At 37.0% G+C, this 288,358-nt stretch overlaps 8 protein-coding genes across 8 annotated transcripts; 3 read left to right on the top strand and 5 right to left on the bottom strand.

Moving 5' to 3' along the window:
* Positions 1-41,790: 41,790 nt before the first annotated feature.
* On the bottom strand, positions 41,791-46,130 carry si:dkey-56m19.5 (calphotin). The gene is made up of 2 exons (XM_056461984.1): positions 45,934-46,130; positions 41,791-44,097 (listed from the first exon to the last, which is right to left on the bottom strand). The coding sequence occupies exon 2, from the start codon at positions 44,089-44,091 to the stop codon at positions 42,484-42,486; it is 1,608 nt and encodes a 535-aa protein (XP_056317959.1). The 5' UTR covers positions 44,092-44,097; positions 45,934-46,130; the 3' UTR covers positions 41,791-42,483.
* Positions 46,131-58,536: 12,406 nt separating this feature from the next.
* On the top strand, positions 58,537-88,902 carry dync1li2 (dynein, cytoplasmic 1, light intermediate chain 2). Its single transcript, XM_056461983.1, is given in 14 exon segments — positions 58,537-58,651; positions 59,306-59,379; positions 59,877-59,993; positions 61,745-61,975; positions 70,676-70,842; positions 75,096-75,189; positions 76,766-76,901; positions 76,991-77,102; positions 77,192-77,251; positions 79,445-79,486; positions 79,746-79,863; positions 82,441-82,511; positions 82,513-82,588; positions 85,884-88,902. Coding segments are annotated over 14 exon segments (1,503 nt in total). The 5' UTR covers positions 58,537-58,556; the 3' UTR covers positions 85,994-88,902.
* A 3,527-nt stretch (positions 88,903-92,429) lies between these two features.
* Positions 92,430-148,056, top strand: cmtm4 (CKLF-like MARVEL transmembrane domain containing 4). The gene is made up of 4 exons (XM_056461982.1): positions 92,430-93,123; positions 111,541-111,717; positions 138,238-138,336; positions 143,480-148,056. Exons 1-4 carry the CDS (start codon positions 92,938-92,940, stop codon positions 143,642-143,644), a joined length of 627 nt encoding a protein of 208 aa, XP_056317957.1. The 5' UTR covers positions 92,430-92,937; the 3' UTR covers positions 143,645-148,056.
* Positions 148,057-150,139: 2,083 nt separating this feature from the next.
* cmtm3 (CKLF-like MARVEL transmembrane domain containing 3) lies at positions 150,140-164,753 on the bottom strand. Its single transcript, XM_056461981.1, has 5 exons — positions 164,355-164,753; positions 155,063-155,218; positions 154,863-154,958; positions 150,970-151,084; positions 150,140-150,643 (listed from the first exon to the last, which is right to left on the bottom strand). The coding sequence occupies exons 1-5, from the start codon at positions 164,469-164,471 to the stop codon at positions 150,615-150,617; spliced, it is 513 nt and encodes a 170-aa protein (XP_056317956.1). The 5' UTR covers positions 164,472-164,753; the 3' UTR covers positions 150,140-150,614.
* A 723-nt stretch (positions 164,754-165,476) lies between these two features.
* Positions 165,477-167,762, bottom strand: LOC130232917 (chemokine-like factor). Its single transcript, XM_056462898.1, has 4 exons — positions 167,423-167,762; positions 167,002-167,157; positions 166,765-166,860; positions 165,477-166,444 (listed from the first exon to the last, which is right to left on the bottom strand). Exons 1-4 carry the CDS (start codon positions 167,480-167,482, stop codon positions 166,331-166,333), a joined length of 426 nt encoding a protein of 141 aa, XP_056318873.1. The 5' UTR covers positions 167,483-167,762; the 3' UTR covers positions 165,477-166,330.
* A 756-nt stretch (positions 167,763-168,518) lies between these two features.
* tk2 (thymidine kinase 2) lies at positions 168,519-176,885 on the top strand. Its single transcript, XM_056461980.1, has 10 exons — positions 168,519-168,757; positions 169,033-169,070; positions 169,183-169,257; positions 171,253-171,306; positions 171,580-171,669; positions 171,809-171,882; positions 171,974-172,062; positions 173,855-173,934; positions 175,839-175,919; positions 176,193-176,885. The coding sequence occupies exons 1-10, from the start codon at positions 168,607-168,609 to the stop codon at positions 176,277-176,279; spliced, it is 819 nt and encodes a 272-aa protein (XP_056317955.1). The 5' UTR covers positions 168,519-168,606; the 3' UTR covers positions 176,280-176,885.
* si:ch211-189a15.5 (uncharacterized) lies at positions 176,849-180,986 on the bottom strand. The gene is made up of 2 exons (XM_056461978.1): positions 180,260-180,986; positions 176,849-179,617 (listed from the first exon to the last, which is right to left on the bottom strand). The coding sequence occupies exons 1-2, from the start codon at positions 180,593-180,595 to the stop codon at positions 178,406-178,408; spliced, it is 1,548 nt and encodes a 515-aa protein (XP_056317953.1). The 5' UTR covers positions 180,596-180,986; the 3' UTR covers positions 176,849-178,405.
* Positions 180,987-189,154: 8,168 nt separating this feature from the next.
* bean1 (brain expressed, associated with NEDD4, 1) lies at positions 189,155-284,202 on the bottom strand. Its single transcript, XM_056462897.1, has 6 exons — positions 283,835-284,202; positions 283,138-283,209; positions 281,391-281,519; positions 231,155-231,355; positions 229,261-229,402; positions 189,155-191,601 (listed from the first exon to the last, which is right to left on the bottom strand). Exons 1-6 carry the CDS (start codon positions 283,860-283,862, stop codon positions 191,253-191,255), a joined length of 921 nt encoding a protein of 306 aa, XP_056318872.1. The 5' UTR covers positions 283,863-284,202; the 3' UTR covers positions 189,155-191,252.
* Positions 284,203-288,358: the final 4,156 nt, after the last annotated feature.

Genomic DNA, 288,358 nt, shown 5'->3' with positions numbered 1-288,358 from the left:
CTACTCAAACATGCTCTTTCCATTAATCATTCATTATCGGTCATGCTTATAGTAAAAGTGTCTGTACTTGAGTGTGAGAGAGTCTGTGCGTTTTTGGAGAGAGTTGTCCGAAGCACAAACCCGGTGACCCAAACTGCAGGACACACTTCCCCACTGGGTGGAAACTTTCAGGAGGCCATGCTGGGAAAACATAGTGGAGACTTCAAGAGCAAGGGGCTGCAGACAGGAGAGCTGGCCCTTTATATTACGAATTCACATACTTTGTCTTTTTCTCTTCCGAAAGTGGAGCCTCTTATCTTTACTTCAATAGTCTGCAGCCTGGGTCACTGTCAACTATCATATTTGATTAAAATACCCCACCAATCCCAGCTATGCCTGGAATTCCCTTTAATAACCAACGGCACATCCTTGAGGAAACAGCGAGCATAAGAGCGAGCTCCGTTGAGACGGCATATTTCTCTCTCTTTCTCTGAACCTGTCAGGATCTACAGTGAGGTGTTGATGAGATGCAGTGAATTCCACAGATAAGTGGTACGGCCTGCACTTTTGGAGGTCTTGGCTAGAGCACAGAAAGTTTTGGTCGTTCCTTTCCATACGCTTGTTAACTGTGAGGCCACGTGTTTCTGGATCCAAAAGTTCTGGATCTAAAGCAAAAATAGGTTAGAGATCATAAACAGTTGAAATCAGAATTATTAGCCCCCTTTTGATTTATTTTCTTTTTTAAATATTTCCCAAATGATGTTTAACAGAGCAAGGACATTTTCACAGTATGTCTGATAATATATTTTATTCTGGAGAAAGTCTTATTTGTTTTATTTCGGCTAGAATAAAAGCAGTTTAAATTTTTTTTAAACCATTTTAAGGTCAAAATGATAAGGCCCTTTAAGCAATAATTTTTTTGATAGTCAACAGAACAAACCCTCGTTATACAATAACTTGCCTAATTACCCTAACCTGCCTAGTTAACCTAATTAACCTAGTAAAGCCTTTAAATGTCACTTTAAGCTGTATAGAAGTGTCTTGAAAAATATCTAATCAAATATTATTTACTGTCATCATGACAAAGATAAAATAAATCAGCTATTAGAAATGAGTTATTAAAACTATTATGTTTCGAAATGTGTTGAAAAAATCTTCTCTCCGTTAAACAGAAATTGGGGAAAAAATAAACAGAGGGGCTAATAATTCAAGGGTTAAATAATTCTGACTTTTAACTGTACATTGCTGTAAAAATGCTGAGTTCCACACAATCTTTCATTTTGTGCCAACACAGTTAACTTGAATTGAACATAAAACAAATAAGTTGTTCCAAAAAAACTCAAGAATTGTGTTGATTTAGCTCATTTTAAATAAGTATGAACAACCAGCAAACATATTTCGTAAAAAAATATTTGTAAATTAGCAGTTTTTGTGAAATATTTTGTTTTCCTCCATTTATTTATCCATGTGAATTGCACTATATTACTTTCCTACTTCCAACAATTTTTAACCTTGAAAAGTTTGCATAAGGGACTTTTATTACATTTTTTATAATTTAAAGTGATATATTGTCTAGGTTTGTGTTGCATATTACAGTAAAAAAAAAATAGTTAATAAACTGCCAGTATATTTTCAGGGTTTTTTTACAGACATAATTCTCTCTATATTATTTCTTATACATTATATTATTTCAATTTACTAAAATGTTAATAAAAGTCACTTTTTTTTAAACTGTTGAGTTGAATTTTTAACATAAAACGTCGACTGCGCAGCGATCAAAGTCTCATAATGCAATTCACAGCTGTAAATGAACTGAAAGCACTTGTAAATCACAAAATACAAAAACTGTTAAAAAATTTACTACTGGGTTAAAATGAATCAAACGTGTAGCCCGATGTTTTGGTTTTGTCCTTATTTTACCCAGTTTTGTTTTGAAATAATCCAGCATTTTTAGAGTGTTTAGAGGCTTTATTTTATGAAAACAACCAATTTGATGTACATTATCCTGCATATACATGTGGCCATATGGCTACTTGCCTTAAAAGTAAATAATTAGACACATAACATTGATCTGAGCTGTAAAAAAATTCTTTGAGATCAGGCTGTTAACACATCAAACTATCAACAATAGTGTAATGAAAGAAAAGGATTTGATACAGTGTACTGTAACACTATTGAAGATCATTATGATATTGTTTATGTCCACACAAAAAAAAATATTCATTGCATTTTTTTAAGGTAAATGGTTGCAAACAATTTATACTGAATGCAGAATATAAACAAATAAAGTTGAACATTACTAAATTAAATTTGTTTAAATGAAGCTCATATAAATTGTTTAGCAAACACCTTCAAAATATTTTGTAAATCCAATAAATCATATTTTTTCAGTGCATCCCTAATCTCAGGTGGTCAGACTAGGATTCATCTTTTATAAATCATTAAAATATTGGTGTCCGGGATGCAGCAAGTCCTGAGACTTTACACCGTGATTTTGTAAAAGATTCGCTTTAATGTGTGATATAAATAAACATTGGTCATAAACAGCTACTGAGAGAGTTTTCTCAATTCAAATGAGTAGAGGCTTGAACCAGGAAACAGAGCTTATATGTTACAACATTACAAGCAGGTACAACTTTACACAATTACACAAGCGACAAAATACTGGCATTAAGATGGCTAATAATAAAAAAGGAAAGATTGTGAAAAAGCTACGTAAATAGAATTGTAAGAAAATGAGTTACTTGTTTAAATTGAGAAATTACCATCTCAGAAGGCTTTGACTGAGTCTGTAGTTTGTGGAAACTCAGTGTGTCTCAGGTTTAATATCATCTTTGCCCCATAGACTGAATCAGGTTGTGCCCTTCCTGCATTCATGTCCTTCCTTCTGCTGATTCCATTGTCATGGCTGGTTTCAATTTATTAGTTTTATCTCATTTGATCAAAAGTACATGAGAAGATATTTGTCATAGGCTGGATCATTATCTAGTGTGAGAGTGGCATGTGTGTTTACAGTTTCTTTGAAAAGGTGTTTGATTATTCCTGTAAAAGACTTGGTTAACACTTTAGTTCAATGGCCCTTTACTTAGGCCTCAAAATTGCCCCTATATCCTCAATAAATATTCCCTACATTAGTCCAATGTCCCACTTTACATTTAAGTGACCTTAACTACTATGTATTTGCATTAAAAATAAATACAATGTACTTACTGTGTTCATAATGTATTGCAGAACATCTCTGGTGCTCTTGAGTTGGGATACTGTGTGAGTTTAAAGTGTAAGGGATGGTCAACAGTGTTATAAATGTTACAATTTTAAATGTATTTAAAGAAATTAATCCTAGATGTAATTACATAAAGGTATTTAATTAAGGATAAGTACAATGAAAAGCATGTATTTATACAATAAGTACATTGTAATGAAATATTGCTTTCAGTTTAAGTACAAATTAATTAAGGCCACTTAATATAAAGTGGGATCTAGTCCACTAATATGGTGAATGAAAAGGAGTGAGTGAATTCAAGGGAAGCGGATTTGTTTGTGCTTTGGTTGATAAATTTTAAACTTCTTGGTCAGAACTTGTGATAGTAGTTTAACACTTAGCCAGCTGTCTATTAGTGTTCTCTAGCCTCCGCGTCTAGACTGCAGCTCTGCACAAGAAGTTTGGCCAGAGGAGAAATAGTCGTGCCCAGTTGAGTCTGGTTTCTCTAGGATTTTTCCTTCACTTTGGTCAATTTGTGAAGTTTGTTCCTCCCCACTGGCTTGCATGGTTCAGGATCTGTAGAGCTGCACATTGATGGATTTGCTCTTCAGTGTTTGGACTTTCAGCAGTGAACAATAAACCACACTGAACTGAACTAAACTGAACTTCAACTCTGAAAACTGGACCGACACAGTTTCAATATATTCTATGTTAAGCTGCTTTGACACAATCTACATTGTAAAAGCGCTATAGAAATGAAGATTAATTGAATTTAATTGAATCAAACAAAGTATTTAAATTTATGTCACGTAAACAAATGCCAATTTAACAATTAAATTATACTTTATTTAGAAACATATCTATAGGAATCTGCTGTGAATGCCATCTTGTGGTCAGTCATGGAAATTTTATTCGCCAAGCAAACTCTTACGATGCTTTATGGGTTTTATCTAGCCACTGAGTGTATCGTTATTGCGGTGCATTGTGGGATTGATTGAGTGCACTTTGGAATGTTCACTATGAATTCAGACATCACTACATATGCAACCCAAACTCATTCTGAAAATGTACCTCTACAGACGTTTCTGGAGACCGCAAATATGTCCCGGCGGCACGTCTTTCTGCAGTTTTTGTTTTCGCGAATCCAAGAGAGGCAGCTGTATATGCGTTTTGAGATCTTAAATTTCCCACGCGAGTGCCATTCGCACCTGCTGTTCTCGCGTAAACCCACCAGAGGCCGCTGTCGACTGACTTTTTGACTGACTTAGTGAACAATCGACTGACCCACCCTCCCCCTTCCCTAACCCCAACCAATTTTATTGATTGACCTGTGCACCCACCTCCCTAAACCCAACCAACACGTTTCAAAAGCAATCCAAAAAAAGAAAAACCCTCGTCTGATTTTTTTTTTTACCATGTTTTCAGATTTTACTAAATTCTCACCCTGCTATTTACTTGTTTATTTTATTTTTTGGATTCTGTTTTTGTCTTACCTGCTTTCTGGAACCGCTCTTCACCATACTCGAATCCCGTCGTCGTGGTCAATTCCTCTGCATCTCAAGTCTGCCAACATACATGGTGCGCTAACGGGACAAACTGGTTGCAGCCAGAATGCTGTCCATACGGAGGTAAGCAGTCAGCTGGTAACGTTGGTGTCGTTCGTTTAAAAAAAATGAAATGCAGCCATACGTACCTCTGGCTACGTAATTTGCGGTCTCCAGAAACATCTGTATAGGGATACGTTTTCAGAATGAGCCTGTGTTGTACATATGACGGCTCCCTCAAATAGTGCACTGTTTAATGGTATATAGGGGGCGATTTTCGGATACAGCTCTTGTTTCCTCCTATCATTAATGTGCTGTCAATGATCTTACCACTATCAATCAGTGGTTACACCTGGCATTAACATTGGTTCAAATTGTATCTTGTTCAAAATTGTATCTGGTTCAAAATGTGGCTACTTGTTTTCAGACACTGCGCTCTTTTCTTAGATCACATTGGTGGGAGTTTTTCAGCAGCTATGTTTACATCTTCCTATTTTTATGTGCATTTTGGATATGCTCATAAAAAACGGTTGATGGAAACACCAAGATGCGCATAAATTTTGAAACTGTGCATAAAAACATGTGCATAACTAAGTATGCGCATAACCTATGATGGAAGCACTTTTACCAAACAAATTCCTGTGTGCACATTAAAAAAATGTCATGTGATTTTGTTATAAGAGATCATGTGATGATAAAAATGTATGTGAATGGACAAACTAGCAGGCTGACCGCATTGTAAAACATCTGAAATATTGTTTTGGTCATTCTAAAACACCTTAACCATTTCAGTATTAGTGTTATTATATTATTTATGACCTCCAGAATCAATAGTGCGCTCCATGTCTCACGCCTTCAAACACCACTGCGCATTCATTGCAGTCAGCATTTGTCTTCTGAGGCTCGAGTAATTTATTAAATAAAAAAAAAGATTGACGCAGTCTGTCCTACCACAGCAAATTACATTTTACTTTTGATATTTGGCGCCAGTTAATCAGAAAGTGATAATTTTGTTCGCTTTGATTCATTGGATTGTACTTCGCTCGAATCCCAATTCCTCTCTGTTTCCTAATAAGGGGAATAACTTGAGTTGGGGTGTCTTCCCCGAGCTCAGAGCCCTCTCCCCGGACAGCACGCCAAATACGCTTTATTCTGAAACTATTGCAAGTGTGAAAATTTAATTCCCATCTTTGGATGGAAACAGCTAGTGTGACACATGCGTACTTTTGAAAATATTAATGGCTTTTGGGCTAGTGGAAAAGCAAACAAAGACGAAAGGTACAGTGTAATGCAAGTAAGAATCTTATTAAAGTGCACTTTCTTATAACATGTCCCATAATTATCATGTTAGGTCAGTTGGAGGAGAGGAAGTGTTCTTCTGTGGCTGTTTGAAAACAATTGACCTGATGAGCACAGAAAAGCAATCCAATTAAGTGTGTTTTCAAATACCCTTGGTAGTGGTCAAAAGTGAGCAACCTCAGACCCTTTTAGACCCATTTACACACATATAGTGCTGTACACTTGTGATCAGACTGACAAAATGCATCTTAATTCCTTGTGTAAATGGGACCAAAATAACTTTGCAACTACATGTCATCCAGCTCTCATTAGAGTATTAGTAAGGTGTTCGTTTAGTGTTAGGGTTAGTAGAGTCAGTCAGCGTGTACTTGTGAAGTTTCTTACAGTCAATGGATTGTCTACTCTAACACAGGGTCTTTCTGAATAAGTACCACTATATACATTTCTGGAGAGCGCCAAATACGTCCCAGGAGCTACGTTTTTTTTGCAGTTTTTGTAAATCCACAAGAGGCCGCTGTGTATGCTTTTTGAGATCTCAAAATTCTCTTGCGAGTGCCATTCATGCCTACTGTTCTTGCGTAAGTTCACCAGAGGCCGCTGTCGACTGACTGACTGACCGATCGAGTGACCCACCCTCTTCCTTCCCTAAATCCAACCAATAGTGTTTTTAAAACCACAGATTGACCCGCGCACCCACTTCCCCAAACCCAAATGATAGTTTTAAAATCCAGTCCAGAAAAAGAAAAGCCCTCGCCTGATTTTTACCACATTTTCAGATTTTACTACATTCTCACCATGGTATTTACTTGTTTATTTTATTTTTTGGGATTTTGTGTTTGTCTTATCTGCTTTCTGGAACCGTTCTTCGCCGGACTCAAACCCCATCGTCATGGTTAACCCCTGTCTGTGTTTCAAGTCTGCCGACATACATGGTGAGCCACTGGACAAACTGCTAACAGTGGGAAAGCCGTCCATACGGAGATAAGCGGTCAGCTCGTAAGCACGAAATGTAGCCATACGTAGCTCTTGCTACATAATTTGCTCTCTCCAGAAACATATATAGGGCTACGTTTTCAGAATGTGCCTATGTTCAAACATTCTCCTCTACTTCACTGTCTTTGTTGAATCTGAAACCACATTAAAATCAACCAAAAAGATTTGTCAAGTTTTGGCTTAAAACAAGGGTTAGGGGCTGATATGGGCCCTCAAGCACTATTCTTGTTCTCTCTAACTCACCCTACTTCCCTTTATTTCCTTGCTTCCCATTAACAATCCTTATAACCCTTCCCTCCTAGGTTGAATTCGGGGGTCCAATCACTCTACCAAAATATTACAGAGACTGTACCCGCACTCTGAGTCTTTGGGCATCATCGTAGGATGCCGGATCAACCTACCTGTTCACCGTTTATCCTCCTACTTCTGTTCCCCTTCATCCCATTGTTCTCTTACCATCCCCTACATCCCTACAGTAAAGTCTAGCTCAAAGTGTGGCGTGGTCCATGCTGGTGAAATGGATTTGTTCTTGTGTTATGTCGGCAGGCCATGTTGACACATTAGTAAATATATAAACCACATCGAGGAACTAAATGTATCAGATAATGCTGTAGTATTTTATAGACTCCAGCACATCTTGAAATAATAGGGAAACACTTCTAAATCGTTATTTCCAGACACACCAAATGAAGATGCAGTGTATTTTGATGGCCTCCTTTAGACATTCTTCAACTACTTGCCAACTGACTTGCTTTCAAGTAGTAGTAGACTGTTAGGGTTTGTAGAATAAGTTAATATGTACTTGCAAATTGACTTAAAGTCAGTGGACTGTCTGTTAGAGCAGTGTATAATTTCAATAATGGTTCTTGAACCCACCGCTCTGGTCAGTTTGTAAGTCTCTGTAACTTGACACGCTCCTACAAAATGTGCAGAGCGGTGGGTCCCCAAGATCAGGATTGAATATTGATCATATATTGAAAGTATAAACTTTAATTTTGTTATCCACAGCATTTATCGCTCAGGATGAATTCTGACTGGCTATCAATGCCTTTATCATTCATCAGCTGGAATAAAAAACATTCTGAAAGTGATTCCTGTAAGGGCCCATTTCCACTGAGTGGTACGGTATGATTCGGTACGCCTTTTGACAGTGGAAACAGCCATACCATACCACTTTTTTGGCACCCTTTTGTAAGGGTGCCAAACACGAGAAAGGGTACCAAAAGGTGGAGCTACATGCGCAGCTGAAGGTTGATTAGTTACTGAGACACGTCCCTCGCTCGTGGAGCTAGCCAGAAGGAAAACAAAGGAACCGCCATGTTTTAAATACACAGCCGAGACATTACATATAGTAATACTATATGCATATAATAACGAGCCATGGATGACCCGAGCTCAAAAAAACCTTGTCATTGTCTTGATGTACAGCGACAAAACCAAAAAGAACAAAATCCACTGTGTCCTGTTGTTGTTTTACAAGGCCGTCTAAAAGTGCGAGCGTTTTTCGCTTTCTCCAGGGAGCTCGCGTTATATTTGATACAACGAACTTCTTAAGCTGATGATAATAACGTGTGTGTGATAATTGAAGTGTCTCCGAAATCTGACAAGCGCGAGAGTGAAGCGCAAAAAAACAATGGAGAAGCCTGACAAAATACAGGAGCAAATTGTTTCAGCAACCTGAATCATGAACAAACTGCGATGTTTATTATCGCCTTTTGGACTATTATGAACTCAGAATGACAGAATTACGCTCTAACAGAGGTTACATGTGCTGGTGAAGATTAAAGATAAAGATGAGAGGTTTGCACTGACTGTGCTGTATGTTGTGGGTTGTTTTTGAGCCCAAATAAGGACTAAATGTATACTGTGTGTAGTTTTTCTGTAATTGGTAACATATCGGAGACTGTAAGGGTCTGTATGTGTTTATATATGTTGCATTTATTTATTTGTTTCATATAATTGCAGACGTTACAGTAGGCTATTTCGCACTGCCATTGATCTGTAGTTATAATCAAATTATGATTCTAGAAAGGTTAGTAATAAACATTTCTACTCAAGTATTTATGTGTATAAAGCATCTGTTTTGTGTGAAGTGCTTCTCATATTATAAGTGAATGACCTGTACAGCTTTACTGCAGACATTTGTTTGAGTGAGAATGATGTGGACTGAAACTTTCTGTCGTACACCACGCCCATCAAAAGGGTACCCTTGGTAGTGGAAACGCAAGCCTGATAAAGGTGACCCGTACCAACCTGTACTTTACCATACTGAACCAGTCAGTGGAAAAAGGCCATGATGTAGTTATTAACCTTGGATTGATCAAGCTAAATGGAATATGGTTGCTCAAATCTAAAATATTTTCTTAGGTTTCCTTGTTGTTGTATATTATCAAACTATCAATAATACAACTGTGTTTTAAGTGCATGACTGGTTGTAAGTCAACATGTTTAAAAAAAAAAAGCATATTCACAACCAGTTTTTGCATTCTGAAAACACATCAGTTGCCATCTGTCTGTGTGAAATTCTCATTTAGAAAGCACCGCTAATAATTATAGTCTGAAAAGAGCCTGCTGTGAACAGCAAGGAGTGCTAGACAGACTAGTTTCCAACAGACCTGTAAGATCTGCAGTGTCTGAAAGCACATCAGCATTTATGCAGCGTGCAGAAGAATAATCCAGGTTGTGTTTGTGCGGATGCTGTGTGCATATATGTGTGTGTGGATTTGTCAGAGTGTCTGGCTGTGCTGCTTTGCATGTGTCAGCAAGCTTGTATACACTGTGCCAGCATAATGCAACACAGAGCCACAATGCAGCAGTCAGCAAGAGGAGAGTGGGGGAGGGGGAAGAGTCAGGTCAAAACCTTGATTTTTTTTTTTTCATTAAGATGGTGTGGGGATTTCTGTGTTGTGGACTTCCACGGCCACATGAGGGAGCTACTTCAGATGCACCATGTGGGTTTGAAAGCGCTAAAGTTAGAAAGACTGTTCAGAATGAAATGTTGTCTGAAATGTTGTCTTGCTTGAAGAGTTGGGTGGCACGGTGGCAAAGTGATTAGCATGGTTGCCTGACAGAAAGAACGTTGCTGATTCGAGACCCGGTTGATCAGGAGCTCTTTCTATGCAGAATGTGGATGTTCTCCCGAATGGACCCAAGATTCTCATAGAAATCGGTTAAGTTTGGTAAAGGAAAAATCATGGTTTGGAGTTACATTCAGTATGGGGGCGTGCGAGAGATCTGCAGAGTGGATCGCAACATCAACAGCCTGAGGTATTAAGACATTTGAACTCCCTATTACATTACAAACTACAGGAGAGGGCAATTTCTTCAGCAGGATAGTGCTCCTTCTCCTAATTCAGCCTCCACATCAAAATTCCTGAAAGCAAAAAAGACCAAGGTGCTACAGGAATGGCCAGCCCAGTCACCAGACATGAACATTATTAAGCATTAATGCACAGGAGCATTAAAGGTGAATGCAAAGAATCTTGATGAACTCTGAAAGTCCTGCAAGAACGCTTGCTTTGCCATTCCAGATGACTTTATCAATAAGTTACTTGAGTCATTGCAGAGATGTATGGATGCAGTCCTCCAAGCTCATGGGAGTCATACATAATATTAATTCTTTTTCCACTGCACCATGACTTTATATTCTATACTGTACATTATATCTGTTAAGCGATGTAATAGCTTTTTTGTCTAAGAAATTCAGACCTTACTGTCCTAATTAAATAATTAAAAATCAAGGCATGATTATATTTCATTTTGTTCAAATAAGCATAATAGATGCCTTTGCCTTTCATATAAGCAACTTCTGACACCAAATGATTAACTAGAAGTTATTATTAGTTGTTCCTAAAACTTGGACTTTTGTCAGGTAATGTATGTCAGAGTAAATGGAGGTTCATTCTACTGTGGCGATCTCTTATAAAGCAGGGAACAAGACAAAGGAATGTATGTGAGTGAGAATTCTGTGATCATTTTATTTCAATAATAAGCGAAGCAGTAGGCACACTGAATATGAGACATTACAATCAGTACTATGCTAAACTGTATGCTAATTGTTGTCACGTGGTGCATTCAAGATTGTATTTACGAGTTAAACATATGAACTTCAGCACAAAGTAGAGTTGCAAATAAAGAGTTTCCAAATTGGGTGCTGATTCATGAGAAAAAAAAGTGCTGACACTACTAAAATTGTGTAAGGAACTGCCCAATACATTTTTAAAACAGGAATAATATTGGGCAACCATCATCTTTGAGGAAGAAATGTGGTGGTAAATAAATCTTGAATGATCAAAGAACACGTAACAATACTTTTATCATTAAAGAATTACTATGTTTTTTTTTTTTAAATCACGCTCACTCTATCATGCAGACATGATAGGTCTTGTAGTTCGATTATCTTAGAGTTTGATCACTTTGATGTCCAGTATTTCAGGCACCCTCGTATGCACTTTTTTGCCTTTCTCTGTGCCAGAAACACTGGAGCACACTCGCAGGAAGAGGTCAGTCTGCAGTCAGCTCTGTAATCCTAGACTAGGGTGGATAAAACAACAGCTTTTTTATTGTTTGTTACTGAGAAGATGTTATTGTTGATGCTATCACTCGCCTTTTTTTCTTTTTTTTTGGACAAAACCTTCACATTATCCAGTTCATCAGCATGTCCATCTTTTGATCATACTCTGACTGAAGGAGATAATGCTGTAGTACTGCTATGAGCTGAAGATGACCTGCTTTCACTGACAGCTTTTGGCTTTAAAAGGGAGCTCTGAAATTGGGTAGTGAGCTGTTATCAGACGAGACGTCCACTTCCTTCCCACAAGGCAGACAGAGAGACAGACAGGGACCTCTGTTTCACCCCGCTGCATCAGGGCTGTGTGTGCTGCAGGCTCACAAAACAGGGATCAGACAGTGTTATGCAAGTGTTTGGGTGGTTGGACTTTACTGCGTGTGAGTGTGTGTGTCTTGAAGGCAGTGTGCTCGATCTGTCCTTGTTAGTGTTTATGTGAGCGACAGCCAGAACACTCCACACCAAAATGTCCGTCGTCATCAACGTAGTCTTTTTTTATGGTTGCAGAATGAGACACATACAAAAATGAGGACCTACTCTTATTACTAACTTTTCTCTTTTATTTTTTCAGCAACAGAGCATACTCAAAATATATATACAGTGCATGTGGAAAGTATTCATAGCGCTTCACTTTTTTCACATTTTTTATGTTACAGCCTTATTCCAAAATGGATTAAATTAATTTATTTCCTCAACATTCTACACACAATACCCCATAATGACAATGTCAAAAGAGACTGAAATTGTTGCAAATTTATTAAAAATAAAAAACCTGAAAATCAAATGTACATAAGTATTCACACCCTTTACCGTGAACTTTAAATTGAGCTCAGGAACATTCTGTTTCCACTGATCATTCTTGAGATGTTTCAGCAGCTTAATTGGAGTTCATCTGTGGTAAATTCAGTTGGTTGGACATGATTTGAAAAGGCCTACAGCTGTCTATATAAGGTCCCAGGGTTGACAGTGCATGTCAAAGCACAAACCATTCATGAAGACAAAGGAATTGTCTGTAGACCTCAGAGACAGGATTGTCTTGAGGCAGAAGTCTGGGGAAGGTTACAGAAAGAGCACAGTGGCCTCCATCATCCGTAAGTGGAAGATGTCTGGAACCGCCAGGACTCTTCCTAAAGCTGGCCGGCCATCTAAGCTGAGTGATCGGGGGAGATAGGCCGTAGTCAGGGAGGTGATCAATAACCCGATGGTCACTCTGTCTGAGCTCCAGCGTTCATCTGTGGAGAGAGGAGAACCTTGCAGAGGGACAACCATCTGTGCAGCAATCCACCAATCAGGCCTGTATGGTAGAGTGGCCAGACGGAAGCCACTTCCCACCTGGAATTTGCCAAAAGGCATCTTAAGGACACTCAGACCATAAGAAACTAAATTCTCTGGTCTGACGAGACTAAAATTGAACTCTTTGGAGTGAATGCCAGACGTTACGTTTGGAGAAAACCAGGCACCACTCATCTCCAGGCTAATACCATCCCTACAGTGAAGCATGGTGGTGGCAGCATCATGCTGTGGGGATTTTTTTCAGCAGCAGGAACTGGAAGACTAGTCAGGATAGAGGGAAAGATGAATGCAGCAAATGTACAGAGACATCCTGAATGAAAACCTGCTTCAGAGTGCTCTTGACCTCAGACTGGGGTGACAGTTCATCTTCCAGCAGAACAATGACTCAAAGCACACCGCCAAAATATCAATGGAGTGGCTTCACAAGAACTCTGTGAATGTCCTTGAGTGACTCAGCCAGAGCCCAGAGCTAATTCCTATTGAACATCTCTGGAGAGATCTGAAAATGGCTGTACACTGTCGCTTCCCATCCAACCTGATAGAGCTTGAGAGGTACTGCAGAAAGAGGAATGGGCAAACATTTCCAAAGACAGGTGTGCCAAGCTTGTGGCATCATATTCAAAAAGACTTGAGGCTGTAAATGCTGCCAAAGGTGCATCAACAAAGTATTGAGCAAAGGCTGTGAATACTTATGTACATGTGATTTTTCAGCTTTTTATTTTTAATAAATTTGCAACAATTGCAAAAACTCATTTTTTCACATTGTCATTATGGGCTATTGTGTGTAGAATTTTGAGGAAATAAGTGAATTTACCTATTTTGGAATAAGGCTGTAACATAAAAAAGTGGAAGAAGTGAAGCACTATGAATCCTTTCCGGATGCACTGTACAACTACGGAGACCTTTTTTCCACGTTAAGGTTAATAACATTGTTAGAATTTTATTCATAAATCAACTGAATTTTCCAAAACTTTTTTATTGAGGAGCATGACTTAAAGTCAAAGAAGATAAATCTATCAGTTACAAGTGAAACATAAAATCTCTCATTTTTGACCTCAAGCATTATTAGGTATTCTATTTTAAGTTAAGTAACTACAGTATGTGACATGTCGATTAGACTGTTTGCTTGAAATCTGCTAACACTTTATTTTGATGTTAGACATTTTAGGCTACTGACTTTAACCCAATGAGTGTTTATACTACAGAGGATATTTAACCAGATGTGTTTTTGTTGTTGTAAGTATGTACACTCACTAGGCACTTTTTTAGGTTCACCTTACTAGTACCTGGTTGGACCACCTCTTGCCTTCAGAACTGCCTTAATCCTTTATGGCATAGATTCAACAATGTACTGGAACTATTCCTCCGAGATTTTGGTCCATATTGACATGATAGCATCACACTTTTGCTGCAGATTTGTCGGCTGCACATCCATGATGCGAATCTTCTGTTCCACCACATCCCAAAGGTGCTCTATTGGATTGAGATCTGGTGACTGTCGAGGCCCTTTGAGTACAGTGAACTCATTGTCATGTTCAAGAAACTAATCAGAGATGATCCGTGCTTTATGATATGGGGTGTTATCCTGCTTGAAGTTGCCATCAGAAAATGGGTACACTGTGATCATAAAGGGATGGGCATGGTCAGCAACAATACTCAGGTAGGCTGTGGCGTTGACACAATGCTCAATTGGTACTAATGGGCCCAAAGTGTGCAAGAAAACATCCCCCACACCATTACACCACCAGCAGCAGCCTAAACCATTGATTCAAGGCAGGATGGATCCATGCTTTCATGTTGTTGATGCAAATTCTGACCCTACCATCCGAATGTCGCAGCAGAAATCGAGACTCATCAGACCAGGCAATGTTTTTCCAATCTTCTATTGTCCAATTTTGGTGAGCCTGTGTGAATTGTAGCCTCAGTTTCCTATTCTTAGCTGACAGGAGTGGCACCTGGTGTGGTCTTCTGCTGTTGTAGCCCATCCGCCTCAAGGTTGGATGTGTTGTGCGTTCAGAGATGCTCTTCTGCATACCTCGGTTGTAACGAGTGGTTATTTGAGTTACTGTTGCCTTTCTATCAGCATTGTCCTCTGACCTCTTGCATCAACAAGGCATTTGCACCCACAGAACTGCCGCTCACTGGATATTTTCTCATTTTCTGTCCATTCTCTGTAAACCCTAGAGCAGGTTGTACGTGAAAATCCCAGTAGATCAGCAGTTTCTGAAATACTCAGACCAGCCCGTTTGGCACCATCAGCCACGTTTAAAGTAAATTATGCCAAGTATGTAACTGGTCTACCCCCACCATTTTTCCCACCACTGATGTTGGCGGTGTCACTTGGGTCATTGTTTGATGATCGCAGCATGTGAGTGAGTGAACGTTATTGTAAGACAGCATATTGCCGGTACGAGGTTCCACTACATCACAGATGATATTGCCATAATTCTTCTCATGACGTCAGTTTATATTATCCAGTTCAGGTTCTTCACTAATTTCTGAAATTTGAATGTGCAGGACCAAAGTGCCAAAATATGAAGTGTTTTTGTGTGAAAGGTGAAAATTAAGTACAATTCTAAGTGCCATTCTAGTCCTATCTACTGTAACAAATGCTTCAATCTGAGTTCTGCTGTCATTGTTTTTCCAGTAAGAACATCATATGCTTTATTTCGTATTCCTTCCACTTTAAACTACGAAATGATCAAGAAAGGCTTTTGTTGTGCTCTTCTAAAACTTTTCCTAAATACTTGTCATTCTATGCCTAGGAAAAGTATGCAAAATCTTCACAAAAAACCCATACTTTGCCTAATACCATCAGGCATTCTATGCATTTCCTAGGCATTCTGTACAACACCGAGATTTCACACATTGCTGATAACATGCATATTGTTTGTGGTTTCCTTTTCTATATGCATATCATGTTTTACTTTTTGAGAAATGTGTTGTATAATACTCTATTTTTTTTCTCTTACCTATTACTAAATTTATAATGATTGTTGATTTGACTATTTTTTGTATTGCTTAGATATTTAATTGAGTCATGTGATCATTGAGTTTTCAAATGACCTCCAGAAGCACCTGAAGATTGTCACCCTGATGAGTTTTAGGTGCTGTTTTTAAAATACTGGTCATGTTAAAGACTTTTCACTTACTTTTCAACTATTTACTTACTTTTCGAGTGCCTTTGACTAATGATTCCGTTGTTTATCTTTATGAATCTCTTATCCAAAGAGTACTGACACAATAATTACCCCTGAAGCACTTTTTGCTGTATTACTGTATTTAGCATTCAGGTTTACAAAAGTGCATTTTCATACCAGGTCTAAACCAACTCTATACTAAAATCTAAAATCTAATGAAATGAAATTTTTAATCAGTTACAACACTTTCAATCCAAATATATTTATTGAATATGATAACAACCCCTATTATTAACACATAACTCCTATTTTGCTAAATCTGCATTGGCTTCCTGTCAGTTTTTGAATTGATTGCGAAAAAGGCCTTGAATGGTCTAGCACCACAATATTCATCTGAGATTTAATCCCTTACACTCCTAGATGTGCTTAACAGTCATCTGATGGTGATCTTTTAGTCAACTCTCACTTAACATGGCTAAAATCTATGGGAGACCGGGCATTCTCTTCTTTGGTGCCTAAATTGTGGAACTCTTTACCCTCTGTTATTCCCAACACAGAATCCATAAGTATTTTAAAACCATCTTTTAAAACTTACTTTTTAAGGGTCGCTTTTATTTGATTTTATTTACATTTATTGGACTTTATATGATTTTTAGATCTATTATTATTATTTTATGTGTTTTTAATTATTTTTATTATTACTTTTTTTGCATTAGTCCCTGTGTCTAAAGTGCTTTGAGATGCTACCTAAAGACGTTATATAAAAATAAAGTTATTAATATTATTATTATTATTATTATTATTATTATTATTATTATTATTATTATTATTATTATTATTGTTATTATTATTATTATCATCATCATTATTATTATTATTATTATTATTATTATTATTATTATTATTATCATCATTATTATTATTATTATGTGGTTTTGGCATGAATTGCATGTTGGTTTATAATGAATTTCTGAGAGATTCAGTTTAAAAACATACACTAATACTATTACTTTCTGTCCCTGGCAGCCTTACAGGAAGACAAAGAAAGATTACATGTTGAGGGACGACAAAATTAAATTTTTCTGCTTCACATTTCATTACCTCCTTCTCTAGAAAAGCCTGCCGTTCAAAGATATTTCCACAATCCCTGAGGGCTGCAGTTGTTTTGTCGGTTCCAAGAACTCTTCCATATTGAATGACATGTTAAATATCACGAAAACATTTGCATTTACATTTGCATTATACATTTCACACTTCTGTCTGATCTATATAGTGTATTAAAACTGTAGAATCTGTAATCTAACTTTCAAACTGTTTGGGGACTCAAAATGTTCTGGTTGAGTGAAAGTTCAATTCAAATGTCAGTTCTGTCCAAGTATTCTTCCGTAGGTTATGAGATCAGTAAATCCCACCGTCATCTACTGATTTGCATGTTTCAGTGCTGAATGTGTTGGTGAGTCTGTTACATCGGGAAGTTACTTCTATCCTTTCATTTCCTTTTTCTGCTTTTGTTTCCTACTTTTCAATGTTTACCCACCCTAAGTCTACTGTTTTTCTTTCTGGGAAGTTTCATTCTGTTTTTCTTGTGCTTGCAGATGTGGTGTATAGTGTTTACATACTTCCTTTATTATACTTGACTTATAACCGAACCGCTGAACAGGCTGTGTATCTGTATGAGGATGTGTGTGTGAGAACGCACTTGTAATTGCTTTATTGTCAGTAGGAACTGCAGAAACTGAGCTGCGTAGAATGAGTATCATATCATGTATCATAAAAGTATCGTATCATAACGTAGGAGTGGCTAAAAGTATTTTTGAAAGTATTTATATAAGTTAGCTTATAAAGTCTTTTAAGATCAATATTGGCTGTATTTAAATTGCTCATTGGAAAAATTATTTTAATTTAGGGTAACACTTTGAGGGCACTTTTGGCTCAGTGGGTAGCACTGTCACCTCACAGTAAAAGATCACTGGTTCGAGTCCTGGCTGGGTCAGTTGGCATTTCTGTGTGGAGTTTGCATGTTCTCCCCGTGGCATGGGCTTCCTGTGGTTTCCCCCACAAGTCCAAAAACATGTGGTAAATGTGAACTGGGTAAGCTAAATGAACCATAGTGTATGTGTGTGAATGAGTGTGAATGAATGTTTCCCAGTACTGGCTTGCAGCTGGAAGCGCATCCTCTGTGTAAAAACATATGCTGGATAAACTGGTGGTTCATTCTGCTGTGGCAAACCCTGATGAATAAAGGGACTTAGCTGAAGGAAAATGAATGAATGAATAACACATTGAGACAGTCACTGTAAATATATTTTAATCTATTACTGTAACTGAAGCCTAAACACGCTAATGAGATTTGACATATAGTTGCAGCTGATAGTAAACACAATGTAGTACACAGGCTACACGTTATTCTTGTCTGTTATATCAGTTTGTCATATGATGCAGTTTTGACAATTAAATTAGTGACTGACTTCGGAAAATAGTATAAACAAACCTTGAGGAAACATCATGAAGGCACCAGTATTGCTTCCAAAGCTCTGTGAACCTGTCCTTTGTTACATAATGTCACTAGTAGCATCATTACGATTGTCTCTCTCTGGTTTTGCCATATTAGATATAAGAACTTCTATGCTTTTAGTGATCAAGATCAAAAATGTGTGTTAGAATCTGCCATGAAGGACTGAAAAAAAAGCTGTTAAAACTTTCCATTGGGATATCATGACACATACAGCAATGGTTGTTATAATTGTACCTTACATTGTTGATTGGTCAATTGATCCTTGCATCCTGATAGCTATTTATTATTAATCAATTAAACAAGTTAAATAAATCACAGATCTTGTGTCATTGCAACTAGGGCTGGGCGATAAATCAATCATGCACATTTTGTCAGCAAAGCTGGTTCTAGTAAATCTCCAGCACGTGCTTTCAGATGGAGCACAGTTTACTACAAGTCTTAGTTCATGGACAAGCTATGTGAAATTGCATTTAACATTAAAATCGTATTATTGGATGAAATTGAAATCAAGACATGCGCTAATTTCAACATTTAATTGCATGTTTGTTGATGTGCAAATCAGAGGATGCCATAGGGTTTAAGACTTTGCTTAGGCTTTGTGTTTACTATCATGTACTCTTGACACAGAAGGTTAATTTGCACATAAAAAGCAATTTTGTGTTTAATAGATATCAATCAAACATCAAAACATCATTTGGGCTGTCCGTGACAATCTAATAGAGGTCTAAGAATAGCCCAAAACTAAACTAGTCATCTAACAGACAGATTAGACAGTCTACTTTTGCACTTTTCTTAGATGTCTATTAGATTTTTACTGTCTGTGTTACAGTTTTTTACAATGGCTATGACAGTTTTTCAACACATTTAACAAGTTTCCTAAACTCTTAATGCAGCAACACACCTAAAACACACAATTAGCAAAACGGTTAAATTCATTCTCAAAATCACACATTGTAAACTAAACCCCAAAACTAAATTAAAAACTAAACACAAGTCACTATATCTAACAAAACACTGCAAACATGTTTCAAAATCAAATCATTATTCAGAACAATAACACATGTTCTCTTCCAACAGGAACGTTTAGTCAGTCATTTATGTGTCAGCTCTGCCCTAATACGCTGAAAAAGGTGTTGGATGCAGAACTGTTGCAAACTATTTATTTGTGTTGAATTTAAACAAACAAATTAAATTGAGTAATGTTCAACTTAATTTGTTTGTTTAAATTCAGCCCAAATAAATAGTTTACAACAACTTAACGTAAAAAATTTGAGTAAATCCAAGGAATCATCTTTGAATAATTTATTTCAGTGTATCTGAAGACTCTGTACGTACTGTATTTGTTTTGTTGGGTTTAGTAAATGCATGCATTTTGTTTTCTTGCTGCAGAAATTCAATACAAATAAATGAAGGACAATTTCAGAGTAGCTTTATAAAATGTAGTTTTTGTAAAAAAAAATAATAATAATAATAAAATAAAATACAGACACAGAATTGCTGCAGTACAGACTTTATTTGCAAAAGGACATTACTGTAAGATATACAAACAGAAAAAGCACCGCAATTATAATTAAAAAGAGCAAAGTAATCTTCTGCATTTGGCCACATGCTCTCATCCACATCACACCTGATATCTTCAATGGCAAGGCATCATGGGGAAAATTCTCTTGCTGTTCCTTTTCCACACAAGATCAGCCCAAAGAGTCCTCTTTTAGATTATATGATCATGTGATTGGAAAAACTTGAGTGTGGTTCGTAGATGGGAATCTACTGTGATTTATGTATTTGTATAACTGCAATAAGCTGTTTCTCATTGGCAATGGAATAAAATACAGGGAATATATTTGTGTTTCAATTCCCAATATGAACAGCTGTTCACTTTGACTTTAGCCTATAGAAGTTCTGTTTAGAACATGATGTTATCTTTTCTGACGGACAGTGTGAAAGCATTTGTAAAATTGACTGTAACATTATATTATTTTGGTCTTGGTTGAGTTTGTGTGTAAAAGAAGTTCAAGCATTTGAAATTAGTGTTAACTGGATGCATTTTGTATCAAAGCAACAAGAAATGTGCTAATTGTATAGCCTACAAAGATGGATGTTGTGCTAACCGTGTTAAGAGTTTAGGAAACTTGCTAAATGTATTGAAAACAACTAATTTTAATTTTTAGGCAAATTCCCTTTAAGGCAAGTCATTTCACTCAGCGGCCATCTTTGAAACACCTCTTGGGGAGTATGCTCAGGCATTCTGTCTGAATGGGGAAACATCAAATTCTCCAAAACTGTTTGCCAAGCTTAGGGTTACATTACATATTTGGAATCACCAATAAACTTAAAGAACAACTGTCTCATAAGTTTAGTTTCTAAACGTCCAAACAAAATCGGCATATTTCCAGGTTTCCCAAGCTAATGCGCTTGCACACTCGAAAGGAACGAGATCACGACATCAACCTCATTTATGACCGTTCTACACATCACCCTCCTCTGGATAATGATCGTCTGATTGTGCTGGTCATCTGAAGTAATCCACAACTTGATCTTGATAGCGAATCTACTCCAGAAGCGACTCTTTGTTTACAAGTTTGGGTGTTTGAGTAGTTGTTCTCATGTGATGTGTGTTTGACAGGATGGACTGTACCTCGCGTTCGTTTCAAAAAACCTTTGTTTTCTGGTGTAGTTTGTTCATTTAAAAGCACAGATTTCAAGCTTTATATGTGGATATAGTTCTTATGTCTATAAAGCAAGTATTCGCTGAGATTCCAGTGTGTTTGTTGACCACCAAACTGTCGTAAAAGCACACGTCTGGTCCATGATTCTCCGTCAGTCTATAGCGATCGATGATTGGCTCCTGTACTAGTAGGCGGGGTTTCTTTCGCCATATTGACCGTAACACTTTTCCCCATTCAAAACTAGATGAGTAACACGTCTTGTGTATTCTAAAGTCTTAAGAGGGTCAGCGTGACCTGCAGCAGTTCGGGATGGTTTGTCCAGAGACTCGGGCCTCTGAGTTCCAATGGTTCTGATGGTCTCCTCACAAACACTGCTATTAGTATCAGGCCAGACCAAAGATTTCAAACATCCGGCAGCAAACCATACACATTAACCTCTCGTTTTTTCTCTCACAGTCTGTGTAATGATGTAGAGATAAGCGATATTAGCTAAATGCTTTCGCCTGTCGCCCCCAGCTTTTGCAATTGCCCTTTAATGGGTGATGTCTTGTGATATACAAAATGATCTCTTATCACTCATTGTGTTCTCTCAGTTCTCCTCTTTTGTGTGTGTGTGCGTGTGCGTAGGTGTGTGTGCGTGTGTGTGTGTGTGTGTAGGTTTGCAGGTTTCTTGACAGTCTCTCCATCCTGTGCTCTTCGCACCTGCGGCCACGGCTGTGTGGGCATATGGTGAGCGTCAGAGGAGGAGGTGAGAAGTGTGTGTGAGCTTCGGAAGGGAAGAGGGAGTGACAGAGAGAAGGGATTTAATGAGGCTCAACCAGCAGACTGGTAATCAGTGATCTCCCTCATACTGGGCCTTTTTGTTTGAAGCTGCGCCGCAGGATCTCCCTCCCTAACGTGCAGACTGCCTTCCTCTCTGTTTATTCTCTCGCTCTTTCTGTCCTCTGTCTCTTCCCTAAACCTCTCCTTCCTCAATCACACTCTCTCTTCCTCTCTTTTAGTCTGAATCTAAATGATTGAAACACACTCTGGCATACTACAGATATACTGTCAGTTTATTTTACATTTTAATTAATTCATTGATTCTTTATTTCATTTCTGGTAGGTTCATCAACAAAACATTGCACTAAACAATACTGACATTGTTTGCTCATTTTCACAATTACATTGTTTTTTTACAGTAGTAAGTAATAACAAATGAATAATATAATATTTCTTGAGCATCAAATTATCATATTAAAATTATTTTTCAAGGACAGCATATCTCTTGAGATTACAGTGATGTACATTGTAGGACTACAGTTCTTAAATTACATAGATATTTGTAACATTTTAAAAATGTAAGCATGTGCTGGATTCATTAGTTATGCTTTGAGTAAAAATGTTAAAATTTGTTTTATTCTAAAGGTCTGAGAACATTTCCTTTAAATTTAGATTTGGAGAATTAGAGAGGTACTTTTTCCATTTTATTCTGTTTTTTGAAGTGGAAATAACAAATGTTTTCATTATTGTGATTAAAAATCTAGATTGCACCACCAAATAGGGATTTACTGGCGCTTCTTTAGTTACCGTTTTCTAAACTCTTAACACGGACTCACACCTTCAAAACACAATTGGCCAAATTGATAATTCTACATTTAATATATATGTATATATATTTATATTTATAAATATAATACGTAATAAATACATTTTATTCTTTTGTTTAATAGTTGCAAAAAGGCTTATAACACTGAACTGGAAAAATCCTTCTCCACCCAGTTACGTACATTAGATGCATGATATGATGCAGAAAATGCTAATAGAAAAGATTAGGCATACAGTTTGCGGTAATACTGAAAAATTTGACACTATTTAGCAACCCTTACTCTTACATGAAAAAAAACATATATATGAATGGAGAGTGTTTTCGTTTTTTTCTACTCCTGTATTCTTTGCATATTTGTATTTCTAAATTTTCTGTGTTGTTGTATGGCCTAATATGTGTTACTTTTATCTATATTATTTTATCTATCTTATTATTGTTATTGTTATCTTATTATTGTAATTGTTATTATTATTATTTATTTAGTTTATTTAGATTTTTTTTCCTTAATGCAAGAATATTTTATTGTATTACTTTATTCAGAGAGAAAGAAAATGTGATCAAATTGTGTTCTGCTGCTGGATTGAAGCAGTTGGTGTCTAATGATTCTATGTATTTGGTGTTGTGGCTCTCTGACTAATATCTATCAATAAAAAACAGAGTTAAACTAAATACATTTTATTAAATATATACCAACACTTCATTTCAAATTAGCGCACATCTTCTTCAGCACACAATAACTTTACCAAAACACTGGAAATCTGACTTAAAATGAAATGGTTACGTCAAAGAATAACACTTGTTTTCACTTCACAAGGTACATGCAGTCAAAGTACTCCAGGTTTCAAAATACTGGCTATTGTTGACATTACAAAAACTGCAGAGATTTTTATGTGTCAGTTTTACAGGTATTTGCATGCAAAACATGCAATCCACAATTTTTTTAGGGGGGTTTCACCTTTAATTGTGACAGTAGAGATTACAGACAGGAAATAATTTGGAGCAAAGAGAGGGGAAGGGTTGGCAAAGGACCCCGAGCCAGGAATCTAACTCGTGTCACAGTGAGCACTATGGTGCTAACTGTATATGTCAGTGCACTTAACCTATTGGCGCCAACGCAATCCAAATTTTGACACCTAATTTTTTGGTTGGGAACTTTATGTCCACATGTACAGTAATGTTCACATTTAAAAGCATTCCAGTAAAAAGCAAATGCATGTTTTCTTTACTGTCTGCAACAGGGGGTAGAGTAGAAATACATAGAATATAATATAATATATTCTACGGTATAATAGAACAGAAAAGGTTTGACAGTATTGCTTACAGTGAACAAAATAGCCATGAAACACACAAGAGCATTCTGAACAAAAAAAAAATTGCAAAAAGCCCAGATAAAAAAGGGGGAACTAAAAAAAAGCACAAAATGAATAGATTTTTCTAATCTCTGTGATCTTCAGAGTTAGTCAACATGTTTTCATCAACATCACTCCTCAAAGTCCTCCTTTTACTGTATAAGTGTAAATGTAATAGGAAAAAATAACCCTGCCACTGAGTCTAAGCCAGACTAGAATCAGCTGTGGTTGTCCGACTTTACCCAACATAAATCAGCTGTGTGTCAATCATTCAATTGTTTGTTATCAGCTGAGATATATTTTTAATATTGATATTCTTAATATATCATTGCAGAAGCAGAGGTTTTTATACTGTATATAGGGTTTGGAATATTGTTTGCTATTGCAGGATGTTGTGTGTGTTAACATTCGTAAATACTACAAAACAATCCATCCTTGTGTTGGGAGGTCTACCTTGTCTGTTAAGAAACATGAAATATGTGAATGGTATGGCCACAAAAGACCGATGCTGTGCTAATTGTGTTTAAAGTTTTGAAAATGTAACAACTGGTTGGACAAACGCTTGTTAGCGACTAAACAAAACTGTAAAACATTGTAATTGTGTTATCTAAAAGTGATTATAACTGTCTGAATACATGATCTTTTCTGTTATGTTGACGAATATTCATTTTATGCAACAGATGCACTAAATAACATCATTTGTGTCTAACGTTTGGAACAAATGCCATCAGTTGTTCGCAGAATAAAAAAAAAATACTCAAATAATGTAAATCCAGAGATGCTGATAAATTTTTAAGTAAATTCTTAATTAGCATAGTATTGCTATCTATTTTAGCTTTATTTCACAGAATAATTTGTCAGTTTTCTTCTTTTGCAGACGCCCTGCCAGGTACTGCTCTGTGTCACAGACGTACTGTATGACACTGGCGAAACTCACCAGCGAGCTAGTTTATTTTTACATCAACAAACCTTCCTAACACAATCTGAGAGTGACTGGAGGAAGAAGAAAAGAGCAGCACGCAGGACTGCAGTCAAAGCCTGTGTTTGTGCAAATCCAAAGCCATGTTTTCTCTCCTGAGACACATTTGTGTGTGTCTGTTTATGCGCAGTGTCACTGTAATCATCTAATGGACTGCGACTGAGATCACCAGAGGACGTTACAACTCACTTTGAGTTTTGTGAATATGAATATAAGAGTAATTTACTGTCCGTGTTTGCCTGCATGTGAGTACTAACCCTAGGTCAGTAAAGAGTTGTCACAATCATTTAAAGCTCTTGATTCAAATGCCTGCTGACTTTACAACCGCAGACTCGCTTTGAGGGGGTGAGACCTTCAGATCCAGCATTTTATCACATCTGTGGCTTTATTTGATGTTTCTATAACACACATGACACTCATTTTTAGGTTACTAGAAACCACACAAACAAGGCTTTTATTCATGAGGGTTTAGAATTAGAAGACTTTAGGTGTAAGGTCAATTATGTCCAGTCAGTCTATCCACTGTTTTCATTAATACTGCCCATTTAATCTCTGAATTGCCTTGTTCTTGTGATTATTACTCATGCATTGCTGTAATGATGAGCACTGAATAATCCCACTGATGAGTGTAAGGAAAGTGCTGAGCAAGTCACTCTGGGAAGTCAGTGCACTTTATTCATTCATTTTACCCCATGTATTATTCTATTCACCTTTCAGCACACACAGCATGATGTTTTTGTGTCTGTAAAGCACCTGATTCATTTATTCTGTCAAGTGGTGGTTTAGTATAATGGTTTAAAAATGACCATGTTTATTTGCTTATTTTATTTCAGTGGCTACCACTCAATGGCTACCGGCTTCCATTCTTCAGGCAGCACATCTTCTTTTGTGTTCGACAGAAGAAAGAGAATTAAACAGGTTTGGAGGGTGAGTAAATGATGGCAGAATTTCCATTTGGGTTGAACCTTCCCTTAAAGAGTCATGAAACCCTTAACAAACTTTTGAGATTTCATTCGCAAGGAACAACTGGCTAATTTTGAACTTTTCCACACTCATTTCATCCGCTGGGATTAAAATCTTTATAGGGAGTCATCACTTGAGGTAGCATAGGACTATGAGTAATCTGAGATGATGCTTTGGTGTCTAATTATTAATCATGATGATACTGAGTGTTCTTATCCTATGTGAAGACACTGCTTCTGAATTTGTAGGCCATGCTGAGACCTTGCAGTAGTGCTGGTGGTGTTGTCAGAAATACCAATTACTTTGAGTGTGCGCTGAAATGTAAAAAAGCCACAATAGCAGCATTTCCTGCTTGTATTTTGAGAGCCGCTGAGTGTATTCTTGAACTGCTGATTGGTCATTGTGTTCATGTGCCTAACAGATATGACTGTGATTGGCTATAATGATCAACGGTTTACAAGAGTGCTCATGTGGACACTGAAAGCAGTGTTTGAAAGCCATGATCAGCTGATCCGTCAATGGGTTGACACAGCATTCAAATGCTGACAGACATGAATTTTTAAACACTCTAGTGCCCAAGGACTTTTCAGTCCCTTCAAAACAAGTATGTGTGTGTCTAAATTTTAAAAGGAGCACTCCAAGTCAAGCAGAACCACACATATTTCAGGCCACAAGATCGAAATATATGGCCAGAATATATGTATAATTATAGATCGGTCATCTTTAAATGAGCTATCTGAAGAATGTACCGTACAATACATATAACAATACACAAAATACAACCAATATAAGCAGTAATATAATGAACCATAACATTTTTGACTGTGGATTATAAGACAGTTTGCATTTTGTTTAACTTTTTGTGTGTTAGTAACATCCATTAAACACCAGGGGTGCTCAATCCTGTTCTTGAAGATCTACCTTCCTGCGGAATTTAGCTGCAACTTTGACCAAACGCACCTATCTTTATTTAACAAGTGCTCCTTCAGATCCTACTTAGTTGGTTTAGTTGTGTTTGATCAGGGTTGATCTCCAGAAATGGGTTGAGCACCCCTGGGTGCTGTTTAAGAAAGGGGGATAAGTGAAAACTCAGAGTATGTTAACCCTGAAATGAGAGAAACTCTGCGTTTTCTGTTTCAAAATGGCAGGTTTGTTAAACTGGAGAAAGCAGGGTAAGTCAAGCCTGTTTCTGAAAGAGAGGTAACTTTTACTCAGATTCAGTTACCGTGGTAATCTATTCTGTGAACCTAACCTGGTCAGGATCAGGTTTTATTCTCTAAACTCTGAGTTCCTGTCAGTCTTCTCCCCCTTTTTAAAGATGAAGCGGTATTTCTCTGCCTACATTTCAGTCACAGAATGAACAAAGTTACGAGAATGGCTTGTCCTTTTTCGGAAAATTACACTTAGATTCAATACCATAGTTTTAAGTTTTACCTTTGATATAACTGCAAACAATTAATAATTAGCGTAAATTCACTGACCTTCGACAGGGACATGTACTGTAACTAGATTAATGGGATTATTACTCGTTCTAAAAACAATATTATAGTACTGCTTACATTCTAACTGTCATATTAACCTCCACCACATGATCAATAATAAAGGCAGACACACAAGTGCACTTTTACATCTATTAAAACTCAATTTTAGAGATTTTATCTTAAACTGATCAACATGTGTAAAAGTGGGAACCTTAAATGAAACATTTCCACAGAACATTAAGTTAACGTTATATAACTTCAAAATTACGGCCAATTGCCCACTTTTTTAAGTGAAAGTCTATAAACGTCACACATTACATTACTTATTTTTTAATTATACTTAAATATAATATTTTGAATGTAAACTTACTCATTAACTTGAGCAGCTATGTTTTCCCATGTTCGCCGAGGCAATGGTGTTGCTTTTTTTTTTAAATAAGTTTAGCTAGAGAAAAAAATGCTGATCTTATTTTTTCAGGTGTTGCCATGGTGACTCGTAATTTCTGTGCTCTCAATATGTAATATGTGCGCGCTTAAGTTTATCTACTCAAAATTGATTGACCTAACTCAGATCCGCTGTTCTGAGTTTTTAATCTCTCGGTAAGTGAACTCAGAGTTCAAGTTTAAACTCTGAGTTTGTTGAACCTTCTTATTGAAACAGGCCCCTGGTCTACACCTACCCCAACCCTAAACCTATTCCTTATAGCTGTTGTGTTTTAATGTCTACACTCGTCCCAACCAATGACTGTATAAAGTATCTGCACTATAACAAAGGCTCGCTAATATAAATATAAGCACTTACATTTAAAAACATGTAATAATACAAGATTTATTTTTTGAAAATTGTGTGATGTAAGCTGTTTTTAATAATTTAATTAAAAAAAATATTTGTTGGACTGCAGAAATAAACGGTCTTTCACTCTAGCCTAAGTTAGAGCTATGAGCACAAAAAATATTTCTGTTATAACGGGTTGTTGGTGTTGGTGTTATCTTTAAGGGGTGGAAATAACAGTTGTAAAATATGAACAGTAACATATAAACAACACATACATTAAAAAATATATATATTTATTTTTAATTAGCAATCAACAGAACCCAAAATATACACGTCGTTTAAAATCGTGTGTTTCAAATATAAAAAAATCAAGATTTCTAAATATCAACAGGATATTTACACATGCCATCCCTGCACTATATAAAATAATCCTTGTCTATTTGTACAATAAACTTAGCAGTATTAATACATCAACCGATGTCTATATGATATAGGCCTATCAGCTGCTGCAACATCGCTTGTATATTGTTTATCATGTTTTCATTTGGTTTATTCCATGCCTTTATATCTGGCAAAGGGGAATTTACATTCATTTGAATGTTTATTGGGTGTTTTAAAATAAAAAGCCATCGGTAAATGATGTATATAAATAATATATAACATTTACAGCTCTGTTTGTTATATAAGATTTGGTGGTCACAACCCTTAATCTCCCTCTTGAAGTTACTAATACAAATAACAAATACAAATTACAAATACACAACTATATTTATTGTTGGTCTGTGTCACAAAAGTGATGTTATATGTATGTGTACATTCTCATTAGTCGCAGATGTAACATTAATTAAGCTACTCACGGAATAAGATGCTGAAACTGAAAAGTCCCCCCCAATTGGAAGCCTGAATCAAGTGGTCTCAATCTAGTGTGGCCTGAAACATGTGGGTCTGCAGGTCCGCAATTGGATATTATTGGGTCAGTATGAGCCACTGACAATTTAGTGTTGATTGCTGTCCTTTTTCTCACCTGCCTACAGCTTCCCCTGCCCATTTAAGTTGCATTCTAGGGTAGACTTGAACTGAGAAATGGGGGTTTCATGATACTTTACGATTAATTGCTGCAATTCTAAATTCCATTAAATCACATGTTGAAGCTCTCTCAGAAATCCTCCACAATGTCAAACAGACACTATTTTCCACACTCTGCTACAGTGAATACCAACATAGGAATGAATGCTTGGATGATGAACAGGCTCTGTGTTCAGTTTAATCAGTATGCTGTATTGGATGGTGCTGGAGGACTGAACTGGTGTCACATCACACCATATCTATGAGAATGACCCACAGCGTCAGGTCAATTGGCACCATCACTCCATCAACATGTGAAAACTCTCATTCCAGAGTGAAACCTTGCCTTGTATCTCTCACTGAAGTTACTGACACAAGTCTTAGAGTCTCCTCCTCATGCCATCCATGTTGAATTTGAGGCGAATTTTAGATCTCTGAAACGTTCTCTCACAATTAAGGGGAGAAAGCTTTTTATAAGATTTATTAAGATAAAATTGCAAGATGATGCTAATTGGGAAGTTTTTAGAAGTATAAGTTTCTCAAAACAATTTTAGAGATGATAACAATAACTAAAAAGAAAAGTCTGGATTGTGCCAAACAAAAACTGAGTGGAAAATACCTATAAGTATGGTGGTCGAGAGAGCTTAACATGCTGCAATTTAAGAAAACATGTGCAATTACAAAAAATGCCAGCAAATTAAAAAGTGAAGTTTCACAAACTAATTTTGAGAGGAGCTCGTGAAATGATTGAGCATGACTGGCTTCTCATCTGTAATCATTATCAATCCAATCAGAGTGATTCAAGCTTACTATAAATGGATTGTTTTCTCCCTACTGCTATATTTTCGTTTTGGAAGAATCCCCCCTTCCACCCCATCTCCTCCTTTACCTCCTTTTTCTAAGGGGGAGCTCTCGCGACCTACCTGATCTCGGACCCCCTTTATATGCTTATTGACCAGGCGGGAGCCTTGTGCTCAAGTATCTCCGAACTCAGGGTTTTTCTTCCAGGACAGCATGCCAAACCTGCTATAAACACTAAACATATATAAGTGGGAACTCCCCACACATACACATTTTTCTCACAGCACAAACAATAAAATAAAACATGCTGTATTCTCTCACAACACTTTCAAAAACATCGGAACACACCGGTAATGTTTCAAGGAGACCCTAAAACATGACCGATGCTTAGTGAAGTTGTAGGTGACCTTTGAAAGGTGAGTTTTTGTTTGTTTATTTTAGCATTCTGATTCCCTTGTCTTTAGCATTTTAGGGTCTCCTTGAAGCATTTCCGTTGTGTGCCGATGTTTTTGAAAGTGTTGTGAGAAAATGCAGCGTGTTTTTTTTTAAAAATGTGTTTGCATTGTGAGGATTTGCGGCATGTGTGCTGTCAAACAGATGAAGATCTTTACTTAATTTGCTGGCATTTTTTATAATCGCATGTGTTTTCTTAAATTGCAGCACGTTAAGCTCTCTCGACCACCGTACTACAGTGTAAAGGTAAAAATCATTTTCGTAAGGGAAACTGATTTTAATGGCAATTTATCAACACAAATATACCCCATTAAAGACTGTTGATTAATGGTATGTGGAGGTTAAAGCCTGCAGCATTTCAGCTTATACATTTTTTATGATCCTGCACAGAAATTTCCAATCAGAATTGCAAAAAAAAGCATAAAATAATTGCAAAAATAAAAGGTTGTACAGCACCTGCCCACCTACACCTATCTGCTTAAATAAAACTGAAACATTAAATTCTACAATGTTTTATTGAAATCTGACAATGTCACCAGAAATACAGCATATTTAGCTCAAATGCTGCAAAAAAAAATATTAAAATAAATTCAGGCAGTTTCAATAAATGCACTTGTTGTGATTTTTGAAGAGAAAACAAAACTATGAAACTGACACTTTTAACTACACTGTAAATAATTTTGGTTGCCTTGAATGTTTAAGCTTAATCAAATTAACCTCATGAGTCTATCGAACTTATCTTATGTTAAACTAACTTAAATCTGCTCGTGTGGCTTATAAAATTAAGTTAGAGCATGACTAACTTAGTTTTAATAAGTTACAATGACATAAAACACATGCTCTCAGGACTAATTGATCACATAATTTGTTAGCGTATATTAAAACGACACATTTAAGACTTCATTACACCAGTTCAGTTGTCATGAAGTTGTTTATTTGCTTTTCTAATAGACTGCTGTCATTGACAAAAGCTTCTTGTTATATAAAGACTGTATTTGTGAAGTTAGAAGTTTGTAAAGGTACATATAGCTGGTGTTCAGGTTTGTAGTAATCTGACCAATGGCTTTCTGTTTCATTCAGACTGTGTTAAAGATGCTGAAACTGATAACCTAGTGGAACTGTAACATCCTCATTTTATCGGTGTCAGTTTGTGCCTGCATGCGCGATTATATATAGCACGTTAGCAAAGATAACACACACTTACCTAAAGGCTTTTCTCACCTCCCCAGAAGTATACACACATACACATGTATATTACTTGCATCAACAGCATGTCTATGCAGTGACAAGCTGTGAAAGACCATAATAAAGAGCCTCCAACAATCAAAAAGCCCTAGAAAACAGATAACTGCATGTCGCGCACACACATACACACACACAACATACATAACAGACATGTACTCTTATCTGCCAGCACACCCTTACACATATTTCTCTCTCACACACACACACACACACACATATACAGTACACACACACAGAGTGCTGTTATTTTTCCCATCCCCTCTGTCGTCTCTCTGTCCCCTCTAACGGTCATCTAATTGATAAATAATTCAGTGCGACAGGCTCTCTGGCAGCCCTGTCTTAAGTAAGCGAAGCCTCTGATTTAGCAGTGTCATCCACATGATCCTAAAAGCCAAGGTCATCTTTTGCAGATTACTAGCGCTGCTGGATCGATTCAGGCCGCTGTTGCTGTTTAATGAAGGAAGTCATACCGCTAGTGCTACACGCTGAACACATGAGACTGGTGAGTTTGAGAAAAAATTTGATTTTGATTCCACATTGTGGTTGTGACAAATTAAAGGCAGCAGGGGCAGCACGGTGGCGCAGGGGGTAGCACAATCGCCTCACAGCAAGAAGATCGCTGGTTCGAGGCCCGGCCGGGTTCGTGTGGGTTTCCTCTGGGTGCTTCGGTTTCCCTCACAATCCAAAGACATGCATTATAGGTGAATTGGGTAGGCTAAATTGTCTGTGAATGAGAGTGTATGGGTGTTGGGTTGCAGCTGGAAGGGTATCCGCTGCGTGAAACATATGCTGGATAAGTTGGCAGTTCATTCCGCTGTGGCGACCCCGGATTAATAAAGGGAAAAAAAATTGAAAAAATTAATAAAGCCGAAAAAAAAAAAAACGATGAAAGCTTCAGCATCAGGTCATGCAACGAAACAATGACCCCAAGTTCACCTGCAAACCTACTTCAGAACAGCTGTAGAGGACAAACCAAAACAAGGGGTTGCAAAAGTTCAGACCTCATCCTGACTTAAATGCTGTGGTCAGAGCTGTGCTAAAAAAATAATCAAAACCCAGAAAAAAAGACATGTAACCAAATTTAAGGTTTTTTTCGGCTAAAATTGGGTTAAATGTAGCTGGACTAGATCTGGTTTATACTTCACCTAGATGGTGAAATGACGGCTATTGCTTGCTGGGAATTATGGTTACAAATAGAATGTCACGAAAGTAGATGTAGTACTGATAATGCATACGTGATGCACACGCTGCACGGCCAAATACTACAGTGAATCAGTTTAGGCTATCAGTGGGCTATAAATAGCCGGCCGGATGACGAGCTAATTCAAGGCTACGCTCAGGCTATGAAAATAACATATTTTTAAAATCCCAAACACCTTATAAATGCGATTGACTTTGCTAACTTGAAGAAATATCATACATATCACAAAATATTTTGCCAAAAAAGACATGTAACCAAATTTAGGATTTTTTGGGCTAGAGATGGGTTACACATAGCCGGACTAGATTGGGTCTATGCTTGACCGAGAAAGTGAAACTACGGCTATTACTTACAGGTATCTCATAAACGTTATTGACTTTGCTTACTTGATGAAGTATCATACATACCATAAGCTTTATTTTACAAAAAAACCAACATGCAACCAAATTTAAGGTTATTCGGGCTAAAATTGGGTTACACGTAGCTGGACTAGATCTGGTCGATACTTCACCTAGATAGTGAAATGAAGACTATTGCTTGCTGGGAACTGTCAGTTTAGACAACAAATAGAAATGATGAGCTGATCTGTTAGGCTGTAATAACTCTTACAAAACCCCTTTCCCGATCTTTCTGAATGAAAGCTTCTTTACTACACCCATCCAGCTCGCGGTAGAAAAAGCAAGCCATGCCCACTGTTTTCTTATTTAATATTCCATTTCTCCAGGAACTGCGTCACAATACGAAGAAAAGAATGGTCACAGCTTCCGCTTCATGGAGACTTTATAAAGCTGACATTGTAAAGTTTCAAATCCCCTTTTGTGGTGATGAATACTGCTAGACCTCGTCTACACAAAGCTGTTTCTCAAATGTTGGTCATACACTGAAACATCTGAAAACACTTGTTACTGTATTGTAGGTCTGCATAAGTGAAACATAGGATGTTTGACCTGTGACTGTGGTTTTCTCTTGCACACTTGGAAATAACAATACAAAAGCTGTCACTTGGGTGGTACATTTTTAAAAGCTACACATTTGTACCTAAAGGGCCCCTATTAATACCTTAAGGGTACATATTAGTACCTAGAAAGTACAAAAGTGTACCTCTTAAAATGTTTAGGTACAAATATAAGCTTTTGAGGTACCAATGTGGACCCTTTAAGTACATATGAGTATCCTTTGAAAAGGTAACACCCCAGTGAAAAATCTAGGCAATGTATAGAGGAAAGCCACTATATTTATTTGTTTTGTTTTGTTTTGTTTTGTTTTGTTTTGTTTTGTTTTGTTTTGCTTTGCTTTGTTTTGCTTTGTTTTGTTTTGTGTTTTGTTTTTTGTTTTTTGTTTTGTTTTGTTGTTTTGTGTTTTGTTTTGTTTTGTGTTTTGTGTTTTGTTTTTTGTTTTGTTTTGTTGTTTTGTGTTTTGTTTTGTTTTGTTGTTTTGTGTTTTGTTTTGTGTTTTGTTTTGTTTTGTTTTGTGTTTTTTGTTTTTTGTTTTTTGTTGAGTTTTGTTTTTTGTTTTGTTTTTTTTTGTTTTTTGTTTTTTGTTTTGTGTTTTGTGTTTTGTTTTTTGTATTTTGTTTTGTTTGTTTTGTTTTGTTTTAGTGTTGTGTTGTGTTGTGTTGTGTTGTGCTGTGTTTTGTTTTGTTGACCAACAGTAAGGAGGAACTGTATAATGTTTCCACAATTGTTGCTGAACTGGTCACAAGATTGGGTCACATGACTAAAAATCCATCTGTTTTCAAAATACATTTTCCCACTCCACACTGCAACACAAAAACGTTGAAAAAAATTGTTCTACTTTAAGTAAAAATAAGTTTTTGGTGTGGGTGTAAGATCAGAACAGAGAGTAAAAAGCTTTAATTTGGTTGTTTTGTTTCGCTTTATAAAGTAGCAGTTCTGATGAGTGAGCACTGCTACTTCCCTGTGATTACATAACAACTGAACTTTAGGTTTCGAATAAATTGTAATTTGTAACCAGCAAACTTCTGTTTCTATATGGAAGGACAGGAATGAGAGATTTCAATGGCACTCTGTTTTTAACTTGCCTGCTCAAGGTGACTGAGCTCAGTGTAGTTTTTAATATTTAATCTTAAACACACACACACACACACACACACACACACACATGCCCCTTTCAAATCCAATGCCAGTGTCCACCAGGCTGTGTAACGAAACTGGTATGTTTGGTCATCCAATTGTGCTCAAGGTGCATATTATAACTGTAACTTTGCAAGATGCAGATTGAGTCAGGGGTTTCCCTGTGCACTTTTTACCTAGGCATGGGTTTTCGTTATTGTCCTTATTCCTCTTGATTATTTTGTTTTGACTTTTTGTTTTTAAATTCAGTTTGTGTTAATTTGTTTTTAGAGGTAGATTTACTAGTTGTTATTAGTTTCTATATTATGAAATTGCTTAATTTTAGTTTAGTTTTTATTATTAATTTTAGTTTTTTTTTTGTAAATTGGGATATTTGTTAGGTGCAAGATTCAAAATCATCAGAATAAATATTTTAAAATAAAAACTCAACCATCTTTTTGAAATGTATTCAGAGGACACAAAACACTATCATCTACCAGTACCGTCTACCCATCCTCAAATTCAAATACAACAGCCCACAAGATAGCAGCCCTAAGTATAATATGTGTGCAAGGCTGCTTCTGAGGTTAAATACACAGTAGTGATCGGAAGTTCAGATCTTTAACGTGAACCAGATCTTTTGTGACAATCCTTCATCCATGTTAGGACTCAACATACCAAAAATATGTAGTCAGCCATCATTACTTCAGTCAGTTAAAACATCACCATGATCTGAAAAGTTTCTTAAAACGTTTTTTTTTTTTTTAACTCTCGCTTTTATTTTTATTTCAGTAAACGAAAATGTTTTCATATTTTAGTTTTAGTTTTTTTTTCATTTGTTTCCTTAACTATAATAGTCTTAGATTGTTATCCATTTTTGATATGTTCACAAAAAGTTTTTTATAATGGACAAAGGTCCCTTGAATTATTAAAATGTTCTTCACACTACATAAAAATTGTTCTTTGAAAAACGTTTGACTTTGATAAGGTTCTTTGTGGTCACCGCTCACCCATATAGAAATGACACCAAGGCGTGCCACATCTTTACATTGTTTTCTGTTTGCCACAAATAGATGTCAAATAGCACCACAGGTGTCGTGTCAAATTCAGCACAGAGCGCAGGAGCATTGAAAAGGGTAGATCATGGAACAAGCATGCACCCGTGCTCTGTACATAGATGTGCAGTTTGAGTAGCAGGAATTCACAATACCCTAATAGAAAACAATACTTAGAACTTTAAAAGATGTGGTGCGATGCAATTGTGCTTTTTCATCTGGTGTGTGTGACCTCCTTTGAGTCCTTCAGCTAATGTCTGATTTCTACATAATTTTACTGATTTATATGCTCCGGCGCAACCTTTTGCACGGTTGCAAACCCCCGCCATGGCTGACGTTGACTAGCGTTTCTGAAGGGCTATTGCAGAGCAACACAATATAGGTATAAATGCATGACTACGTGCAAGGCAGGCGCTGTGGGTCATGCTGATTACTCAACGCAGAAGTATAAGTGGCAGATCACACCGAACACGCTTTTACGTTCCAAAAACGCGAGGCGCGCCACACTGCCTTTTTATTGATAAGAAAAAAAGAAGCACGGTGTGCTTTTATGTCCTTAAGCAACAACTGAATCAGCTGCGTAATGTGCGCAAGTGTTGCTGATATTAATATAAATATAAAATTTAATAATGTTGTGATATTCAACATTTGTGAGTCATATAGCACCGGATAACTCAAAACAACAACAAGTCACTTCTCCATCTTCAAAAGTCTCTGTAATTGTCTTGACAACACAAACACTGCAGGGACCTCAACAAAAACCCCGCCTCTGCTTTCATTTGATTGGAGAATGAAAAACACGACTGACGTAATGCGCTTTTTCCACTCAGAGTTGACTTTTTTCAACTGCGCACAGCGCGCAATTGCAAAAACACGAGCTGCAGCAGGTGATTAAAACGCTCGCACGCAGGGCGCATAAGCAGCACGCAAAACGCTCGCGGCTAATAGTAAATCATTCAAAAAAGGTGCAAAACGCACGTTCGGTGGGATCAGCCCCTAAACCAGCGGAATGAACCACTGACATCTATGGGTATGAGATACAAATCAATCAAACATCAAAGAAGGCGGGGTTCCAGAATACACCCACTGACAGCGTAATTACCGTGGACCAATGGTTGCTTAACGGCGTTTAGGAGGCAAAAAAGGTTAGCTTTGGCGAGTTGTTTCGAACTGCCAAAACCCAAATCAGCCTTTTGTTTTGTCCGGATTTTGTTCATTTGTTATGTCAATTCGTTCTTTGATTATGTTTCAAGTATATCAGGGCCTTAAGGCTAAACAGCACGTTTTGGATGCTACAGTAGCCAAGCCTCAAAGAAGTGACTGACAAATTTAGGAAGACTGCTTTCAATTCAATTTCAGTTCAATGTGTGCAGTTAAGTACGAATAGAAAACTTAATAGTGAATGAGCAATAGATTGGGTTAATGGAAGAAACTAAATGAGGATCAAATTTAAAAAGTTGTAGGAACACTTCATTCACCCTAGTTTAGTGATTTTATGGTCTAAACTGCCTACAAAGGGGAGTGTAACCTCAAACGCAATCAGTTTGGCTGAATCACTACAATGTTCAAGGAAAAATGAGCTCTGCTTAGCACGCGGCTTCTGGTTCCTCCTTCTTCCGTTTAATGGTCTAGAATGATTAAGTGTCGGGTATAAAATTCTCCCTCTACTAATGGCTAAGGGGAGAAGGAAGAGAGGAAGGGGGTTGGGCAGAATGACAAAGAGACATATCTTCCCCCATTGAGGCTCCATGCTGGGTCTGTCACACACACACAGAACCCCCACTTTCGCACTGTCCTCCCTATCCTCACCTCCCAAACGAGCGTTTGGCTGGGTTTGTTTCTAAAGTGTGCTGCAGAGCTTGAATAGACAGCAGGCCGGCTGATGTGCTGTGCAATCTAGACGGGGGAGGGAGAGAGAGCAATAGAGGGAAAAGGGTAAGAAGGCAGACCCAGCCCTCCCGGTGGCCATTAAGCTAACTCGTGGATCAATACTGGTTGTAAGTATGACTGAGCTCGAGTTGAAAGCCTTCTGTGGACCCGCATATAATGACGGCCTTACAGAGCAGCTGCACAGATGGACGGAGCATTGCCAGGCTATGAATCACAATGGGAGAGAGGGGTGGTTAAAAACAATGGGAATCCCCCTTGGAGTGTTTCAGCTTTTGTTTTAACACTTTAGTTTTTGAACCCACCTTTCAATGCTAGAAATCTGTGCTCGTTACAGAGAAGTCAGTTTATTGGGTGAGACAATCAGTTGTTTTTTCCAGCATGTTCTGCAGCAATAGTGTATTGACCTGGACCACAGTTAACCATTGACTTACATTTGTAAGGATCAACCAACAGCCTTCTTGTGGTCATATGACATTTTTTCAGCTCCTGGGTGCTGACTTTTACTCACATTTTCACCTCTTTGGGGACTTTTCCACTAGATTTATCTAAACAAGTCACCCAAAAAAAGTCAGTGTTTGATTTTATAGACTTTTATGATCTCTGAAACACACTAAACAGATCACAGCCACATCCAAATATCGCACAAATTCCTGTGTGTGAGTGTGTGTGTTTCAGTGAAATTGATTATTTTAACCAAATATATGAGGTAATGATGGATTATTTCTCATGTATTTTAATGCCACCAAAAACAAACAAATTATTTTACTAAGGTGAAAATTACACCCAACACTGAAAAAATATTGAAAGATGAGTCCTTGGATTTACAATTTGTTTTTAAGTTAAGTGGTTGTAAGCAATTTGTTTGGGCTGAATTTAAACAAACAAATTAAGTTGTACATTACTAAATTTAATTTGTTTAAATTCAACTCACTGTTTCCAACAATTTTGCAGAATTATTTTTTTCAGTGAAGTTGTAATCTTTTCTTCAGAGAACTTGTGCTTGGTATGTGAAGGAGCTCATTATGGTGGCACATGGGAACCCTCAGATTTCCAGCATCATCTCTCATAAAGAATTTCTCATGGAAGCCAATCTTCTTCTTATATGCTAACAGACACCGACATAATTACAAGCATACCCTGTAATCAGTTCTTAGTGCTTATGTGAGACAGTGTGTGATCCATTTCATTCATTCATTCATTTTTTTTTCGGCTTAGTCCCTTTATTAACCTAGGGTCACCATAGCGGAAGATCCACCAATTTATCAAGCATACGTTTTATGCAGCGTATGCGCTTCCAGCTACAACCCATCACTGGGAAACACCCATACACACTCAATCACACACATACACCATGGCCAATTTTACCTTACCCAATTCACCTATACCACACGTCTTTGGACTGTGGGAGAAACCGGAGCACCCGGAGGAAACCCACATGAACACGGAGAGAACATGCAAACTCCACACAGAAATGCCAACTGACCCAGCCTAGGCTCGAACCAGCAACCTTCTTGCTGTGAGGCAATCATGCTACCCTCTGCGCCACCCATGATCCTTGACACTGACTTTAAAGGTTTTATTAATAAAATACTCTAATAATGGTGTCAAGTAAGACTTTAATCTATATCGTTCTCTGAGTAAGGGGATTTAGAGGAGTAAAAGTGAAAGATCAAATGTTCTCATGTGGAGAAGGGGACAGGAAAGCATGGTAGGTTTTGTGCCAAGGCACCAGTATAGAACACATAGTGCTGGTGTATCCAAGCACTGCAGCTGCGGCTGCACAACTATGCACTGTGTAGAGAGCCTTTAAATCAAGATGCAAGCAGGGCCTCTCATCTGTTGTGCATGAAAGCTAAGGAAAAGAGAGGAAGAAAAAGGGAGGAAGGGAGCAAGAGAGAGAGAGAGAGACTGAAGGAAGGAAGGAACTTGCTCCCCAAGCACAGTAAGATGGGATGAGGAAACTGGACACCTTGTATAGAAAATTCCTCTCACTGGACCACTCCCCTACTTCAAACCAGAGATTTCTTTTTGATGACAAACAGCGGTTCATCTCTTAGACTCTTCTAGGATCATTTTAATTTTCAGTTTATGTAGTTTAATTAAGCATATTAAAAATAGTTATTTATTCAAAATATCTTTATCAAAGATCAAAATATCTAAGATCAAAATGTCTTGAAAGTCGTCTTTGGAAAAAAACAAAGACGAGCAGATTAAAAAAGCACAATACCATTTTAATGATCTGTCACTTTAAATAAGAAATGGCACTGGATAATATCTATCCAAAGGTTTTGTTATTTCCAAAGGGGCAAGAGGTTACAGAATATGTTAATTTGGCTTTCACGAATGTTAAACAGAGGACAAGTTTAACAGTGACTCAAAAAACACTGAAGCCAGTGAGTTCATTCACCCATCCCGCCCCCACCCCCCGTCAGCTTTAGAGAACATTCCTTTCATAAATCTCTATGCCTGTTTTTTTTTTAAGAAACCCGAGAATTCCTGCTTGGTATGTGGAGGAGCTCATTATGGTGCCTGCGGAGGGCACTTGGGAACCTTCAAATATTTCCAGCATCTTCTCTTGTAAAGCCTTTCTCATGCAAACCTCTTTTCTGTAACACGCGAACTTACTAATGTACCCTGTAATCAGTTCTTGTACATTAGTGAGACAGCGAGATGTGGGTAGGTGAGAGCAGCAAGATTGCGACTTACTTTTTTGGGCTGAGTATTTTCCTTTCTGTGTCAGGGCTGTAATTTGTGTGTATGTAAGGCATTATAGTGTTTGTCAAGGCCACTCTGAGCTCCCCTTTTATGCAAGAAATATTTCCCAGTCCTGTCCACCACGACACAATCTGCTGAAATATAAGGCAACACCATCTTGTCATCCTAAAATATTACTGTGAAGAATAAAAATGTTGCCATGTTTTACCGCAACCTGACTGAAGAATCTCTCAACAGACATTTGTATTCATGGCCATGTTCCATGTTTCTCAAAACAACACGTGTCTGGGGCCCAGCCCCACAGAACAAATTTACAAAGTCAATGACTCTTGGGACATTGTTGAAAAGGTGACCTGCCAGTCAGATCTTTTCAACCTCACAAAATGGCTGGAAACAGGCACTCAATGTAACAGTTGCAGTGTGTTGCGGTGTTACTGTACCCTCCTATATCAAACCAGAGATTACATTCCACATGCTGAGCACATGTTTTAGAAAACAAAATGGGGTCATACTTTATTATGATGGTCCGTTTGGTGAATTTAAGTTACATTGCATCTACATGCCAACTAATTCTTATTAGATTAAAAGTAGACTCTTAGGTTGGCGTTAGGGTTAGTGTAAGTTGACATGCACTTGCAAAGTTTCTTATAGTCAGTTAAATGTCTGTTGAAGGAGCAGTATCACAGATATTAAACAGACAGTCTACTAATACTCAAATGGACCACCAACATAAAGTTACCCAAAATGGGTCTGCTATATGGATCATACATTTATTTCTCTAGTTTTTTCAGACTTGAGTACACTCAAATAAAAAATTGATTGTCATAAACCAATATTGGGATACAAAAAATGTAACACCATTGGGTTTGTCCATATTTTATGACAACCCAGAATTTTTAGAGCGTACCAATTCAGCACATTTTCAAAAAATAAATAAAAACAAATAAGATAGAACTATTTTTAAGGTATAACAGAGTGTTTTATTTTCTAAGCCAAGCCATTAAGTTAAAAGGAACATTCCACACTCATTCTCCCAACATGAAAAGTTCAAAATGCTTCATCCTCACATCTCCATATTACATAGTGACAGAAATATGGTCTAAATTAGATTATATGCTATTAAATGCTAAGCCAGAAAACCATTTCAATATGCATCAGGCTTACACAAAAAGATGGGTTTGTTCATTCAGTTCATTTCTACCGTTGTTACTGTCCAGCATTTTTGTTCTGACATCTTTTACATTTGTATTTTTTTTAAGGTTCACATGTAATCATCTCTCTGGCTTACATATTCAACCGGGCCTTCAAGCTCACCCTCCGCATTGACAGCAGGACACTGGCCACAAAGACTTCAAAGACCATCCGCTCCTTCTCTCGCGCTCTCTCTCACTCTCTCCCTCCCATTTCCTTTTAGGCTTTTCACCCTCACTACTTCATTCTTTCTTTGTTTCTCACACTCTTAGCTCTTGGGTGGTTGCATTTCTTTTTGGTTAACCAGAAATCCCTTTGCCTGAGAGAGCACAACAGGCATTTTTCACATTAATTTTCAGAAAGCCTGTTGTCAGATGATTGTTTCGTTTGTTCGTTTGCATCAATATGGGATTCACATTTAAGGTTCGTTTCTCAGATTAGGTCGACAGTTCAGCTGGTTCACTGAGGCACCTCTACCATATCACCAACTGGAGCTGGTACTTGAAAGTCAGCAGCCAAACTCAAGTCCTTTTTCAGTTCACAGTCACTCAGCTCTTGAGGCGGTTCTTTGTCCTTCACGCCATTTACACAAGCCTCAACCGGGGACTCGAGGACATCCGCAGGAGCTACGTCTTCTGTCTCCTTATGGCAGTCCCCATTTACCTCAGTGGGAGCTGACACAGTCTCCTCTGCTGAGCCAGCACTCTCACAGTCTCCATTATTCAGCTTCTTATCTGTAACTTCCGGGGAACTCTCCTCAAGACAGAGATCATTGGTGGAGGTTGATTCTAAGATGACGATTGCCGGGATGGAGTCCAATGCACATTTTTCCTCTGGCATAGGTTCCTCTGGGGATGGTTCTGGATTTGCTGGTGTCAGTGTGAATTCGGGAGGTGCTGCTATTTCAGATTCAGTTGTGACCGTTGTTGGTTCTACTGGGGAGGAAACAGCAATCTCGACTTCTGCTGTGCTCAGTGCCTCAGAAATAGGTTCAGGTACTGGGGCAGACTCTATGACTGGCTCTGGATCAGCAACCTCAGTGACAGTCTCCTGCTCTGGTGTGACCTCAGTGGTTTCTGTAATTTCGGTGGACAATTCACTCACACTGGCATTTACAACCTCGTCAACAACTTTCTCTGCTACTTCCTCTGAGACTGGTTCCACTGGTGAAGCTGCAAGTTGGGGTGACAGCGGAGGCTCCTCGGGCTCATGTGCAGCAGGCTCTTGTGCAGCATCCTCAGGTGCAGCTGCAGATTCCTCAGCCTCTGGGGCGACTGTGTCTTCTTCAGGTGCAGCTGCAGGTGTCTTGTCCACTGCTGATGGAATCTCAGAAAGTGTTACAGGTTCCTCTGCAACTGGTTTTACTGGCTCAGCTGCTAGTTCTTCATGTGTAACTGGAGGCTCTTCTTTAACTGGTGTCTTTGGAGCAGCAACTGGTTCTTCTGCTGCAACCACTGGTTTCTCTGTCACTGGTGACTCTAGTACTGTAACTGCAGGTTCCTCCACTACTTGTGCAGCTGCTGGTTCTTCAGGTTTTTTAACAGGCGACTCTGGTGCAGCTGTAGGCTCCTCGGCTGCTGGTTCTTTAGGTGCCGCTGCAGGCTCTGGCACAGCTACTGCAGCTGGTTCTGGTGCAGCTGCTGCTTTCTCCTCAACAGCTGCTATTACCTCTGCTGATGGGGTCACTTGTGTAGCAGCTGTTGTCTCTACTGCCGCTGCCTCTGCTGCAGATGCTGGTACCTCTGCTGACTGTGATTCTGGAGCACTTGCTGGTTCCTCGGGTGCTGGACTAGATGTCTCTGTTGTTGCCACTGGTTCTTCTGGTGTAGCATCATCCTTTTTCACCTCTCCTTGTTCTCCTGAAGGAGAGGCAGTCTTTTCATCTGGTGCTTCAGATTCCACTGCATTTACTGCAGCAGCCTCCTGTGGTGCAGCCTCCGCCTCAGTCACAGGGGTCTCAGCCTTCTTCTCAGCTGGTTCAACTGACTCCACAGCATTCTCCTCTTTTTTCTCTTTAGGGTCACTGACATTGTATCCCTTCTTCCGTTTGCTTAGCTTGCCTCCCATGATGTCCTGTGGGAACAGACATCTTGTGTAAGCTATGAACATCACTGTATTTTTGGTATAATTCAGTTTATCTATTTGAGAGATGCTTTTATCCAAAGCAATATCCATTGGCTTCATCCATTTTATACATTTTTATCTGTTTATGCATTCACATGACTTTTCCATTGCTGGTGCTGTAACTGAGCTAGAGGATTGCATGATAATGTTGGTCTAAAACTCCACTGGCAAATAACCAATATTATTGGAACCTCATTATGGACATAAAATGTAAAAATGTAAAACCTCCTCCAAGGCCCACCCCATTTCTCCATTTTAAAAGACACTCAATAGTTTCAACCCAATGCAGTCTCTGCCAAGGACTTTGAATGCAGTCCAACTCTGTTAAAGAGGAGGACGTGGCTTGAGGACAAAAAGTGACTGGAAGGGAATGTCACTTATTTCTTGTAAACTTCTTAAGATATGAAAAACCCAGCGCAAACTAAGCATGCATTGATTTAACAGGACAGAAAGTACTTTTTATGTCTGGATTTGGCTGGTAAATCAGCTTAATATGAGGAGGAGGAAAACAATATTCACAGGAGAGGCTAATCAATAAAACATTATACTTTCCTTTTATAAAATATTTTTATTGTAACTGACAAGAATTTAAATTAATTATTGCAAGTAGATTCAAATAATAATATATGTGCATCATACATTACATTTTCTTTATTTCTTTTCTTCCCTTGAAATGAAAATGACACAGATTGAAACCTGGGTATTGTTAAATTATCTGTAAAGTAGTGGGGTTACAATAGGAGCTGTCCATAGTGCTGCACTGGGGCAAACAAAGACCGGATATGCAGTCATACCCCAATCCAACCTGCAAAAGGGTACAACTACTGAGATGTGCTGCCTATGTCAGCGCTCACTAGATACAGCGTTTATTACAGCATTACCGGCTCTGTGCCAGTACGCTCCACAGCCTCCATTATTTCTCCAGATCATACTTGATGAAGTTACTCATTAATATTACGAGGAAAAGAAATCTACTTAATGTCTCCAGTAAAACTTATGTCCTTGAAGACCGGTGAAATTGCTCAGCAAGTATAAGTGTGTGAAATCAAGAAGTACATCACACGTCTAAATGCAGGTTACAACATGTGTAATGATCAATGCTATAAAATTAAACAATAGGAAAACATGGGGGAACTAATGATTGTAGTAAGTCATGTGTTCAATAGTAAGCTATACGTTTTTGTATTAATAGTATTAATTGTAAGACATACCAGCCCCCACTCCACACCCACCCAACACCCATCCCCATATCGACCAGCTCCTCCTTAATAAGCAAATTCATAGTAAAGCAAATAAAAGCTTACCATTTCCTTAAAATAATGCTTATTAAGAGGTCAGGAAAGCGAAATACAAGCTTTGAGCAACTACTACCTGTAACCTATAGCTTCAATTAAACATATCAAAAATACAATAAATGTTAAAATAGCTATTTATATGTCGTTTAAATGTACTTTCAGTCATATATCTACATTCCAGTAGCTATAGTTTTTTAATGAAACACGTGTTATAATAATGTAAGCGTAAAATATTTTAACTATGACATTTGTAAAATGTCATTCCGACACTTCTATTGAATAAACGTTAACGTTTAGTTATTAACAGAGACATGGAACGAATCTGTTGCATATTTTATTAGATTTAAAGACTGACATGTGAAAATGAAGAGAACAAAGAACGGCTCGTGCAGTCTGCATTCAACTACATCTCCAGCCCCAGCTAATCGCTTTGTCTGGTAAGTGATATTCATTCCGCTATTCGGAGACTCGCTTCAGACATTTTACTAACCTGCTACTCCGCTTTTGTGGAAATCCGTGCGATAGAGAGCGCTGGATGTACTTTTTTGTCTCCTCCCGTAGTAGTGAATGTGATTCAGCAAGCGCCGGTCCTGCTCTCTCCCTCAGGTCCAATCCGCGACTGGGCGTTTTTTCTCCTTTCACCCCTCCTGTTAAAGCCACGGTTTGTGAGACATCTGTCGTTATCACAGCCTCTCCTGCCCACTGCCCACAATCCATATACCCTCCCTCTCCTCCTCCATTCCCTCCCCCTCACGTTGGGTGCATATTTTACTAGATTAGATGGGCTTTATAATGGGTTTTGGGAATAATGCCCTCTTTTCTTTCACTTTTTGAAGTGATCACTATAGCAACCGTATTCCTTTGACTTCAAGTTGGTGCATTTGCCTTTTTTCACCTGCCTGATTGGTTGGTTTACCATGCATTTCTCTCTCTCCCTCTCCGTTTGTGTGTGTGTGTGTGTAAAGACAGGGGTTACAGCACATTCTCCTCCCCCATGGCTGAAGGAGAAGAGAGTGAATTGTAAGCAGCCCCTTCAAATTCGGTTGCAGTGTAGAGTGTATTGTTTTTACAGTGTGAAGATGTCCGCACACTGATCCTGTTGTAAGCGGCTATAAACTGATTTGTGAATGTCACCATTGCTTGAACCAAAAGCGAAAGGGTTTTTTTGGGTGTATGTTTTCTGATCTCATTGATACTGAATGAGTCAAATTCTTTGCAAGTTTTTTTTTTTGACAAATCTCTTTGTCTAAAAAAATGTTGGGTAGTTTTAACCCAAATTTGGGTAAAATTTGGCCCCATGTGGATGATAAAACATTTTACCCAAATTTGAATTACAGTGCTCAGCATGATGGAGTACACCCCATTTTGGAAGTGAATATTTTGATTCTCAGTTAATATGGCAATGTATTTTGGTGCATTTAAACAACATAGATTTATTAAACAGATATGTTTATTAAAATAATATTTTAGTCACCAAACATATTTAGAAATTGAAAGATAATCCATTTAAATTCAAGCTAAATATTGCAAAGTAAAATACAACCTACAGAATAAAAAAATAGTTTTGCTTCTCTTGATTTTTCCTCTTTTTAAAATTTGTATTTAATATTTCTCTATAACATATACATTTGGGTGTATGCTACAAGTTTATAGACAGTTATTGTAAGTTATTTTGTTAGATAAGCTCCAGATTTGGCTTCAGTACTGATTAATCTAATGTTTATGCACAAATATAACATTGTATAGCTTCCTAATAAAAATATTAAAATACATATTTGTGAGAGGTGTACTTATGCTGAGCACTGTAAATCATCCCAGCCTTTTTGTGAATGTATAAAGCCTACTGGTTCACAAATGCGCAACAAGAAAGATGTATACAACAGTGTTAAGGTCATTCTGATTATTACATTCCACTTGAAGCAGCCTGACACATGGCACCCTTGTGTAATTTGGCTGCTTTGTGTTAATAGTACAGACAGAGGTGCGATGACATTCTTTAAGGCCCTTTACTTTTAGCTCTATAAACATGTAAATGAAAAAAACATTTGCCAAACATTACTGTTTCTTCCTCACAGATTCAACAAGTATTCACTGTCCTAACACCATATGTACATGATGCCTTAACATTTTTGGTGTCAGTTATGTTTAATTTGTTAATATATAAATTAAAAGAGACCATTGCTTTATGTTATGTTGTCATTTTATTGTTAAGATGAATGCCAGGGTGAATGACGCTATAAAAGTACACTGCCATTATTTTTGAAGATTTACCCAACGTATCATCGAGAGTTCATTATAAACTTGGTCTGAAAAACTTGGTTCCAAAAAAAAAGATCTGAACTTTGTGTAGGCTACTTGATATTGAGAAAAAGCCTCAATCAGGTACCGTGAATGTCGGCAGCCACGCCTCCGTTTTCCCCCCATCCACTGACACGACATACCTGCCAACATTCTCGTTTCTCCTGGGAGTCTTCCATATTTCAGACCCATCTCCTGTCACCCTCGCATTTTGTTATTTCTCTTGGAAAACTTCCGCAATTTCACCCACCCCCCATCCCTGGTCCTCAGTACAGTCTATTACACGCCCAGTGATATTCAGACACCTCACCAAAGCATGTTTAATTTTCTGAAGCATAGCGAACTGGTTTCAAAGCACTTCACCTCAGATGTTATTCGTTATTTATTTATTTATATATATATAGGAAATTTTCACAGTTTGTCTGATAATATTTTTTCTTCTGGAGTAAGTCTTATTTGTTTTATTTCGGCTAGAATAAAAGCAGTTTTTAATTTTTTAAAAACCATTTTAAGGCCAAAATTATTAGCCCCTTTAAGCTATATTTTATTTCGATAGTCTACAGAACAAACCATCGTTACACAATAACTTGCCTAATTACCCTAACCTACCTAGTAACCTAATTAACCTAATTAAGCCTTTAAATGGCACTTTAAGCTGTATGGAAGTGTCTTGAAAAATATCTAGTCAAATATTATTTACTGTCATCATGGCAAAGATAAAATAAATCAATTATTAGAGATGAGTTATTAAAACTATTATGTTTAGAAATGTGTTGAAAAAAAATTGAACAGAAATTGGGGAAAAAATAAACAGGGGGCTAATAATTTAGGGGCGCTAATAATTCAGGGGGGCTAATAATTCTGACCTCAACTGTATATAAATATATTTATAAACACACACACACACACACACACACATATTTATATTGCAGCCTCTTGTGATTAACTAATCGAAATGTTTCAAATTGCGATTGTGATTCGATTTCGATTAATTGCACAGGATATGAAAATAACAGTGTTGTATGTGCCTGAATGTTAAATATCTCTAGGCTCCCTAAATCTGTTGGGATACTTTCAGAAATTATAAAGACAAATACAGAAGACAGTAAATAATTTAACATTACAGCAATTTTCATCTACATTTAGTTGTTTAGCTTACAAAGAGGTACACTGTAAAACCCAAGAGTCAACTTTATCAAATGAAATGAGTGTAGTTAACTCAAAATTGACTGAAAGTTAATTCTACTCATTTGAAAAGAGTTTTGAACTCAGTGTTGAAGGTCATGAGTTAATTAAATACCTCATTACTTCAGCTTAAATGGAGTAAGTGCACAGTACACCTTAAGACTTGTTTTTAAACGCAAATGGTTTGTCGCAATCGGTATCCTCAAACGGTTTGAGTTACGTTAACTTATTGGGTTTTACAGTGCAATACTCACATCAAGTGCTACTATTAGAAAATGGTCTGATTGTAATAGTACTCAGCATAATTGAGTACACCCTATTTTGAAAATTAATATTTTTATCCATTTCTCAGTGAATATATGTCATATATTTTGGTGCATTTGAACAAAACAGATTTATTAAACAGATATATTTATTTAAATAATATTTTTGTCACCAAACATATTTAGAAATAAAAAGATAATACATTTAAATTCATGCGAAATATTGCAAAAGAAATTGCAAAGTATAAAATTCTATATATTTCTTTGGTATTTTTTGCTCTTTTTAACATTTTTATTTATTATTTTCCCCTAATATATAAATATGTTTTTGTTTTGTTTTTGTACCTATAATAAATAATTTTGTTGGATTAGTTCCAGATTTGGCTTCAGTAGTGACTAATCTAATGTGCACAAACATAATATAGTATAGCTTCCTATTAAAAATATAAATTTAAAAGATAGATTTGTGAGGGGTGTACTTATTTATGCTGAGCACTGTATATATTATAAATTTGATTTATAATATATAATTAAGATAATTATTTCCTTTGGATGCAGTGTATTTGTAATTTTGAAGAGGATGAATACTGGACACGAGTTATATAATATAAGAACTGTGACCTACTGTAGTGCAGGTGTATACAGTAAAGGAGGTCTCACAGAAAACACCCCGAAGCAGACCAGCTGTGTCAATAATTATAAGTCAATCCTCATGTAGACAAGCCAATTCAATATTTTGATGTAGTTTTTTTTTTTATCATGAGCTCGTGATTAAATCTCACTGAGGGGAGGAATGAACCAGCGCTGCCCTTTCATCACTGCTAGACACATGGAATGCGATGAAACGGTCGTGAGAAACTGGTTTCCTCTGTTTCTTTTGCGTTTTACAGCAGCTTGCATTTTTGTTGTACCAAATGTCAGGAATGGCAATCAAACTTTCTGATGCAGGATTGCACAGTCAGATCCTTAAAATACGAGAGCTTGTGGTCTCATGTGAAAAATGTAAATACATGTTTTGCTTCTTGACAGTTAAGATGATCTACACTCATGGCTACAAAAAAAGGCTAGTAATGTTTTGATTTTAGTCACACAGCTGGTAATTTGTTAAAATGCCCAACTATTCCAGGCAGAGAGTTCAAGGTTACAGTGTTCCCAGACTCTGTGTGCTGAAAGGTTTATGATCTGTGAGCTTTATGCCCCATGAAAGGCTTGGCAAGCATGTCATATGTGATTAATTGCAAGTCTCATGTCAATAAAACAACAAAAATGTTTCCTCTGAAAATTTCTTTTTAGAGAAAAAAGAGGACAGCGGCCTCTAGTGACTGAAAGATGATGGTGCATCAGGAGCAATGGCCATAGTTGTCCCTGCGTTTTAGACAAGGCCTGACAATAGAACAATGTGACTTTTGTTTTGACACAGAATGATAAGAATAGCATTGCAAAATAATAATTATATGAGTTGCATAACTTCAAGTGGCAGCTTTATGATGGATCGACAAAAAAAAAGGGATCTTGAAGATCTGAGATACACTCAAGCTACTTATTTAAAATGAGCTGAAACAACACAATTCTTGATTTTTTTGGAGACATATCTATTTTTCTATGTTAAATCCACTTAAATATATAAAAACTAATAAGTCAATTTAAATCCTTCATGTTGTTCAAACACAAATCTATAACCCAGCATTTTTTACAGTGTTAAGAGATGCTCACTTGCACTAAAAAGTATTTAAAATGAGCTAAAACAACACAATTCTTGAGATTTTTCTGGGACTACTTAATTGTTTTATTTTTAATCCACTTAAATATGTAAAAACTAATAAGTCAATTTAATTCCTTCATGTTGTTCCAACACAAATCAATTGTGTGGAATCCAGCAATTTTTTACAGTGTAAGAGGAATTCACTTGCACTAAAAATATTTAAAATGAGCTAAAACAACACAATTCTTGAGATTTTTCTGGGACTACTCATTTGTTTCATGTTCAATCACCTTACATTTGTAAACACTAATTAGTCAATTTAATTCCTTCATGTTTTTCAAACACAAACCGATTGTGTGGAATCAAGCAATTTTTACAGTGTAAGAGATGCTCACTTGCACTAAAAAACGTATTTAAAATGAGCTAAAACAACACAATTCCTAATTTTTGTTCAGGGACTACTCAATTGTTTTATGTTCAATCCACTTAAAATTGTAAAAACTAATTAGTTAACTTAATTCCTTCATGTTGTTTCAACACAAATCAACTGTGTGGAACCCAACACTTTTTACAGTGTAAGAGGAGCTCACTTGCACTAAAAAAGTATTTAACATGAGCCAAAATAACACAATTCTTGAGATTTTTGTGAGACTACTTAATTGTTATATGTTCAATCCATTTAAAATTGTAAAAACTCATTAATTTCTTCATGTTGTCCCCACACATATTGATTGCATGGAACTCATTTTTTTTCACAGTGTAAGAGTTCACTTGCTTTAAAAAAATATTTAAGATGAGCTGTTTTTTGTTCAATTCACTTAAATTGTTAAATTAACTTAATTGGTTTGTGTTTGGAACAACAGGAATTAATTCTGTAAACTCTGCATTCTTACAGTGTGAAAAGTAAAACTACACACACATGCACACAATTAATTTAGTGAAAATTATATTAAAATATATTACATATTGATTTATGCAATGTAGCGCAGCCTATCAAAAAAAAGCTTTTTGTTAATAAGTTCTATGATTGCAAAGCTTCTCATTATAACAAATTGCTAACACAATCTAAATAAGAGATTCACTGTGCAGTTTAATGGCTTAATTGAAAAATGGCACTGTGAGACGATGTATTATCCATTACTTATTTTTAATGCTGCTAAATGCTATCTACACACAGATATCTCTAGCAGTGTATGGGCCAAAAAGGTAATATGTCCAAGAGCAGAGTTTTATTTATATATTTATTTTTAATGAGGAGGGGGGGCATGGAAATGTTTGGAGAAAAAACTTAACCAAAAAAAAAAAAGATATTTTAATTAACAATTTATTTGAATAGATCAACAAAATTGTATAAGTAAAGCAAATAAATAAAACTAGATTCAAATAATATAATAAATATAAAATAATGACCATACAATTTAAAATAAAATGTGAATAAATTAATTATTCAACATTTGTTTAAAGAAATGCATAAACTTTCGACAAACAAACCAAAATGAGTTTCAAATAAAATGAGTTAAAGTAAATAACAATAAATGCATGGTAACACTTTAGTATTCACACTGTAAACTATAGCTGTGTATTAGCATTTTATTAAAATATTGGCTTTTTATTAGTACTTATAAAGTACATATTCCCTATGGTCATATTCTACATCCCTAATCCTACCCAATACCAAAACCCAAGTACTACCTTAATTACTATTCATAAACAGCTAATAGCTTAAAATAACGTGTCTCCAAATATATACTATGAAATTAAAATGAAACAAACATTAAAGTATAATTCAATAATATTCTGTATATATCACCCTCAGTGATTTTATTTAGGAGCTGGGTCTGTGTGTCAGTAAAAGAGCATGTTTTCTTGACAGCAGAGTGTTTGTGGCTGAAGAACAAAAGGAAGAAGGTCAGGTTACAGGCCGTATATATGACTCAGGGTATTGGCAGGCTAATTCTCCCAGGAGATCCCGGTCTTACCCCTCTGCTGCTGCCAGTAAAGCACAGTTTCAGTTTGCCAGCCATATGGAGCTGCCAGAGGGAAGAGCCTTGAGACATCCTGTAATTGTGGCAGAGCCTCAGCTGTCATCCCTTCACCCCATCATCTTATCTGGGCTCCAATGAGACAGAGCAGTGTGTCCCTCACTGAAAAAATACAAATAAAATTCTGTCAAATTAACTCATTTTTCTTGTGCAAGTTTTTCCTTTCAGTTTTTTTAAAGTCAATTTCGTGTATGGAATTAAATTGCTTAACTAAGTTATGCAAAGTAAGATTGTTAAATGTTTTTTTTTTAACACAGGTCACACAATAGTGGCAAAATAAAACATACAATACCGTCTATGAAAAAAGTAATGCAGCTCATCATTTTAATGGGACATTTGGAATGGGAATTCATATATATGGGACATTCTACCAGAAACGTACATTATTTGTCCCTGAAACAAAAACCTAAATACAATGAATAAAAAGTATTTCACCCCAAAAATTTCTTAAATGGACTGAGGGTTAATTTCTGTGAGTTGTTCTGTAAAGGACTCTTTTTTTTCTTTATTAAAAACACTTTACACTGTACAAACTTTGTCATTGCCCTTGTTCTCAGCTCAAGTGATCCTACAGTTTAATAGTTTTGTTATGCTAAAAACTGTTATTTAGATAAAATACTTCAGAAATAGCAAGTTTAAGTTGTTATCATTTAAAACATGAAATTATAAATAAATTCTACAAATAAATACTATTTTACAATTGTCTCCATGTTTCTGTCAATTCTGTCACATTTGCATCAAATTTAACATAAAATGCATCCAATACACATTAAGGGCTATGACTCGGAAGTGACATCATTTGCCAGAGAGAAGCTGACAATGATCAAGGATGTGTTCTATCATTGAATTGTATGATTTTATGCTTGTTTTTGTGTGATTTTTTTTTTTTTTGAGGACGACAAGCTTAAAATGAAAATGTATGTTTCTCATAGAATGTCATATATATTTAAAAGTCTGCTAACATGAATAACAACAACAAAAAAAGAAATATCTTACGTTCAATATAAATTAGAACAGTTCAGGAGAAAAGACTTTAGGAGAAAAGACTGCTTTTGTGTGTGTGTGTGTGTGTGTGTGTGTGTGTGTGTGTGTTATTCCATTATATGAGAAGGTCAAAAATTACAAATGATAAAAAAAGATTGCTATCCCTATTTGTAGATCTGCACAATTTGGCCCCTTTTATTTTATCTTATTATTTTACTAAAACTCTCAATTAAGATGATCTGAGAATAAATATTAGTCAGTTTGCCTTTTTAGTTGTCTTATGTTCACTCCAAATGGCTACAGAAGAGTTCAATTTAAGATTGTACTTGTAACGATAAGAACTATTATCTAATAAATAAATACTAGTGTCTAATAAATGAATATCTAATGAATAACAACTGATATCTAATGAAGTACTAAAATGAATATGTACTATTACCTAAATAATAAGAAATAATGAATAAGAACTATATATATATATATATATATATATATATATATATATATATATATATATATATATATATTGAACTCTTGTCGGACAACATCTCCAGGACGCTTCGTTCTGTCTGACTAGTAAGTCAAAATTTACAAAATTCACATTTTAGCCATATAGACTCTTGCTCGTCCCACTTAAATCACAGTAATGCATATCGGGCTAACCCCATAGAGACTGTGTCTGTTCCTCGTATTTTTAAATCAAGAAATAAACGTACTGTGTGCTCTAGAAAAATCTATTAAGAATCAAACCAGAAAAAACGCTAAAAACTGAAAGTACAATTTTCATGAAGCTCGGTCTCCTAAACATCAGGTCACTAGCACCTAAAGCACTTATCATTAATGAAATAATAACAGATAACAATCTTAATGCACTCTGTCTCACTGAAACTTGGTTGAAACAAAATGACTATATTAGTTTAAATGAAGCTCGTCAAACTGGTCGTGGTGGTGGAGTTGCATCAATCTTTAGTGATATTCTTAATGTTAATCAGAGAAACAGACTTAGTTTAACTCTTCTGAAGTATTAGCGCTCAATGTTATGCTTCCGGACATTATGCAAAAACCTATGTTATATCCCACTTTAATCACCATATATAGACCCCCAGGACCCTATGTCAATTTTCTAAAAGAGTTTTCTGATTTTATTTCTGACTTACTAGTTAAAACTGATAAATTACTAATTGTAGGAGACTTTAACATCCACATAGATGACGCTAACGACACATTAGGGCTCGCGTTTATGGATTTAATACACTCACTTGGGATAAAGCAAAACATTGTTGGTCCAACCCATTGCTTAAAGCAGACATTAAATCTAATTCTGTCTTATGGAATTGAGGTCATTGATGTAGACATTATACCACAAAGTGATGATATTACAGACCACTACCTCTTACTATATAAGCTGTGTTTATCTGAAATTAGCAGATCTGCACCGATATACTGCCCCGGCTGGTAGAACTATTGTTCCATCCACCAAAGATGAATTTATAAATAACTTACCTGATCTTTCTCTATTTCGAAATGCACCCGCAAACGCAAATGACCTTGATGTAGTAACCAGCAGTATGGATGCCATCTTTACTAGCACTCTAAATACCGTGGCACCCATCAAACTAAAAAAGGCTGGAGAGAATAAAACTACACCATGGTATAATAGTCATAATCGCGCTCTCAAAACAGCAACCCGTGCCCTGGAACGTAAATGGAAAAAAAACTAATTTAGAAGTTTTTAGAATTGCATACAAAGACAGTATGTCCAGCTATAGGAGGGCTTTAAAATCTGCCAGGGCTGAGCACCTCCGCAAACTGATAGAAAATAATCATAACAATCCTAGATTCTTATTTAACACCATCGCTAAATTAACAAATAATCGGTCATCTTTGGAACAAAACGTTCCACCGCAAATTAGTAGTGATGACTTCATGAATTTTTTCAGTGATAAAATAGAAGGCTTTAGACAGAAAATAAAAGATGTTAAACTTTCTGCACCGCCTTATACTTCAGATCCAGTAATTGTTACACTGAATCAAAATAACCTACAGTGCTTTAAAATCATAGAACAGGAAGAGCTAGATAAAATTATAAATAGCTCTAAACCAGCTACGTGTGTGTTGGACTCAATTCCTGAAAGAATTGCTACCTGTTATAGGAGAACCTCTTCTTAATGTTATCAACTCTTCTTTATCTTTAGGCCATGTTCCAAATCCTTACAAGTTAGCTGTTATTAAACCTATTATTAAGAAACCACAACTGGACCCCAGCAACTTAGCTAATTATAGGCTCAAATCTTCCATTTATATCTAAAATACTATAAAAAGTTGTTTCTGCTCAATTATGCTCCTTTCTGCAGACCAACAATGTTTTTGAAGTGTTTCAGTCAGGTTTCAGAGCTCATCACAGTACAGAAACTGCATTAGTGAAAATAACCAACGATTTACTCTTAGCTGCTGACCAAGGGTGCATCTCGCTATTAGTTCTACTCGATCTTAGTGCTCATAAATCTCATAAATCGCTTAAATTCTACAGGTGTCCAGGGACAGGCTCTACAATGGTTTAAGTCATACTTATTTGACCGTTACCAGTTTGTGAATATTAATGGACAGCCTTCACAAATCAGCCCAGTAAAGTATGGGGTGCCTCAAGGATCAGTTTTAGACCCTTTGGTGTTTACAATGTATATGCTACCTCTGGGAGACATTATTAGAAGACATGGGATCAGCTTTCACTGCTATGCAGATGATACTCAATTATATATTTCAACTTAACCTGACGAGACGTCTAAACTGTCCAAGCTAACTGAGTGTATTAAAGATGTTAAAGACTGGATGACCAACAATTATCTTCTCTTAAACTCAGACAAAACAGAATTATTACTTATTGTAAGTGAGACTGATTCCTGTCATGCTCCAGGCAAAGACAAGTCTTTGCTAAGGTCCAGCTTCCAGCCTCCGGTGCCTTGACTGCAGCTCTGCCCAAGACGTTTGGCCGGTGGAGAATGGTCGTGCCCAACTGAGTCTGGTTTCTCTCGAGGTTTTTTAATTCTTCACTTTTGCCAGTAGGTAAAGTTTTTTCCTTGCTGCTGTCACCATTGGCTTGCATGGTTCGGGACCTGTAGAGCTGTGCATCGATGGATTTGCTCTTCAGTGTTTGCACTCTCAGTAGTGATTATTAAACCACACTGAACTGATACAATCCAATAAGTACTAGTATCTAATGAATAAGTAATACACTGTAAAAAAAAATATATGTGATCAATTAGTCCTGACAGCATATGTTTTTAGTTCATTGTAACTTATTTAACTAAGTTAGTCATGCTCTAACTTAATTGGATGTTACACAAGCTGTTTAAGTCAGTTTAATAATATAAGTTCAATAGACTCATAAGTCTATGAACTAGTGTCTAAAATAGGTGCTAGTAACACTAGATTAGATACTTGTGCGGTTTATTTATTAACCGACACCCTCTGCTTTTATTTTTGAAAAACAAAGTATGAAGTGGGACCTTTGCTCACGTTGTCGTGTGATTTTTCCACCGGCAGATGTCGCCGCACATTATCGATGAAAATCGTTTTATGCTCATGCCAAAGATTTTAGATGCCAGCCCCAAATAAGGCGATCATCCTGCGAAATTATTATTATTATTATTATTATTATTATTTTTAAATAACCACAGACCCTATCTTGCGGTCCCTGTTTACTTATGGTAACGAATTGTTTTTTTTTATTGATTGTTCATAACAATTTTCATAGTTGTTCACAACAAAGACTATTTCAGAATTTTATTCATCATAAAATAAAAGTTTTCTTTTTATAGATTTTGTAATTACAAAAGTCAAAATGTCTTATAGTGTATTGATGTTGAAAACTGTTTGTTATTTACGTGCTAAAATGACTCGAAGGCAGCAGATCATGTAAGAGTAGCGTTATACTTCACACAACTGTGTGTTCCATGATGAAAACTGACATCTGATAGAAGAACATTTACAATTCAGACGGGTGCTCTGTTCGCTTAAAGAAGAGCCCCGTGGACCAGTTTTCTCTCCGTACATTCAGTTCTTTACCATGGCAAAGCAAAACAAACAACTGACCGCAGATCAGCGAGCGAGTCACATGCGTTAAACATCAGCGCGCGCGGCAAAGTCTGAAATGACATCATTCAAGCCAACGCGGATAGCGGTGTCTCTTCACATGCCTGATCACAATTCTAAACATCTAGGCAAAATAGGTATTTTAGAATTTCATATGTCCAACGCGGCGTTTTAAACAAACAAAATAATACGTATAGGTTCCGATGAACCACTTGGCTACATATCCCGCTTGTCATTCTGGGTTTTATTAGGTTGTCTCTCAGTATTTACGTTCTTTATGAGCACGTTTTTGACTCATACTATGGCGAAGACGTTGTTATGAATATTAATTTACTCTCACCGCCTCTTCTTCGGAACATATGATACATCCTGTCATGTGCCTATTTAATATTCATGACCCACTTACCAAGGTCTGCTTTAACTGGAAGAACGGCACGGTGCGTCGTCTAATATTCATGAGCGTAGCCTTCACCGTAGTAGGAGAGGCGTCTGACGCGAGGTCCTCAGGCGCTCAGTGTGCGCCTCCCTTTGTGCCTCTACACTCAAGATGGCTCCCGTTTTAGAGAAGAAGCTACTGGGCGCAGTCGGGACAGGCGACACTATGGAAAACAGCAACGAGGATGATGAAGGACAAAACCTCTGGTACGCACGAATCCTCACAGTGTCCATTAGAGCAGCTGGTTTTGCAAGGAAGTTGTTTATTTGACAGTGTGATGTGCTGCTTTGTCACCAGCCGGGTGCTGCCCAGTTCAGACGCCGGTCCCGGATGAGCTCCAACATACTTCACATAAACTTGTACTAAAGTGTGTGTCGGGCTGGGTTAGACATTAGGAGTCGGCTACATAATAAAGAAAGTCTCCTGAAGCGTTTGGACCCAGATTATCTTGATTTGTTAGCTCATGTCATTCTCACTGATGACTGTTGTGAGCTGTTGGTTAATATTTTGTTAAAACTCAACGGTTTACATGTTCTGTAGTGGTCAATTGGTTTCTCGACGAGGCTTTGAATCGTTGACTGTGTGTGTAAATATGCAGGTTTTATTTAGTTTTTATGATAAGTGTCAAGATGCTCGCTCTTGATCCCTGATGTGATCTAACGGTTGATTGACATTCATCTCTTTAGTGAACGTTTCCTTTTGCTAGCAGAATTTTTGTGGATGCTTTGGTAACATTTTATTACTTAGTTTTGACGGTAAACAACTGCAACTGTCCTCACAACTATCTGTTATCCCATTAAAGTCTGTTTACTGGTGTCATGAATGTCGAGTGATTTGTCATTTGTTGTTGTGTCTTTCAGGTCTTCAATCCTCAGCGAAGTTTCCACACGCTCAAGCTCTAAGTTGCCTTCTGGGAAAAATGTATTGCTTTTTGGTATGTATACCCTTTACTAAGGGTTGTTCTTAGTCAAGATTCATCGTTTATTAAGTGTGAATAACTTCTGTGTTCAATGTTTACGATTTCTTGTGAATGTGTGTGTAACGAGTAGGAAATTTATTTGTGTGAAGGAAAGTGATGTTAAGGGATTAATCACCCAAAACTGAACATTCAGCCATCATCTTCTTACTGTTGTGTTATTGCTAACCTGTGAATTTCTTTTGCTGAACACAAATTAATATATATGTAAATGTCTGCTAACCAGAACAACAACCAAAAAAAAAAAAGAAACATCTTACGTTCAATATAAATTAGAATGGTTCAGAATGAAAGAGTAAGAAAATTGTGCCAGAATTGTATTTTTTTGTGTTTGAGATCTCTTTATACTTGATTATCCCTTTGACTTGTGTGTGTAAAGCTGGAATAATTTGCTTTTTAATGACCAACAAGTATATAATATGTTGCGTGAAATGATTTTTTGGTGATGTTTTTAGGGGAGGATGGGTCAGGAAAGACTACACTTATGTCAAAACTCCAAGGAGCCGAGCACAATAAGAAAGGTAGAGGGCTGGAATACTTGTACCTAAACGTCCAAGATGAAGACATAGATGGTAAGTGCTTTTAAAGCAGATAATATAATAACAATAATAAATAATTATTATACATAATGCCAAACTACAACTGTCATTAGTTGTCATAGCTGTGATTATTTGATAATCTTGTTTATGTTAAATTTAGGGATGCACCGATCTTGATACTTGGTCTGGATATCGGTTTGATACCGTATAATTTTGCTGGATCGGGTATCAGCCAGCTGGTACCAATCCAAATCCAATTTTGCATGTGCGCTATATTCGGTGTAATTTATAAGCCAACAAAAGCCACGAAGGTAACCTATTATAAGGCACCATAAAGTTGTCATGTAGGCTACTATATCCCAAATGTTCTGAAGCCATCCTATAGTTTAATGTAAAGTACAGATGAATATTCAAGTGATTAAATTCATGTTCAGTTCAGCGCTTCCCGCCACTGTGCCTGTCAATCATTCTCCATTCATTCACAATTTAAACTGCGTGTCGCATTTGACAACAGGAAAAACTTTCTCCAAGACTATTTGTTCCTGTTAATATTAGTAATCAGTGGAGAAATGGATTTAGTTTAGCATAAAATGGCTTCATTTTGACCAGCAACATGGAGATCATTGCTTTTTCTAAATCATGTTGCGCTGTGTCTATTAGATCGGCAGATTGCATTCAAAGCACTGGAGTAGAGAGGGTTATTACCTGCTCTTCACACACAAAGTAGGCCTACCTGAAACTTTAAATGAAAAAAGGCTAAATAATACATTGTACAGATCCTCAACACATTGATTTCTCCCCTTTGTGCTGCTGTTTTAGAAGTGTCCACAGATACCGGAGGGCTCCGCTCCGTAAGATTATCCTCTCATCTTTCCAACTGAGTTTATTCTTCAGAGTGGATTACTTTAAGTGGTCCGAATAGTTTGTAAAGACTGGCTCATTGTGGTCAAAGTAGTTGATAAGATTAATAAAAGTAAAACTAGCGGCCTGGCACAAATGAATTGTCATAACAGAAAATTAATCAGCGTAATATAAGCTACTCTGAAACTGTGAAGATTTCACTGTCATTTTAACATTTTATTTAACAGACCAATGTCCGTTTGTGTGCTGAAGCATAAGCAGACCTTGTTTTGAACTTCACCTTAAATATTCTTTTTTTATTTTGTAGATAACTGACCAACAAAAATACATACCAACAAATTATACAGAACGAAATTCTTTTCAAAAAGATAATTTTTCAGACAAAAAAAAAATAAAAATAATTCAGACATTCTTTCAGTTTCTCCGTCTCACTCGCGGCGAGTTTAGGTGAGGGAATTTGTATTAAGTAAAACTGGCCTCAAACAATTTAGTTTAGTCTGCTTCAAACCTGCAGGAAAATATCAGGCTTTGCTAAGAGGCTGATTATTTTACCAACCATTAGTGTCAATAGTGATAGCCTATTAGAGATTTCATATACAGAGATGTCATATACAGCAGGCCTATAGGTCTGTTATTTTTACTAAAGAAGATATATTATTTGAGTTTATTATCAGAACTATAGAAACTGTATTATGTTAATTAAAAAAATGTCTAATAAAAAAACGGCACAGTAAGAGATCTGTATCGGTCGATACTCAGATTTTTGGTATCGAGATTCAATCGGTTCCAAAAAAAATGGTATCGGTGCATCCCTAGTTAAATTTAAATATTTGCTCTGAATTTGAAATGTATTTATATGATGATTTGTAAACAATTTGAATCAGTTTTTCTTAGTTTTATAATTTTACAATAAACTCTTCCAGATTTGACTCGCTGTAGTGTCTGGATCCTGGATGGTGATCTGTATCACAAAGGCTTGCTAAAGTTTGCAGTGACCGCAGAGTCGCTGAAGGACAGTCTGGCCGTTTTTGTAGTGGACATGTCGCGTCCGTGGACCATTATGGAGTCGTTGCAGAAATGGACGAGTGTGCTGCGCGAACATGTGGACAAACTGAGAATCCCACCCGAGGAGATGAGAGAGTTGGAGCAAAGAAGTGAGTGCTATTTTAATTTTAAACACCTTACTGTTACTCATTCAGATTTGAGCATGATTTATAGTTGATGGCATGTTTGTCATCCATCTTTCTGCTGGACATATTAATCAAGTGTTCAAGATAAGTATTTATTGTATAGCTGAGCTAGAGGATATTTTGTTGCCACAATACTATGTGTTAAGTTGTCAAATTAGCTTCTTGTGTGGTGAGAATTGGTCTTCTTTTGGTGTGTTTAGCAGGCAAAGACTACAGAATACACAAGACATGTCACTCATTTAGTTTTAATTGGGGAAAAGTGTAAAAGTCCATATGTTGAATAAAGCCCGCCTTCTAGTACTGGAGCCAATCATCAATCACTATAGACTGAGGATTCTCCAGGGGAGTGGCTCAGATCAGACCAGTGTTTTTACGACAGTTCCTGCAGTTGTTATGCACCCTATTTAGGGCTAAGGTCTAGATGGAATACAGCTGTAGATACTCTAATCAATATAGCACAATTTTTGTGACACTGTACAACAATAAATAATATTTTTACATTACTGTGAGGGTAGGGGTAGTGGTTAAAAAATACAATTAATGTATAATTTAAAAAAATATTATAACTAATTCTTGTTACCTTCCGGCCGCAGCTGTATCCCTTCTAGCAACAACCAGCAAGCGCACTGAAATCTGAGCGAATACTTACTTCACACACATGAGAAATGTATTAATGTAAAGCTTGAAATCTCTTATTTTAAATGAACCAACTGCTCTTGAAAAGAAATGTTCTTTGGTTTTGTAATTTGTATGAAAAGAACAAGAGGTACAGTCTATCCCCTCAAACTTGTAAACAAAGGTCACTTAGATTTTTTGGGGGGAAATTTTCCATCAAGACCAAGTTGGGAATTACTTCACAAGATCAGCGGGATTGGACGAGGCATTATTCAGAGGATGATAATGTGCTACATGTAAACATAAACAGCCATGAATGAGGTTGGTGTCGTGATCTCGTTCTAGTGCACATGTGCGTTAGATTGGGCAAACTAAAAAAATGCAGATTTTGTTTGATTCGGACGTTTAGAAATGTAACTTAAGAAACAGTTGTTGTTTAATTCTATTAGTGATTCCAAATATGCAATTCAATCGTAAGCTCGGCAAACAGTTTTGGAGAATATGATGTTTCCCCATTCAAACAGTGTGCCCGAGAGGCATTTCAAAGATGGCAGATCAGAGTGAAATTACTTGCCTTGAAGGGACTTTGGTTTAGGTATGTAAATTTGACGAATCAGCAGCAGATGATGATACTGCTATGTTTACATATTCACTTGGAGAGAAACCAAATTAGTTAAGAGTACAGCAAGTGAAAGATTGTGCTGAAAGTCATGCAACAGTAATAAATGCATTAATTCCTCCTAATGCAGCAGGGGTGGAGGAGGTTAAGGTTTTTGTTATTTTTATGTTATGTTTCATAGGGAATGATATATATATATATATATATATATATATATATATATATATATATATATATATATATATATATATATATATATATATATATATATATATATATATATATATATATATATATATATATATATATATATATATTAAGTTTGTTGTTGTGAACTAATTGGATGTAGTTAGTTATCCTAATATATCATGTTCTTTTTTAAAAAATATGTTGTTTTGTTATTGAGTTATAATACAATCTTGTGTAAGCAGGATCTACTGCACTGCAGGATGGTTTAATGACTGTTATGAAACACTGTTTGTGCCTTGAATTTGCATGACCCATGCTGTTCAGAGAATCCGAGATCTCAAATGCTGCCTTAGACAGAAATGCTGTTTATAATTAATATCAGCCATTTGCTAAGAATCATCATGATTAAAAAAAAACTTTGGGGTGATGGGCTACAAAAGGGCCTCATTCTTTTTTTTTTTTTATTCTTTTTTTTTGATGTGACCAACCGCCAGTGCTGCATTTAGTTCATCCAAAACACATTAAAACTTTAAAATCACATTAAAACTGAATCAGTGTTTTTAGTAAAGCGGTATGTTAAGCTTCCACTGTCTTTTTTGATCATTGCATCCTTGCTGAAATGAAGTATTAATTTCTTTAAACAAAACAGAATTGTGCTCCCTGTTCAACTCTTTAGGTGAGCCTTTCTGACTTCAAAAGTTTAACCTTCAAAAGTTTGTTTTTAACTTTTTTTATTTAAACTGATGGTTTAAATAAAGGCTTAGTTCACCCATTTTTCATTAATTATTTTTTGGTGAACTGACCTTTTCAGTGCTTTATCCAAGCTTTTGTGCCAAGGCATTTGATAGCCATTGTTGACTATATGAGCACTCCACTGTTGTACCAGGTGTGTCTTCAGTAATTTGGGATGTTTAAGTGGTGTGATGTTAGCATCAGAGGGTTTAGACGTGAAGTGAGAGGCTATTTCTGAGGATAAGTGTTTGTGCATGTGCCCTATAAATGGCTGTGAGAGCAGAATGGGGAAGTGGTTTGGCAGTGGTATTGTTTTTAACTTCTGTATGGAATCTAAAGCCCAGTGGTTTTATCTGGAAGCACTAATGTGTGTTTGTGTGAATATATTTATGTATATATGCTGCTTTTTGTGTGAAATGCATACAAATTACTGTTATTATATTAATTTTTATTCCTTTGATTTCTTCTGTGTCTCATGGTGGGTTCAAAGAAATGTTCTCTAAGAATATGAGCATGGGGAGAGTGTTTAGTATTGGCTGTGTGAAACTAGCATGTTTTACTACTGGTAACGTGGAACAATATTGAAAGTCTTGTATTGTTTCAAAGGGGAAACTTATTTGTGCAGTCTGTATAACTGCAGTCACCATATCAAAAAACTAAAGAAAACTATACCTTGAAGTAGGGCTCCACAATATATCGTTTCAGCATCTGTATCGCAATAGTCACATCGCAGGATATGCAGTGTTGAGTGGGGATTATAGTTGACCAGAATCCACAGGTCTAAATGCATGAGATTTGTGGAGACGCTGCAGAATTTGACCCTAATAGTGTTTTAAGGTCTGTGACTGTGTTTAAATCATTTTAATAGCGCATAAAGTTTAATAAAAATAAATTTTATTGAATTATTTATATGATGAAGATTATGCAATGTTATTTTGTTTTATTATTCAATTTCTGTGCCTGAATACTGTTCCACTCTCTCCAGAAAACCATGAAGCACTGTTTGTTTCACTTTAAGATTTGTTCCATTGTGTTTATGACTGTAGTTTATTATATGCTTATAATAAATTACGTGAAAAATATTTATAGTTGGGCAGCAAGGTGGCGTAATGGGTAGCATGATCACCTCACAGCAACACAGTGTATGTGTGTGAATAAGTGTGTATGAATGTTTCACTGGGACAGTCTGCGGCTGGAAGGGCATCCGCTGTGCCCCCAGATTAATAAAGGGACTAAGCCGACATGAAAATAAATGAATGGATGAATATTTATAGTTCACTCCTCTACAAAATCATCCCAGTCAGTCTAAATTAAAGACTTTTTAAATAGAGCCATCCAAGTCATCTGGCGAAAATGTATTTGTATTGCAATGTATATCGCAGAGAGAGAAAAAATATCGCAATGTCAAATTCTCAGTATCGTAGGCCCTACCTTGAAGTGTTGAGTAATTATTCTTGCAATATTTGCAGTTTGTAGTGTACATCTACATCTCATATATATATATATATATATATAATGACAGTAAAGAAACACATTTAAGTGTGGTCAAGCAAGCGGTTGTCTTGCTATCAGACTGCTATACGTTTGCATGTGCTAAATTTCATCAGTTCGTTTTGATTTAAGAAAACAGGTTTAAAATATTGAGTTATTTATTATGACATAAATTGTGCATGCTTATTGGCCCTACATACTGTAGCTCTATGATTCAGTTATTTGTAGGGCTACACGGTATTGGAAAAATCTAACATTGCAAAATTAGTTTTTCATCCTGTGATATGTATTGTGATGGGAATACAATTTCACTAGATTTGTTGAATAACTATTTGGACAGAATTTATAATTTTTAGATTAATTGGGATGATTCTGTAGGAGAGTGTATGCATAAAATGTAAGAAACAATCTACAGGCAAAGATAAATTCAATAGAGAAAAAGATACAAATTAAATAAACAGCATTTTATTGTTTTCTGAGTCGTCCAACTGTATTCAGTAGTTGAATAATCAAAAGTAAAATAATACTGCATATTCTTCATTTTATAAACAATCCAATAAAATTAATCGTTATAGATTTGTCAAAGTTACAAATGGTACAATTTCTTATGCCTGAATACCCTCACAGTCTTCAAAAAACACTTGCTAAATGATGATTTATAATCTAGACTCAACATTGCGTATAGTCGGGATGTGACTATCGCGCATGATCATGTTGCTATATCAGTGCTGAAACGAAATCTTGTGCTGCGCTAGTGTCTAAATGAGCTAATGTTCAATAAGTGAAGTTTAATGCACAATGATAACAGTGTAGCAAGCACATGGCTTGTATGTTGCATTTTGAATTAAAATATTTTATTAGGCTGTTTGGATTGTTAGTAAAGTGGATTGTTTATGCTATTCTGGTGGTTTGTTACGCTAGTCACTTATGAAATTTCCATTTAGACATTGAGATTAGTCATGGCGCACAGGTCTAGTGTAAATTTGTCTAAACCGACTCGGCTTTGTAAAACTGACCCACCCAGAAAAAGGGCAGTCGCTGCTTTAAGCAACGTTGAGATTAAGAAGCACAAGCAGTTTCTTCTCACTCCTCATGTTATTCTGGACTCAGTGATGTCAGCGCTGGTGGGAAGGACAGTTCAGCCTCTCTTACAAGCCATTGCATCATGGTCTTCTCAGCGAGACGTTCCTGACATTTCACTCGTGGTTCTAAACAGGACATGAGCACAGCGGCCAAGCATATCTCAAACCACTGTGCTGAAACATATTCTCACAGCTCTTAGTCAGCTCACACATTGACTCAACGTTTATTTTACAATGTACAGACATCTGGATGCACTTAATGTATTGGTATTTAAAGTTATTGTTCTTTGACATCAGGCTTTTTAGATGTACGTGGCTTTCATGGGAGTTGAATGCCTATAAATGCAGACTGTGTATATTGTTGACTGTCCCCACCCTTGTTTGTGGAAGCTGGTCAAAGTCGACACGGGAAAGTGATTGTAAACTAGGACTTTATTTGAATGAGGAGATTAAAGTAGGCCATATATTGTTTAGGAAAGCTAGTGGATCTAGATCAAAATCTGTAACGACATATTACCATTGACTGTCTAGTTAAAAACAGGCTGATCGAGTTATTTCAAATATGTTCACTATGTTTTTCAGCCTGAGTTTGTTATGAGAACCTCTGAGGGAACATGAGGCAGGAGAAACGAAGCTATTATTTTAAATTCTCTGAAGATGGGGCCTTGTGATATTCAGCTCTTGCCTATTGGCTGTTATCATTTAAGAAGCACTGCGTGGTGAACATCGGTTTGCCTTCTGGAAATAATTAAACTTTCCTAATGGACTCTTTGTTGAGAACAACACGGTAGCTTATTGGTTTGCTTGAAATGCACCAGATTATCTTGATCTCTGGCTCCTGTGGAAACATGTATACCCTTCACTTCACAGGGTGTGGGTAATTGACTGTGACATAACCAGTTAATGGAGAGTTTCAGAAGCGATGACTGTTCCAGTTTTTACACTGTGTCGTTCTGATATGCTTGGTGTGCAACATACATTATTATGGATACACAACTGTTTATTTATTTAAAAAAAGAAACATTTTGCTGAGCAGAATTTTAAAATTTATTATTTATTCCTAATAATTATTAAATACTCGTAATTAGTTATTCCTGCAGTTGTTCCTTTAATAGTACGCTAAAGGAAGCAGTGCTGCTTTTCTGGTTTCTGGGTCATCTGGAGCTGCATTCTTAAGGTTCCTGAGGAAGTTCCCCTTCCCTCCCTCTCTCCCCTGAGCACCTCCTGAATTCACCGCTGAATAAAGAGCATTCCAGCCACTCATTTCTGCATATCACCACCACTGTGCCCTCTCCATTTACTCCAATTTATCAGTTCAGCAGATAAAGATCCTGCTTTTGGTTTCTGTTTGGGGTCCTGTTGAAGTACTGTGTGAGCATAAGGGTTTGGGTGAGGGTCAGTCTATTGAGAAGGTGCTTTTAGATAATAAACTGTTGGGTTGAAAAGTGGTGAAGATCATCCTTGCCTAATGCCTATTCCAAAATTAATTTCTGTAATGATGATCTTTTTTGATATGTTGTTTGGGTCTTATGTAACCTTGGAATGGAATGTCCTATTTCTCAGACCATTATGTAAATGTGTTTCATTTGTTGAAGTAGGGTATTTAGAACTGTATTTTGACTTATAACCATCCCCAAGTTTTTATAATGTCAAGATTTTCATTCATTTTAAATAGGATGTCAAAATAATTGTTTCTTGGGTGCACCACGATGCAGACGCGGACAATTCGGTATCTGTTCAGTAAAAATCATAACCGGTTATTATGTACTGACGTCATTTATCTCATATGCGCTATGTCGTCGTAGCTTACTATGGCGAGGGAGGCGAGCGTGAGTATTTAATATGCTCCAACTTCTTAAAAATGCAGAAACTGTGCACAATTTCACTGCGTGTGTGTTTGCTGGATCAGTATTTCACTGACACTTGCTGCAGAAGCCCCTATTTCACTGCGATTGACAGAATGAAAGTGAACTCCATTTCTCTCTTACTGTGGCCTATTTGACCTGCTGGCGTGACTTTTCCTCTCCTTTCGGCTGTTACACCGATACTTCTGGATAGAAACACGAGCGCATGTCTGCAGTTTTCTCCACCGTGTCTATCATTGATCAGCTGTGATCGCCGCTGTTGTTTATCAGTGTCACTCATCTGTGAAGAGTGCAGCATGCTAGAGCCAATCGCAGCCCTTTTTGTTGAGCGTGTGATCAATCAAAGGGGTGTAAGAGAACTTTGTAGACAAGGATCAGAAAGCGAGCGGGATATTTAAATTTATATTTGTTTATATTATTTGCTATAAATGCTTGTGTTGTTTAAAGGTACAGTTTATATATCTGACTGTTTTAAATGACAAAATATATTTATACATTTTAATACAAGAATTGCTGCTGTGAAGAAAAAATAAAACCATGTATGGAAAGCATCGTTGATGCACAGAGAAATCGAATTGAACCAAATTGATGGCATGATAATCGTAACCGAAGCGTGAGACCAGTGTAGGTTCACAGCTCTAATTTCAAACATAAAACGTATGTATTTTTGAATTTTTATGTGACTTATAAAATTTAAGGCAAGATAATTGTTGAATATTTTGTTAAAAATGAATATTCTCTTGTATAGCAAGTTACATGCAGGGTTGCACATTTCCTCTGTTAGATAGAAAAAGACATTAAAGTGTGAGTTAAAAATAATAAACAATATTCAGAGACTGAATAGCTCTCAGAAATTTGATTGTGTATATTCTTTACCACAACTGTTCACACATAGTTTTGCTAATTTTCTCTCTAAAGTTGTCTAAATGCTAGGCCTGTACAATATATCATTTCAGCATCGATATCACAGTGTGATCATTAGCAATAGTCACCTTGCAGGATATGCAATGTTGTTTTTTGTATCATTACTTATCATTTTAACGTGTTTTTGATGCCTGTGATCGTATAATGGTTTTAAAAACATTCAGGTATAAGAAATTGTACTATTTGTGACCTTAACTAGGATTCATTTTATTGAATTATTTTTATTTTTATCATTCAGTTACTGTACTTGAATACTGTTAGACTTGGGAAACGATATAACACTTTATTTCAATAGTATCTTTTTCTTGATTTGTATTTATAGATAGTTATACACACAACACATGCAAATTCAGAAATGCACTGCAAATGGCACAGACCACAATGAAAATGTGTTTGGGGGACCCTAAAAAGTTTATAGATTGTTTATTAGATTATATGGCGATGCATTCCCACTGCAGAATCATCCCAGTCCATCTAACATTATAAATTCATTCCAAATAAAGATATTAAGTCATATGGTGAAATGGCAAAATAAAACAATATCGCAATGTTAGATTTTTCCAATATCGTGCAGTTCACTAAATGAATCAGTTTATCATGATCATTGAATTTAGGCTTTTATTTACATCTAAATGTTGATTAGTGCATACAGCAAGAACAAACCTCATTGTTTTGTCTGTCAAGCACAGTTGACCACGGATATTTGAAAGCAGCAGGTATATTGATTTTATTTATGTACTTTTACCTCTTAAGGAGCGAATACATTTCTGTTATTACTTAGAAGCTGACGTTGAATTGAAACTTTTACTGGTCCAACCTTTACATTGAGTCAATTAAAGAAATTAAGAGACTCATTCTGATGCGTGCATTGTTGTGATTTTCAATTCAAAATATTGCATAAGAAAATGTGTATGCTTATTGCTTTGCAAATGTATCTCTGCATGATCTGTAGCTTTGCTTACTAAAAAGCTGGTAATTGTTGAAATTGTTGCAAACTAGTTGGTAGAAATGTCAATGTAATATAAACAGTGATGTATAATTCAGTGGCTTTGATGCTTCTGTTATTGTTGTAAACTGAATGCTGCAGCTGCCACTGTTTACTGTAAATGAGAAAGTCAAATTTTTGTCCCTGTTCTGTTCCCTTCAGTGGTGAAAGCCTTCCAGGAGTATGTAGAGCCAGAAGAAGCCACACCAGGCTCACCTCAGAGACGAGCTCCAGCAGCCGCAGGAGAAGATGAGAGTGTGCTGCTGCCCTTAGCAGATAACGTCCTCACACACAACCTGGGCATTCCCATGCTCATCGTTTGCACAAAGGTAACTGGAAGTCTTAAAATCATTATACCAGCCAAGTTGGATGCTTCTGTATGAGTCTGATCTAATTTGAGTTCAGTGTAGTAACGCCTGGTTTCCAGTAAACTGGTACTACTGAACGGGTCACTCTGATCAAGCTTGCCTTTTTTTTTTTTTTCCAACAGTATCTTTATTTGGTGGGCATGGTGAAGAAAGTTTGCAACTAATGTTTTTAATTGATTAAAGAAGAAAGCTGTACAGGCCATTCAAATATTCACATAACAATCTGTGGTTGTGTTTGTTTTTGCTGGCAGGATTTTCTAATATAGCTGAATAACCCACACATAAATTAAGCATTTGAATAGGGCAAGAATTACAGAGATTTATTCAGAGATTAGAGATTTTTACAGATAACAAATTCAACCCTTTTTCTGGCTTTGCTACATGCATATTGGAAACTGGCCTTATCAGTCTTATCAGTGTAGTGTTTATATTCTGTTGAAAACATGACTTAACTGTGAAATAAACCGAGGTCACTGTCATAAATAGTGATGAGTCTTAATTTAGGCTTGTGCAAGGGTAATTTAGAAAAGTAAAGAAATCGAACCCCAAATTGTTTGAAAAGTATTGCATGTCATCATTGTCGTGTGTATCAGTAGTGGGAATTTGAGTGTATATTTTGAGTTGTTTTGCTTCGTGTTTGGGGAATGGGTGTGTTGTTTCTGATCATCATGTAGTGTCTTTAACTGGATGAAAAGCTCTCTTTATGGAGTCTCTCAGTAGCCTGCAGGGTCAGAGCTGCAGACTCACCATGCCCCCCTCACATGCTCTCAGATCAGAACACTCTCAATGATCGCTTCTATTGTTAGACTCCCTCCAGCTCAGAGTGCATGAAAGACAACCCTTTTTAAATTAGGTAGTTTAAGTCAGAGTAAAAAATTCACCCTTTGTTCAGCATGAGGCAAAGTGATCAAACGGCCCCACCCTGGGATAGAGGAGAATAGATCCTGATTGAATTTCACAACACAGTTACAGTTTACTTTAAAGAACAAAATTCGCTCTTATTAATATGCATTAGACTTCCCATTACTGATCTGTTGACAACAGCCTTTTACTGACCTGCTAAAGAGCTTTAAAGGGATAACTCTCCCAAAAAATGTAAATCCCATCACAACTGGTTTTAAGATATAGTTTGGTTTATCCACTCACAAATATGCATTACTAATGGCACAGTTTGGACAGTTTCCACTGTCAAAACGTACCAATAAGCAGAATGACGAAATTACTTTCTAACAAGAGGTTACACGTACTGGTGAAGATTAAAGACACAGATGAGAGGTTTGCACTGACTGTGCTATATGTTGTGTGTTGTTTTTGAACCCAAATAAGGACTAAATGTGTGCTGTGTAGTTTTTCTGTAATTGGTAACATATCGGAGTGTTTAAACAATATCTGTCTGAGGGCTGGGACACACCAAGCTGACGTCAAACAATTAGTGCAGAGAAAAGAAAAAAAACAACTGTTGTCGGCTCAAGTGTGGTTCTGTCTGGACCAAAAAGCTGCACATGAATATCAATCAATCAAACTTTAATTTTATAGCGCCTTATTACAACCAGGAGGCTGCCCAAAGTGTTTTACAGTGATAAAAACAAAATTAAACATTAATGGTAAGAACACAAGTGTCAGTAAAACAGCATTTTGTTCTACCAAATATCAAAAGCAAGTCTAAATAAATAGTTTTATTAATAGTTAAACGGTGCCATATTTGTGATGATGCGAAGTTCTAAAGGGAGAGTATTCCACAGTAATAGGACCTGCCACTGACAATGAACAATCTATGAACGACCCAATTGTTTATACCTGGATCTGGAGACCTCCAGCAACAACTTTCCTGCTGATCGTAGGACCCTGTTCAGTTTGTAAACCTTTAAAATCTCACATAAATATGAAGGTGCAAAACTACTAACTGCATTAAAAACAAACAACAGTAGTTTAAAATCCATTCGGAATTTAACAGGGAGCCAGTGATGTGCCCACGTTTGCAACTAATTATCAGTATGGACCTTTTTCTTAGAACACAAAATTACCCATTACGCTTTGCGTGTATGCACAAGGAGAATGCTTAGAACTTCCGGTCAGCAGCGAAAGCGTATAAACTGTCACAATTGGACCGCTTTGAAACAATAGTTTTAATCTATTTTATTTGGTTTTAACGTCTTTGAACTAATACTGCTGTCGATCAGCACCACCTCCTGGACTGGATGTTTTTAAAAAAAGGTGTTCTAACGTTAATAGGATGGAAAACAACTGCTGCAAGGCATTTTCCCCTCGGTGTCAGACGGCATCTTGTGCCATTTAAATGAATCCTCGTCATCGCTAAAGTCAACATTTTCTCTTTCTTTCAAGTATATAACCAACCCAAACAAATGTAATTCACCAAAATGTTTGACACACACACACATGACCTGTACTGTCCCACTAACACATCGATTGAATAAGTGTCACGAAGTGAAAATAAAGTGGCATTTTGAAATGACAGAAAAACACAAACTGTGGTAAATACTTCACAACATAAACTAAATAAATGATACCTAAACGGCTCCCGATTAGAATCAACATGCGAATCAGCCAGCGGAGTATCAGTAACGGACTTTTATTGGTCATTTTTTAAATTGCATGACTTGTATACCTGTTAAGTTTCATGCTAGTAATCTGGTTTGCTCTATAATGCAGTGAAGTATTGTGCGTGTGTGCGTGTGTTCATGCATTGAAGAGTCGCTCTGCTGACAGGTCGGGAACACACACACACTGTATTTCTGTCGGCAGACACGTGAATGAGGAGAACGTTTTTCTCTCACCCTTGAATCACATCTGACAGATTATAACAGCTTTAACACACACCCTTCAAAGTTGTTTGTCACAAAAACACTCCGTGATCCACTCAAAAGGCTATTGAAACCCATTTTCGGATCGCAAATTACCTGTTGTTAACGCTGTTAACGGAAGTTCTAAACATTCTACCGGAAGACGCTGGTTGCTATAGGGCCCTTCATGCAGCATCCAAGAAAAAGGTCTATATGAACATGCCAAACAGATGTCAGCCGACTGAAACTAGAACGCATGTTCTGCACCTTTGTGAGTGCACATGTCTTTTCACACCCACGGGGGCAGTAGTCTGTTTTCTCATTCCACAAAGGGTGAAATGTGCACAGACCAAGTGTAAAGACAGCACCATTTAGTACCATTATGACAGCAATTGTCACTTACCATGGAGTGATTCATTTGTTTAAATGTGTCCGATAAACTAATAATTCATATTGTTTGCAAATATTTGAGAAATGTAGTGAAATTACAGTCGACTTCTTTGTGTTCTCGTTTGACTTGAATTGTTTACTTGTTTACATCACTTCAGTTTTTGTTCTTGTGCTCGGATTTGTTGCTGAATAACCAATCAGATTGTTCTCTTCAGGCAATGTCTATTCTACATGATAAATCAGGTCATCTCGATCCGATGTTAACCTGACAAGAGATGATGTGGAAAACAGCAAACCAGTAAGCTCAGGGGTGTCCAAACTCAGTTCTGGGGGTCCGATGTTCTATAAAGTTTAGCTCCAACCCCAATTAGACACACCTGAACCAGCTAATCAAGCTCTGGTAGTGGACTAGAAACTTCATGGCAGGTATGTTGGAGTAAAACTCTGCCGGAAACCGGCCCTCCAGGACAGAGTTTGGCCTGAGCAAGCTGGATGACTCTGGCTGACAGGTCCACAAAGCCCAATGGCAGATTATCAACTCGGTGTGTCCCTGGCAGATTTTAACAGGGGTGTGCCGTTGGTGTTGTTTCATGATCACATTTGTTTCTGTTTTTTTAGGTGGTCAGGATGTAATTAATATCAAGTGAGAGCTTGTCCTGTGGTTCAGTAGAAGGTCAGTGGTGTCTGTGACGTGTAGAGATGAGTTTGCATTTGCATTGGCCAAGACTGATCTGTCCAGGATATTTTTGTCATGGCAGCCTCCTAGTTTTTTTTAAAGCAGTCTAGTCAGCAACTCCTCTTTCTGCCAGACCCATTATGACTGGCAATCGGCCACAACCATTCACAGATATGACTGCTGCATTCAATTAAGATTGTGGATTTGTTTGGGATTTTTAGGGTGGGATGTCTAACAGAGGATCATTGATGAGGTTGTTGGCCCCAAAAGGGTAGTCTATGCACCCTTGTGTTGCCCAAATGTGTTAAGTGTTTTCCCCTTACCGATTATCTGTCTCTGTGTTTTAGTGTGATGCTGTCAATGTACTGGAAAAGGAGCATGACTACAAAGAGGAGCATTTTGACTTCATTCAGTCACACATCCGGCGGTTCTGTCTACAGTGTATCCTCCTCACTTAGTCTCTTCCCCCCGCGTAGAACACTGTAAAGATAATGTGTTGGGAAGTGTAATTGTATTTCTCAATTAGTGTTACAATACTAATATAACAGCCTACATGAACTACCAAAATGTGCTTTAAAATGCACTGATAATCACTAGAATACAGCAGGTGGTTAAAAAAGAGAGCCAAATGAGGACGTCTATTAGAGCTGCATGATATTGGTAAAATGATATTGCGATATTGTTTGCGATTTAATTATTGAGATTTGAATGGTTTCACAAGATAGTTTGAATGGACCCTTTTCACAATCCTGTTATGATGCATTTAACGGTCAGCATCTTAAATCATTGAAAGTTTCTAATATTTAGATTTATAAAAAAATGGATATACATTTATTTGTATTTATTTATGTATGTATTATATTGTCTTTGCTTCAAATTCAAAAAACGAATTACAGCTTATGCGAGGTGTTTCTAATGCAGCGTCTATGGGGCTGAGAGTAAATTTGACATTATATTCTCTTCTGGCCGCCGTCATCAGTCTCATGCTATCCTTTTTTTTTTTTTTTTTTTTTTTTTTTTTTTTCCTTTTTCTGAAAGTCTTCAAAACATAATTGTAGAGTTTTTCTTTTGTTATTTCAGCAAATAGTATTGTAAAAAAAAATGTTGGTATTTTCCCATTCACTGCGTGCTAAGTTTTCCCAACTATGAGGAGAAACCCAGAAATGTGAAAAGGGTCTATAGCACTATTTAATGGTTTTCTGATGAGTCTTATAGTATTCAGCTAGAGAAACTGAATATTCACAAAAGCAAAAATGCTTTTCTTACTTTGTCTCGTTTCTAGTCCAAATATCAAAAAAAAAAAAAAATTATCTTAGAGCAAGTGAAAATAATGTTTTGTTTCACCTTCAGAAGAAATGTCAAAATTAAGAGTGATTCCTTAAAACAAACTAAATGTTTAGCCAGTGGGGTAGCTGATCTTGTTTTCACTTTGAAATGTGGATATTTGGACTAGAAAGAAGACAAAAAATATTATTATAATGTTTTTTTCATAAGTCATATAAATTCTATACAAATACAGTAATTAGAATTCTGTAGCTCCTGGTCAACTATAATTAAGACTCAAAATTGCATATATATCGACAATTGCAGATACGCACATTGTGATAATGATGGAACGATCGCTGAAATGATATATTGTGCAGCCCTAACGTCTATAAAACATTTTCAAAACCTGTAAACAGACAATGTATAGGGTCATATGCTTTAAATAAAACAAGTAGCGTCAGATGACACTATAATAGTGCAATAAACAAACTCATGAGACGTATACAACTTGTTAACAGATGTTTTTTTTTTTTTTTTTTCATTGTAAATTTTTCAAAGATTTTCTTTTATACATTTCATGCAATGTGATGTTAAACCATTTACACTTCATATAGTTTGTGTATTCTGTTTTTAATTTTAATTTACTGGTAAGTTAGTTAAGTTTATACTTCTAGTATTGTTAGATGCTTTTTTAGTAGAAGTTATGATCTTTTTTTTTATTAGTATATAGATCCTTAATCAAATATGACAGATGGAGCTGGTTTGATTTACACTTCAGTCAAAGAGGAGAAGAACCTGGACCTTCTCTACAAATACATGGTGCACAAAATATACGACTTCCAGTTTTCATCGCCTGCCTTAGTGGTGGAGAAGGACGCAGTGTTCATGTGAGATCTCTGAAATCCCCTAAACTCGTTAAATGATCTTTTTACGCTATTAATTGCATGGTTTCTGTTAAAACACCATTCCTCTGCAGTCCATCAGGATGGGACAATGACAAGAAAATTGGCATCTTACATGAAAACTTTACAACGGTTCGGCCTGAAGATCCCTTTGAGGACTTTATAACAAAACCACCTGTACGAAAGGTAAGTTTAAAAAAAAAAATTAATAACTTCACCTTAATCTTTAACTGCTTTTGTAAGTTTCCTCCTTGCTTTTTTTTTTGTTTCTAAAGTTGGTGCATGACAAGGAAATCAGTGCTGAGGATGAGCAGGTCTTCCTCATGAAGCAACAGGTATGTTAAATGGGTTTAGCAAAAAAAAAACCTACTTCAGGATAATTTATGATATATTTTTAATATTTAGTTCTGATCTTGAAAGGCAGGCAAATGTACCGACTCCGATCAAGTGATACATTCTTTGATGTAGAAATGCGTTTCTGGCACAGCTCTCATTTAATTAGATGAGGTGAAATCCATTTGTCTGGTTTATTTTTGCTCATGTTTCCAGAGTTGTCTGGCCAATCAGAAGCTGGTTCGTTTTCATAGGTTGACCATGGCTGGGTTTACATCATTCTGTTTACAAACACAATGTTTGGTCAGACTGCACTTCATTATGGGTCATGTCACACATTCAGAGTGGCTCCATGTGGTTTAATCAATCGTGCACAGTGTTTATGTGAGGGGATTTTATCGAGAACAGTCTCTGACACTATATCAGGCTGCAGAGTGCATTTAGCCTAATTCTTTGACTTTGAAATGAAGAGATCGCTGTCTGCGATTATGTCAACCAAACATACTGTTATGAATCATCTAGTTGTATAATACTATTTTGTTTTTTTTTTTTTTTTTTTATATAAACTTTGTGCACTGATTTATTTTTTTTCTTTTCTGTATATGAAGGGAATTTGTTTTCACCAAGACTTCATTCAAAAGCCCCTATTATCCATTCAAAAATGTCATATTTTGGTTTAGTGATCTCCAACAACAGGCCGATACGCATGCAAGGTCAAAAAACACTTTCATTGTCGTATAGTATGCATTTATTTTTACCTAATTATCCCAACGACTCCCATATGATTCGTTCAGCGATTTATTTGTTCCCAAACCCCTCAATAGCGCGATGCTAATCTGCGCTGATTGGTCCGATGACCCGGTCTATTGGTCGACTGTGTTAGTGTCAGTGACAGAGAGAGAGAAACGCCAACTACAGCTTATCAACATTGTTGAAGAAGTCAAGTGCAGTGTGTGTGAGCCCAATGCAGGAGTGCATTAAAGCAATGTAGTTAAAAACCAGCATATTGATCTATTCTTAACCATAAGACACACAATGACACGTTCAGTATTAATCCACACAGCGGCAAAAGCTGAACTATTTTGAAACTTGACCGCTGCACGTGTATAGGAACAGCTGACAGTGGCCATAGCAACGGCAAACGGATCGTGAGCTCACAAACACACTTAAATCCGTAAAGAAAGCGGCATGTGTCTCGATATGTAATATAAAGAGTTGACAGATACAGTACAAGCCACGTGGAGCGATTACAAGTAACAAAACACAATTATATACATATTTTGCAAGCTATAGAAAACAAGGAGGCAATCATTTTGCACTTACTTACACTTGTAAAATGGAGGAAGAAACTGATCCATGAACTGTGTACTGATAAAGTTCCTGTCAAGCTATGACAAAGTCCCATACATCAATTGTCTTTTCTGATCCTTCCTTAAACAAACGACTGACAAATCCCCTTTTGCATTATTGCATTAATCACCAGAACGTTCACTTATTAATGTTCACTTCAGTCGTGATCAGTCCATACACACCCGCACTCTGCTGGTGTCTGAAGGGAAAGGCAAGTTCACGTTTTACCGGATCCGGCACTTCATATTTGGTATTGTTTCGTGTCAACGTCGACGCAAACGGGTGAAAGATCTGTATGAATGACGAATCATTTAAATGTTAAAAAATGTATAATTATTTAAAAATCTATATTTTTAAACAAGATGTACTTTCAGATTTAACCCTCAGCTGGATGTTTTCATTCATATAGAAGTGTGGAATTCATTCATCCTATAGAGCTGTGTGGCACACTGTATAGAAGGTTCAAAAACCATAATAGGGGCTCTTTAAGTTACTTAAATTCAAAGAAACTGTAATATTAAAAGACATGTTTCATTTTAAATTAACTATTCTTTACCACATATGTTGACGTTGATGATGACGACCCTACATTTTTAACCGCCATTACTTCAGTCTTTAGTGTTTGTTATACTTTAAAAATAGTACTTACTCGCTGTTCATCAGTTTATTACATCCTTGCTAAATGAATGCATTTATCTCTTAAAAAATCTTCTTGACTGCAAATTTTTGAATGGTTACACATATTAGTTATAAAACCTGAAGCAGTACAAAGGTAATTAGATGTCTTGAAAAAGTATTTACACACTAATATTTAAGCTCTTGTGTCTTAATTATCTTTGTTTCAGTCTTTGTTAGCCAAGCAGCCGGCCACACCCACAAGAGGAACAGTAAGTGTGTCTTCAGATCACACACACACACACACACACAAACACACGTTTAACTGTGACACTGTTATGTTGTTGTAAGGATTTTCTTTGTTTAAAATTCTTACACATAAACTTTGCAAGTTACCAAAATGCACTGAATCATTTTGCTAAAGTTGCATTTCACATTTGTTTTCTTAATACTGGCTGAATGTGTTGGGAGATGTGAATCTACCAGATTACTTGTGTATTTTCGTGACATGTATTGTGTGTTTTAATATAGGAGTCTCCTGCCCGGACTACGTCTGGTTCACCTCGGCCGACAGGTCGGACAGGACCCACCAATGTGGCTAGTGTCTCGCCCATGACCGCGGTGAAGAAACCAGACCCCAACATGAAAGGTAAGAAATCTTACCTTCCAAGATTACACGCACCAGTTGATGCAGAGCCTAAATGAAGCATTGTGATCTCATGGCTCTCTATTCATCTGGGTGGCACAAATAACACATGATTGTGCAGTCAAGCAAAAACTGTGTTTTCGTGGGAGTCTAAATATGAGCACTTTGTTCTCTCTCTCTCTCTCTCTCTCTCTCTCTCTCTCTCTCTCTCTCTCTCTTCTTTCTCAAACAAGCTCGTCTATTTTTGCTGGTTAGTTTCTTTGCCTACCTTATGGTGCTTTTCTAATCTCTTTGAAACACTGCCCTCCTGAGGAGAGGATTTGAATAATTCCCTGCACAATTCCTGCACAATTCAGTTGTGGTGAGGGGGAAAAAATAGAATATTTCCCATCATTAAATCTCAGCTGGACAGCATATCTTATACCAGCAGGACTACATTCATTCAGTTAATGAAATCCACTTTAGCTGAATTGTTAGAGGTTCATATCCTGTAGGGCAGGGGTTTTCAACCTTTTAGGATACACTCCCCCACCCAAGTCTGTCCAATTTCACTCGTGCCCACCTACCCCTTGCATGTGCAAACATCATTCACATATTACTTGCTTTGTTTAAAGTGCGTAGCATTAATTGCATTGAAACATAAATATCTAGCTTACCTGATTCAGTGTGAGCCTGTTTCTGTTAGGACAACATACTAATCCATGGTTGGATTCCTGACACAACTTACCGTAAATCATCTTCCACTGTCAATAAGGGTGAGCCATAGCCTACTTGCTTTTGATGTATTGTACATGCATACAAAAAATGCTGCTTTGCAAAGCCAAGTTCGCAGAGCCCTCACAAATTACTTTAATCTGACTAAAGTCATAATTGAACTAAATAGAAATGGAATTAAGATGTGGAGTATGCGTATATTGGTGGCAATCAATCAAACGATTACCGTCATGTAGGACACTTTGCTGCATTTTGCGACAAGATCCACACACACACCACAAAATGCGGAAGTTTTTTTTTCTTTCCTTTCAGTGTGCGGTATCAAATTCCATTAAAACAACACTCCTTCATCAGTCCTTACTCCACACTCGCGTACAATACCCCAGTGTGTCACGGGGGCTTAAATGAAATGTTCATGAGTGAAGAGTGAAACTGCCGAACTGCAGTTAAAGTCGACAAATTAAAGCTGAAGTACCCCAAATTACATGAGACTCTGCAGGAAACGTGGATAGCCTGGTGAGGCAACATTCAAAAAGCTCTTCACGTAAACGCCTAATTATTGTCTTATTCAGATTAAGGCAAAGAACTAGATTACAGATGTCCATCTAAACATAGTCATTAGTCTTCAAAATAAGTGAAAGATCCAGAAGGGCATTCTGCTGATTTGATTCAGAAGGGCACTTTTTTGTCAGATGGCTCACCAGTTTTACTTTCATTCACCAGCACTAATTTTAAAAAGCTCCCAGTCCATTTTATTTCTATATATTTTACTTGAACGCATTATCTCTACAAGTGCCTGATAGTTAGCTGTGGAACTAACGTTAATCAGATTCACTCTAGTGAATGGATAAGAATCGTCACCATAATTTACTCGAATGCGCTCCTCAAATGCTCGCGCCCCTTTTAATAGGTGAAACCCACAGGTTGAAAATCCCTGCTGTAGGGTATCAGGGGTCATATTTCAGATGTTTTAAACCTGTTCTTTTTCACCATTATTTAGTTGGTAACTAGATTACATTGTCTACACTCGGTCACTTAATGCATTTTTTGTAGTTTGATAGGCAGTCTGATTTTTGAAAATGGTTTTTATTTACATTTGACCACATGAATGCGTCTCTAGTATATCGGCTATATGCAAATTGAACCAGGTTACATCAGCTAAGGCGGCAGATACTCCTACCCCTTTTACAATGTACAAAGGCTTAAGCTATATATATATATTATATATATGAAATTTACAATACATTATAAATGAAAATACTTAATGAAACCAACATCTCAAACTGTCAGCTGTGTCATTCCATTACTTAAGCATTTGCTCTGTTATCTTATGGCCATATAGTCCATAACACGTGCATTCATTCATTCATTCATTCATTCATTCATTCATTCATTCATTCATTCAATTAATTAATTTTGGGAGGAGTAAAATTTACATATGTGTTTTCAATAACCAGATGCATTTGGATCTGTCCAGTTTTCATTAGACATTTAAAAAAGCGAGCGATTGCTCCATGTTTTAAATTTCTGTCCAAAGAGGTCCTGTTTTGATCCTCGATTGGTCTCACGCAGTCAAGTGATGCGGTTTCGCAGGTCAGAGTTCATCAAGCTTGAACTTTGCACTGAACTGCAGCGAACTGCGAAACCTAAAGCATGACCCTGCGTTTCCTGTCTGACGCATTCGCGTGCGTATGAATGGAAGTCTAAAGGAGTAAAGTCCAGTGTGACCGCAGCTTTAGTGATTTATTGACGTCCGGCAATGCTAAATAATTTTTTTTATTATTATAATGGTGTTAATATGAATATAAGTTTGGGCCTCTTCATTGCCATTTCATGTCATTACATTTGATTTGTTTGGGTTTCTAGGAGCTGCTGCAAATGAGGGAGTGCTGGCCAACTTCTTCAACAGTCTGCTGAGTAAAAAGACAGGTGTTCCAGGGCAGTCCTGGGACACCAGGGGCTGGAGCAGGAACAGGAACGGGAACGGGTGTACAAGGCTCTGCAAAGAAAACAGGTACATTTTTGCCAGCATCAACCATAGAAATGGATAAACTCTCATAGTCATGTATGGGTTATGCTTCTGCCCAAAGTGATTGGGGGGAAAATTTGCATGCATATAATGTTGCAGTAATGAGAGTGAAGGCCTGATGACCTTTAGATTTGCTCTTGATGACTTTATATTTGCAGTTATTGCTGGCAATGTTTGAGTTTTTAGTTTTTTTTTTTGTTATATTCTTCAAATGAATTTGCCATGCAGTTTGTTTTTTGCCTTATGATTTGGTTTAAAGGGATGGTTCACTCAAAATTAAAAACAAATCTTCATTCACTCGTACTTGAGTAGATCTAATCTTTTATCATAGTTAAACACAAAAAAGATATTCTGAAGAATGTTGGAAACCATGGTAGGAAAACATACTACTGATGTCAAAGGCTGCTGCTTTCCAATGTTCTTCAAAATATATTTTTGTGTTCAACAGAAGAAAAAAGCTCAAACAGGTTTGGAACAATTGGAGGATGAGTTAAATGACAATTTTCATTTTTGGGTGAACTGTCCCTTTTAATCATGCCCCATACAGTCCTTGGTGGCGTGTTTATCAGAATGTTTTAACAGTTCCTAGAACTATTGTAGAGCTGCGCATCGTTGGATTTGCTCTTCAGTGTTTGGACTCTCAGTAGTGATTATTAAACCACACTGAACTGAGCTAAACTGAACTGAACTTAAACACTACAAACTGAACTACACTGTTCCAATTTACTATGACCTTTTATGTAAAGCTGCTTTGACACAATCTACATTGTATAAGCGCTACACAAATAAAGGTGAATTGAATTGAATTGAATATTGGCACAAGCACCTACATTTCTTTTTGATTAAATGCAGCACTTGATATTGCAGTTGACCAGCTTGTGTTGTTTTCTTGGAGATCAGAAAATTGGTCTGGGGGAAAATTAGTTCACCGCAACCTGGAACCTGGCTTATTGGCTAGTTCCTATGATTGAATTTAGATTCAGCTTCTCTTGTTCCTTCTGGATATGTTTTTTTTTAAGCTTTATCCTTAGAGCCTGAGTAACCAGGAAGAATGGGCTAAAAGCCTGTGTGAGTGATGCCACCATGGCTGGTGATATCTCATACTCGCTGGTTTTCCTACCTAAAAAGATGTTCATACCACACACACTTTGTATTCATGTTTACAGTGCTTCCCACAGGTTTGAAAAATACTTGCAGTGGTAGCCGGATTAAAACACATCTTTACCCACAGCACAAACTATATGTGACAAACAAAACATAATTAGATTTTTTACACAATTTTTATTATTTTCTGTTTTCAACTTTTTCATTTCAATGGGTTAAAATAAAAAAATAAAAAGACTGAAATAAAAAATTTAAAAAATCTATTTCTCTTATGCTATTCAGGAACCGTATGCACACACTGACAGCTGCTTCTCTTTATCTCTCATTCTTTAGGTTGCTTTATTGGCATGACTGTTTGTACAGTATTGTCAAAGCATTTTAAATAAAATATTAATAAAATATACAGCAAATGAGGAATAAATGACAGTAAAAAATAAATAAAAAAAAGCCAATATCTCAAAATTATAATAATTACAAGAATTATTTAAATAAGACAAATGAGTTGATTTTCCATTTCTAATATTCTGCAGCCAATTTAGATGTCATTTTGTCCTCTTCGAGTATCTAGTAAAGTTTTTCTGAGTCGTTTAGATTAAAGAATTAATTATTTAATGTCTCTTAGTCTCTCATGGCTGTGCGCATAAAATTAATGACCGCTTAGAAAACGAAAACAAACACAAATCCCGGACATTTTAGTACATATTAATACGTTTTAGTCTCAAACTGGATTCCAGGAGGGCTGCAGCTCTGCACAGTTTTGCTCCAACCCTAATCAACTACAGCTGATCAATAATCGAGGTGTTCAGAAGATTCATGAACAGAAGATTCATGAACACCTTGATTAGTTGGTTCAGCTATGTTTGATTAAGGTTGAAGCAAAACTGCAGAGCTGCAGCCCTCCTGGAATCCAGTTTGTAGGGGGGTCAAAAATGTTTCTTCTGTGCACCGGGATGCAGACGCGGACAATTCGGTATAGGTTCCGTAATAGATCATAACCCTCTCACTGTGGCCCCGTTTGACCTACTGGTGTGAGGTAATTTTTCCTCTCCTCTCGGCTGTTACTAGCGATACTTCTGGATCCAGACACAAGCTCTGCATAGTGAGTTTTCTCTTCCGCGTCTATCGTGGATCAGCTGTGATCGCCGCTGCCGTTTATCAGTGTTTATCATCGGTGAACAGTGCCAGAGTGTTAGAGCCAATAGCAGCCCTTTCTGTTGAGCACGTGAGCAATCATAGGGGTGTAAGAACTCGCTAGACAAGGCTCAGAAAGCGAGCGGGATATTTGCATTTGTTTATTTGCTATGAATGCTCATGTTGTTCTGTGCATGTACTTGAGTTTTTAAAAGTGCAGTTCATAAATCTGACTGTTTGTTTTAAAGGACAAAATGGTATTACAAGTAATATATACATATATTTATACATTTTAAGACAAGAATTCCTGTGCTGTAAAGTAAAATATAAAATTGTGTATGGAAAGTACCGTCAATGCACCGAGATATCGAATTGAACCGAATCGATGGCATGATAATCGGAACCGAACCATAAGACCAGTGTTGGTTCACACCAGTTTGAGACCTATGATTTAAAAAAACCCCGGCTAGATGCAAAAAGGTGCGGGTCTCTGTGGGTCTGCAGAGCATGTGAGACTGTCTGTGGGGCTGTTGAAGCAGTATGAAATGGGTAAAAGAGAAAAGGTTTTCCACTACTTAATCACTCGCGGATGTTTGTTTATATTAGGTGGATACAAAAAAAGTGTAAAAGGATGATGATAATAATAGTAAAAAAGTGTCACTAAATATACTTGGGTGGACGTTAATATACCTGGATGCCCACTCAAGTAAAGTCTGTGTGGGAAGCACTGTGTTTTGTTCCAGTCATTTACAAGTGCTAAGCTAGTATATTAACACATGTATGTGTAACTTGCCTGCTGTTATGGCTTCAGCATCTACATTGTACTCGGATAAAGAATCGCATGCTATTTGTTTTTCCTTTCCTTGTCCTTCTCAGTATGTTCGCATTTGTGTAACCACACAGCATGCTGCTTTTGAATGCACACCAGCATGCAACACTCATCCACCAAAACTGGTTCCCTCATAACCAACCTGTATTGTTTTGAAATACAACACAGAAACTACAGGAGATTACTCTGTTTCTGTCTTCCTCTCTTTTTTCCAAGGGCAGAAGCCGGGTTTGACTGACGTCCAGGCAGAGCTGGACCGAATGACTCGTAAACCCGATTCCCTGGTAACGGCCAACAATACCCCAGCGACAGAGAACGAGGCATGAGTGCACCAACAGCATTGTCCGCTCTGGAAATCAACATGTAACGATATAACAGAGGAAAAAAAAAGCTTTCAAGACCAAAATCCCCCCCCACCTTGTGTGTCAATCAGCAAACAGAGCGTGGTTTACAGAAAGTGTTGGGATTCTATCAGATGAGTGGACTCTGATGTTGTGGGGGAACGAGAGGTAGAAATATGGAAAGATGCGACTGCTTTTCTTTGTTTTCATTTCCAGCCCCCTTTCTGTGTTTGTTTGTTTATTTGTGGTGATTAATTTTTGGTGTGGTATGGCAGGTCAGGTTATGGGTGCTTTTCTCCAGAAGACGACGGTCAAACCTCTCAAGTGTGGAGCCTTGCTTTGCTTGGGGAACTATTAAACGCACCCGTTTCCCTCCTACCGAGCAGAAACGCACTGCTGCATTCAACCAGCAGTCGCTTCAAGTGTTGCAATCCGCTACAACTACTGCTAAAAGCCTGAATACGTTCACTGAAAACAAGAAGTACTTGCAAAAAGAAGTATATAGTGTGTACAAACGTAGTTACATATATGCTGATGTATTTATAAAGAAGAAAGCAAATCAAGCTTTTATTTTCTCTGTGTTTTATCAGTGAAAGCGTCACTTAACACTGTTAACATCACTGATGTCATGACACTAATGACAAACACCCATTGGCCTTCAGCATACGAGAACGGCAGACGCCGCCACACCGCCTCTTTAAATGATGTAAATAGATGCGCTAAATATTTGCTATACAAGCTTTTGATTTGATTTTGTATAAAATTTAATTATTTTAACAATTTATGAAGAGCTATTGCAGATGAAACGAGTATCAGGCTGAGCATTTTATTTAGGCTGTGGTTTTTGGTTTTGTTTTTGGAGGAGAGCGGCAGGACGGCATCTTTCCTAGTATAACTCCCAAGTGCCTGTGTCATAGTGGAGGTGCTTGTCTCCAAAAGAGGAACTGCACTGTAGCATCAACAGTCAATGGTTCTTTTTTTTGGTCCAGCTTCATGTAATTTATTTGTTGTTTTTTTCCATGTCTGTGGTCATTGCTTTTTTTGCTTAAATTACACATGTTGCTTACTTCAGTGGCCTAGATCCTTTTTCTTTTTGCTGCCATAGGGAGCTTGCCTTTCTTTTTGTGAATGTCACGATCTTAGTGGGGCATTTCATCCCACCTCCCAGTTTAAAATTCTGGCTTAAACCACTATAGCACCATTTTTCATGTGGCCAAGCGACAGACTGTTCGTCATGTCAGTCCTTAAGCATGTCTTGTTTCTGATATACAGCTTCTTGAGGAGTGTATAGTGATCAATGTAAAACATTCCCCCTTTTAATTTGTCTCTCCCCCTTTTATGCGATCTTTCTGGAAGTGTCAATATTGCCTTCGGAATGTCTTTTCACTCAGGGTAGAGTGAGTCCATACATGTCCGCCTTCATTTCTCAACATTTCTATTCACTACTGATACTGTAACTCATTAAATTTTCGATTTCTGGTTTAGCTTAACTAATCAGACGCAGGCATGATGTACGGTTTTGATCCTTAACGTTCTTCTGACGAAACTTTAAAGAAGCAGCTCAAGTGGCTTTGAAATGAGCGTCGTGTGTTCAGATGAAAAAGGAAAACAGAGAATTGGAATCTGGAACCAAAGATGTAGAATCCACATGTTATGTCTATGTCGAGTAGCTGCCCTGAACTCCTCCCAGGTGGCCGATCTTGGCTGAGCCTGGAGAAGCCATCATTCCACAACAGATCCTCTGCTTACTGCGGTGGTCTGTGTTCGATGTCTCACATTTTTCCACTAGAGTTTGAAGTTTTTGTCCTTTTTTTTTTTTTTTTTTTTAAAGCTCTTCAAGGGAATAGACCACAAATGTGTAGCGTTTACTGTTGTTTTGCATGCACTTGTGTTAGACAAATCTCAAACCAATCTAGAGGAACTCGAATGAAACTAATGACGTTTATTGCTGCATAATATCGCTTAACGGTTTCCATTTTATGACAGGCAGGGCTAAAGCATTTGCTGATATTCAAGCACAACATTAAGTCTGGACTATATACCTCTCGTTTTAGTGGTTAAGGTTTTCATCCGTTCAGATTGTGGGCTATCAACTTATGAAGCCTCGGATCACTTGTACTATTATAAACCGCTCATATAACCTTAAAAATGCACTTAAAGTATTTCATCACATTTCTCTGCATTTGCTGTGTGACTGAAATCTCCTCGTCTAAATATCACTGACACATTCCTCTGGAAAATACCTTATTTCATGGCGCTATAACTGTTTTACTGGACGTAAAAAGAAATTTTGTTATACTGTCGAAAGCAGCACATTTGTTTCCCTCCTCAAATTTCATTTCTAAGTAGTGGCTCTGTGCAAATCCAGACATAATGGGCTAAGAAATCGAAAAGCTAACAAGCTGCTCCCAGGTCGCCTGAAGTACTTGAAAAAGCTTCCTAACTCATGATCCATCTGTTTTCCCAAAGGAGACACTCAACGGATAAAAGGGTGGCCGTCAACAGAAACAAGTTTACTTGGCCTCAGCTTCATTGATTTTTTTTTCCCTCGTTTTGGGGACGGTTGCCGTTAAATAAACAGCACATTTTGTATGTATTTAATTAGGACTAGGATGAAAGTTGACGGCTTCGTTCTGTATAATCCTTCTAATATGCACTTACCCCTGTTAGTGAGAAAATGCTCTGGCTTCCAAAATTTTCTATACAGGAATTGAAAGACCTTTTTATTCACACGGAGGACTGTGTTTGTGTGCTATACCTTAAAGTGAGTCTGACTGTATGGCTTTAACTTGATGCAGTATGTGGCCATGTGAATTCTTGCTTTTAATGCAAAGATAAGGAAATGTCTTGTTTTTCAGTCCTGGCTTAAATTAAAATACAAATCCAGACTACAACTCGCTTGTGATGGGTTTTATTTTTGTTTAGTTTGTTTGCTTGTCGGGCTTTGCAGTTAAGTGCTTGGCAGTTAAACAGCAAATGCATAACACTACAAATTAATCCCCTGACATGTTTAATATTTTATTCACCAGTGCTTGCTGGGATCATTTGAACCAAACTTCTCAGATGGTTGCACAGTCATGAGAACCGAACCAGTAGAGGGCAGTGCTGTTCTCCTAGTATATATATATATATTTGTTTGGTTTAGATATTAAAAGAAAATATGCACTTTCATTCATTGATGCATGTAATATTTAAGATGCACATTTAACATTATATACGTTTAAGCATTATTAGCGATTTATAATTATTTAATTAAACTATTCTTGTCAAATGTTATGATTGATATTAGTCATGTATTCTGTTAAATCAATCTGCATATGCCTCTCTGCATATTAAGATGGTGAAAGTATTGAAACATTGAAAAAATGAAGTACCCCAATACCAAATTTGCTGCCTGGTAAGTCTGTACTAGAGTTTAGAAACAGACCATGTGGCAAGCCAATTTAATATGTATTCGTTTAGATTGTATTAGATTAGATTAGATTCAACTTTATTGTCATTACCCTATTGTCATTACACATGTACAAGTACAAGGCAACGAAATGCAGTTTAGGTCTAACCAGCAGTGCAATAGCAGCAAGTGCAGGATACAGGTATAAGTTATAAAGTGCAGTTATAGAAAAACTAAGGTAATATTTACAGATGGATGTACTATGAACATTATATACAGGTTGTATTAGCATAATCTATTAGCATATATATATATATATATATATATATATATATATACAAGTGTAGTTTTTTTTTAATAGGTAGTCTTGTAACATGAGCACTTTAATACTTAATAGAGCACACCAGGTTTTTTTAGCGCATGATTACACACTATAGATATTTTACAGAATGTGTTTGTGTTATAGACTTTTAAGGAATAATGTCAAATAATGATGCATATGTGTTGATCTGATCCTGCCTCCCCCAACCCTTCAAGTTTCCACATTGGACTTTAAAACTAGTTTCTTTTTCAGCATGCCAACACTGAGCTGTAAATGTTGGGTGTGACTTCAACTCCATCCATGCACACAGACCAACTTAATTTTAAGTGTTAAAGCTTGTCTAGTTATTTTAGCTGCACTTGTATTCTTGTCTACCATGCGCATACCTGCATGTTAATATGTAGGGTATATATGTACATACATGAGCACACACATGTTGGTATTTGTGGTTTAGGAGGACCACCCATAAGTGTAATGTATTTTATACATTAAAATGCTTACTATATGGCCTTAGCCCAGCTCTAAACCCAGCCCTCACAGCACTTCTGGGGCAAATGTTAAAAGTAAAAAGACTCATTATGTTTTTATGTGTTTTGAATTACGAGGACATAAGACATGTCCTCATAAACCACCTCAATCATTGGAATACCTCATACATGATGTCATTATACAATATTGTGTCCATGTAAACCACCCAAACAAGCGTGCGCACGAAAGCTGACTATTTATAAGCAGGGATGTGCAGTATTTATGATATATGTTTCAAAGACTTATTTTAAAAAAGAAAATAGTCTTTTGTCATTTGTATTTGATAGGGTTTATGAAAATGGGTTCATATTTTGTATCACTTTGAGTAATGAAGTTTGCCCTGCACACTTTTTTGGTGCGGAAATCTTGTCAGTAATATTATTGAGGGTCATGATTCGCACTCATTAAATAATTGCTTTAGTACAGTTTTTATTTTACATTTTTCAGGTGATACAAAACACAAACGTTTCGGCACAATGCCTTCCTCAGTGTGTGACAATCCTCTCACTCCACCCTTTAGTCCCACAGTCAATCACATTGTGTCATTTGTTAGACGCCCACTCGATAATTAAAAACATCTCGTTTTCATTTTAATAAACCATAATTAACCACACAAGAAATATCTGTCGGACTTTCATTGTATTGATGTAGACATGAATAAGGGAATAATGATAATTGATATGCTATTTTCCTGTGAAATTATGTTTTGAAAGGTGAAGGTAAATATTTCTTGTGTGGTTAATTATGGTATATTGAAATGAAAATAGGATTGTTTTTAATTATCGAGTGGCCGTCTAACTAACAATGTGATTGACTGTGGGATAAAAGGGTGGAGTGAGAGGATTGTCACACACTGAGAAGGGCATTGTGCTGAAACATTTGTTTTGTATTACCTGAAGAATGTCAAATTAAAACTGTAATTATTTAATGAGTGTGAATCATGACCTTCTGATTAATATTTTGTATGAAAATACTTTAGTGCCTTGTATTTTTAAAATAGTGGAAAAACACTTTATAAGACATCTACATGAATGAAAATTATGCAACACACAAATAAAATAACAGACAAACAGCAGGGGTACATTTGAGTACAAGTCAACCATCATTGAAAATAGTATACTGCACAATGCCTAGACAAGTATTATGTAATTGTAGTATCGTGTACAACTCGGCATCAGCATCTTTGCTTAAAAAATGAGATGAAATAAAATATCAGTCCTTAAGAACAGGATGTAGAGCCTACAACTCATGATCTTTCTCAGTCTCAGTGCTGCAGCTGGAAATACAGAGGAACTTTAGAAATATAAAATACCTAAAGACTGTGTACTGGTGCTCACTGAGAGGGTAAACTGAGACTTTTCCAGTTGAAGGAGAACTGAAAAAAACTTGGGAGAATGCATAAACTCCACATTTAATAGTAGTTTTGGATGAATTGCTGTATATGCCAAGACAAGCAACATAAAAACAAGTCAGTGGCTGACTTAAACTTGCTCAGAGAAAAGCTGTTGTTATCAAACGTCGTTTATTCATTCATTCATTTTCTTTTCGGCTTAGTCCCTTTATTAATCTGGAGTCGCCACAGCAGAATGAACCGCCAACTTATCCAGCAAGTTTTACACAGCAGATGCCCTTCCCATCTCTGGGAAACATCCACATTCATTCAAACACATACACTACGGACAATTTAGCCTACCAAATTCACCTGTCCTGCATGTTTTTGGACTGAGGGGGAAACCGGAGCACCCGGAGGAAACCCACGCGAATGCAGGGAGAACATGCAAACTCCACACAGAAACTTCAACTGACCCAGCCGAGGCTCGAACCAGAGACCTTCTTGCTGTGAGGCGACAGCACTACCTACTGCGTCGCCTAATGGTGAAGGGATATGATCGAATATGCCTATTGAGTGAAGGTTCGTGAAGAAACTTTACACTCCATGTAAAAGTATTTTATTTTGACACTTGTGGCTGCTGTACTTTGTAGTGTATTTTAATACACGTAAAATTCAGGTATTTGGTATTTTATTTTAAAATACATTTCAATGTAACCCAACCCTGATGATAAGCTCCTAATTGCATTCCTATAAAATTCACCGTCAACTAGCTTGACTTTAAACATTTAATGTTACTTCGGCGTGCCATACCGTCATATTAAACTACCGTGTGTCGTCTCACGTTTGATGAATCGCACATAGAGCGATCTTCACCTGCAGAACTCCGAGAGCAGAACTCGAAGCTGAAGAGGAATGCCAGTTTTGTGCTTTTGTTTCTCTGACATCAGTCGTCGGGACTCCAGATGAAAGCGTCTTTTCCTCGCAGGAATGTAGTTTGGAGGGCGGAGACTCGCAGCAACATTACATTCTGCATCCAGAAACTGTGAAATATGGACACTGCCATGAGAACAGTGGCGATCGTTCGAGCTCGTTCAGCTCTATTCATGACAGGATCCGAGCACTGTACGGCGCCAGGAACGGGACCGGAGATCACGGAGAGGTGGATGTAGTTGTTCGGGATCCGCGGGTCACACACAACACACGGCTGGAGTTTACGCGTTTTGTAGCGACGCTTGTTCTTTGTTGAGAGATTGTTGTTGCGTTCTGCCTGACTGTTTTCAGAGGAGAGAGTCGCTCTTCATTTCGGCCACTCTTGTTTCTTGGGCGGGACGAAGAGATAAATAAAAGAGTTGAGCATGAGGAATAACGAGGAGACTGAGGGCTTTGATGGCGAGGCCTCCAACACCTCGATGATTTCAGGAGTCAATAGTCCGTATCAGCCGACCACCGAGCCCGTGCTCTCCAGAAACGTGTTCAGGGCCATCAGGTGTGACCGGGAGTACCTCAAGTCACATTTTGGCATTTTAAAAGTTATTGAAGTGGTAAGTTGAAGTAGTCTTAGTGTTTCTCTATTCAATTAAAAACTTAGGAGCCTGAGGTTTGTATTGCTGAACTTCAGCAAAGTGTATTGGCAACAGTGACTTGACAAGTTAGGATGTTTACATCTTCAACAGCGTCATTGGTGAATTGCGACCTTTCTTTCTTTCTTTCTTTCTTTCTTTCTTTCTTTCTTTCTTTCTTTCTTTCTTTCTTTCTTTCTATCATTCTTCTGATGCTCTTCAAATATCTTTGACATTACCTAAGACCCCTGTGTTTTTATTTAAATACCATAAAGTACACTAAAAATTTGAGGCAATCAGGATTTTTTAAGCTCAATCAAATTAACCGTATAAGTTAATTGAACTTATATTGTGTTAAACTGACACAAATCTGCTTGCATAACTTATAAAATTAAGTTACAACATGATTAACCTAATTTAATATGTTACAATGAACTAAAATATTTGCTGTCATGACTAATTGACCATATTAGGCATGGGACTATAACCGTTTTCAAGGTATACCTCGGTTTGGAAAAGTCAAGTTTTTAAAACCACCTAAATTTTCTGCTATACCATTCCTATGGTATATGTAAGAAAATTTCCAAAGATGCCGTTTTAAATTGTAAAGAAATCTGTGTTTTTGAAGACAGAAGTCAGTGATTCATTTTCATTATTCAGCCTGACATGTTCACTGCTCCAAAATATATTTTTAATAAGTATATTCTTGTGTTCAAAGGGGAAAAGTTTTAGTTTTTTACCCAGACATTTAAAAAGAATATATTTTAGAGCAGTAATCACAATATTGTGGAACTGTGGTATTTTTATCCAAGGTTATCATACCATCCAAATCTTATACCGACCCATGCCTAGTTCATATAATTTTAATCAGCCTTTTAGAAACAAAGACATAGTTTTACTTCTCAAGTTAATGTTTATTATTATTATTATTATTATTATTATTATTATTATTATTATTATTACAATATGGCATAAAGAATGTCCATATTTTGTGGTTGACAAGCTTTTTTTGTCAAATTCATTACAAGCAAATGACATTTTTAGGAAGTTGTATATTTTAAGACTTGAAATTGTTGCTCCGAACACAATTTTCTTAGTATTTAAAATGTCTTATTTTATGCCTGTGTTTATAATATATGTAATTACAAGATGTCTTATTCAAAGTTTCTTTCTCTTATTGCTGGCCACAGCATATCTGTTTTAGATGTTCCTCCCTCATTACATTCTTCTCATGTTAAACTGCATTAGTGTAATCAAGACAGATTTATTATTTTTTTAAGTAGCCTATATATTTAAAATCAAAATATTCAAGGCAAGACAGTAATACCTTTATCATCCAAATGGTGTCATAATTAAAAAAAACATAGTTTTTCCACATTGGATAACAGATCTTCATTCCACATATTTCAGTTAGATATTCACTCATTATAAGTTTCTCATATTGGATTAGTGCGAGGACGGCAGATTTCCTCTTTTTGAGTTTTTTAAATCAAAATATTTCCTGTTGGATACAAGCCGACATGCGTCAAAATCTCTGGAATGCATCAGTGACAGAGGAGAATGTTGCCTGGAGTTTGAATGAATTAACTTTCCGATTGGAGTTAAGTCCACTTGATTGGCAAAACACCCAAAAACGCTATACAGGGCCACTATGGGCACACAAAACAAAAACTCAGAGGCTTGTGAACCTCTGCCAGATGTTGAAAAGGAGTGGGGAGCATAAGAAGAAAAAAAATTACGGCTTTCTGTTGTTCTGCTGGCTCAGCAAAAGCAAAGCATCTCAGATCAGGCCCTCATGGTGATGCACATTTAAGAAACTGCATGCATGTGGGAAAAACGGAGCAAAACTAAGGAAGTCATTAGGTGAAATAAGGACTTGTGTACGCTGCCAAAAGAAACAACCTGTGAGCCAAGTACACAAGATAGCTAGTCTGCTAAAAGATTGCTTAATGAATCCTGTTTTTCTGCTTTTGTGTTCATCTTTGAGTCTACAGCCAAGTTTTAATTGGATTTATGAAGTGATGAACACAATAGCTGAGATATTGGAGAACATGCGATTCTATTGTCTTTGTGAACACAGTGCATGGCTTTGTTGTCTGTGCTTTTTTTATGTGAACCCAGAAGCTTCATTTGCCCGTGGAGTCAAATTACAGGTAGTATAGTAATGCTCTATTCAATGCCGACCTGAAACCAGTTTCCTCAATCTAAAGTCTGGTGTGTGTGGAAGGTTTAAACTCCCGATTTCAAGACTAATGTCATAATTGTGAAAGAAATTATCTTTTTGATTTCTCTATTGTGATTTCTCTATTTTGATCTCTTTATTGTGGGGTAAAATGTAAGGTGTAAATCACAGCTACATATGGGAGCTCATTTCTACCACAAAATAAAAATAAGTAAAAGGTATTTGCTTTTTCATTCCTCTACAGTTCCACATTTTTTCTACAATAGGGTATATGCACATCTAGTGTTTTTCCCCTAGCCATAAACATCTGGTGAATAGTTATTTTTGTAACAATTTTATACTGTTCCTTTTACAGCATCCATGTTATAATTTGTTCAAGTGTAAAACAAGATGAAACGCCGTTTACACACACACATGCCGTCAGGATCAGCAGGCTAGCACAGAAACTCCACTGAGTAAAATACATTTTCATATTTTTGCCGGTAGCTAGCTGTCTGCATCTCTTACATGGTCGCCCACTGAAGCTAAGCAGGGCTGCGCCTGGTCAGTACCTAGATGGGAGACCACATGGGAAAGCCTTTATTAGTCTTGGGTTTCCAATACCAAATGGGTACCAATGGTAGCCTTGGTCGGTGTGGTGCCCGACAGAAAGTTTCAGTTGACGTCGTTCTCACTCAAGGAAAAGGCAAAGTAAAGCTGTACGGGATCATTCACAAATCATATGATAGCACTTCACATATCATAGCATTTCTCACTAAACAGATTCTTTATACACATAAATACTTGTGTATAAATTTTCATTACTAACCTTTCTATGAACGTGATTTGATTATAACTGCAGATCAATGACAGTGCGAAATAGCCTACTGTAACGTCTGCGATTATATAAAATAAATAAATAATTGCAACATATATGAAGACATACAGACCCTTACAGTGTCCGATATGTTACCAATTACAGAAAAACTACACACAGTATACATTTAGTCCTTATATGGCTTCAAAAACAACATGCAACATACAGCACAGTCAGAGCAAACTTTTCATCGGTGTCTGTAATCTTCACCAGCACATGTAACCTCTGTTAGAGAGTAATTCTGTCATTCCGAGTTCATAATAGTCCAAAAGACGATGATAATAGTTAAACATGGCAGTTTGTTCATGGTTAAGGTTGTTGAAACAAATCCTTTGCTCATTTGTTTTTTTTTTTGTGTTTCACTCTCGTGTTTGTCAGTTTCTGAAAGGATCAGATATCAGAAGCGCTTCAATAATCACGCGCACGTTATTATCATCAGCTCAAGTTCGTTATGCGTGGCGAGCCCAAGCGAGAAGGCAAAACTGCTCACGCTTTAGACGGCTTTGAAAAAACACTAAGGGGCACAGGGTAGATTCCGCTCTCCTTTTTGGCTTTCAAGACGACGACAAGGTTTTTTTAGGCTCGGATCGACCATGCCTCGTTATTATTTGTATATATTATTGCAGTGTAATGTCTCGGCTGTGTATTTAAAAATTATACTTTGTTTGTTTATTTATTAATTTATTTTATTTTATTTTATATATATATATATTTTTTTTAATTCTCCTGGCTTGTGCACGCGCGAGTGACGTATCTCTGTAAACCAATAGTGTTCAGCTGCGTGTCTTGCTCCGCCTTCTGGTTACCCTTTTGTTGTGCTAGGTACCATTCTAAAAGGGTACCCCAAAAGTGGTATGGTACGGTTCACTTTTTGGTACCTTTTGACAGTGGAAATGGTCATAAAAACGTACCAAACCAGATCATACCGTACCATACCAGTCAGTGGAAACGGGCCATTAGTGAGACCAGCAGGGGGGTGCTCAACCTGTGGTCTGTGTGGGTCCTACCACCCCAGTATATTGATGGGTACTCTATACTGCTTAGTGAGCCCGTCTTCGTATGAGATGCTAAACTGAGGTCCTGATTCTCTGTGGTTGTTAAAAATTCCAGGATGTCGTTCGAAAAACAAATTTGCCCACTGGCCTCTGTCCATGATGACCTCCTAACCATCCCCCATCTCCTCTCCACCAATCAGCTGATGTGTGGTGTGCGGTTTGGTGTAATATGGCTGCCGTTTCGTCATCCACGCGGATGCTGCACACTGGTGGTGGATGAGGAGATTCCCCCAAAAATGTGTAAAGTGCTTTGAGTCTCCAGAAAAGCGCTATATAAAATGTAAGGAATTATTATTATTATTAAAGACATGGTTTGGAAAAAATGAAATATAATGCAGTGCTTCTTGTACATTCTGAGACCCACTTTATATTGTATATCAATCAAGCAATGAATATCATTGAATTTATTTTTAAAAGAAAACAGACCTTAAACATGGCGATTTTGTAACAGCATACAGTTCACAGGAAGTGCTTTAACATGGTTACTGTAAATTAAAAGTCCTTCTGTAAATGTATATATCACAATACTAACTTTTTGTAACTAAAAGATGTCAAGAATGAGATTTAAAAGTAATTTTGAGATAAAATGTCACAATTAGTCTTGTGACTGTGGTGGAAACCAGCTTTAATTTATACGTTAAAAGTCTGAGAGAAAAGAAAGCGAATTGTGACACTTTGTTCACAAATGTGCAAGTCTGTATTGATTTAGTTAGTTAGCGTTGAAAAAAGCTTCCATAGTTTTGACTTTTGTAAAACAGACGACAGCTGATCTGATCAGATGAACAAAAATGTCATAGTATACCACAGAAGAGGAAGTACAAGTTAAAGAACAAGCCTGTTGTTTGTATAATCACACATCAGAGATGTTTATGTTTCGTAATGGTCAATGAAGGTCAAACTCCTCTTAGTCTACGAGCTTATTCGTCCCTCTGGTTGACAGTGCAGTATTTGAGGTTGCATGCTGCAGTAATGATGCCTGGTTAAGGAGAGGGGATAAATTAAAATAAAACTGAACTAAAAAAACTCTGCAGGATGTGATTCAGAAAGTTCCCACATAACTTTTAAATTGCAGCATTCCAGTAATATCCCTTGGGGTGTTTGAGCCATGACCATAAAATCTTAGACTTGTTTAAAAATGTGATCAGTCGTTCCTCGAAACAGAGATTTAATATATTACCCATATGCGAAAGGCTGAGAGCTCTGCTAGTTAGGCTGTAGTTTTATTAGGTTCTTGATTTTGTCACATTAGCATGTTGGCTTTTTTGATCCGAGGGATTCCTCTGGGCCCTGTACTGGATCTCTTCCAATTCTGCTAACAATCTGATTGGAATTTGGATTGTTTTGAATGTTTTTTTGAGAAAAAGAGAGGAGATTGATCTGTAGCGCAGGACTTTTCACGTGGCTGCATGACATGTTTCCTTCAGCTGGCTTGCCAAGGATATTCAACCATGGCTTTTCCTCCATGAACTGGCCAATGATTTACCTAAGGCCCCCATGGGATAAGGAGGGGTCTTTTTGACTGTTTAATCTTTTCAGACTTCTTTTTGTCCATCTGTAGATTTGGTTTTCTTGGCTAATATCAATGGTTCGCCTCGTTCCAGTCACAGAGGAACAAAAATAATCACAGGACTTTTGTATACAAATATCAGCTGTTGGGTTTCTGCAAAAATATCCTTTGTAGCGAGGCGTTTCTCAGGGTTTACATTTGGTCTTCTTTCTAATCTAGACAAACTCGAGTCTCGAGACACTTTGTTTTTGAATGAATAATATGTTACTGTGAAATAAGTAACAATTTTATGCTATAACTATCACTATAACTATAACTATACTGTAACTATAATCCTTTTATGTACATGTATGTAAATGTTGATAAAAATATATATTGCTCAAGAAGTCATTTATTTCATTAGATTAGTTTTGAGAATACAGCAAAAATGATACATTCTTTCTTTTGTAATGCATTTAGAAATGTAAAATATTCCTATTATAGCAAAGCAAAGCAAAGCAATTTTTTTCCAAACATAAATTCACTTTATCAATATTTAAAACAGTTCAGCCTTTTGGATTTTCAGGATTCTTGATTCCACTGTAATTTCAAAACAGCAGATCGATTCAATTGTGTAATAACATAAATATATTTACTGTCACTTTTGATAAATCCTTGACAAATAAGAATTGATGTATTAGAGAGGAAGATGAATACTGAAATTAAAGTCTTGGTAAACCGCCTTAGATTACTAATCGTTTATTCTAGTATAAGTAATCTGCAAATAAAACACTCTAAAGTCCTCGCATATATATGCTTAAATATACTCCACCCTTTTGTTTTCATACGGCTTTCCTCTATAAACACTTTGACCTGAAGGGACCAAGTCTATTTAAGGTGTAGTTTCAGCCATGAAGAGCAAAGCTATTGACATTTCAGCTGTCTATGTGAGTGTTGAGAGTGACGCCTGCTTCTGTAATTCTGAATTTGGTCCGTTCATTGACAATAAAACCTGATAAATGAAAACTAATAAATCATAAAAACAAATGGTTGACAGGGTGTCATGGTGGCGCAGTGGGTAGCGCGATCACCTCACAGCAAGAAGGTCGCTGGTTCGAGCCTCAGCTGGGTCAGTTGTCATTTCTGTGTGGAGTTTGTGCATGTTCGTGTGGGTTTCCTCCGGTTGCTCTAGTTTCCCCCACAGTCCAATGACATGCGCTGTAGGTAAATTGGGTAAGCTAAAATTGTCTGTAGTGTATGTGTGTGAACGAATGTGTATGGATGTTACCCAGTGATGGGTTGCAGCTGGAAGGGCTTCTGCTGCATAAAACATATTCTGGATAAGTTACCCAGATTAACAAAAGGGACTAAGCTGAAAAATAAATAAATGAATGAAATGGCAGACAGTGTGGAATATACTACAGTAAAACAAAATGTGCAATCAGTTCTAATTTTAGGGCGAGTAGCTTCTATTAATTTACAAATGATTAAACCAGATTGTCAATGTTTGTTGCTGAATAGAAACATTCTAGGATTACATACAAGTTTTAAATCTTAGGAAAAGTTCTACTAAAATGTTATTTCATTCCTTTATAATGGAAATTATTCCTATTTAATGCGAATGATCATGAGTTCAGCAAATGCACACTAAATTCAAAAGTGCACACTAAATTAAATCATGACGTGGACTAGTGTCTGTGTTGTTTAAACTGCAAAAACATCATCTCATTTAATGTACTGTTCAAGGCAAAATTATATTGCTGCTTAACACGTTTTTTCCACACATTTTTTAAACAAACTAATAACTAACTTTAACAATTAATTCCTTTTTTGTTTGCTATGATGACAGTACATCATGTTTTACTAGTAAAATACTAGTATTCAGCTTAAAGTGTAATATAAAGACTTTAAGAATTTCTAAAGACTTATAAAAGAATTTATTTTTTTTCCTTCAGCTTAGTATCTATTTTAGAGGTGGCCACAGCGGAATGAACCGCGAATTATTCCAGCATATGTTTTATGCAGCGGATGGCCTTTCAGCCACAACATTCACACACACATACACACATTCATACACTTTGGTCAGTTTAATTTATTCAATAGACTGATTTCACGCGGCCGCCGTTTTAAAAGCGAAACTGAGGCTGTGGTGGGATGAAACCTGGAAGTATCGTCTGGAGTCACACAGGAACGTTGTCTACCTGGCTGTATACCTTATCAGCGAAGAGAAAGTGACTCAAATTTATCATTTCACCACCTTCCAAGTGACCCGAAGGTCCGTTCTGAATGGAAAGTGAAAATAAAAAGAGATATCAGACCTGATTTTCAGCTAAGTTAAGGGAAATGGCACTAGTTAGCTAACTTTTTCTTTCCCAAACACACATTTTAGATGCCTTTTATCAAACTCAAGTTAATTAACTGATTCTTTCACTATATTAAACTTGTTACGAAACTGAATTTCGATACTGAAATTAAAAAAAGGTCAATTTCTTGCTAACATTTAAGCACTATTGAACGTGTTCTTAAGCGGAAAATAGACGTTTTTAAAATTTCAATACCGGGACAACACTATTACAGACAACACGAGGGTGTGCTACAGAGGACTGCATTGTTTTATCGCTCACTGGGTTACATAGACTAAAGCAGGGACGCATCCCCACTGTGTTTACCTGGTGCCATGAACTGAAGCCTAAAAGGAAACTTAAGCGCATTACTCTTAAAGAGATTATAATTTTGTTTGATGCCTAATATGCTTTTAACTGTTTAAATTAAACTTAACTGAATGATATTAAAGTGATGTTTAAACCATTTCTGCATTTTGAAATCGCAGCAACAGCTGGAGGTTTGTAGTTCACAGCATGTTGTTGCAATGTTTACGCTGCTGATCCTATACATACGGATTTCTTCCCACCACAGCCTCGCTTTCGTTTTTTAAATGGCGGGCACGTGAAATAATGGTATTCACATATAGCGCATGTCTTTGAACTGTGGGAAAAATCTGAAAACCCAGAGGAAACTCATGCCAACACAGGGAGAACATGCAAACTCCACACAGAAATTTCAGCTGGCCCATTTGGGACTCCAATCAGCGACCTTCTTGCTGTGAGTTGACAATGCTAACCGAGCCACCGTGCCGCCCCTATACAAAGACTTAACTAGGTTATTTCTCTTTTACATAAGTATTTCTCAAGGGGGTTAATCATATAAAGACTTTCCCTAGAAGATAAAGCATAAGTTATATATTGAATAGAATGGGAAATACTGTCAAACATTTCCTTGCTCAGTTAAACATCACCTGGGAAATATTTGAAAAGAAAAAAAGTTCAGAATAAACACAGGAGGTCTAACAACCTTGCCTTCAACTGTAAAATTAATTTGAAATTCATTCATTCATTCGTTTTCTTCTTGACTTAGTCCCTTTATTAATCAGGGGTCACCACAGCGGAGTGAACTGCCAACTTATCCAGCATATGTTTTACAGCTTTTTGGATTTTCACTCTAGATACGTTGTCTCCAAGAGGTTTAAATGAGAAGTTTGATTATTCATCCTTTCTTTTATGTTTAATCTTTAATCAGTTGTTTGGGTAAATATTTTTTGGCTATAATTTGTTGCATTTTTATGTTTTATTCTGTTATGTTTATCTTTATTTGGAATATTTTATTAAGATTTGTTTTCATATTTTCATTTTTAATATGTAAGGTGTGTAATTTAATTTAAGTTGTGTTTTTTTCTATTTTTTGTTGTGAGATAATATATGAGATCATGTGATCTGGAAGTGTATAAAAAGAGCAACATGCTGTGACGAAAGCATAGACTGTAAAAGATATGGACATAGTATCCGTTACGTCACCCATAGGTTTCTGAATAACACAAAACAAGCTACAAGTAGGTGCATCATCGCACTGATGGGGGAATACCGAACAAGGGCAAAGAGGAGGAGTGTGAGAGGAGCTACAGACCCTTGCTAGTATTTTGCTTAGACAGGCTTTTCTTTGGGAGAAATGCTTAATACTTTATTACCTGCGACTCGTTTGTTTTCTGACCACATATACTTGGTTGTATATTATATCAATAAAGTGTTTAGACTTTTAAAAACACTGTAGTAATACATTGAGCCACTAAGCATTGTTCTTATGACGTTTTTCTACAGGAGGAAAATGCAAATGACTTCCAAACACTTTAGATATAGTGTGTGTTAGTAAATGCAAGACTATTTATAAAATCAAGGCATAACACTGTATCTCAACGTTTCAGATGACTGTTCTATAGCCTACAGCTAATCAATCTGTCTGATTCTGGAGTGCTTTACAGGTCTAAAGAAAAATATTAATGATAAATGATCTTAAATAAAACAAATACATTTGTAGAGATGGTATACAAGTATATAATTTCAGTCACCTGGGAAACGGAGGCCACGTGAATAGTTTGTGAGCACAATTAAGTGCACACAGCATGCCCAACACAATCTCACGGCAATTCGTAACTTTTTTTTAGTGGCTAATTCGTACGAATTCGTACGATCTAATTCATACAATTTAGTACGATTTGCTCATCCTCCAATGACGGTTGGGTTTAGGGGCGGGGTTAGGTGCCACGCCTCCTTTTTAAAATCGTACCATTTCGTACGACTGAACTCGTACGAATTCGCACGAATTAGCCACTAAACTGTCAAAACGTAAAATACTTACGTTTTCTCGTGAGATCAGGCTGGCATGCCATATCATCTGGTAATTGTAAGAAATAAGTCCAAAAGGCAAATGACTGTGTAAAGCCACAGAAAACAAAAGAAAAATACGATGAATATGCCGAGTTCAGCAGCTAATCAGCTGGAATCAGCTGAGGTAAAGTGACGGCGACCAGCAAGACCTAGCTGTCACTCAAGTGGCCACGCCCTTAATTATGCAAACTTAATATAACTTAATATAAAAGAAACGGATGAGTTAAAAAAAATTCACCCCCTCACAGTTGTCATGAAGGGTAATATTAGCTGTATGAACCAAAATCGTTCTTTGTACCAGGCTGTAAACACCTTTTTTCTCCTGTAAAGTTGGCCATTTTAACAGTGGGCTTAATAGAAATTTGTTCTATTATGGAGCCAGGACTAGCGCAGTTTCAGTTGCTTCATGAGGAGAGCGGGAGGTTGCCGATTGGACAAAACATTACACGCTTTATGTTAGCCTTTTTAATTAAAATGTTTTTTTTTTTTTTTGTGTTGCCGCATTTTCGATTGTAATTTTGGCAGAAATGTTATAATAGTCTGGTGGCACAGTGGCGGAATAGGGATGTTGCCTCGCAGCAAGAAGGTCGCTGTTCTCCCCTTGTTCATGTGTTTTTCCTCCGGGTGCTCCAGTTTCCCCCACAAGTCCAAAGACATGTGCTATTGGTGAATTCGGTAAGCTAAATTGGCCATATTGTATTTGTGTGAATGAGAGTATATGGGTGTTTGACGGTGATGGGTTGCAGCTGGAAAGGCATCCGCTGTGTAAAACCTATGCTGGATAAATTGGCGGTTTGTTCCACTGTGGCGACCGCATATTAATAAAGGGACTAAGCTGAAAAGAAATTGAATGAATATGTATTTTACTGTAAAATATAATTGTATTTCCATAGTAAAAACTGTAGTAAAAATATGCTCACTTTTATAATTAAGAGTCTTTGGCTCATGTTGGGAAATGGTTGAGTTTTTTGGATTTTTTCTTTTTTTTTTGCCCGCTCTCTCTCACAAAACCTATGTAATATGAAGAGTTTGCGTGTCTGCAAGCATCTCCAGGGTTAAGGAATAGTGGCTTCAGTTTTTGCACAAGGAGCAATTCCCTTAAGGCGAGGAGGAGAAGTCAGTTGGCTGTGAGCTGGAAGGCTCGTTTCCGTTTAAGTAGGAGCTCTTGGAACACAATGCAAGCTGTCAGAGCAAACCTCCCACCATTCACTTTGCGGGCACAACAGATGGCGTGTGTACAAACTAGGGATTTGACTCCATGTGGCCATTGCTACAGGGAACTTGTCTAATGTAGGGAGGGTCTCTGAAGGAGGACGAGGGCGGGGAGTGACATATAATCATTAAAATCTGGGCCTTTTTGCACATCAGACACCTGCTGCCTTGTGGGACATGAGCTGTACTGCTTTCATCATGACCTCATGCCTAAATGCACTTCTTTAGCCTGTCTTGGTGATGATGCGTGACAGTGGACTGAAGGGATGCTGGCGCTGTGACAGTCGTTTATCTTTAGTCCACACTTCCCTAATGTGATCAGTGCAAATAAGCCGGATGAGATAAAGAAGGGCTTGTGTTGTGTCAGTACGACATTAAGCCCACATGATGACAACACTTCAGGATAACCCCAAGCCTTCATATGACATTTTGTGGAATGTTTAAATTAGACATACACATATGAAATAATTTAAACGGGTGGTCCACAGTGTATTTTTAAGGTTTGGTTGTCACAACACAAAATAAATATGAAAAAAAAGAGATAAACATTAAACAGATGCGGTTAGTCAAGAAACCTGGATGTTGAGTTGTATGTACAGATTGTTATAAATATACAGGTTATTGGGTGCTGTGTACAAGTGCGGATGAGAAAGTATTGCACATATTTATTGCACAGTAGGGGAATATTTAACTGTTCATAAGGTAGACAGCCTGAGGAAAGAAACTTTTCCTGTGTCTGGCTGTTTTTGTGCTTGGTGCTCTGAAGCGCCAACCAGACGGTAACAGTTCGAACAGGTAGTGTGCTGGGTGTGAGGCGTCCAAAGTGATTTTGCGAGCCCTTTTACTCACTCTGGAAGAGTACAGTTCTTGAAGTGTAGGAAGGGTTGTCCCAGTGATTCGTTCAGCAGTCCAGACTATTCGCTGTAGTCTACGGAGGTCGGTTTTGGCAGCTGAGCCGAACCAGACGGTGATTGAAGTGCAGAGGATGGATTGGATGACAGCTGAGTAGAACTGTACGAGCAGCTCCTGTGGCAGGTTGAACTTCCTCAGCTGACGAATGAAGTACAGTCTCTGCTGGGCTTTCTTCACAATAGAGTCTATGTGAATGTCCCACTTCAGATCCTGAGAGATGGTGGTGCCCAGATACCTGAATGACTCTACTGCAGCCACAGTGCTGTTCATGATGGTGAGTGGGGGGAGTGCAGGGGGGTTACTTTGATTATACACAGCTAACATGAAAACAACCTGAAAGGCCCACCCTAAAGATGCTGACTGATCAGCTTCATGTCACCAGGAAAAGCGCCATGCTTCTTCAAGCACGTGCTGTGCCTCTGCTGTATAAACACTGTCAGTCAGAGTAATTGTTAGCCGTATCAGTGTGAGCCTGAATCAGACAGAAATTGAAGAGGACACAGCTGAACCTCACACCTGCTCGTTAAAATAAAATCTGACAAGTGTCTTTCACATATATTCAGGTTAAAAGCATGTGTAAGTAATATGAAACGTTCACATATCTTTTGCGAGCTTGTTATTTGAGATATTGAAGGCAGGGAAAGCGGCCACATGGAGACACTGCAGCGCTGGAGATGATTGTGGCTGCTTACACATTGTGGCTGCTTGACGGATAAATATGAATTTGTAGCTAAATTGTTAATGGTGCCAAACAGCATTTCCTGTGGTTTACATCCTTGTTTACAATCTTGCTACAACATACCGTTAACGCTAGAAAATATGCATGTAATAGATCAATTTTAACAAATAAAAACACTTACAGGTTGTGACTCACAATCCACAGCTTCTTCTATTATGGTTGGAGCTGCTCCTTCTTTGAGGAACTTTTAGCCGAATCCAGCACTGAACTGGGAGAGATTCTGGAAGCTATCCTTTGTCAAATGCTAGAGCTATATATTTTTTATATAATTCTCTGGAACATAATTTAAATTCAATTGTAAGCACTTCTGTCTTTGTGTTTTGTCCTTTTGGAAGCCCAGAAACCGAACAAGCTCTGTGGAAATAGCAGCGTTTGGACGGCATTTAACTTTCTCAGTGCCTCTGACCACACCCCTTTACTGCGTGAAGTGTATGCGCGCGGTGAATGTGCATTACCTAAAGCGTTTGTGACCTTACTAGCCAGCATATATATTTTTTGTACTCCCCAAACTTCATTCGCTGTAGGCTTGAACTTTGAGTGTATTACATTCAGAGATGTTATTTATGTTCACACAGCTACATTAGTGGACCACCCCTTTAACATATTGTAATACATTGTGAACATGTAGTATACTATACAGTGATATTTTGCATGGGTGCTTCAAAATACCAAAAAAGGGTTAGATAATTTTGGTCATCTAACCCTTGTGAACTGTTCAAATGGACTACCTTTTCCTTATAATTATGGCTGTTTTTTTGCCCCATTGGCTTCCGTTATAATGACTTTTTTGATTGCAAAGCCATGACAGCATATAATCATCCATTCTTGATTTGTGGTTTTGTATTGTATTTGTGGTGTACAAAATGTATCATAGAAATACAGTGACTAGTAAAAGTTTGTGAAACCCCCCCAGCCTGATCTCACGAGGAAACGTAACTATTTTACGTTTTGTCAGTTTAGTGGCTAATTTGTATGAATTGGTACGAGTTCAGTCATATGAAAATTTAAAAAGGAGGCATGCCAGCCAACCCCGCCCCTAATCCCTACTGTCATTTTGGATAGGCAAATCGTACTCAATTGTATAAATGAGATTAGGCATGGGCCGGTATAAGATTTTGACATTATGATAACCTTGGATTAAAAAATATCACGATTTCACAGTATTGTGATTACTGCTTTAACATATGTGCTTTTTAATTGTCTGGTTAAAAAAACAAAACCTTTTTTCCCCTTTGAACACAATATAAATTTATGTTAAGAAACATTTAAAATATTTTGGAACAGTAGCTAAACATGTCAGGCTTAATAATTTAGACTTTTAGTCTTCTTTAGTTTTAAAAACACAGATTTATTTACAATATAAAATGGCATCTTTGGATATTGTTTCTGCTGGAGATACTGTTGTCTTAAAAAACATAAAAAAACATTACATATACCATAGGAACAGTATAGCAGAAAACTTTGGCGGTTTTAAAACCTTGACTTTTCCAAACCGCGGTAAACTTTGACAACGTCTCATGCCTAAATGAGATCATATGAATTAGCCACTAAATTAAATGGTTACCCATTGCTGTGAGATAGTGTTTAACCCCCTGCAGAATCAGTGAAATGTGAATAATTCACAAGATGGAAACATTATTAATATAACCCCCTGACAATTTTTTGTGAGATTCGACTGCTGTGTGTGGTTAGTTGATGATCTGTGAATTGCCCGCTGTTATTCAGAAAAGTCCTTCATGCTCTGCAAATTCTTCGGTTTGCAGCATTTTTGACATTTTTGAACACTGTCTAGCAGTGACTGTGTGATTGTGTGATGCATCCTTTCACAGTGAGGACAATTGAGCGACTCCAACACTACTCATAAAAATTGTTCAAACGCTCACTGATGCTTCAGAAGGTAAAACTAAAAATACAGTTTTTTTCCATTTCGTTCTGCCCTTCAGAAATTCTGTTACAGACTGTTTTCTGAAAGAAAAATTAAGTACAGTTTACCTTGAACTTCAAATACAAAAAATGTTTAATGCTCTTAATGCATCGTGTTTCCTTCTGGCGCATCAAGGAGTGTTTGTACCTTTTTTTGATAATTGTGTTTAAGTTCCTCAGTTGTTCTCAGTGTGAAAAGATAGATCTAAAAACATAATAAAGTCACCATTGGAAAGGTTCATATACAGTATGCAAAAGATGCTGAGATTGCTATGACAGATTGCAGGGTGTTACTTTAATAATTCATTTTTGAAAGTTTTTTACCGACTGTTAACATTTATTAAGTAAAATAATTGAAATAATAAATAAAAAAATAATAATTAAATAAATAAAATAAATTATTTATTTTTACTGACTGTAAACATTTATTAAGTAAAATAATTTGAATAAATAAATAAATAATAATTGAATAAATAAAATAAATAATTAATTTTTACTGACTAAACATTTATTAAGTAAAATAATTTAAATAATAAATAAATAAATAAATAAATAATAATTAAATAAATAAAGTAAATAATTTATTTTTACTGACTGTAAACATTTGTTAAGTAAAATAATTTAAATAATAAATCAATAAATAATGATTAAATAAATAAAATAAATAATTAATTTTTACTGACTAAACATTTATAAAGTAAAATAATTTTAATAATAAATAAATAATAATTAAATAAATAAAATAAATAATTTATTTTTACTCACTGTAAACATTTATTAAGTAAAATAGTTGAATAAATAAATAAATAATAATTTAATAAATAAAATAAATAATACATTTTTACTGACTAAACATTTATAAAGTAAAATAATTTAAATAATAAATAAATAAATGATAATTAAATAAATAAAATAAATAATTTATTTTTACTGACTGTAAACATTTATTAAGTAAAACAATTTAAATAATAACTATATAAATAATAAATAAATAAAATTAATAATTTATTTTTACTGACTGTGAACATTTAAGTAAAATAATTTAAATAAATAAATAATAATTAAATAAATAAATAAAATTAATAATTTATCTTAACTGACTGTAAACATTTATTAAGTAAAATAATTTAAATAAATAATAAATAAATTAATTTAAAAAGTAAAACATGTTAATTAAAAAATATAAAATAAAATTTTATATTTCAATCAATTAAAAAGACATTTAACTCACTTTTTTGTTACCTTTTTGATATGCCAGAATGCATTTTTCACATACAAAATTTTAATATTTTTCATATTCATGTTGCAGTGAATGTGCAAATAAATAGAAAAATGCATTGCAGTTTGCACATTCCTTTGCCATTTCGCTTGTTACATTTCAAAATGAATTTTGCTCTTGATATGCTTCCATACATTTGGTTTGATCTCTTTTATTTTGTAAGATGTTTAATATTTTTGCTGATTCTGCAAGGGGTTCATAAACTTTCGATTACTACTGTATACAGCATCTGTGCTCAAATATTTCTTATGCTTCATTTTTCAGTGTTTGTTTATGTTAAAAAAAAGAGAAAAGGGTTTTTTGTTGTATCAGGTGACTGCTGTCATGGAGAATCTGACACATCTGTTGAGGTCTCATACAGTAATTGCAGTCATGCTGGCTGATGTTGGACTCAATCTGCATTTCAAATGCACAGCATGGGCTCAAGAGGAGGTAGCGCAATTTAGTTGAGTCTTGTTTTCTTTAATTGTGAATGGTAGTATTTTGGGGTGTTGGCAGGTTTGCTTTTGCCAAAATAAACTCTGGTGTGATTGCTCTGTTAGTGTGCTTCATTTGAATAAGTGTGAACACTGCTTTATGAATCTTTGTGCACAGCAAACAAGCAGACAGAGAACACAGAAAAGATGGGTCAAAATGTGACCCAAAAAGACAGTGGCACTCGAAGGTGACAAAAGCCCAGAATGCTTATTCTGGTTGTTGTTGTTGTTGTTTTCTTGTCACGGTTGCAGAGTTGCTTGTATTCAATGTTCATTGTGTGTTTAGCTAAGTAAACAGCATTGTTTTTAGATTATAGGTAAAATCCATTTTAAAGTCAGTGTTCAAAAAACAACCTTATTTGTTTGGTTGTTTGTTTGTTTGCAGTATTTAGGTTCAGTAATAAAAGAACCAAGATATCATTTCACTTTACTTCCATGTCAAACAAACCAACTAAACCAAACTAAAGTATTAATACACCTTAGATAACATTTTTTTTTGTGTGTGTGTGTGTCCATTCACATGGCTCTTTGGTCATGTAACGCAAAAACAATGCAGATGTCGCCAGTTCACTCCAGTGCAATGTAAAAACGCAACTCAGCAACTCAAATCGATTAAGCTGACTCAACAAATATGTCAATTGAACATAAAACAATTAAGTTGTCCCAAAAAATCTCCAGAATTGTGTTGTTTCAGCAAAAAAATAATAATTTTGAGTGTGTGGATTTCACTAAATGTGCATTATAGCTGCTCCTTGGCCACCGTAAAATGACAAACTGCATACCCTGTAATGTCAAGCTCCAGAGAATGCTTTAGCTTTTTTTTTTTAACCTCAGTCAGGTCTGAATTTGTTGGCAGTCCTCATCATTATCATTCCATTGCATGACAATACATCCATCCAGCTCTTTATTCATCACAGAAATCATCTTGCAGGGAGCTTTTCACATTCTGCATCCATTCCTCGATGTGTGCACTTTATTTTGTGTCTATTCTATGACAGCATCCGGTCCGGTCCAGCTGGAAGTGGCCCCCGTCTGGATGCTGGAATGTATTGTGGCGTTGATTCTGTCTCCCCTGTTGGATCGTGCTAACCTGTAATCTGTCTGAGGTTTCGTGCTGGATAGTCAAGGCTGCATAACACCTAAATAGCACGTTAACCTCAGAATTCTTCCCATGCTGCGGTTTACTGATGAATGCGGCAGGAAAACATCGGTGAACCCTCTGCGACTTCAGTAGGGTTCAACATAACCCCACAAGGCCCTGTTATGACCATGTGGAAAACGCATTACTAAGTAAACTCTGAAAGTAGATGAGTCATTTCTACCTCCAAACAGCCAAGCAAAGTTTTTCACTGCTCTTCACAAAGGATTGCATTGTATCATATTATTGTCTTAAACTAGACACGGTGATTTGCATAGAGATTACTTATTTCATTTGTTGTGTTGTCAGGATAAGATGCTGGTTTTGATTTTCTGCTTGATAAAATAAAGCGATGTGTTTACTGCTGGAACAAACGCTTATTGTCTTGTTGTTAAATGGTTATTTTTCTCGTTTGCGTTGCAGGTTCTGGCTCTCATCTCGTTCATCTTCATTGAGACCATAATGATGTGCTCGCCGTGTGCCGGCGTCTACCTCTTTGAGTTTGTCAGCTGCAGTGCCTTCGTTGTGACTGGGGTCTTGCTCCTCATCTTCAGTCTGAACCTGCACACCAAAGTGCCGCACATCAACTGGAGTCTAACAGTATGTAGCGCTTATTGACTTGATTTCCACACAGAGCTGCAAAATCCTTCATAATATTTGACATTTAACGGATTTTTTGCTCAGAAACCGAAATGCAGTCATTTAATTCTTAATTCTTGTATACGTTATATAACATAGTTTAAAATTGAGAACGGCTTAGTCGCTTATCGCCCGTTTTAACTGAGGGGTGCAGTACGGTACGGGTCGGTATGGGTCACTTTTATTAGGTTTGCGTTTCCACTGCCAAAAGGGTACAATGGGCGTTCACATATCAAATGGGAAGCACTTCTCACAAAACAGATGCTTTATACACATGTGTATAAATGTTCATTACTAACCTTTCTATGAACGTGATTTGATTATAACTGCAGATCAATGATATAAGCCTACTGTAATGTCTGCATTTATATTAAATAAATAAATAAATGCAACATATATATGAAAACATACAGCCCCTTACAGTCTCCGATATATTAGCAATTACAGACAAACTACACACAGCATACATTTAGTCCTTATTTGTGTTTAAAAACAACACACAACATGTAGCCCAGAGTCCGTGTAAACCTCTCATCTGTATATTTATTTTTCACCAGCACATGTAAGCTTTTGTTAGAAAGTAATTCCGTCATACAGAGTTCATAATAGTCCAAAAGGTGATGATAATAGTTAAACATGGCAGTTTGTTCATGTTTTAGGTTGCTGAAAGAATCATTTGCTCTGGATTTTTTCCGGCTTCTCCTTTGTTTTTTCGCGCTTCACCCTCGCGTTTGTCTGTTTCTGAAAAGATTGGATGTCAGAAGCACTTCAATAATCATGCACACGTTATTATAATCAGCTCAAGAAGTTTGTTATTTCAAATATAGATTCCCGGCGAGTGCACGCGAGCTCTCTGGAGAAAGTGAAAGCGCTTGCGCTTTTAGACGGCTTCGTAAAACAAAAACAGCAAATGGCAAATGGCATTTTGTTCTTCTTGCCTGTGTGGCTGCACATCAAGACGACGACAAGTTTTGTTTGAGCTCAGATCGACCATGCTTGTTATTATATGTATGTATTATTATAGTGTAATGTCTTGGCCGTGTATTTAAATATGGCGCTTCCTTTGTTTTAATTCTCGGCTGGTGTACGCGATAGTAACGCTTCTCTGTAAACCAATAGCATTCAGCTGCGCATCTAGCTCCACCTTTTGGTACCTTTTTTTCATACTAGGTACCCTTTCAAAAGGTTACCCAAAAAGTGGTACAATATGGTTCGCTTTTTGGTACCTTTTGACAGTGAAAACGACTATAAAAGTGTACTTAACCGTACCATACCATACCGTACCACTCAGTGGAAATGGGCCATTATTTATCAGGGGTCACCACAGTAGATTGAACAGCCACAGTGGAATAAACCACCCCTTTTTAAATTAAATTTCATTTAATTTCATTGAAGGTCAGACTGTTTACATTAGGGTTGGGTAATATGTCAAAAATTTCATAACATGGCTCAGTGGTTAGCACTGTTGCCTCACAGCAAGAAGGTTGCTGGTTTGAGTCCTGGCTGGGTCAATTGGCATTTCTGTGTGGAGTTTGCATGTTCTCCCTGTGTTGGCGTGGGTTTCCTCTGGGTGCTCTGGTTTCCGCCACAGTCCAATTACATGCGCTATAGGTGAATTGAATAAACTAAATTGGCGGTAGTGTATGTGTGTGAATGGATGTTCCCCAGTACTGAGTTGCAGCTGGAAGAGCATTCGTTGTGTAAAACATATGCTGGATAAGTTGGTGGTTCATTTCGCTGTGGCGACCCCTGATGAATAAAGAGATATATAAATATATATATATATATATATATATATATATATATATATATATATATATATATATATATATATATATATATATATATATATATATATATATATATATATATATATTTATATAGCACATGAAAAGGATATTTTACATTTTAAAATATTTACTCATAAATGTAGACATTCATATGTGATTTATATTTCTTACTTTTTTCAGGGAAAATGTTTGATCAGAAATGTAGAAATAGCAAATAAATGTTATTTTCAAGAGTTCACACTTGATGATGATTGATTATAAAGCTTGTTTGGCATGCTATCCCGGGAGAGAGTCCTGAGCTCATAAGTTCCTCGAGCCCTGGGCTCCCTCCTATTTACAGGGCGAGAGGGGAGTTTGAGCTCAGGTAGACCTTAAGACCAGCAACTCCCTTGCTGTTTGTAGCTAATGACCAATAAGGGGTTGCTATAAAGGGATCTTACTTCTTACTAGGAGTACATCTATGGAGCCCATTTGAATTAGTCAATTACTTTTATCACATGTTTTTGGATGGTGGGTGGAAACCGGGGACCCAGGGGAAACCCACGTGAGCACGGGGAGAACATGTAAACTCCGCACAGAAACGTCGGCTAGCCTGGTAAGGACTAGAACCAGTGACGTTCTTGCTGTGAGGCAGCAGTGCTACTCCAACATTTACTGGGTATGAGGGGGGGGGATTCTTTAGAACAAAGATTACTGTGGTATGGAACTTTGGCTATTTTTGGTGACTTTGAAATTTTCTGATTGGTGAATCATGAATTGGCTAATACAGGACCAGCCGTGATCAATCATAAGCACGTGATCCTCTCGAAATTAGTTTATAAATAAACTTCACAAAATATAAAACACTTTTCAAAAACATTTGATTTACAAGTCAAACATAAAAATAACACAAAAACATATTGCTAAGTAAAACGTGAAATAAAAACTGTACTTTCAACATCGCAACTTACTCATAATACTTTTATTCATGTTTCTATCTGCATCCTTCATTACAATATTTATTGTCATATTCCACAGCCCTTCTTTCGATTATTGTTGAAATGGAACATTAAAAAATGGAGAGCATTAAAAAGTAGTAGAAGTTTATTTACTGTAAAAAATTGTACTGTAATAAACATATACACCACCACCGGTCAAAAGTTTGGGGTCAATTTAATTGTTTTAAAAAAAGCTTCTCCTGCTGATGAATTTTTAGCTTCATTACTCCAGTCTTCAGAGTCACATGATCCTTCAGAAATCATTCTAAAGCAGGTCGCACACCGCGCCGCTCTGCGGTGTACCGCGTAGCGCCACACATTTCAGAATTCTAAGCATAGGTTTCTATCAGGGTACACACACTGGCGGCGCAAGTCGGTGGCTGTCCGCGGCGCCAAGCCACGACTCAGTTATTTCTCTGCTGCGCCACAGAGCGCCATCTGATTAGTTTCATGTTAAATATCATGCGAATGTCCGCGTCTGGTGTGTGATCTGCTTAATACTAATTATTATTATGAATATTATTGTTCATTACTATTATTATTAATGGTAATAAAAACAATAATGACTGGACTAATAATTTCATTTGATAATAAGAAATACAATAAGAAAACAGTTATTTATCATTTTTATAAATATAAATATTTTTAATTACATTTAATAAATGCCACCTTGATGAACAGAATAATTTTCTTAAAAAAAGTTTTTACCAGTATTGTATATAATACATTTTTTACAATTATTCTAGGGTTAAAATTTGTTACATAACCAAAGTCATATATCTGACTAAGCACTGTTTCATATTTCAAGTTGTTATAACAAACACTTGAGGTTCATATAAGATTTTGTTTAGGCATTAAACCAAAAATAGACACCAGGTGATTCATTTTTCTGTCACAAATCAGTCAATGTCTATGACTAAAATATGCAACCAAATTTGGAACCTTGACTGTCAGACCAGTGATGCGTCAAGGTTTGAAAACAGATTTGATTATAAAATATTGTAGATACATTTTAAGGATAAATCTGAACATCACATTTTGAGAAGCTATTCATGTGAAAGATTTATGAATTATCGTTATTTATATCACAATAGATAATACAGAATAAGGTTTTAAGTTGCCATGACATGCCAATAATGTGTTTTAGAAAGATAAGCAGCTCTCTTGTGTGGACAGGGTCTCTGTGAGCACAGGGTTCATATTGTGTGCTCACCGCTCTCATTAAACCCCCTTCTAGCAAACATGAATGGCTGCTCTTGGGAGATGAATTTACTGATTCACTGAAAGATTAATAAGGCATGGTTCCCTTTGTCCCCCTGCCTATACACACACACTCACACACAAAGCTCGGCATAATTGGACCTCAGTGCTGTGGATCTGTTACAGAGCTTATGATGGAAAACCCTGAAGAGTTTTATTTCCAGAGCTGTGCACGTACCAAGAAAAGTAACAGCAACTCACATCCAACCATAACTATCGTGTTGCAGTATGGTATATGTGCAGGAATATGTGTTTAACCTCACACAGACAACAAGGAAGTGCCCCTGCCATTTTGAGTTTGAATTTCTGTTTTCTTAAGCACTTTATTTGCCCACGCAAACGCAGGAGTTTGATGCATGTTTGCAGAATAATTCACCTCAAATATGAATTCATAAGAAAAATTAAGGCATTGAATTTTGATCGTTTTTCACATGGGTTTTTGGCACATCTGATTGATTGATTGATTGATTGATTGATTGATTGATTGATTGATTTATAGATGGATGGATTGATTGATTGATTAAGTTTTTGATTGATTGGTTAATTGAGTGATTGGTTGATTTATTCATTAATTGAGTAATTGAGTGGTTGGTTGATTGATTAATTGATTGATTGATTAATGGATGGATGGATGAATGGACAGTTTTATTGATTGAATTTTTGATTGATTGGTTGATTGTTGGAGTGGTTGGTTGCTTGCTTGCTTGCTTGCTTGATTGATTGATTGATTGATTGATTGATTGATTGATTGATTGATTGATTGATTGATTGATGGAGTTAGGGATTGATTGTTTGATTTTTGGATTAATTGATTGATTGATTGATTGATTGATTGGTTGATTGATTGATTGATTGATTGATGCATAGATGGAGAGAGGGATTGATGGATTGATTAATTTTTGGATTGATTGAGTGGTTGATTGATTGATTGATTGATTGATTGATTGATGCATGGACAGAGGGATTGATTGATTGATTGATTGATTGATTGATTGATTGATTGATTGATTGATTGATTGATTGATTGATTGATTGATTGATTGATTGATTGATTTTTTGATTGATTGGATGGATGGATGAACAGATGGATAGATGGATGGATTGATTAATTAGTTGATTGATTGATTGATTGATGCATGGACAGAGGGATTGATTGATTGATTGATTGATTGATTGATTGATTGATTGATTGATTGATTGATTGATTGATTGATTGATTGATTGATTGATTGATTGATTGATTGATTGATTGATTGATTGGATGGATAGATGGATGGATGGATGGATGAACGGATGGATAGATGGATGGATTGATTGATTAGTTGATTGATTGGTTGAATTATTGATTGATTGAGTGGTTGGTTGGTTGGTTGGTTGGTTGATTTCTCCTGCCCAGAGCAAATGCGTGACTGCCGTCTGTTTGTAACAGTCTTACTAGTCACACTTTCGTTCTGCCCAATCATAATTGCGCAACCGGGCTATATGGAATATCCACAATAAAAAACAAACAAACAAGAATGCGCAGACAAGTGGGATAATGGCGTCTGCTGCTTCAGAAGCATTAACAGACGAATTAATATCAAAGAAAAACAGCACGTTGGTAATATGGGAATATTTTGGTTTTAAAGTCACAGACACCAAACAAAAACAGGTCAATTTTAAGAGCTGTTGCGGAATTGTTGCCACTTCACGAGGAAATACAACCAGCACCTAAAAAAGCACTGTCTTGCAAAAATGTCAACTGATAGTATTACCAATGACACTCAATCTAGTAAATGTTGGAGTAAGTTAATATCTTTTCAGCTTGTTTTTTAACTAACACTCACTGTAGTAAGAAGCTACAACACAGCTGAATTTTGACTATAAAATTATCGCAATCGCAATATCTGTCAAGAAAAAAATCACAATTATATGTTTTCTCCAAATCGCACTGCCCTAAGTGAGGAATATGTTAAACAGGGTTTTCAGGATGACCGGTTAATACGCTTGTGTATTTTGAATGCTGACTGGCTGGGGTTTTCTTGGTATTGCCATGGTTCAGTGTAAGAACTAAGATCTTTAGGATCATTTCATCTGTGGTTTTAGACTGAGCGTCAACTCTTGCCAGGCAGACCCCTTGGGCCCGGGTCTTTCATTTTTTTCTGGAACGGATGCTCTGGGACAGGGGGTTGTGTAATAGCCTGGCTTTTTTGTGTTTGTGTCTCTGGCTTTCATAATTTCACCCCTTCTGAGCTTCAGGAACATTCCCATAACACGGCACTAAAAGTAAACGGTACTTTTAGGTCCTGTAATTGTGGTCTCAACCTCAGAAAAAGGGTTTGTGCTTTCATTTTGAGATAAAGTCCTCCCAAACCCAACAGCAATTAAACTTCTGCTTGTAAAGAGCAGAAATGTGGCTAAGTGGACATTTAGGTATTAAAATCAGCACTTTATTGGGCCTTTAAATGCCTTCATTTGACGGGACAGTTCAAATCACACAGTAAAGCACAGGGCAGAGAGAGAGGGTAATATGATTGGCAAAGGATCTTGATCTGAGAATCAAACTTAGGTCACCTCAGACTCATTTCCACTACATGATCAGTGGACTGCACGATACTGGGAAAAAGTCTGACTTTGTAATATTTAGTTTTTCTATGATATATGGGGATATAAATACTATTTAACCAAATTACTTAAATAGCTTTATTTGAAAAGAATTTTGAATTTTGGATTGATTGGGTGGTTTATGGGATAACACATACATAAAATATACAAAATATAAAATAAACAAATTACAAACGTAGATAATACATTAAGTACATTTACAAGTAATAAATGTGCTTTATAGTTGTCTGGGTGAGTCTAGTGAATACCATCATATAAATGATTAAAAACAATTTTTAATTATCTTTATTGTAGTTACATACTAGGGATGTACTGAATTTTGGGTCACTGAAAATTATCAACCAAATTGTGTGTGTGTTTGGCCAAAAGAGAAAAATGACCAAAGATCTGAGTCAAAACAAAGGCTATGTTGTTCCGCTCTACCCAGCAATGTTCAGCATGCTGGTTTCACTTTCTCTTCAGCCTTATTTAATGGTGCAGCGTGCCTTACACACAAGACATGGAAAGTGCTGCTCTATGAAACCCATTCATTTTAATGGCTTGTGCGAGTTCAAAAAAGCTAAATTTTCCACATATACTTGTCTATAAAAAAGATTGCTGAAATAGTGTGCCAACATGACATTTTTATGTGGAATACTTGTACCTGCTTGTATAGTGCTACTGTGCTGTAATGGTAAACTGATGCTGTCAAAATTAAATACAATTTTACTGTCAGCATGGCTTAATTTGTGCCGGAACAACACCTCTCAAATCTGATCCGGCACCTCATTTTACCGATCGCCCTCCTCACATGACTCTTCAAATTCTTCAGTTACTACAGCACCCCCCACCCCCCACCGCCACTTTCTACTTTTGTCCACACCCCCACACCACTCCACCAGCCCTTTCTTCACTTTCATCCAACACCTCTCTTTTTTTTCATTCATACTAGTGGACCTGTGCATTGGTGGAGTTGCTCTTCAGTGTTTCGGCTTTCAGCAGTGACATTCACATTACACCAAACTCAACTAAACTGAACTGTGAAAACTGTACTCAAGCAGTCTTGATTTACTGCTTTCACACAACCTACATAAAAAACACTTTAGAAATTAGGATGAATTGAATTGAACTGAGTTTTATTTAAACAGTCTTCCACAATTACTTTATAGTATTTAATAAATAATTAACAAAGCATTTTCGCCACCAAGTGCATCTAGAGTTTTCAGTTTCGTGCATCCCTGTTATCATCATGTATTATCCCTATTATCAATTCTGATCATTTCTTTATTTTCTTTGATATATTGATCACTCCAGCCATTGAAGACGGATCTATCTCTGTCAGAAAGAGATGCATAAATGAGAACACTAGTGAGCAGTTTATGATGGTCAAGAATCTTGATGTGATTCTGAAGTCAGATCTGAATTTTAATAGTCAAAGCAGTAACTAAATCAGCATACTATCATCTCAAAAACATCGCAAGAGTTAGATGCTTTTTTTCCAGTGATGACTTAGAGAAACTTGTTCATGCTTCTATCAGCAGCAGAGTGGATTACTGTAATGGATTCCTAACTGGCCTTCCCAAAAAGACAGGGAGGAGCTGGCAGTATTCTTACCAACACCAGAAAAGTAGAGCTCATCACACCTGTCCTCAGGTCTTTACACTGGCTCCCAGTTACATTCAGAATAGATTTTAAAGTATTATTACATGTATATAGGTCACTAAATGGCCTAGGACCTCAATACAATACAGATGTGCTGACTGAATACAAACCTAACAGATTAGTCAGATCATTAGGATCAAGTAAATTAGAAATTCCAAGAGTTCAGTTAAAGCTGGATGAATCCACCTTCAGCTACTAGCCTGCTTTAAACTTGCTTGAAATCCTTAGACAGTCGCAAGCCATAAAAACACATGCAAATTATAAACTTTCACTCTGTTATGGTAAATCTTTTGCAGTGACTCCACAAATGATGAGCATTCTGAACTGTGGTGCCTGGTCAACTATAATCCAGACTCGACACAGCATGTCTCGCAGTGTGACTATTGCAGACAAGCACATTAAAATGTAAATGCTAAAACAATATATTGTGCAGTCTATGCTATCCGTGCCAATATTTGTTCATGTCTCCTAATGTTGCTTTGGCTTAGATGGCTGCAGATCGGAGTGTACACACAAAGCTGGTAGACTGGTGTGGTGGTCGGTTCCAGAGGGGGGTGCAGTTGTGTGGGATGGTCCGTCTATTGTACAGCACCCTCTATTCCCACTGAGTGCTTTGATTATGTGATTCAGTGCCAGGCTCAAAGGGAGCTGGAATGGGGACTGACATTATTGAAAGTGATCGGTCAGTAGAATGAACCCATTCAGCTCGCGGTGGTACGCTGGCACCATTGTACTCTTTCACATACTTGCTCCAACCACACACATACATGCACATTTACAACCAGAAAATAAAGGGGGCATTTTAATATATATAATGAGATATTTGAATTTGCGAGGGCAGAGGATAATGATTGGCTTTATATTGTGTGTTTTAACGGAAGGGCCGCTCAGAGAATTGAGAAGCTTTGAAGTGAACCTGCGATTATGTGTCATTACTGAGTGTGAGCTAGAGGCCAACTGCAGGAGGAGCACAGATTAAATAAATATGTGTTATTTGGAAATATTATTAAGGCTTATATAAAATCAACTATGGCTGCTTTCAAATAGCAGATAATATTTTTGAGGCAGCATAAGTATATCCTTTGCTGCCAATGATATCCAACTATCCAGTGTTTTTGATACTGTGTCAGCTGAACTAAAAAAGTATTATAAATGAGCTTAAAAGTAATACCCGAGAGTTAAAACTAGTGGTTGATTTGTGTGTAAATGCCTAATTTTTACACCTTAGTACTGGGGTGGGCAATTAATTTTTTACACATTATGGTGCTTTCACAGCTAGCCTTTAGTTTCAGAACCTGCAGCGTTTCCCCAGTTAGCGCTGTTCGTTTGGCATATGTGAATCCAGCAATCGCGCTCGGATCTGCTCCAAAAACAATCGGTCTGAGATCACCTGAATAGGGTGGTCTCGGCTGGATTGAAATGAACTCTGGAGTGGATCGATTGTAGTGAGAAAGCAATACGATCCAAACCAGGCTATATCACAATGTATTATGGATATGTAATAGGCATATATATATGAAGAGAGAATTTTGAGTAGAGCGAGATGTTATTCCTACCGGTAAATGTGCGTTTCATGTCAAATACGAAAGTGAAATCATGATAACTATTAATGAGAGCTGTTTATGCATTATTAAAATTGACCGAACAGCAGTTATGGTTTATCTGTTATTTCTCTCTATAATGTGAAGCCTATAATGCATAATTCTTGCCAACGGCAATGTATGATTTATATCTGGTGACGATGTCTGTGGGTGTCATCATTCATTAAAGTTCAGCTCTTCGCTTATATTGTCTTGCTCAACGTCATGAATTAAAATAATGAAGAATGACAGTTAAGTGGGACTCTGCAAAATAAACCGTGAAACTCTGACCAATGTGAGGAGAGTTTACTTGGATGTGACTTGTTTTAGCTGTTTTGGTCCGTTTAGAAACTTTGCTGCATGAAAGCGAACCACACCAAGAAAAAAAATAAACATTGTAACAATTTGAAGCCCTGTTTCGGTACAAGAGAATCGATCAACAGGTGTGAAAGCACCCTTAGATTCTGGGGCAGTTTTAGAGGGACAGACCAATATAGTTAATTTGTTTAAAAAAACATTCTGTGAAACTATCCAATAAACATTCATAAAACGCAATCAGTAAAAAACTAATAAATTTTACTCATAAAGTATTTTAAAGACCTAGGAGCCACGGTGGCGCAGTGGGTAGCACGATCGCCTCACTGCAAGAAGGTCGCTGGTTCGAGCCCCGGCTGGGTCAGTTGGCATTTTATTGTGGAGTTTGCATGGTCTCCCCGTGTTTGCGTGGGTTTCCTCCAGGTGCTCCGGATTCCCCCACAGTCCAAACACATGTGCTATAGTTGAATTGCATAAGCTTAATTGGCCGTAGTGTATGTGTGTGAATGTGAGAGTGTATGGGTGATTCCCAGTGGTGGGTTGCGGCTGCGTAAACCGCTGCTGGATAAGTTGGCGGCTCTTTCCGCTGTGGCGACCCCAGATTAATAAAGGGGCTAAGCCCAAAAGAAAATGAATAAATGAAGAAATGAGTATTTTAAAGACCAGCATCACAGCATCGACTCCATTTAAATGACACAGGGTTGTTTGTTTGATTGCTTTGCCTTAGTTAATTTTTATTCATTCATTCATTTATTTTAAAAATATATGTTCATTGAGAGAATTCTAGCCTGAATGGGCTGAACAAGTGCACTGCAGTCAGCTTGAATGTGAGGTGGATATATGATGTAATGATCATCACTGAGAGAGCATCTGTATCTGCATTTGTAAAATTGTTCATCTGAGGTAATTAGTCTACCTTTATTACTGTGAAAAAAAGTGTGAAGCTGTCTGGTTGGTTCCTGTCACATGATTCGTGGATTACTCGCAACAGTATGAAATGTTTCGATTTTTTTCAACTCGCAGCGCCTGGAAAACCTGAGCATGACATACCACTTGTGCGTCCCTTCCTATTTGTGCGTGCAACTTTTGAAATAATGAAACTAAGCATGCAAAAGAGGCTATATGTGAAAGACTTTTGTTGACTCGCAATATCAGACCTGCGCATTGCAAGGCCCTGTTTGCGGTTGAATTTAAATTAAATAAATACTTCAGGCAGGCCTATCAAAAAAGTTCACCGGGCTACATGTGGCCCGCCGGCTAAAAAAATGCCCAGGTCTGCCTTAGTATCAAGTCTAGCTAAAAATTTGTATTGTAGATACATTGTCTCTGGGATGCTGTGGCTGAGAATTTACCAAGCGGCAACCTCCCGCTCTCCCTTGGGAAGCCAATACGGAAGTAACTGAAACTGCAGTTCATCGAAATTTCGCTAGTCCTGGCTCCATATGGAGCAAATTTCAATTGAGCCCACTGTTAGAATGGCCAACTTTACAACAGAAAAAATGTGTTTACAGTCTGGTACAAAGAACGATTTTGGGTCATATAGCTAATATTACCCTCCATGACAACTGTGAGGGGGGTGAATATTTTAGAACTCATCCGTTTCCGTTATATTAAGTTTGCATAATTTAGAGCGTGGTAGGGGTGTGACGGTAACCGCATCACCGCCTTACCGCCATAATGAGATGTCAACCGCGGTGATGTGGCTATTACCGTCATCACCGCCCATTTTAGTTTATTATTTATTTTTGCTTGTGAATCTTTCAGGATTGTATAGAAAAACTGAAAAAACTAAAAAGGAATAAAAGGCCTGCCCTAAGTATTTTCCACTTAAATTACAAATTTAGATTACAAAACGCAAACACTGAATCCTTTTTAATAACCAGCATAGGCTGTTTTTATTTGAAGCTTATTTTAATAAAGCAGACCTACTAACTCAAATCAATGGCTCCACAGAAAATAAGCATTTTTAACGCACCACTGTAATTTCTATATCCCAATCCCTTTAACAACATTTTTAATACAAGTCATTATTTTAAAGATTATGACTTGAGAATATGATTTTACCTCAGCGCTGCACTTTTCAGGTGACGGAGTGTTGTGAAGTAGTTAAACTCTCCTCAGTTTAATTTACAGTGTCAAACTAGCACAAGAATATCAGTATATTAATATAGGCTTTGCTAAAAAGCTGGTTAAATGTAGGTCTTTTTTTACAGAAGCTATAAACAGACGCGCATGCTGCGACCGGTGATGAGTCAACAATCGCAAATATTTTGACTCAAAGTAGGCTATAGCATATAATAATTTTGTGTAAAGACATTTATAAAAATATGTAGCTAATATATCACAGTGGTTGTGTAGCAGTAATTACAGTGGAGCATTAATTAAATCCTTTTTTTTCCTGTGGAGCGAAACAAACACTGCACAGATGTGTAGCGGATGGAGACGCACAAAAATATACAATTCAGATATTTTCGTTGGAAGAAAAATATTCTTTGAACGAATTTCGTTTTGTACAATTTGTATCTTAGTTTTGTCGGTCAGTTATTTACAAAATAAACAAGAATAACTAATAAACTTTGAGGTGAAGCGATGTGCCTCAGGGTCCGCTTATGCCGCGGCCAAAAGCACAAACCGGTTAAATACAATTAAATACTGTAATATAAATAAAATAAAAGTGAAATATTCAGTTTGGAATATTGAATCTTTGTTAACTGTATGATCAAAATTAAAACAGCAGCCTATACTAATCACTCTTTATGACAAATATCCATTGATCGGTCAGTTTTGCTTTAGTTTAATCAAAGCGTTTGAACTTTTTGATATTTTAGGCAAAGTGGTCTGCATAACCAATGATTGAACTTATCCACCTGCGACCCACCCATAATTAAACATCATGTAGGCGAGCTGGCTTATTGATTACCTGAACCGTGTATTAACGGCTGCACCAGCATAATCGAGTTCTGCGTATTAATAGCAGTACCAGCAGATATAAGAGAGTTTATTAAAAAGCCTATATTAATATACTGATATTCCTGTGCCAGTTTGATAGTTTAACTACTTCACACTTACTCATTGTTTCCGCTACATTCATTCTTCCATGGCGGGGCGCCACGCCAGGATTCATCCCGCCATGGCTACATTACAGCTTCTCATTCAAATTTTTTTTATTATTTTAATAGCAGGTGATAATCGCACCAAAGCGTAATAAAAGGTAAGTAAATTATAACAGCGCGAACTTTTCTGTAACCGTAGTAGTGCTGTGTTTGTTTAACCCTTTAAGGTTACGTGCTGACTGACTGACTGGCTGACTGTGACAGGTGCGTTATGCCTGAGGCCAGCAAACAAGACGTATAGCCGTTTTATTTAATTTCAGGACGCATTAATACCGGAGGCATTCATACATATTTATAGAAAATCTATTAAAGGCTGGATACTCGTTACACAAACGCACTAAATCGCACTTCAGCAACGTTTATTTGAGAGCGCACAAGAAGATCTGCGCGCTCTTAAAGCGGCTTATATTTGAGGGGGAGGCGCGCAAGCAGAGCTCCGCATGCTCGTAGGCTATTATATAAATGCGATCTCAACTTCTAATACTGCGCTCACGACATTTGTCATTGAAATAACGCCACAGGTAGTTCACAGGTAGATCTCTGCCGCCACAGCTGGTGTATATGTAAATATGTATGTGTATGTATGTGTATATATATATATATATATATATATATATATATATATATATATATATATATATATATATATATATATATGCATGCGCGCGGTTAACCGACATACCGCATGATTTCTTGCTTCATCACCGCGGTAACAGAAAATCCGTTACCGTCACAGCCCTAGAGCGTGGCCACTTGAGTGACAGCTAGGTCTTGCTTGTTGCCATCACTTCACCTCAGCTGACTCCGGCAGATTAGCCACTGAACTCAGCATATACATCATATTTTTGTGTCGTTTTCTGTGGCTTTACACAATCAGTTGCCTTTTGGACTTATTTCTTACAATTACCAGATGATATGGCACGCTGTGTGCACTTAATTGTGCTCACAAACCATTCACGTGGCCTCCGTTTCCCATGTGAGTAAAGTTATACACTTATATGCCATCTTTATAAATGCATTTGTTTTATTTAAGATCATTTATCATTTATATTTTTCTTTAGACCCGTAAAGCACTCCAGAATGTGACAGATTGATTAACTGTAGGCTCTAGAATAGTCATCTGAAACGTTGAGATACAGTGTTATGCCTTGATTTTATAAATAGTCTTGCATTTACTAACACACACTATATCTGAAGTGTTTGGAAGTAATTTGCATTTTCCTCCTGTAGAAAAACGTTATAAGAACAATGCTTAGTTGCTTAATGTATTACTACAGTGTATTTAAAAGTCTAAACACTTTATTGATAGTGTACAACCAAGCACATGTGGTCAGAACACAAACGAGTCGCAGGTAATAAAAGTATTAAGCGTTCTCCCAAAGTAAAGTCTGTCTAAGCCAGGTCCAAGCAAAGTGCCAGCAGATGTCTGTAGCTCCGCTCACTCCCCGCCTCTTTGCCTTGTTTGGTATCCCGCCATGGGTGCGATGACGCACGAACAAAATGGCGACAGTTGGCCGCGCCTACTTTTTGCTTCTTTTGCAGTGTTCAGAATCCTATGGGTGATGTCACGGATACTACGTCAATATATTTTACAGTCTATGGAATTTACCTACAGTTATCCAAGAATGGGCAAACGAGAAACCAACAACATGGGGTTGGGCATCCCATGTGAGGACAGGTGGTCATAATGTTTTGTCTTTTTTTAATGTACTCATCAGGACTTGACATTAACTTTTTTGATCATGAGCCACTGTGGCTGGTAGTTTTACAACATTACTAGCCACTTGCTATTATCACTAGCCACAATTTTGTTGTTGGGAAAATATATTTTACATGCATAACATTTGACTTGCTAAAATGACTTGATTTAGATTTTGTGTTATTTGCACAGGACTCCTCATTCATTTCACTTTGTGTTGTGTATGACTTTGCTCAATCAGCATGAGCAAATGGGCTGTGGATTTATTGTGGCACATTGCAATTAGTTTTTATTTCACACGAATGTTCAGGGCTCAATATTAAGGATTTACCAATTTTTTCTCTACCCAACTACCCCCCTTTTTTCCCTTCTTGCTTGGCTTGCTTGGTTTGGGACTTGTAGAGCTGCGCATCGATGGATTTGCTCTTCAGTGTTTGAACACTGAAAACTGGACTGACACAGTTTCAATTTACTAGAACAATATTGAGCTGCTTTGACACATTCTACATTGTAAAAGCGCTATTAAAATAAAGATTAATTGAATTGAAATAAAGACCTTTAAAAAATCTGGAGCTCTTGAAAGCAGCAGGACTGTCCATGAGCATAGCTTTTTGTCCAGTCTATTTAAAAGAGAACTGATCGCACTAGTTATGTTTCCAGACACAGATTAGTCACGCAAGGAACCATTTCTTTTTGAAACACTCACGTGCGTCTCATCACCTGAAATCACCATTGACACTAAAAACTCAGGTCAGTGCATCAGAATCGCCTGTGTCTCACCGCGGACGTGATCATCCTCTCATTCGGTATTCACCTGCTTTCTTTGGCTCACCCGAACACAGTTATTAATGTCATCTCTCATTGGGCAATCCTTTTTGTTGAACTCTGCATTTTAAGAAAACAAAAATTTTAAAATAATCTTCAACCAGCCAAAGTGGCTAGTGGGAGAGACTGTCTGACCCCCTTCAGCTGAAACCTACCCACAGTTGGCAGGTTGGCGGGTGTTAATGTCAAGCCCTGATGATCATAATCTGTTAGTTTGTCCAGAATCTGAGGTGCCTTTGTGCTCAAATTCTGCTTAGCAAGTCAGCTAACTTTGTTTTCGAACTCAGCCTTTGTAGATGTAACATTATTACTTTAATATGTTGTTTATATTCTGAAATTATCAAGATAATTTCCATCAACGTCCACCTCTTACAGTGCTAGAGTAGGTATCATTTTCAGACATATTGGAGGACAAGGTTAATAGAGCACTGCTGACATACACATACACACACACACACACACACACACACACACACACACACACACACACACACACACACACACACACACACACACAGCATCAGAAAACACCAGCACAACAAAGGAAGGCTCAGAAAATGCTTTTAGCTGCTTCATTTAAAGTTAAAAAAAACACTTTGCCACAGAGGTGAATAAAGGGATATGACCGAACACTCAGTACTGGGGTTATTTTGCCCTACAAAGTTGGAATTGAATTTCCCAATGTCTATGGGCCCCTTTTGCCTAAAGCTGTGTGTAACTCAGTATTAACGCACCACTGAGAATATTTGGCACAGGCCGTATACAGAGCAGAAGCTCTGCTGAGACCACACCTAACTCTCTGCTTCTCTTTTTCTAACACACATATGTATGCGTCTACACTGTATATTTTCACATTCATTCAGGGAATATGTCTTTGTGGATACATAACTTTGATTGGTTATGTGTTCTGTCCTTAATTAACAGACTATAGATGAATTTTAAAATTATGATCTTGATTTTTTTTTCAATTGTACAGTGCCATTTAAAGAAATTTGAAACTTTTTATGTTTTAGGTTTTAAAAAGAAAATGTTTTATGGTCTTCCTGGCTACATACAGTAAAAAGTATAGTACATCAGTATTACTGTGGAATGTTATTCATTTATTCCTTTTCCTTCGGCTTAGTCCCTTTATTCGTCAGGGGTCGCCACACTGGAATGAACCACCAACTTATCCAGCATATGTTTTTCACAGCGGATGACCTTCCAGCTGCAACCCAGTACTGGGAATCACCTATGCAGTCTCACATTCACACTACTACCAGTTTAGTTTATTCAATTCACCTTTAGTGCATGTCTTTGGACTGTGGGGGAAACTGGAGCACCCAGAGGAAAACCACACGAACACAGGGAGAACATGCAAACTCCACACAGAAATGACAACTGACCCACCGGAACTCAAACCAGCGACCTTCTTGCTGTGAGACGACAGTGCTAACAACTGAGCCATCGTGTCGCCACTTTGAAATATTATTACAATTTAAAATTAATTGTTTTTTATTTTAATATATTTTTAGAATGTAATATAGACTTGCAATGACAGCCCACTTGAGCAGCCATTACTTTCATTCTTATTTCAATGTCAGACTATCCTTCAGAAATCATTCTGATGTGCTGCTTTCATGCTCAAGAATCATTTATTCAGTATTGTTAAAAGCAATTGTGTTTCTTGTAAAACTGAAATTATTTCACTTAATTATTTCACTTTTTCATAAATGAAAGTTTTTATTGAAAAATATAAATCTTTTGAAATATACATTTATTTACTGTCATGTTGGATCAATTTAACACATCTTTGCTTTAAATTGCATTAGTTAGTTACTCCATGTGTAGATATGACCTGAAGCCACTAAGTCAGTGGTCCCCAAACTTTTTCTTATGAGGGGCAAAAGACTAAACCTGATTGAGGGCTGTGGGCCGAGGTTAAATATATAAAAACTGTATTACATTAAAGTCACCATGGGTATTTACCTAATTTATGTAATAATATAAAAAAATAAATAGAAAACATTACTTTAATCATATTAACGAATGCATTTTTTTATATTTTGTAATAAACATATTAGAAGAAAAACAAACTCATTTAGAACATAATGGAGTTCCATGCTGAACACACTAGTCAAGCTGCACATTCTTTTGCATTGATTTGTTAGCCAAAGTCTTGTGCATTGTCCTCTATCCATCGAATGACAGTATATGTAGATTTCTTTTAAATCTAAACATTTAATTTACATTAGAAATAAGTGATCTGAGTGTTCTCATGTGCCATAGTTTCTAAGTATCTTCTGATTTGCTCCATACTGATTATGCTCACCGGTGTCTTGTTTAGTTTCCCGTTATCTTAAGTGTTTACACTTTTGAGTTCTTGTTATATAAATACAAACTTGCTCCACATCTTAACTCCACTCTCCTTGCCTGAAATATGACATAAATCCACAGTTTTAGACTTCTCTTGACTTCTAGTGTGTTTTTGTTTTAAAATGTATGAGGTATGTTACGGTTATGCCTGGCGTCCAAACTACTCTTGAAAATGCTAAAAACCACATTTAATTTGAAAACACTGGTGTTTTATTTCAGTATCGACGGACTGAAACACTTTTAGACTTTTGGAAATGGCTGCATGGCTATCCACAATCTCTCTCTATGACTTGTCTTTTAGTGCTTCTATTCTGTTTCAATTGGTATTTTATTGTACAGCAAATACAAATGCCAGAAGAAATGTGTGCATGTCCAGTGAGTCTGAATGGTCATGTACAGTTGAAGTCAGAATTATTAGCCCCTCTGAAATATTAGCCCTCCTGTTTATTTTTTTCCCCAATTTCTGTTTAACGGGGGGAGAAGATCTTTTCAACACATTTCTAACCATAATAGTTTTAATAACTCATTTCTAATAACTGATTTATTTTATCTTTGCCATGATGACAGTAAATAATATTTGACTAGATATTTTTCAAGACACTTCTATACAGCTTAATGTGACATTTAAAGGCTTAACTAGGTTAATTTGGTTAACTAGGCAGGTTAGGGTAATTAGGCAAGTTATTGTATAATGATGGTTTGTTCTGTAGACTATCGGAAAAAATTAGCTTAAAGGAGCTAATAATTTTGCCCTTAAAAAGGTTTTTAACGAATTAAAACATGCTTTTATTCTAGCCGAAATAAAAATTCTTTCTCCAGAAGAAAAAGTACTATCAGACACACTGTAAAAATTTCCTTGCTGTGTTAAATATCATTTTGGAAATATTTAAAACCGAAAAAAAAAAATCAAAGGGGGGCTAATAATTCTGTTAATTCTTCAACTGTATGTGTTTTTAGCTGTATGGTGTGGACAGAGGTCACTTTTTCCTGAAACGCAGTAAAGTGCCGGACTGGACAGGGAGCAATTTAATTCATGGTGTTTTAAAGTGTAAATCTAACGTTTATTAATTTTAAAGTATACCCAACTGTGTTTAGATGAGTTTTGCACATGCACAGTACCACCTGGAGACTCAATCTGTCTCTTATTAAACCTTTATGAAGCTTTTGAGATTACCAAACAAATCTGTGGACTTGGTGCTTTAGTTCAACCCCAGTGCTCTTACACTTAGAATATTTTAAACGCATCAGCAGTTTTTAACATTATGTGTGTTTCAGAGTTTGGTTTGGCTTGCATTCGATCCATCTGTTGAAGTATGTGTGAAGGCAAAAGCTGGTTTGGCATGTGTTTTGAATGATTGAAAGCGTATCCTGGTTTTGGCAGAATGTTACGGTTCTCTATTGCGTGTGAGATGGACATGGTTTTGCTCGAATGTGTTTGGATGAGAGAAAGAAAGAGAGAGAGAGAGAGAGAGAGAGAGAGAGAGAGAGAGAGAGAGAGAGAGAGAGAGAGAGAGAGAGAGAGAGAGAGAGAGAGAGAGAGAGAGAGAGAGAGAGAGAGAGAGAGAGAGAGAGAGAGAGAGAGAGAGAGAGAGAGAGAGAGAGAGAGAGAGAGAGAGAGAGAGAGAGAGAGAGAGAGAGAGAGAGAGAGAGAGAGAGAGAGAGAGAGAGAGAGAGAGAGAGAGTATCATGTGAGATGGTGTGGGCAATCACTCCCATCATGCACTTTGTCACATGGGTGGCCATGCCTAAGTCACGCTGGAGTGCTTATTGGCTGCAGTGCACATAGAAAACCACCCAGCTTTATCCCTTCTCTCCTCTCAGAATGTGTATTTATGGAGGGTTTAAGAATAATGAGAGTGAAAAGAAGATTCTAATGGTCTTTTAGGTGGGAAATTGTTAAATTATTACCATATTGAAGTAATAGTTTGCCTACAGATAAAAATACATTTGTTTTTAATTTATAGTACTGTCCCTCAGGCCATTAATAAGAGAACATTTTAAAAGATTTTTAGGTGTTTTCTGTGATTAATAAAAATCAAGTCTGCTAATACACATTAATTTGATGCTCATATTAAGGTATTACCAGTCTTTTTAGGAAACTGACCATTATTAACAATTTTATAAGATTAGGTGCCACACTGTCAGAAGTCTGTTTTTAACTATATATTTTTAAAGTAGCTAAAATGTATTTACACAAATTTATTTTTTATAAACACAATTTCTGACATTTTTATATATTTTATTGAAGTATTTTTAATATTATTTAAAAGCATCTTAAAATGTATTTGCGTAATTATTTCCTAAAAAAAATACATACATTTTTACATTGGAAGAAATGTTGGGGAAAGTTACTTTAGGAAGTAATGCATTACAATATTGAGCTACTGCCCAAAAAGTAACTAGTTAGGTTACTTAGTTACTTTGTATTGTAAGTAATGTGTTACGTTACTTTTGAGTTACTTTTGCGTTACTTTTTCTGACCTGGCTGGGGCTTGATTTCTGGGGCTTGAGAAATTGCAGGATTTTCTTTTTAATAGAGGAGCTCTGAAATACTCTAACAACACACTGTATAACCTTCATTTACCTTTAAAAAAAACTCATAGGATAATGTTATCTTCTGAGAACTTTCTGAGCTATACATGCCACATATACAGAATAATGAAAGTTTAAAGCAATGTCTTTAATACTTTTGTACTTGTCTTATTTAAAAGTAAAATCTGTCCAGTCAGATAATCCTCGTTTCCTTTTCTTCCATAGGTTCAAAATAAAGAGAATATTTCGATCACAGATATGTAAGGCTCTGCCATCTTCCTTTCTGTCTGTTCCTCTCATTGCGTGTGGGATTAGGATGTGACTACGATCATTTTAATTCAGCAATTTATTTTTAAAAAACAAATTACTAAAGTAAAAAGTAACTCGCATTACATTTTTTAATGCATTACTTTACTCGTTAAGCCCCGGTCAGATCACACGATTTTTATTGTCGGTTATGAAAGTCATCATGTCAGATTATTCGATTTTTATTTTTATTTTTATTTTTCTTGATAAAATCTCGGCTTGTTGTGGGTAACAAATGTGCCAGACTAAACAATCCTTCACGATCAGTCATCCTGTGACATCTATGACGAGCGCTTTCTTAAAGCAGTCACAAGTGTTTCTATAACAATATTTCTTATCTCAATTTAAATATTTTTTAAAATCTCAATAAACACTGATGCTTGCTGACAACTAGGCTACATTATTTAGGGGCATTTATTATGACATTGATAGGATCAAACATATATTTCCTTTTTAATATTAAGATTTTTTTTTTATCTAAATGTATATTTTCCACCCTCGCCTGAACTTGTCAAGAGTGAAATGAAAGCACTAAATAATGACATATTAAATAAATTGTAATGACAGAGGTTTGTGATACAATAGTTACAGTGAAGCATTAATTAAATCTTTATTTTTCACGAAGTGAAACAAATCATCCACCCGCACAGGTGAGTAGTGGACGGGCACAAACAAAAAATAATAATTTGTATATTTTTCTTGGAAAAAAAATCTTTTTGAAACAAATTTCATTTAGTATCATTTCTATCTTTATTTTAATGTATTTTTGTTGGTCAGTTATTTACTTGAACAAGAAGAACGAATAACATCTGAGGTGACGTGCTTCAAAACCAGTTCGGTATGCTTCAGCACCAAAGCACGAACTGGTTTGTTAAATAAATAAAATCTAGCCTAAATAAAATTAAAGTTAAATATTCACAGTTTCAGAAAAACTTATATTATTTGACAAAATCATCCTTTGCCGGTGAGTTTCAATTTAATTACTTTAATCAAGTAATTTGAATAAGCAGGACAGGCTTTTACTATGTATTAGCAGCACTGAATGTGTTTCCAGATTACCACGGAAGAACAAACTCAGTCGGAAGGCTGAAAGAAACTCGTGAGAATGGAGATGTCTGCATATTTGTGCCAGTCTGTCAGATAAAATGACTTAAACGCTTTAATAATTTAGAGAAAGTTGTTAAAGTTTGCATAACCAATGACTGATCTTATCCACTCGAGACCCACTCACAAGTAGGCTAAAAATGCAGCCTATTTTTTGATTACCTTACCTGCAGATTTACGACACTACCTGCAAATATAACTGAGAAATTATGTGCTCCTATTGCCCAGTGTCACCCACATGATGGAACTCATTGTGAAGAATGGGAAAGAAAATTAAACATGCTAGACATTCTGCGATGGTGTCACGAGGTGTCGCAGGCATGGTATCGGTTGTCATGAACTATGCCGCATTACACGAGAACAAGCGATTAAATGCTGTGTCACAAATCCCTTGACTCCCCACGACACCTTACGTCAAGGAAATCGTGCCGAAATCATGACAAAATCGTGTGGTCTGACTGGGCTTTACATAGAAAAGTAATATTATTACCTATCTCATGTTACTTGTAATTTATTACCCCAACACTGAAATCACTATTTCACGTCTAAAAGATTTAAAAACAAGGGACATGTTTGTTAGAAGGCAATTCTTCACTTAGCATTCTTTTTTTTTTTTTGAACATGGCCGTATTGACCATTTCTATGTGGTCACGCCATTGGCCCATGAACATTTCCTGCTTGTTTTCCAAGTATTTCATAACTGTAACAAGAGTCAATTCGATCATAACTCACTTTTATTGGGTTGCTGAACTGAATTGTGGGTCCGTCAGTGCTGCTTCAGCAGAACTTGGGGATTTCTCAACTTTTCAAGCGCCAACAGAAGAGTCAGCCAATCAGATCGCTTTATACAAATACCCCAGCTCAGTAACCGATTGCGGACTAATTTCATTGGCTGACACTGCTATGATGATCGCTTCAGCCCCAACTTCAAACCCACCCTCGGTCAAGCGTTGACGCTAAAGCCCTGTGTTTATTTTAATTTAATTATTTAAATGTATTTTATTTTATTTTAATTAATTAACAATAATGCACGGTTAATGTTAAAACAGCTATCATAACATTATTTATCAAAATGTGGCTCTTTTTGGATTCTCGGAAGCTGTAGAAATTAAAAATGTAAAGCAGGAAATACATTGAGACCATTGTTTTTGTTTACATCCCTCAAAATAATATAATAGCGCACTACAGTTTAATGAATAAATCCCTAACAAAAACTCCATCCCTCCTTAATCGATGTATGCCTAGTTAGTTATCATGCTGATATCACAGAAACAAAAGAGGTCAACCTCACCCTTACTCTCAGCTGAACACTTTATACCCCAGTAAAAGTTTCTCTTTGTGCATAGGCTTTCAGGGAAAACACTTCTGTGCTTTTTAGGAGAACATTAGGGCCCATATCACACAAGGTAATTCTCTTTCCTCATCCTGCTGTCCACCAGCGTCTACTGCCTAAAGCCGAGAGCAGACAGTCTGTGGAGACATCAAAGTCAGCGGCTCGCTCTGCGTCAGCCTATGATGTGAAATCTGTGGTGCCAGTCAGTGAGGTTCTGTTTGGGATGTCCTTTGAAGAGCTTGTAACATTTCACCCCCCATTGAGCCACAGCACAAGCCTCATCCATTGCAGACTCAGGAGAAGTAACTGCAGGAGGATCTGGCCTTCTTTCAGAGTCTCCAACTGGCTCCGCTCATCCACACCCGCTCCTCAAAGCTTCCAGTTTGATTTGTGAACGTTTTAAAACTGTAAACTATGATGTTATCGTTAAACATGGTGGGTGGATAAATAGTGGTGGGAGGGAAAACTGTCATAGCATGAGAGATTCACATATCTCTGCCAATCCTCAACCATCACCTCATGACTGTAAATGAATTACTTTATGACCATATTAAAGTTACCAAATACAAGTCTGTGTGTAGTCTAGAACACAAGGTTGCACACAGACACATTGAAAGACATGTGGGACTACAAATTTTTTTTTTTTAAGTTTATGTAATTTTGATTATCATGCAGTTCTCTAAGCAGTGTTACTTACTAGATATAACTCTGGACATTTGCTCTCTGCAACTTTGCACAGACAAGCTGTAGCACTATGTATATTTAGAACATCATGTCATTGGAAAGAATATATATATAGAATTTGAGCTTAGTTTTGCTATTGATTTTAATGTCAACTATTAACTTAAAAGAAATCTAGGCTTTCTCCTGGTTTCTGCCCTTCTGTTTGACAAACAGATAAATGCAGTAGTTAAATCTTGTTTTTTTCAGCTGAGATTATTAGCCAAAGTGAAAGACTTTTTAACTCGTGTGGAATTCGAGAGATTAATCCATGCCTTTATATTATCACGGTTGGATTACTGTAATTTATTGGCCAATCCTATATAAATCGTCTTCAAGTGGTCCAAAATCCAGCCGCTAGGCTTCTTACCGGCACCCGCAAGTTCAAACACATTACTTCTATCCTGTGCTCCCTAAATTGGTTGCCGATATGTTTTACAATTGAGTTTAAAAAGTTTTTCAAGATATTAAATGGCCAGGCTCTGACTTATCTTTCTAATCTTATTACAGTTAAAATATCTATCAGATGTTTAAGGTCATCGAACCATAAAATGCTAGTAGTTCCCAGATTTCTCTGTAGTAGGTCCTAAAATGTGGAACGGGCCACCTATGTCCATTAGAACCATTTCCACTGAATCTTTGTTCAGAGGGAAACTTAAACTTCACCTCCTAGAAAGAGCTTTTAAATTGGGAGATAATTGATCCTATTGTACCTATTTGTTGTCTTGTAATTTATCGTTGATGCTGTGTGGTATGTTGGATGTATTCTATGTTGTTTTATCTGTTACTGTCTATTTTTCATAATTTGCTATTAGGTTTATACAGTGCAATGGTTAATTGTTGTTTTATTGCACTTTATGAATAAATAAACTAAACTAAATCAGTCAAGGCACAAGCACATAAATAATACCCAGATTTTGTTTCAAAAATCAATCTAATATGCTAATTTGGAGCTCAGTATATATTTACAGTATATATATATATATATATATATATATATATATATATATATATATATATATATATATTCATTCATTCATTTATTCATTCATTTTCTTTTCGGCTTAGTCCTTTTATTAATCTGGGGTCGCCACAGCGGAATGAACCGCCAACACATCCAGCACATGTTTTACGCAGTGGATGCCCTTCCAGCTGCAACCCATCTCTGGGAAATATATACATCAATAATCAATGTTTAGTTGTTTCAAACCTTTATGAGTTTCTTTTTAGTGGCAAACACATAAAATATTTTGAAATGATTCATTTTAGGTGTGCCCAAACTTTTTCTTATCAAGGGCTAAAAACCAAATTGATTGAGGGTAGTGGGTCAGAGGTAAATATAGTTACCATGGGTAATGTATTTAATAACATTTAAAAATAACTAGAAAACATTACTTTGTTAACAAAAAAGTATTTTTTACATTTTATAATGAACTTTTTACAGTAAAAACAAAAACAGTCCTCTATCCGGCGAGTGACGGTATTTACATTTTAAAAAACTGAATAATTTACATTTAATTTCAATTTTCTTTATTTGTAGCTCCAAAAATGTCCCAACTGTCTCCCTCATTCTCACTTTCTTCTCACATGGGATGGTGGGCCAAATCAAAGGTTACAATGGGCCAACTTTGGCCCGCGGGCCCTCCTTTGGTCATCTCTGGTTTAGAGCCTCTTGAGGGAGAGTAAATAATGACTCAATTTAAACTTTACCTTTAAAAACTCGCCAAAAACAGTACATACAGTGCTCAGTTTATATGCGTACACCCCTCACAAATCTTTTAAATTCATAGTTTTAATAGGAAGCTCTACAATATTATATCTGTGCATATACATTTAGATCAGTCAGTACTGAAGCCAAATGTGGAGCTTATCTAACAAAATAACTTAAGATAATCGTCAAAAAACTAATACACGCAAATTTATATGTTATAGAAAAATATTAAATAAAAATTTTAAAAAGAGGAAAAATCAAGAAAAGCAAAAAATGGAAATATGTGTTGAAATTTAGTTGTTTTTTGTAGTATTTTGCTTGAATTTAAATGTTTTAGTAAATATATCTGTTTAATAAAATGTTTAGTTCAAATGCACCAGAATACATTGCCTTTATTCACTGAGAAATGGATACAAAAAATGGATACAAATATTCAAATACAAAGTATTTTCAAAATGGGGTGTAATCAATTATGCTGAGCACTGTCTGTAAGTGTGTGTTTGTGTGAGAGAGTTTAGAAATGTTGTTCTGCCTAATTATGGACACAGTTTGCACAGTAATACATGTTCTGTAGTTAATATAATAATCGCATTCTCTCTCTTCCTTGCATTTGCAGGATTTAATCAACACTGCCACCAGCACCTTTTTCTTCTTTCTGGCTTCAGTGGTTTTGGCAGCTCTCAACCATCAGTCTGGAGCAGAGATTGCAGCTGTGGTAAATATCAGTCTTACTCAGCTCTTTATTTCAAGTCCCTGTGCTTGAATTCATATGTTGAGTGTTTTAAGTAGTGATTTAAGCCCTAATCACACGTGGCTCTGCTGCCCTCATGTGGCTGAAAAACAGCTGTTCCTGGAGAGAGTCCTGGACAGGCTGGCGGTTTACTGAGATATATCCAGCTGCAGAACCGCAGAACCACACACGTTTCAGGCACACACACAATCTAGCACACACGATTTAGGCAAACCATATATGGTAACTAACTAACTAACTCCTTAGCATTATCGCCACCTATTGAATTTCACAAATATGGTTTCCCATTTCAGTCATTATTATTATATCGTAACAATCATTTTAACATCTTTGCAGTTTCTGAACCCAAATTATGTAAATAAAAATAATTGGTTAAAGACACTTATGACTTTATTCATGTGTCCACATACACAGAAAACATAACAGACTGTCTAATTGTAGGTTTAAGTGTTATAAACTAATTTTAGGATTTTAATATCATCATACTTGGTTAAATAAGTTTGTTGTAAAATATAAAAAGCCAACAATATTGTGTCACATTAAAATGAATTACTTTAGTTAATCATAAACAATATATAATATAGTTATAAACTGATTATCTTAACTGATTATCTGATTATAAAATAACATTTTACTAAACTGTCACAGCTGTTATATATATATATTTACTTATTATTATTTTTTAATTAATTATTAATAGTTAATTTGTTTCTATTGATAAATTTTGGTTTAAAAACAATATTTTGCTCACTATAAATTACTACAGTATTTATTGTGGGAAATCATTAATTAAAAAAGTATTAGAAAATTAAGCAAATACACACTATTACATCGCTTGAGTGAAATATTAATGTAGTGTTATACATTTATTACATGTAAAAAGATTTTTATTACATATAATATGTATTATTGCCTATATTAACTATAATTTCCTTCATTATAATGAGTCCATTATGTAAATTAAACCTGTCCAATTTAGATCTTTCAGCAAGGCCAGCAAACGAGTATCTGAGATATTGACTCTGTCCGACAATAATGACTGATCATCTATGATGACGGATAGAAAACTGTTCAGTCTTTTAAAATTGAATGGCGATCGGAAACAACGTTCCCCCCCATTCGCCCGTCTCGATCGTAATATTTGTGAAGTAAAGTAAACACTATTGTTTATTGTGTACAATATTTATTAACCATGTATATCAAAATATATCGATGACGATGTCCAAGAAGACGTTGATAACATTAACATCCGCCGTAACCATATATGGTTTGCCTAGATTGTGTGTGCCTAAAACGTGTGTGGTTTTGCGGGCCTGCAGCTGGATATTATTGTTCACAGCAGCACGGTGGAGAAGTGTGCCAGTCACTGAATCCAGCATAGGAGTTCTCAACTCACCTCCACATTCTGTCTTTATATTATGCTCTGTGTTTGTCATAAAGTTATCTGTGCTCAACTCTCAGGTGTTGTATCAAAATCTGACTCCGAGGGCAAATCTGCAACTCACAGCGGTGTATCATAAACCTTTAATCAATCAGTTTTTCTGCAATTGTTTGATTAACAAGCAGCAGCTACATGTGTTCAAAAGAATCTAAAACGCCAAATAGGATGGATCTATGCTGCATTTTCTAAAGTAAAACGTACTATCTATATTTAACTGTTCGCTTGTAAGGTGGCTCCGAACTGTCAAAACACCTATAAAAAGGCTTTTTCGGACATGACATATTTGTACATATGTACATTACTGTAACACGTTTTATTCAAGAACATTTGAGCTGGTTTTAGTCCTTTGCTCTTTCATTTTCATCTTAATTAAAATATAGTTAACTTGCTTGTTAATGAAATCCATTTTGTTATTTAACTTATTATTTTTTATGCAACAGTCAAGTTGCATGTTAATTTGCTTATAAAGAAAAGGAAATCATTTATTTTTGATGCTGATTCATGTGAAATTATGAATATAGATCTAAATAATCCCCTTGCAATTTTGAAATTATAATTTTTTTTTCAGTTCAATCTTTTATGAAGTTTTTAAAATAAAATCAGTTTTTCACTGTATAAAAATATAACATTTTGAAATAATTATAATTATCGGCCTATACAAATCTGAAGAGTTATCGGTTATCCATATCAGCCAAAGAATCCATATCGGTGCATCCCTAGTTTTGGGGGTCTTCAACAGGCTGATATGTATGCAAGGTCAAAAAGAAAGAAAGAAAGAAAGAAAGAAAGAAAGAAAGAAAGAAAGAAAGAAAGAAAGAAAGAAAGAAAAGCACTGTCGTGTCCTGTTGTCTTGCAAATGATATGGCTAAATGATATGGCCACCAATTGAATAAACTTTCCTGCACTTTATATATATATAATATTATATATAATTTATATACCGTATAAATTCAGTTTTATTTCTTTTTACTCTTGAGGCAGACAGTCTTCTCAAAGAAATCTCCTGTTTTCCCCCCCAAAATAAGCACAGAAAATGTCAAGAAAGTACTACTGCCTCCATCTGGTCATTACACTCTATTATAACCATAGCCACCATAAACATCTCACACACACATACCTTTCCCATTAGTGTGTGTGTTTTTGGACCTCTCGTGGCTGTGAAGAGGTTTCTAGCAGATGATTCAGTGACGAAAAGTAGAAGGGAAATTTTATTAGCAATGCTGAACAAGGATCAGATTCTCTTCCTCAAATCCTGACCTTTAAAATGTAGTCATTTGAAGAATAACCCGAGATCAGCACAATATCCAGCGACACCCTGGAAGTCTCGAGGCTGTGGATTTGTGCTGAGTGTTTTATGGTACAGATGTTCTCAGTGGGAAACCACTTTAACACTCGAGGGTTTTGCTGAAGCACAGGGCACTGCTGAATTCCTGCAGCTCTCTCAGCCTGCCAGACAGAGAGGAAGAGAGAATTTGCTTTTATCAGCCTAGTCCATTTAATATTGCCATTTACTTTCATTCATTCATTCAGTCCTTTGTTTTTTGGCTTAGTCCCTTTATTAATCTGGAGTCGCCACTGCGGAATGAACCACCAACTTATCCAGCATATATTTTACCTAGTGGATGCCCTTCCAGCTGCAGCTTATCACTGGAAAACACCCATACACACTCATTCACACACACATACACTACGGACAAGTTTGCTCACCCAATTCTCCTATACCGCATGTCTTTGGACTGTGGGGGAAACTGGAGCACCCAGAGGAAACACAGGGAGAACATGCAAACTCCACACAGAAATGCCAACTGACCCAGCCAGGGCTCGAACCAGCGACCTTCTTGCAGTGAGGTGATTGTGCTACCCACTGCGCCACCGTGATGCCATTGCCATTTACTTTAAAACATATTTAATAGCATATATAGTGTAGTATAGTATTGCATAGAAATATAATAGATTTCATGCTATATAAAATATAAGACACCCAAAGACATAACTTTCAAATAAAATCAAAACTCACAAAAATAAAGACTTATTTGATTAATTAAGATATTTTTAGTGATCTGAGAGGTTCATGTATATATACAGTATATATATATATATATATATATATATATATATATATATATATATATATATATATATATATATATATATATATATATATATATTGGCCCATGGACCTTTGGTTTAGCCCACCAGCCCAATCTGAAAAGTGAGGGAGAATGATGGAGAGTTGGTAGGGGCGAATGCCTGTGACAGAGATCGTCATTTCAAATTTGACCGAACCTTTTGTTTCTTTGTTCAAATGAGGAGCTACAAAAATTGAATGTTTCAATTAAATGTTGCAAATAAATCAGACTTTTAATCCTGTCAGTTGACAGAAAAAGGACAATGCACAAGAAATTGGTGAGCAAATCAGGCAAAGGCAGGAGCAGCTTGACTAGTGGATTCAGTATTGAACTCCATTGTGATATAAATGGGAATGTTTATGTTTTTACTTTAATAAGTTCATTATAAAACTTCAAAAAATGATACTGCATCATTCATTTATATGTTTAAAGCAACACTTTCTAGTTATTTTTAAATGTTAGGAAATAAATTACTCATGGCAAATTTAGTGTAATACAGTTTGGTATATTTAACTTCGGCCCACAGCCCTCAATCAAGTTTGGTTTTGGCCCTTTATAAGAAAAAGTTTGAGCACCCCTGCTCTAGATTAGTATGAATTTGTTTCGTGAACTTTTTAGGATCTTTTAGGTTTTGGTCATCTAGACTTGGTCATCTAGATAGAAATCTCTCAGGTTCTTTCAAAACATTTTAAACCCTCATAATGCATTTAAGTCTGTTATGGACCTGAATACATACAATAAAATCTCAAACAACCAATCAAACAAGTAATTTAATGTAACGGAGAAAAGCTTTGCAATTGTTTTGAAAAACCCAAATACATCTCTTTTATTATATACTCTTGCGCATTTAAGAGAAATAATAATTTCAAAGAAATCCTTCATATTGCAGTATGTATGCGTGTAAGCACCTTTAGGTGTCAAATGTTAAATCAGTGTAAAAGTATTTATGTGGACAGAATTTAATTATAGTTATTAATGATCAGATTAAATATTGATTTGATTTATAAATATTAAAAGTTTATGACTGTTTTTATCAAACTTAATTTACGAAGATTATTCATGTCAGAACAGAACTGAAATGCCAAAACAACAGGATACCGACTTTGAATGCATTGTGAGGATTTTGTTTCAATTCAGTTCAATACTAGTGTATTTGTATAGCGCTTTTTACAATAATTATTGACTCAAAGCAGCTTTACAAAAGGTGCACATTATTGCATTACAATCAGACGAGATTAAAGTTACAATCAAATATAAGTTATTATATACAGACATAGTTAACCTGCAATTTTATTGCATATAGGTGATGTCTGTGTACATCTTTAATGAGGTGTAGTTGTGTATTAAGTGTAGGTGTTGTCCTGGAAGTCCTCGATGGTTGGGATCATCTCTTTCAAAGATTAACCAAAGTTGTATGGGTTTGGAATGACATGAAGATGATGATTTTAGCATGAACCCTTGCTTTAACATGAATTGTTTAAAGTTAAAACAGTCTATATAAGAGTGTAAAGATTTATCTAATGTTGTTCATCTGCAGATTTTCGGGTTCCTGGTGATGGCAGTGTATGCCCTGAACACGTTTTTGGCATTACGGCGATGGCGCCTTGGGGACTCTCGCGATGCACCCATGCAGACCAGCGAGTACATCCGGGCCAGGACAGCGTCTCGTGGAGAAGTGGAGTCTCGGCCTGAGCTACAGTGAAGATCACGTCTGCATTCCTGTCGCAGTGTGTGCTTTCATGCTTAGTGATGGAGTCTGATGACTGGCTATTCAGGATGAACAAACCTCATCTTCAGCAGCCTCAGGCCATCCTTAGTTATATACTGTATCTTTCCGCTAATGAAGGGCTTTACCTTACCATGATCTGGATAATTATTGACTGAAACTGTGCTCCCGAACTGCTCCCAAATGGCTAATAATGGCTGCAATAAAACAGAGGAAGCTGAGTCACCGTTTGAAGGCTTTCAGTTTAGCTCCATCTCCCGGCTGCCTGTATGAAAGCAGCACAACGGTGTAGACATTGCGTCAGATCAACAATCCTAATTTTTAGACTGATTTCGGGTGTGTTCACACTTGCAGTTTGTTTTTGTTTGTTTAGTCCCGATCAAAAAGATTTGGTGTGGAGTCTTGGTTTGTTTAGCAGTCACAGGGTCAATTTTAATATCAGAATCCAAAGCCAAAAAATTTCAAAAACAAAATTTATGTTTGTATGATGCCTTGTGGAAAAGCTGAAACACCCTATTCAATTTCACATTGTCCCTATCAGGACATGGAACATTATCTAATCTTTGGCAGGTCCTAAAATTCTAAAAATAAAATCTCACTAACTTTTCATTTGGCTTAGTCCCTAAATTATCAGGGGTCGCCACAGCGGGATGAACCACCAATTACCCTGGCATATGATTTATGTGGTGGATGCCCTTTCCGATCTCGGATGGACAACAATATACAGCATCCACAAAAAAAAGTCAGGAACTTCTTATAAAATGGCTGAACTGATAATCAGCAGAATGTTTAGCAGTTTGTTGGTCTGGAGACGTCAGGTGTGTGTGACCAGAACATTTATCTCACAGCTACAGCTTAGCCAAAACTGGGCCATTTAATAAGACAATGACTACATTTACCTGGACATCAGTAATCAAATGATTTGCTTTAATCTGAATAAGACAATAATATGATTAAGGTGTTTACATGAGTTGCTTTTTGAATATTATACATATTATAGCAGATAATTGCATTAGTTTCATGTAATTTTGGGTGTTTCATTTTTAGTTTGTCGACTTTAACTGCAGTTTGGCACTTTCACTTTCATTCAGGAACATTTGGATGAAGATCCAATACAATGCTGTGTGTAATGTGATTGCATTATTATCAGCTGAGAGCTCACGAAGACCTTACAAAGTGTGTAAAATGTCAAAACAGCAGCAAACGTTTCTCCACCACAGAAACAAACCAAGACCTACATGTTATGAGTAGAAGCATTTCCCATCCCCGTTTTGAACTGTAACATGACATCATGTCCTATTTTTCTTTGTTTAGTTGCATTTGTTCCATATTGTGTTCATTTAAAAGTAGGTTGAGATCCATTTTTAAGTGGATTTGGTGCACTTGTTCATACTTTTTCAAAATGAGCTGCATTGACAGCAGAATTTGATTTAATTGAACCAAATCCACCAAGTGTGAACACATCCTTTAAGGGATAGTTCACCCATAAATGAAGATGGCACCCATTGACTTCCATGATAGATAGATAGATAGATAGATATGGATGGATGGATGAGTAGATGGATGTATGAGTGGATGGATGTATGAGGGGTTGGGTGGGATGGACAGACTGACAGATAGATAGATAGATAGATAGATAGATAGATAGATAGATAGATAGATAGATAGATAGATAGATAGATAGATAGATAGATAGATAGATAGATAGATAGATAGATAGATAGATAGATGGATGGATGGATGGATGGATGGATGGATGGATGGATGGATGGATGGATGGATGGATGGATGGATGGATGGATGGATGGATGGATGGATGGATGGATGGATGGATGGATGGATGGATGGATGGATGGATGGATGGATGGGTGGATGGATGGATGCATGGGTGGGTGCATGGGTGGATGCATGGGTGGATCAATGGATGGATGTTTGAGTGGATGGATGGATGGATGGATGGATGGATGTTTAAGTGGATGGATAGATGAGTAATTGGGTGGGATGGACAGACAGACAGACAGACTGATAGATAGATAGATAGATAGATAGATAGATAGATAGATAGACAGATAGATAGATAGATAGATAGATAGATAGATAGATAGATAGATAGATGGATGGATGGATGGATGGATGGATGGATGGATGGATGGATGGATGGATGGATGGATGGATGTTTAAGTGGATGGATAGATGAGTGGTTGGGTGGGATGGACAGACAGACAGACAGACAGACAGACAGACAGACAGACAGATAGATAGATAGATAGATAGATAGATAGATAGATAGATAGATAGATAGATAGATAGATAGATAGATAGATAGATAGATAGATAGATAGATAGATAGATAGATAGATAGATAGATAGATAGATAGATAGATAGATGGATGCATGGATGGATGTTTGAGTGGATGGATGGATGGATGAGTGGTTGGGTCGGACGGACGGAACAGACAGACAGACAGACAGACAGACAGACAGACAGACAGACAGACAGACAGATAGATAGATAGATAGATAGATAGATAGATAGATAGATAGATAGATAGATAGATAGATAGATAGATAGATAGATAGATAGATAGATAGATAGATAGATGGATGCATGGATGGATGTTTGAGTGGATGGATGGATGGATGAGTGGTTGGGTCGGACGGACGGAACAGACAGACAGACAGACAGACAGACAGACAGACAGACAGACAGACAGACAGACAGACAGACAGACAGACAGACAGACAGACAGACAGATAGATAGATAGATAGATAGATAGATAGATAGATAGATAGATAGATAGATAGATAGATAGATAGATAGATAGATAGATAGATAGATAGATAGATAGATAGATAGGAGTCAATGATAAGGTTCATTTTGGGGTGTACTATCCCTTTAAGTAAACTCTCTGACTGAAGTGGAATGAGGATTTGTGTTAGTGTCTATGAGCAAAAACTGAGGGTATTTATGTTCCCATATCAAACACATCAGTAAATGGTTCACTGTTAGTAGCACCAGTATTTATTTTAATGTTATTATTATTATTGTTTTGTAATACTACAGCTTTAGTCACTACGTTTGGCACCAAATGTGGTATTTCACCTTGTGAATGTGACTCTGTTGAATCTCACAGCAACAGCTTTCAAAATTGGTGTGTGTTGGTGGGTGAAGGGGTGTGAGTTTTACGAAGGTTTTAGATAATAATCTTTAGATATGACCAATGTTTAAATGCTTAATTGTGTGTGCATAGTCTATTGATTGCCTGAATTTGTAGTTTTTTCTTTGTGTGTGTGTGTGTGGTTATTTCTGTAATCCATTTTGTACCGTCCGGTTATCTGTATATATCGACTGAAGCAGTTTTTGAAGAAGGTGTATATATTGTTTATGAAGGGTCCCTGTGTTAATGAATTTTTATGACTGACACTAATAGACTGTAATTGAAGGAACAAGTGTACTGCAGTACATATGAATGCTTTAGCTAAACTCTCTCTATTTTTTTTTCTGTGTGCCTTAATTTTAGAGGCTTGACTGGTCGAAACGCTTAGGTGTGCGAATTCAACTGAATGAACCAATCTTGGGTCAAAACGAGTGCTTATTGAACCTCTAATGAATCTTTTTAAATGAGTGTCATTGAACAAAAACAGGGGGGAATGCATTTTCAGTTGTACTTTGTTTCCCTAGTAATGGTCATTCCTAATATTCGTTTGCATTCACACTAGAGTCTTACTCTCTGAAGTTCTTAAATGAAATCTCGTTTGCATCTGACCGATGTTGAAATGAAATGAAGTATTTTTGAGGTTATTATAGACATTGATCAACACTGTGTGGGCTTGAAAAGACAATCAATAAGAATGATTGACATCTTAATGAAGGACTTTGCGTTAATGTGCTGAAGTCAGATCATTTTTTTACTCTGTTTTAAAAGCAATACTATGGGCGTATGCTTTAATAATGTCTTAGAGCTTTCACTGTGCTTTGATTCTGTGCTAAACTTCATCTTGGAAGATTTTAGCATCAAAATAATTCTGTGTTTTGACCACATGGCTTGGACTGTATCTTTAACTCACAGATCAATTGTGTATTTTAAAAGGAACTAAGTTGATATTTTGAGGGACTCAGATTTTGATAATGATTGTACCGTTTCTCGCTGATATTTCCCGTGTTCAAGAACACAATGTTTAATTCCATGTAACAGTGCTATAAATTGTATTTTTGTATTTATGGATTTGTGCGTAGACTTACTAAAGGCTAATTGTTTGAACATATTTGTGATGGCAATCTTTTCCTCAAATAAATGGATTTTAATAAACTGTTGATTGATAAATTAAAATAAAAAAAGCACTTCTGCTTTGGTGTACTTATTTAAATGTGTCATAAGTGAGAATCTGGATTTATTCATAGCGATGGTCTCAAACTCAATTCCTGGAGGGCCGCAGCATAGTGCATAGTTTAGCTCCAACTTAAGCTGCGGTCACACTGGGCTTTTCCTCCCATAGACTTCCATTCATACGCACGCGAATGCGTCAGACAGGAAACGCAGGGTCATGCGTCAAGTTTCGCATGTCGCTGTGGTGATCTCGAGTTTGGATTAGTCAATTAACTTATGTTGCATGTTTTTTGGACAGTGGGAGGAAACCGGGAAACCCGGGGTAAACCCACGTGAGCACGGGGAGAAAATTCAAACTCCGCACAGAAATGTCTGCTGGTTTGGTAAAGCCTAGAACCAGAGACATTCTTGCTGTGAGGCAACAGTGCTAAGCACTGGGCCACCGTGTCACCCATCTAGGAAGAAGGAGGAGTAGGGGTGGATGGGGGGATTCTTCAAAACAAAGATAGCGGTGGTACGTAACCCAGGGTATTTGTAGTAGCTTAGGAGTCGTCTGATTGGTGCATTGAGAATTGGATAATGCGGATCCAGCCGCTAGCAATCATAAGCACGTGATCCTCTCGAAATTAGTTTATAACTAAACTTCACTTTGAGACATATTTTGGGAAATTGCTTTGAAATAAAAAAACCCTCAAAACTCGATACCTTGTTTTTGTTTAGTCTATACTTCTCAATATCAAAAGGTAGCCGGTGCATAAATACAGTCTGTTTTTATTTACACCATGTAGTTCTGAGAGATGATGAGCATATTTTGATTTCATCAGACACATCAAGGTCAGTGCGCAAAGGTCACTCTCACACACCTACAGACACACATACACAAACTTTCATTTGCTGTTATACTCCATATAACTCCATATAAAATCCATAAACTACTCTTATTTTTCACAAGCCTTTATATAAAAGGTTAATGGAGGATCAACTGTAACAATTACATATTTTTTATTTCAACAGGGAAAACCAGCAACTATCAAAGGGTGGTGTACATGGTGTCATGATTTAGCAATCGAAAAATGTGGTTATAATAGAAGTCAATGGGGCAAAAACAGCCATCAACAGAAAATGAAAATCGTATGCTGCATAAAAACTAAGAATGCATCAAAGGCAATAATGTTACTAATCGTTCACATGTCCAAGACTGATAAAATATTAAAAAACATCCAGTCCACAATTACTTTTTATATTAAAATTAGGTAATTTTGTGTTTGTTTTTTACCAAATCAGTGACATCATTTATAAATTTGTCAATTAAAGAGTTAAAATCTTGTAATTTTTAAAAAACATTTAGTAGTTTTGATCAGAACTGAGGTCGATTAACAGATTTATGCAAAAAAATGAAAAAAAAAAAAAAAATCTGATGCATTTTATAGCAGTTTAATTCAGTGGATGTTTTCATCCCTAACATAACAAAATGTAGTACATTTGAACAGTGCACAAGTTATAAAAACAATATATCAATGCATACTATTGCACCTGTAAAACTCAGTTCCACTCAAATACACCACTAATTTCAACACTAACAAACCCCATGTTTACCTCTCTACATTCTGCAACCACGAAATGCTGTTGTTACTGCATTAAATATATACTATTACGCAAAAAAATGCACACAATGGATTTATTAATGCGTCAAGCTGACAGTGCATGTTTGCAAAAGAGTTCTTTTAGCATACCCACTCTTCATACAAAACACCAGAAAGTGGTTTACATGTGGATAACATACAGCATGCCTGAGAATACCATAGTAAAGCTTACACAGTCATACATTTACTATAGTAAACTTTAAGATCTGCTGAACCTCATGTTTATTATTGTACAGGTTCAATAGCCAAGCAGTGCTACAACAAAAAAATAGTTCAATTCTAGGTGAGAATGATGAGACAAATTCTGTTTGTTTGTTTTTTTGCAGTACTTTGGCAAATCTTTGGCATTTAACTTGACATTAAAAGAATTTGTAGACCTACAGAAATAAGATAGGTGATCGTGGCCAGCCAACCACCTTCTCGTTTCATAATTCATGTAAACTTTAAAAATATTATTATCGTATTCCCAATAAAGGGCTTCATCACACCATACTTTAAAAAAAAAGGCAATTTAAGAGAACATACATTGAGAAAATATTCTCCCAAAATAGTTTCAATTGGTAAACATACTCACGTTGAGCTCCCAAAGAAAAAAAAACACTCGTACATATTGTAAAAACTCAACTACTATCATTCTAGAAGTAAACAAAAGCCATTATAGGCAGCATAAATGGCACAACACTGTCCTTTCTTCCAAAAACCAGCTGATGCAAAGCTATACATTTCTGGAATAATAATAATTCACAGCTTTGGGAAAATCGAATGAGAGAAGCCTAGATTGTATGGACGCATATAGAAAACTTCACCGTTCATATAACATTTGAATAGATTGTGTTATTTTGGTCACAATAAAGCATGCCCAAAACTTTTGTACAGGACCTCTAAACAAACAAGAAAAAGTAATACCAAAGTCTGTCTTTTGTTTTCAGGCACTGTAGTGGTCAGGCACAGGGTTTCTGGATACAATCACAGCTTTAGTCGGAGTCAGAGTCTGAATCATCATCTGCGAGGAAGAGAAATGTGTTATTCTGGAAGAAAAATTAAGCAAGACAGACTAAAAAAAATAGATGGAGAATTCTCAGTACATTGAATTTGGCATGGGAGTTTAGCACATACTAAATTAAGGCATACATTGAAAGTCTATGGCAGGAGTTCACTCTGAAACCCCCCCTTGATAAGAAACCACAATAAACTTACACTTCCTCTGAGCAGTCTTACTAATCGTTTCGCTGCTTTGGTGTTATTTTTAGCGTGATGTGATGGCGTCGTGCAATGAAGATCAGATAAAGGTGACAAACGTTTGATCAGTAGTGTAATACTTGTTAATACCTTGTGTGTTTGGAGGATCTTCACTAGATTCTCCTCCCTTGAGAAAGTTGGCCAGTTCATTAAAGATGAAATAAAAGTCCAGGGCGAAGACGATTGTGGCAATGAAACCAAAAATCTAAGAAGTGAAAAAAAGAGATGTCATGAGGCCTGGGGCAAACCGTTCACCAGGAAACTAAAATAATTTCATTATTTACTCGCCTTCTGCTTCTTTAAAATGTGTTTTGAGTTCTGAATAATTTTGAAATCCAGTAGCCATTGACTTCTATATTAATATTTTTGTCCTATTATGGGCGTAAATGAAAACTAATTTAAGACTTTTGTGATCAACAGAAGAAAAGGAAGTCATGAAGGGTAAATACATAGTGAAAAAAAAATAGGTGAGCTATCTAGCAAAACTAGTGCTAGTGTTTTTTTCTGTAGTTACTAATACCATTTTAAGATACTAACTTATTATATACAAAATCTTATTTACTAGATACTCATAATCATTAGCTACTAGTACCTAATAGGAACTATTAGTGGTTTAGGAAGTACTAACACTTATTATCTTCTGTAATTATTACAAGTAACAATTCATATCTTACTAGTCACAACTGCTTTTCTATTCGTCTTATGTTATGTATAGTCAGAATGGCCACAGAAGAGTTCTATTAAATATAGCAGATAGAAATATTTTCAATAAGTACTACCATCTTACTTATTAATGGGTACTTTCTATGGCTGAGAGAGCTCAAATGCTCTGCAAGTTAAGAAAACCCATGCATGCAAATAGAAAAACACCAACAAACTGAGAACACATATTCATCCATTTGACAACACATGCAAATACAGAACTTTGCTGCAAATAGTACAAACCATAACAGAAATATGTTGAGGGACCCCAAGAAATTCACCTGACTGCATGGCTTTAAAGCTACATTTCAATTAAAGGCCACCTATGATGAAACAACTTTTGTAAGCTGTTTGGACACTATGGGAGGCACCATGGGAGGTAGGGCATTCTCTTTCCGTCCTCGCAAACTGTGGAATGCTCTTCCCACTGACATTAGGAATGCTGGTTCATTGGACGCTTTTAAAAAGCTACTTAAAACTCATCTTTTTAGGACTGTTTTTCATTTGTGATATCTTTTATTCTTACTGTGTTTTTTATTGTATTTTTTTATTGTTTAATGTGCTTTGTTGTTTTTACTTTCTAGTAAGCACTTTGGGTTTTAGAAAAGCGTGTTATAAATAAAATATATTATTATTATTATTATTATTATTATTATAACTGTCTGTAGGTATAGTGTGTCCACAGTCATATTAGAGTATAGATAGATTTCTTAAATCTAAAATTTCTTGATGTTAAAATAGGGCCCAAATCCCAAGTTGAGGCCCACCACAACCTGACATTGGAGTGTGGTTTTCCCCGCCACCGAATTGATTAACAGGCACCATGTTTCTATAATAACATGTATACACATGCACTGAAAAAAAATGATTCAAGGATGATTCCTTGGATTTACTCAATTTTTTTACGTTAAGTGGTTGTAAACAATTTATTTGGGCTTAATTTAAACAAACAAATCAAGTTGAACATTGCTCAATTTAGTTAGTTTTGTTTAAATTCAACGAAAATAAATTGTTTGCAACAGTTTTGCATGCAACACTTTTTTCAGTGTGTCCACAGAACATTTTTTTTTTGCAAATAAACTGGGATCAATATGTGTTACAACTCTCTGTGATTGTTATCAGTTTTATAAGTTTAAAACTATTTTAAAACAGAGCATGTTTGTAATAAAGAGAGTAAAATCTCTATGTAATTCTTAACCGCTATAATCAACATGGCCGCATGGTGTAGGTAAACGCTAATATGTCTGTGTGTGTGTACTGCAAACAGCATTTGTGTGAGACTCATCATTTCAGAAAGGCTTGAATAAACTCCACCACAACTACATGAAATAAACTGACTTGATATTTTCGACTAGTGACCTTTTTTCAGCTTCATACGAGTCTGTCTCTGTCACTGTGCTGTTTATATGACGCAACGCATGATGAATAGCAGAATCCCACATGGGAAAGGTGGGCGGGGAGAAGCAGCTCATTTGAATTTAAAGCCACATGATACACAAACAGCTACAGTATACTCAGACACTAAAATAGGCAGATTCTGGAGGCTATAATAAATAATCTGATGGGAATTTTGAGCTGAAGCTTTACAGACAGATTTTGGAGACACCAAAGACTTATCTTACATCTTGTATCATGGGTAAAATAGGTGCCCTTTAATGTTAACTGTGCAATTCGTCAGATTTTTAGGACTAAACATATACAAACTGCAAGGAACCGTATAATCCACCCATTACTTTTTGGGGTGTGTTGTGAGAATTTGCATGCAAATTAATTAAGATGTTTTCTCAGTTTGTTGGTGTTTCTCTATTTTCATGTGTTTTGTAGCTTATTTGAGCTCTCTCAAGTAATGATATCTACTGAATAAATTCTAGAATCTAACGAATAAATGCTGGTATGCAATAAGTGAAGTTTCATAAAACTAATTTCGACAGGAGCACATGATATGACTGATTGCGACTGCTCTCTCATCTGTAATCATTAGTAAGCCAATCAGATTACTCCAAACTCACTATAAATAGCCTGTCTAGCATTACTGCCTTATCTTCGTTTTTTTTTTAAATCCCCCGATTCACCTCTCGAGAACTACCTGATCTGATCTCGTACCCTCTAACATGTTCATTGACCAGGCTCAATTATCTCCGAGCTCAGGGTTCTCTCCCGGGACAGCATGCCAAACCTGCTAATACTTTTAAGCAATATCTAAGTGTGAACTCTTGAAAGGAAAACCAGTACTGAGTTAAATTCTCTTACCTAATGATTAAATACTGTATATGACTAGAACTGGTACCTACTGAATAATAAGAATAAAATTACTACTAATATATACAAATATGTTCTAGTCACAAAATGAATGCATGCTTGTCCAAAATGAATAGTTGATATCTCAATGGCAAGCAAATATGAAATTTACTACTTGTAACAACACAATATTTACTAGTACTTAAATAAGTACCAGTATATATTAAATAAATATTCATTCATTCATTTTTTTTCAGCTTAGTCTCTTTATTAATCTGAGGTCGCCACAGCGGAATGAACCGCCAACTTATCCAGCACATGTTTTACGCAGTGGATGCCCTTCCAGCCACAACCCATCACTGGGAAACACACACACTCATACACTACGGTCAATTTTTAGCATACCCAATTCACCTGTACCACATGTCTTTGGACTTGTGGGGGAAACCGGAGCACCCAGAGGAACCCACGCGAATGCGAGGAGACATGCAAACTCCACACAGAAATGCCAACTGACCCAGCCGAGGCTCGAACCAGCGACCTTCTTGCTGTGGGGTGAATGTGCTAACCACTGTGCCACCACGTTGCCATTAAATAAATACTAGCATCTAATAAAAAGAATACAAACAATAAACACTAGTAGTTAATAAATAAGTACAAGTATGAAAGGATAGCTAAAAAAATATAGCATATAAATAGATACTTGAAAGTTTCAAAGATTTAAACAGCTAGCTATAGGAGGCCAGTGTAAGTATCCCATGTAATACAGCTGTAAATCCCATGTAAACAGTGTTGACAGTGAAGATCAGGGGTGCTCAATCCTGTTCCTAGAGATCTACCTTTCTGCAAATTTCAGCTGCAGCCTTGGTCAAACACACCTGCCGTTAATTACCAAGTGTTCCTTTAGATCCTGCTTAGTTGGATTAGTTGTGTTTGATGAAGGTTGGAGCTGAACTCTGCACAAAGGTAGATCTCCAGGAACAGTACTGAGCGTACCTGGTGTAGAAAAAAATGATATTTGGATTGAACTGATACAAGCCTACCCCAGCTGCTTTTGAAGCTCCATCTGGATATTTTGACACAGACATTATAGAGATGATGAAGAAGATGATGGAGGCACTGACACAGCGCAGGAAATCCTTGATGAAACAACAGACATGGAGATTTGGAAATGAGGACACAACTGCTATCATAATCTGACGCTCTATTAACTTCAGTCATTTTTGTAGGTCAGTTAACTTACCATAAGAGGCCAGTGGAAGCCTTTAAATCTCTCGTTGAACTTTGTAGAATAAGCAAACAGCAGGAAAAGAGCTGCCAAGAACTCAATGAGCGGAGCTGTGACGAAAGCAGCTGCTGTTGAGGCAGCGAAACACACGAAGCTGATGAATGAAAGCGCCTGAGGACACAACAAACATGAGGATATCTAGGTTAGATACATTTATCTTTATTTGAATATTTACGGTTCAATATTTGTAACAGGATGAATGTGCTAGACTCTTTAAAGACAAGAAACCTCAGAATGTGCACTACTTCACAGTACTGCCTCGACAGGAAGAAACATTGTCTTGGTGTCAAATTCACCATGTCAAAGACGATGTCTGGCGATTCACATGAGGCACACATGCATATAAACAATTTTCATGCAACACGCAGGCGACTCTTAGGGCCTGTTTACAACATGAATGAACAAAAGAGGTCTTTGAGTATTAAAACAATAAAAAGTTCACTTTTTTTCTTTCTTTCTTATTTCATTTAGAATATCTTGTTTATTTAATTTTTGCTTCTTTTTATGAGTAAACTATTATTATCATATATAACTATGAAACTATGATTATTATATATATTTTACTATTAATTGAAGACACCTCGATTTTCTGCCTGTGAGTTATTTGATACACAAAGTTTTAAAGGAAAGTTTATCCAAAAATTAAAACTGAAACCCTCAACTAGTTCAAAAGCTATTTGAGTTCCTTTTTTCTGCTGAACAAGAAGATATTTGGATGAAAGTTAGATACTGGTAGCCATTGACATCCTTAGGAAAAATATACTGTATATACTATGAAAGTCATGGGGCTACTGATTTAATTCAAGATTATTTGCATAGCACCTTTCAGAATAATTATCATTCCAAAGCAGTTTTACAAAAAAAGGTGCAACTTTACACTACATTACAATCTAAATTAGAAAATTTAAGGAGTTGTGTATGGGTTATATAGTACAGTATATAAACATAGTTAACATGCAGTTCCCCTTCGGATGGGGAACTCCAATGCTATGTGGAAACTTCCACTATGGGGATTTCGTCAGAATCCAATCATCTGAAAGAGTATAAAAACGGGCCAATGAAATGCCAATGAGTTGGCAGCGTCAGCGTGCACAGCTGGCGTCAATGACAATCAGTCATGCTATAAAGACGCAGCCAGTGCCATGCTCGACATCCTTTCGCTTTCAGAGCCTTTCACGAAGCTTCTGAGAGAGTCTTTGAGGGTATCTCCAACCTGTGTCTACAGGGAGAGATCGAGAAGCAGCTTCTCCCGGTCCAGAGCGCGTATACGCAGTGGCAGATGGTCGAGCTGGGTATTTCTCCCTTGCCTGGCGTCCTTTGGGTCCGGTCCTCCAAGAGCGGTTTGTATATAGGAAAAAAGCTTTCCTAAAAGAGCAACACGGTCGTGCAGCGCGTCTTTTTCAAGACGTCACTCCGACCGTGCGTTTCTGGATGCGGTGGTTTCCTATCCCCGGATGATGGGCACGAGCACAGCGTTTCATGTCTGGGGGTCCAGCATGTTAATGCGGTGCTCGCGGGCAGTGCATGCCATCACTGATGTCATGTCTGTTGCGCAGTTAAGATCGCGGCTCGCTCTTGCAAAAGAGCCACCCACCCCAGTTGTCCCCCGCACTGCGGTTGGCACTCGGGCAGATCTGAGGGTTTCAGTGAGAGTAAATCCGCCGCCCCCGGGCCGTGGACCTCTCGCTCCTCCACGCGCTCCATCCAAGCTTCAGGTGAAGAGAAGCGCTCCGTCCTTGGATGGTCGCTCTCTCACCTGATGACACCGGGGGTCAGATGTCCATCGCTGCATCGGAGGATGGGCTGTCATTGTCTGATGAGGATGCGAGCCCGCTCGCTCCCTCCCTCCGGGGAGGAGAGCGCGGCGTTAGCATCTAAAAAGCAGACGTGATGGCCGTGCTTTCTCGGGCTGCTTCGGCCGTGGGTCTGGTGATGGTTTATCCCCCAGCCCCGCGGCCGGACCGACTAGATGGGTGTATGTGGAGGATATAAGGAGGCAAGACCTTCAAAGCCTCCCGTCCCCTTCTTCCCGGAAGTGCACAGTAAGCTCACGCTGTCCTGAGGGCACTTTTTTCTGCCCGATCTGCGTGCGCTTCCATCCTCACCATCCTTGGAGGTTGGGCTGTCAAGGTCTGACGAGGATTCGAACCCGCTCGCTCCCTCCGGGACTTTGAGCGCGGCGTCGAATCCAGAAGCAGACTTTGCGGCTGTGCTTCCCCAGGCTGCTTCGGCCGTGGCTCTGGAGATGGTTTATCCCCCAGCTCCGCGGCCGGACCGATTAGAGGGGTGTGATGTGGAGGATGAAGGCGAGACCTTCTAAGCCTCCCCATCCCCTTCTTCCTGGATGGGCACAGTAGGCTCACGCAGTGTGCTGCGTGCGCCTTCCCCCTCACCATGCACGCTATGGCCACCTACCAGCGCTACCAAGCGCAGGCGCTGGCCCGGCTGCGCGAGGATGGTTCTGACCCAGGACTGAGCATGCGCTCCGCACCGCAACCGACTATGCTCTTACAAAAAAAAAAAAAAAAAAAAAAAGTCGGCTGTGTGTGCCCTGGGAAGGACGATGATCACATCCGTGATCCAGGAATGCCACCTCAGGCTAAACCTGGTGATGTGCGTGACGTTGACAAAGTTCGCTTTCTTAACTCACCCATATCCCAGGCTGGCCTGTTCGGCGACACTGGCGGTGAATTCGCCCAGGAATTCACGCCGGTGATAGAGCAGTCGGAGGCGATGGGCGAGGTCTCTATCGGCGGGATTGTATGACCGCTCCCCCCCCGCCGAGCCATCCACATCCACTGCTTTTTCGCCGAGGACGCCCGCCCGCAGCTTTGCTTCGCCGCCCCCGCCTGCGCCTCCGGCCACGCGGCTGCGCCGAGCATCGCGCCGGCAACCAGCGTCCCCCGCCCAGGGCGCCGCTAAGTTCGGTAAAACGGACCGCGAAGCGTCCCTGAGGCGGGCCATCTGGGGAGGAGGGAATTTGCTCTTTCCCCGCTGGAGGGCGGGGCACGTTATTTAAAGGCGTAAAAAAAAAAAAAAAAAAAAACGCCATCAAAATCCTCAGTGAAAGAGCACTTTTCCCCTCCTCCGGATGTGACAGCCCGAACACTGCCAGTCTGGGACGCTATGCCTTCCAGCTCGCAGGATCGGTGCATTTCGCCAATGGCTCATGGAGCACGAGAGAACGGTCTCCTTTCTCTCCACTCCCAGCCCCTCTCCTGGAGTTTGAGTGCGAGACGAGAACATCTCCTCTCCTGCTCTCCTGTGGGACCCCAGCGCTCCCCGGATGAGCCCACTCACTCCACGCTGCCCCGCCGCTGGCACGTCAGCGATCGTGCGGGTGGGACCATTTGCGGGGGCTCTGCCTGCCTGGTTAGCGCGGGCCAGCCCATCGCAATGGCTCATCCATACGACCAGACTCGGCTATGCGATTCAGTTCGCTAAACGGCCTCCCAGGTTCACGGGCGACCAGGGTCAGTCCTGCGTCCGCCCCTGTCTTGCGAGAGGAGATTGCTGTCCTCCTGGCGAAGGATGCAATCGAGCCGGCCCTCCAGCCGAGATGGAGCGCGAGTTTTACAGCCCGCACTTCATCGTGCCCCAAAAAAAAAAAAAAAAAAAAAAAGCGGTGGGCTATGGCTAATCCTATATCTGCACATTTTGAACCGCTGCCTTCACAGGCTGCGCTTCGGAATGCTTACGCAGATGCGCATCACGCGATGCGTTCGTCCTCAGGATTGGTTTGCAGCAATAGATCTGAAGGACTCGTATTTTCATATCTCCACACTTCCACGCCACCGGCAGTTTCTGCGGTTTGCGTTTGAAGGTCGAGCGTGGCAATACACGGTCCTCCCCTTCGGGCTCTCTCTGTCTCCGCGAGTTTTCACCAAGCTCGCGGGGGGTGCCCTCGCGCCCCTTCGGCTCGCCGGCATCCGCACGCTCAATTATTTCGATGACTGGCTGATTTTTAGCCCACTCTCGGGAGCAATTGATTATGCACAGAGACAAGGTGCTCCGGCACCTCCGCCCGTTGGGGTTTCAGGTCAACCGAGAAAAGAGCAAGCTCGCCCCCGTGCAGAGCATCTCCTTTCTCGGGTTGGAGCTGGACTCGATCACTATGGAGGCGCGCCTCTCACGAGAGCGCGCCGAGGTAATGCTGAACTGTCTGAGAGAGTTCGACAGGAAAAAAAGTGGTCCCCCTGAAATTATTTCAGAGGCTCCTGGGGCATATGGCATCCGTAGCCGCGGCCACGCCGCTCGGATTGCTCCATATGAGACCACTACAGCATTGGCTTCACGATCGGGTCCCCAGACGCGCATGGCACGCGGGCCCACACCGAGTGACTGTCACTGCGCTGTGTCACCGCACCCGTACCCCCTGGAAAGGACCCCTCCTTCCTACGGGCCAGTGTGCCCCTAGGTCAGGCGTCCAGGCAGGCTGTCGTTTCGGCAGATGCCTCCAGTATGGGGTGGGGGGGCCGTGTGTAGCGGGCATGCTGCTGCGGACCTGTGGAGGGGAACCCAGCTGCATTGGCATATCAACTGCCTAGAGCTGTTGGCAGTGTTTCTCGCTCTGCGCCGCTTTTTACCGGTGCTGAGGGGGCAACACGTGCTGGTCAGGACGGACAGCATGGCCGCGGTAGCGTATTCCATCCGGATGGGGGGTATACGCTCCCGCTGCATGTCTCAGCTCGCTCGCCGTCTGCTCCTCTGGAGTCATACGCGGCTGAAGTCGCTGCTTGCTATTCACACCCCGGATGGGCTCAACCGTGCGGCCAACAGGCTCTCACGGCAGCTCCTTCCCCGGGAGAATGGCGACTCCACCCCGAGTCATGCGTAAGTATGCACTCCCCCCAGTGAGCCTACTCGCGCAGTTTCTGTGCAAGGTCAGGGAGGACGAGGGGCAGGTCTTGCTAGTTGCGCCCCTGGCCCAACCGGACCTGGATATCAGAACTCTCCCTCCTCGCGACGCCCCCCCTGGCGAGTCCCTTTGAGAGAGGACCTACTCTCTCAGGGACAGGGCACCATCTGGCACCCTCGCTTAGTTCTGTGGAACCTCCACGTGGGGTCCATAAGACGCGACGAGGAAGACTTAGGTAACCTACCGGTGGCGGTGGTTAATACCATCACTCAGGCTAGTGCACCCTCTACGAGGCATGCCTACGCCCTGGAGTGGAGTCTATTCACTGAGTGGTGCGCTTCTCGCCGAGAAGACCCCCGATCTTGCCAGATCAGTGTTGTGCTTTCTTTCCTTCAGGACAGGTGGAGCGAAGGCTGTCGCGCTCCACACTGAGGGTTTACGTGGCCACCATCTCCGCTCATCATGATGCGTGGATGGCGGCACCGTGGGGAGGCATAACCTCATCATCCAGTTCCTCAGAGGTGCGAGGCGGATGTTTTCCCCCGCCCCCCTCTCATACCCTCTTGAGATCTCGCGGTAGTGCTACGAGCCTACGTGGGGATCCCTTCGAACCACTCGACTCAGTATCCTTGAGATTTCTGTCCTTGAAGACAGCTCTGCTGGTCGTGTTGGCATCGGTTAAGAGGGTTAGGTACCTGGAGGCATTTTCGGTCAGTGACTCGTGCCTAGAATTCGGGCCGGCCTACTCTCACGTTGTCCTGAGACCCCGGCCCGGCTATGTGCCCAAGGTTCCTACCACGCCGTTTAACAATCAGGTAGTGAGCCTGCAAGCGCTGCCCGCGGAGGAGGCAGACCCAGCCCTTTCATTGTTGTGTCCTGTTCGCGCTTTGCGAATATATGTGGACCACACTCAGAGCCTTAGATCCTCTGACCAGCTCTTTGTCCATTACAGTGGTCGGCAGATGGGAAGTGCCGTATCTAAACAGAGGTTGGCCCACTGGGTAGTGGATGCCATCTCCCTCGCCTTTGGGCCAGGGTGAGCCGTGTCCCCCGGGGGTGAGAGCGCACTCCATTACGGAGCATCGCATCCTCCTGGGCGTTAGCACGCGGCGCCTCTCTGACAGACATTTGTAGAGCTACGGGTTGGGTGACACCCAATACATTTGCAAGGTTACAATCTGCGAGTGGAGCCGGTTTCCTCAAGGGTATTAGGCAACCCTTGGTGATTGAGGAAACGATTCGGTTGAGGTGTCGAAACACGCTTGCTGCGCCACTCTCCCTAACCCGGAGATACGTGCGCTTTTTCAGCTTTGTCAGTTTAGTTCCCCATTTCTTTGGCGAACCCTGCAGAGTTCCTCCGAGGCCCCCAGCACCTGACTCAGCGGAGGAGTCAGGTGTTGGCCCGTTACGTTGTCGGCATGCCCGCTGGTCAGCCCGCGTTCTGGGTATAGGTGCCTGCTATGTGTGATCCCCGCTGGCGATCCCATACGTTCACACAGCCACGGTATAGTCCCCCCTTTTTAGGGCAGGCTCGTGTCTTCCCTCCCCGCTAACCATCCTTATGCTAGGACCCCCCCATCTCTGGGCTGGTCCATAGATTGTCACCAGGTCTCCCCTCTGGGTAGCAGGTGAGCTCCGCAGCGTCCTCCCTATCGGGACTGAACGCTTTCCCAACGTACTGTCGTATCAAAACCTTTTTACAGGGTTATTGCGACTCCCCGAAAAATATAACCGTTTCTGAACAGGTAAGTGAGGGCCAGGGGACACGTTGGAAGACTGTGTCTCGGGGCGTTGTAGGTGCGCTTGCTCTACTGCGTGGCACACCCTTCGCCAGGGGCGCAGTAAGGTTCTTTCGTTGTGGCGTTTTCCATAGATTTCCCCATAGTGGAAGTTTCCACATAGCATTGGAGTTCCCCATCCGAAGGGGAACGCTACGGTTACTAAAGTAACCCTTCGTTCCCCGAGGGGGGGAACGGAAATGCTATGTTCCTTCGCCACAACGATTGTCCCTTAGCTGTTGAGCGTGAAAGTCTCTTCAGCTAGAAAAGGATGTCGAGCATGGCACTGGCTGCGTCTTTATAGCATGACTGATTGTCATTGACGCCAGCTGTGCACGCTGACGCTGCCAACTCATTGGCATTTCATTGGCCCGTTTTTATACTCTTTCAGATGATTGGATTCTGACGAAATCCCCATAGTGGAAGTTTCCACATAGCATTTCCGTTCCCCCCCTCGGGGAACGAAGGGTTACTTTAGTAACCGTAGCGTTATACAGTATATAGTGTCCTTCCAAAATGATGACTGTGTATATTACATTTATAATGAAGTGTAATGAAAGAACACCGATTTCACCCCTTTTTCAAGATTTGATAGAAGTCTTTTGTGTCTCCAGAATGTGTCTGTATCCCATTAGATTATTCATTATACTTTACTTAATATTGAAATTTTCAGAGATTGCTCCCTATGGCTCTGCTGTGTCTTTATCTCCTGCTGCATTAAATAAACAGCACAGTGACAGACATGAAGGAAGCAGATCTCGCGTAACGTTTGTAAGAAATACTACAGTAAGAACTTTCTCAATGATTGTTTGATGTATTTGTTGTGGAGTTAATTCAAGCCTTTCTGCAAAGATGAGTCACACACAAAGTCGTTATGATGTTCACGCATGCACGCACACACACACATATACCATGTGTGTTTAACTTTGCACTGTTTTTACATGCAAGTGTGACAGGATACACGTTAATATCCACTGTTGTATGGACCTCCGTTATGTTCATGTATAAACTAAACATGATCTAACGTCTACAAACCAGGATTGAAGCGTCTTCTTTTATAATTGAACTGACATTATGCAGTTGTGGTGATAAATGACTTAGCAATTTTACTGTATTTACTTTATTACAAACATGCACACTTTTAAAAACAGTTTAAACTAATCAAATCGGTGGGCGGTAAAACCGCACTCCTACTTCACGGTCCAGTGGGCTTTAAAAACGGGAGGGGTTTGGATCCTATTTTAACATCAGGAAATGTAAAAAAAAGAGACTTATAGTCTTTATATCACTCCAGTATGACTGTGGACACACTATACCTACACACTGTTCTGTCCAAACAGTTTACAAAAGATGATTTTCATTTTAGGTGCCCTTAAAGTGAATTTATGTATTTCAGTTTCTAAGTTTCTTCTAAATATCTTATTTACTGTTCAACAGACGTAGGAATCTCAAACTGGTTTAAAATAAGGGGTGGTGAGAAAATTTAATTTAAATGTTTTGGATGAATTGAAGCTGCAGTCCATAAGTTTTGCCTCTTTCTCTCCATCTCAGCATCAAACCTGTAACTGCAGTTAAGATAAACGTTATGTGGCTTGTGAATTAGCACAACTAATGAATCTAATGATTCTAATGTTTTGATGAGTTTGAGGTGTCAGTCATGCACCCCTGTAAATACTGTACACCACAGATTGCAAATTTGGTAGTAACACTTTATTTTGATGGTCTATTTGAGTATTAGTAGACTGTCTGCTTAATATCTGTTGATATTGCTCCTTCAACAGGCATTTAACTGACTATAAGAAACTTTGCAAGTACATGCCAACCCTAACCCCAACCTAACAGTCTACTTATAATCTAATGAGAATTAGTTGGCATGTAGAGGCAATGTAACTTAAATTCAACAAACGGACCATCAAAATAAAGTGTGATCCAAATTTGGTACTTATTTTGCAATTACATAATCATGCAACCAATGTGATGATTGCTTAGCTCACATCACACCAAACTGTAAACTGTTATACTTTGTTCTCAAATAGTTCATGTTAACATGCTAATTTTTTCTAATTGTCACACAATTCAAAATTATTAAAGAAGCAGAAACTAGTAATGATGTAAAAATGAATGGCAGTCCACTCATATTTCCAACCATTCGAGTCAGAAAACATGATTACAAGCCCTTGTGCATTAGGAGGAGGGAAGGAGATTTGAATACTGGTTGGTTCCTAAAATTTATTTGGGGTATTATTATTATTATTTATTATTATTCATTTTATTACAGAAAACTCCCCATTTAGATGAATGAGTTCAGCTTAAAAGTGTTTGACCTAAACTGCAAATAACAGCTACACATTCATTCAAAACAAGAAGAAACTTATAAGCAAACATGTGAAAAGATAATCAAACACGATCTATCACCAATAAAACCAGATCAATAAGCAGAAGCTTAAATCAAACTAATAAATGCCATGTTTTTGTCGAATATTTATCCAGAAACCAAAAGCAAACACTTGTACCAGACAAAAGCGTTTAGCAGACAACATTACAAAATAGCTTAATGACTAACAGACTATCGTGGATGGATTTAACATGAAAAAAAAAACTAAAAGCGTACCACTTCACCGAGAAGCAGCAGTCCTTTTCGGGAGGAGATAAATTCTTTGCTGGGGAGAACGTACTGAAGCACTGTCCCTGGTTCTCGGTTACTCCGCGGATCCTCGATGTCCCCCATCCCGCCGATCAGTCTCTTCTGTTCCCGAATAAAGTTGACGGGGAGGCGCTGTGCTCTGCTCTCTGCTAGAGACAGCAGCTACTCTTCGCAAATCGGCATAACTTTCCACGGAGTGGAAACGGAAATAATGACAGTGCGGAAACGAAGCACACAAAAGAGCAACATCTGCATTCCCAAAATCTGGAGACCGTTAATAAGTGAACAGAGAATGTGGGCGAAACATCTCTCACAGGACGCAGAGGCGACAGTACAGATATTCACTCTGCAAAAACTGCACATTTTCCATCTGCAGGACAGATTTAACCCTAGTGCTCAGTTTGGGGTCTGACAAACATCAAGCCCCCCTTTAGCTATAGTTCATACTGTGTTTTTCATCATCATAAATGAATGAATAATTAGCCTAAACACTGCTGCTGACAAATGTGTAAAAGCTAAGGGTTTGAGTTTGCGACTAAAAATGATTATTATTTTAAACTAAATAATAAAATGATTGATGACGATTTTGTGTATGTTATAAGTGACATTTGATACCTTCTGTAAAACATGGTCGAAATGTATGATAATCATTATTATTTTCTGAAATACACTTTTATTTTTTAGATATTAAACACATTTTTTTGTCTTTGACCCTTACTGAATTCAATTAAATTAAATTCAATTCAATTCAATTCAATTCACCTATATTTCTGTAGCGCTTTTACAATGTAGATTGTGTCAAAGCAGCTTCACATAAAAGGTCATAGTAAATTGGAAATTGAATGTGGTTTGAATGCACTGTTCATAGGTTCAGAATCAGATCAACCCCAAATGTGACCCGAGACCACAACACCAGCCTTAAGTTGCACATGTATATTTGTAAGAATAACCAAAAATAAATAAATAAATAAATAAATAAATAAATAAAAGAATAATAAAATAAAAGACAGAAAGAGTCACAATTATAGATTTTTATTTTATCCTAAAAGTAATTACAATATCAAGTAAAGACATTTTGAAAATTTCCATTAAGATATCAAACCTTTTATTAATAGTATACATTGCTAAAAGACTTCATTTATTAATTTTCCTTTAGCATAGTCTCTATTTTAGAGGTCACCACAGCGGAATGAACTGCCAACTATTCCGGCATACATTTTACACAGCAGTAGCCCTTCCAGGTGCAACCCAGTACTGGGAAACAACCATGCACTCTCTCACACACACACATACATACACTATGGCCAATTTCATTTATTCATTTTCTTTTCGGCTTAGTCCCTTTATTAATCAGGGGTTGCCACAGCGGAATGAACCGCCAACTAATCGAGCATATATTTTACGCAGGGAATGCCCTTTCAGCTGCAACCCATTGGTCGGAGACACCCATACACTCTCATTCACACACACTACGGACAATTTAGCCTACCTAATTCACCTATAGCGTATGTCTTTGGACTGTGGGGGAAACCGGAGCACCTGGAGGAAACCCACACCAACATTGGGAGAACATGCAAACTCCACACAGAAATGCCAGCTAACCCAGCCAAGGCTCGAACCAGCAACCTTCTTGCTGTGAGGCATTCGTGCTAACCAACCATGCCCCCCTTGCTAAAAACTTAATCTGAACAAATTTAAAGATAGTTTTCTCAGTATTTATTTATTTATTGAACCCACAGACTCTAAAATTTAAACAAATCTATTTGAAATACTTTATTATGCAGATTTGTGTGTAGTTTTCAGTCTTTTCAGGGTTCCTAATTCTTTTTAACATTATTCATGAGGAAAAGTATACATTATACAGCAGTTTAAAATATTTGACACTCTTATTTTGGCTATAAAAATGACCCACTCACAAAATGAGTCAACACAGCTATGGAGCGTTAATCTTCCCCTGTTTGGGCCCTTGTGGTGGTTCTTGGCTTGTTGAATGAGATTTTTTTGAAAAGAATATAGCCATCCAATGACCACAAGGCTGCAGCCACAAAGCCCACGATCTGTCAAACAAAACACTATTTTGTAAGAAACATGTTGTGTCATGATGTTTGGGTTATCCACAATGAAAGGTTTGATATGTTTGATAAAGTTTAACACACTCTTAAAAATGCTAGGTTGCTTCAGCCTTAAAATTTGGGTCAAATAATGACAAACTCAGCTGTTGGGTTACATTTTTAAAGCATTACTCATTTTTTGTATTATTTATTTAATGATTTAACATTTGTGTTTGTCCATATTTGACTGATATTTGTGTCTACAGTGCAGATTTAGTCTAAAACAGTGGTAGAGTTACAGGAATACAGGATGTCATGTTTCTCACCCCTCCGCTCAAAGTGCCCTTCACTGTGAATGTTGAAACTGCAACCAGGCTAAGAATAAACATGAATGCAGCTGCAAAGAGTGAGTTGAACACATCCTGTGAGAGCAAAAAATGCATTAGTTTGCAGTTCCAACTTGCAGGTATAAATAGATAAAGTTCTCTGAACAATACAAGCACTGCAAAATATGAACAAAACCAATTCAGTCAATCAATCAAGTGTATTAGATTGTTGCTTACAATGAGTGGCCAGAAGAAGAGAGTGAACACTTTGTTGAGTTTCAGAAGGTAGAGCAGAAAAAAACCAAGCGTGATGAAAAACTCTATGCATGTTGCTGCAATGTAGGGTGGCCGGGATGCCACTGCATACGACACAAAAGCCACAAAAACACACACCTGACCAGAAAATAAAAACACAGAAGTTTGGAGTGACTTTTGGACTACAACTGCTTCACTTTTACAACACTCTTTCAGTTTGTTACATTGTGTCAAATCATGCACACACATTACCATGTTAGCTAACATGCTTACATTGTTTCACTTTCTAACAATGGAGTACACAAATGTGAACCCTATGCTGATACTATTTAAAGAGATCAGTGATTGAAAAGAACATTTGCCCTGCCAAAAATGTATCAAAGACGTGTGTTACGTTTCTCACCATTTCTGCTATTTTCAGTAGACCTTTTGAGGACTTCAACAAGGCCAAATCAACTTCCATTGTGGCATTAATGTGATCTTTGCGTATGTGTTTTGTCGATGGATTGTCATAACAGCATAACAAACTTGCACATTACTTCCTGAGTGAGTATTTCCTCTTTGTCTCATGAGGAAATGACTAAATATATATTTTTTCAAAGATGCAGTAAATATCTTTTGTCTTTGGTTCAAAGCCTTTTGACTTTCGGTGAACTTCTCTCTTTATATTTGGTGATAATATTTCTGTATACACTGATAAATTATCAAAGTGATTACCAAAATGTATAGTGATAAATATAATATACTGACTTTTTGGCATTTGTAAATTGCAGCTGATCTATTTTATACTGTAGAGAGCATTGTAATTCTGGCACGGTCGTGACCTAGGAGATCTTTGTAGGGCACTTAGTCACTAATATAGTAATGTCAATCAAAATAAAAGTCATCTTTTATTTATGCAATAACCTATTATTTTAAGGGGACTTAATTGGGGCTGACAAACAATATAAAGCAAGCACTGCGCTTTCAGTTGGGTTGTTTTTGTCATGCCACTTCATACATTTTTTTAGTCTACATGTTAAAAATAAAATAAAATCATGAATAATTTACAAATGTATTCATTCATAAAGTTTTATTTTAATTATTTATTTACTACAAATGCGTTATATTATACTGAGATGTCTGATATAGCAGCATGTTATGTCAAATGATCAAATATCCTTGAAATCTTCCCTATAATTATTTATGAAAGCAAGAAAAAAATGAAAACAGGGACACTACAGAGTGTATTTGCATGGTTTCATGCTTAATTAAAATTAATTTATTGATTTTATTGTTTTCTACAAAAAATAACTGGGTACATTATTTAAATAATGTTTTTTTATAATAATAATAATAATAATAATAATAATAATAATAACAATAATAATAATAATAATAATAATAATAATAATAATAATAATAATAATAATAATAATAATAATAATAAAATGCCTGTAGTTTGTTAATGTAATGGGGACTTTTATTTTGACATGTTTTGGTTGCTCCTTGGTGTTGCACGTAACATTGTAAGTTTTGAGCGTCATCATGAGTTTACATCACTCTTGCTTTTTTATATAACTACTAGAGATCGAAGAAACAAACGGGATGATTGTAAACTCCTTTAAAGAGTTGTGTCGTGTTGTCCCACCTCTGTATTCACACAAATTTTTGTCAACAAATGTACTTGTCCGACATAGAGCAGCGCTGGGGAAGCATTTACTCGGGCACTGGCGCAGCAGCACATCTCTCGGTAACGGTAAGTGCCCTGTCAGCTTCCGTTCCACGCAATATAACGGCGACCACCGCTCTGCTTTTCATTTACAGTTAACATTATATTCCTAGTCAATTTCACATTATCCATAAATCTCGATTAACCGGCAATACGCCGTGTTACAGTTAAGTTAACGTCTCACAATTTTGAGATGAGCATAATAAGCTCGGTGTCTTTATCGTCCCCGAGTCTCTGAATGTCATACAGTATTAACGCTTAATCTGAGGAGAGTGTCATCATGTTTTCTTCTTCTTCTCAAGGGAAACTGGTCAGAAATGGCGAGGGGAAGAAGTCAGTGGTGAGTTTAACACTGCAGCATCTCTTCTCTGAAAGATGAACGAATGAAAACAGTGAATGAGTTCTTGATGTTTATGGTTCATTGTTTTGATCGTTTCGTCCACACTATTCAGATTTGTTTAGAGGGAAATATAGCAAGTGGAAAGACGACATGTCTGGAGTACTTCAGCAAGACCAGTGACATTGAGGTAATACAGAAAATACACATTGAGTAATATTTCTCACAGTGCCTGAAATCTCTCTTCTTTTAATCCTATTATTGATTTATTTGATTTAATAATGGAATTTATATAATGAAACCTGCAATTCAATCACTTTTTACTCAATCTGGTGTTTTAACGTGGTCTGCTTTTCTTTGTCAAACCACAAAAGGTGAGGGACATTCTAAATCCACCAGAGAAACCCAAACGACTGTCAAAACTGTACTTGTAATTAACCCTAACTACTGTAAAAAGAACGAGTCCCAATTCCACAGATAAAGTGAAAAACATAGCATTAAGCATTTTCTCCCTTTTGAAGTCTATTATAAGAAAAAAGCTTAACGTGGCTCAAGGTACCTTAACAAGCGGAGGGAACCAAATTTCTATCAAACCTTACATGTGATTAGCACTAACTACTAGCAAAAGAATGAGCTGTAATTTTAGTGAGTGAAAATGTTCACATTATGCGTTTTTAGTCCATTATAAAAGGAAAAAAAACATGGCTTAACGCACCTCAACAAGTGGGGCACACCAAAAATTAAATTTTACTTGTAATTAACTCTAACAACTAGCAAAAGATCAAGCCCTGATTCTGTGGATGAAGTGAACAATGTGACGTTAAGCATTTTATCCCCATTGAAGTCCATTATAAGAGCTTAATGTGGTTTAACTTAAAAAATCCAGAGACAATCAAATTTCTATAAAATATAATTGTAAACACTTTCTGCTGTTAAAAAAACAAGCTTTTATTTTATTATATCAAGTGAACGATATCACTTTAAGTACTCTCCTCATAGAAGTCCATTATAAGGAAACAGCTTAACGTGGCTTAATGTACCTTAACACTGACCAGGGAAACCAAAAATCCTGTCAAACTTTACATGTGATTAACACTAACTACTGTCAAAAGAATGGGCCCTAATTCCATAGATGAAGTGAACAATATCACGTTAAAGGGTTTTCTCCCCATTGAAGGTCACAGTAAGGAAAGGCTTAATGTAACTTTACAACAACCAAGGGAAATCAAATGTTAAAAGGCTGTTAATAAAATCTAATCTTATTTATGATAGGTTAACCTTGCTCTCAAAAGAATGTGCACAAGTAATATTTGAAAGAAATTTGGTTCTCCCCGCTTGTTGTCAAGGTACATTAAGCCACGTTAAGCTTTTTTTCACGTTAAGTGTTTTAGAATGTACCAAAGGTGACATTTAAACAAATATGCAATTTTCTCTCTCAATATATAGCATGTGCAAACAATAGCAAAAAACATTTTTTTTGCTCAGAAATGCATTGGTCTCATGTGACATATGCCATATATTACAACTATTTTAGGGTATATCATGAAGGGGTTTGTTAAAATGATTTAGACTAATGAACATTCTAACAATGATTGTTTACTAGTACACAACTGCATGTTCATGAATCTCTAATAGTGATGCAGTTTAATTCGACTCATCTAGTAAAAGCATGTGTGTACGCCTCGATAAATCAAAATGAATAATAATGAAACAGAATGCCTTGAAGTCCACCCAAAAAAGTATTTGTGTTTCTGTATCTCTCAGAACTCAGGTTGTCACATAGAAGTAAAAATAGCAAACGGGTGCAATGAGTTGTTGCAACAAACAGAATAAAATTTTTTTTTATATGTATAAAAATGTATAAAATATATAAAAAATTAAATTTGTTTTCACAACCCCCCTGTAAAACTCCAAACACACTTAAAAAAACTCAACCTATTTCACAACGGACTGTTATTTGATATTACTCTGCCTTCTAAAAATGTCTTATTCTAGTTGCTATTGAATACTATTGTATGGATGAGCATGAGCAATATGTTTACAAAAGAAAAAAAGTCCCTTTGTTATCTGAGGTAAAGAAGGGCATGCTGCATTGTAACATCAGGTTGTGTGAACGATGACTGCATTTTCAATTTGGTGCAAACTATCCTTTTAAAAGCTCACAAAAATGCCTGTTATGTTTCAGGTGTTGACAGAGCCCGTGTCCAAATGGAGGAATGTACAGGGATGCAATCCATTGGTAGGACTTCAGTGGCAGCTCATTATGAGTTTAATGAGTGCTGTGTTCCTTTTTTTTACTTTTCTGTTTACTTTAAAGTAACATCATTGTAAAAGCACACTGGTTTATTAATAGTTTTCACTGCATTTGTTTTAGTTATTTCTTAATAGCGGCTATAGCTAATGAATTTATGTTTCACACAATGAAGCATACTGTACTTCTTCATTGCAAAACAATGTGCGTTTGAGTTGCAAATGTTGTCTTGGTCACCATAATTACTTTATTCTGCTGCAGGGATTGATGTACCAGGACCCAACCCGATGGGGACTCACCCTTCAGACCTATGTTCAGCTTACAATGCTGGATCGACATGTCTCGCCAATGGCATGTACAAATACTCTTTTGGTCACTTGCTTTACATGCATCTGTTTTTATTCCGCAGTACAATCAATAACCCTTCCTTCTATGTTATTGAAGGAAAATAAATGACTTCAATAACTTGTTGTTTTCATTATGATTGCAGTCAGCACCTATCAGAATGATGGAGAGATCTATTTTCAGCGCAAAGTACATATTTGTAGAAAATCTTTATAAAAGGTATGTTTTTTTCCAAAGCTGTCCGATTTAAAAGCCAAAATTGTACTAAACATTAAATGAGTACTTCTGTGTTGTTTTGTTTCATTGACAGTGGAAAGATGCCTGAGGTGGACTTCGCTGTTTTAAGTGAATGGTTTGAGTGGATCATCAAGAACATCTCTCTTCCTGTTGACCTTATTGGTACGACACATACACGTGTATTGTACTTTATAGGGCTGCACGATTCTAGCTAAAATCACAATTGTTTTTTTTTTTTTTGCTTAAAATCAAGATCAATCTTTTCCACGATTCTGTAAATGTAAAACAAAGGTTAATTTGAGTAGACAATAATACTGTTATTTCTCAAACATATGGTAACAACAGTAATAATATTAGGCCTATGTGTAGGTCTACTGTTAGTTAAAATGCTCAATTTTGTATAGACATTGAATGGTGGACTTGAACAGACTTTAAATTTGTCCTGGTTGTTAATTCACAGTAAAGTGAGGACATCAGAATACCACTATTAATATATGTGAAGTTGAATTATTATGTTTGAGTCATGTGCTTGTCATTTTTTTTTTATTTACAACATTATTCAATCATTTTATTTCACTGCTAAAAAGAGACTTTTATCATTTTCAGATTCCCTTTAGCATTATATTCAACAATATATATAAGCTAGAGTAGTTACTGACACAGTTAACATTTATTTTCATGCACAACACTTTGTGTTCGCTATGAAAGAAAAAAAAAACATATCAACCGATTTTCGTAATCATAACTGTGAAATACGATATGATCATTTAAATGATGTGCACACTTTCGGTTTCAGTTTTCACTGCCAAGTATGCTCATGTCATGGCTGTCGTCACATTAAGTTCAGTTTGCAACAAACTGAACGTTATTTACAACTTCATTACCTGTTATTCACAGCCTATGCAGATTCTGTTCACGAAAGTAGCATCATTGGTGGGCACGCGCGTGTCCTCTCGGTAGTAAACAAACTGCTTCAGTTCATGTGTGATTTCGCAGCCGCGAATATGTCATTAAATTATGACAAAAATTACATTTTTGGGTGAATTATACCTTATAAATACAGGAGATGACACTTTTAATGCCATTTGGAGGTGTCCATGTTGCTGAGCAGTAGAAAAGCTGATTTAAGATGGTGTGTAGGGTCAAATCGAGATTGCGATATTCTTTCGATTAATCGTGCAGCCCTAGCATTTTAACATATCATGTTGCTTTTAATTGTGGATGTCTGAGTTTTTACATTAAAGGGCCCCTATTATGGTTTTTTGATAATTACATTTCATGCAGTCTGTTAGACAGCTCTAAGTGAATGAAAACATCCTGCAAAGTTTTACATCCGAAAGTGCTTTGTGTATAAAGTTGTAGCCTCTCGAAAGAAAGAGTTGACTCGGAGTCATTAAAATTAGTTGTTTTTAAAATGAATGCCAAGCCATTTCATGTTGATATCAGTGTGGGATTCACAGGCTGGTTGTTATTGATGGAACGTTCAGCATTTTGGTATATTTTATGGAAGAATGCTTCCTTGTCAAACTCTGGATTGATTTGATATAGTAAAATTTAAGCTATGTTGTCTGTTCAATCACTGTATGAATTGTTAACGCTTGATAGCCTGTAATACAGTAATGTTGATAAGCCTTCACTTTTCAAAATGTGCTGCATGCAGTAGACCAATCAGAACAGACTAAGCCATCAGACCAATCACTGCAGATTAGTGTCTTGCAAAGGAGGGTTTTGGAAAGATTTTTCATTCACCAAGCCTTATGTGTGTCATTGTGCAAATAAAGTAAACTAAATGCTTATTTTAAGACAATGACAGTGTCTTTTGAACTTGCATGCATTTCAGCATGTTCTTAGGGACTCCCAAAACCAAAATATCAGTCTTTTCATAATCCATAATAGGGGTGCTTAAAATATTTAGTGAAATGTTTACTGGATGTTGCCATTTGTTTTTCTCCAGTTTACCTGCAGACCACTCCACAGACCTGCTATGAGAGACTGAAGCAGAGGTGCAGAGAGGAAGAGAAGGTTATCCCCTTGGTGAGCTCAGCATTTGTTTAGTTTTTGTCCAATCAGTGCATGAAAAACAGAACTGAAACACAGCGAATCTGAAACTAAACCCAAAGCACAATCTCCAAGGCTCTGTTTCCGCATAAGACACATTTAATTCCACCTTTTTGTTAAAGGGCACCTATAATGAAAATCATCTTTTGGGAGCTGTTTGTACAGAACCGTGTGTAGGTATAGTGCATCCACTGTCATATTGGATTGATAGCCAATAAGCCTCTTATTTTTTTATTTCCTGACATCAAAATATGATCCAAATCCCTCCCATTTTGAAGCCCACTACAACGTGACATAGGAGTGTGGTTTCCCTGAATTGATTGACATCTTGTGTATTTGCATGTCTCTGTAGTAACCATATCAACAAGACAGGACATGCGCAAATCAACTGGGATTAAAAGATCTTTTCAGCTCGCTGTGATCATCAATCATCATCAAATGTGATCAAGAATGAGTTTAAAATGTTTTTACAGTGATTTCACTGTCTTTACTTTATCACCACTGCCGCATGTCAGTACAATTATAAAAGAAGACACCGTGTGTGTGTGTGTGTGTGTGTGTGTGTGTGTGTGTGTGTGCGCATGAACTTTGTAGCAACATTGTGTATGACTCATCATTGCAGAAAGGCTTGAATTAACTCCACAACAAATGCATCAAATAATCATTGGGAAAGTTCTTACTGTAGTATTTCTCACAAGCTTTACATGAGATCTGCTTCCTTCATGTCGGTCACTGTGCTGTTTATCCGACACAGCCGAGGCGGAGATTGAGGCACACTGACAGTCATGTGGGAATGGTGGGTGGAGAGAACTCACATTAAAGGCAACAAAAACTGCTACATTGTGTTCAGAGCAGAAAACTTTTAACATTCTGAAAGCTATAATAAATAATCTGAGGGGTGTTTTGAGCTGAAACTTTACAGACACATTCTGGAGATACAATAGACTCATCTTAAATCTTGAAAAAGATGTAAAATAGGTGCCCTTTAAAATGTCCAAGTGCGTTCACCTGAAATCTGATTATATAAGCGTTTCATTGATGTAGGGTTAAAAAAAGTAAATACTAAGAAAATCACTTCTCAAATTGGCCAAATACCTTTTTTCGCAATGGATATTTCTAAATAAAAAAAATGTTTTGGTATATTTATAATAGAAAATATACACGATTTCTTCATGAACCACAATCTACACTTAATATTCTAATGATCTTTAGCAGAAAAGAAAAATCAATCATTTTGACCCATACAATGTGTTTTTGGCTATTGGCAATATCACAAGTTTTTGTGGTCCAGATTTGACATAATTTCATCACTTTTGTGGGAGCACTAGCTGTGATGCATGAGTAGTTCTGAATGAGTGAAAAGCCATGTTACGCTGCTTACAAGTCCAAACGCAAGCAATCAAAATAATGTGGATGACATCTGTTATTTTGATCATAGTCTTTTCTGTTTTGGTACCACAGCGAACTATGAATATCTTGTTTTGGTCTGCTTTCTCACAACACATCCCATAATGATAATGCGTTCGGTCAGTAGGTTTTTGTGGCTGTTTATTCAACCACATGAGCATTTACACTGTCAAAGCAATCAGATGACATGCATTTCCATTTGAATATTATTATCGGATTTTCAAATGTGTTCTAGGTCACAGACCATTTACAGTAACTAATTATTGCAAACTTTCCTATTACTGGGTTGCAGCTGGAAGAGCATCCGCTGTGTAAAACATATGCCGGATAAGTTGGTGGTTCATTCCACAGTGGCAACCCCTGATGAATAAAGGGACTAAGCCGAAGGAAAATGAATGAATGATTGCAAACATTACACATTTGTATTGTGTAGTTGGAAAGCAATCACACTTTTGCTGATGTTCCCTCTTTAGGAATATCTAGAATCAATCCATAACCTGTATGAGGACTGGCTGATTCACCAGAAGTCATTTCACGTTCCCGCTCCTGTTCTAGTAAGTTTCTGCAAGTGGATAAAAAGCTTTATTGCCTTAAATTATGTCTATTTTGACACATTATCATGCTTTGATGTTGCTGAACTCGTATTGTTTGATGCACTATATATATATATATATATATATATATATATATATATATATATATATGTATATGTATATATATGTATATATGTATATATATGTATATATGTATATATATATATATATATATATATATATATATATGTATATATATATATTTATTTATTTATTTTTGACTTTGGTGAACAGGTAATCCCTGCTGATCATGATCTTAAGAAGATGCTGCATCAGTATGAGGAGAACAGAGAGAGAATACTCATGGCTCGTTGCTCCTGAGTAAAGGATCTGACAGAACAATGGTATATCAGTCTATAAATATGTTTTCAGCTCTCATGAAGAAGGAAAAACCAAGCACTTTTGACTTCAATCTGAAACGTAAACATTCCTCTTGCAATGGAAGCTGACATGCATAGTAGGATTTAACAATTCATATAATAGATGTTTTATTTAAATGCTGCCTGTTATGTTTTGTGTGCTTTTCTAGTCATTGTAGATGTGATTTAAACATCTAGCTTCATTTTTTTACCTTTGTTTGTGGAATCATTCCATATTACATGAAACTACTGAACTTGGAAATATGTGTAACAGTTCTTCTGTTACATCAGCAGATGTTTTATATTCAGAATGTTTATTCCAGATCATATAGATGTTTAATATGCGATTCAGTTACGCAATTTACATTGAAAACATCACACTCAGGTCTTACAAAATATCCCTTTATTTTATTTCCTGTTCATTTTTTTCTGTTACCACTTGAAGGTACTGTCTATAACAAAGAGATGTTATTGGCCAGTTTATGTTACTGAAGTTATTACTGTGACCAATGTAATTTATACTATATAAGGCATTGTTTTAAATAAAACGAAAACATTGATGATTTTATTACATTGCAGTTTTCAGTAACATCTTTCTCTGCAGTACTCCACAGTTGTACAGTAATATAAATACGAAATTGTTTGCACCTTATTATGATTGATAAATAGCGATGCATCAGAGCACCATATTTTGAACCCCATTTCTTCCCACATTACTTTAAGGTAGACATTCCTGCAGAACAAATGTTCCAATAAGACATGTAGGTGCACATTAAGCTGGCTCTACATTTAGTAAGGCACAGAACCTAATATATCAAGTTAAACAATCATTTTGACCAGAAGTTTCATGAAAATTATAGCAGCAGGAAACCTTCCTTCACTTCAAAAATCTATAAGATAAAAAGACAAAGGTCACACAGACAGTCTTCCAATCACCTTCATAAGATACCACAGCTAATCCAAACTAAAGGCTTCAATAATAAGGCTCATCATCAATGAAAGTGCTATGTACATCATTACTTTTTTTTTTTTTTTGAGAGCACGTGCTATATTGCAGCACACTTTAAAAAATCAGGATGTCAAACTCATTTCCAGTAGGGTTAAAGTCCTGCAGAATTAGGCCCTGTCCCAAATAGCCTATGCTCTTGAGGATTTGCAGTCACATTTTGTGGATATTTTTAATGCTGCTTTCCAGACAACTCAGAATTTAGAATTTTAGTAGTTGGAAATAATGTTTAGAAGTCAGACGTCTGACCTATGAACCCATGGCAGATCGAAGAACCTTGACTTCAGCATGACGCGTCATCCAGCGTCATTTAGATGATGGCTAGTTCTGCTTCAGTCAGATTAGAGAAACATGTGAAACAAATAATAATAAATACTGATTTTATTAAGCAAAATAATAATTATTACTAAAATAATAACAATTTCAACTATATTTATAGCACAAAATGAGCAGAAACCCAACTAATAAAGCCTATTTCATAAATTATATTAGTTTTATAGTGCAATAAATAATGTTCTTTTTTTGTCAGCTGTATTCAAAGTACAGCTAGCATTTTCTCTTCCTCTTGTTTTATCCATAATTGGAACAACATGAAATGTTATGAAATATTCACATTTTGTGGTGAAAATGCATATGTGATGCGAAATTGACTGGAAGTTATTTGGACATGGACGTGGGGCATTTTTTCTGCTGAAATTTCCACCCGACTTTGTCTGGAGCGCAGCGTGAGACCACAAGAACATTTGAGGTCCCATTTGTCACTTTAGGGTAAGGAAGTGTTCAAGGATTGTACCCTTGATGTGCACTTTTGCCAGATGACTTTATGTGACAGTCAATGTGCATTACAGCAAAAGTGTGGATCACAAGGAATTCTCTCTGGAATTAAGCATGGACCTAAACCTAAAGCACACCTAACTGAGATAATTGCATCCTTTAGACTTTCTTGAAAAGTACAAGTGTGCATGATGCACACAGGTTTGATTGAACTAAAAATGTAAGATTTAAGGCATCCGGGAGCTGAGTTTGACACCCTTGTTTTAAAATCTTTGGAATGGATGAGAAACGTGGAATACTTTGAGTGTCTAAACCATGACGTATGTTTGGTCGAGGTCATCTTCTGCAGGCTGAGATGTTGGACTCCTCTGTGCACTAGAGCCCTCACTGGCAGTTTGACTATGGTCAGTTGGTGATCCGAACACTGGTGCACATCCTTTTGGCACACAAGGGATATAGATGGACTGAGGAGGCTCTCTAATGGTGTCCTCTTGTGCAAGAGTGCCATCAGATCCCGAGCAGCTTCCACAACCTGAGATGTTGCACACAGGCTCTTGGGATGGGTTGCACAAGATGGGCAGGCTCATGCAATCAGGGGATTTTGTAGGTGGGGTTGTGATGTCATTGTGCCCACTGTATGGTTGGGCCTGTGCTGTCTCCTCTGTGGGGTATTTAAGGGGTTCATCTACACTAAGTTCCTTCATCTGCATTTTCCCCATCTGCTCAGTTAGCTCAGACAGGCCGTCTTCTGTTGAGACTTCCCCTATGCGTTCTTGTAGCAGTGTTCCGACTTTAAGGACTATAGGTTTGGCATCTAAGGGCTGGGTTTCTACAATTGAGATTGGATTGTGTGGCTTTAGATGACCTGGGCTGATCTCAGTATGTATGGCTATAGACTGGGGGCCACTCATATCAGTACTGGTCTTGTGGAACAGGCCTGCATTGTGGCCCCTGGATCCAGTCCACTCCTGGGCCTTGAGCGGTTGCATAGATCTTTGGGACTTTCGGAAAATGGGATTTTGTCTGAAGGTCAGGTCTGGGTAAGCGTTCCACATCTCCAAGATAGACTTATCATCAGTCTCAAATGATTTGGGTGGTCTTTCTTCATCAGAAACGGCATCTTCTTGAGACTTGTCTACTTCTTGATCATGGCTTTTAAGTGACTCTTGTTGCTGCAGTTCCTCCGGGTTTTCCACTAGGTCACCTTCAGGTTCTGCAGCTTCAGGTTCTGCACCTTCTGGTTCTTCCCCTGCAAGAGCTTCCCCATTGTCTTGAGTAGCTCTCTTATGTATGATCTCCAGACAGTCTACATGTGATTTCTGGTTCATAAGCTCCAGAAGATAATCACACTCCAACCTCGCAAGAAAAAGGTCAAAACCCATAGTCCTAACCTTGTCTAGGTCAAAACTGTCAGAAAGTCTATACTCTGTGTCTGTTTCTGTGTATCCAATAAGGTGAAGAATACTCCTGGCAAAAGGCAATACTGGCTTGATGTAATAGACAAAGTGTCCTGTAAATGTCTAAGAGAAAATGGAGGAAAACAGTACCAATTAATAACATTGTAATGAATAATATTTCGAGACACTTTTCACTTTTATAAACAGTAACTAGACTTATATATAAAACTCACTATTTACTTGTTCCAACCCAGTTTTACTTTCTTTCTGTTAAACATGAAATATATATATTTAAAGAAAGCTGGAAACCTGGAAACATTGATTTATACAGAATTAGCTTTTTCTTACTATAAAAGTTGATGGTTACAGGTTTACAGCTTTCTTCAAAATATCTTCCTTTGTGTTCAACAACAACAAATTATCTGCATTTAGAATCATCCCAGGATTCAGTATGACTTTCAAACTTCATTAATAATTAAGTATGAAATGATCAATGAATATGAAAATTAATATGGTTTCCATCTAAAGTGTTTTCAGACAGCAAAAGCAGCTGGGTTTGAAAAAAAAAAAAAAGAATAAAGATAAATATGAAAGGGTGTGGGTTTCCTCCAGGACCCAAACCCTTCTAAAAACTAAAAAGCAGATAACAGACCAGCACAAGCTGGCTATGAGACCAGAGAAGAAGAACAAACCATCTCAACATGGTTTAAGCACTTTCTGTCATTAGCTGGCCGAGTAACGATACCAGTGCCGTCTTTAAATTACCTTCAGTGTCTTGATCTCTTTCTTCCAGGGGAACAGAAAGAGGTTGACGCAGAAGATCTCGAGCAGCTCGAGGGCTCTCCTAAAGTCGTGTACTCTCCTCTGGCCGTCCCGCTGCCGCGCGCACGTGAACAGGCGCTCATAGAAGTCCCCAGTGTGGAGGCTCTTCCGCGGCTCCGCGTCCGAGAACAGCAGCGCGAGCCTGTCCTCATGTGTCACCTGCGTCTTTGGACACGCTTTCACACCGCCTTCGCCGCAAACTTTCTCGTAGTACTGTAAATACTGAGCGAACACGTCTTTTCGCGAGACATACGACGGATCTTCGACGCTGTTGGTCATGTTTGTGACAGAAAAAGTGATCAAGTTGATCAACTCCCGATGAGGAAGCGAAAGTAGACTGAATATGTAAATGAGCAGTGATGATGAGTATGAATATGCCGGTATCGACAGCGACGCAAATACGGAAGAAGAGCCTCGGATGTTTATTTCTTATTCTAGTTTAATCGTAAGACAAGGCTGACTTTGCTTGAAGCTTTACATTTCTATAAATGGCCATGATGACCATTGAGCGAAGCGGTGTATGGCAGGCATTAGCGGAAACATGTCTATCCCAATACATTAATCTCAGCACCGAACGTGTGTATTGCAAATCTTTAAGTACACTTAATTTTAGCAGCTATTTTGTCCGAGAAACGGTTGATGTTATAGCCTACCTACATGTCACCGTTGTTATTGTTCCCTCAGATGTGAGAAACATTACTGACACCTAGCGGTAAGTAATTATCATGACTTCGTCTGAAACAATGCCCGGAAGATGGCGATGTCATCACAAAATTGACGTGTACGCACGTCAAAGCAGTCAGTGATGTCACAGAGGGAAACACCTGATTTGTGAGATGCTTTTCCTAAAGAAATACCCTTTAAGATGACATATCTTTTGCAGTAATCACACTGTTTCGGAATATTGTAAACATTTAGTAGAGTAGCCTAGCTATCAAAGTACCAATATACCAGCTAACAAATGGTCTAATGCAGCTGCCCAAAGGCTTGTTTTGATGTAGGCCAACCTTTAGTTTGGTCTGACAAACTGTCCTGTAAATGTTTGAGAGAAAAGGGAAAAAAACAGACTCAGTTAATACTTTAGCATTATATTGTAATGACATCTCTTTTTCTCTGATATTCACTGGATCTAAGAAAGGGGTTCCCAAATTTTTTAGCCCGCAACCCCCAAAATAACAATGCCAGTGACTCGCGACCCCCAACATTCTCTGAGGTGGTTATAAATATATAAACATTGTACACAACAGTGCATACATACCGATAGGTTTCATTTTGGAGAACGCCACTCGGAGATAATCCTCCATGTTCAGTTGTGGCCTGTATTTATTTTGAATGTGGGTGAGTGCTGTAAAGTTATCAGAAAGTTTAACCTGGTACCATAAAATCAATGTGCTGCATCTGAGACTATTGCTGTGTCTTTAATGTTATGTAATCACCCCAGGGGTTGCACATAAATCAAAATGCTGATGGCTTTTAATTTGCAAGTTAGTTTTTATGTTTCTTATTAACCGATTAATAATGTTACTCTTAACTACTATTTTGTTCTTCAATAGGTTATGGATAAAATATGGTAATTCTAATAGTTTAATAAAATTAATTAGATTTTTGGAAATCATCAAGCGATGCTTGAATAATTCTGACATTTCCTCAACCTTTACTTATATCAAACCTCTATGAGTTTCTTTCTTCTGTTAAAACACAAAAGAAGAATGTTGAAAAATGCTGGAAACCGGTAACCATTGACTTCCATTGCATTTTTTTTCCTTATTGTGGAAGTCAATGTTGCAGGTTTTCAGCTTTCTTCAAAATATCTTCAAGACTCCAAACAGAAGTGAATAACATAGAACTGCTGATACGATATTATGCCGTCATAAAAAAGTTATCTGTAATATTTTACACCATAACAGTGTGCTCTGACGGCCCTTTATCATATATTAGAGTCGCATTATATAATCATGTAGACTAGCATGCAATAAAGTACATTTTATGCATATACAAAATTATAATTTTAATTAACAAATATTTTAAAGTTTTCTCAGATTGTTTGATATAAGTTTTAATGTGGTTTCCTGCATTAATTATATTTAAGCAGATGTATTATTTTTAATAATCTTTAATTCACTGTAAATAAAAACTGACTCAACTCAACATTGTAAGGCAACTTGCTTCAGAGCTTTTTTGAGTTGACTCAGTTTTCAAGTACTGCACTTGGCTTGATTTAAGTTGAGTAAACTCAAAAATGTCCTGAAGCTGGTTGCCTTAAAATTTGGAGTCAAAGTTTTTTTTACAGTGTTGGTACAGCATTTGGCTTTATGTGGACTAAAATTACTTAGTTTGTTTTGAAAAAATATTTTGTTTAGAAAAAAAGTGTCTGACAGACTTGAACAATTTAACATTTAAAAAAAAAAGAAGGTTTAAATGTAAGTCAGGCCTGTAGCCAGCCTAGTGAAAGGCTGCAGTTTTTGCAGTTATATGCCTCATTTTCTATTTATTTATGAGATTTAAATATTTTAGTGACATTTAAAGCACTATTTTTAGCTGGATTAGCTTGTCAGATGGTCATCACAACCACACTTATTGATAAAAACAATTTAAAAATGTGGAAAAAACAACTTATTTTTAAAAACCAATTTAATTACATCAGAATAAAATTAGGAATCTGTTAAAGTTTTAAATAAAAACTGTGGCCTATTGTCATTTATTAGGCAAATAACAAACTGGCCAGCACATTCTACTTTCATTAGTCAAAATTTGGCCATTTGAAAAAAAAAATAAAGCATAATATTAGTAATTTAGAGCTTCACAATTTTTGTAGCCTCACTTGTAAAAAGAACATTTGAAAATTCATGGAGAACAGCAATCACCAAAACAGCATTCAAATCACTTTTAATACGGGCCACTTTTAGTGCTTTATTTTTTGTTTCAAGAGAAGGACTAAGGAATAATAAAGATATAAAAAATAAAGAATAAAATAGAAAAATAAAAGAATAAAGAATAAAAATTACTTGTAAAATGTTCCTCTATTTAATCAATACAGTAACAACAGATTGTTTGTTTTCTTGCACAGCTGGATGTTGGACTCATGAAAAATATTTGTTAGTAATGGCCAAAACTGGCTGAAGTCACGCAGAAGCGACAGCCAAGGCTTCCGCTTGGTCTTAAAGCCTTTTTCGATGTGTTATTTTCACAATTTATGATGGCATAGCAGTCAAAATAGGACAAATAAGCTCATGTATGAGACAAATTCTGGACCTTTGTCAGTGAGGGGAGGGATCTTTCGAACCACCTAAACCCCCCTGGCTACGGGCCTGTATGCATAAAATCCTCTTATTTAAAAAAGAAAAAAGTGTGGTAAACGTATCTTTTTTTATTCAATCTGGTGTTTGGTTGTGTATTAATGTTTCTTGTGTAATTTAAATTGTTTGCTCATTTTCACCCTCCATCTTTATTTTCTGTCCAACTATTATTACCTTTTTGCTAATACGTGTCACTTTAATGCAGTTTGGTTTGATTAATGGGCAAGGAAAATAAACTCATATGTACAGTGTAAAAATTATTAGTTGACTTTGCTTAAAAATATGAGTAAACCCTTAAAAAGTGAGTAAAACTTAAAGAAAATAAGTAAATGAACTATGTATAATTATGAAAAATAAGTTAAATCAACTCAACATTTCCAAGTTACAATGGATTTGCTCACTTTTTTAAGTAAAGTCAACTTGTCACTTTTAAGGCAACAGGTTTCACTTTTTTAAAGTAGAGTAAAAATCCAATTTAAAGTGTAGAACATAACAACCAAACCACATAGTGAAAACAGCAATACTCATATTACAGCATCACAAAATGAACAAATATTGAGGCTGTTTCTGGAGTTACAGATCAACATAACAATGAAATATTCAGAAAAACATGAACTACTTAGAAGCTGCTTTTTAGTCTTGTTTAACTGAAGATATTCTATCCTAAACAGTAATTATGACACCTCCATCTTAAAATGACTTAAGGTTTAACTTAATTTAGCACTATTGTTAGCATGCTAGACTTGTGTGGATGTCCATGCGTGTCAGCTCTAGATGAAATGCACATTCCTCTGGTAGGGTTTAATAGAAGCAGAGCTCAGGGATGAGCGGCTAATTAAGGGGAGAGCAATGGCACAGGCCATCTGTTCGGGATGCTTTCTGTGAGCCCACCATGCAGACAGGCAGGAGCGAGATGAATATCCACATCAGCGCAAGCCAGAGCCTCGTAATGCATTATGAATGACAGGAGTCAATGAGCAAAATGGTTGAGGAAACACTGGGTCCATCTGGAAGCCTTTAGTGTACAATCAACATCTGTTACTGTGTAACTTCACGTCGTCCATTTCTATAACATGCCACACAATCTTACATTGCTATTCACTATCAATATTCTCTGAGAAAGCATTCAGAGCACATCGACAGATAAGTTCTTGTGTTTTTTATTCATTTATTCAGAGGATACAGTGGTAAAGGAATAAAGACTCTAATACAAAACATACATCAACATCTGCAGCTCTATGAAACAGCATTATCACTTTGGACAATCGACCACAACAATGTGACAGGGAAATAACACGCTTTAGATGTAGATTCGTTAAATGTAAGTCGACGTTTACCACGGGATTAGATGCTAAGGTGCTCTTCTGGTGTGAGGTGAAACAGTTTCCATGTGGTAATATAGCACACGTAATATGTAAGCCAGTTTAAAGATATTTTCCTGAACATCAGCTCTCTAAGTGCAGCTAAAATACCAAAATCTCTCTAAAACAACAGACTGCTTTTTATATTAATAATTTGGCAATATTCCATTTAAATTTGACATGAATGTTCAATTTATCTTTAAGGACACATAATTTCAACAGTATTGTGCTAACAAGTGACTCAAGGCCTGTTCATACCAAGAGCAATCATTTTAGTGAGAACAAAATTAGCATTCGCACCAACTTAGCATAAGTCTTTTTAAAGTAACCGAACTGCATACCGAATTCAGAAAACTTCGTTATTAGTGATGCTGCTGGCCACTAAATAAACTGCTGTTAACATTTTACATTTATGCACATCTAACATGTACAATAGACTAAATGTAATTAAGCGCCATCATTTTTAATGTGAAGTTATTTTCAATTCTATGCTTTGAAGTATAAGAAAATGTACCTTTGACATTAGGATGAACATGTAAACATGCACTAATAAAATAAAGATAAGAAAAATGACGGTGGTGAAAAAACAGCAGCAAAGAAAGCATATGATCATAGGTGTGTGGATATGTCCACCTGTCTCGTGTTGACAGAAAATAAAAACGTTAAATCAGACTATTGTGATAGATTGATTATTAAGTGTTTGATACTATATGGATCTGGTTATTGAAGATATCTGTTAAATGAGTATCGTGCAAATTGAGTAATATATTAAAATTCTTATATAAGCCGGGTTTTCCATCTTAATGTGAAGTGAATCTTTTTCATTCATTCATTTTCCTTCGGCGTAGTCTCTATTTCAGAGGTCGCAACAGTGGAATAAACCGCTAACTTATCCAGCATATTTTTTACGCAGAGGCTGTCCTACCAGCAGCAACCCAGTACTGGGAAACACCCATACAAATACATACACAATAGACAATTTAGTTTATTCAATTCAACTTTAGCACTCGAAGGAAACTCACGCCAACACGGGAAGAACGTGCAAACCCCACACAGAATTGCCAACTGACCCAGCCGGGACTCGAACCAACGACCTTCTTGCTGTGAGGCGACAGTGCTAGCCAAGAATCTTCTTTTTAAGGTTTTTTTTTTTTTTTTTTTTTTTTAAATGTGAATGTGGTGTGTTTTCATTTAGTAGTTATGCTGTGTTCACACCAGACACAAAACACTGAACCACTTGCTGTAGATAAGTGGTTCCCAAAGTCTCAGGACAAAGAGGGTGGTCGCTTGGTAATTTCCAAATTCATCCGAATTAATCTAAATCATTTTGTTAAATTATTAAAATCACCATATTTTATTACAGAATATAAAAAAAATTGTAGTTAATAGTTGCACAAAAAAAAAACAGCCTTTTGATTTTTTTTACCCATTATATTGAGATCCCTGGGGTGATTACACTGTATTAAAGACACAGCAATAGCTTCAGATACTGCAGATTGAGTTTATGGCACCAGGTCAAAATTTACACACCTTTTACGGCACTCACGTACATAAAAAAAATATTAAACGAGGAATAGACTTGGTCCTGTTGGTGTGCAAGCACCGTTGAGTGCATGTTTGGTATGTTTATAAGTATCTCAGAGGATATTTGGGGTCTGGAATCACTGGCATTGTTATTTTGGTGGTCGTTGGTTGAAAAGTTTAGTAACCCCTGCTCTAGATTATTTCAGGATATGACATCTTTTGAACCTGTGTGGAAGACACAATTCTGCATTCTGGATCATTCACAAGTCTGGCGGAAATCTGCCTCTAATCATGCATTCTAACCGCACTTGCATGTACTGTAAGCTATTCTCAAATACTTAAAAACTCTCGCATTTGGTGTGAACTTAACATTAGAGTGTCTGACTGTAGTATTGGTAATGAACATCCTGGCAGCAAGGCATAGGACTTTGAGTCTGATACATATAGGAAAGACAATGTCTGCAGGATTTTTGGGAGGTCACAGTGACCAGATAGTTTATGCATAACCTGTGGCTATGAAATTTGAGAATGCCAGAGGGCCTATTATTGGTCCGTCTATTGCGCTAGCTGATTTCCCTGGTTGTTCTTGGTGCGAACAGGCCTTTAATATAGTAGATTTACAGTATTAGTATTACAGTGTGGTGGAAACAACTAATACACCTCTACTCATTACAGCATAAATGCCTCATCTAAGATGTCGCCCATACAGCTCAGCTTATCAACTACATGAGCAGAGCGAGACAGGCTCGATATCCACAGAATGATCTCACAACGCTACTTCACATCTGTTGTTATAGAAAAAGTAGACTTTCTTCGTAAATGAGCTGTCAAAACATTTTAACAAAACATTGGAGGATGTCAAAAAATACTATAATATAAAAGTTCAAAGTTGACATCCATTCAAACTACAGTAAATAAATAATAGAGGGCCATTTAATATTCAGTTCTGCTTTGAGCTGCTTTTCACTACACAAGAAATCCGTTCATGCATCAAATTCCATTTAAAAACCCAGTACAGACCCTCTTTTCTAAAAGTATATACTTTCGTGCTATGAGGAGAAAGGGAGAATAGAGGTGAGGTGTCATGCAGTGTCATTTCTGGGAAACTGTATATATATATATATATATATATATGTACTTATATATGTATATATGTATATATATATATATATATATATATATATATATATATATATATATATATATATATATATATATATATATATAGATAGTTTCTTCACTTCAGCATGTTAATCTAACAGTCATTGTGATTAGTAGGCACATTTTATATCAGAAACATGCATGTGTAGGGAAGCTGTTTGTGTTATAATGAATAAAACTAACAAAAGGAACAGGAACAAATATATAAATACATAAATGTTTCGGAAGCACAGAGTGTGTCCAGCAGGAACTGTCAAATGTTTCATTTCTTATTGACGTCAATGCTACACCGGCTTTGCAATTGAGCTGCATTACCAGTCTCAGCTCTTATGTTGTAATGTACATAGCATCCAATATGCAGTTTAGGAGAACAATGTAAAATAGTTTTAAACCCTTTGGCAAAGTGTCCCCTGCAGCCCTTTCTAACTATAGTTTGTATAATCATATGCGTTTATATAAGACTTTCCAGACATCTGTTCTCCTAATAAGATCTTCATATGCATTTAAAAGTTAGCATTGCCAGGAGACTTTTCTCTGGAAACATGACGCAAATACAAAGAAATCACAGTGATCTCTGAACAAGATTTATTACAGTGGTTCTCAATCTTTTTTGACTCCAAAATCTAGGTTTTCTCTTTATTTCACGACAGATTCTTATTTTAGCAATCTAAACCAATCTAACCAATAATAAAAAAAACAATTGAGATCAATTCAACATTTTTTTTTTAAGTATGTTGATTTGTACATATGTAAATCAGATTTGAAAAAAATAATGATGAGGTCTTTGTGATTTTGTTAATACAAATACTTAGTATATAGACCTTTAAGACTTATTTAGTTCACCCTGGAAGTTTGTTTAGGGCAGGGGTGCCCTAAAAACTCAGTGTCCTGCATATTTTAGTTCCAACCCCAATTAACACTCCTGAATCAGCTAATTAAGCAGTTTTTAGGTATACTAAAACTTCCAAGCAAGTGTGTTGAAGGAAGCTGGAGCTAAACTATGCAGGACACCAGCCCTCCAGGACTGAGTTAGGACACCCCTGGTTTAGGGCATCTGGTTGAGAACCACTGAAGAGAACAGAAATAAAAAAAATAAATAAAAAAAACGTGTTCTGATGACATTCAAATTGCTTTAAAGGTAATTTCTCATCTTTGTTAGATATTCTACCACATTTACAAAATATTATCATAAAAAAATTAGATTAAAAAACACAAACAGTTCAAACTAACCCTAAAATTGAAAAGGAAAATAGAGAATGAGAGAAGGTTGTAAAAGCCAGTCATGTGGAAATAATCACTCATGCAGGATCACATTTGCACACTCAAAAGAAAGTTACGTTTGTAAATTTCTCCATTACAGACTCAGGTGATGATTATTGAGAGGCCATCTGTGTTGTGTAACGTCTGGACATCCAAAAGGACACATTTTGAAGGTTGTTAAAAATAGCTGTGGTGCATTAGCCAGATTTCAGCACAATTTTGCTTGAAAAAAGTTCATTGATAAGAACAATGAGAAGTGTGAAGCGGAGATCGCACAAAAGTCACTTTCAAACCACAGTGGCAAATCCTGCAATACTCGGACAGCATTTGGCAATTGGACAGCATCCCAAGAACCATATTTCTAGGACCATATTTCTTATTACAGCACTGTTATTACCATGTTGCTAGCATGTTAGTGGCATGTTTATAATGTTTCTAACATAGATTAGCTTGTTGATATCCAAAGTATAAACAAATTTGTGTTGCATCACTATTTACACACTCCTAAATACGTTCAGGCAAGTTTCTTCAAAACGACTCAAATAACATTTGTTTTTTTTATTTTTCTTGAGCCATCATAATAAATCTACGTGAACGTCATAACATATTTATTCATTTCTTTTCCTTCAACTTAGTCAATTTATTCATCAGGGGTTGCCACAGTGGAATAAACCACCAAATTATCCAGCATATGTTTTACACAACGGATGCCCTTCCAGCTGCAACCCAGTACTGGAAAACATCCATACACATACACTACGGCCAATTTAGTTGATTCAATTCACCTATAGCGCATGTCTTTGAACTGTGGGGGAAACTGGGGCACCTGGAGGAAACCCAAACCGACACAGGGAGAACATGCAAACTCCACACAGAAATGCTAAATGACCTAGCCAGGACTCAAACCAGTGACCTTCTTGCTGTGAGGTGAAAATACTAACCACTAAGCCACCTTGTCATCCGCCATAACATATTTAGCATATTGCTAACATTGATTAGCACATCGCTAACTTCTTTCAAGCAGATTTTAGCACAGGGCTGACATTGCCATAAATGAACATGATGCTAGCATGTTAGTGGCATGTTTATAATGTGTCTAGCATGAATTAGCATGTTGCTAATATGTTTCAAATATGCTTATAGCATAGAGTTGAACGTCTGAAGCTCAACATGAAGTATTTTCGAAATCTACACTCTATATCTGTCCTGAATAATTTCAGAAAACAGAATTGTCCAAAATCCTATTACGTTGAAGTTTATATTCCAAAGTTACCACTGACAGAATGCTTGTCAACTTAGCAACTAAGTGAAGTTTATTTATAAACAAATTTCGAGTGGAGCACATGCTTATGATTGACCACAGCTGGTCCTGCATTAACTAACGCATGATTCGCCAATCAGACGATTCCTAAATCACTATGAATAACCAGAGTTTCATACCTCAGTTATCTTAACCTTGAAGAATCCTCCACTTCCACCCCTATTCCTCCCCATTTTCCAAGATAAGGCGGGCCCAGTGGTAAGCACTATTGCCTCACAGCAAGAATGTCACCGGTTCAAGTCCTTACCAGGCCAGTCGACATTTCTGTGTGGAGTTTACATGTTACATGTTCCCCGGTTTTCTCTCACCATCCAAAGACATGCGACATAAATGAATTGACTAAACCAAAATTGGCACCACAGATAAGTTCTCAATCAGCAGGATGTATCTCCATAGCAATCCCTAATTTGTCATTAGCCATAAATAAGCAGGGGAGTTCTCGAGACCTACCTAAGCTCAAACTCGCCTCTCACCCTGCAATTAGGCGGGAGCCCCGGGCTCAAGTATCTTATGAGCTCAGGGCCCTCTCCTGGGATAGCATGCCAAACAAGCTATATAATCAATCATCAGCTAAATGTGAACTCTTAAAAGGTGTTCAAACCAAGTAACAAGTGCAGAAAATGGTCCTAGAACTGAAAGTGCAGCCTTTGGTGTTGCAGCATCACACTTTGCCCTCACGCAAAACTACCAATCACACTGAAGTGAGTTTTACCTGCAAAATTTTGCCAGCACCAGTAAATGTGACCGCACTCCATGTCTAATAATAAGAAAAGACACACATTTAACATCTAATTACACCACAAGCCAAAAGACAACGTGAGGTAATGCACACAAAAGGGTGGTCGATAGCCCTGTGCTCCGGCTGTGTCAGGTCAAGCAGGAGGTGCAGTGTCTGTGTGGGCCGCAGAGAGAGGTAAAGTGGCTATCTTCAGCTCTGGACGCTCAGCCACACATAGAAGTTCCTCTCAAAGCTGGTTTTGGTTAACAGGGTATGCATGAGTGTGCTGGGGTTATTACAGGATCCGGTGGGAAACGCTGTCCTGAGCACTGCTGTCCACTGTTGTGTGTTTGAGCAGATCCAGGGGCATCAGGGGAAGAGGCTGGTTTTGTTCACTCATTACTGTCTCGTATGGTGGCGCCTCGTCTAAAGGTAAGGCTGATAAAGAGATGGAGGCCACCGGCTGGTGCCTGAAGTTCTGTAGTCTGCTCGGGTAACGGGACGAGCCACTGGCGGACACCCAGGACGCACCAGCGGGGAGATCCTCCATGTGCTGATCCCGACACGGGTCTGTGAGGGAGTAGGGTGGTGGATCGTCTGTAGGTACATATATCTGCGTCCCTTGTCCCACGCACTCATCATAACTGAAAGAAAAAAAAATATATGTGTGATTAAATATGATTACATACATTTGATTTCCAAAATATTTCAACAGTGCGTTTAACAAACAGTATGTAACTGATACTACATTATATACAGTGCATGTGGAAAGTATTCATAGCGCTTCACTTTTTCCACATTTTTTATGTTACAGCCTTATTCCAAAATGGGTTAAATTCATTTATTCCCTCAACTCTGAAACAGATTTTCATTCAGGATGTCTCTGTACATTGCTGCATTCATCTTTCCCTCTATCCTGACTAGTTTTTCAGTTCCTGCTGCTGGAAAACATCCCCACAGTATGATGCTGCCACCACCATGCTTCACTGTAGGGATGGTATTAGCCTGGTGATGAGCCGTGACTGGTTTTCTCCAAATGTAACGCCTGGCATTCACTCCAAAGAGTTCAATTTTAGTCTCATCAGACCAGAGAACTTTGTTTCAGATGCCTTTTGGCAAATTCCAGATGGGCTGCTATGTGCCCTTTACTAAGGAGTGGCTTCTGTCTAGCCATTCTACCATACAGAGTGACTATCTCGTTATTATACATCATTTATGGATGATGGAGGCCACTGTGCTCATTGGGACTTTCAGAGCATCAGAAATTTTTCTGTAATCCTCCCCAGCTTTGTGCCTCAAGACAATCCTGTTTTGGAGGTCTACAGACAATAGGGATGTCCTGATCCGATATTGATATCAGAAGTAGGTCCGATATCAGTCCAAAAAAAAAAAACTAAATCGGACTGCGTTAAAAATCTCTGATATAAGCAGTCCGATGCGCTCTAAACTCTATTACAGCTATTCTATCCAGCAGCGTCCAGAGCCAGCGCATGCAAAGCCCACGAGATCACAACACTGCTTGCTAGCAAAGTCCCTTTAAGATTTAACACGCTCGTCACACTAAGTTATGGTATATTACGATAGAAATCTATTGTGATGGTAGCACACGCTGATGCTATCAACAACGGCACATCATCTCTACTGGTTTATTTACTTCACGTCAAGCGATCTTTACATCGTTTTGTATACGCAGCTAAGCGACTCAAGGTACCGAATGGTGACGTAGCACACATCGTGCGAGCCTCATATAAACGTTTACAATTCGGTCATGGCATATCGTGGTGCATCCAGTGTGATAACCAGCGCTTCCAACACAAGACTTCACCTCAGCGGCCCGGTTCTGTTTGCGCGAGAAACAGAATACTCCGCCACAGACTTGCATGCTCTGCTGCTGCAGACCCACAGAGATGTGCTGGACACCTGTTCTGACTTTGGTAGTAGCTTTGAGAAGAGTGCCAGGACACACGGAAAAGAAAAGCCTATTACTAAATAGATTGATCCAGCTCATTATTTAGGGTGACAATATATCCTCTTTTTCCCGGACATGTCCTCTATTTGGGACTTAAAAATGCATTCAGCCAGGATTTCTAAATCGCCTAACATGTCCTGGATTCTGCTTTCGTTTTCTATAGCTGCGGTTTTGCATTACTTTATATGCAAACTTTGGCCAGTGCATCTCAATCTCTCAGCAGCACCAAGACTAGAGAGAGAGAGCGAGCAGATTTGATCTGTCACTGGTGCATATGGATAGTAGGAGTGAAATAGTGGATTTCTTATTTTTTAATTTGATTTTTTACTTGAACACACTGAAAAGTAACAGTGTCATGTAAAAGGTGTTAAATGCTAAACATTTTTGTTGTTTTAATTGTCTGTTAAATAAGAATAAATCATTCTGTTACTGAGGGCCACTACAGTTTAAAAGAAAGAATTGTATTACTTTCGGACAGAAGGAAAATTTAATTAGAGGCATTCTCATATTAACTCTTCTTTAAAAAGCCCAGAAAGATAAAGTGCTCTGATAAACAGTGTCAGCTTTGCACATGAGTTTGCAGTTCTGTCTTTTACATTGTCCTACTTTTCCCATGTGGGGAGGGTGGAATCTGTGCTATATATTATGCAAATAAAATGAATTTTGATAAATAAAATTATTCTTAAAAGTCACATTATTGTATGTGCTGTGGAGAAAAGGTGTTTCAATCCAGCTACTGCACGTATATTTATGTTGAAGATAATATGTGCAATATAAATTATTATAAAATTAATAATGTTTTGTTTGGGAACATTGATACAGCCATAGTCTTCTTATGATACAAATGCACATTAAACTGCTCTGGTCATGTGAATGTTTGCACTAACCATACTGAGAGAAAGTAGTATGTCCCGAAGTGTGCATACTTTTCTGTTACACACTCAAAAGTATATATTTTTCCTTAAAAAGTACATACTTTAAGGGCGTAGTATAAGTATGTGAATTGGGACGCAGCACATAGTAGTCTTGAACACCTTGATTAGTTGAATCAGCTGTGTTTGGAGCTTGGAGGAAAACTGCAGAGCTGCAACCCTCCAGCTCCAGGAATCTTGTTTGAGACCTATGTGTTACGCTAAATGACAACCTGACACACGTTCTATATTTTATACATCATGGTGAAGTACATGATCGTCATTATTAATGATACTAATTATTAAACAGAACACATTATAATTCCTGGGGAAATATATAGAGTGTATTGAAATATATACTGGTCAATAAAAATCCTTTTTGTCTGACTTATGTACTTGGTTGGCTACATTTTCTAACCACTAGAGGGCAGAGCTTTTCAAACTTTTTTCATGCCAAGAATATATGATACATTAATAATATGGAATTATTAACAATAAACATTATTGTTCATTCATTCATTTTCTTTTTGGCTTAGTCCCTTTATTTAGGGGTCACCACAGCGGAATGAAACGCCAACTTATCCAGCATATGCTTTACGCAGCGGATTCCCTCACTGCTGCAACCCAGCACTGGGAAATTCAAAACTATTGTATAATATTAAATGAATAAAAGAAATATTGGCTTTTATACGTTGTTGTTATAATACAACCACAAAAATAATGTATGAAATATAATATGAAAAATGTCATTTCCTTTTCTAGATATGAACTTACTGGTGCTTTGTATTGGATTTATATCTTATATAGTACTTTATTCTTAACCTGGGCGGTCAACAGAACACATTAATGTTATTAATTTTGTGATTTCTCATGCTATACTTCATAATGCGTTTAGAAATTTCCTTCTTTCACTCAGCAGTATATATCTACAGCACATTTAAATATGACATATGAAAATAATCGATAAGTTTATATATATTTCATATATAACAGTGTTAAATTAATAAAAATGGTTTAATATATAAACACAATCTATATTGTAAAAGCGCTATACAAATAAAGGTGAATTTAATTATATACACACACAAAAGTATTAAATATTATAACAAATATCAGTTTATTAATAATGATAGACAAATATTATATAATTAATAATAATTTATATAATAAATGTTTATAAAAAACATTAAACGCATATAAATGTATAAGAAAACAAAAAATAAAATACAAAATAATAATCATCATTTCAAACAATTTCACACTTTTGGACAAATAAACTACAAATACCACAAGATATTCACCATTTGAATCTTTTTGGCTCTAGACTTCCGTTCTCATTGACTTCCATTCATTTTTCAACATTCAGAAAAAAAAAAAGGTTGTTTTGCTGCTTGAGGTTGAAAAACTGATATTTTTCTTATTCTTTTATTCTGCTTTGTCTGTATAATCATGCAAACACTTGTTTGTAGAGCAAGTAGTTTGACCGTTTTCTGCCGTTTATTATTCCTAGTCATTTCTCCCATAGGCAACTGAATTGGAAGTTCTAAAACAATCGCAAAAATGTGCGCATTGAAGAATAAGGTCAATAGGACAGTATGAAAAGTGTCTAAAATCTGTATTTGACTGTCTATATGTATATTTATTGACTATATTTGTCTATGTTGTTATATCTCCTGAATGCAAGACCTTCATGCTAAATATCACTGACATTTGAATTTCTTTTTGCAGCTTCCCACTATGCCAAATTGCCAATTTCACTTTCTGTGAGCGATATCCTGCTACACTGCAAACAAAGCTCCAGTGAAGCACATCAGATTCAAAGCCTGATGTGTCCATCCAAGAGAAAAGCAAACAAAAAGAGCGAGAAAGGGACTGAAATGGCCTACTTGTTCAAGTGTGTACGTGTGTGTGTGTGTGTGTGTGTGTGTGTGTGTATGTGCTTGAGCTACATTAACCAGGGTCATGGGCTCTTCCAGCTGAAGTGAAGCAGTCTTGTGCCTGTGACCTCAGCGTTAGCAGAGAGTTAGGATGGGAAAGAGCCAATAGGAGCAGGGTAATTGGATCTCGCTATGGTTAACCATATCAGACTGTCAGTGGGAGCAGAAACGAGATGCTAGAATTGGTTTAAAGCTCCGCCTCAGGCTAACACATCATTAACAAACACAGAGAGAGAGGAAACAAACATCTCTGTCACATATAACATATCTGCAGACTCAGAGATTTATTTTTTTATCAAAGAAATTAATAATGTCACACACACACACGCACGCACGCACGCACGCACGCACGCACGCACGCACGCACGCACGCACGCACGCACGCACACACACACACACACACACACACACACACACACACACTCTTAAATTTGATTAAATATGGAGAAAAACAACTGTTGGTATATTTTATGCTGGTATAACACTGAAACTATAACAAGAATGTCCATAGCAGTCATTCTGACCATTCATATATGACATACAGTTGAAGTTGGAATTATTAGCCCCCCTGATTATTTTTTTCCCCAATTTCTGTTTAACGGAGAGAAGATTTTTTTTCAGCACATTTCTAAACATAATAGTTATAATAACTTATTTCTAATACCTGATATATTTTATCTTTGCCATGATGACAGTAAATAATATTTGACTAGATATTTATCAGGACTTCTATACAGCTTAAAGTGACATTTAAAGGCTTAAACTAGGTTAATTAGGTTAACTAGGGAGGTTAGGGTAATTAGGCAAGTTATTGTATAACGATGGTTTGTTCTGTAGACTATCAAAAAAAAAAAAAGTAGCTTAAAAGGGGCTAATAATTTTGACCTTAAAATGTTTTAAAAAAAAATTAAAAACTGCTTTTATTCTAGCCGAAATAAAACAAATAAGACTTTCTCCTGAAGAAAAAATATTATCAGAAGTACTGTGAAAATTTCCTTGCTCTGTTAAATAACACTTGGGAAATATTTTAAAAAGATTCAAAATTCAAAAGGGGGTTAATAATTCTGACTTCAACTGTATATATACATATGTTTATATTTGAAGCTTCTATATTACAGTTTTTGGTGCATTTCTCAGATCAGAAATTTGCAAAACAGTAAGTACATTTCTCAAAATAGCACGTACAAATGGCAAAACACCTTGGATTACTCTAAGCCAGACTCTTGCTCAAAATCTCTCAAAACTAAATTTTTGTGGTAATGAACATGAAAGTGCCATAAGAATGACAAGTCCTTGTGTCATTGTGTACGGATAAGAGTCAAGTTACTTTGTCATGTTATCAATATAACAGTGAACTCTGGAAGGGCGTTCTGATGTACACTACACTACCTGACAAAAGTCTTGTCGTCGATCCCAGCTGTGAGAGCAACAAATAATATCTTGACTTCTAGTTGATCATTTGGAAAAGTGTCAGAAGTTAGATTCTTCTGATGAATCATCTGTTGAACTGCATCCCAATTATCACAAATACTGCAGAAGACCTGCATGGACCCAAGATTCTCACAGACATCAGTCAAGTTTGGAGAAGGAAAAATCATGGTTTGGGGTTTCATTCAGTATGGGGCATGCAAGAGATCTGCAGAGAGGATGGCAACATCAACAGCCTGAGGTATCAAGACATTTGTGCTGCCCATTACATTACAAACCACACGAGAGGGCAAATTCTTCAGCAGGATAGCGCTCCTCATACTTCAGTCTCCACAACACAGGTTATGAAAGCAAAGAAGATCAAGGTGTTCCAGCATTGGCCAGCCCAATCACCAGACATGAAAATTATTCAGCATGTCTAGGGTAAGATAAAGGAGGAGGCATTGAAGATGAATCTAAAGAGTCTTGATGAACTCTGGGAGTCCTGTAAGAACGCTTTCTTTGCCATTCCAGATGACTTTTTTAATAAATTATTTAAGTCATTGCAGAGATGTATGGATGCAGTCCTCCAAGCTCACAGGAGTCATACACAATATTCGTTCTTCTACTACGGCACCATGACTTTATATTCTATACTGTACATTATTTATGTTAAGTTACAAGACTTTTGTCTAAGCAAAGCCAGACCTTACAGGCCTAATTAAATCATTAAAAATCAAGGCATGATTATATTTAATTTTGGTAAAATAAGTGTAATCTAGAGGCCTTTGCCTTTCACATAAGCAACTTCTGATATCAAATGATCAACTAGAAGTCAAGTTCATTCATTTTCTTTTCGGCTTAGTCCCTTTATTAATCCGGGGGGTCGCCACAGCGGAACGAACCACCAACTTATCCAGCACGTTTTTACGCAGCGGATGCCCTTCCAGCTGCAACCCATCTCTAGGAAATAGAAGTCAAGTTATTATTATATATTCGTTTGCTGTTTGTACTGTAATTTGTTGACAGATCATGTCATTATGATTCAGAAAGAAAAAGACAGCACTGTATAGCACAAAGAACAAACAAAACAAAACTAGAAATGTGAACATACAGTAGGAGAATCTCCTTTGAGATGCAACTTCATTAGAAAAAGTCTAACAGAAATGTATAGAAAAATGCATTACGACAAAATCCGATGACAACTTGTTCATCCATTTTGCATATAAAGACTAATGCCATGAACAAACGACATGAGGGGTGAGACTATTCAGACAGAAACCAGTACAATACATTTTGATCAACATGACATAAGCAATTGTTAATGTAGGAAACATCAGAGAATTGCACATAATCATTTGCATGGATGAACAAAAGCATTTGCAACTTGTTCGAAGGAATTAGAAACTGCTTTTTTTGATGAGCACAAGTGACACAATGACCTTAAGATTGAACCGGTAGTTTTGAGAATTTCAATTCTGATCTGAGAAATGGACTAAAGTGACTGAGAAAAAGTAAGATTTCGTAATTAAGCTTGGAATGTCTATAATCATATTTTAAGAGACATTTATGGTTAAACCTTACTGTGGTTGACCATATTTGAACAAATCGATGACCAAATAAGATGGAGTTGGAAATTTAAACACAAGTGGTCACAAGAAACGCATCTGAATGCATGTTAATAGGTGGAAACAAAGCCACAGTATCAAACTACTCCGGAGAAAAAAAAATAGATGATGATCATATTCTATTCTCTTGGTATGCAAATATTTTATGGCTGCTCACTTGGTGTTTCTTTTCTGATATTTCATGAATCAGGCTGTCATGCAACAGTTAAATTAAGTGAATTATGTCTGATGCTTCTAAAGTTGAAGATGATATAATAAACAGATTTAGCAGCAGAGGCTGTACTGAAGGGTCTCTGCTCCTCCGTCAGGCTTCACTGAGGTGATGAGGGATAATTAAAACACCACCTGCTCAGCTGGAGAAGATCATCAGACCAGGGAAAATGGCTGAGCCTGACTGACTTAAAGGAGCGGGTAAACTCCAACTATCATTTTATTTTACTTATCATTATTATTTTAAGTAGCTGAGACTAAATCAAGCTAGTCTCACTCTTACTCTCACAGTGTTCTCTGTATTTTTCTGTTCTCTTGTCATGATGGTAATCATCACACCCCACCATGAACATGAAAAAACGCCTCTTCATGTGAACTCTGACTAACAGTTGGAGTTGAAGGCCATTCTTTATTTTTGCTTCTGCATTTCTAGTCGGCTGAGATTAAAATGCACAGAGACACATCGCTCAGTTGAAGTTACTCACCAGAAACAGCACGCATCGTAATTTTGTACGTACTAGTACTATCAGGAATTAGTAGGTCAAATTATTGCATTTATATTTCATGAAAAAATGACTCTAAATGGATACTATTAATTAAATGTTGTCTTTTTAAATTGAAAATATATTGTTTCAACATTAGCATATGCTTTGTAATCTGCCTACACTTTGCAATTTAGCCATTACACCTTCCTCAGGTTGGTCACCCCCATGCTTGCTATTGAAAAAGAACCATGGTGCCCTGAGATTTTGTACAGACTATAGAAAATTGTCTGCACTTACTAAGCCAGACTCATTTCCACTCCAATGTATTGAAGATTGCGTGGATGAAGTGGGCACAGCCAAATACCTTAGTAAATTTGATTCATTAAAAGGGAACTGGCAGATTCCTTTAACCATGCATGAACATAAAGTCTCTGCTTTTATTACTACAGGCACATTTTCTTATAATGATATGAGTTTTGGATTATGAAACGCGGCGGCCACTTTTCTGAGGCTAAAGAATTGCATGGTAGCTGACCTGGAAGGTTGTGCAGTTTACCTCGATGACTTAGTTGTATATAGTGTATTGGAGAAACATTGCAAATTCAGCAGTTATTCGAGCGCCTGAAGGAAGCTGGGCTTACTGTGCGAAGTGTGAGTTTGCTAGGGCCACGATGATCTATTTGGGTAAAGTTGTTGGACATGGGGTTGTTCATCCCGTTAATGCAAATATCAAGGCAATTGAGAAGCATCCTCCACCAGGAACCAAGCAAGAATTAGTGTGCTTTCTTGGCATGGTGGGATATTATTAGATTATTTGCAAGATTTTTTTAGAAACTGTCGATCCCTGTAGAGGTCTGCACGGGACTGTTTTTATAGTACTGCTCCCACCTGCTCTCACAAGGTTTTATTTTGCACCGACCTCTCCCTCTGTATATTCAGCCTTTGTTCACCCACTGCCCGCTTAGAATAATTTTCTTCACGACCAGACTGTTCCAACTAATTTTAGATCTGGTTTCCAAAATCTCACGTTTCATTTGGGCACTACCAAAAGAGAGAGATAACAGATAAAACTGCAGGTTGTGCAAAGATTGTAGGCTAAATGTCAGTTTTGTTTGCTCCTTTGTGATGAGACATGAGTGCCGCCTTAAACCTGAGGTTTCAGTCTTGTGGCTACTAAAGGGTAAAACTTTGAGGTATTATTGCATTGCGCAAACGGTAATTTTTTTTTTCATTTGCGTCTATGATGCATGAAAAAAAAAACTCCTATACATCTGACTTTCCTAACAGTTAACTGACCATTTTCTAATCCAAGCTGAGAGACAGCGCATTTTCACTTTGCTCTGTCATGTTGATAAAGCCCACTCTGAGGAACGTTATGCAGATGATGCATGCACGGGCTGTGCGAACGCTATATTGTAAGCTCGCTGCTCTCATTCAAATTGCACCAGAGTTACCAACCTCTACCACGTTTTGTTTGGAAATTTATTCCCGTGCCGCAAGAAATCTGGTTGGGTGCCGCAGGAATGCAGACCTCTTGATCCCTTAACCAATTTGTTGCGTCACTTGTTTGTCTGGAGTTTAACCTGTCAAAATGCCTTTAAAAATGTGAAAGCCTTACTAGTGCTCCATCTCTTGCTGATCCTCAGTAAGATAGAACGTTTAAAATGCATGTAGATGCGTGCGAGACAGCATTATAACAAGGGGTTGGAACGTCCAGTATGGATTCTTTTCAAAGAAATGTTTGCCTGATCAGGTGAATTATTCATAATAGAAAAAGAATCTTTAGCGTTGGTCTGGGCGCTTCAGCATTTTGACATTTATTTGGGAGGAGGTGGTTCACCAGTGGTGATATATTGTGATCACAACCTTTTCATGTGTTTGTCAACTTCGCAAAATCCTAACCAATGTTTGATGCACTGGTCATTATTTTACAGAATATAACTTGGAGATTCGCCATATTAAGGGGAAGAAAAATATTTTGGTGGATGCCCTGTGTTGTATGCCGGATTCTTGAAGTTATGGAGGCATGTTGATGGCTGTCCAGTTACTGATTGTTCTAGGTATCAGGGTGCAGAGCAGAGGTGATGTAGGGGGCAAGGTTATTTTTTTCTAGTGTTGTTGTTTTGATTGGATATTTATTTTGTAAGGTAAAGAGGGAAAGAGCTCTTTCAGTTTATTTTATGGAGGAAGGTGTGACGACACATTGTGGTAATTTTTCTGTTGCAGTGTGGGCACGTGTGTGTGGTGTACTCGTGTGTGTTTACAGGTCCAGCTGATTGCACCGGGATTGGGAAAACTGTTGGGTTCTTTTTGACTGTTGGAAAAAAATGTTTGGTTCTTGCTCATATAAGCAGCATGCATTTCTTGGAGGAGATTGGAGTCTGATGGTCGTCTATTCTTCAAGCCCTGTCTGTGGTCTGGATGGGGTTGGATTATGTTTTGTTTAATGAAAAACATTTTTTTTTCACTGTGAATACTCTCATCTTCTTATTTGTTGTGATCAGGTTTAAGGTTGCAACACATATTAGGTAATACTATTCCAAATTCACATGTTTGTCAAATGAGTTAAATATTTAACTTCAATTATAAGTATGATATAGTCTTTAAAATTTAACAAACACTATAATAATTTGTTGATTTCACTGTCATAATTATGAGTTTGTATGTAAATTTCAAATTGGTGTCCTTATTTTTTTAGGGGCTTTCACCTTTAATTGATAGGACAGTGGAATGGAGACAGGAATGCATGGGTTGCAGAGAGAAAATGCAAGGAAGGAACATCCAGCCAGCAATTGGACTCGGGTCAGAGTGAGAGCTTAAACCACTATGATATTGGTGTTGACCATAGTTTGATTTCTTAAAGTCCATGTGAAATCAAAATTTACAATGTTTATTTTGTTATTTTCACATTGTTATTCTTTAGGTGAACAATTCATTCTTGCAAGTTAATCTGCTAAAAAAGTGCCTGTTGTATTAATCTTCAATCAAAATCTGACCATTTGGTTCTGAGTTTGGAGTTGTGGCCCTTCAGTTGGCATAAGTTTGACTGATACAGTCACAATATTCTAACCTCTTACCATTTATAATATTATAAAAATATAATTTATTTATATAATATTTGACTTTATATGTCTGATTATTGAGGTTTTTGTGCCTGAAATGGGACTTCCATGTAGCTTCTGAGAGACACTTTAGGACCTTTATAACACTAAACAAACAGCTGATTTGTGGGTGAAATAAATTAACTTTAAAGCTCATTTTGACAGCAAAATCAATAGTATTTTTTACTCCAAGGACCTAAAATCCTTCTGACGCAGTACAAGGTATGTACAAGACAACTCACAAATAAACCTACAACCACTCACATTAGTAGAATTCCAGGTAGTAGCACATTTTGCTACATGTGGAAATCACTAACGATATAAAATTAGGTCAACCAAAACTGACAGCTTGACTAAATACTCATAACCCCACAATGATCTGGCTCACGTCCCTGAAAATACAGCACTCAGATATACCGTGGCGCCACTGTGTCTAAGAATTACACACTTCAGCAAATTCGGTTTGGCAGTGATGGCCAATGACTACATCGCTTGGACTGTACACAAATGCATTATGCTGTCTTTTTATTGAGTTGTACTGTTCATTGGGTCTGTTATGTGACTGATTCACATACATAAGCAAAGCCAAACTGCAACTCCAACAAGTACTCATCAGTGCACTGTTAAAAGCTAAATTATACAGGTTTGCACTGCACAACACCAGGAAGATCAAGCCCTTCCTAAAAGACAAAGCGCAACTTTTTGTTTTCAGCCATTTTTGAGCCAGGGCTATTGCAGTGCTCTTCTGAATGGATTTAGATTGTGCAATCAAACCTCTGCAAATGATTAAGAGAACCATCCCAAAGGAAATGCGTACCTCAGCCTACATTTTTATGAAATGTAGCCCCGGGTAGGTTTTATTGAACATTTCAGATATCAAATGCACTAGAGGACGATATCTACATATTTCAAATAAAAAATACATTACTTAGGGTACATTTGCACATTTCACGTTCTTCTTGTACATGTCCACGTGAAGCTGAAGCCTGTACAGATCCTAGACTGACCTGACCTAAACTGTTACCTAAACCAACCGTAGGGTTGGGTATTGTTTTTTTATAATACCAGTGCTTTTTAGATACTTTTAAAATGGTACCATGCCAAAACGGTGCCTGAGCCTATACTTTTGAGCCACAAAATTATGGTGGATGACCCTAGAAAAACTTTTTATTCGACAAAAAAAATTTAATAAATAAAAAAAATATATTTATTATTTTAATTGGACAATATAATTAAAGTTTAAAATATACATCAATTCATATTTTATATATTTGAATTGCATTAATATATTTCTTTTGTTCATTTGTTTGTTAGCATGAATTTAAGATTTGCATTATGCAATTCACATTATATTAGCTTACTACTAATCTGTGGAAAGGCTGTCATCAAAATCAGGTAAGACCTTTTTTCTAGGGAAGGGGATTGTGACTACGTTTACACGGACATCAGTAATCTAATTATTTACCTTAATCTGAAAAAAACAAACAATATGACTAAGGTGCTTCTTGAATGTTCCTTTATGATCCTGTTTTACATGTTATAGCGCAGATTGATTAACATCATTGGGTCACCACGCTATCCACATTTCATCTGGAGTTTCATGTAATTTATGGTGTTCATTTTTAGTTTGTCGACTTTAACTGCAGTTCGGCAGTTTCACTTTCATTCAGAAACATATTGTTCATATCCCGTGACAAATTAATTGATGAGAATTTAAAGTAAGGACTGGTGGAAAACTGTTATTTTAATGGAATTTAATACCGCATGCCAAATGGAAAGAAAAAACCTCTGCATTTGTGACGTGGGTGTCTGTGGTCCTTTAAGGTCATCAAAAAATAAAAAATAAAACACAAATAACTGTTTACATGGTAGACTCTTAATCAGAGTATTGTCTTAATCATATTAAAATCGGAGTATTGGTGTCCATGTAAACGTACTAAGTGAGCTGAGCTGTCAAAGACAGTGCAGTGCATTTCTCTGCCTTTAAGTTGATTCCATGCGCCCTCAAATGTTTAATAAAGTTTGACGTGTTCCCCTCACACACAACTTTTGTAAAGCATCTGTTTCACGTTGCTGTGTCTGAATCCTTGCTTGTAAAATACAGCCATACTTTAGAAAGCTTAGTTTAAGTACATTTGATAAATGTGATCATGCGTTTTGATGAATCTGAAGGGAGTCGCTCACCGGATGCGCTGTACTGCGCACGTTGCTTACGTTGATGTGTTCCCTAAGCAACAAGAATAATTGCCTAACATCGCCTATGGGCTGTTTCCCTAAAAGTTGTTCAGAATTAAATGTTTGGAGATAGGTACACGTTGTGTCGCACTAAGTGTGCCTTTGATGTACCCCTTGATGCTTTTTACGTTCTTGTCGCAGCACCAGTGACACCGAAATTCATATGCTGATTTGGTCTGGTGCATACCGGTTATACAGATTATATGGTTCTATGGGTTTCGGTACCCAACCAACAGTGTTTTTATAAGCAAAGATCAGACAAAAGTGCACTGTGACCACATAGTTTTACCTTGATTTGATCTAGTATTGTGGAATCATGCTTCACAGAACTCGAATTCGAATGCTCTGGATCACAAGCACAACACTGAACAAAATGAGCTACTGAGCAAACTGACCACACCAGAAAAGTTGACATCGCTATCACATGGAGATAGGTGAGGCAAATGTATTCATTTAGTCATTTAGCAGACGCTTTTATCCAAATTTCCAAAATTCAATTCCAAATCATGGATACCGCCATATTGAAAACACTTTAGAATAATTTTGCACTACATTTTTTAATCAAATCACAGCACTGAACTATACTGCAATAAGCTAAAACACATTGTTAAACTCATAAGAGGTGATTTTATTAATGAGAAGACATGGTGTTGTCTAATCATCAGAAGACATGCTGTTGATTTTGTTTTGCCTGTTATTTGAGTAACTTGAGTTTCTTTTCAGCACTGAAAACTATTTTTTGCTGCTAGTTTAAACTTACTTTAAATAAGCTGAAACAACAAAATTAGATTTTTTTTAGATAACTTAATTGCTTTATGTTCAATTTACTTAAATTTGTTAAGTTAACTTAATTGATTTATGTTGGGACAAAAATAATAACTTGTGCAGAACCCTGCATTTTTACAGTGAGTTAGCAACTACCAAATTTACACTTGAGTGCGTGATCCCTTTAAGGTTCCAGTGAATTTAAGCAGAGATTGATCTTTTCAGTACAGTTCTTGATGTACATCTTAATAAAATGGATCTTGGAAAACATTAAAAAGGTTCCTGGTTATGCATGGAAAATGTGTGCATTTAAGTGAAATATATTTTTGGAGGAGTCCAGCATACCTCTGCAGTGAAAAGCCTATTGTTTTACATGAAGGTTGAGTTCTAATATATACCTATAGAAGATATGCATGGATAAATCTTTCACAATAAGATCAATAACATGCATTGAATAAATATGTATGGTGAACTTTAATTTCATGTTGACTTGGAAAATTGATCGATTGAGTTAAGAGGTCACATTTGGTTAGGTCACAGCATTTTATTTCTAGATTAGTTCAAAATACAACTTTAGTGTCTATACAGACCTCTGCTCTACAGCCTGATCAAGCTGTACCCATTGAAAGGTTCCCAAATGCTATTATCTCACCTGTAATTAATATGAATAAGACATCTGTTACCGTTCATGGTATTTCCCTTATTTATACATTAATAATGACCCTGATTGAGAATCCTCCATGTGCAGGTGTGTGTGCGTGTGTGTACGTGTGTGTGTGTGTGTGTGTATATATGCACGCAAAAAGATGTCAATATAAATGCACATGACCTACAATCAATCAAAGTAAAGGTTAGGGATGTAACAATTCGCTCACCTCATGACAAATCGATTCATAATTTAGATTTCATGATTAAATTCTCACTGTTTTTTAGCAGAATGCGATTGAAGACATTATACATTAAATGAAAATGTGTTCATTTATAAGGTTATTGCTGTGCAATGTTTGTGAAATTTTAAAACAGTCCGCAGATCAAATGTTGCACAAACTGTATTATTTTCCAAATTTTAGGCAAAAACAGAATGGTCTGACTTTAGTTTTTAACTATTGGGCTTTTACATAAAACATAAAACAGCAGAAGAGCTGAAGGAGATGCAGCTTCACTCCCTGCCAGCAGGTGGCACTTATGAACAGCAATGATATCCTGTTTCCTGGGTTAACGCTGTAAATAAAGCAGTGCTGCGTTTATTAACACTATATCAATATGTACCATTCAGAGGCTATGCCGCTAGCCAGGGCTTAATTTGTGCCGGATCAAGCCGGATCCTGATCCTCATTTTACCGATTCCCCTCCTCACATGCACCCCCGCTTGTCACCTTCTTATGCACCTGCCCAAACCTTTCCGTCCGCGACTCCTCAACTCTCTTCGCCCACGACACCCCCACGTGTCGGAGCACTCATCCTTGTCAAATGAACCAGGAAACATGCCTGGGCATGGTTCGGATAGCCTAGTGTGAGTGCACCCTAAGTTTAGGGGTGGGGTTTGGGGGCATGCCTTCTTTAAAAAAATTTACATTTTCATTTGAATAAAATCGTTTGAATTTATACAAATTAGCCACTTTTCCTGACAATTTGTAGTTAAGTTTCCTTGTGAGATCAGGCTGGTCTGTCAGAACTAGCTGTATTTCTCTGCATGAGTGTTACCTTAAGCGGTTTACACTCAGGGTGTGAACTGTTTTGCACTGTCCGACTGTTAAAGAGTACGTCTCCCCAGGGAGCCTCTACACACACACACACACCTCAACTGGAAATAATTCATTAATCAGGCTATGCAAATGTCACAGACAAGCCATATGTCTGTTATACCATTTATCCTAATAGATAAACAGCCTGTGTTTGCTTTAATGCTTCTTTTAAAATGCACTATTGTTCTTCCCAGTGTTAGCATATGAACATCAGTTGTTTTTCCAGCTTTGGCTGATTCTTCCCTAGAGGGCATGATGAAAAACACCTGCAGAGGACTGAAAGTCAACTAACTCAGTCATCCACAAATGTAATTTAATATACATACAGGTTTTACCATAGTTAATCCTTTAAAATTTGGTAACCATTAAAAAAAGAGGACGTAAATATCAGTGTATTAAATAGAGTAATACATAAAATAAAAACAAAATATTTTTACAATTTCACTGACAGATTTCTTTATCAGGGCGACGCAGTGGCGCAGTAGGTAGTGCTGTCGCCTCACAGCAAGAAGGTCGCTGGTTCGAGCTCGGCTGGGTCAGTTGGTGTTTCTGTGTGGAGTTTGCATGTTCTCCCTGCGTTCGCATGAGTTTCCTCCGGGTGCTCCGGATTCCCCCACAGTCTAAAGACATGCGATACAGGTGAATTGGGTAGGCTAAATTGTCCATAGTGTATAAGTGTGAATGAGTGTGTATGGATGTTTCCCAGAGATGGGTTGCAGCTGGAAGGGCATCCGCTGCATAAAACATGTGCTGGATAAGTTGGTGGTTCATTCCGCTGTGGCGACCCCGGATTAATAAAGGGATTAAGCCGAAAAGAAAATGAATGAATGAATGAATGATTTCTTTATCAGTCCTGGTAACTATTAATATTCAAGCATATTGTTTTTTGACATAATAGTTGAAGTCAGAATTTTAAAGGCTTAAGTAGGTTAATTAGGCTTATTAGGCAAGTCAGGATAATTGTATAACGATGATTTGTTCTGTAGAAAATCTGAAAAAAAAAAACATTGCTTAAGAGGGCTAATAATATTGGCCTTAAATTATTTTTAGAAACTGATTTTATTCTAGCAGTAATTAAACAAATAAGACTTTCTCTAGAAGAAAAAATATATAGGAAATACTGTGAAAAATTCCTTGCTCTGAAAAAAGAATTATATAGAAGGGCTAATAATTTAGACTTCAACTGTATAAAGAAAAGCTATAAAATCTGATATTTGTTCTACTGTATAACAAATATAGTCTTGACAGGTTACTTAATAATTAGAATTTCAACATTAATTTTGATAAATGTTTGTGCAGTTTAAAATAAGAACAGAAACAGCTACTATTTGCTCCATAGGTTGAATATAAAATAATAATGCCAAATATTTACTTTACTCAAAAAAATATAATAACACTTTTTAATCAAAATATAGCATCAAGTGACTTAAACTTTTGGGATGTTGTTCAGGTGATACCTGTCTCCCAGAACAGCCTCGAGAGCACAGAGGAGATTCCAGGAACCTGGAAGTTACTGCGCAGGGCTGTTCAAGGTCCTTAACCCATAAGCAGGGCCGCAATCTTCTCCTTTGTGCAAGTGCCAGAGCACTATAAAATGACCTCCAGCACACCACCAGTGTTAATGCCTCTGAACAAACTATCAGAAACAGACTTCATGAGGATGGTCTAATGCCCTGACCTCTTCTAGCAGACCCTGTGCTCACATGGAACTTGAATAGTATTTGCAATTGAAAAGCACTGGCATCCTCTCCTTTTCACTCATGAGAGCAGGTTCACTGTGAGCAACTAGGTAGACATGAAAGGGTCTGTAGAAGTCATGGAGAATGTCTGCATGTAATATCTGCTTGTAACATTGTTCAGCATGACCTGTTTAGTGGTGGACTGCTGTATTAGTATTGTATTTTTATATACACAATCTATCATATAAATAGTCAAAAAAATTGAAGCCTTTCCAAACAATTGAAAACCATTACCTAAAGAAAGAATCCAAACAGAAGCTTAATTATTGAAGTTTTAATGTGAAGTTTTAAAGAGAAAAAGGTTGCTGTATGTTCATAAATGTGTAACTAATTTTGTGCCTATAGTATATGTAGTTAACAGGTACAGTCTAATACCTGCATTTGACTTAAGTCTCTTAGAGTTGATCAATGTGAAAGTTGAAAGAGTTGAACCATAACAATTGTAGATAAAATTGTAAAAATAGATGTTATCTATTGATATCAGTCACTCTTCTTTGGTTTATTCCCTGTTAATCAGGGGTGGCTTCAGCAGAATGAACTGCCAATTCATTTGGCATATATTTTACCCTTCGTCCTGCAACTCAGCACTGAGAAAACAACCCTTAGTGCTGGGAAACATCCACACAATCCAGTCACACACTACAGCCAATTTCGTTTATCTATTTCAGATAAATGTCAACTGTTTTTGGACTGTGGGGTGAAACTGGAACATCCTGAGGAAACCCAGTCAGACACAGTGGGAAAGCATGGAAACTCCACTCAGAAAGACTTTCACTTCTTGCTGGGAATTGAACCAGCAACCTTCTGATGAGGCAACAGTGCTAACCACTTATCCACCATGCCTCACCTTTTTGATATCAACAATTTAATGGAGAATTCATATCCACAGAATGAATAAAAGTCAAAACAGCTTGCCATAGATAAAGTGTCCTCATATAATCAGACAACACCATCATGTATCATGTGTATTATTCATTCATCATTCCTTCGCACAGACACTTAATGCAGACATTTGGTAAAAGAGTCGACAATATGAGTCACTTTGATCACAACACTAAATAAACACCATATAGTCCAAATCCGGAGAAGGTAGAACCCCTCGGGGGCATGAAGTCGTCCATAGTCTACACAGACTTTGGATCACCTAGTTCAATGTACCAGTTCACGCACATGTGAAAATTGTTTCAGAACATGACTCATTCAACATTCCAAGTTAAATCCAGAACAAATGGTTAACAAAAACTTTTCATCCAGACAATAGTAAATCCTTCCTGAAACTTATATACAGTATTAAAAACCAACAGATCCTTGTCAAACAATGATAGCAGACTTTTAATTTTACTACACGACTGTTATACACTTGAAACTGTATATGTTTTACAATGCATTAATCATGCATATGCATGAAATTACAGCTTGATTTGTCTTATGTGAGATGAATGAATGTTGCAAACCCTTCTCTTCTTTGCATTTCCTTATCTATCTATTTTAATTAATCATGCGTGAAATGTATTGTATTAACAGTATACATTTATTCTCTATACCGTTAAGCGTCATAACATCATTAGTTAAACCCCCACACTCCAAAGACCAGCCGATTCGAATGTTATCACTCAATTGAATGGGCGTTAGTGGTTATCAGCTGATAGATATGGGGGAGTAGGGGCCTTCTGCGCCTACTGGTCGGCTCAGAAGGCTGTCCACGTGGTTAATCAGCTATAGATCACATATGGCTGTGGCAAGAAGTTAACGAGAATTATTTATAATATTTATTAAATTTTCCATTAATTGTATTTTATTAACGTCTACCCCTACCCTAACCCTAAACCCAACCGTTACAGTAATGTAAAAACAGATCTGGATCTAGAGTCTTCTCTACTAATATAGCTGATTAACCATGTGTATGGATGATAACAGCCTTCTGCAGAAGGTCCCTACTGGCCCATATCTATCAGCTGATAACCACTGATAACGCCCATTCAATCGAGTGATAACAATCAAAGCAAGTGCAAGGACACAACTCATTGGTCCAACACAATTAAGGGGCGGGATCACCAAATATCCCACAAAATCCACTCGTTGGCCCAGTGAAGTGATAACATTCAAAGCAAGTGCAAAGACACACCTCATTGGTCCAACACAATTAAGGAGCTGGATCACAAAATGGCCCACAAACCCACTTGGTGGCCCAGTGAAACAAGACCATGTTATGGTGGCGGTTCCAGCTTACAACTTCTCTTCAGGTCCAGTGAGCAGATGCTGACCTTGACTACAATGGGATAACAGCACAGCCAAATGTTCCCATCTTCATTACTTTTCGTTCTTTTCTTTCCATCAGGAGTCTATTTAGGTTTAGTGTGCCATGAAACCAGAAGTCAACACGACTACAGTCTTTTGCTGCCTCAAACTCGATCTTCCAGACTCCACTCCACTCCAAGCCTCGCAAAGACAAAGCAAACCACCAGGAACGTGGGAACCCAGCTCAACAGAGGGAGCTCTTCACATCACACAAGGAACGCGAGTAACTCCTCCAGACTATACTGAACTGGTGTAAATTTTATGTAACCCTAAAGAAACCATAGAAGTTTTAAATTTATTATTTTTGGTTTGCTTGGTTTGGTCTTACAAAATCTGAGGTTTTTACATTATTACACTCTCTCAAACTTTTCCTTTCTTTACTCCTCTCTACAACCTGTATGAATGTGTGTGTGTGTTTGAATTAGGTCTTTCTGTTATGCTGTGGTTACACCAGATGCAGAACGCACAAATAAATCGTGTTATTCACATATAAATAGAGGCGTGAGCATTTTAAGTTTACTCGCTTCATTCACACGTCAAATTCAATTCACAGATTGCCCATGATGCAGATTCGCATCATGGGCAGGGTTTCTGTCTGCCTGGTGATGCTAGCTTCGTTGCTAAATGGCTAACATGGATTTTATTGAGAGAATAGCTGTGCCCTATCTGCTTTAGGAAGGCTGAAAAACAGCGTATATTCATTCAGCACCATGTCTAAGTCCACTAGATCCTTTCAGAGTTGCACCCAGCTCTGTGAGCTCATCAACTCTTCTAGAAACTTTACCTGGATGATGGAGGCTTTCAGCAGTGCTTCCGACTGAGCCGAGCCCAGTTTGATGAGCTGTTGTCAGGTGTTGAAAAAAAGACTTTCCCCTCGGGACACCAACAACAGACGCTACGTCATAATCACACACCTATAAGGGCAAGCTCCTGATGTCTGTGGAAGTCCAGATTTTCCAACTCGAGTGATTTGCGCAAAACGCTCAACTCGCGCTGCGTCAGTCGCACGTATCACCCCGCAGGATGTCTATTCGCATCTTTGCATTGACTTAACATGTAAACCACTTGCGCTTGAAGCTTCATCCATGTCTGGTCTGAACGCAGCATTAGAATAGTCAATAAAGTTTTGTGCCTGTGCATATTTATGAATCTACGACCACTGGACGATTCATTCCATTTGAATCTTAAGAGTCGATTCTTTTGAAACTCCCTTTAAATGGATATTTAATTCCCTAAGAGCTCATTTTAAATGCCGACACCCTAAATACTATTAGATCACATCATCACTTCATTCAGCAGAATTTTAATTAATTTACCCAAAATATGTAGTACCCAGTTTCTTTCCATTGCACAAAACATGCGCCACAATAATATAGATAAATACAAACCTACACACATATATATTTCTGCTGCATACTGTTGCAATAAAAAGTTTCTAAAGTGTCACGACAGCGTAGCACTGAGTGTGTGTGTGTTTCTGTGATCTGCCTGGTTTTCTCCTGCTCTGCGGAAGTGCCGCTTCACAGGCTCCACAGGTGAGCAGCTCATATATACATGCCCTGAGCACTCAGTTCCCAGGTGCCATCTGTGGCCATAGCAGCCCTGGCGTGAGTCACATGCCACAGCCCCTCCTCACCAGTCCCACAGAGACCTGAGAACACACTGCCGTTCTGTAGCACACTCACACTTACACCCACTGCGCTAATGGCTTCGGTTTCCAAAGTCCTGAAGACATCAAAGCTCAGCATAGCGGTGGACTCCATGATAAAGTCCACATATGTGCATGTAGAATAAACTGGCAGCATCTCAAACACACCATGCGGAAATGCCTGGGTAGCCCAGTCCCTCCACAGCATCATGGTCCAGTGCCAGGTCATGCAATAACACAGAAATATAAGATTTTGGTAGTCATGTACACTACCCATCAAATGTCTGGGAAGGTGTTTGTAAAAGAGGCATATTGTTCTCACCAATACTGCATTTATTTGATGAAAAATATAGTTAATAAATAATTACTGTATAGGGGTGACCAAACCTTTTCGTATAAAGGGCCAAAAAACAAATATCAATATGAGCCGTGGGCTGAAGGTAAATATACCAAACTATTACTGCTCAAAAAATGAAGGGAACACTTAAACAACACAATGCAACTCCAAGTGTTCCCTTTATTTTTTTGGGCACTATATATTACATTAAAAGTAACTGATTTATCTCATAATATAAAAAAAAAAACATTACTTTAAACCGTATTAATTAATGCAGTATAACTTTTAAAATGATAACTTACTGAAATAAAACCTAACAATGAACAGTGGAGTTCAATGCTGAATACACTTGCCTTGATTTGCTCACTAAAGTCTCTGCATTGCATTCTATCCATCAGGTGACAGTGTGTACATTTAAACTAAATTGATTAATTTTCAATATTTAATTGAAACACTTGATTTCAGTTCGCTTTTAGCAATAAAACAAACAAACAAAAGGTTCCATTAGATTTGAAATGACAATCTCAGATGGGAAGGCGGGCCAAATCAAAGGTTACTATAGGCCAACTTTGGGCATCTCTGTTCTATATGATATTTGATAAAGATAAAATTATTGCATATTTATTCCCATGATCCAAAGCATCATGGCAGCAATCTTCACTTTCATATGATTCTTCAGAATTTATTATATGTTAAGTTGCTGTTCTGTTATGATCCGTTATTATTATTATTATATCCAAAATCGAACTTTAAAGAGGTGGTCCTCTATGATATCATACTTTAAACTATTGTTGATCTGTATTCTAGCTGTTTGAACATAAACAACTTTTCTGAATGTAATACGCTCAAAGATTAATGCAAAGGGAGACATTGGCTTTTACAGTGTTAGCTTAGCAAAGCCCACAGCAAATGAATTTGGGGACTACAAAAACATACATCCGGGTTAATGAGATCACAAACGCTTCAGGTTACGTGCATTCACCACACGCATATACCCTGTGCAGTGAAGGGGCGTGGTCAGAGGTGCTGTAATGTTAAAGCAGTGAAAGCTAAAATGCCGTCTAAACGCTGCTATTTACACAGAGCTTGTTCTGTTTCTGTATTTGGGCATCCAAAAGACACGACAGAAAGAGAGAAGTGTATACAATTTCATTTTAATTATGTTACAGACAATTATATAAAAATTGTGCTAGCATACGACAAAGGAGAACTTCCAGAATCTTTTCCAGTTCAGTGCTGGATTCGGTTAAAACTCCTCCAACAGATGAAGCTGTGGATTGTGAGCCACAACCTGTAAGTATTTTTAATTGTTAAAATTGGTCAACCACAGGGATAGTTTCTATCGTTAACGAGGGCGTAAAAATGATGTTAACAACAGGAAATGCTGTTTAGCACGTTAACGATTTAGCTACAAATTCATATTTATCAGTCAAACTGCTGTAAATAGCCACCAAACTTCAGCAGTGTGTGCAGTGTCTCAATGCGTATCTCTCTATGCAACTGTTTTCCAAGCATACTACATCTCAAATAACAAACTCGCAAAATATATGAGAACATTAAATATAACTTACATATGCTTTTTCCGAATATATGAGAAATACACTTGTCAGATTTTATTTTTGAGATCAGGTATGAGATGTGTGCTCTTCATTTCTGTCTGATTCAGGCAGCTAATGCTGCTAACAGGTGCTCTGAGCTCTGACTGGACTGTTTATACAGTGCAAAAGCGCACGCTTGTAGGGGAGTGACATGAAGCCAATCCGCGAATCACAGCACATTATGTTATACTTGAGTTAAATATGTTAATAAACATTGTTTACCTTTGCACAAGAGAAATAATAAATCCTTAAAACTTTTAACATTTAATGCACTTGTTAAAGTACTATAAAGTTCCAGTGAAATTAACATGTAGCATTTCACAATGTAATTCAGGGCTATTCAATTAGTTTGTCATGGGGCCTAGTTCATGAAAAGAATCCCAAACGAGGGGTCGGAGAGATATGACTTGCAATATGAGTGATGACACAACATCATATAAGAACCCATATGTTGTATTTTTGCTCCTTAAGACACCCACGTTGTATTTTTCTGCATTAAAATGTTAATATATTGTGTTTTCAAACTATATAATATAATTTTTTTTACAAACATTCAAATGTTTTAATTCAAAGCACAATAAAAGTAGTGCATTGCTTAAGTAGGCTTGTGCTACATTCATATGTTGTGTTTTGAACTGCATAACAATTATGGATGCAACAACTATAGATTTTGGTTTGACGATTATATAGTCTGAAGAATATCTTTTGTTTACATTTCACTGAAAGCCACACACAACTCTCACCGCTACGGTAAAACGCAGAAAAAACATGATATGTGAATGGCCCGCTGCTATAGTTAATCCAGTGTGCGTGCATATTAGCCTCTGTGTATATGCTCAGAACTTAAAACTAGCGCACAGGTGGCATAACTTTTAATTGCAGCAGTTTCGTTCCATGCAACAGAAACGCGGTGTTGAGAAGCCTACGATTGAGTATCCAAATGTTTTCGGCTGCCCGCACCACTCGCTTAATGTCAAGTGACTCACGCTCGGCGCACCCTTCATCTGCAGCTTGTGCTGTATTGAACAGACGCACGTCACTTCATACTATAGCGGCCGGTTTTCGACTGAACTAAACATATTTTTGATGTCGTGGTCACACTATTTGGAGGGCCCAAGTTCAGCCCACGGGCCACCAATTGAATGGCGCTGATGTAATTTAATGACAATGTTAATTAATTATCAAGTAATGACGCTCATTGCACACAGATGTTCAGTACCCTTCAGCCAACTTAGTAAATGATTTAATAAACTAACAATGGGGCTTTACAGGATTTTCAGCGGGAAAACTCAACTAATTGCCCCACAAGACTCTTTTGAATGACTCTCCTACATGGGTCATGGGCTCGCCTTGGGCACATCCTACCAGATCAAATGTACAATTTCATAGATACAAAGAGAAATAAATGAATACGAATAAAAAGACAATCTCTTAAAATGTTAGAACTAAGGCAGATGTGTCTTTGAATAATATGCCATACGCTTTTCTCATACGCTGTTTATTCAAACCAACCAGGTTAATCAATGGGTTGTGTCTAAAATGTATGATGTCGGGTATTGAACAAAAGCTAGTGACATTTGCAATGCATTGGTGTAAATGAAAAACTAGAAGTACGAACAGTATTCGTCTTGTAACATTTGATGGAAGATGGTTTCAATTTTGCAAGAGATTTTACCACATGAAATCAACATGCAGTCTGTTAATGATTGACCCTTTCTACGATGGTACGGGGCATGGCCCCGCCCTTCGTGGCAACTGCTCATTGGAAAACAATGCCATGGGGATGGACCAAACCAGGTCACTTAAAAACACCCTGGAACAAAGAAACGTTGCTTTTTGCATTAGCTTACTTGCGCTCGCTGTTGCTTTCTGCCCCCGTTGGTGCCTGCTCGGACACCACGCTGCCACGCGATTGGGTCACCACAAACTTTCCATGCAACCCTCTTAAGTTTTGGGACCGCCAAAACTGCACAAACTTCCGCAAACCGACTCTCAGCAGTCCGTCACCTCTGTAACTGAGGACAACAGCCAGTCTTGAGCGTGTGAATCCCAAAGACGTCATCATAACGAGTCCCCAGCCAATCAGGAACGCCGTGTTTACAGCCGGCGAGGGAATTTGACTTCAGCAAATGTGCAAGTAACAAACTAATGTTGTCTCTTGCTGATCTGGTGCAGATTGATCTTAAGCAGTTAAAGATAAGCCAAATCTCTGCTTTTGTGGTTTCTCAGATGTTATTCTAAGATCTTGTAAGAAGTATTAGAATTAATTTGGGATGGTAGTCAACTCGTATTGTATCCTCTGAACTGCCTCTGTGTGTATGTGTGAATGTGTGTGTGTGTTTGTTTGTTGTTTGCTTATTACGTAGTTAGTTTCATGTATCGTAGTGTAGCTCAATAAATCTTTGTTCTCATTTTGTAAGAACAGTGTTCTTGTTTATGTGCTTCTAAGTCATTGCCTCGAGCTGTAGATCTTGTTACCTTGCTAAAAATTAACCTAATACGATGTCTTCTATTTGCGGGACAAATGGTAGATAAAGTGTGAATCGTATAATCTGATTCAGTCTGACTCAATTGAGTCGAATCAATGAAATGAATCTTTAAGATCCGGGTTATTGAAATGAGCTAATAAACCCTGATCGATCTTACAACGTAGGTTGATCCCCTACAACTTTCTGATGCGGAAAACATTTAGTTACATTGACCAGTCACACATTTGTACTTATACATGATATTCAATGGTTGTTACATACAGTATAAGTAGTTACACTAGTATTACACATGTACAGGTAGATACTATGTAACAATGTGTAAATACACTGTGGTTACATATTACTTACACATGTAGTCATCGTGTAAGTATGAGGGGCATGATATAAATGATATAATGATGTAAACCGATGAGGCTTTTTAAAAAAAATAAAAATCAGTGCCCATTAGTGTAGCTTTATCTGTGAAGACAGAGAGCTGTGGGTCTGTAATGGTGGCTGATAGGGAGGACTGCACTGTGCCAGTGGTGATAAATGCACATTATGATGTGACTGGAGGCTCGTCTCCTCTGATCTGAAGAGTGATTCTGCTCCTGCTCATTCCTGGCACAGATGAATGAAGGCCAGCAGAGGAGCAGGCAGAGATGGAGAGCTCCGTTCAGCTCCAGTGCCTTAGCATCTGTAAGACCTCCTCCTCCTCTCTCAAAACACTCTGCATTCACAGAGACCATACAGAACACTGCAACAGTACAGCACTGAACACCACAACTGAGCTACTGCAAGGCAAGAACCAACAAGTAATGGATAATCACTGACTAGTCATGAGTTAATAAATGACTTGTCATAAGTTAAAATGCATTTAAAATCCTTTAACACACGGCAAGCTGTTGATTATCCCACTTATTTCTTTATCAGTTACCTCACGTAAGTCTTGCCGCTCTGAATCACTCACAGGCAGACAGAGAAAGTACATGCATCAGGGTGATCATTTCTGTCCGTGTAACTTATGTAACGGTAGCGGTGTTAGCACAAAGAAAGGATCAGGGCCTAGAAGAAGTGATCGCTTATGCAAGCCGCAGAGCTGAAACCAACTATTCTGCAACCGAGAAAGAATGTCTAGCAGTTATATGGGCACTTGAAAAATGGCAGCATTATTTAGAGCACAAGATGTTCACGGTGGTTACTGACCATACAGCACAGTTACATTGGGTCAGGCTGAAGTGTAGAAGTACCACCTGGAGTTGTGGTGTTGAAATGCACTTGATTTCTTTTGTAAGGGTCCAACTGAGTGCGTGTGGAGTGGTATGTGGGAATGTGAGAAGGTGATTGGAATTGCCTTTGCTGCACTGGTGGCCAAACTGGAGTGGCTATGTCTGATGGATCAATATCCATGGAAGTTGAGGGGAAAGCAGAGACAGTGGCCATGTTTATAGTGTGTATGGGTGTGAATCAAGGGACTAAGTAAGGGTTTGGGCAAATGAAAATCAAAAAAGAAAATTTTCAGGACTGTATGTTGACTTTTTTGGGGGGTAATATGGGTCACCGAGAAAACAAAACAACGGGTACCAAACTTACAAGATATTGACAATCAGTACAGATATTGTACAATGACACAGACTTTCTGTAACAATTTGATTCAAAAGTTTTTCCACATTTTTTTTCAAAGTCTTTGTTAGTCAAGAAACCGTTCAAGTGAGTTGAATTTCAGAGTTCAAAATTTCCCCAAATAAAATTTCATTGTTTCAAGTTTTTAAAGTGTTCATGTCCCTGTTTGAAGGTAGTCTGTACGTTTCATTAAAATGGCATTTTAGTGTGTGATATGAGATATGAGAATTTATAGGAATATTATGTCACACTTCATGCTACTCCAGTAAAAAGACGCTGCAGGCAGTGCCATTGTGCAAACCCGTGAATGAACATTCCAAAGTAAAATATAGGTTTCTCGTCTCGTGCTCGGGTAGAGAGCAGTGAAGGAGAATGGTAGGGAGCAATGCATATTGTGCAGGGGATACTCAGTCACAGTTCATGCATGGAGATCATCTAATGAGCTGGTTATTTAAATCAGTTGTGTGATTGGCTGTTGTGATAGGGGTGGGATTTAAAAAAAAAAACAATATTCTACGGTGAAAAACCCTGTTTTAAACACTGTTCACACAGTTAAAGTTGTCTGTTGAATTACTACAAAATAAAGTACAATCTGTCACATGTCTGCCCTGTTCGGGTGTTTCCTTTACTTTTTTTCACGTCAGATCAGGCTTTCCTATCGGTTCATTTTCACTTGTGTATTTTAGTCTCAGTATTTAATGTTTTTTTTTTTTTTTTTTTTTTTGCTTTTTTGCCACACACACACACGCGCACACACACGCGCACACACACACACACACACACACACACACACACACACGCACACACACACACACACACACACACACACACACACACACACACACACACACACACACGCACACACACACACACACACACACGTTCTTTGAGCTTCAAATAATTACAGTTAAACCGCTGGAGGTGCATGGGACTTTTTGACACTGTTTTTGGTTTTGAACATTTACTGCACTTTGAACATCTCAGGAATGGTGCTATCTATGGAGGATGAGGGAGCTCCAGATTTCATCTAAAATATCCTAATTTATGTTTCAAAGATGAACAAAGGTCTTAGGGGTTTGAAACAACATAATGATGAGTAATTAATGACATAAGTTTCATTTCATTTTTTGGGTGAGCTAAACCTTTAAGCTGATTATTAAGCCAACAATGCATGTGGTCATGTAAACATGTTTAACTGTTTTGTGTTGATGTAAAGTAAATCAACCATAAGTTATATGAATCATAAATCGAAAAAAGTGGCCCTTACGCCAATTAACAAGCACATAAACAAGGAAACCAGTTGCAACTTAATACTGTATGTGCATGTGTGATATGTGACTTGCTCTGTAGCGTCGACCAGAAGGTAAAAGTTCAAAGAGGCAGTGTGCTGGGTGTGAGGGGCTCTGAGTGATTTTGGCTGCCCTTCTGCTCACTCTGGATAAGTACAGTTTTTGTAGAGTAGGGATAGTTGTACCAGTGATTCGCTCAGCAGTCCGAACTATCCAACGTAGTCTTCAGAGGTCAGATTGGGTAGCTGAACTAAACCAGACAGTTATTGAAGTGCAGAGGACTGATTCAAGGATGGAAGGGTAGAACTGTTTCAGTGAAGTGAACTAAAGAGTTCAGATAGAACTTTTTAGTTAGGAAGAGAAAGAGTTACAATTGAAGTGTTAAAAAAAACATTCACCAGTATTTACAACACAGGCTCATTCTGAAAACGCAGTCTCATGGTTGTTTCTGGAGACCGTGAATTAGGTAGCCGGAGGTACATATAGCTGCATTAAAGTTTTTTTTAAATGCAAGCTACGGGGTGGTATGACGCCGTTCCGCATTTCGCGCTTACCAGCTGACCGCTTGCCTCCGGGTGGAGGTCTTTCCCGCTGCAACCAGTTTGTCCAGTTAGCTTGACGTGTACGTTGGCGGACTTGAGATTCAGAGAGTTGACAACGACAACGATGGAGTTCGAGTCCAAGGAAGAGTGGTTCCAGAAATTAGGTAAGACATGTTTTCAGAATGAGCCTGGGTTGAGTATTTATCTCCTCCTTTCCTTAAATTATGTTGTTTGAACCTTGTAACATTTATATAAAAACCTGGAAAAAAGGAGGAACACTCTGTTAGAGAGCCTTCCTTGATTTCTGGGGAAAGTTTGTGGTCCCATTGAGCTGGAGGAGCAAAGTCTGCTGCCCTAGACACTTGAGGTCAGCACTAGAAGACCTTGCTTGGAAGAAACTCCCCACTGTCCACTGAAATATGGAGTAGAGGCTGCTGTCCATAAGAGAAAGGTAGAGGCAGAGATATGCTAATGTCCACTACGATAGGGAGGAGCAAGGTCAGCAAGGTAACAAGAGGCTCGCAGCCAGGCTCCTGTAAACCCAACCCACAGTTTTAAAAACTAATCCAGAAAAAGAAAAGTTCTCGCCTGATTTTTATCACGTTTTCAGATTTTACCATATTCTCACCCTGTTATTTACTTATTTAATTTATTTTTTGGCTTCTGTTTTTGTCTTACCCACTTTCTGAACCGTTCTTCACCAGACTTAAAACACGTCATCAGTGTCAACTTCTCTCTGCGTCTCAAGTCTATCGATGTGCATGGCGAGCTAACTGAACAAATTGGTAACAGCAGAAAAGCAGTCCATATGAAGGCAAGCGGTCAGCTAGTAAGTGCAAAAAGGAACGGCGTCATGCCGCCCCGTATTGTTAGTTTTTAAGATGAAATGCAGCCATATGTAATTCTGGCTACATAATTTGCGATCTCCAGAAATGTATATAGGGCTACATTTTCAGAATGACCCTTGCAATAATTATTAATATTGTTTATTAAATTACCCATTAATTGCATTTTATTAAAGACTACCTCAATCCTAAACTCAACCATCACAGTAATGTAAAAACAGTAACTATACAGACAATTACTCATATTATTTCTGAAATTATACATTAAATTTTATTTTATTGACAGCTACCCCAAAACCAGCCCTACAAATGCTATATTGATGTAAACAACCACAGCTCTCCCATCTAAACTTTACCAAATTATGGAGTTTGATCCTCATTACACTGTGTACAATTCCAGCACTCTTGAAACACTGCTCTGCCAAATAAATTGCAGAATAATAAATAACTGCAGTTTGATAAATTAGTTTCCTTCCTTTCAAAGAAAAATCACTTTCACTATAGAACAAAATTTGATGCAGTAGTAATCGTCTTACCACATCCTCTTACAGGGGTGTGCGGGCATGTCTGTCTCTAATTAAATTGAGCATGTGGACTGAGGGTCAGATATCTCTCCCAAACAGAATTACACACCATTCAGTAATTCTTAATAGGCCTCGAGGCCAGCACTAATAATCTATATCAGTCATAATTTGCGTTTTAATAGGAGGAGGCTCTGCTCTTTCAGGTAGCTCTTGCTCCGAGGGAGAGGTAATTTCACCCTGTTCAAAAGCCCCTTCGCAGAGCCTCACCAGAGGGCTCTGCCTGCCTAATGGAACTGTCATAGAGATGTAAATAACATTGGCGCTCTGTGAAACAGGCCATGAAGGGCAGGCAAGTTGAGCACAGGCATGACCCCGACTAAACTGTACACGCAAACAGACAGGCGCACGCTTTACAATGCAGGCAACTGTTATGCAACCGTGAGCACTTCAACACTGAGGAACAATAGCTACAGGGCTGATAAATAACTTATCTTGCCACTATAAGAGCAGATTAATTCAGTCAACAGTGAGGTCAAACAGACATCACTGTTCTGCATGAAGTCACAAGTCGACTTATTTTAGTTACATTTCAAATCAACATTGTTGACAGATGCACTCAACAGTTTTTAAGAGTAGGAACATATTTACATGCAAGCCACTCAATAAGGCTCAAAGTACACATCTGGACAGAGGCAGTGAAATTAATTTCAATCAGGATGAGATGCCCAGGCATGTAACCTAATATTCATGAGCTAAACCTTTAACTTTTTACCAATTATAATCTTCTGGTTTTGATATGGCTGAAGAGCAATGGCTTGAGCACTGCACAGGGCCATTCATACATTGTGCAAATGTGCTACTTCTACATTTATATCTTATACTTATGCTTTCTGCAGTGTCCCATAATGTCAACTTTGTGTCAACTTTTTAAAAATGTCTTTCAGTGCTTTGAAAACTGAATTTTTTTTGTGAATGGCCACATTTTCCACAGAATTACATCAAACAAAAACATTCCTGGGGTAGCCTATTGTTTAATCTAGGTTTTCAACTTAAAGGGTCACGATACACCTAAACACATTTATTGAGATGTTGACAGTCATATACGTGTCCCACATTGCTAAAAACACTATTAGGACCCATATATTTCACAAAAAAAAGTGAAAATTGGTTGTTTTTCCATTGTTTTGAGCAAATTCGTTCTTCCGGTTTAAAACATTTTGTTTTGAAGCAACGTCACGGCGATGAGGTCATTGTGTAAATTCCAGCATGGAGATTGGCTGTCGTTAACTTGAGTTTTCAGCATTAATTCATGAGAAAGGCTTGGTTTGAACCAATCAGCACACTCTATTGTGAATGAGATGCAACTTGTTAGAGCTTCGAAGAATGTTTTTATTTGTTACAGTGTTCAGAGAGACGCCACGTTGTGTTGCCAACCGTAATTATAACAAGTAGAAGAAGAAAAAGAAGAATTGTTCGGAGATAAGGGTCGTTAGTGTTGCGTTTTTAAATGTGCCAAAACAAAAGTTTTGCTTTTTACCCGACAGCTTTTTGCATCTGGAACTGGTAAAATCTGGATTTGCCACTTGTCTTCTTTTAAAAAAAGACGCAGTTCCAGTTTATGTTGATTGTCCTGTCTCTTCAGATTTGGTACGTGTGCGATCAATGTTTGTTGTTTGTTTCTCCAGATGGCAAAGTTATATGAGTATCGTCAGCAGTACTCTTTCAGTTTTTAAAGATATACCTTAGTCAAAATGATTAGTTACTAAGTTCACAGTAATATTACTACAATATTCAGATAGCAAAGTTAGATTGTATCGTCAACACTACTCTTTCAGTTTTTGAAGATTTCACTTAGTAGTTTACAGTAATGTTACTACAATGTTATGGACTGAAAATGTTTTGTACGGTGTCTTTTTAAGACAACAGTTACATCCGTCCTCTGAACCTGAAGTGCGGTGTGAGGTGATGTGCCAAATCAATGTTTTCACAACAGATGTAACATGCTAAGATTACAACAGAGACAATTAAGATTACAACAGTCCACTTTTTCAGTACAGTGCAGTGCAGTATTTGTGGCAGACACAATGATGTATTTATTAGTTATTTTTTTATCTCAACAAGTACAGTTGGGAATAATTACTACCATTGCGAGACTTGAATATTCGCCGCACTGTTATCAACCAGATAATGGGCCTGTTTCAGAAAGGAGGTTAAGTGAAAACTCTGAAACTCTGGGTTTTCCGTTTCAAAATGGCAGGTTTGTCAAACTTGAGAAAGCAGGTTAAGTCAAGCCTGTTTCTGAAAGAGAAGTCACTTTAACTCAGAGTCAGTTACTGTGGTAACTTACTCTGTGAATCTAACCTGGTCAGGAGCAGGTTTTATTCTCTAAACTCTGAGTTTCTGTCAGTCTCCTCCCCTTTTTTAAAGATGAAGCGGTATTTCTCGCCTTACGTTTTCACCCACCTATTTTAATGCTCATTTTGGAGATGCGCATAAAAACGATTGATAGAAACGTCATGATGCACACGAATGAAGGACACGAATGAGTGGTGTCCAAATTTTTTTTGGGCAACTATGATGAAACGTAATAGTCCACTTCAAATGTTGACTACTGCATTTCAGCCCCTAGTATCAAACTATACAGTTGCAAATTCAGTTGAATTATATTTCTACTACCTCAGAGCAGCATTAAACAGTCACATTAATGCCACCTCAGAACAATTCTGTGCCCCTATTGCAGTGTAAATAGACAATATAATCGATGTCCTTGCATTTGAATCATCTGTTCTTTTCTCTCACTACAAGCACATACATGAATGTGACAAACATATTGCACTTTCCAGAAAAAAACTGAAATAGCAGGCTTGCTTTGGCTTGCAAGATGCATGTGGGTGTAAAACTGCACGTTTGTTGATTTCCCATCTTCCAAACACTGCCAGTGTGCAGTGTGTGCTGTCAAGAGTGAAAATGCTTATCATTTCATATCTGGGCGTCTCTCGGTCCAGGCATTATGTAGGTCAGTTGATATATGCATTAAGTAAGAATGGGGGACAAAAAAGATAGTAAAACCAAGGGAAATTATACATTGTAATAAATGCCTGGGTGTTTCAACCCAAATTTGGGTAAAATTAAGTTATGTACAAGCACATAACTAAAGGTAATAATTTAACCCAATTATGTTGGAGTTGTCTATATTTTACCCAAATGTGGATCGAAACAAGCTTTTTATATACTAGAGATGCACTCATGCTGTAATGGTTCAGTTTAGTTCTGTTTTTAAGTATGATTTACATTAAAAATTTATTTTTTTAATTTTTTTATTGGTTTTAGCTTGCATTCCCTGTTTTGTTGTTTGCTTTGTTCCCTTATATGATTGCTCATTAATTGATTGATTAGTCCTTGTTAGTACCTTGTTTAACTGCTAATTACCCTGTGTTTACAAACACTCCTCAGGTTAGTGTTAAGCTGCGGTCACACTGGGCTTTTCCTCTCATAGACTTCTATTCATATGCACGCGAATGCGTCAGACCGGAAACGCAGGGTCATGCGTCAAGTTTCGCATGTTGCTGCGGTGCAAAGTTCAAGCTTGGTGAACTCTGACCTGCGAAATCGCATCATTTGACTGCGTGAGTCCAATCGAGGATCAAAACAGGACCTCTCTGGACAGAAATTTTAAACATGGAGGAATCACTCGCTTTTTTTAATGTCTAATTATCTTGTTTAATCCCGCCCCTTTTCGCAGTGCTGTACGACATAATTTCGCACACACAAAGCATAGTGTGACCGCAGCTTTTGAGTGGTTTAATGTTACTTTTTATCTAAGGCGTTATGGTTTATTGCTTATATCTGAGTTTTAAATTTATATTTTCATTAAATATATATTTTTTTTGGTTAAAATATGTCTGTGATTATTCCCATATTCTCACTTTTCCTGGTGTGTCCGATGCAAGACAACATAATATTTTAACATTTTGTTTAGCACACTAAAATTGGGGTTTGTGAGTTATTTGCATTCTAATATTATTGACTATCAGGACACATCACCCTGTGTCAACAGCCACAGATCAATGCAGAGAAACACACAATTACAGTCACTAATCAGACATTCCAAAACTCAACAGATGCCCAGTGAACTTCAATTGGTAAAAATGTGTGTAAATCAGTTTTAACAGATGCTGACAGGGATAACACACTGATCTGATGAACCTTGATGTTGTGCCTGTCTGTGAAGTGGGAAATGAGAATTGGCCTTGTCAACCACAAGTTTTACAATTCAAAAATCCTTATGACCTCCATAATTTTAGAATGTTCCCAATATCATTGTGTATTAGTCTATACAGTTCTGTTAGAACGTCACACAGTCTATAGATCAATTTAAATGTAATAAAATGTATAGATCCTGTATATAGATGGATTATAGTTGCATGACCTCAGGATATATAGATTCCTTTAAGGTCATATTAAGTTTTGTCTTTGACAATGCTTTTGAATTGATTTGAATTTAAGTTGTTGATGTTTGTTTGTTTATACCATCAAAGTGCTTTTTTGCTATTTATAACAAATCCTATTTGTTCATTAGCTAGGTTTTTATCCTAAGGAATTAGATGTGCTTCCATTAAAGATTTCCTGATCAATAAAGAATAGCATTGAAACAGATCCAGTTCGTTTGTTCGTTCGTTCTCTCTCTCTCTCTCTCTCTCTCACTCTCTCTCTCTCTCTCTTTCCGGCTTAGTCCCTTTATTAATCAGCTGCAACCGATCACTGAGAAACACCCATACACTCTCATTCACACTCATACACTACGGACAATTTAGCTTACCCAATTCACCTGTAGCACATGTCTTCGGACTGTGGGGGAAACCGGAGCACCCGGAGGAAACCCACGTTGACACAGGGAGAACATGCAAACTCCAAACAGAAATTTTGTTATGAGATGACAGTCCTATCCACTGTGCCACCGTGTCGCCTTGGATGTTTCTTATTTTTATTTAATTCACCTTATTTTAACATTTAACATCTCTGTTAACAAACAAAGCACATCTGTGAGGTAGCTTGAACAATCAAGTAATAAATAACATAAATTATTCCCTTTTGGACTTTAGTGCAACAGTAAATATAAAAAGAAATCTAATATAAAAACAAATAGCACCTCGACTTAAAATACCTGGCAGGCAGTCCCAAGTTTACATATCTCACAGTTTGTTATGGCAATGTTGTTGTCATCAACTTTATAATACCTCCAGACCGCAGACATAAGCTGCGGTCACACTTGACTTTTCTTCTCATAGACTTCCATTCATAAGCACGCGAATGCGTCAGACCGGAAACACGGGGTCATGCGTTAAGTTTCGCAGGTTGCTGCGGTGCAAAGTTCAAGCTTGGTGAACTCTAACCTGCTAAATCGCATCACTTGACTGCATGAGACCAATCGAGGATCAAAACAGGACCTCTCTAGGCAAAAATGTAAAACATAGAGCAATCGCTGGCTTTTTTAATGTCTAATTAAAATGTTTAATCCCGCCCCTTTTCGCAGCGCAGCACGACAGAATTTCGCACACACAAAGCCCAATGTGACCGCAGCTTTACTTGCGCTTTCCGTGTTCTACTTTGCCAGGATTTAACCAAACGCATCTCTACAACAAAGTGATGTCATGCCACATGCATTGCTGTTTCTACGTGAAGTCAAATAAGAGGTCTAACTCTGTGCCATCGCATAACTATATAGATGTGTTAAAATAATGAGAATATGTCTGAAACCGTGTGATCGGGCTCGATTTCCGATCACGTAAACGGATTTGAACATCCCTAGTTTCCATCAGGTTTTTTAGAGAGGCTCACTATAGTATTGGTAACCTAGTAACCAAAAAAAAAGGCAAGCATAATGAATGCTTAATATGTAAGAGTTAATTTGGCTACTGCGTTTCCATCTCCTGTATTTCACATGAACTCTTTTTCACACAAGTGCAAAACCACCTCAAGTAAGTGTAAAAATATAATTTAGCAAATTAAAGGATTTTTATTCAACATTTGTCATTGCCAACACTCATTTTTTCATGCGATAATTCAAACTTCGCATTAGCACAGGGTAATGGATACCCAGCTAGTGTCGCTGTTCCCAATATATTAGGATCTGTTTTTCCACATCCAACCTAAAATCAGTCAAATGAGATCTTCTAAAAAATAAAAGCTTTCTCACTCGGAAGCGTCCCTTTGTGATGGGCTCCCCTACCTGAGAAGTATTTCACGTGTCGCTGTGTGAAGGCAGGCGGGCTAAATGGCAAAAAGGGAACTGACAGATTCTTTGAGGATGCCAATTAGACAAGCTGCCATTTAGATCAAACACACCAAGCCTTTCTCAGTGCAAAGCCATGGCATTTATCAGCAATCCCTGCTTGTTAGAGAACAGACTGAAGGCTGAAAGTTGAAGGTGTCCAGCCTTCCTAACAGGATGCGAGAGGCCCGCAAAAGGTGAAACGCTCTAAAAGCGAAAGGTCTCAAATCGTTATCATTTTGACCATTTCTGTGTAATTCCTCATTTTTATGTGTAAAGAAAAAAATTGCATCAAGCCAACATGGGACCCTAAAATGAACCATTTCGATTTCCCCAGACACCAGAACTAATCAAACTAGAGGAGGTTTCATTATTTTCAAATAGACCCTTTAAGACTGAGTATCTGCATTTTCTAAGATGGGTTTAGGTTGCACTTCAAGTCAAGCTGAATGTGAAAAACTGCTCAAATATGGCAAATTATTCTTGACTGCTTTATCTTTAGGATCTCTAGCTGTCTTTTAGTGTGGTTATCAGCTCATGCTACGCTGAGGCCTTTAAAGACTGTGGAAAAAGATGGTGAAATGGAATCCATTAAAGAGGCAGAGCACTTATCCGTCACAGCCGATAAAGTGATCTCATTACCGATTGCACACACTCTTTTTCCAACCTGCACTGTATATACAACATATATTCACACAGACTCAATACAAAGGTAAAATGTAACTTACTGAGGTGGGGAATCTGGATACATGACGTTGACTTGAGACAGAGTCTCCACATATGAGTCAAAGTCAAAAGCAGGGGGAAAATCCTCAACACAAGTGGACCTCAGCTCTCCAATGGAGCCACCATATGAGAGGCCATCTGGAGCTGTAGAAACAACAACAAAACCAGCAAAACATCAATTACTGATGGTTGTATTGGACATTTGAGAATGCTAAGTCTTGCTTCTGCCATTATTTAATGAATCCATGCAATTTCAAACCCAAAATCAGACCTGAGTTCATCATGAATCATGAAAATACATATTTATTTATTATTTTCTGTTGAATAAAATCTGATATTGATCCCTTCTTTGAAAATTCTTTGAATCACAATTTTTTATATATTATATTTAATACAAAACTTTTAATAGATAATATTATATAATATTTATATTTATAATTTATAATAGGTTTGGGTTGAGGCGGACTAATTTGGGATCGTACAATGTCTAACGTGAAACATCATGATGGATGATGGCATCGTTGTCATAGGCAGTGGTGAATTAATTATTTATGAATAATTAATTCATTCACAACTAATTAATTGTAGCCTACCGTTACAACTACCTGACTCGCATGATCTTTGTTTTACCCATAACCATTTCATAAAAAAGGTGCACAACCAACAGTATCTGAGGTTTTTGCTAAAATAACTAAGTACAAGCATGAAAGCGAAAGATTGAAGCAGTATACTGACACAGTATACAGATTCAAAAGCCTGAAGAGTCGTTAGATAGAGACAAGTTTAATTAAATATCGCGTTTAACAACTATAGTGAGACGCGATCCAGCGGTACATTCTTGATAAACTGTATATATATATATATATATATATATATATATATATATATATATATATATATATATATATATATATATATATATAACATTAAAATTAGCACACAGATGCAGTCAATAAAAAATTATGATTTTTCCTCAATAAAAAGTGAGTTCTAATCTCTTATATTAAAGATTATAATATTGTGTCCGTGGTTCATGATAAAATAGACCAGTAACCATTTTTACACACAGTACAAAATAAAAATAAACCCAAAATTTGTGGTTTATAGTAAAAGTCTCCCTGGGGATCTTGACCATATCACTAACCCCTGGACAAGGCTAACTGATATACCCAGGACTATACAAGGACTAGCTTTTTTATCAACATCATTCCATGAACTCCTAAACAGAAAGCTAAAACACTGAAAGATTGTTTCTTCACTGCCTTTTCAGAATAATAAATGGTTTGAAAACAGATTTCCCATGAATAAAACTATTTTTAAATACTGTGTCTTTGTTTTGTATGGCATCCATTTGCCCAATCAACATACACTTAAGTCACTATAGTTCATACTGTGCTGAATTAGACCCTGCTTTGAAGTAGAAGCAAATTTAGTTTTAAATTGCATTCCTAGAGTTTAAATCTGTTCCCAGTTTTTATGTTGGAAACACAGCCAATAATATTTTTCTCATATTGACATAAGATTATTTTGCTTACCCCATTGGCAGATTATTTTACTTGTTTTAAGGAAAAAGTCAATTTAATTTGGGCATATTATTTCTAAAAACAAGACATTATATTTTGCTTGAGTAGAAAACTCTTGATTTAAGCAATTTTAAATATTTGGACTAGAAACAAGACAAAAAAATCTAAGTATCACACTATTGTGTCTTTCTTTTCTTTTTCATTCTTTCATTATTTGTTTTATTTTCTTATACTTGTCTTTTTTATTCCTGTTTATGTAAAGGACTTTGAATTGCCACTGTGTATGAAATGTGCTATAGAAATAAACTTGCCTTGCCTTAAGTAGGAAAAGAATTTTTGCAGGGTTATAGTGTTTAGTAGTGCACCAACTGACCGTAGCTGGCACGCAGATGTGGGTTGCGCAGTCGACTGTCCTTGCGGAGACTACCCACAATGATGGTGACGCAGGACAGGAAGAGCACCAGGCCGATGACGATGCCAGCCACCACCAGAGGGGACACCAGCAGACTGGCTTCATTTCCCCCTTCTTGGCAGTCTGGGTACTCAGGAGCATGACTGCTCTGGTTTGAGCTCACTGTGAGGATGAGATGGTTGATGTGTGGAGGTCAGAAAGGATGAGAAAGGAAGGGAAACAGGGGAGAAAGATAAGATGGATGGTCAGTTACATTCAGTCGCAGTAGCTACATTGGTAGTCCTCAATTCCAGTCCTCACAACACACCACTATGCACATTTTTTAAACCTATCTCATCACTTCAGATGTTTGTTTGTTCCAATTTGACCATAAGCGCCCTGTGAAGGGCACTCCACAGGATATTCTGCCATCATTTCAGTGTGAAAGGAGCATTTTTCCATCGAACTGTATTTTAGTGTGCAAAATGTTTTTAATTGTATTTATTAGGTCCTCCTCTATATAATATATGTATACGTCTGTGTGTGTAATTATAAATAATTAAATAATAATTATATATATATATATTTCACATACATACAAAAGTTCTGTCTGGTTCTTGAATCTGATTGGCTGATAGCCGTGCTGATTTTCTGCAAATAACAGCATTCGTCCAGCCGCTTAACCCTTTACCCTTGTGTACTACTCTGCCCACATACAGCAACAAGCAGAGGACACTCTACAGTTTGACAAATATTGCTGCTGTTGGGCGACATACATGCCCTTCCAGCTGCAACCCATCTCTAGGAGATGTCCATACACACTCATTCACTACGGACAATTTAGCCTACCCAATTCACCTGTACCACATGTCTTTGGACTGTGGGGGAAACTGGAGCACCCGGAGGAAACCCACGTAAACGCGGGGAGAACATGCAAACTCCACACAGAGACACTAACTGACCCAGCCGAGGCTCGAACCAGCGACCTTCTTGCTGTGTGGCGACAGCACTACCTAATGCGCCACCGTGTTGCCCTGCAATATTTCAAGAGTAATTAATTAAATGAATTAAAACCATATTATTTCATTTACCAGAAATAAAAATATAACATTACACTGAATTCATTATTTTTTGTGTGCCACCCCAAGATTTGGTGCGGCCTCTTCTTGCCACCCCTAAAAAAATTTTCTGGAGGTGCCACTGAACGCATGACCGTGCGTTTCCGGTCTGACGCATTCGCGTGCGTATGAATGGAACTCTATGGGAGGAAAAGCCCAGTGTGACCGCAGCTTAATAGTTTTAATAACTAATTTCTGACAGGTGATTTCTTTTATCTTTGTCATGATGATTGTAAATATTTTACTAGATATTTTTCAAGATAGTAGTATTCAGCTTAAAGTGCCATTTAAAGGCTTAACTAGGTTAATTAGGCAAGTTAGGTTAATTGGGCAAATCATTGTATAACGATATACCAATATTTTTGTATTCCAAAAATATTGTTTAAGAGTGGCTATTAATATTGACCATAAAATGTTGCTTTTTTATTAAAAACATTTTATTCTAACTCAAATAAAACAAATAAGACTTTCTCCAGAAGAAATAAATATGATAGGAAATACTGTGAGCAATTCCTTGCTCTGTTAAACATCATTTGGAAAATATTTGAAAAAGATTCAAAATCAAAAGTCAAGTAATTTTGACTTTAACTGTAAGTGAAATCCAAACATGAACTTGTATGTCATATATGTCAATTGAACTTATTGCCATAAATCAGATTTTTATATGGGCAGATTTCTCATTCTCAGGCAGTAGAGAGCAATAAACACTGTAAGGCTCCTGTCAAATGAAACCCAGTTCTCATCTAATGAGCTGGTTTCCTGAATCAGGTGTGTTAACAGAGACAAGCAAAACATGTGATGGGGTGTGAGGACTGAGTTTAAGAACCTCTGTGTTACATAAAACACAGAGGAGACCTTTTTTCTATTTCCTACTCGAATAGAGAGATCACACTGGTGTGGGATTATGTCATTTTCCATTTAATAACCCTGCTCTGAGACAAACACATTCACACACCTACTTGTCTGTGGACCGCAGATCAGGAATACTCCCCAGACTTTCATCCCTCAGTGGATTAGATGCTCAAGTCTGCAGTGTTTAATTTTTAATCCTGACCGGTTTGAATTTTTAAATATGCGAGGTGGAAGACTTTCATGTCAGCTCGCGACAAGCCCAACTCTGGCCCTTAGCTCCTCTCTGACTCCCTTCACCCTTTCCATTAAGACCAGAGAGAAATCAAAATAAGCCACACACTCGCAGAGAGATTCAATAAAGCATATTGGGGAAGATTGTGATATCAACACACTGTGTGCTTGAGGCCGTCCTGGAGATAAACAAGACAGAAATCGAATCAATGATTCTAAGGGGCAGCAGTGCTTCAATGGAAAGCACATTTATTCTGAAGACAAAAGAAACATCTGGAATTGTTCTGTGTGATATATTAATTCTTCTGAACTCCATGTGCCTTTAAAGCCTGAAAGTTCTTGTAAATGCACATTACTAATTAAAATTATAGTTATTTTGATATTTTTAGTAATGAATTTACTTCCTGAAACATTACTTTTACCTAATATTTGAAAGATTTTTGGCATAAAAGAAATATTGATCATACTGACAATGCACAGTGCATGTGGAAAGGATTCATAGCGCTTCACTTTTTCCACATTGTTTATGTTACAGCCTTATTCCAAAATGGGTTAAATTCACTTATTTCCTCAAAATTCTACACACAAAATCCCATAATGACAATGTAAAAAAAAAATGTTTTTGAAATTGTTGCAAATTTATTAAAAATAAAAAAGCTGAAAAATCTCATGTACATCCGTATTCACAGCCTTTGCTCAATATTTTGTTGATGCACCTTTGGCAGCATTTACAGCCTCAAGTCTTTTTGAATATGATGCCACAAGCTTGGCACACCTGTCTTTGGGAATTTTTGCCCATTCCTCTTTGCAGTACCTCTCATGATCTATCAGGTTGGATGCGACAGTGAACAGCCATTTTCAGATCTCTCCAGAGATGTTCAATAGGATTTAGGACTGGGCTCTGGCTGGGCCACTCAAGGACATTCACAGAGTTATTGTGAAGCTACTACATTGATATTTTGGCGGTGTGCTTTGGGTCATTGTCTTGCTAGAAGATGAACCGTTGCCCCAGTCTGAGGTCAAGAGCACTCTGAAGCAGGTTTTCATTCAGGATGTCTCTGTACATTGCTGCATTCATCTTTCCCTCTATCCTGACTAGTTTTCCAGTTCCTGCTGCTGAAAAAATATCCCCACAGCATGATGCTGCCACCACCATGCTTCACTGTAGGGATGGTATTAGCCTAGTGATGAGCCGTGCCTGACGCCTGGCATTCACTCCAAAGAGTTCAATTTTAATCTCATCAGACCAGAGAATTTTGTTTCTTATGGTCTGAGAGTCCTTCAGATGCCTTTTGGCATATTCCAGGCAGGGAGTGGCTTCCGTCTGGCCACTCTACCATACAGGCCTGATTGGTGGATTGCTGCGCAGATGGTTGTCCCTCTGCAATGTTCTTCTCTCTCTCCACAGAAGAACACTGGACCTCAGACAAAGGCTTGTCTTGCCAAGAACGCAGAAAACGGACTCACGTTCTTGACTGGAGACTGGTCTTGCCAGGTGTCCTTGGAAGAACGAACTCGGGAGACACGAGAACAGAGAATGCGTCTTGTGGGGATTAGATGCGGCGTTCTTCCTGATGGTCACATGACCTTCACGCGTTTTTAATGGAAAAATTTTTAAACATTAAAGCATTCATACAACGATTTATAGTTTTCCCCTTTTCAAAATATATACTCTGCATAAAAACATTATAAATATACATTGCACAATATAAACAAAACAAATTTTAATACAATTTTCAGCAAACAAACACCCTTAATGTGTTCATTCCTTTATTGAGATGTCCATGGTAATGTTTACTTTCACCATTTAATTTAGGGAAACTCCGGAGGTAAATAAGTCTGATCTGTAAACTTTAATAATAAATCGAAATAAAATGCTGCACTTCCCACCTCCAGTCGCTATGACTTCTGGGATTTCTAGAGGGAGTTCAGTGCTCAAGTCTGCATTGGTGCGTCCTCGATAACAAGATCACATCCAGGAAGTTTCACACGTCCTCTGTTTTTGCGGTCTTGAGTATTGGAACTGAACTTTGGCAGCTGATGATGACAATACACGAGAACACGAGGACGCAAGACTCCTGAACAACGCATAATGAGAAACATCCAGAGTGACCATCGGGTTATTGATCACCTCCGTGACTAAGACCCTTATCCACTGATCACTCAGCTTTAGATGGCCGGCCAGCTCCAGGAAGAGTCCTGGTGGTTCCAAACATCTTTCAGTTACGGATGAGGGAGGCCACTTTGCTCACTGGAACTTTCAGAGCAGCAAACATTTTTCTTTAACCTTCCCCTGCCTTGTGCCTCAAGACAATCCTGTCTTGGAGGTCTACAGACAATTCCTTTGTCTTCATGCTTGGTTTGTGCTTTGACATGCACTATCAACCCTGGGAACTTATATAGACAGCTGTATACCTTTTTAAATCATGTCCAATCAACTGAATTTACCACAGGTGAACTCCAATTAAGCTGCTGAAACATCTCAAGAATGATCAGTGGAAACAGAATGTCCCTGAGCTCAATTTAAAGCTTCAGGGCAAAGGCTGTGAATACTGATGTACATTTGATTTTCAGGTTTTTTATTTTTAATAAATTTGCAACAATTTCAGAAAATCTTTTTCCACATTGTCATTATGGGCTATTGTGTGTAGAATTTTGAGGAAATAAATGAATTTAATCCATTTTGGAATAAGACTGTAACATAAAAAAAATTGGGAAAAAGTGAAGCACTATGAATACTTTCCGGATGCACTGTATGACAACATACATCTGGTTAACCCTGCCTTTTTTATTCATTTTATTTATTTCTTTTAATCATTTCTCCTTCATCCAAATGTAACCTTGTAATGCCTTTCACAATGGGCTTGCTTGTAATATACAGAACCTTCCTTCTATTACGCACTGATTGGTTCGCTTTTTATGTGTATCATATATGTTTTTTGCATTTTCCATTTTTCCATTATTTATTTATTTCTTTGTCATTACTGTATTGGAGTTGTGTATGCACCCTATACGTACACTTGCTGTGCATTTGTGTGACACCTGAGGAATTTAATGTTTCCAGGCTGTTAGCAATGTGTCTCTTCTGTTAAAGCCACAAAAGGGAAATCAGTGTTGGGGATGTTTGCTTATGTATAAATAAAGTATTAAAAAATGTATTTGGTTATTCCCAAAAATATACCCAACCCGCAACATAAGACATGGTTACTACACACCCAAATTTTAGTTTATACCCATAAAATTGCACGGCGGTCATTCATGTCATTTAGTCAGTTTTCTGTATATATATAAAATGTCCTAATTCACAATAATCAAACGGTGCTGTTCAATATCTATCTGCTTGTGTTAAATACATTACAAATGTGGCTGTGTAATGGCATGAGTTAGGCAATATGATATGGGGGTTATGATATCATACAGTATATTATAGTAACAAGTAGTATATAGTAACCAGATTCATTCATTTATTAATTTTCTTTTTGGCTTAGTCTCTTTATTAATCAGGGGTCGCCACAACGGAATGAACTACCAACTTATCCAGCACATGTTCCACACAGCAGATACCCTTCCCGCTGCAACCCACAGTGGGAAACACCAATACACACTTATTCACACACATACACTACGGACAATTTAGCTTACTTATGTGTTTGGACTGTGGGGAAAACCGGAGCACCAGGAGAAGACCCACGGCAACACGAGGAGAACATGCAAACTCCACACAGAAATGAAAACTGACCCAGCTGAGGCTCGAACCAGCGACCTTCTTGCTGTAAGCGACAGTGCTACCCACTGTGCCACTGACCAGATCCAATGTTCAGAACTAATAGTCTCATTTCAGTCATATTAATTTTCCAGAATAAAAAAATGTAAATAAAATATTAATACTAAAAATAATTACAGCAAGATTGAAGAACAAAAAAAGCCTAAATATTATTAAAATACATTATTAAACATAACTAATGTAAACAGCCAAAAAAAAATGCTTAAAATACAAATGTGAAATCAACAGTCCAGAAAATATAGCACTCAGATACAAAAATTAAAGTTATTTGCACAGTACATTTGTGTCAGGCAAAAGAGTCAAAAGTTCAATGGGGGCTCAATTCAGTACACTGTAAAGAATGCTCGGTTCCACACAATTGCTTTATATTGTCCCAACACATTCATTCATTCATTCATTTTCTTGTCGGCTTAGTCCCTTTATTAATCTGGGGTCGCCACAGCGGAATGAACCACCAACTTATCTAGCACATTTTTACGCAGCGGATGCCCTTCCAGCCGCAACCCATCTCTGGGAAACATCCACACACACTCATTAACACTCATACACTACAGACAATTTAGCCTACCCAATTCACCTGTACCGCATGTCTTTGGACTGTGGGGGAAACCGGAGCACGTGGAGGAAACCCACACGAACGCAGGGAGAACATGTAAACTCCACACAGAAACGTCAACTGACCCAGCCGAGGCTCGAATCAGCGACCTTCTTGCTATGACAGTTTAAATAAGTAGTTTGAACAAGCAGCACATTTTTTTTGAGTTTGTTTAAACATTGCCTAAGATGCATTGTATGTGTGTGTGTGTGTGTGTGTATGTGTGTGTGCGTGTATGTGTGTGTGTGTGTGTGTGTGTGCGTGTGTGTGTGTGTGTGTGTGCGTGTGTGTGTCCACATTAAACACCACTCAGGTACTGATTGGTTTAGTATATTTTTGCTCATAAATGGTTTAAAATAATTCCATCTTACAACAATTCAGTGATGCATGACCATTTTCTAAACTGTTTACCCATACCTAAACACTACAACTACTTAAACTGCTATCAAAATCAGTAATTCAATGCTTTTTGAGGTAAAATTCATATTAGTAAATGTGTTCCATCAAACATTATCAAAGTAGCTTAAAATATCTGTTTTTTTAAACCTCAGCCACTACTGATACTGATAACAATTATGTACAGCGCTCACTCAGCATATGAGTACATCCCCCACAAATCTCTCATTTAAATTCATATTTTCTATAGGATACTTTACAATATAATATTCATGCATATACATTAGTTTAGTCAATACTGAAGGCAAATCTGGAGCTATTCTAACAATATAACTTTCAATAACGGTTCAAAAAATAGTAGCTCAAATTTATGTTAAGGAAAAATATTAAATACAAATTTCAAAAATAGCAAAAATCAAGAAAAACAAAACATATACACATTTTTTTGAAAGGTTTGTGATTTTTTTGCAATATTTTGCATGAATTTAATTGTATTATTTTTAAATTTCTAAATATGTTTAGTGACTAAAATATTATTTTAATAAATATATGTTTAATAAATCAGTTTTACTTAAATGCACCAATATATATTATCCATATTCACTGACAAATGGATAAAAATATTAATTTTCAAAATGGGGTGAACATAATTATGTTGAGCACTGTATATTCACTCTGCATCTGCGAACCCATACATTTTCAAGTTAATGTGTAATTTGGGTTTAAACCACACAGACATATTAAAACTTTTGCACTCAGAGAATATCATCTGTGCTGTGAAGAAAACACTTGGCAAACAAACTGAGGTTCTAAATGTTGCTCTGTTATTATCAAGCAAAGTTGGAAAACAGGAATAGGCTATACACTGCTGCTAAAATACCTCAGTGCTCATGTGACTCTCTTCCAGTTGTGAATTAGAGTGCATTAATTATCACTTATCACAAACCTCAAAATTAATTAAGCATCAGAATTGAGAAAATAAGCTGCACTGTCAGTCAAGCAGATATTAACATGCACATTAAAAAACATCTGGGAACATGTGATTAGGTTAATTCAGCAAAGGTGCATTTCAAAATGGCAGCACATTTATATTTTAAATATGTTTAAAATTATAAATACATTCTGTTGCTTTGAGCATTCTATTTATCAATGAATCATGAACAATGTAAGCCAATATATAATGATTAAGTGTTAGTGTTTCACAATATAGCTTTTTACTGTACTTTCAATGAAATAAATGAAGCAGATAGTTATGTGTTTTAAAAAAAACTTGCAATATCACAGCAAAAAGATATCAACCTCACTAACAGACTTAACCAAACTCTAAATTGTCTTTAGATACAATTATTTTAGTGCACAACATCATTCTGAGAATGACTTTCTCTCATTTTCCCCTCAGTAGTAAAACTTCATTGGGTCTTTGTATTCAACTTATTTATGCATGGATGTGTTTTATAGCATGATCGCGTTCTAATAAATGTGGGGTCAGTGAGATCTCTAAAGACCACATGTTTGCATCTCCTGGCAGCATGGAAACCTCCAGGCATGCAGCTGGAGTATGTTAACATGTCTGCTCTGTCCTCTCACTCAGAATGTGTGGCATTATGAGCTGACAGACTCAGGCTGAATTAAGGAGTTCAGTTGTCTCCGGTCAGATTGGATACAGTGTGTGTGTGTGTGTGTGTGTGTGTGTGTGTGTGTGTGCGTGTGTGTGTGTGTGTGTGTGTGCGTGTGTGTGTGTGTGACTTATGTAATCCGTCATGTCCTTCTAGTGTCCTTCCCTCAAGCCCTTGCATCCTTGTCCTGTCTATGAAACGTGGCTTTATGCTGAAGGTCGAGGCAGACCAATATGCAACTCTATTGCATAATCACAACAACTTATGCTTTTATCTGCCCTTCTTTAGCTTTTTCTGTACAAACACACACACACACACTTTCACACCCTTCTTCTCTTCCTGCTCTTGTCATGCTTCCCACTGGGAACAATCCAATTCTCTGCCACAGATTTCCAGAACTGCAGCCCACATTTTGTTTTCAACTTCACGCCATTTTTCTCTCGTTCCTATTATCAGTTGTACGCTTACAATTGTGTCCTTTTTCTTTTTCTCCAATAAAGTTTAAAGAAATAAAAAATAAATGAAATAAAATCGAGGGAAATTGAATGAATGAATAAATAATGATAATAATAATATAATGATAATAATAAATAAAATAAAATGTCTGAGCAAGATGATTTTTTGTAAATTTACATTATGGTCAGATCAGGCAAGAAAATATATAAATAAATAAAAGAAAAACAGTGAAATGAGGTTAAATTAACTGCTATGCATTCTGTAAATAAGCCTTCAAAGGGTCATGTAAGTTGTCCTGAAAAGGAATTCACAGAAAAACCACAAAACTCTCCTTGGCTTTTTTACCCTCTATAACTCTCACATCACTGCAGCAAAAGGCAATCCAGCTAACTATTTTATGATATTATGATGACATTTTTACCACAAAAGCTTGAAAAGTGGTAAAAGTTTTTATTTTTTTTTTTATTTACGGTGTTATTCCCAGTTAAAATGTGCATAACTGCAATGTTGGATCTGATTGTTTCGTTGTATCCTTGCACAGCACTTTGGTCAGTTGTATGGCTGTTTATAATGTACTGTATAAATGTACTGTATAAATACAATGACATTGACCTTGAAATCACAAAACAGAAGAAAGTGTTCATTAACAGATATCTAGAAAAGTGCATACAGTAGCTCAGTAAAAAAAACATACTGTACAAAAAGTGTATCTATATATATCTACAAATCTATAAGTCAGATTCATTTTTATTTCTTTCAATTTTACACTCAAGGGCAGTTTAACACAAACTGCTAAGTTTGTTTGTTTGTTTTCTAAACTTCTCAAGGCTGGTAATGTCAATAAAATATCGTATGTGTATATTTACTTAGCATAACTCTAGACATGAATGTTAAAAATTCGTGTAAGAGGGTCAAGCCAAGTCTAAACTGGTTTTGTTTTATTAGAAGATTTTTAACATGTCAAACTGCAAAATTATATACAGTATGCACACAATGATACTCACGCCTTTTTAACTACATTGAAGCCTATTGACTCAATATATAAGCAAGCAATTAAAGTTATGAACTTAAAGCCTATGCGATGGCATCATTGTGAGGTTTTATGTAAAAATAACCTTTTTAGTTTTAAAAGTTTTAATAAAATGTAATTATTTGAAATTGGTTTTAAATAATCATGTTCCAGTGCTGTTTTCTGATCTAATTAGTAGACATCAGACTTCTCACAGAGTCACTCAAGCAACTGCTAATGGTGATTGTCTTGTACCAAAGTGAAAGACCTTGGTCAATCTGTTTTCTCTGTTAAGGGAACCAAATTGTGGAATGATTTACCTGTTAGCCTAAAATTAGAAAGTAATATAAATGTTTTAATAGTGTACTTAAAAAGTGGTTAAAACAAAACAGCAGTGTTTGCACAAATAGTCTACTATTAGTTTGTTTGATCATGCTGCCTTTGCTTTTGCCTTACAGCAATTTTATGTAAAGAATTATAATGTTGTGTATATATCTATTTATTTTCATTTTGTCAAGACTCCGTTGGACTGGTGTTGAGAATTAGCAAGTCTGCAAAAAACTTAAACAAATGCATTTGGTTGTCCAGTGTAATTGTGATGCCCATCTCAAATAAATAAATAAATAAATAAATAAATAAATAGTATTAAGTTACAAATGTAGACCTTTTACTAACACCTTAAACACCCTTTCAGTGTTAAAAATAGTCCTGTCTGGTGTGCTGAAAAGACGTGACCTTACATATCTGTAATCAGATACGAAAGTTATGGGAAAACAGTATTAAAATGAATCATGCAACATAATTTAAGGCTTGTGGTAGGTATATTATTGGTATTAACAGCATTATTAAATGCCCCAAAAATCATGTCTTAAATGCTCGCAGGTTAGATGGACTTGATTGTCATCGGTTCTAACTGTTTTGGCCTAAAGTATGCTAATTTGTGCTGCTTTTGGCTGCCTGGATAGCTCATTATGGAATTGATCTGATGCCTCTTTGTTCTTCAGTTTGCACATTATTTGCCTAAATTTAGATATATCTTTGACCTCTAACATACACACTTAAAGCATTGTGCTTATGCCTAGTTGTAGCTGTAGGAAGTAGCTCACTTCATCACACAGTTGAGTATGAAACCGGGTTTAGAAGGTATGCAAATAAATAAACAGACGGCGTGCAAACACAGTAGGGAAAGATCCTGTTAGGATGTCTTGCTGAACCCACCTGCAAATAGGATTTTTGGGATGAATTTGGCCTTTTATGGTCATGTCAACATGTACAAGGGTATTTTTAAAAACTGAGTTTTCCCCGCTTTTTTTTTTTTTTAGGGGGATGAATGTTAAGTGCAAGTTGGACCAACAGACTGAGATAATGACACTTTTATGCTCAGTTCACAACAAACAGGGGATTAAAGGTGCTGTATGTCACTTTTTGACTCTTCTAAAGCATAAAAATACTATAACATGTTTGCAGATATTTAAAGAAACTGGCAAGTGGACATTCTTGTTTATCTGAAAAACTATGCTGATGTCAGATATTCGGATTTGAAAATGTTTGTGTTGTGCCGGAATGTCTGTCTTTGATTTGGTCTCTTTAACCCGCCCAATGCCAGTTTAGAAAATTATATGTCTGCACCCTGGGTTGCCTTTGTGGAAAACAGAATATTTGATTTATTCATTCAGAAAGGCTCTCAAAATAAGTGTCCGTGACAAAAATGCAACCTCCGGAGGACAGTAGCAAACCCCGAAATGAGACACAGATTCCAGTTCCAGAAAACAGTTCCACATGAAGGTGTTAATTAGTAAACTCCAGAAAAATGGTAGGGTTTATAATCTGATAATACATATTAAACCTATTTAACATTATTAAATGTACATGCTAAATCACTGGTATGTGTTGTCTTTATATTTAGATATTATATTTAAACATTTATAAAGTTCAATTTCAAACGGTTTATTTTATTTTTAAGATCTGCTGCTGCTTTCAGTAGTATAGCAATAAATGTCATCTAAATGGCTTTTGAATGGAAATTTCAGGTGTTGATTAGAACAAAAACTCCTTTTAATACAGAGAATATTCCTTACATCGCGTGCCGTGTCTTTTATTTAGAACACTGTTTAATTCAGCCTTTAGGCTAAACAGTCAGGCTTGCTCCTGTTGGTGTCGTCAATCTTGAACCTGCGCTTGTTTTGAACCAGGCGTGCATTACCTAGTTGAACCACTGGGTGTTAAACTTACACCTTACTACTACTGCACCTTTAAGTATTTTTTGTGAGTAAATTGCATACAAGTCAATGCAAACTTGAGGGCAGAGTGAACAACCCGGAATATGCAATGCGTTTGCCGCAGACGTGAGGAATTTGCCTCATTCATGTTTGGTGTGAACCCAGCCATGACGGGCAATCAGAAAAGAAAAAATAGTGCACGCTGACATCATCGGGCAAACTTCAGCTGTAGTGTCCAGTATCACATACCACACTGTACCCAGAGTTTCTGAAAATCTTCACCCTGACTGGAGTTTTCAGAAAGTTTTGGTTTCAGTCACCCAATACTCCTTTTTAATATGGACAAACAGCAAAACCACATAGAAAAAAGTGTAGTTTTGAAAATACCTTCATTTGTTTGGACAGGGCCTAAGTCATAATACCATTTGCTGGATAGCCAATTTTAAGTAAACATTCAAGAGCACTTAAGAACATTTAAAAGTGATTCACTTTTAAATAATCTTGTCATGTTTATATTTTAATAACTAACCTATCTAAAATCAGGCTGATAGTAATAATCCAAGGTAAGAAGAGAAAAAAGAGATCTGATGTTACTTGTGGTGCATTCTCTGGAAGGTTTTTCAAAGAACCCAGAAATTACTAAGTTGGAATCACAAAGAAAGTGTCATGGTGTCCACAAAGGTATTAAGCAGCACAATATTTTTTGACAAGGAATGTTTCTTAAGCACCAAATCAACAGATGGATTGTTCTACTAACAATTGCACAAAATTCCTTACATAAAAAACATAAACTAAAACATTAAAGATTGTATACACACAGCCAAGTACAGCATAAGCACACTTGTAAATGTGCTTCACACCTACACAACACACTTGTCTTATACAGGCTTCTGCTGAGCCTCATGAGGAATGGCATCTGTCAGAGTCGTTAAAAGTTGACATAACCTTTTACTCATTTTCACTTCTAGGTCCACAGAGATCCAGCTGGGAAGGACGTGACAGATAGTGCAAGCCTTGGCACATCCTTCAATCTCTCCAGTTGACCCAGAAAACACATACTATGAGCTGCATTGACTGAACACAGCTACAAGCCTCCCAAAATGAGAGGGGTCTGGATGCAGACCTGGTGTAGTGCAATCTGTGCCGCATCCAATGCTTTTTAATGGGCTCCTAACCCCACCCCTACCCCTACCCCTCACAGTGACGTCACTGTTTTAACTGCTCTTTTATTAGCGCAAAAATCATTTTTCTCCACCAAATTTTCATTCAACATTCTTTAGCGGTGAACAATGAATTTATAGAATTAGACATAAAATAACTGCAATGAAATTTAAAATAGGCGCTAAAAATGTATTACAAAATGAACAATAGATGATATAAATCATAATACTTTGTTTCGTTACTAATAGAGAGCTTGCTAAAATAACTATCAGAGGGTTTGACCAAATAAATTGACATTTTAATCCATCTGAATGATTCAACAACCAGCAAAGCACAAACAAAACGATATACTTTCCTGTGTTTTGAGTGCTCGAATTTTTATTCAGTCCATCAATTGGACAACATTAGTGCTCTAATGTAGGGAAAAGTGACCGAGGGTATAGACGGTAAACATGGACACAGAACTAGCACTTGTTATACTTTGGTGATTTTTGAGCAAGATGCTAATGATTTTATCCAATAAAATGATTGATGCTAAGCTAAGCTAAAAGTGCTCCTGCTACAACCAGAGATAGGCTGAACGAAGAAAGAAAGAAAGAAAGAAAGAAAGAAAGAAAGAAACATACAGATGGGTTCACATAACAATTGTTTTATCAGGAAGTTGATTCACATTGGAGGATCCAACACTATCTCATGGCAATTCATAACTTATTGATTTAGTGGATAATCTGTATGAATTTGTACGATATCATTTTACAATCGTACTTGTGACAATCGTACACAAATTAATATGATTTACTTATCCACCGATGACCAATGTTTGGGTTTAGGGGTGGGGTTGGGTGCCACACCCCCTTTTTAAAAATAGTACATTTTCGTACGACTGAACGTGAACGAATTAGCCACTAAACTGACAAAACGTAAAATACTTACGCTTACTTGTGATGTCAGGCTGGAGGATTGGCACATAAGCGCGGAAAAAGATGTGTACCTGCATAAGACATTGTTCAGTCTGAAATGAGTGTGTGAGTGAGTGAGTGAGTTGGGGTGGTGTGTTATGTGTATGTTTTCTGTGATGGTTGAATATAGTGACGATACCCTTTCATTTTCTATGGCGGTCACTTTTGACCGGGAACACCACAGGTGTAACAAGGTTGATTAAAACACTCAAAATTCAAAAAAAGAGATGATCATCACTTTTATATGTTCAAGTGCACAGTGTGGAGGATATCATAAGACCTTGAGGCAATCAGATATATAACACAGATATATGAGTGTTTTAAGTTGTAAATCAGTCAGATTTGAGCCGAACTCGACAGAAAGGTTAAATGGGATTGTTCACCCAAAAACATTCTGACATAGTTTGTCATAAGATATTTTGAACAAAGCTGAAAATCTGTAACCATTGCCATCCATATTATTTGTTTGACCTACTATTGAAGTCAATGGTTACGAGTTTCACCTTTCTTCAAACTATTTTCTTTTGTGCTCAATAAAAGACAGACAATCATAAAGGTTTAAAACCACTTAAGGGTGAGTAAACCGTGAGTAAATATGTATTTTGGTTTTTTGAATCTTTAGTTATAATTAGTGGAGTTAAATATTTAAGATGGAAAATACAGGCAAATACACAGGTTTTTTTAAAGTCACATTTGTGTCCCCAGATTTCAATACCAGTACATACACTCACCGGTCACTTTATTAAGTACACCTTACTAGTACAGGGTTTGACTCCCTTTTCCCTTCAGAACTGCCTTAATCCTTTGTGACATAGATTCAACAAGGTACTGGAAATATTTCTCAGAGATTTTGGTCCAAATTGACATGAAAGCATCACGCAGTTGTGGCAGATTTGTCAGCTGCACATCCATGATGAGAATCTCCTGTTTCACCACATCCCAAAGGTGCTCTATTGGATTGAGCTCTGGTGACTGTGGAAGCCGTTTGAGTACCGTGAACTCATTGTAATGTTCAAGAAACCAGTCTGAGATGATTCGCGATTTATGACATGCTGCATTATCCTGCTGGAAGTAGCCATCAGAAGATGGGTACACTGTGGTCATAAAGGGATGGACATGGTCAGCAACAATTCTCAGGTAGGCTGTGGCTTTGACACCATGCTCAATTGGTACTAATGGGCTCAAAGTGTGCCAAGAAAATATCCCCCACACCATTACACCACCACCACCAGCCTGAACTATTGATACAAGGCAGGAAGGATCCATTTCATCTTGTTCACACCAAATTCTGACCCTACCATCTAAATGTTGCAGCAGAAATCGAGATTCATCAGACCAGGCAAAGTTTTTAGAATCTTCTATTGTCCAATTTTGGTGAGCCTGCGTGAATTGTAGTCTCAGTTTCCTGTTCTTAGCTGACAGGAGTGGCACCCAGTGTGGTCTTCTGCTTCTGTAGCCCATCCGCCTCAAGGTTGGACATGTGCATTCAGATATGCTCTTCTGCATACCTCGGTTGTAACAAGTGGTTATTTGAGTTACTGTTGCCTTTCTATCAGCTAGAACCAGTCTGGCCATTCTCCTCTGACCTCTAGCATCAATAAGGCATTTGCGCCCACAGAACTGCCGCTCACAGTATATTATCTCTTTTTCAGACCATTCTCTGTAAACCCTAGAGATGGTTTTGTGTGAAAATCCTAGTAGACCAGCAGTTTCTGAAATACTCAGACCAGCCCATCTGGCACCAACAACCATGCCACATTCAAAGTCACTTAAATCACCTTTCTTCCCCATTCTGATGCTCAGTTTGAACTGCAGCAGATCGTCTTGACCATGTCTACATGCCTAAATGCATTGAGTTGAATGTGATTGGCTGATTAGAAATTTGCATTTATGAGCAGTTGGACAGGTATACCTAATAAAGCGGCCAGTGAGTATTTTTAAAAGCAGTTTTGTCTAAATGAGTTTTTTAACCACATTAAACCATAAATCTTCAATTTAGCAGCATTTGCATTCACCAAACTTTCACGCTGTATTCCTATCTGTATTCTGAACGTTTTTACAGACAGAGTTTACAAAATCTTCCTCATTACATACAGCATTTTATTCCACAGTTGTTTTTCTGGCTGTTCGCAGTGCGTACAGATGTACTCACTATGTACAGAATATTGTGCTCGATAATTATGCATAAAAGTGAATATGTAAGGAACAATGCTTCAGTTGGATATGTAATCATAAAAGACAAATATAAAAACTGTTAGCAATTCTTAATGTAACCAATCAACTGTGGAAGTACTGTATGATGTTAGCTTAATTCATTTATATGCCCTGTTGACCTCCAGTGTTATATCCAGTGTTGATACTACAATGTGCACATCTGCAATAGTCACATCGCAAGATATGCAATGTTGAGTCTTAATAAAAGTTAACCAGGGGCTACAGAATTCTATTTAATTACTGTATCTATACAGAATATATAGGATTTATGCATACATTTCAATCTCTTGTTTCTAGTTCAAATATCCACATTACAAAATGAAAACAAGATAATTTCTCGTGAAACTGTATTCATATCGCAACATTTATCGCAAGCAAATAAAACATCACAATATCATATTTTTCCAATGTCGTGCAGCTCTAGAAGGAAGAGTGTAAAAATGTCTCTGTAAAGTAAAATGTAGATTCCGTGTTTCTCCTGATGAGATGGAACACAGGGAAGAGCCCTTAGTGACAAGGTCAAAGATAGACGTATGTGTAGTCAAGAACGCACAATCCATTCTCATAAAGCAGAACAGAAATGCTCAAATGAACAACTATTGATCCAGGCTTTGCCGTTTTGTTTCCTTTTAAATCAAGAGAATACTTTCATGCTTTGAAGCTTCAGTGCTATTATCCATCCAGTAAACCATTTTGAATGGGACAAGCACTTAAAATTAATCAAGTATTAAAATAATAAAGATTGTTTATGCTAACTGGAGATATTAATGCTGTAATAATGTTTTTAATTGAAATTTCAGTCTTCATATAAAATAAATATAACCATCAGAGATTAAAAATATCAAATCAGACATTAAAAAAGCAAATAAATCTGCATCTAATTAAGCGATGATAAAACAATGAAGCTAAAATTAGAAACACTTAAAACCAGGCAAATGAATGCAATGGCTGACTTATTACTGCCATAGTCTGTTGTGCATATTAATATCTTTTTTGCTCTTTACACTGCCAGTCAAACCTTTGGAATATTTATGATTTCCTTATTATGGTTTTTAAAAAAGTCTTTTAAGTTGATAAAGGTGGTATAGTGTAATATAGTGACTATTAAACACATTTTTAAAAATGGTACAGCTGAATTATCAGGTCCATTATTATGAATTTTTTTAATTTTTGTTTACAAAATTAAGCAGATTGAACTGTTTTCAGTATTACGAATAACCACTTTTAATAATTTGTTCATAAATAATAACTCAAATGAGCACAAAATTACCATATTACAATGATTTTTCAGCTATAATATAAAAATTAAGACAATTAATGATGCTGAAATTCAGTTTTTCCACCACATGATTAAAATCACATTTTTAAATATATCCTCCTGACTACCAGGAAAATCAGTATTTTCAGATTGCTTTAATTCGTAATTTCCCCAATGCTTAAAAGGCAATGATCATACTGGAAACATTCTTTGGAGAAAAAAAGTTTATATTTTAAGGATATTAGCAGCATGTGTGAAATGGAAGCTTGACAAGACATTTAAACAAAATGATTAAAATTCCAAAGACAATACTAAAGTCAACTTTGGAAATAAGACTGACTCTATACCGCATTATTGTTAGTGTAGTGTATTGATCTTATTCTTTAACGCTGAAGTGCACTCGTTTTTGCGATTGTTTTTAGAAACTCCGATTCAGTTGCCTAAGGGAGAAATTACTAGGAGTAATAAACGGCAGAAAACAGTCAAAGTACTTACTCTATAAACAAGTGTTTGCATGATTATACAGACAAAGCAGAATAATATAATCAGAAAATATCAGTTTTTAACATCAAGCAGCAAAACGAGCTGTTTTTAACGTCAAAAAATGAATGAAAGTGAATGAGACAGGAAGTTTCGAGCCAAAAAGATTCAAATGGCTGCGCCTGCTCATACGCGAAGAATAAGGTAAATACATCTTGGAAATTTTGCATTTTTAAAAACTATATTAGACCCTATTTCTTATTAACACAAAGAGATATATTATATTTAGTACAACTTGAGTAGGAGCAAATTAATTTCAAGGAACTTAATTGATTTCTTTCCTAGAAACTGGAAGTAAGTCTCAATCTGAAGCCATACATTGGTCATGGCCATTTAAAAAAAAATAAATACACACACTCTCTAAAATTTTCTCTGCCTCTGACAGTCATTACGCTTTCATGGACACCAATAATCTGATTTGAATTAAACGATTAAGAGTCTACTATGTAAACAGATATTTTTGATTACCTTAATCCGATTAAGGTCATAATCTAAACTAGACAGAAATATAATTAAGATGTGGAGTATGCCGATTTTATTTGCGATATTGAAGTGCAGTACAGACATGTAAACACCGCAATCAAACTATTACCATCATATAGGATATTGGCCGCATTTTGTGACAAGATAGTCTAAACACACGGCTGTTTGACACTATTCTCTGCACCTACCGAGTCAGTGAAGAGACACAGACACCTGCATCATGAAATGCGGAGGGTTTTTTCTCCCATTCGGCGAGGGGTATCAAATTCCATTAAAAGTACACTCTTCCAGCAGTTTATATTTATATTGTGGCAGGGGCGTGCATGAAATGTTTCTAAATTAAAGGTCCATTTGAGTATCAGTAGACTGTCTGCTTAATATGTGTTGATACTGCTTCTTTAACAGACATTTAATTGACTATAAGAAACTTTGCAAGTACACGTCAACTTACACTAACCCAAATTCCAACCTAACAGTCTACTAATAATCTAATGAGAATTAGTTGGCATGTAGATGCAATGTAACTTAATTCAACAAAAGGACCAGTGAAAGTGCCAAACTGCAGTTAAAGTCGACAAATTAAAAATGAAACTCCGGAGGAAATGTGGATAGCACGGTGACGCAATGATGTTAATCGAATTATGTGTTAAAACATGTAAAACGGGATCATGAAAGGAACAGTCAAAAGGCAACACCTTAATTATTTTATTGTCTTATTCAGATTAAAACAAATAATTTGATTACTGGTGTCTTGCTGAGGTCTTCCTGCTGATTTGTTTAAATTTGAGAACAAAATGGTGGTAATAACCACATATGTCCACTAGGGACTATTTTTTTGAATATGCTTTAATCATGGTAAAACACGTTACATTATGTCAAAATGGTTGATGAAAAGGTTCTTCGGATATTAAATTAAATATACAAAACAATTGTATTTAATGAAATTTGTTAGCCACTTTTTTCCTTTTCACAAAATGTCCTGAACACCATTTTCTTTGAAGTTCCAATAACCCCAAACTATAAACTTGGTATCATTTAAAAGTCCTAAATGAAGAGATGAGACTACAATGTCTTAATTCTGTGGCATGTAGTAGACAGGAGATTCAGATTTACAAATGTCCTCTAGAAAGGACAAATTTGAACTGCTGGTAGTCAAGAGTCAAATACTTCACGGATGACAATTTTGTGCTACAGAGCAGTGCTGAACTATCACTACGCTCACTCCAGGCTTCAGCGCAGCTTCAGAATATTGAGCAAATGTCAGCTCTGATCCAGGATCAGCACTGTGGAAAGCATTAGGCACTCATGTCAAATGAGCCACTGAATGAGGAGAGGCACAGAACTCCTGTTACCTGAGGCCAAGGGCAAGTCTGGACATACACATTCCTAAAGCAGAGACTAGTATAAAAAACTCAAAATCTGACCATCAGTTTTTATCATCGTGTCTTTCAAACTCTTTATTATGCTTTTAAGAAATTTCTTAGGTACTTTTTAGGTACGTTTGGGCACTAATATGCACCTTTGAGGTACCACTATGGACTTTTGGGTACAAATATGTATCTTTTGAAAAGGTACCGCCCCAGTGACAGCTCCTGTACTTTTATTTCTGTGAGTGTAATGTTAAATCTGGCATCAAGAATTGGATTGATTTTTATGATCCAGTGCTTCTGTCATAAAATAATCACATGACTTCAGGCATCAGAAATACAGTAGCCAAAGGGACTCTAGCAACTTTGGGTGCATAATACATGGAAAATTGACATTAGGTCATGACATTGTGGTGGGTGGCTTTGTAATGTTGGCTGACTTTGGTGAAAATGAATTGAATTGCTTTTATTCTAGCCGAAATAAAACAAATAAGACTTTTTTTCCAGAAGAAAAAATATTACCAGACATACTGTGAAAATTTCCTTGCTCTGTTAAATAAACATCATTTGGGAAATATTTAAAAAGGGAAAACAAATCAAAGGGGGGCTAATAATTCTGACTTCAACTGTACCTCTAATGAAGTTGAATCCTGCTATAAGTGTACAACCATATAGTCGAAATATTTGACTTTTTAATACAATTTATTATTAATTAGGTTATAAATTTTTATTATTATTATTATTATACTCTCAGTAAAATGTTGTGCTTGTACAGTAAAATAGTGTGTGTACTCCAAAAAAATCTTGTTAGACTCATTCATTAGCCTACTCAGATGTTATATCTCTATATGCAGTGAAGTTGAATACTGCTATAAGTATACAACCCTATATTCATTCATTCATTCATTCATTTAGTCCCTTATTAATCCGGGGTCACCACAGCGGAATGAACCGCCAGCTTATCCAGCACATGTTTTATGCAGCGGATGCCCTTCCAGCTGCAACCCATCCCTGGGAAACATCCATCCACACTCATACACTACGGACAATTTTGCCTACTCAATTCACCTATACTGCATGTCTTTGGACTGTGGGGGACACAGGAGCACCCGGAGGAAACCCACGCAGGGAGAACATGCAAACTCCACACAGAAACGCCAACTGACCCAGCTGAGACTCGAACCAGTGACCTTCTTGCTGAGGCGACAGCACTACCTACTGCACCACTGCGTCGCCCTACAACCCTATAATCAAAATATTTAACTTTTTATTACAATTTATTAATTCATTTATTTATAGACTTTTATTATTATTATTTCCTAGTGTTGGGTTGCGGCGGGAAGGGCTTCCACTGTGTAAAACATATGCTGGATAAGTTGGCGGTTCATTACACTGTGGCAACCCCTGATTAATGAAAGGGACTAAGCCGAAAAGAAAATGAATGAATGAATGTTATTATTGTACTGTCATAAATGCCTGAGCCCCCTAAATGGAAAATCCTATAATTGCCTCTGTTAGAGACTCTGAACAGATCATTTGAAGCAGCAAGTTGAGTCGAGAACAGACGTGGTCCAAATCACATAAAAAGATCAATGCAATTTGAGAAACAATTTAACAGATAAACTGACACAATTCAGCTCATTCACAAATATAACACCTAAGAGTTAAGAGTTGGTGATGATTTCTCCTCTTCAGAATATAATTTTTCTATTCAGCTACATAAGACATGCAGTGAAGTAAAATGTACACATTTATTAAATAAATATTAAACAATATTTAATATGGGATAAAGCAAATCTAAAGATAGATTCAGGGATAGAGCAAAGTAAAAGCAAAAGTTTCCTAAAATAAATCGATAAAGTATAGATATTTTAAAAATGTATTTAAAATACGCACACACACACAAACACAAAAAGATTTTTGCTCCTTGTTCTATGTATGGGACGATAACCGGCTTCAAGCTTTACAGCGGTTTGGAAAAGTCAAGGTTTTAAAACTGCTAAAATGTTCTGTTATACCCTTCCTAAGGTATATGTAAGGTCTTTTTAATGAGCTTTTTTATGTTTTGTAAAGAAATCTGTGTTTTTGAAACCAATGAAGATGGCAGAAGTCAATTATTTATTTTTAATTATTAGCCTGATTTGTTTACTGTTCCAAAATATTATAATGTCATATAATGTTTTCAAAAATGAAATATATTGTGTTCAGTGGGGTAAAAAAGTTGTTGATTTTTACTCAGATATTTAAAAAGAACATATTTTAGAGCAGTAATCACAATACAGTGAAACCGTGATATTTTTATCCTGTTTTCATACCATTAGAAACTTATACCCATGTTAAATAAGCTTAATCGGAAATAATCAGGAGATTTTTTTAGATGAATCTTATTTGTTTTAATCTATTTAAATTAGTCACATTAACTTACTTGATTTGCATTTGGATAAATAACTTTAATGTATATGGAGTCTCCAGCAGAGGCAATTATAAGATTTTCTATTTAGAAACACGGCTCAGTCATGTATGAGAGTATAATAATAATATTAATAAAAATCTATAAACTAATTAATAATAAATTGTATTAAAAAGTCAAATATTTTGACTATATGGTTGTATACTTATAGCAGGATTGAACTTAATTAGAGGTACAGTTAAAGTCAGAATTATTAGCCCCCCTTTGATTTGTTTTCCCTTTTTAAATATTTTCCAAATGATGTTTAACAGAGCAAGGAAATTTTCACAGTATGTCTGATAATATTTTTTCTTCTGGAAAAAAAAGTCTTATTTTTTTATTTCAGCTAGAATAAAAGCAGTTTTTAATTTTCAAAAAAAATAAACATTTTAAGGTTAAAATTATTAGCCCCTTTAAGCTATATATTTTTTCGAGTCTACAGAACAAGCTATCATTATACAATAAATTGCCTAATTACCCTAATTAACCTAGTTAAGCCTTTAAATGTCACTTTAAGCTGTATAGAAGTGTCTTGAAAAATATCTAGTCAAATATTATTTACTGTCATCATGGCAAAGATAAAATAAATCAGTTATTAGAAATGAGTTATTAAAACTATTATGTTTAGAAATGTGTTGAAAAAGTTTTCTCTCCATTAAACAGAAATTGGGGAAAAAATAAACAGGGGGCTAATATTTCAGGGGGGCTAATAATTCTGACTTCAACTGTAAATCAAGTGCACACAGTAACTTACAAAAGCGTCTTTATCTGTTCCTGGAAATCATTCCCATCAACCAAGCACAGGGTTGTTCCTAGTTGCATGACTCATGCATGTTATTATAAATGCAGTATGTTTTGTTTCTCCACAAAACACGATAGCTTTATAGTGTTTGCACACCTTAACGTGCGTATTATTCATACCCATCACCACCTGGCGAAGCCTCATATAACTGACATTAAAATTTCATCATCTCTGATCTATGTTCATAACACTGCTGCATTTCCTCTAAACTGTGTGCTGTTCTGGCACAGCTGGCGTAATGCATTCATAATATTTCCCCTGCAGGCTCTTTAATGTGAGCAGAGGAGTCAGCGCTGATCCTGCGGGCCTGTAACGGATGCTGGCTGTTTGCTCTGTGACGGCTGGAGGATAATGGATCTGATTGTGGCAGCGCTGTTTGCCTGTGCTAAGGGCGCTCTCTGGGAACACCGTGTCACCGTCGGGCCCCGTTTGATGAGGTTTGATACTGGGTGGGCAGTCGGTCTGTCAGCCGGCTGGGCTCATCCTTACCACCCCAAATCGATCAGACAGAACTGTTGGTCTCAGCAGCTCAAGGTCAGTCTGTACCCAGAGCCATGTGTGACTCACGCTGGACAACAGCTGCTGACCGGAGAGCAAAAACTGTAAAGCAGCAGCGGGGCAGCAAATACACTCGCATGCATGCGATAATGTAATACATGAATCACACTGGCACATCGCATGCATGCACACATCACAGCAAATGATAATAATAGGAATAACACACTGAAAAAAAAAATATTTACTGGATGTGCTGCATTTTTAAAGGTAAGTGGTTACAAACAATTCATATGGGCTGAATTTAAACCAACAAATTAAATTTACTAATGTTCAACTTAATTTGTTTGTTTAAATTCTACCCATATAAACTGTTTGCAACCACTTACCTTGTAGCAAATCCAATGAATTTTTTTTTTTTCAGTGCAGGAAGGGAGCGGGGAATATCTGCAACACCTTTGGCTAACTGTGAACATCACTGGGAGTTTTAAGGCTCAACCTGACAAACTGTAAGAGGAGACATTATGTTAAAAACAAGTAACAAGACCAGGGATGCTAAGTTAAGTTTAGGCATATATTGTGAAAATGAACATGCACAATACTAATATTGTGGGTACACTGTAAAAAAAACGGGCTTCCACACAATTCATTCATGTTGTCCCAACACAAATCGATAAGTTACCTTAACACTTTTACCAAATTTATTGCACAACAATGTATTGCACAACACATGGACATGACCTCAATCATTTTTGGTTCCATCACGCATACATGAAAGCTAATTCTAGCAACATTTTAGCTGATTGTGCAAAATCTCGATCTCGATATTGGATTTGTCAGTGTCAGTATGGTTAAAAAACACTAGAATTTAGTACAAATTACTAAAGTATATGTTCATGTGGGTGTTTGACAGCTGAAAATAGATCTGGTAGCAGATATCACAGCCTTTGTTACTTTTTACATTGCACTTTATTGTTAACATTAATAATTATTTATTTGTTTAGGATATATACGTTTTCACATTTGCCTAATTATTAAATTGCTAAAATAACTATAATTAAATTAAATATTGTGTGTTCTTTAGAAGAGTGTACTTGCATTGTGATGATATTATATTGTCATTTATTATATAATGAGTGACATAAAATGGTCTTAAAATGACAATAATATAGTTTATCACAATATATTTTGGTGCAATATATCATACAACAAGAAATAGATATCACGACAGACCTAATTGTGTGTGCCTTAAAATACTGTGAATAAGTATTTATTGTTAAAACTTTCAAAGTGCTTTTTAAGAATGTTCACAGTGTATTTGCAGTGGTGTTCATAGCACGCCAAATGATTAGTTCATTATCTTAATAGTTCAAACATGAACAATTTCATGTTAATCTGGCCTACTACATGCTGAAATATTGAGTTAAAACTCTGTAACTATTTATAAGCATATATTACATCAAACTGTGCAAAAGTGCCCCTTAAAGTAAAAAGCTTTTATTAATCTTAGATGGTGTTATGTTTTTAGTTAATGCCTAATGACACATTATAATCATAGTCGTGATCCTTTTTATTAAATGTAGTTAATAACTAATTATAGTTGTATTTTTAAACTAATAACAATAACTGTAATAAATCTTAATTTTATTACAGTTAATAATTTTTGTAAAGTGTTACCTATTGTACTTTATAATCCTCTTGCAACTTAATTTAGTTCAAATATTTGTTTACTCTGAAATTACAAATACAATAAAGCAATAAAACAATACAATAAAACACCAAATATTGTTTTGTTATGTCTATTCAGGGTCTCCGCAGGGTCTTAAAAAGTCTTAAATTCAAAATCTAAATTTTAGGCCTTAAAAAGTCTTAAATTCACTGAAATATTGTGTTGTATGTCTTAAATCATTTTAAACAGGTCTTAAATTTCCTATGTTTATGTAAAGCTATAAAAGTTTTAACAAATGTTTATTTATTACCTTTATTTATATTTATAAACATATGGTATAATTATCTTCCTTACAATAACATTTGTTTTAATGTGTTTCTTTTTTTTATTTTAACTGGGCCATTAAACAAAAATCCTTAGCATTTAGCCTTGTGTAAGTCTGAAATTTCATTCATAATGGTCCTAAAAAGTCTGAAATTTGACATGATGAAACCTGTAGAAACCCTGCTATTAAAGTTGCCTTTTCCCCTATATTGTGATAAAGCCACATGCAATGATAAAAGCTTCAGCAATTAACTGCAACAATTAAACTTTACATTGTTTTAAGCCTAGTTAACGTAATTGAATCCTTGCAGCATTATGGACATTTGTCTTTTTCATTTTAGTTTTGTTATGATTTTTGACTGTGTTGCCTTTGACAGCACATTGTACCAAAAATGTATATCTTCAGCCCAACTGTATTATAATGTATTAAAATGTATATCTTCAGGAAATGTAACTATTGTATGTTTTGTCAGAAAAGTGGCAAATGCAAATGATTTTATTTTATGTAATTTTAACAATATGCCTGTCCTCATCCTTGACCATTTGGAGGAGGAGCAAATCACACTAAGATTTACAAACGAGAACAAACAAATTGAATTTCATTCCAGTAACATTGAGGCAGAAAGTCACACATAATTAACAGGCTTCCATTTTGATGGCAATGTTTTACAATTCTAACTATTAGTTTATATGTATGCATAATCATTTATTGTCTGTATTTACACACAGTCATTTCATAGATTGAAGAGCTTATATGACTTATTTTGGCACTTCAGAGATTATTATTATTATTATTATTATTATTATTATTATTATTATTATTATTATTATTATTATTATTATTATTATTATTATTATTATTAATTTAAATTTTTACGACTTTGCAGATCTTTTATCTACACATCCAGCTACATTACCCACTGCATGAATGTAAAAAAACAACAACCCTTTAAATATATTTTATTATAAATATGAATATACTTCCACTAACAAATAATTGAAAATATTTATTTTATAGAAACTATACACTGTTGAAGAAAAATGAGAGCAAGAGCTGTCACTGGGGAGGTACTGTACCTCCCCAGTGTCAGCTTTTAATTTCTGAGAGAGTAGAAACTGCATTAAGACATGCAATAAAAGATTGATACATACAGTTGAAGTCAGAATTATTAGCCCCCTGAATTATTAGCCCCGCTGATTATTTTTCCCCAATTTCTGTTTAACGGAGAGAAGATTTTTTCAACACATTTCTAAACATAATAGTTTTAATAACTCATTTCTAATAACTGATTTATTTTATCTTCACCATGATGACAGTGAATAATATTTGACTAGATATTTATCAAGACACTTCTATACAGCTTAAAGTGACATTTAAAGGCTTAACTAGGTTAATTAGGTTAACTACAGTTGGCAGGTTAGGGTAATTAGGCAATTTATTGTATAAGGATGGTTTGTTCTGTTGAATATCTAAAAAAATAGCTTAAAGGGGCTAATAATTTTGACCTTAAAATTACTTTAAAAAAATTTAAAACTGCTTTTATTCCAGCAGAAATAAAACAAATCAGACTTTTTCCAGAAGAAAAAATATTATCAGACATACTGTGAAAATTTCCTTGCTCTGTTAAACATCATTTGGGAAATATTTTAAAAAAATTCAAAGGGGGGCTAATAATTCTGACTTCAACTGTATATGCTGTCAATCATCTCATCAGTCTCATCAACATTGCTTTTGTTTTGCATATTCAGTCCAAAGAGAGAAAGAAATGGCAGACGCCACAGTCAGTTTTTGAAGCCATTATTTTGGTATAATGGAGGAGAAAGATCCTGCTGTACAGTACACAGTGGAGCCTGTAGTGAATTGGATGTGGGTCAGAGAAATGCAGCATATCTAGGTCATTCTGAATCGTACAGAGGCTTAAGCCTTCTCTCATTCTGGCTCACCTATTAATAAAGCCCATAGGGGAGACACAGATTACAATTCAGCCCATGACGCTCCATATTCACAAATCACAATCTCATTATTTAGCCAGACAACAAAGATCAACTGTGCAGTGAGGAGGTAAAGCATAGTGAGTAGATATCACAAACCGGCTACTCCCATCTCTGATGCTTGATGACACCTGGGGCCTGTTTCAGTAAGGAGGTTTACCCAACTCGGAGTTTAAACTTGAACTCTGAGTTTATTTACAAAGAGATTAAAAACTCTGAGTTTTTGGTTATAGAATAGCGGATCTGAGTTAGGTCAATCAACTTTGAGTACACCAACTTAGAGTTAAGCGCACACACTGCAACTATAAAAAGGCATTATCAATGGAGCGCAGACATTAAGAGTGACTATGGTAACATCTTAAAAAAAGAGATCACCATTTCTTTCTCCAAACTGAACTTGATGTGCTCGTGCAGAGTTATAGCAAATATGACCATATATTTTAAAAAGCAACACCACTACATCAGGGACAGTGTGGGGAAACAGCTCAAGTTAATGTGTAATTTTACATTTAAAGTATTGAAATATTTAAGTATAATAAAATAATTAATGTTATGTGTGACGTTTATAGAATTTTTTTACACACGTTCCCACTTTTTATACACGTAGATCACTTTTAATAGATTTAAAAGTTGTGTGTGTCTGCCTTTTTTATTGATCAAGTGATAAAGGCTGATATGACATTTAGAATGTAAGCAGAACTAAACAATAGTTTTTAGAAAGAATAATAATCCCATTAATCTAGTTACAGCACATGTCCCTGTCGAAGGTCAGTGAATTTAGCCTAATTATTTATTAAAAAAGGACAAGCCATTCTCGTACGTGACTTTGTTCTTTGTGTGACTGAAATGTAGGCAATAGATATGTTTCCATCCAAATATATAAATTTAATTTATATGCAAAACTGGAATTTATCCTACTTAGTTATGTGCATGTTTTTTATGCGTATTTTTTTTAAAAGTTGTGTGCATCATGACGTTTCCATCAATCGTTTTTATGCGCATCTCCAAAATGAGCATTAAAATAGGTGGGTGGAAACGTAAGGCTAAGGTGAGAAATACCACTTCGTTTTTAAAAAAGGGGAGGAGACTGACAGAAACTCAGAGTTTAGAGAATAAAACCTGCTCCTGATCAGGTTAGGTTCACAGAGGAAGTTACCACGGTAACTGACTCTGAGTTAAAGTTACCTCTCTTTCAGAAACAGGCTTGACTTACCCTGCTTTCTCCAGTTTGACAAACCTGCCATTTTGAAACGGAAAACCCAGAGTTTCTCTAATTTCAGGGTTTTCACTTAACCTCCTTTCTGTAACGGGCCCCAGTTGTGTTTAGAAAAACACTGACCCTCATGCCTTTTCAACCCTGTATTAGATTTTATATGACACAAGAAGATATTATGATGGTTAGTAAATTATGACATAATTGTTATTAGTATGCTTATTATTACTACTATCCTTATTTTTATTTTTATTATTATTATTATTATTATTATTATTATTATTATTATTATTATTATTATTATCATTATTATATGTGTGAACTGTACCTTATTATTAATAATGTCATGATCACAAGTGATTATTGCTTGCAGATTACTGGAGAACTACAATTCGGCCACTGATGTGAACTATAACTCCCATCATGCACCTCACACACACCAGGTCTTGATCAACGATGATGACACACACACACACACACACACACATGCACGGACGCACGCACGCATATATGCACACGCACGCACGCACGCACGCATGCACGCACGCACGCACGCACACACACACACACACACACTCACACAGCTGACGGTCATCATTGAATCATTAAATAGACTATAAACACACCTCTTTTTGCAACACACACATTGCTGAGTCTTGTTTACCCTGCGTAGCACTACAAAGCGTTTTCCCTTGTGGGTCTTGCCATGTTTTGACCCCTTTGCTTAGTTTATTGTTTCTGTTGTCTTGCCACCTGTCCGGACCATTTACCTGTTTTGACTACATGCTTCTGTTTGTTCCTGTTTTTACCATTGCCCATCCAACTACTTTTTAATAAAACTACACATGGATGCCCAACTCAGTTGTCAGCGTCGTTCCATGACAAATAATACCATGTGAAGTTTGTTTTTCTAAACTAATTTCAAGAGGATCATGTTCTTAAGATTGTTCACGGCTGGTCTCGCACCAGCTCACAATTAATTCACCAATCAGATGATTCCTAACTCACTATAAATAACCAGAGTTTTTTTTTATCTCAGTATCTTCGTCTTGAAGAATCTCCCCCCTTATAAGCTCTCATAAGCTCAGGGCTCTCTCCCGGGACAGCATGCCAAACAAACTTTATTAAGCTTTATTAAGCTTTAAAGCTTTATTATTTATCAGCTAAGTGTGAACTCTTGAATATTAGGCAAATTTGTATAAATCTTAACCTTTCAAATCATATAATATACATATATCACCTATAAATCAAAATGTAGGGTGACAGTTAAGATTTTAATTGGGTGATCTTTTTTTTTAAACCAATGTGTGTCATCTTCCAGTCTTTCATACTCCAGTCTTTCATTCTATGACAAAAATCTAGTTTTAGGGGCATACTCTGTAGCCTTTTACAAGTGTTTGTAATGGAGCTATCTTTGTTAACAGGGAATTCTGATAAGCAAGAATTAAACATGTCCTGTTATAACCTGTTTTGTTTGGTCGACAAGAATACGGCATCTTGTTTTTGCAAGTTTCCCAATTTTAACTGAAATCTCTCTACAAATCTCTGATCTCTAAAGTAAGTCATAAAAATAATAACAGTATAAAAATTGTAAAAATGCATTAAAAACATTAAGGCATATTTCACACATTGAATATTTTGTTTAAAAAAATCCCAAAATGTTCAAAAGTGATGGCAAAACACAAAATTCAAAGGTTTTGGTATGTAAAAACTGTCAACAAACAAAATGTCCAATAATAACAGTACACACTGTACACACACATTCCTGTGAACACAAGAATGTTTAACATCTGTTTTTTTCTAACAATAATAAACACAACATTACTCCTAATAGCTGCAAAATAAAAATAATAAATTACAGCTGATTGAGGAGAAATGTCTTCATTTATAGAGAGCTTCCTATAAATGGTAGTTTCCTCCGACTGCACTGCAGTGTAAATATAATTGTGATGTTTTTTGCTTAGCCAGTGTGTTTGAGGTGAAGACCGCTGCCTCAGTCTGCTATGCTGTCAAGGGAGCTGTCAGACGGATTTGGTAAATAGAGAGGGTACATAAAGTTATTGTCAAAATCTTCCTGCTTAACTGTGTAATCCAAGAAGTGAGAGTGTAACTGCCTGCTTTCATGTTTGCTGCTACTGAACTTCATAATGAATCTGTGAGATGTTTGTAAAACCACAGGCACTAAAATAAAAACAAAAGGCAAACTCAAAGAATTACACCGAAGTGAACCATAGATCACAGCCTATTTTTAAAAGCTGACAGCACTCAATGTTCAACATACATTTACTAATCGCACTGCAATTTTGTAAATAAAGGAAAAGGTGCCAGAGGTTGTGCAAAAAAATGGTTCTTCATTTATTTATAAGGTTCTGCATGCATGAAATCCTTGTATATTTCAGATGGCAACATGTTCTTAACACAGTGGCATCAGGACGTACAGAGACCTTCAAAGTAGCTGTTTCTATATATCAGTAGGGACTCTCATAGGCATAATGTTTCTACTGTACAAAGCGTATACTGTATACTATCCCCCTAAACCCAACCCTCACAGGAAACAATCTGGATTTTTACATCTTCAAACTTAATTCTGAGTGATTTAAAAGCATATTTACCCATGGGGACCTCAATTTTGACAATTACTTTTAATTATTCAACAATTTTACAAATTTTAATTCAGCACAGTTGCATGTCAGTACATTTCTAAAAAGAAGATGCTTCAATCTCGGTTCATGGACTTAAATCAGGTTTATTTTGTACATTAACATAACGGATTTCCACACAGCAGTAGATATTAACGTGTATTTGCTACAAGTTAAGCGCACAAACGTTAAAACAACATTGTTGTAGAGTTAATTCAAGCCTTTCTGCAACAATGAGTCACACACAAATACATCAAATAATTAATGGAGAAGGTTCTTATTGTAGTAAGGGAGATCTGCTTCATCCTTGTCTGTCACTGTGCTGCTTATGCATAACACAGTACGAGAAGCTACACCCATCTTAGCAATAGTGAGCGATCGCTTTTGCTCTGACATGTACATGGGAATGGTGAGCGGGGAGAACCAGCTCATTTGCATTAAAGGCACAAGCAACAAAAACAGCTACAAAGTCAAAACGGGGTAAAATATGTGAAAAAGGGGTAAAATGGGTTCCCTTTAACAGCGACAAAAGTGCAATTACTGAAGCGTTTAATATCAAGTCATTTGATTAAGATGAAAGGATATTGTTTAGATATTGTTGTAATGTGTACTTGATGTTTTCTAAAATTGTCTTACTAGATGGCTGCTACCTTGGCTAGATCTCTGTTGTAAAATAGATCTGAAATCTCAATTAGACGCCCTGGTTATTTAAAGGTTAATAATGCAATTAAATAAAAGTTTTAAGTTAAATTACGTATAAAATGTGAATTTTTATATTTACTTATTTATCAAAAGTAATTTTTGAATCAAATACAGCAGCTCTGTTGTAACAAATTCCACATACCACTTCTTGCTTTCTCTGCAAATAAATAAATCAAGCAGCTCTCTCAATATGTTACCTCCACCAGAAATCCACAAAATCCTGCAACACTGAACTCAAACCTGCTCTCAGATATGGGTGAATGACTCACAGAGGTTCATTTAAAAAAAAAAAAAAAAAAGCTGTGGCTTCCTGGATTCTTGCTACTAGGACAGTTTCCTGTCATGGATGGTCAGTCATTTAAAGACTCCATTCCCATGTCATTTAACTCAGATTAAAGAGCACAGTGGCAATACAACTAGGCTGTTTGGATACCACATATCCCAAGCAAGTTAAGCTAAAGGGGGGATTAGTGCCGGAGAGCCGTATTATCTAGACCTCAAGGGTTTTAGAGGGTCAAGGGATGCAATAGCAGGACCCATTTCCACAGGATTTGCCAGCTTTGATCCCACTCTCGCCATTACGGCAGGCAGGCTGAGCCCATGGGATGAGGCACTAGCCCTGTGGCTTAATCTTGTTTAAGTGACACCCATGAACTATTTCACTATGTCTTACTCAGTCAACAGGAATCCACCCATTGCCAAGTTCAAGCCCAAACACAGAATCATCTAAAAACACAGAGAAACATTCTCACTTTGGGATAATGTGGGCCGCCAGCACCAGATGGAAAGTAATGCAGTCTGGATTCGTTGTGCTTCTGTTGAGTAATGCTGAAAGCGCATATACTGTATACACGGAGGTCACAAAAAAGAGATTTTCCATGGTAAATACATTTCTAAATGAGCTGTTGATGTAAAATTGTCCCAGATTTTGGTAAAAACTTAGAAATCCAAACACACAGTACAAATAAAACAAAACTAATGACCTAATTTTCTGTATTTAATACGTTTGATTCTTGTATGGAGAATAGGGTTGCATGCGTTGGTCAGGTGACGTTTTTTCCCAGACTTCAAGTCGTAAAATCTTAATGGTTCTGTGGGCCCCTTCTGTAAACTCTGAGCTTATTTTCTATTGGATTCAGGTCAGGTGATTGGCTAGGCCATTCTTGCAGCTGTGTTTGGCACCATTATCTTGCTGAAATGTACATTTAATTTCATGTACACTGTTGTCATCTTCATACTCTTGATAATGTAGATGTTGCTGAAGCAGCTATTATTAATACACAGTGATGAGAGGAGCAGGGTTGCTGAATCACTGAGAAGGGTATAAACGGAGGTCGGAGCCAGGTTCAACTGGGTGGGCCTTGATCTCCAAGTGGGCTGTACACACCTTGAGTTTTTAATTATTTTAATGTCTTGTACATGACACAGAATCCAATTTTGTGCTTTATGAATGTCTACGCCTACCCCAACCCTAAACCCAACCCCACAGTAACCTGGTGTGTTTTATTAATGTCTACACCAACCCCAACCCTAAACCCAACCTCACAGTAACCAGATGTGTTTTATTAATGTCTAATCCACCTACAGTACACCACCCAAACCCAACTTACTTGTGGCTTGAGTCCCTTCCACTTGGAGGTCACCCAACCTATTGCGATGTAATACTACCCACTTGGAGGTCTCCAGGCTGCAGCGATAAACCTATACTTGGAATGACTAATAAGAGATTTTAGCTGCTGACTGGGCTTTCCATGCCTTTCTTCATGTGTTCAGAACGTTTTCAGTGTCGTTTTATAACTTAATTTGTGTGTATGGATTCCTTTATTTGGTAATGATATCTGGTGAATATTTCAAGTCAACAGCACCTTTAGTAAAACATTTTGTGTTAAGAATTGTGATGCATTCATGTGATGCAATTGTCTTGACAATTTTGATGAACTTTTTTGATGCCAAATGTTGACTACTGTACTGTATATTAAAGGATTTTTCAATGCATGATGTGGATTTGTTTTTTTTAAAGAACCGCACAGCAAAGTAATTCAGCCAGGTCTTGACCACATTACAGTTTAATATCACTACACTGAATGATTTCAATTATTTCTGTCATTAATAAACTAAAGGCTTTTGGAATTGTAAGAAACTAGTCATGCAAACAGGTTTGTTTAACTTAACTGTTTGATCACCTCAGGTGTGCGTTTTTTTTCTTCTAATAATTAAACAGCCCATCATCAACTGTTTCTTACAAAGTGTTTCACTTTTTGACTGTGTTCCAGGTTAACCGATTAATTAATGGAGGCATTAGCAAAACAATAAATGCTATTTTTCACGCATTGTATGTACTGTAATAACTACTACTACTACTAATAATAATAAATTTTATTTATATAGCGCCTTTCCAGAGCTCAAGGACACTTTGCAAAGAATGTACCAAAAAGAGATAGTACAAGCAAACATAACTAGAGACAACATTAGTTACACAAACATGCAGGGTCAAATATAACAAACTGGAAATACAAAAAAAAAAAGACCTAAGGTGGATCAAATGAAGTGGTCAGTTTGTCAGATCACAAGTGAAGCATTCAGAAAATAAGTGAGTTTTAAGTAGATATTTGAATTCTGAGATATTAACAGAACTGAGTAAGCGTGGTAGAGAGTTCCAGAGTTTGTGTGCAATGACACAAAATGATCTGGCCCCATTAAAGAGAGGCGGTACCGAGGGACAGCAAGAAGGCCAGAGTCAGAGGAACGTTATGAGTGAGTAGGAGTGTAGGGGACAAGCATGTTGAAATGATAAGAGGGAGCTAGGCCATTTAAGGATCTAAATGCAAGGAGGAGAATTTTGAACTTAATAGGGTATGTAACTGGGAGCCATTGGAGGTCATACAAGATTGGGTTATATGAGCAGAACGTTTGGTATGCGTGAGTATTCTAGCCGCAGAGTTTTGAATATATTGTAATCTGGAGATGAGGCTGACAGGCAGACCAATGAAAAGGGCATTACAGTAGAGACAAATGCATAGACGACAGTCTCAGCATCCTTGCTACTGATGAAGGAACGCAGTTGGGCAATGCGACGTAAATGAAAGAATGCAGATTTAGTAACAGATTTAATGTAAGACTGAAAGGAGAGTGTGGAGTCGAAGATTACACCTATATTTTTGACAGAATTAGATGTTTTAATGTAAGAGCCAGCAATCTCACAGGAGAAACTGGTCGAAATATTGCTGGTAAGTGCTGGGGTGGCAATAAAAATTATCTCAGTTTAGTCCATGTTGAGTTTCAAAGAATTTGAGTTAAGCCAATCATTAAGTTAATCATTATTGAGTGAAGCTAATCATTAACTCACTATATATTGTGATAAAACCAGGTTCATTGGTCCACTGAATCAGATTTTTTTTGCCATAAATTACTTCTTCTGGTGCATTTTTAAATTTAAATTTTGATGCTATGAAATAAGAAGCGATTAAGTCCCAAATGAGAAGCAGGCTTTTTCTAGGGTTGCAGCAGAAATGGTGAAAAACTCATAAGCATTACATCCTTCTAACTCCCACTTCTCTCCTCTCATTCCCACACAGCATAAAGCTCATATGCATATAGATTTAGAGTTCTTGCAAGGCTGCTTCTTTCCAAGAGTGAAACTGTCATGCACACATAAGGATGTAATCTTGAATCAATTTTTTCTAAATTCATGCAGAAAATGGCCTTATTTTTGCCTGATGGCTTGAGCTGGAGAATACAGTCTAATAAAAGTTCTGGGGACTAAAATATGATCAGATCACATGAACATTTAGTGCAGTCAGCCCTAATTTGCATGCCAAGTGCTGTTTCAAATTTTGCAGGATTAACAGACTTCAATGAGAAAATAGTATCGCTTTATTTTGATGGCCCTTTAACACATTATATTGATTTTAAGTCACTTTGCAACTAACTAATACCCATTACAGTAATATAGAGTGTAAAGTTATAGGTTTAGTGTAAGTTGACATGTACTTGCAGAGTTTCTATATTTACCATTTTAATGTCAAATATTTTACTCTGCAAATAAAATGCATTTTTAATGATCTTATTATGTTAAAATTATTATTTTCATTTTATGAAAAAAAAAAAAAAAAAAAAAAAAAAAAATAAAAATATATATATATATATATATATATATTTATATATATATATATATATATATATATATATATATATATATATATATATATATATATATATATATATATATATATATATATATATAATTTTTTTTTATTCATTCATTCATTTTCTTGTCGGCTTAGTCCCTTTATTAATCTGGGGTCGTCACAGCAGAATGAACCAACAACTTATCCAGCACTTGTTTTACGCAGCGGATGCGCTTCCAGCCGCAACCCATTTCTGGGAAACATCCACACACACTCATTCACAATCATACACTACGGACAACTTAGCCTACCCAATTCACCTGTACCACATGTCTTTGGACTGTGGGGGAAACCAGAGCACCCAGAGGAAACCCACGCGAACGCAGGGAGAACATGCAAACTCCACACAGAGACGCCAACTGACCCAGCCGAGGCTCGAACCAGCGACCTTCTTGCCATGAGGCGACAGCACTATCTACTGCGCCACTACGTTTATTTATTTTTTAACAAATAGCTTGGGCCCACACACACATCATTAAACACAGTTTCGACCACATAATTTCCTCACCCTCAAGCCATCCTCAGTATATAATGACTTCTTTTCTGTCAGACAAACACAGTCGGAATAGTGTTAAATGTTATACACTACCTGACAAACATCTTGTCGTCGATCCCAGTTGTAAGAGCAACAAATAATAACTTGACTTCTAGTCATTTAGAAAAGTGGCAGAAGGTAGATTTTTTGAATGAATCATCTGTTGAACTGCATCCCAATCATCACAGACCTATTAAAGCCAGCATGGACCCAAGATTCTGACAGAAATCAATCAAGTTTGGTGAAGCAAAAATCATAGTTTTGGGTAACATTCAGTATGCGGGCGTGCGAGAGATCTGCAGAGTGGATGGCAACACTGACAGCCTGAGGTATCAAGACAAACCACAGGAGAGCTCAAATTCTTCAGCAAGATAGCGCTCCTTCTCATACTTCAGCATCCACGTCAAAGTTCCTGAAAGCAAAGAAGGTCAAGGTGCTCCAGGATTGGCCAGCCCAGTCACCAGAAAAGAACAGTATTGAGCATGTCTCAGCTAAGATGGAGGAGGCAGTGAAGATCAATGAGAATCTTGATGAACTCTGGGAGTCCTGCAAGAAAGCTTTCTATGCCATTCCAGACTTAATTAATAAGATCATATTTTATTTTGATAAAATAAGCATTATCTAGAAGCCTTTCATATAAGCCACTTCTGATACCAAATAATCAACTAGGGGTCAAGTTATTATTTGTTGTTTCTAATACTTGGATAGCCGACAAGACTTTTTTCAGGTAGTGTACTGGCTCTTCCATGCTGTATAAAAGTGTTGTATAGTGGCTTTTTATTCTCAAGCTTCCAAAAGTATATACACTTGTTGTAAAAAATAACCTATATGTCGCAAGGGGTTACCTAAAAAAGGCTCCCACTCTCCTGGAATTTTCTGAAATATCATGGGATTTTAAAAGGTCTATTCCAGGCATTGAAAGTCATGGAAATTTAGTTTGTTTTGTCCAAGTCATGGAATATTATGTAAATTTCTGTTTGCCATTTTAAATTTGCCTTACTTCCTGTTTATTAGAAAGTATTTTTTCTGTACCATGTTTTTATGATGTTTTCACATGTCTTGCCTATTATTATGGTTGGGCTATTTTTCACTGCCATTTCATTCTTTTTCTCACTTGGCAACCGGCAAAATGCAGTCACCAGGCTGTACCTGTTAAAATACTGCATGTGGCTGCTTTTTGTCTGCTCAGTGCTCAACCAGTCCACACTAGATTTTGCAAAAAAAAAAAAACAACAACAACATGATTTTTGCAGCCTAAAATGACCAATTTTTGTGGTGACTTTTCTCAAAATTTGTAGCAATGTTTACTGTATTTATGTGTTAATTTGCTGTGAACAAAATTAAACATCTAAGTATTCCATTGACCTCAAGATCTGCTCAACACAACATCTGCCTATTTTTTAAAGGTGTGAACCTACACTGCCCTCACGGTTCAGTTCGGTTACGATTATCATGCCATCGATTCAGTTCAATTCGACATCTCTGTGCATCATGGTGCGTTGACAATGCTTTCCATACATAATTTTACAATAACATCACAATAATTCTTGTATTAAAAAGAACAATTTATACATACATTTTCTGTCTATTTGTAATAGAATTTTGTTCTTTATTACAAGCAGTCAGATATAAGAACTGTACCTGTAATTTTTCTGAATGTATCTTTCTGAATGTATCAAACAAAACTAAAGTACATGCACAAAACAACATGAGCATTTTTAGCAAATAAACAAATATAAATATTATTCCATTTTCATTTTTTGAGTGTTGTCGAGCGAGTTGATAAACGCCTATGATTGGTCACGCACACAACCGAAAGGGATGCGATTGGCTCTAATGCTTTGGCGCTGCTCACCGATGAGAGACACTAATAAACGGCAGCGGCTATCACAGCTGATCAATAATAGACTCGGTGGAGAAAACTCGCTCTGCAGACATGCTCGTGTCTGGATCCACAAGATCACTGTAACAGCTGAGAGGAGTGGAAATGTGCAGAATTTCTGCGTTTTTAAGTAGTTAGAGCATTTTAATTACTCACACTCGCCTCCCTCGCCATAGTAAGCTACCACAATGTAGAGCAAATATAAAAGTCATCAGTATGCAATAATCGGTTATAATCTATTACTGAACCTATACCGAATAGTCCGCGTCTTCATCCCGGTGCACCAAAAAAAAACCTATTAATTTTGACACACCTACTATTTTTCTATTCATTATAGGTCATGGAAATTCATCTTCCTTGTCAGTGAAAGTTAAGGAAAAGTAAGAGAATTGGCTTGGAGTGGCAACCATGTATGAAGTGGATTGATGTGTTTGTGAAAGAGAAATATATATATATACTGTTGAAAGTGGCGTTAATGAGGCCAGCAGGGGGCCTAATGCCCCAGAAAAGTGAAGGGGACACTATACTGTTAGTGAGCATCATCTTTTGGATGATGCTCACTGACTCTCTGTGTCATTAAAAATCCCATGGCACTTCTTTCGTAAAGAGTAGTGGTGTATAACCCAGGTGTCCTGGCCATATTCCCTCCTTCGGCCCTTACCCATCATGGCCTCCCAATCATCCCCATCCACCGAATTGGCTGTATCATTGTCTCTCCACTCCAACTGTAGCCAAGTGGATGCTGCACACTGGTGGTAGTATGGAGAGACTTCACTCATGATTGTAAAGCGTTTTTGGTGTATGGCAATACACGATACATGCGCTACATAAATACACATTACATGATATAAATATATCTTTTAAAAACACATCAATCCACTTCATAGATGGTTCATACTTTTTTAAAATTAATCTCACTTCAGATGGCAGCCGACTGCACATTATGTGCTACTGTTGATGACATATAAAAACAAAAATAGGCTAATTTAACAGATTTATGTGTACTATAAAACACCATAATACAGCACGGATGAGCCAGGATAAAATTGATAACTACTCCGACTGTGTTTGTCTGACAGAAAAAAGGTCACATATACAATTGTTTTCATTCATTGTTTATTAGTGTATTTTGGCCATTTTTTGTTTGTTTGTTTGCTTGCATATTAATTAGGAATTACTCTAGCCTAGATTTGACACACACTGTATATCATCTGGTTCATATTTCATAATACATTGACCAATTAAAGCGTTAGTATTGATCCTCCGGTTGCCTACTGCGCTGCCATTTCCTCTGTTGGTGATGTGACCTTCTGTCAGGCGCTGTCTCAGCTGGTTAGACGCGTGTGCTGATCCAGGTTGGTGACGCTGGTTCTGGCCCGCTGGGGACGCCCTGCTGCGCATGTGGAACAGCACACCCATCATACCTCTCCCGGCATCATTGGCACAGACAACATCCACCATTACTGCTACTACAGCCCACTCATAAACACTCGCCCTCCTACAGTCATCCCAGAGGGAGGCTAAAAGAAGCGGTAGAGAAGACAAGGCAAAAAAGCAGCAGAAAAAAAATGTTGCCTTTGTCATTGCATCAGTCCTTTAGATTCACGCATGGCTGCTTTTCTTCCTGTCAGATGCCCCGTCTTCAAAACTTCAGTGCCCTCTGGTACTGACTTTCACAGCTACTTTCAAGTTCATGCAAATCCCAGCTGCGGAAAGGCTTTCGGTTTTGTTTGTTTCGAGTGCATTAGCATTTTAATTCCAGAGCGAGAACGAAGGCCTGCTGCTGCTGCTCTCATAAACGCTTGCAATTAGATGAGCGACGGGCGGCTCTGAGTTTTGAGTTATCAGAATGAGCTTTATTACAGCCCTCCCCGAGGTAGAGGAGTAACCCATGCTGACATACAGCCTTGAGCTGGCCATGCTTTTGCTGAGCTCTGCAGTCAGCAGTACACATTAAAACGACATTTGTCCATTACAACTCACTATACTGATAATAATGAGTAGTTTGTCATGTTAAAGGCATAGTTCATTTACTGTTGATATATCATTTTATTCATCCTCAAGTTTATCCGAAGCCATTTAGTGTACTTTTTTCTTTCGAACCCATGAGGTTATCTGTGTATTTTAATAATAATGATAATAATGATAATAATAATAATAACAATAACAACAACAATAATAATAATAATAATAACATAGTATTATAGTTTTTCTTCTTCTTCTTCTTCTTCTTATTATTATTATTATTATTATTATTATGATTATTATCATTGATATTGCAAGATTGTATTTGATCAAAATGTGGCAGTAACCACATTTATAATGTTACAAAAATGTGTTAAAGGGCACCTATTTTACCCCTTTTTCAAGATTTAATATAAGCGCTGTCGCCTCACAGCAAAAAGGTCGCTGGTTCGAGCCTTGGCTGGGTCATCTGGCGTTTCTGTGTGGAGTTTGCATGTTCTCTCTGCATTCGCGTGGGTTTCCTCTGGGTGCTCCGGTTTCCCCCACAGTCCAAAAACAATCGGAACAGGTGAACTGGGTAGGCTAAATTGTTCGTAGTGTGTGAATGAGTATGTATGGATGTTTCCCAGAGTTGGGTTGCTGCGTAAAACATGTGCTGGATAAGTTGGCGGTTCATTCCGAAGTTGACGACCCTGGATTAATAAAGGGACCAAGCCAAAAAAATAAATGAAATAAAATATTATCTTTTCGCTCTACATGCACTAAACATAATTCTACAAACACTGTTACAAGGCCTCTATAATAATAATAATAATTATTATTATTATTATTATTATTATTATTATTATTATTATTATTATTATTAGTAGTAGTAGTAGTAGTAGTAGTAGTAGAATTTAAACATTTGGAAAATATAATACTAATAAATAATATTTTTCATTCATTTACCTTTGGCTTAGTCCCTTTATTAATCTGGGGTTGCCGCAGCGGAATGAACCACTAACTTATCCATGCAGCATATGTTTTACACAGTGGATGCCCTCCAGCTGCAACCCAGTACTGGGAAACATTCATACACACTCATTCACACAAACTGGAGCACCCGGAAAAAAACCCCCTTGAACACGTGGAGAACCTGCAAACTCCACACAGAAATGCCAACTTATCTAGCCGGGACTCAAGCCAGTGACCTTCTTGCTGTGAGGCGACAGTGCTAACCGCTGAGCCACTGTGTTGCCAATAATATTTCTATTTTACTGTAAATTTGATCAAATAAAGCATTGGTTAGTATAAGAGATATCCTTTTAACACACAAAAAAATTGTTTTTCAAAAAGTGTTATTATAATGTGAGCGTTAAAAATTTCATACATCTTTTCAATCAGTAACACACTCCATTTGGTCTATTATTCATATAAACTTATCATGATTTTGAATACAGTCAGCCACTTTAATCAATCTTTAAAAGTGATGTTGGTCCTTGACAGCCAGAATGGTGTAGCCTTTTAGCAGTATTTATATCTTGTTATTTTCTTCGGGCCAGGAGGTATACAGGGAAAAAAGCTGGCTGCAGGGACCATAGGGCGAGCGTGACATTTAAAGTGTTGGATAGATGAGCAATGTATCATGTATCAGAGTGAATTGAGGGGAGGGGACTAGGGAGCAGCACGCTATGAGAGAGCGTTTATAAGGACACAGAGTCTTGCTACCTGCAGACTTCTGCATTGTACATGAGATTTTAACATCTGGGGGGAGAAGTAGGACATGAATATAAGGTTAAATGCAATATTTTACTATACTGTAAGTATTCTTACTCAAGATACCAGCTGTTCTCCTCCACAGGCCTGAAGCCACTGTGGTGAAAGAGGTGGTTCTTTTTTTTCTCAAAAAGCAGACCTTATTGCAATTATTTGCCTCATTTTTTATTTATTTATAAGATTTAAATACTGAATTTAGGTGACATTTTAAGCACTATTTTTAGCTGAATTAGCTTGTCAGATGGTCACCATAACCACAGTTTTTATGTACCAAAAATATTTCCTAAATATTTAGAATAAAAAAAGACAAATATTTATTTTTAAAATACAAATTTATTATATCATATATAATATAGAAAAAGAGTTTTAAATCAAAAACTATAGCCTATTGTCATTTATTAGGCAAATAAAAAAACTGGCCAGCACATTCAATTTTTTTCAGTCGGAATATGGCCATTTGCATAAAAAAAATTATTTAAACACAATAATGATAATAATAATAATAATAATAATAATAATAATAATAATAATAATAATAATAATAATAATAATAATAATAATAATAATAATAATAATTTAGAGCTTCATTTTTTTAGCCTCTCTTGTAAAAGTGCTTTACACTTTTTATTGGTGTTTTCTTTCAAGATTAAGGTCCAAGATTTAGAATAAAAGTTACCTGTTATTATTATTTTCTTTCTATTTAAAAACAACACAGTAGCAAAATATGACCTTGATTATGTCAGATGTTTTCTTGCACAGCTGGATGTTGGAATAATTGTTTGCATTGGCCAAAACCGATTAACTGAAGTCACTGAGGACTAATTATGATGGCATAGCAGTCAAAATAGGACAAATAGGTCAAATTTTGGACCTTTGTCTGTGAGAGGTGAGTCTTGTTTTTTTTTTTTTTTTTTTTTTTTTTATGTATTCATTTAGAGAAAACTGAATTTGCAAATTGGACAATACTAATATTGGATTTTGGCCAGATTAAAACTATTTTATTTTAGCAAACTGTCAAAGTAAATAAAAAACAAAAACTGTAAGAAAATAATATATATTTTTAAATAATATTATCAACAACTTGCTTTGTCAAAACAAATAAAATAAAATCTTATTCTCTGCAAATTAGCATTCCATTAAAATACATATTATCTTTGACAATATCTGAGATGGCTTCAAGAACAAATAAAACATGTTGAAACTTTGCATTGATTCGCTAAAGTTTCATTAATCAAAACATTGCTATATGCAAATCCAAAATCAAAGTGTTCAGGGGTAGCTTAATTTATTATTATTTAATTTTTTATTGTTAACAAAACATACAGGCTAAAAAAACAATATAATGAAATATATCAATTCAACTACCCCCACCCCCATCCCCTGCAGCCTCTTTAAACTGGGGTATCCAATGAATAGAAGTTAATATAAAAACAAAAACAAAGAACAGTATCAAGTATCAATTATACAAAATAAGGCAATCCTTCTGAATCCTGATCATTGTTTTGTGCAATAAACATGGAGATTTTGTCAGCAGCTGAAGTTTAGATCTTTAATGTACTCATTTGTACCAAGTTCACTCAAGCTGTGAATAATTCCAACATTATTATGTCCTGAAGTTGTACCAACCACTTGTACGTGTCCAAATTATGTGGAGGCAGCCAATGTTTTTGAAACAAATGAAGACAACAGAAGTCAATGATTCATTTGAATTATTTAGCCTGACATGTTTACTGCTCCAAAATATTATGAATATTTCAAAAAATGAATATATTTTTTTCAAAGGGGAAAAAGTTTTAGTTTTTTACCCAGACATTTAAAAAGAAAATATTTTAGAGCAGTAATCAATATACAGTGATACTGTGATATTTTAACCAAGGTTATCATACCGTCAGAATCTTATACCTGCCCATGCTTACTCTCAACTGCGCTGTATAGCTAAATGCTTTGCTGTAGCCTCTAAGGCCATTCTGTACATCCATGAGGTAAAATGATTAGTAGAGGACAGATCAAACCAAGCAATGATGGGATGAGTGGGAAGATTGTCCTGTTTCATATTTCTCACAAAGTCCCTGAAAACTTAATATAATAATAATAATAATAATAATAATAATAATAATAATAATAATAATAATAATAATAATAATAATAATAATAATAATAATACTAATAATAATAATAATAATAATAATAATAATAATAATAATAATACTAATAATTTATTACATTTATATAGTGTTTTTCAAGACACTCAAATTGCTTTTACACATTGGGGGAATCTCCTCATTAACCACCAGTGTGCAGCATCCACCTGGATGACGCAACGGCAGCCATATTGTGCCAGACTACACACCACACACCAGCTGATTGAAGGAGAAGAGACAGAGTGATGAAGCAAATTATGATATGGGGATGGTTAGTAGGCCATCATGGACAGAAGCCAGTGGGCAAATTTGGCCAGGATGCTGGGGTTAAACCCCTACTCTTTGTCAAACAACATCCTAGGATTTTTAATGACAACGGAGAGTCAGGACCTCGGTTTTACATCTCATCCAAAAGACACCACTCATTGAGCAGTATAGAGTCACCATCACTATACTGGGGCATTAGGACCCACACAGACCGCAGGTTGCGCACCCCCTGCTGGCCTCACTAACACCACTTCCCGCAGCAACCCAGCTTTCCCATGTAGTCTCCCATCCAAGTACTGGCCGGGCACAGTCCTGCTTAACTTCAGTGGGCGACCATGTGATAGTTGCAGAGAGCTAGCTGCCAGTTAATATGCCATTAGAACCAAGGGGTAGCTTAATTAATGTATAGTGCTCTTTGGGTAAAGGATTCATCAGAATAAATAGCAAAGGAAAGTTTAAGGGACTCAAAAAATGTGGAAAAAAAATATTAAAAAGCCTTTGTTGACATGGCTATTCCTTAAAACTGCACGTACGTGTTTTGGAAAACACTTGCCTTCATCACGATAACAGTGATCAAGTGCGTCTGGAGTTTTTTTTTACACTATGGTCTCATGACTATAAAATAATATATTGAACACACGGTCAACTCACACGGTCAAATCATTATTAATATAGCATTAAGAGAGAAAAGAAAAAAAGAAAAAAAAATAAAATAAAATAAACTAAACACACAAACAGCGACAGTTAGTGACAGGTCAACCGATCCATCTATTGTTCAAGTTATCATAAAAATTCTACTTAATTTCAGAAAAAAATAAAAAGGTATGACTTTTTAACACCCAGAACTCAAATTTTGTGCTCTCTAAGGTGGTGTTTAACAAAATGCAACCATCCTCTCTTCTTGCTACGTGTCGAATGCCTTGTGACATCATCATTGTTGGAGGATGCAATTTCCTCAGTCAGTAAACAGTTTAGCCAAAGGTCAGAGTGAATTAGCAGATACCTTTAATGTGCTTTAGCTGAGGGGACTTCCTGTCCCTTCTAAAGGTGTTTAAAGAGAAAAGTGGCTGCTTAGCAAACATGGTTATATGCCAGTAAAAAACAAACAAACAAAAACACTGTAATGTAATCAGATGCCTCAGGTTTCACAATACTGGTCTCGAATAATAATTACAGCAACAAAAGATGAGCTTCTGATTACAATTTTGCAGTCCCTTAGGCATGTATTAACATTCAGTATGAGGAAAAAAGTCTTACTGAATTTGTTTGCACTGCATATAGAAAATGATATACGAGGGCTGATATAACCTTTGTGTAATTCAATGAGGAGAAATATTGCTCTCAGCCAAATGTATATATAAAAAACATACACTTTAATGTTTGCTGTGCTATAGCTCTTAACTCACTGAAGGTGCCAGAGAAAGTGAGGAGGAAAGCGCTCTCTTTAAAAAACAACACTGCTTAATCAACTCAGTGTCAAGATAGCCCAGTTGAATCACAACTTCTTGCAGCGTTACCATGGTTTCTGTCTCGACCCCCAACTAGCTGCCTACAGTTTGTTTATTCCTCAGGATAAAACTGGTATCAACATTACAAATGTGTGGAGCCTGCACTCTATAAAGAATGTGTAAAATTGTGGTCTGTAAATATGAGATGTGTTTGTAAGCATAAACTATAGGAAATACTTGAGAATGAGTACGCTTACTGCAAAACCTCATACTGTATGAGCATAAAATGAGTGTTACGTGTTAAAAATCATCATGTGAAACATTTGTGAAATGCACATTAAATGTGATCACAATGTTCCAAAACCATTTCACAGATTTTTATGTGTGATTTTAACATGAAGCTCTTCTATGATCTATGATAATATCAATTTTATTATCGATGTGCAGCCTCATATTATTGAGTGTCACACAGTTTCCATAAAAAGCTTTAAAGCATTAACTGATGAAGATTAAGACTGCAACTACAATTCACTCATTCACTTTCCTTCTGTTTATCCCTTGCTTCACCACAATGGAATGAACCAACAATTACTCCGGCATATGTTTTACTGGTGGATGCCCTTCCTGCTGCAACCCAGTACTGCAAATACAACCCTCAGCGCTGGGAAACACACTCACACTCTCCCATTCACACACTACGGCCAATTCCAGGAGTGTTCTTGCTTTATGGAAACCATGCTACAGACTTAGCCACTGCGCTGCACTGCAACTAATATTCAAGAGACCAAATATTTTTGTATGGTCTTTTGTTTTTCATATTTATGAGACATTACATGCTGTTTTCCCAAATAGAATGAGAGCATGATTGCAAATTTAGCACTGATGTTATGCAACTGTTCAACAGACACAAAATCATTACTGAGTGAATAACATTGAGGATACAAACATGTCTTGTTTCAGTTTTGCCAAGAAAATTTGTAAAAAAAATAAAGAAATAAAGAAAAAAGAAATAAATTGTGTGTCTCAGAGCAGCAATATATTGTTTCATACCTGAATGAATCTGCTTTTAAAATAATTTAGTGATCCAATGATATTCATAATGACAGGCCCAATCCCAACACTAAATCAGGGTTTCTCAAAGTCCGGACTCTGGTCCAGATCCTGAGAATTCAATCCGGACCCACCTCCATTTCACATTTCAAGGGCGTTAATAGTGTATATTAAGGAAATCTATTGGGGCTGCACGATGGCGCAGTGCACGTTCGCCTCACAGCAAGAAGGTTGCTGGTTCGAGCCTCGGCTGGGTCAGTTGCCGTTTCTGTGTGGAGTTTGCATGTTCTCCTCGTGTTCGCGTGGGTTTCCTCTAGGTGCTCAGGTTTCCCCCACAAGTACAAAAAAAAAACATGTATAGGTGAAAATTGGGTAGGCTAAATTGTCCGTAGTGAATGAGTGTGTATGGATGTTTACCAGTGATGGGTTGCAGCTGGAAGGGCATGCACTGCGTAAAACATATGCTGGATAAGTTGGCGGGTTATTCCACTGTGGCGACCCCAGATTAATAAAGGGACTAAGCAAAAAAGAAAATTCAAATCAATTCAATTCAACCCAAAAACTGAAATATCTGATTATCATTCATCTTGCTGTTTACATTACCAAGGCATCGCCTGACAGATTTCTATTAAATTCCAAAGACTTCCATTGTCATCACCTCAGTGGAAAAATTAAACAGTTTCTGTACTGACTGGACTGAATCGCTACATGATGGAACAGTTAGGCAAACAGAACTGTTTGGCCTAATAGTGGAAAAGGGCCTTTTGAAACAAAAGTTTAGGCGGTTGATTAAATACAGACAGTGCCATTTGTCACAATTGAGACTTTGAGAACCCCTGGCCTAAACCCTTACATTTGTCCTCGCTTTCATGATAACATTGCTTTGACTGTAGAAGTCATATACTGTATCTATGGGCTTGGCGTAACTGCCCATCATGATGCACATGATGGTTACAGTGGACACCCTACGGTCTCTTAAATTCACTTGACGTGCGCACATAGCAGCCATTGCTAGTCTTCGTATGCACATGAAGTATGCCATTCAGCATTGGGCCACAGTCACTTGCTTTGCTTTTAAATGAATCAGCAATTTTGAATAAATCAACAGAATCAATGAATCACTCATTAACACCCCTTTCACACTGGGCATTGGCATTATCACTTCTCATTTACTTGACGTCAAGCATTGACAAACTGAATCATGGGTCGCATTGGGTCTGCTACTCGAGGCAGAAGTTGAAAAATGTTCAACTTTCTGAACGCAAAGCAGATCACTTTATGCAAATATACTAGTGCAGATGGTAACCAATCACATTTGTGCAACACAAGATAATAGCAGTATGTCAAAATGGAGGAAAAACTTAAAAACTTAGCGATTGGTAATCACCCAGTGCTTTAAAATACATTTACATTTTTACTCTTATCATTTTATAAATATACAATTTCTGATAAAAACAACTACAACTATTGCACTGCTACTTTTTCTTCTATGCTTTTTTGCCACCTTAACACAGTGACAAAATTCATGTCGACGTTACGTATGTCAACATCATGTATGTCAATGTCACGTATGTGTTAGCGCACATGCGTAGCGAATGTCCTGTATTACTTTGATTTCATGAATGACTGCATGTAGAATGGTTACGTGCATACAAAACGAGAATTATTTGTATTATTTATTAAATTACACATTACAGTGTGTGTGTTATTAACGTCTACACCTACCCTAACTCTAAACCCAACAGAAAGCATGCAATGCAGGTTACAACCCTAAATATTATAATAGATGTCTATGGTTGCAACGTCCACTACATAATGGACATCTTCTTCTTGTATTTGTACGGTGATTGGCACCCAGCATTTTGGTACGTTACTGCCACCTTCAGCTCCGGAATGTGAATCAGAGAATGGGTTTACAGACTACAGTAATCGACATTAATCAAGTATGTACCACATTTGAGTTTGAATTTACTACAAGACCACTGGGAAAGTATGTTCTATATAGTATGGAAGTGTGCAATGTCAGACGTAGCCATGCAGTATGCCACATTGTGTATGCGCACTTCAATGCATATACAGCATATACATGACATCACTGTGCTAGGGGCTGCAGCGAGGACTATTTGGCCTTTTTTGACTCGCGGTCTAAGTTGGATGTGATTGGTTATTTTACCATGATGATCTCATTGTCGCAAAGCTTCAGACATGCTTCCTTCAAGCCAATGCCTGTGTGAATGTGGTGTGACTCGCTGCCAGCTACTGGCAGTTTTAGTGTCATTTTCATTTCTCCAAAACAAGTTTAAATCAGTCAACATACCAGCACAAAAACACACAGATGTACCCAGAAAAAACACACTGCAATAAACCAAATATCATGGAGGAAATAGAACAAATCTCCACACTCTGAATACATTTGCATTACAAAATACAGAAAGTTTTGCTTACCTGAACAAATCAGTTTCATTAACATGTACTCCCTGCCACAGTCTTTCCTATAATAACATCTTAAACGATTGACCAAGCAGGTTCCAACTTTCACCTTTTCCTTTTTGCAAAGAAAGATGGTATTCTCATCTGAAAGAGAATTAAAGAGAGAATTAAAAATTGATAAACAATAAGAAATAAACAATAAGAGAGGCTGTTGTCAAAGAATTGTGCTTACATCCCACTACCACATGGACTATATTATGACATGGCATCTTCATTCCCAGCTATAGCAGTTCAATTCAGAGAGTTTTTACAGACAATTACTCAAACTATAGTATAGTTCACCCAAAAATGAAAATTCTGTCATATGTACGTACTCACCTCCCTATAGTTTCAACCCTGTTTGAGTTACTTTCTCTGATGAATGCAAAGGAAAGTACTTTGAAAAATGTTGGTAACAAGTTTACAAAACTCACTTACAAAATATTTACATGTATTTATATTTATAAAAAAATATTTTTGTTTCCACTATTTAAAACTGTCTGGTTATCAACATTCTTCAAAATATCTTCTTTGTGTTAAAGGTGCTTTATGTAAGTTTCTGACTCTTCTAAAGCATAGAAATACCGTAATATGTTTGCAGATATTTAAGAAACATGTTAAGTGAACCTTCTTGTTTATCTGAAAAACAATGCTGAAGTCAGATATTCGGATTTGAAAATATGAGTTATGGGCCAGAACTTCTGTCTTTGTTTTGGTTCTTTTAACCCACACAATGGTACATTAGCCAATTATATTTCAGCACCCTGGGTTGCCTTGATGGAAAACGGCGTATTTCATTCATTCAGTCAGAAAGGCTTTCAAATTATGCGTCCATAACCGAAATGTGAAATGCATTGTTTTTATTTAGAACACGATTTAGATCAGCACTTAGGCTCAATAGTCAGACCCGATCCTGTTGGTTATCAATCTGGCAACCTGCACTTGTGTGTGTTTTTATCTAGGAATGCAATACCTAATTCAACCACTGGGTGTCAAACTAACATACTGCACCTTTAAGCTGAAAAAGGAAAGTAATTTAAGATTTAAGTAATTCGAGTGTGAGTTAACACTCGAATTACAACAACATTTTTATTTTTAGGGGGGTCACTACTCTTTTGAATCCAGATTGTGCAAAAACTATTTTCAGATTTGCTGTGTGTTTTCAGAGACTGGTTATGAAAGCTTGCATCCTCCATATGTCCAGTTGTGCCAAATTTGAGAAAATGAGAAATTATGTAAAGACTTTTTGCCTCTTTTAAATGGGTTTAAACACAAATGCATCTTCGAATGCATCTTGATGACTTCCAAGTCACTACTCTGGGATATTTAGTTAACTTTAAATAATTAGTAGACTTGCTAATGAACCTACTTACATTTTGCATTTGACCATACTCACTACTTCACAAGCAGCACTACACACATCTTTAATGTAGAAATGAAATTTAAACATAGTAAAACCCATTTTTCTTGTGTGAACCACATCAGTATACAAATTTATCCCAACTGCAACCAAATTATGTACACAAAATTTCAAAGGGAACAATTGATTTCAATTCAATTCAAGTGTATTTGTATAACACCTTTCACAATAATTATCATCCCAAAGCAACTTTACAAAAGGTGCACATTATTTTATTCCAATCAAAAAATATTTTCTAAAGACATGCCTGCATAAACCTTCAAACATGAAACTAACAAAAGCATTAGAGGAAAAAGTACTCACATGCTTTGGAGTAAGTCTTGCTTGTCTTGATTATATCAGAATTAGTGAAAACAAGAGGACTGTGCAGGAGAACTGTAAAATTAAAAGAGAGCAGAGAGACGAAAAGAGAAATCAGAAGAGGGATTTATTTTTTCATTGCATTTTATGGGTTGATGCTGAGAGTTCTCACGGGACACTAGGATCTCAGGTGTGTGTGCAGGTGCAATGATTCGGTATCAAGAGAGACCAAACTGACTAGAGCAACAAGCATTCATCTACAGTAGGCTCATAATTCAGAAGTGGTACACAGTGACCTTTGTGTTACAGATAGATAGATAGATAGATAGATAGATAGATAGATAGATAGATAGATAGATAGATAGATAGATAGATAGATAGATAGATAGATAGATAGATAGATAGATAGATAGAAAAGCATGCACAATCAAACTTTAGATTTGGACGAGGTACAGTAGCTACACGGCAGAATAGTAGGCTAATAATAACTAAAACAATATGTCGGTATATCTACCCTTGAAATACTTCTGTGTCCAAATGCAGTCAGAAGTAAGATGATTTTACAGTAATTGTTACCTTTTAGGTAACCAAAGTCGACAAATCATTTAGGTTTAAGTTAATCAGGAGAAGCCGAAAACGAGAACATGCTGTGGAGAGACTATGACTTTAAGCAAAGGAACAGGTGAAGTAACCTACTTACCCGCTCGCAGAGAAGAAAATAGCCCCATGCAACTTAAACGTCAGTGTTTCTCGGATTTCTCTAAAAAGCCCACATGGACTCCGAGCTGTAGCTGAATTTTACTCCTCTTCACGGACGTGTTTTATCGCAATCCTGCAAACGCAGCTCCTCTACATGTCTAAATAGCCTGTATCTCGCGCGGTCGATCGTCTTGTCTACTGCACGCATGAGCCGCCGATCACAGTCTACATCAAATCATCGGATGGAGCTGCGCAAACGCTGTTTAATCCGAATCCCAAACGCTTTCTTCCCTGAATATGGGACTTTTAGCACAGAGACTGTCAAAAATCATGGTAAACAACTGGTGTTTCTGTGTCCTCGCCACTAAATGGCTGAGTCTCCTGGCACTTCATAAGGCTTTATGAATAAAGAAATGAGGGCAGGTGATGCTGTACCATTAGAGAGAGAGAGAGAGAGAGAGAGAGAGAGAGAGAGAGAGAGAGAGAGAGAGAGAGAGAGAGAGAGAGAGAGAGAGAGAGAGAGAGAGAGAGAGAGAGAGAGAGAGAATCTAATGCTAAATAAGCACAGAAGAACATTCAGTTGCCTTTATTTTTTACCTGTCACTCCTTTATGGCTGCTTGAATTTTTTTGTATCAGCTCAAGTATGAACTGAGTAAATAAAGATAATGACATATAATATTGCACTTTTATGCAAAGACTATATACACTCACCGGCCACTTTATTAGGTCCAACTGCTTTAACGCCAATTTCTAATCAGCCAATCACATGGTAGCAACTCAATGCATTTAGGCATATAGACATGGTCAAGACAATCTGCTGCACTTTAGATGGGGAAGAAAGGTGATTTAAATGACTTTCAATGTGGCATGGTTGTTGGTACCAGACAAGCTGGTCTGAGTATTTCAGAAACTGCTGATCTACTGGGATTTTCATGCACAACCATCTCTAGGGTTTACAGAGAATGTTCCGAAAAAGAGAAAATATCCAGTGAGCGGCAGTTCTGTGCCAGAGGTCAGAGGCGAATTGCCAGACTGGTTCCAGCTGATAGAATGGCAACAGTAACTCAAATAACCACTCGTTACAACCGAGGTATGCAGAAGAGCATCTCTGAATGCACAACACGTCCAACCTTGAGGCGGATGGGCTACAGCAGCAGAAGACCACACCGGGTGCCACTCCTGTCAGCTAAGAACAGGAAATCGAGGCTACAATTGGCACAGGCTCTCTAAAATTGGACAATAGAAGATTATAAAAACCTTGCCTGGTCTGATGAGCCTTGATTTCTGCTGCAACCTTCTGATGGTAGGGTCAGAATTTGCTGTCAACAACATGAAAGCATGGATCCTTCCTGCCTTGTATCAATGGTTCAGGCTGCTGCTGGTGGTGTAATGGTGTGGGGAATATTTTCTTGGCACACTTTGGGCCCATTAGTACCAACTGAGCATCATGACAACGCCACAGCCTACCTGAGTATTGTTGCTGACCATGCCCATCCCTGTATGACCACAGTGTACCCATCTTCTGATGGCTATTTCCAGCAGGATAACGCACCATGTCATAAAGTGTGAATCATCTCAGAATGTTTTGAGTGAAAATGAGTTCACTGTACTAAAATGGCCTCCACAGTCACCATAACTCTAACCAATAGAGCACCTTTGGGATGTGGTGGAACGAGATTCGGATCATGGATGTGCAGCTGATAAATCTGCAGTACCTGTGTGATGCTATCATGTCAATATGGACCAAAAGCTCTGAGAAATATTTCCAGTACCTTGATGAATCTATGCCACGAAGGATTACGACAGTTCTGAAGGCAAGAGTTGGTCCAACCTGGTACTAGTAAGGTGTACCTAATAATAATAATACAGTGTATAGTGTAAGTATAGTGTAGTTTATATATACTTGTTTGGTACAAATAGTTGTGTTACTCTTATTTTGCAGCTTTTGCTACACTTTATTTCACGAGTTCACACTTGCAACAGTTTCAGAATAAAGCGTATTTGGCGTGCTGTCCTGGGAGAGGGCTCTGAGCTCGGGGAAGACACCCAAACTCGAGTCATTCCTCTTATCAGGAAACAAAGAGGAATAGGGATTCGAGCGAAGTATCTAGCCCGGCCCCAGAACGCTCCCCCCGGGATAGTAATGCTTAAGAGGTGAGGTGACGGGGAGGTGGAGGGATGCTAAAGTCGTAAGATGCTGCAGGTAAGACAGCTTTGGTATATATAGGGGTTTGGTCAAGAACTGATTGGATAATAGAATAATTGTCAATGACGTATTTGATACTGAAACTTCTGCGCATGCTCCTCCCGAAATTTGTTTATCAAACATCACATTGTTTGCATTTTTTTTAAACATTTTCAAAAGCCCCCCCCCCCCCAAAAAAAAAAAAAAACACAAACACACATGAAAAATTGACAATGGCCATTGTATTAATAAAACATAATGCACACTCGAGGGAGATGGCAAAGAGAGACATGATGGTATAAGCAACAAATTATTTGCATTAAATGTCACTTAATTTGTAAAAAAAATAATCTTTGAGAATTGTGTAATTTCACTTATTTTTACTTGTCATATTTTAAGACAGAAGTAATTAAATAACAAACTAGAGCATATAACATTTATATATTTATATTACAATGACTGTGTGCTTTAGTCTTACAGTAGACAAAGCTGAGGATTCTTATGGTCATGACGAGTCATGACTCACTCTTGACATGTTAGCTGGTGAGTGTGGAAGAGCTTCAGAACAACATTTGGTCCGTTCTGTTATGAGATACATACAGAAGAGGGTGCTTACTAAATCGGCATATAAAAATGTTCTGGGATTTTATTAACCTTGAGAAAAAAGTTTGGAAAAAAGAAGTGGAAAGAGTCAACAGTGCAAAAGATAAAAGAAAACAAACAATGGTGTGATGCAACCGTGGCAGTTTATCTATACAGATACTATACACAACGTTTATACAAGTAATAAAGAAAACGCCATTGCTTTGCCTGTCCTTCTGCAGCTGTTAAGTCTCAGTGGAGGTATTGTACAGCAGGTCAGCATCTTCTAAGTGCAAGTGTGAATCAAATTCTTACACTAGTACAAGATCACACCCCTGGGATTGGAGAATGCAACAGCTCAGCAGATATAAATGGGAACAGAATGTGCATAAGCCATTAGATGAATTGCCATTGCTTGTTTCAAATCTCAACAGCCCCTCTCTCTTGGCACGGGATGTGCTGTGCCATACATCACTAGGTTTGCATAATTTACTGAAAACGATATGTTTGTATTATCTTTAATATCCATAAGCCTTTTTAAACTCTAAATACGTGTATTTCCGAGCTGTATGCATGTCATCATTGCCAGTCACACCCAATTAAAAATCACAAATCATTTTGATATGGTTATACTACAGAATGTCACCTATGGCAATTCCCAGTATTTTTTATTTCTCATTCTGCGGGCACCACAGACCTGCACATTTTGTCTATATCTCATCTGACACACACAGTTTATGGCTCTCAGTCCTAATGAGCTTGTGATTTGACTAAGGTTTGTATAATAAGCACAACACAAAAATGTGCAGTGCTATGAGTCTCCAGGTTCAAGACTGAAAACTGTTCTTGGGCACACACAAGCTGTCGCTAATTTCAAAGGATTCAACCTCTGGTAGGTAAGTAGTTGTCAGCAACGTGTGTATAAATCACCAACATCTAAATTACACATATATTCATTTCACAAAAAAATTATTGTATTATTATCTCTTTTCATAAATAAGACATACTTAATGTCACAGACCAATGCGATGCTCAGAGGGTGCGGCCTTTGAAAAAAGACAACCACAAAACAGTAGTTTACACTCCTGGCAATAAAGCACCCCCCCCCCCCCCCCCCCAAAAAAAAAAAAAATAATAAATTGGGGTTTTGCATTGATTCCACAGAAGATCCAGAAGATTCACCAGACTAATAGGAATATTTTTTGACTTGGTCTGAAGAACTTTTAAAAAAATCTAAAGAATTTTTATGTTGAGCACTATGATTAACTGCTCTTAGGAATTATTTCATTTTCAAATTAATTTTCTTTTCAGCTTAGTCCCTTTATTAATCTGGGGTCGCCAAAGCGGAATGAACCGCCAACTTACAGTATCCAGCATATGTTTTGCAGATGCCCTTCCAGCTGCAACCCATCACTGGGAAACATCCACACACACGCACTATGAACAATTTAGCCTACCCAGTTCACCTATGCCACATGTTTTTGGACTTGTGGGGAAAACCGGAGCACCCAGAGGAAACCTACGCGAACACGGGGAGAACATGCAAACTCCACACAGAAACACCAACTGACCCAGCCGAGGCTCGATCCAGCGACCTTCTTGCTGCGAGGCGATTGTGCGCCACCATGCAGCCTGCAAGTTATATTTAAAAACTAATTGGAATTGTACAAATTACAACCTCAAATCAGAAAAAGTTGGGTCAGTATAGAAAATGCAAATAAAAAAATAAAATAGTGATTTCCAAATTTACTTTGGGG

The sequence above is a fragment of the Danio aesculapii genome, chromosome 7 (assembly GCF_903798145.1).
Source record: "Danio aesculapii chromosome 7, fDanAes4.1, whole genome shotgun sequence".
NCBI lineage: Eukaryota > Metazoa > Chordata > Actinopteri > Cypriniformes > Danionidae > Danio > Danio aesculapii.
This window is presented reverse-complemented; position numbering and strand designations above follow the sequence as displayed.

Excerpts from the sequence above, each read along its gene's own strand:
- cmtm3 (XM_056461981.1), bottom strand. The coding sequence starts at position 164,471 with ATGGGGGACATCGAGGATCCGCGGAGTAACCGAGAACCAGGGACAGTG. Across the intron at positions 154,959-155,062 it reads GCTTCCACTGGCCTCTTATG|GATTTCCTGCGCTGTGTCAG; the intron begins GTAAGTTAACTG and ends TGTTTCATCAAG. Across the intron at positions 150,644-150,969 it reads AGATCCTCCAAACACACAAG|ATGATGATTCAGACTCTGAC; the intron begins GTATTAACAAGT and ends TCTTCCTCGCAG.
- si:dkey-56m19.5 (XM_056461984.1), bottom strand. The coding sequence starts at position 44,091 with ATGGGAGGCAAGCTAAGCAAACGGAAGAAGGGATACAATGTCAGTGAC.
- cmtm4 (XM_056461982.1), top strand. The coding sequence starts at position 92,938 with ATGAGGAATAACGAGGAGACTGAGGGCTTTGATGGCGAGGCCTCCAAC. Across the intron at positions 93,124-111,540 it reads TTTTAAAAGTTATTGAAGTG|GTTCTGGCTCTCATCTCGTT; the intron begins GTAAGTTGAAGT and ends TTTGCGTTGCAG. Across the intron at positions 111,718-138,237 it reads ACATCAACTGGAGTCTAACA|GATTTAATCAACACTGCCAC; the intron begins GTATGTAGCGCT and ends TTGCATTTGCAG.
- tk2 (XM_056461980.1), top strand. The coding sequence starts at position 168,607 with ATGATTGTAAACTCCTTTAAAGAGTTGTGTCGTGTTGTCCCACCTCTG. Across the intron at positions 168,758-169,032 it reads CAGCACATCTCTCGGTAACG|GGAAACTGGTCAGAAATGGC; the intron begins GTAAGTGCCCTG and ends CTTCTTCTCAAG. Across the intron at positions 171,883-171,973 it reads GTAGAAAATCTTTATAAAAG|TGGAAAGATGCCTGAGGTGG; the intron begins GTATGTTTTTTT and ends TTTCATTGACAG.
- LOC130232917 (XM_056462898.1), bottom strand. The coding sequence starts at position 167,482 with ATGGAAGTTGATTTGGCCTTGTTGAAGTCCTCAAAAGGTCTACTGAAA. Across the intron at positions 166,861-167,001 it reads TCTTCTTCTGGCCACTCATT|GATGTGTTCAACTCACTCTT; the intron begins GTAAGCAACAAT and ends TTGCTCTCACAG. Across the intron at positions 166,445-166,764 it reads AGGGCACTTTGAGCGGAGGG|ATCGTGGGCTTTGTGGCTGC; the intron begins GTGAGAAACATG and ends TTTGTTTGACAG.
- bean1 (XM_056462897.1), bottom strand. The coding sequence starts at position 283,862 with ATGGGGCTATTTTCTTCTCTGCGAGCGG. Across the intron at positions 229,403-231,154 it reads ACATCTGCGTGCCAGCTACG|CTCCAGATGGCCTCTCATAT; the intron begins GTCAGTTGGTGC and ends TTGTTTCTACAG. Across the intron at positions 191,602-229,260 it reads TATCCAGATTCCCCACCTCA|TTATGATGAGTGCGTGGGAC; the intron begins GTAAGTTACATT and ends TTTTTCTTTCAG.
- si:ch211-189a15.5 (XM_056461978.1), bottom strand. The coding sequence starts at position 180,595 with ATGACCAACAGCGTCGAAGATCCGTCGTATGTCTCGCGAAAAGACGTG. Across the intron at positions 179,618-180,259 it reads AAGAGATCAAGACACTGAAG|ACATTTACAGGACACTTTGT; the intron begins GTAATTTAAAGA and ends ATTTTCTCTTAG.